Genomic DNA, 288,358 nt, shown 5'->3' with positions numbered 1-288,358 from the left:
TACCCACCCCGAGACGCGTGTTTGATTTAAAATTAAACCACCACCTACTATAAGTAAACCAAGATATGCTTACTTCAAGAATGCTTTCAAAATTGTTTCACAAATAAATAAATAACCTAAAAGATTATTTTCTAAACTGTGCTTCTGAGTTAATAATCATCCTAAAACTGTAGAATAATTATAGGTTTGTCGACACGCAATGCGTGAGAATCTCCCCCCCCCCCCCTCCCCCTCTTTTAAATTGCCTCGTTCCACTTCGTATCAGGACGGGGCTGTGGCTCTTTCTCAGTTTTGTTTTCATTCGTTGTGACAGTCATTTTACACTCCACTTAGGACAGAAGAAAATTTATGTTGACGAAAAAAAAATAGTTTCGTGCGCAAAATTCGCACATCCTAAAGCGGAAGCCGTAAGGCGGTCATTAATCTGCTTGACAGCCCCCGAAAGCGCTCTGCAACTAGTGGCAGACAAGCTTTCCCCAATACGACCGGTTCAGCAGATTATCTAGACGTGCACTTTCATCACGCGATAAGGCCATTTGAAAGTTTGAAAAATAACATGCTCGTTATAACAAACACGCTTCAGGAGTTGATACAGAGGGAGCGAAACATACATCTGGATTTGGTCCCTCTGCGAATACATATATGATGAGGGTATTTGTTCTCTTTATTAAAATCTTTGGTAACGTTAACTACAGGGCATAAGAAAGTGTTCATCTATATATCTGATTTTCATGAAACACTGCGAAGTTACGCATGTTGCCAGTAGTTTTGAACAACATAAATTTGTTTCAACATTAAGATGAGATATATATGCTAGAAAAAAATGAAAACTCGCAGTAAAGTACCTGTTACATAAAATTGTTTTTAAAGGTAGGCATCTCCTACTCATAATGACATTCTTCTTCAACCTCCTCTAGATCGCGAGGCAAGTTTTATAGATAAATTATCGTAATATCGGGCAATGTCGAAATATCTTACGGTATTTTTTATATTCAATTAATACATTTTAATATCATAGACGACTAACCTGATTGAATAACTTCAACGCCGAGGAAACTGAAAGCCATGACCCGAATAAGAAAAAGAATGACGTGTACTGTAAGTATATTGTATGAACAATTGCAACAATATTATATAATAATAATAATTATTATAATAATGTACGTCACTGCCCTATGTCGTATACACCAAGCCGTTTTCTTTAACTCTGGTTTTTAATGCATTTATAAATACTTTTTTATTTCTGAAAGGATTGCATTACTTAGTGATCACGCCTAAAACATTTTTTCTTCTATCAATATGGCTAGCTTGTCAGTTGGTAGTTCATTACTGTTGTACGGCGCCGAAAATCATAAGGAGGACAAACTTAAGAGGCACAAGGCGGCACCGAACACGACGTTGTCTTGACCGCGTCTACCTTCATTACGTCTAAAATTTTTAGACGTGGTACCACAATTGTTTCCTAATTGTGCAAGCGAGTTTGTTTGTTTCTTTTCGCTTTAGATTACGAAGTGATAGCTGGATTCAGTGCAGCCTTGCATGCTTATTTTCGTTGAGTTTTACAGCGTTTAACGAATTACCGGTTTGTATCAAAGATACCAACCTGAAGTAGCTAAACAAGTTTAATCTGGATCTTAAAAATTTGCATAGCACCGATGATAACAAAACAAATATATTCCATTTGGCTTCTGTCTGGCAAATCCGTCTGTTTGCAGCACATTTCCAGACTTTTACTTTTCTCTCTTGCTTTCAAACTCTTATATGACTGATATTTTTAATAAAAAAACGATGAGCTACAAATAACATAAGTATAAAAGCACAAGAATCAATATAGCTTACCCGTTCTGGCGGCGTACTTGTGCTTTTATGTATTGACCCAGACCTTAATCTGTGTTGATTTAAAGGCCTGGAAATCTGCCACGCATCCGACGCAATGTCCAGAATTTCTACTTTGCTCGGGGCTCGGGGTAGGCGCTTTGTTAGAGCTTAGCATATTTATCTTGTGTTTGAATCAAATCAATACATTTTGGTAAGAACACGAAGTACAGCTTTTATGCTGCTCATAAACTATCCCAAAGAAATATATTTTTTTTTAATTTGCTTTGGCAGCACCAAGGCAGGCTTCTAGACAATTGAAAACCTTTGCAATATCACTTTTTTACTGTAAACTGCCAAAAACATAGTTGTAGTGTTTGTTTACCAAACGTCTAAATTGATATTCTCCAAGTCATATAGTGAAGAAATAAAATATTGACATTTCTTGCTTTATTTAAGAAAACAACTTCTGCCTTTGAAATCTTTGAAAGAATAAGACGCAGCCTCTGCCGTTTCTTTTGTTTGATTCGTTTTTTTATACCCAAGAAATAGATCCGCATTGCAATAATTTGGTTGTCATTTCATTTTTTAGAGAGAAACAAATACGCTCGAACTAGCAATATTTATTTTAGTATAATCAATCGTGGTTAACGATAGCTTTGTTTACATTCATTTCATCAAATGAGACTACATGTCAAGTATATATGAGCCTAGCTGCTCGATTCTGCGTATCAGAACAAATGAAATAAACACAAATTAAGCAGGAACGCTGATATAATTCAGTAACTATCCCATAATAAAATACTCTGTCAGTACTTTTCAGGAGCGGATACTTAAGTGTCTCATGATTTTGTTTCGCCTTATTAATAACATTTTGCGACTCAGATTAGGATATGAAAGTGCTAACACACTTTGAATTTGCACAAGTTCAACGTACTGAACTTAGACCTATATTTTTCGGATGGCTATTAAAGTAAAACAAAATATAAATAAGTGATTTCAATTATTTGTATTTTGTTTTAACATATAATACATGACTTAGTAATCCCATCAATATACCAAGTTCCACTTGCAATACTCAGAAGTTGGTGATTATATTATCTTACCTCCACAAAAAAAAAGAGTGAGGTAATTCGCAAAACAACTTGCTGGTTGAGGTACTTCCAACATTTCTTGCGCTATGGACGTGCTTCGAGCTCTAAATGGCTACCGTAAAGCAGACGTATGTACTAGTAATTGCATTACGATTGAAAAACCTAGCAAGCTTCAACTATCTGAATGAAACAATTCTTGATCTATTTGTACTCGTTCCTTTACCAGAAGCATTATAATGATACGGAACCTGCGACCGCTACAGCTTACAAACATTTAATTTAATAAAATGTACGAATGTATTCTTGATATGGAGATATACCCCCTAAATGCTAAATAAAGATCAATATTCCGAGCTTCTCAATAAAAGTATGATATCAATGCAATATCTAAAACTAAATAATAGTAGATCGGTGTTGTATACAACATGGTAATATTCTAACTATTCTAACTGCTGAAGCACTTTAAAACATTACGCACCGTTCACAGGACAAGAAGTAGTGCGCTCTTTTCCCGTATTCTCAGAAGCTGACTGTCAGCCCACTTTCTTTTTGAACTTGTTTTGCATTCACTTTTCACTGCGAAGTGATAATAATTTCTGCAGTAGCCTTTGCGTTTATACTCGAGTTCGCTGCTGTAATCCGCAATCGAAGTCGGCTTTGCTTGGTTATTTGTCGTCGACCTCTATTTAAGTCATTCGAGGTCCGACTCCCACTCCGCCAATGGACAGTTTTTCACTACTTAGAAGTTAGCTTATAGCTATTAGTAATGATTCCTTGCTCACCAAAGAAAGGGCTGACAGACGCACTCCCATCAAATATAGACTTTAGCTTCCTGTCGTGCCCCGGGCGACCTGGGAACTTTCTTTGTAATACATCTCACAGTTACAGATGCGCTAAAAGAAAGGAGGTTCGTAAACGAAGCGGGCAGTGAGCCAAGTGCCGGTTTTGTGGCCACTTCAAGTCGCGGCCTATTTGCGGGAGCAATGAACCTTGCCACCAACACGTAGAATTGGAATCGGAGGTGGATGTCGCATGACGACATCCACCCCCGATTCAAAAAAGACACAACTCGATGAAAAAAAAAACTTAAAAAACTGCAGACACCGCTATGATTTAAAACTGGGATCCGTGTTTTTGGTATATACCAAAGACCCTTAAAAAACATATTAACCTCCGAGCAGGTTTCATTAAAATCGGAAAAACCACGAAAAAAAAAAAGAAAATTGAAGCTGCCCTTGAACAGGAGAACACCCAAGCCTCACAGGTGTTGACCCTAAGATATATCCGCCAGTAGACATTCCCTCAGGCTGCTTTTTTCTTCTTTTTTTTTACTATCTTATTGGTACTTGGTTCATTTTTCAAGTATTCGAAACACGCTCGAGTTCCCTGGAAGGTTGGGGAGTGTCATGCCCGTGGTCTGTTTTCTTGCAACCTACGCCCCAACAAACGCCGACATTTTTTTTTTCTACGGCATTGAAGGTACATGCGAAAAAAAAAAAAAATTCGAGTCTGTGGCAAAAATATAGAAGAAAACTCGAATTTGAATAAAAATAAAAATTGAAAAAGCCAAACCCTACTTAGAACCCTAACCCGTTCCATCCGCCTCTCCGCCGGGACAGTCAAAACACCGAGAGCAAACAAAAGGTCGAAGCTAAACATCTGCGTTTTGTTGGTCCCCCTCAAACATCGGGAAGCCGTGGGCGAAGCAAACCGCGCGTCGACGGGTGACACCTCGGCCAGACGTATTGCTCCCCGATTCCCCGGTGTCCACCGGTTCCCGAAGGTCTTCGGACACCAACTTGCCCAAGGGCGGCTCAGAGCAGCGGAGGGCCCTTCGACCCGTCGACGCATCCACGTCGACCAAAGCTCGCGGGACGAGGTTAGCCGACGGCCCACCGCAAGACCTTCGAGTCGATCCTCGTTTGCTCGCTTCTTCGTCGCCCCTGAGCAAACGAGGCTGTCAGGTCTCGCTGGGCTCCTCGTCAGCGGTGGCGGCGACACAGCGGGAAAACAGCGGTGTTGGAGTCCGTCCTCTCGCCTCCGGGAAAAGTCGACACTGTGAGAAGGGGACGGGGCAAGCCGTCAACATTGCTGCCTGCTTGCTGGTGAGCGTTCTTGCCGCCTGTTGGGTGGCGCTCACTCTGCGCTTTCTGGGCCAAAGCTGACAGCCTGCGATTTTCTCGACTCGACAACTTTCAGAATATCTCTTTTTTGAAGGAGAGTTTTTTGGTGTTTTTTATTTAATATTTATATTTTGGCTTTAAGTGTTGAAGCCAGCACGTTGTTTTTAGAGCTCCCTTCGTTGGGTACCGTCGCACGTAATACCCTCCTCATCCCGAGCCTTTAAAATAGTCGCGAGCAAGCACGCATCCAGATGAGCTAGCACTGCCTCGTTGGCCACATTGTTCTTTCTTTCCTATTCGTTCTTCGTGCTCATATTTTATCTTTCATTATTTGAGTCGTCACCCGGTTTACTCGTTGAATGAGGTTACGCTCGAGCAGGCGTGCTCAGGGCACGCCGATCTTTAGCTGCTTAAATACGCTCGATGTCGGCTTTCTGCTGAGCGAAGGGCGTCACTTGAAATGGAGGTCGCCTTATTTTTGTTGAGGCGGCGTGATAGAATTGGGTTGCTTGTTTCATAGTTCCCTTCTTTAACCAGTTGATCACTGATTGGTTAAACATCACCTGCTAAAATTCCGAGGAGCCGCTTCTATTCTTGGATCGGCGAAAATAGAGAGGGGGCCGTACCACGAATTTGGCGGTAGTTGTTGAACCGTGAATACATATACGCCAGGGGTTCTACACCATGGATGTTTTGCGGACCCCCTCTGGATCGACGGAGATGATAGAGGACCCCGTTCGTAGTGAGGAGAAGGCAAACGTATAGGTTAATTATGATAATGGTTTCATAAATGGATATAAATAAGGGCTCTGTGAAGTAGACTTGTCTTTTTTGACAGATCCACCATAAAACCCACTCGAAAAAGTGGAACCTTTCTTCTCGATCTGAGAAAAGACAACCATTTACCGCCGGGCTGGACTGATGAGGTTTGAGTTCGCAGACCTCTAGAATGCCTTCGGACCCCCATTTGAGAACCACTGATCTACGCGAACATTTGGCTATTTTAGGATAAAAAAAAAACGGGCGTTCTCCATTTTTATTCCACTTTACATCGTTAATCATTGCGCTGTACATGTTGTCACTAAGAAGACATTCTCCTGACTGTAAAAGTTTCGAAACTCCCTTGTGTTGAACTCATGGGTTGCTAACGAACGTACACGACAAGACATGCCTCAGGCGTTGCAAATACTTTCTTCAGTCGCTAAGGTTCCCGAATATCCTAGTCCCTCATAGCTTGTCTCGACCTGTCAGATCTGTCTAAAATTTGGAAACTTTGTAGAATAACTAAATGATCCTGAGTATCTAATGGGCACACTATTCCTCTCAACATCGAACCCACCGAGCCGATAAGGAACAAACAATAAAACTTGAATAAGAAGTGCGGTCTACACATAACTACATTCGTGTAATTCTAGCTTGACATTGTTTAGTTAAACAATTCTGTTCGTTTTTTTTTTTTTTTTTACATAACAAAACCTATTTTACAGCCGAGCTGTTAAGGGCTAGTTTCCCCAGGATCGTGTCCCCCGCAAAAACGACACAAAACTCTGGTTGCCGCCGTCGCCCATAGATGGCGGTAACTCTACAGAGTGTTGTGTTTGCCGGTTGTCCGCTTGCCGTCGTCGCTCATAGATGGCGCAACCTTTCGAGCCTTTCCATTCTGGCTTGCCGACTTGCGGCCGGTCATTAATTCATTCCCACCATAGTTCAGCTTCGCTGGTCTTCCTTCCCAACCAAAGTCGAAAGGCTAAAAGTTTTTTTTCATCAAATTGTCCGTTTATAAAACAGGTATTTATAGTGTAAAGTTAGATCGATAAAATGAGAGGAATACCACCAAGCAGATCAATTTTCTTTTTCACCAGAGCTAGGTCTAAGACCAGTCTGATGTTACCGTTGTCGCTGAAAAAAGAAAAGCGAGGACACCGCCTTTATATTACGCTTCACGAACCGACATAGTGGAGCAAGAAGGATCAGGGCAATGTGATATTTTTAGGCACTAGTTTGTTCAGCGTTAGATTCGTGACAATTCAAAATAAAAGATATGAAGATATAAAAAAAAATGTCTTGCATTGTTTCAAATTACTTCCCGCCTGGCATCCTTACTATGAAGACAAAGTGCTCACAAAGAGAAGCACTTCAGTCAGTTTTGGTGCCCCGAAAGTTAAACGTAACGTATAGCAAAATATTTCATTTCGTGCTTTGTTTCCTTTTTATTTATTGTGCGCACATTTAACGCGAGGACCTGGGGCGAGCTCGGTAACGGTGGACTTAAAATAAGATATATCGGGGACGGGCCCAATAAAGTCGACCAACTATTCTGCCATAAAAAAAGACGGACCCGCTGTCGACCCCGCTATTGGTGCGATTCAGTCTCGCAGCGAGGCAGAGTGTACGCGTGACGCTACAGATAAAGTTGCAATTCCTTTGACACACCGCCTGAAAGACGAGTAAATTCATCTGGTTTTATTCCCAAGCGAGCGGTTCGGCGACCGGCTCTTTCGCACTTCCTTCTGAGCCCAATACTGTGGCTGCCGTTTTGCATCCGAATGCCGCTTGTCGAAAGAGAAGCTCGACGCCGGCGAAATCTGCGAACGTCGCTATTCAAACGTGTCTAGCTGTTTCTTTTTTTTTTTTTTTTCTGCGCGTTTTCGCTCTAGCCCAAAACAAAGCATTTAAGCTCGCGAAAAGTTGACGCGGGATGACCCGATTCCATAATTTTGTTGCAGTGTATATGTTGAAAGATAAATCTGTCTAAAGCGACAAACGTGGCACTACAGTATCCTAAGCCAACTTTCAAGACAGATTTAGGGAGCTTTGAATGCTTGATTTGTGTGTGTTATTTTCAGTCGTGTATTTTTCCATTGGTGCATTTTTTTTTTCTTCAATACATGCGGGGGATAAATGCCAGGTGTTTTGGCTTCGAGAAACACGCATTCGCCGAATGATTTGGTGTATACTCTGATGTTATAGATAGTGTATACGTTTAACCTAAGCCTAATTAGCAAAACAGAATGAATCGTTTCGCTGCTAAATCTACCCGGTAAGCCAGTAAGTCGACGGCGCACCAAAAAAGCCGTGGGGCTTACTTATAAATTCAGTGTAGTCTGCGACTGACTGAATAAATTTAGATTTCTAGTCTCGATATCTCTAGCCGACTAACACCACATAATGAACAGGCGTAACCGGTACTGATTGTCGACATGACAAAAAATTGTTTAGGCACAGCCCGAAGTATTTTCAGCGGTCTCTGTTTTTCACAACCTTGCTAAACTTGTTGATAACGCTCAGTTTAAAGGGAGGTTGTTAGTGAGGCGCATTCGGCATTTTTATTTTTGCGACTTCCATTTTCTGGTTTATGGAGTACATCCAGACAATAAAACATTCAAAACACAAACAGCTATTGTGAGGAGTTTGGAAAAGTAGTTTTCTGGCATTACTGATGCCCGTTCATGTCTTTATAGCGCTGCATAGAACAGTTTCAACCAGACAAATGCGTGCTACTCGCTTAAAAAGAAACTGACTACATTACTCGTTAGTAAAATGTAAAAAAAAAACAATTACGCCATCTAAAATATATTGCGTTACACATCTGTTTGCTTTGTCATCCAAAGTCGAAGTTGTTTTGGTGTTGGTTCATTATTCCATCTTTAGGCACCACTACACCCCACAAACCATCAAAGTCTCGGATAAACGTAATTTTAACTGCCTGAACAGAAGATTTATGTCACAAACTAAAAGTTCCCTGACAAAAAAAAAAAAAAGGAGCTCAACGTTTACTTTACAATACTGATTTCAACGATTTCGGAAAACGCTCCCACATATATTGGGGTCGAGGACCGTTTCTGTTCCGGCATCGTTCCTAACTCAAAATAAGTATCACGGCGGAAACCTTGCTCTATTTTTTTTTTCTTTTATGGGACAGTATATTATTTGATATATGCACGTGACCTATCCAAAATATTTTTTTAATTGTTTCTGGAGAGTTATGTGTCTGCAGGAAAGATTAAAAGGCACGCTTCCATAGAGGACTCGGCGTTCCAAATAAACGAATAATTCGAAAGAGCTTGTAAGTCAAAATATGTCTTGTGGCGTAAATGTATTGTTCTTGACGTTTTTCTTTTTTCTTTTTTTCTGAAATTTTATTTTGCGGCACATACGTCTCCTCTTCAAGCACTCCGAAAATATTTTGTGATCGCAGAGGAAAACGTGTGACTGGTTACAGTGACTTATACGATGTATAAACAAAAGACAGCGGGGTACTGTACCTTGGTGGCGCCAGCAAAAATATAATATCTGTACAATTCAAATAGCATTCACTTTTTCTGTGTACATTTTTCACAGCCTCAGGCTTCGACTGACGTTTGTGTCGGCAATAGATGTGGTTGAGGAGGTTAACTCCAACCCTAAATATGCATTTATATCTTCGTGTTAATACAGATACAGACACTTTTAAAAATGTATTTGTTCCCGAACGGTGCTAGGGGGAAAGGACGTAGTTCGTGGCAAATATGAAAGGTAATTTCTGCTTGTGCTCCTTTTTTGCGCCATCTTATGCTGTTCCCCTTACCCCAAACTCTTTGTTTGCCATTAAAGCCGCTAAATAAAGCATGTCAACCCCGTTGAACCACATAGCTACAGAACGGTAACGACTGCGTGCCATTCTTGAAAAAAGGCGTCTGCCCGATATGAACCCTGTTTTGCCGTGAGGGCGCATCTCAAACTGGCATTTTATAAGCTTCTGAGTCACCCATAGTGTAAGTAGATTGGACAACAGGGCCATATTTTTTCTCCACTCAACTCCTTTACAGCGTTCTCTCTGCTAAAATTGGATAGAGTGGAGGGCTCTGTCAGAGGAGCTGATTTTGTTATTCAAGCCTGTAACATCTTTTAAACCAGAGCTCTTTTTTAATGTCGGTGATCGAGATGGATCATGTTATAAGGCGGGTTTACATTAGAAATTACGAAGCAATTTGCACCAAACAGATGTTTTTTTTATATGTTAAACTTATCTTAAAAAAGACAACGAATGTAACCAAATGCCTAAGTCTGGCATAATATTGCGATAGAAGCGATACATCTTAATTGTATTTCACTACTGAGATGCAGATACATTGTTCAAACGTATCTCGAAACAGAGATACAGATACTCGAAAGAATCTCTAAGATACTATCGCGATACATTTAAATCGCAATACTGTTAAGTTCTGTACAGAATGCATCGTAAAATGCTAAGGCAGTTTTATCTGCTAAACTTCCGAGAATTGTTTGAGAAAATTCTGGGTCACATGGGCCCGTATCCCAATGCGTTGCCAGATTACCCCGCGGGGACTGTTTTACTGACCATGCATGTTATCAGGCTACCATGAATGACCGTGCATGCAGTCTTGCTTGCTTGTTATCTTGTTATCAGTGACCCGTAGAATATTTTGGCGCAGTGACGAAAATGACCCACGTCGATAAGAAGCGCCGTCGACGGCGCGAAAACGCGAAGTGCCCCGCTAACAGCCATCGCTGTCATATCGCTGTAAAAAGGATTGACGGAACGACCTCAGGGTCGTTTGTTCCCAGAAAGGATTGTCACGGCAAAACCATTCAAAGCAGTAGAGATCAATCGACGTGCTAATAATAATAGCAGCATAGTTAACGCCTTCTTGGGCTGCACATCTGGTGCTTCCTCAACGTGATGGTGGCAGCCATGAATTTGAATGAAATAAAAAAGCTGTACCTGAATTGTTCCCGTTTCCCCCATGGAGGAACATATTGTCATTCCTTCTTTCTCGGCGACTAACAAAGATACGTTACTCGTCCTTCCTCCCGAAAAGTAAGTAACTCTTCGTTTCGTCAGCGAAAAAAAACAAAACAAAGATAAAAAAAACACTAGCCTCTAGACTCTAGATTAAAGCAACGCGTAATGTACAAAACTTCTCCAGTTAAATTTGTTAGTCTGGTAACTATATGGCTAACTTATACTCATCACCCAATGCACAGAAAACGGTCATACTGACGCTTTCGTTAAGCAACAGTGTCATTAGGCATTACATGCCTAATGACATGGAATTGTTCATAATTTAACTATGAGAATAGCGAGTTTTAGTATACCGTGTTTTCCCCTCCACTAAGCCCCTGCGCTGCCCGGAACTCTACAGCCAAGGCCATCGGCACGCAGGCGCAGTGGCGGTTTCTTCGTAGCGGAGGGCTTGCGAAGGAGGAAACACGGTCTACTAAAACTCCCTACTAAGGGCACTGCGCGACACCGTTAGCGTGAACAAGATTTCGGCGATCTATTAGATTTTACTTTGCCAGATTACTGGCAAGCTTAAAATCTACCACATAGATTTGTAACCTAACTGAGCATGTTCCAGAATTATAACAATTTTAATTACAGTACTTTAATATTAAGAAAAGAATAGACAAACCGGCGAGGCCTTGTTTGCGCTAAAAGTGTCACGGAGTTTACAACTGTCAATTGGCAAGCACAGCAATGATCGACATAAACCGTAAGCTATGACATACAGTTATCGCTGCATTATAATCGTTGAAATACACGACTCTGCCCAAACAATGCAGACAACAAAAAGACTAATTCAAATAGTAAACACTTTACATGCCAGTATTTTTCAGCCTTTCATGTCATGTGACACCAAATGCCTAGAAAATGAAGCTACGTGAATTCGTACAACTACCAGTTTACACCCACTGCAGTACTGGACGGCAACTTTTTTTTCCTGTTGTTGCGTATGCCCAAGGAGGGGAGGTGGGAAAATCAAATGTAGAAGGTTAAATTTATCCGAAAACAGATCAATACAAAAACACCCATAAACGGTATTCGATTCTATTCCAATAAAATAATATGATCCTCTGCAGAGCCATAAAAAGATAAAAGCTTTGTGTAGTCTGATGAGAAACTCCTACCTAAAAAATGCTTGTCCAGGTTTCGACAGATGAGTGAATGCGAAAAATGTCGGTGACCCTGTACAATGCGATATATCTTATTTATTCGCGCGATAATAAGCTAGAACTTAATGCACTGTCATTTGGTGTTTTCTAAAAAGAAATTCGCGTAACTAAATGCGAAGAAAACGCGATTATTTTTATCTTGAGTGAACGTCGACTGTTGTTGCAACACACCGCACTATATCTTTGGTCGACTCTCAATATAGTATCTTTGTAAAAGATTGCGATTTTTGTTAAGGCCAAGATAAAGGAAACAAATGCGCAGACTAAGTATCGCTTGGCAATTTTAGCGCGGGCGATATATTAATTGAATAAAATAAAGCGTCATATTGATCCCTTAGTACATCTTGAGACAGTATGATTCCAAAGGCGTAATCAGACAGGCATTTGACAGAATTGAAAGCTTACATTGATCAATTCAATTCGACCAGCTCGAATGATCCAATCTAATGCCGATCCATGAACGTGTGTTTAATTTTTGCAAAGAACCTTCAGCACAGCCATTTTACTGTGAGGATTGTGAAATAACTATTCAAATTTGATGTTACTGTCATCTAAAAGTATTATTTACGTCGCTTAGCGAATATTTGAGGACCACTGAAAGAGAACGAGGTCCTTAAACCAAGGAACCGTTATTTTGTATTAACATTATTGAAGTTCGTTTTCTTTACTTTCTCTAGAGTGTATACGCTATTCCGATCTAAGTCGAATAGAATTATATAAACTATTTTTAGTGTATCATATTTACATTTGTTTTCTGTTCACTCTTCTATAACTTATGGTGGGCTGAAAGTATGCAGATACATCAAAGAAAATTGTAAATTATTAGGCGAAAACGACTCTTAAAGGAACACTGACAGGGTATTTATGCCCGCCAAGGTTTTTATTTGTACATGACATATGAGAGCCCAACTACCCAGAACACAATTTCCGCTTCGAAATTCGTTTTCTTTCCGCCCGAACACCGCCGATCGAGAACTGGAGGGTTAGGGTCGCGCTGACTCTCTTTTCCGTGGTCACGTCCCGTTTTGTTTTTTTTACTGTTAAGACACAACCACGAAAGATAATCAAAGTCGTGGGTCATCGAAGGCACACTCTCAATACTAATATAGACAACAATATTATACCAATTATTTTTGTGGCTTCTCAAGAACTGCAAATTTGTTGGTTAAAAAAAAAAAAAAAAAAAAAAAAAAAAAAGGTAATACAACCACGTGACTTCCGGTAACTTCCTCCCTCCCGTATATTTCTCCTTCCTCCCCAGTCCAGTTTCGGTTTCGGTTTCGAGGAGTTGCGTTTTTTGACTTCATTAAACATATACGTGAGGCTGTAGCAAATTGTTGATTGGGCAGTCTTTTGACACCGTAATAGATCGCCTGGCAAAACATAAAGAAAACTTTTGGGGGGTGTCAGCTTGTCTCTTTAATAAGCACTATGTTGTTTGCGGTGCACTTTTGTATGAATACGAGAAGGATTGCTGTTTGGTAGTTGTGAGTTTATAGTTGTTCTATTTTCATATCTGATTATAGCTCAAAAGCAACTTTTACCTATAAATAAGCAGAAATAAATAAACATGTATGCAGATACCCACATGCATATACAGGGTGTTTCAGCAGAAAATTTCAATGGTTCCTACCAAGACGGTTCTTGAGGAAAGTATTAGCTCTTCTCAGGAACAAAGTGACTGTCACGGCGGACGGCGGGGATTACAAAAGACACTTATTTGTTAAATAACTCACTGACTTGTGCTAATAAACGTTTTAATCAGTGGAAAAAAATACATGGATCGAATTAGAAATTTGCTGAGCGTCATCGAAAACCCCTAAGTTTGTCACTTTTAGAAAGACTTAAAGCACGCGTGAACCGCGGGATTGCGCTGGAGTTTTTAGGCACAAGGCTAGAAACGCGGAAACGAGAATGATATTCTCATCATCCGTGTTTTCGCATCGCCAGCGTTGTACCCGCTGCACGAGTGGTAACTTTAGCTCACTCCGGCTGTTGACGCGTGCTTTAAATCTCTCTAAAATCGACAAATTTAGGAGATTTTTCATGACGCTCATCAGGTTTCTAATTGGAACCATATCTCTATTTTGTCTAGGTACAAAGTTATTATGAACATTTTAGTTTGTTTTTGTTATTTAGCTAACTAGTATTTCTTCGTGTGTTTTATCCGACGTCCACCGTGTCTGGCTGCAATTTGTTCACGAAAAATGTTCCTTTTTTTCTTTCTTTCAACCACACTAAAGGTAATAAAAATATATATATATATATATATATATATATACTTTTTTAAAGTCTTCGCGTTGACAACTGGCTTAATATGCAGGTACGAGATACAATAGGCTGCTTAAAGAGTTTAAGAATTCCAGGGGAATCGCTCTAGCATCCCTGGCAGCTTAATGAACGCTTAAAGGGGTGGTGCAACGATTTTATGGTTAAAATAATTTGCATCTCGTCATTTTTAAGTTGTTTATCGTGTCCCGGAGCATAGAGAAAATACCTCCTTCATTAAAAATGTCGCGATTCCGCTGCATAATCGCAAAGCCAAAGTCGAGCTTTTTCCCCCACCTGCAACCCCCAGTGGCAGCCGAAGGAACTACGGCTAGAAGATTACGTGCCCTCGCTCGGCTCTAAGCTGCAGCATAACGCCCGCTAATGTCAGCAGAGAGAGGGAGAGGAAGCGTCCTCCGTGATAGCACACGGGAACCTACACGGCACTCCGAATGACGTCACTAGGAGGGGGACCAGGTGTGACCCTGAAGGCTGGGAGTGAGTTGAGGGGTGCCCCAAAAGCCAATATTTATCTTTTTTTTTTTTTTACGCAACAACTAGGACGCGCAGGCGAAATCGGTTTTCGGTTCTGTAATTCAGAAGTGTCAGAGGGCAACTTCCAGAAATCTTTGACCGAAGTCCGGAAATCGTTGCACCCCCCCTTTAAGGAACGTTCACGCTCCCTGCTTCGGGATTGGCTTGTTGGCGTTCTTACCGGTTAATGCCGTAATCTTATTGGCTGCGAGCGATAATAAGACGTCCGGAACTCGTCACGCCTAGCATTTCTTACGCCTACAGTGAATATCGGAAAACTCCCATAACACTGCTACCAGACATGGCAGTGGCAATCTTCTTAACGCTCGGGAGTCTCCAGATAACAGGAGCAGATATTTGTGCTACTTACTTGCGAAGACTGCTTCAGTGGCATAACGTTTTTTTATATGTGTTTATTTATTTATTTCTCATACAAAGTACGTTGTTTTTTACGTTAATAGAACAACGTGATAAAGTGAGACACCGTGTGTTGACTGCAGTGTGCAAACTTGTGTTTTAAGTCACGGTACCATTTTACTTCCAGGCTTATTTCGCAAATATTTAAATGACGCGAGAATGGTCCACCACACTTCAATCTCTCTTTTGTTTGACGCGCAAAAAACTTATCATTGAGCCTGCACAATGCTTATCAAGTAGCATGTAGCACGTATTCGGACTATTCATTGGGGCACTTAGAACCAGTAAATTGTAAATAATAAAAATCAGCATCAACGCGGACTCAAGAACCTGGTTTCATTTCAAGTATGTCTCTGACACATATGCTTGAAACACAAGGATGCTTTCGAAAAGTTCTCAGATTACGCATGGGCTATACCTGCGCCTTCTTGACAGGATAACCACATGTATCCACGCGAGCTGGTGACATTGTTCAGAGCTTGCATTTCGCAAGTACCGTGTTTTCCGGGCTATTGTCCGCGGGTTATAAATGTTTAGAAGTTGAAAGCATAGGCTGTGTGGACTCTCTATGCGTTAGGACTATGCAGGAATGTTGTTTTTCAAGATCGTTCATTATGACGAGACGTGACAGATTTTGTGAATGAAAGAGCGTGTTATTGATGATTTATGTTTAATGCAAGCTTCTTTCTGAGCTAAGAAAGCAGACATTTGTGTAGGTATGCAGCGTATGAGAAGATTTTCGTGTCAACAAAGCACCAGGTGCGGACTATGCACGGCGTGCGGACTATGCACCCGGTGTGTACTATAGCCCGGAAAATACAGTACTAACGCAAACATCAGGTTATGCGGAGGTCCCTTCTCGCAGCTGGGTCTCGATATCACTGCACACAACGGGCGAAATGGAATGGAGGCGCCGTTGCTCGACAACAACTTGAGACACAAAAGGGCCAGAAATTGCGATTTGTGTCTGGTAGGTCAAGGCACATCAAAAATTACGCCTATACCCAGCTGGAAGAGGTTTTTTAAGGAAGTCGCCTCGCTCGAAAAACTTCAAAAGCACGCTGCAAACTTTGACATTAGGGCATTTTCATGAAGCCGCAGCAGAAATGCGAAAGCATACGCATTTTTCCTTGTTCTTCAGTCACTGAGAGCCTCTGTTCGCACAGCCCGTGAATATTCGCGTCAGCCGCTCGAGATCAAAATGGTCGAAATAACTACACCACTCGAATTTCCTGTCGTAGTCCCGCTCGCTCATTTCCTAAAACAAGCGCGCAAAGAGCGCACCGAGACGAAGCGACGACGACAGCGAGCCTTTCCCGTCCGTCGGGGCATCACGTTGAAAGGCCTGCCCTGTACTTAGTCACACAATCTATCAGTGCGCGTCTCCGACGGGGGCAGACCCCGTTCGGGCGGGCTCGTGTGTCAGCGACGGCTGCTTCGCCTCGCTCCGTGCGCCAGGCTTTCGTTTCGGCACGTCACCCCGAAAAGCCAGTCAGGCGTTGCCCGAGTGCCGGGCTTTTCCTTCGTCGCGCCCGACCTTCGCCTCTGCTGCCGCCGACACGAGCCACCCACACGCATGCAATTCGCACTGCATCCGCCGACCGACCCACCGCGCCGCTGTTATCGGAAATCGATGGACGCTACTTGGCGCGTTGATTGCACAACTGCGCCAGCGTCACCAGATCGGCCCGACAAAAGACGGGCAGGCGACCGAACGGGACAGACAGACCCGAAGAACACCGAGCGAACCAGAACAAAAGAAAACTGGGTCAGCAGCAGCAGCAGCGGCAGAAGCCCCCGGCTCGCCGCCGGTTGACGTTGGACGACAATGCAGTGCCCTTCGGTGTCAGGTTTTGACAGTGTGTCTGTCAATTTTTGCTTCTCGGTCGCGTGCTTCCGAGAAGGGCCTTTTTGTTAGGATGACATTCCCCTCCGACGTGCATGGGTTGGGTCCGCGCACTGGAGGGCGTCCTTTCCTCTGTGCGCAGCAGTTTATGTCGTGGCTCGCGAGTGCGGAAACCCTGGTTCCTTCGGATTCTTCCGGCTCTGCCCAGTCATTTTCTTCTACATCGTTTTATTGTTGCTGTTTTAGGATCGTGCTTCGTCCTAACTCAACGCTAATCTTTATCTCCACCGGTTTTTTGTTGCTGTTTACTTTCACCCTGTCAAGCCCGACGCCTTATCGACTTACTACGAGAGTAATATGTTCCTCTCCGTCCTGCGCATATATGTGTGATATTTATATCACTCGCGTTTTCCCTTGCAAAATCATTGACAAAGTTTAAAAAATAAAAATAAAAAATATACACCTATATATCTAACACGACAAAGAGTATTTGCAAGAGCACAATAATGGAGATTCGTGTTTGTCCTTTCTCTCCCTTGTTCCCCTTCTCCATGGAGTATTATCGTTCGAGCAAAATAATATTCGCCTTCTCCGCGGCGGAGCTCCGCCGCGTTAGGAGGTTAGGGGTGTTGTCACATCACTGCTGGGAACTGCGTGAACGAAAGCATGAAGAATAAAACACGCTTAAGAACCCGTCCTGATTGAAAGTATACTGGAATAGTTTAGAAGACGTCGCTTTTGATTTTTAATTTATGTTCACGTAACTGTTGCTTGCCGTTGTTCAGAAAATAATCTCAGCTGAGTATGTAAACGGTCGGGACAAAACTATGAACGTAGATTCTTTCTTGTGGGCACCTCAGGCTAATAACCGTTATGGCACGGCAGTGTTGAGAATAATGGCAGCGTGTGTGCGTGCGTGTGTGTGTGTGTGTATGTGTGCGTGTGTATGTGTGTGTGTGTATGTGTGTGTGTGTGTGTGTGTTTTGATGGGGCACACTGAGATAAAATTAAATCAGAGAAAGGTAACTTTTATGATTATGCACAACTCACCGAATACTTTCACGTCTTTGGTAGAAAAATATAATTAGGGCTGCTGCCGTTTGCATGTGGGATTATAAACTCACCAGAACGGAATTTTTTCATACCGCAGTCAACCTCGTTTTTATTTTCCTACCTTCACTGTAGAAAAGCTAAGCAAAAAAGACACCTTTCGAGGTGGGCGCGTACAAATGCGTGCATGCATCGCGCCTTCCCCTTGAAGCAGTTGTGTAAGCAGCCTTCGCTACAAGGTTTCCGAAGAAATCGCTTTGAACGCGATGGCTGTTGTAAGTACGTTGAATCTAAAATAGGACGGACGTCCCAAACAAAAGTCGGGAAAGTTTGTTGAAGGTAGCAAAAGCACGCAATAAAGAAGAAAAAAGAGAGACCAAAACTCGCCAGTATACTTGGTCAACCTGAGCTGTGTTGAGACCTTTTACTCTTTTAGCAGGACAACCTCGCGAAGAAGCGTTAAACTTTGAACGGAATTCCTTTTTTGTGTGTGTTTTTCTTGTCACTCAACTTTTTCAAGCAGAAAACATGCCAATGCTGGTCTCCCTGTCTCTTGAAAGGCATTCAGAAGACACCTTAACTTCACCGCCTCATTTACCAACAAGGTCGTTTCGTATTTCAGTTTCGATTTTTTTTTTTTTTTCGTTTGAGGCTCCGGCTGTGTTTCCTCTTATTTGTAACTGGCGGATTACTTGGAGGTTATTTGATTTTCAAGTTTAATTTAAAACCTAAACTCATTAAAAAAACGTTTATGCTCGAAAAACTTTTGAGGAGGCGCGCTCATTGATCGGCATTGACAGTTCGGCACAGGCTCCGATAGATACGGAGAGAAACCGGGGAAAAGGAAAAGATCAGAGCTCGCGGTGACGTCAGAGCGCCGAGCTCTGATTGGAAGGATTAGTGGGTAGACGCAAAGGCTACCCTCTGCGCGCTGGTCGAACGCGTTTGTAAGCCAAACGCCGGCGTCCGACGTTCGTACGCAAGACACTGCGCGAGTGCCAGGGTACGCCATGGTTAGAGACAAAGAGTGCAAGCCTCTACCATTTGCGACTACTAATTCCAATCAGAAATCAGCGCTCTTACGCCCACGCGCGCTCTCGTTTCCTCCTCTCCCTCAGTTCCTCTCAGTATCCCGGAATTGCATTTACATCAGACAAACTTATAATGCTCGTGGCATACGTGGGTTCGCCATTCCTAATGGAGGTTACGACCGCGTAGAATTCAAAGCTCATTACAGTTACCTTCGACAACATTGGCTATTATCTTTATTTTTTATATTTATTTTTCGTTCAACTCAGCAATGCTTTTCGGGGGTGTTTTCGCTGATGTTCTCCTAACTTCGGAATACGTTGATACTCAATTACGGACCAACTAGTTCTTCGCACCTGACCTCTTTGGGTTATATATATCTTCAAAGGGATACTTAATCGAAACTTAACATATACCTCCCACGTTCAGAAATAAATTACACATGATCAAGTCTATCTGCTAATGATAGTCGCACTCTTGTATTTTAAACAGATGGCTCTGTTTTTCATTCCAAAGTACAGATTGCAGCGACTGCTCACAGATCAGCAATCGGAGAACGCGATGCATCATGGGAGACGTGACGTCAGTTGGACCAGCACGATGAAAGCTGCCTGGAGGCTGGCGTGGTTATGAGCTCCGCCACTTGGTGTCGTCAACGCGTTACAACCTGACCGCTTAAGCTGCCCCTACCCGCTCTTCGCAGGAGTTGAATAGGATGAGAGGGAAGGGAAATCCGATTCGACAGGGATTGCGCCAACGCAGTACTTCCGCTGAGCGGCGCTGCTTTTGAAGGTCAGAGTGACGTAACGACATTTGGTGTATTCGCGACTCCAGCACAACGGACGCCACCAAGCGGGAAAACCGGGAACCAGCCGGTCCAGGTCGCTCCACGCCCCTCCGCGTCTCTCCAGTGGTGGCTTTCGCGGAGACCTGTAGTCGGCGCGGTGGCGAGCAATGTAATTTGACGAACGTCCAATTATTTCTTAAGTTTGCCTGAGTGATCACTAGTGTGGTGAAGCCTCAGTAGATTGTTTTCTTTGAAAGCCCGTTTACTCCACAGCACACGGTCACGTGCTTTCGATTTGATGGGGAGGAATCACGGAAAGAACGTTTTGATTTCTTGTCTGTCTCGAATCACATTCAAGGTGACGACTACTTGGTAACTGATAAGAGGTTTCTTTATAAGGATGTAGAACAGTGGACTGAGGACGACAGACGGGGCTTTTCACTGGAGGGAACATCGATGTTGCAGTCAAGTGAATGGGAAGGTTCGTTAGTTGCTTTTCTTGAGTTTGGTTGTGTTCGCTCAGCTTCAAGTTTGAGCCACCCACGCCGGTCGGTGCGTTGGCTATTTATCTTGGCTGCTTTTCGCCGAAAAAGCCTCTGGACCACACTGAAGGACTTGGCCTGATTTCGCAATCACTTGATTCAGGAAAACCTGCTCACTGCAAATGATGGATGAGGGAAATTGTCTCTTTTCAAAAGGTGGGGGACGAGTCTCGCAACGTTAGATGTTGTCACGGCATTTTGACCTATCGCGCCTCCAATATTTATATTACGAGGACGTCGAAGCCAGCAGCAAAATACGTCTACATTGGTCAGGTTGACCGGCCAGAAAAAATACTCATTTTCTCCCTTCAGGTTTCGAAGCAAAGTTCAATGCAGAGAGGTTCTGCGTGAATGTTCGATGAAGACTCTCTTCAGTTTGTCTCCGTGCTGCCGGCTATAGAACCATTAGGCTAAGTTTAAGTAATACCTCTCTGTCTGTCACATATACTTTTATTCAGCAGCTCACCTAACAGCTAGTCAACTAAGCTCATATTATAACCCGAAGGATATACTAATATCGCCTTAGTGGGACATAGTACGTAATATAATACACAACCCGCTCTTCGAAATGGCTTCTCGATTGCTACTAAAACCTGAATTGAAATACTAGTATCAGCTGCTTTGTGGGGCGCCAGCGGGTTAACAGGGTCCTTGGCTCAAGAAGCGCTTGCTTAATTTTTGTAATTTTCCTGCAGCCTGTGTTGTTGACCGAGCAGACGACTGGTGCTGTTTCTTAAACGCGGATACGCACAAAAGCTCGATTTCGCGGACAGATAAGTCGCATGCTCGAGGCATGCGAGTTAGCTGAAAAGTTACTCACTGTGGAACAATTCTGTAGTCATCGCCGCTTTCCTTAGATGATCAAAACTGATTAGTACATTACCGCCTCTCCGGAGCCCAACTGATTAGTAAATTACGGCCTCTCCGGAACCCATAGTTTCGGTTTTGAACGAAATCTCCGAAACGAAAGTTTGACATGAAAGAAACAAAAACCACCGGCAAAACAAAACTATGCTTTGCAAGTTTATCTGCACCGGCTACACTTAACCGTCTCAGTTCAAATACCTATAAAAGTGGGCATTAAACAGAAGAAAATATGTTAAATTGAACGCGCCACCTGTTCAGACGGCCCGGCCGAGCCGACGCGACCTGGACTCAGCCGCCATGTTTGTTTGGTGGTGGCGCCACCTATAGGTCGCTGGAGTCGCGAATTCCTTTTAAAACACATTTTGGCGTCTTTCCGAGTAAACAAATGGTATCTCCGTTGTGTAACCAGAACGTGGTTGACATATAGACAATAAAATGGGGGGTTGAATTTCGTTGCAGTATCCCATGTATTCCCATGTATTCTGAGACATGCTTAAAGCCCATTTTGTCAGCAACTACTAGGTACACAGTCTCAATACCGGTATCATTTTATTAAGAATGGTGTGTGCATATAACTATACTGAAGAAGTTTCCAAACACTATAAACGACTTAACTTTTGCGAGGACCTAACTTTCGCGAATTTCACAAATCAACAAAAACAATATGTCCCGCGAAGAATTCCGGTAAAATGTAAACACATGGGAATCTATACTGAGATCCCGCCGCGTCGTTAAAATTAGATCCCGCGAATTATTCCAAAGCTTCAGCTTTTACCTAAATCGCGAAATATTAATCGCCCGAAAAATAAGTCGTTTACAGTAACTTCCCTTTTTCTTTTTATCAACTATTTCAGGAAGGCTTTTTCTGGGATATTTTTATGTCTTCAACTTTTTGCAAAAGGAACCTGTTTCAATGAACGTTTACAATTTTAGTTCAGTGCATTCTCCAAAGTATGTAGTTAACGCTGTCCAAAGGTACATTACTTTCATGCTTTTGGTGTGTACAAAATAATAGGGCAAATTTACAAAATTTTGTATTTTAACGCTAGATTTCTAAGTAAACCTAGATCGTGATTTCAAACGTTTTCTCGTACCAGAGAAAGCCGGGGCATTCGTTCGATTGCCACGAGGCAGTTCTTTGCCAGCACAATCCATTTATGTAATTTATTCTGCCTGCCGTCTTGTTTTCCGGACCACTATCGTCCTCTGCCACGCAGCTCAGTTCGCCAAAGAGAGTCGACTGAAGTCAATATTACTCAGGGACTTTACTGTTTTGTATATTGGACAAACGCTTAAAACCTTCAAAACATTGACTCAGGCAGCGCTACCACAGTCAAATGTAAAAACGGCTCCTGATGTGATTATTCTGAGCATCTGTAGTCCAACAAACCCATGGTTTGGTGCACGCTCCCAAACAACAATGTTGAAAATCCCGTTTGGGTTTGGGATCCATATCTTTCAATAGCTCAGGCTTCGACAGTAGGTTCTACACAGGTTGTGCAATGCATTTTATCAATAGCCACAACTCGCATTTTTATTTCCTTCTTGAAACGCGTAGATGTTTCTGAAATGTTTTGCCCAGATAAGGATGCTGATCTGGGTATTGGACCCCCTTGCCTAAATGTATATGATGTAGGCTCTGAACTGTGTTCCTTTCCACAAAAGGTGAAGCGTTATAGACAATTTATTTTGCTTCGTAGTCTAACCAAGTCTCAAGTTAAAGTCCTAAAGTGATTAGCGTTATAATAAAAGCTGGGACTGAATCAAAGTAGACAGAATCCGCACACATGGTTTCAAGCTTTTCCTGGCTCAAAAATGAAACACTAGCTAGCGTCTGCCGTTGTCAGATACATCTTGAAAACTCTTTCAAAGTTTTAGAAATATGCTGTTTGTTTTGAAACCGCCCTGTAATGAGCCGTGCATGAGGAAGTAAAAATAAAGGGCACTTGGGATAGCACTGCTGTATATCATCAAATTTAAGCACCAAAACGTCCCACAAAAGGCGATAAAACACTCAAGAGATTATACACCTGATTTCAAAATAGATCATACGTTTAAAATCACAGAAAATAAATGTGTTTTGCATATTTGATTTTTATTCTGTCTCGTTAATCGTTGCCAGAAAACCAAACTTATCTTTTGTTTCCGAATTAGCACAGACGCACTCCAGAGCCGGTTAAAACAGAACATAGTTCTTATTTATGACGTTATTTGAGCTCATGCATTTTAACGGGGCCCGAATGAGTCCCGCTTTGTTAGTATGTGTGGACCGAAATTGCAATAGCCCGTTGTAAGAAAATTGGGCATTCATTCCCGCTGACAATTAAATAGCACGTGGAGAATAATAAACATATCGTTGCTTTTCTTTTAAGTTATTTTGCTTTTGCAATGCTGCAACTGCATTTCTATTAGCTGTCGGGCTCTATTGGCCGGTTCACATCTGGCTTTTTCTCTTTGCTTGCCAGATACGTGGGAGCATGACGCGTGCACGATAAGATGGTGCGCAGCGAAACTTTATTGCCAATTTAAATCCCTTAAAAGAACAACGAGGAATTTATGGCAAATTGCGAGGCCATCGTGCTGCATACGTGAAACGTTTTAGCATCACAAACGTTTAGCGATACTCTCAGTTTGGTGTATTCATGGCTGATAAACCTGGCGATCTTCCGAAGCCTTCCATACTCTCGAACCCCTCTCCCTCATTGCTCACAGGTGGTCGAGCTCCCCTTCGCCTTTCTCTTTGGTCACGTGACCTCCCCTGTTAACCAATCAGCATCGAGCTTCGCGGCCGCACTTGGCAGGATTTTCTTATCAGGCTTCGCGAAATGCTGAGCATTTAGCCAAAAAACGTTTCACGTTAATAAGAATGCCACCTACCTGATGTGTCACTGCCTTTATTTATGCATGCTCTAAATCAATTCACGGCACTTGGAACTGGGTATTAGATGATTTCATCCTTCTGTGATATCGTCATTTGTACGGAAAACGTGTAGTTGAGTATACGTCAACCACAATTCGGAACATCAAAGTCAAATCTGTTTAGTGTTCAAGTGGAAAGTTTAGCTAGTTGGTAAGGTGAGATCATCTTAAAAACAGCCCACAAGCAGTGAGGAAGAGAACGGAAGAGAACACGGAGTGCTGAGTTCCAACTGCTGTATTGTGAAATTAAGATGATGCCTCGTCTTCTTTATTTGACAATACATCAGCTGGGAGTCGCCGCTGCGTTTTCTCTTCTCTTCCCCAGTGTTTGTGCGCTGTTTTTAATATGACGTCTTTGAGTATAGTGAAACTTTTGACAAGTTGCTTATATTTTGTTCCTTGACAGATTTGGTTTCATTGTGTTATATCTATATCTATATATATATATATATATATATATATATATATATATATTTATTTATTTATTTATTTATTTATAGATAAAATATATGCATTCCTTAGAAATGTCACATTCAAAAGTAGAAAACTTTGCAGTGTATACAAATAATTTCGTCAGGCGCTTATGTATGTCCTTCGTTATAAAAAAACATACATAAAGAAATAGGTAATAAAAAAGTTGTACATAATTTACTGGGTAATAACGCATGTCACTGGGAGCGGTACTAGATGCTAAAAAAATCGAGATATGGCTTAATCATTAGGTTCAAACCTTGAGACTTGGAAGGCAACTTGAATATATCTCGGAAGAAACAGAAAATAGTTGAAAGATGTGGGATGGTCACGGGTGATGGAAACTGAAGGGTTCAGCGGCGGTCTCTAATTGGGAGACGCCCAGCCTACTCCCACACCCCGCAGCTTTCCCTCCAAGAACGCCGCTACTGGCGGGTCCGAACGTCAGCCGCACAAGTGATCGCTTCTCTAAAAAGGAGGAGCACGTACTAGAATAGGACTGGGTTGGACGGTGTTTATTAGAACACCAAAAGACACACTGTCCCCAAACCCCCGCGCCGACAAGGTAAGACGAAAGGCTCACCCTGTCGACACCGTCCCGAGGGCGCAGTCCAGAGCGAACAAAGGAAGACCTTCGCGACACGTCCAATCTTCATCGCTTTCGTGGGAAGAGTCCCTGCGTCCCCGAAGTCGGGAGCGCAGGGACTGCTCCTCCCCCCGCGGGCGTCGCCCTCACCCAGAACAGCTAGGTTCCCGGATGACCGGGGGGATGGAAAAAGGTACCCTCGGTAAAGAGTAAAGAAAAGACCCCCCCAAGCCACAGGGCGGCTCTGCTACGCTTCACGAACAGCAATTAGGCCGAGCGTTCCGAACCACGGCCGTTATATATTTCGGCAATAGGGGAAGGGTGACCAACGGTCCCCACAAAGACAAGCGTTTCAAACTCAGCTAACAAAATTTATTTCATACAACTCTTTTATACTCTTTCCCATAATCGTCCACAAAGTAAAAGAAAAAAAACGTACACACACTTTCTTTTTAAAGTAACTACAAAGTGTGCGTTTTTGTTTTGTTTTTACGTTGTGGACGACCTTGGGAGGACTGTATAAAAGCGTTGTATGAAATAAATTTTGTTAACTGAGTCTGAGAACCTTGCCTTTCACCTTTCTTCTGTTTCTTCAAAGATATGTTCGAGTATCGTTCCAAGTCTCAAGTTTTAAATATCATAATTCATAGGTACTACACATTGACCTTTTTTTTTTCACAAGATATGATTTCTTTTAGGTCGTACGTAGTAGAACATTTTCAAACGTTTCTTTCGGAGTAAACTTCCAATTACTGACAGTGTACGCCCTAGAAAAAGCAACCTTTCCTTTGACTCCTGGAGAGCAAAAATAAAATCTGTTCGCTTCTGCTTACATGGCAGCTTTTTGCGAGTCACAAAACATATTGGACTCAAACAGTGTATTCTGTTTCGGAGTTGGGCTTGCTAGGAGCCGTCCTAGTTTCCTCTTTGCTAGTTCAATTTCCACAGCTGAAACGTCGATCATCTCGTTCTCGTCCCTCGAGAACATATTAACTCGATAAATCCCTATTCTCGACCACACACACACACACACACAAAAGCCAGTTAAGCGGGTGCTTTTACAGAAGACTTCATTTTTAACATTTTCAACCGGTGTTTTGCCGTGAAGATCGCAGTTGTGAAGGTAGCATGCGGCGTTCGCCCTCGGTTAAAGCCTTCTTCATGAGCCCCAGCCCCTTAAGGGTAACGCTGTTCATCAACTGCTGCACGTAGCAATCAATATTTCGGAACAACACGCCCGTTCTCCTGTTAAGCTGCAGCCGATAATCCAGTTGCAATTCTAAAGATCTAAAGATGAAGCGACACATTACGAGACTTTAGTAATACATGGGACTAAGCGAGCAATTCAAGACATTGCATCATCGAGGGTCTGTGTATTTTTTCTTCTCTCGACATACTGCTTAACCGAAGCCGAAAACGTCGAGGGTGCTTCGCAGGAGAACGACCGCGGTTTTATAAAGCAGCAAAGCTGCAGCCGCCTGCCAGCACTGCATTAAACTAACAACCATCTTGTATCTTAATTATTGTTCAGGTGGCTACCAGCTGAGAACTACAACCTAGAAATGAGCGCTGGGGAGCAGAAGGAGGCTTTAAACTTTTTGTAAATATTTCCTATTCGTATCCATATGCTGATAGCGTATGACCGTTGCACCTATATAAATATTCGAATATCTACCAGAGTGACTTTCGATCGCAGCTTGCCAGGTTTGTTAGATTGGCAGATTGCCAGGTTCGTTAGATGAATTAAATTATGAATTTAAAATACAGCTTGCATTACCAAACAAGTCACAACGGAGCCGTTATCAACCATCTCTTTTCGGGAAATAAACGTTTTTTTTGGGAAATAAGCAGCGTTTTCGCGTTTACTTGCCCGCAGGCCACATTAATACTCAACCTTACGGGCCAAATATAACGTCCTGAAGTAAAATGTTATATGCGCAGATTGCATTTTCGCAACAAAATGTTGCCAAGACCGGGTTCATAAACGATGCATCTCTTACTCGTGTAAATAAGGTATGTGAGGAGAAAGGCCGTCTAGGTGTATTTATACTACATACCGTATTTTTCGAGATCGTTGGAGTTAACGCAGCATACAAGGAAGTAGAGCATGCTGAAGTATGTCGCGCATGCTTCTGCGAGATGGGCTAGCTATGACCGCTGGAAATGTTCCTGGTTCCAAATAAAAAATTAGATGAATGCCTTCACGTTTTTTTGTTTTTTTAGCGGAACGTACGAAGACGTAAACACTTACACGAACGGCAGAATGTTTGTGATTGTAACAGAAATTCTCACATTTGGTAGAACGCATTACACGACGTTATAGTGCTCAAACTATGATAAAATGTCCAGGTAATAACAAAGCTCCCTACCACTTTTTGTGGCAGAGATCTTCCCTTCCTTGTGCCTCTCGTGTACAGTGGCCAACAATCTCAGCGAGAACGGATGGGCGCGTGGCTTTGCTATCTGTGGCGCCGCTATCGCAGAACTTTTGTGAACCTTCAGGCATGCGCAGAAAGACTACACCGCTGTTCCATAATTGGTTGTCAATCCCCGCCTCTCGTCCGCTACACAAATCGTGCGCGCGTTGCGGATGCTCGCGCTCTCGTCTGCTGCACGAGTCGTAATCGCGTTGCGGAAGCTCGCGCTCTGGTTTGCGTCACAAGTCGTGCAACTGACGACAGCACAAGCGTCCGCAACGCAAGCATAATTCGTGCAACCGACGACACCGCGAGCGGCTGCAACGCGTGCACGATTCGTGCAACGGACGACAGCGCGAGCGTCCGCAACGCGTGCACGATTTGGGCAACGGACGACACCGCGAGTGTCCGCAACGCAAGCATGATTCGTGCAAAGGACAGCAACGCGAGCACGATTTGTGCAATGAATGACAGCACGAGCGTCAGCAACGCCAGCACAATTCGTGCAGTGGACGACAGCGCAATCGTCTGCAACGCGAGCACGATTCGTGCAACGGACGACAGCGCGAGCAACCGCAACGCGAACAGGATTCATGCAGCGGACGACAGCGCGAGCCTCCGCAACGCGAGCACGAATCGTGCAGCGGGAGACATCCCGAGAGCCCGCAACACAAGCACGATTAGTGCAGCAGACAGTGCGACCGTCCGCAACGCAACCAGGATTCGTGTTGCAAACGACAGACAGGAACTGACACCGAAATTCGGAACAGCCGTGAAGTCCTTGTGCGCGTGCGTGAAGGTTCACAAAGGCGCCGCGAGAGCGCGCCAAAGACGGCAGAGCCCCGCGCTTGCCCGTTCACGTTCGTATTGTTTGCCACTGAACGTAGCTCTGCAAGTACCTTTGCTTTACTTTTGTTTTTTCGAACTGTACGCCACCAAAAAATGCAGCGGGCTGAATCCATTAGTAAATATTGTGAATGTGTTAGTCCACTGACTTCAGAAACTACGTGCATGACCAATTTATGTACCACTATTTCCAGTGTGCATTGGAGCCAGAAGAAATATAACAATTACTTCTACCTATTTTGACAAAAGCAGCGGTACTCTCAACTGAGGCCAGTTCAGCCTCAGTTACTTGAGGCATGTGATCGAGCTCGCCGTTTCTTGTTAGTCAGCCGCAATATCTCGATAAGAAACATGTACTCTCCTATGTTTTCGTTCCTTGAGTTTTCAGGTCATAAATAGATGAAAAGAAAGAAACAACACAAAAAGCGTCGAGATTTCTTTCCGGACATCCAATAAGCAATGATTAAAATAAATATGAACTTTGCACAGTCCATAGAATTTGCAGGGCCTTGCCTTCCCCCTGTATATCAACAGGAAATATGATATACATTTAAATGTGTTTTTCACAATACTTCAAACGTGATATCAATGGTAGAGGCCTACCAGAAAAAATTTCCGAACTCAAAAACTCCAGCAGAAACATTCACCATATGTGACTCGCGTTTAGTTCATGACGCTTTGCGCACGAAACTGGGCACTTCGGTTAGGAGAAGATTGATTTTAACTGCTTTCCTCGTTAACTATATTGTCTAATAATGTGAATATTAAGAATACTGCCTCGTTGGCATGCACTTCTACCAAATATACTTGGCGTTTCAAGACCACGCCTCGGTGGTCCACGATTTTTATTTTCAGTGTGTTGTTAGTGCAGAACCGGTCCAACCTATCGGCCTCCGGTAATTACTTTTTTAATTCCGTTTCCGGGTTTCTTTTATTGTCCAGTCCAATGTTTGTATTGTTTCTGTTACAGTCGCAAAAAGAAGTAGATCTTTGTTGATTTTCCGTTCGGCGTTCGGGATTACGGTTTGCGATTCTGCTTGAAACGTTCTTTGTGCCTTATTTGGGTCGGAACGGGGCGTCGTCAAGCTTACCGACTTGGGTACTTAAAAGAATTTTCCCCGCCTTCTTTGGTCCCTAACATAACGCTCGTCTGTTCAGCTTACTGTAGCCACGGGCCTTATTTTCTTTGACCTGTCAAGAAGCAAATTTCAATCCCTTGCATCTTGCCAACCGACAAGACAACAGCTGCACAGGCTGTCAGGCTATGGTAAAGTCTGTCAGGGATGTCGGAGGTGTCCGAAAGAGCGTAGGGGGGAGGAGGGAGTGTCTGTCCCTTGCAATATTTAAGATGTCTGGCGGGTAGGGGGGGGGGGGGGGGAAGAAAGGGGAAAAACATCAGCTTCTCGTTTTCTTTTTTTTTTTTTAATTTGCTTTTGATATTTGTACAACTGATTTAAAGAAGCACAAGAACTATTTTGATGTGATTTTCAACGCACCACGCGGTAGAACACAGCCGAGTGCCATTGTCTTCGACTGCAACGAATAACTTTAAGTTTACTTGATATATCTTCTTTCTCTGTTACTTACGTGCTTACCTGGCTTTATTTATTTTGTTCGAAACTGCTATAATCCCAGAGATGGTTCTTCAGCGGTTTCTGGGGTTGGCCTCTCCATAGCAGGAGCGAAATTCAGCTCCGAGCAAGAGACAAATTGCCGCCGGCTGCGCCAATATAGTTCGATCTCGGTACACTAAAAGCATCGGTTGTCAACGTTATTGATCTGGTTTATTTAACCTGGCTATTTGTGGAGTACAAGTGTCATTTTAAAAACAATTTTTGTTTTATAAATTGAAATGAAAGTTGCATTTTGATTGTGCGCCTATTTCTTTGCATGTTATTTGCGACGTATATCCCAGAATAGGAGGAAGCTCTCCCAGATGCGGTGAGAAGACGGCAAATTAATTAACATCAAAACAGTTTTTTTTAAGCAGATCGAATTGGCAAATACTTGTTTGTGATGGTTTCGTATAGCTGCCCTGGACGACCGGCGATAGCTCCTCGCGATTACGATCGCTGCTGATAACGACCACTTGAAAAAGAAAAAAATGATCGTCATAAGTGTTTTTTTTTTCAGCCGTGTACCCCCAGTCAACAATTCCAGGCTCCCAATAGCAGGAAACGATACTAGCTCTAGACGATTCAAATGTTCGTCATTAAGAGATCAGTCACGGCACCAAACGAGAAAGTCGGCAGCAAAAATAAGGACGCAGCCGCACTTTCGAAAGAAGGGAAACGAGAAAAATTATCCGACGACTATGATACACGACAGATAGACCACGACAGAAAAGTTTGAACAGGAGACGTCACGGCTTGAGCTAACCCCGATTTTCATATGCGTCTAGTATACTATGTTTCAGCTTAGGTCCGAGCGCAGTCCACGCTGTTGGTCTTTGCAGAAACCGCCTTCTGCTCGCTGCCATCTTTGTCTGCTGGGCTGTGGAACACCGTCGTAGTATGCGCTGCTGATCTGTTGTGCGGCATATTGCCGCGAGCGCAGCTGACCAAATAGGCAGCGCGCCCGTGGCCTAACGGTTATCGCGCTTGCATTCCGCGCAGAAGGCCAGGGTTCGATCTCTGGCCGCGGCTACACATTTTTGTTGACACTGGAATGTTATGTTCTGGTAAATTCGAGAACCGTCTTGCTGATTCGAGGTTAGAATGTTCTGCGCGCCGAACCTTCTACCCCGAATGCTCCAGAAGCCCACGCATATATAAAAGGTGCTCCGCATGGCAAGCCGGGGTCAGTTTCGCCCCAGCGTTCGACCTGCTGTCACGCCGACTTCGACGCCCGCGACGCCCTGCTTTCTTCTGTTCCCTTTTTATTTTTAGGCACAAGTTCGCCCCATTAAACGTTTAGTTTCTTCAGTTATTATCGTCTCATCAATTGTCATTCGTGACAATATCACACGCTGGGCATGCGTACGCAGCTCAGTGACTCAGCATTTTTCGCCCGGGTGATAAGCGATGCAAAGGTCTATACGATCCGATGAAGTGATTTAGTAACTCCAGAAGTGCTCTGTCACGGGGCCGTTCGTTGTCTGCTTTTGGGGAAGGGGCTTGCCCAGTCACCAGCTGTACCAACCACGTACACAAACACAACCGCAGGATCACCGCGCATTCACAGTACGTTGTGATCAGGTTAGTCGCTAATAGCAAAGGCACAAAAGCGACCAGCACCGTGACGATGCACTTTTGGCAATGCTTGATCGGCTCCATCAGATCAAAGCGCGTCGGCTGCACTTGGATTGAAATAGAAACGGAGGCAGAACTTTAATCTGTCTGAAATTTAATCAGGCTGAAATTTAATCAAACGTCTAGGTGGAGAGTGAAAGCACCCTCTACCTGTAAGGCATTGCCGCAACAAACCTGGTCTTTCTAAATGCAGTGGCACTCCCTACACCCCTCCTCCCGGCACATTCCGATCGTCACATGGAAACGCATTTGCATGCGTAGGGAGGGTGAGGTCACCTGCCGTCTTCTCCTCGTTATCTCCCGCATACGGGTGTCCCGGAAGGGTAGGGTGCATTATTCGTTATTTATCTCGGGCACGCCTCTGGTCGCGGGACGACGTGCTCACTGGATGCGCCGCTGTCTTCACACTGACTCGCACGAGGAAGGAGCGGACTGCGGAGGAGATGGATAAATGGAAGCGACGTCGTTGACCGCGCTGGACGCGCCGAAGATACGCCGGGGGAAAGAGAACGACGTTTGGCTAGGGATTGAGAGGCTGGCCTTCATAGAAGACAAGACGTGCTATCGCATTTCGACGTGGTCTGCAGCGAAGCGGCCGCAGAAACATCGGCCCGTTTTTACCATGCAAGTGTTTTCATATTACATATTAGAGCTGTTATAGAAGATGTGGCGAGCACGATGCCGATGCATTTATTCTGTCGCGGCAGAGACACAAGGAAACTTCTGACTTGCAGCTTTTTTTTCTTTTCTTTTTTTTTCTTGTATTCGGTTCTGCCAGTTTATCGAATGTGGTACGCTGAAGAAGGATCCAAGTAACACAATTCAGACCTAGAATACGACCGTACTCGTCGGACATTATACAATCTCGAATGCAAAAACACTGAAGACAAAACAAAAGAAGAAGAAAAAAACGTATCCCAGTAAGGTGGACGATACCAGTCGATCGTAGCCTGGTCTGACCGCAATAAAAAGTTTTCTTCATGTGCTTTCAACCACAGCTCAACATTCTGGCCCCCAAAAAAGTAATGAAATGTCTGCCCTAGGGAGAGGAAAAACCTTCCTTTAGAGTTTATTTTTACCAACATTCATTGACGAGGTGAGACCGGTAGAGAGGAGCTTCACTGGTACCGCGTCCAGCGCGATTTTCCTAACTTGACAATGTTTCAGCGTGTCATACCATAGCCTCCTCCTATATACTGACAAAGCATGGCACATCACCACGAGAACCGGCCGGAGAAATGGAAAAGGTGGAGCGGCAGACAACGGATGAGAGGAGAACCACGTGACTGGCGCCCCGCTGCGGCGAGAGGCCGAAGCACTTCTCCCGAGCGAACAAGTGTGTTTCGGGTCCTCGCCGCAGTAAAAGCTGTGCGTTGCCGTCCAGGTTCCACGAGAAGTGGCTCTTTGACGCTCTGTGTTACCAGATCCTCGCGCTCCAAATCTGCGACCGGACACTCTATGGCTGCGTCTTCGAACTGCCAGGCTTTGTGAGTATGGAGGAGGCTACGGTCATGCACGTAGCTAAAGCACTACAGAAGGCTTTAAGCGCGTGTTCGAGGCCGGGTTTTCAAAATGCATGTCCTGCCGCTCTCACTGGCTGTAAACTTTTTTTTCAATAGTGTGCAGTCCTTGTTGGACCGGTGTACCCGTATGTCCGATGAGCGCTTTTAATCAAATCTCTTCAGTGAGGCAGTCGATTCTCCTCCAGTTGTTGGATATAAATTTAATAGTTGAACTGATTTTCTTTGCACAAATACTTAACATTTGTTAAAGAATAATGATTTTGTAAATCAACCATTTCGAAGCAAGCGTAGGCATTTTGGTAAATTACCCAGCATCATAAAGAACGCTGGGAGCTTAAGTGCTCGCGCTGCACGCGCTCGCCTTACAGGTATAAAGATAAAAAAATATTCAAAATAAGGCGCAGACAACCTCAAGGACGTGCCATTTGTTCTGGGTTTTTTCTTTACAATAGTTGTTTGCTTCAGGCGCTCGCACGTACAGCGCGCGTAACTACACTCGAACATGCCCCTTGAATCATTTAGGGAAAGGTCTATTAAACGGCTTGAAAGTTTGCGATATAGAAACAATTATATGACAACAGAACGGTCCCCCCACCCCTCTTAATGACATTAATTAACCAGAGATGATGCTTGAGAACGAGACCGCCACTTTCTCTAGCAGCCTGTATGCGCATTGAACGCACAAAGCGAAGAAGAAAAAAGTAATTTGAATTGCTACAGCGAGATTGCATTGTCCTGCCCCGTGAGCGGTGCGGTTGGTAGTAGTTTCCAAACAATTAATTTCCCTCCTAAAACTTTGAACGCCAAGGCAATAGAATGTTTTGAGGCATTACAGGAACTTACGTCGCATAAATTATACTCGCCAAGACCAAGATGTCTGCGACAAAACAAAAATGTCAGCAATCCAGGGATAAAGGAAACTCCAACAATTTTTTTTTAATTGTCGAAGCGTAAGCGATTACGTGCCAAAAAAAGTTATCTCTAGTGTAATATAACTGAAGAGATCGCAACGCGGTCCCCACCTTACGAACTCACGAGTAGCGACAAATGGCGCAAAGTCATGGCCTCGAACGTCGTAGCTTGGACCGCTAAAGAGCGTTCCATAAAAAAAAGCACGACGAAAGGGCAAACACAACAGAAAATATTCGCTATCGAGTTTCTGAGATCATCGAAAGCTGCCACGCTCGTCACTCAATGCCGAAAAATTGAAGAGGGGTGTCCCATGTATACAGCCGCCTATGTATACATGGTATGGTTCAACAAAATGCACGAGAGCTCGGGAGTGAGCGTAGAGCTCGATTGCGATTCCTGATAGATATGATTGCAGAAACACTACTCCGTGCTCGCTCGCATGAATGGTGGCGTCCCGTACCATTTCGGACACTGAGATTTGAACAGGTCTTCTAGAGATCTCTAATATTGTAACAATCATTGCAATTAAGATTGTCACTACTGTAAACCCGTTTACACGAGAGACCATATAGACTAACAAGCCGCTCTGCCGTCATACAGTTGCGGTGGCGTTACCATCGGCGCGGCGCATACGCAAACAAATTTTCCAACACCCGATGTGGGAAAATTTTAACGTGTTTCTAAAATGCGCGTTGGTCTATATTAGATGCGGACAAACTCGGGCTTGAGGGCCACTTGATGTGAGCTCCAATGAAGCCTCCTGTGGTCTTTTGCATCAATCACACCGTCCCAGTTATACGCGGCACGTGGTACTCCAATTAGCGTGAACGCCGCATTAATATCGCCTACCAAAGGTGTTTTTTTATACTTGAATAGTTTCCTAGACTCTACATGCACCAGATGTCTTTACGAAGTTTAGCTGCTGACTGTTGAATAAAAGGTAAACTCTAAAATACGTTAAACACTAGAAGCAGATAGCTCCATAAACATTCCTTGTGAGCTCGTACACTGTTAGCACGTCCCGTGTATTTGGCGAATATTTGGGGTGAAAAACACGCTATTTACACAAATTACCATAAATTTACACGATGAGTAACGGATAATTCGTTCAGAAATCATGCGAGGTTGTAAAAAACGTGTTTTGGTTCGGTCATACACGCATAACCGTGTAGCCGACCTCGATAACACGCATCGGCCCCGGCGACGACCGCGGCATTGCCGGCTATCGAAGCACCGGAATGCTTGGGGACGCACTTAGAAAGGACCGTCGAGACAAATGCCGCGGAAAGAAACATGTCTCGGAGACAGATATGCACCAAAAGCAATTGCGCCATGTCGCAGGACGTTGGCGAAACCCACGCTTACCGTGCTCGCCGCCATCTTCTGGTCGATGGCAATGCGGCTTCCCTCATGTCGCCCATGTTTGTATTTAGTTTAGGGGTCCTGATAACAGTTTGTTAGACACCACAAATAAAGTCATGGGTCTAATTATTTGTTCCAAACAGTTAAAATGGATATAAAAAGCGTGTCCTCGATGTGAACACGTGACATTGCAGCTGGTTTCGTTTTTGCATCAACCTTCAACTACAAGCGATCTGGCCACGGCGCAAGCGCAACGCCGATGTACAAGCGCCGGTTGGCTTTCGTTGTTTTTGTTTGACCGGAGAAAATCTGGCGAGTACGCATGGCGCCGCTACTGTTTTGGTTTGACGGGACGCGAAAAGCTTCGCATAGAGCTTCGGAGTTTGCGAGCACATAGTGAAGACGTGACCGGAGAAGTGCCCCTGTGATGTTCCTGGAAGACGGAAAGTAGCATCCGTAATCGTCGTGTGTGCTTTGAAAGCGAAGGGAGTCACAGGGTCCACGAGTTCGCAACCACAAGCCAAGGTTCACGACAGCGCGGCGTTGACTTCGGCGATCTCGTTCTGTTTGGTGCAACCCGGCGATGCGAAAAAGAGCTGAAACATTCGTCGTGTGTGGTGCGGTGCTTTGTATTCCGGGTCTGTTTGAACCACGCTTTTAACACGGAGCGCAAATTGTTTGTTCCGTGGTGGAGGTTCAACGGGTACAGTCCCGTCGTCGTCAGCTGATCCGGTCCAGCTGGTCCGGGAGGACGCAGCGAGCGTTTTTAAAAGTAAATCTTCCTTCGTTCCGTTTCAAACTGTGGAAGTATCCCGACACATACCGTGAGTAAGAAGCAGCGGGCGTTTTCAACAAAATTACGTTGTTTTAATTGAATAATGGACTCCGGATCGTTGTCTTAAATCTGCCGTTTTTTATACTTCGTGTTGGACTGCGTTTGCATAGCGACGCACACCGCTCGAGTAGAGGATTCGGTCCTGCAACGAGTTTGTTGCGCCAATCATGCGGCGTGAATAAATTAGGGCAAGGTTTCCTACCTGCCCACAAATGCATGTACTGAGACCATTTTTTATGTTGTGAACGTAGTGCTCTTTCTTTATTTTGGAAGACGCGTTGGTGCATTTATTATGGTACAATCACTTGAGAGTTGAGAAATTGAAGAGCGAGCAAGCTTTCTCAACTTTGTCTGTTTCTCTCTGGCACTGCCCTGTTTCAGTTTCAGTAGGCATATCTACTAGCAGGTAGAAACTGCTCTAAAACAGGTAAAAAACGGGAAGCTTAGGACGGTGCGGACTCCGTGTTTCGCACTTTTCGCAAGGTGACAGGGTAAATGCTTTTGTGAGATATGCGGAATATGCAAGCGATCTTGTTATGCCCGTCGTTTGCGTCTCTCCAGCAAAACGAATAAGATGATCTACTACAAAGGCGCAATCACAAGCCAAGATTTAAGATAGCAGTCGTTTGCTTCGGTGATCCGTGTAGCTGTATTTTACCCTGCTCTCTGCAACACCGTGTCATGACGAAGAGCTGGAACGGTCACGGTTTGTGCTGGCCTCCCGGTTGACAGAAACCCGCGTCGCCCGCATCGGCACCGAGTGCGCTTGGGCTGTTGATGCTCAAGCCTTTCATCCGCGGCTTGTCGCCAGCTCATCCTGCTGCTCAACGGTGAGGAAGCGGCGAGAGTAACCTCGGAAGTGAATGTAAATCCTCGTTCATTCAGTTATCCGGTGTCAAAATGTGGAAGATGTCCAACGTGTACTGAGGGCGGGAACTACGAGCGTTTTGCCTTGCTTTTATTACCGAAACCAGGCCAACGTGATAACTGCCTTGCGTACTCTAAAATGACGGAAGCAATAAGTTTCAACAGGTCGAGTACGTCACCGGGGATGTAGGCGAGACGGTGCACACTGTTTAAACGCTTGCAGTATCCACGAGTGGTACCAGGAAAGCGACGTCAACAGAGAAGGAGCTCGCGATTCAGCATAATGCACTGCTACGGGCCCGTGTATCTTCAAAGTTCGGGGTGGTGGCAGTATACAAAAAAAGACGCATCAGCGCCCCACACCAGTCTTCACGAATAACACCGGTCACAAACTCTCAAGCCCCACCGCTCTTCTCGACACCGACACGACATACGACAACGAACTGCATCAAAACGCCCCAAAAGTGAAGGCGTCTGCTCCCGTACTGCAACTGCTGCAACTAGCGGAAGTGAAGTGTTGGGCGGATGTCCGGATGTCCTTCACAAAATATATAAAAAATGCTTTGCGCAAGGATCATTTTCATTTATTATTGTATACGTAATGACAAAATCCCAATAATTTGTTTTCCTATCGATTCAAGCTAGTCGGTCTGCTCATAATACTGGTCAAGCAAGAAAATAACAAAAATTTAAACTTTTTCATGACCGGTTTAAGATTCATTGTTAATATATCGTTATTTATTGCAACGGACTAACATTATAGATTTTGCCTCCATACTTTTTAAATGCAAACAGTTCTAACACACGTGTTTTGTGTATTCTTCTATAAATCTGTAATGGTCAGCCACCAAAGAGCTCACCCGCACATGTCAAGCTTATATGCGCCGCGGGGAGAAATGGACATCGAGTAGGAAGTGTCGGGCGTAGTGTCGGTTGTTTTGTTTGTGTACATGTCGGTGCTATGTAGCTGTGTGCTGTGTTGCCTTCGTTGTATGTAGGGTTGCTGTGTTGTCGTGGTCGTTCGCAGTGTTAACAGACTCGTCCTTTTTTTAAAAACAGGCTGCTAGAAATCTCGATAGGTGGCGCGAGTTACGGCCCGATTCTAAATAGTTTGCTCAAGTTATTTATCCATGCTAATTCGGCATTCGTTTTTTTTGTTGTTTTTTTTTGTCTAGCGGCTTGTTGAAGCTACCGACGCCGCCGACAACGCACGTACGTACCTTTGCAAGTAGCTACGTCCGCCGCTTGGAGACTTTACTGTGTATAAAAGACATCGAACGAGAACTAACGCGCCCTGTGTGCTTTCAATTCGGCTGAAAGGCGCGGCTCGCTGGGCTCGTCTCTCGCCTGTTCTCGGCCGCTGGCCGCCATGTTTCATAAGGAACACGCTCGAAACGGTTTTGCGGAAGGCAGACACGGTGTAGCGTGTTAAGTTTACACAGCACCTCCTGTGTAGACGAAAAACACAGATGGCCTCGTGTAAAACGAACACGTTTCGACGTGTCCGCTATGGGACAACGGTTTACATGTCTGGGCGTGTTATTTTTGCTAACAGTGTATAATGACCGCTCACCATGTACGGCGCTTTCTGGTCAGCCCAAAACCGCCTTGGAGTAATTACGTATTTTTCGGGCGAACGTCCCTCGCAACAATTTGCCCTTGCATGATATCGAGTGGTATGCCGCGGTGGCTCCGACAGAGAGAGCTCTTTTGCGACCATATGTGTCGGAATGCTCACACTACGCCAGAATTCTAAGAATATGATGAACATTTATTGCAGCGTAGGCTCTGCGTGAGTGAAATCGCGAATGTTCAATAACGATCCGCAATCCGATCCTATATGTAGTTAAAAACAAAGACCAGCATTGTATCACTGATCGCCACTTCAGCACGACAATGCTTGTCGTGGCGGTATTCAGAACCGTCACCACTTTCCAATTGCGATATGGGCACCCGCATAGGTATACGTTTTGTCCAATTGGCCATGCTTCGAGTACCTAGTCCTTTGATACTTGCTGGGTTTGTCGCGAAGCACAGAAAGCAAGCGGAACATTTTGGATATAAGTTTAAGACTTTAAACAACAACCCCCCCCCCCCCCCCCAAAAAAAAAAAAAAAACTATGAGAAAAAAGTTAAGATAGAGTTAAGCATGACCTTTTTTGGTGAGAGTCTGCGATCTTGACCCTAATTCGCCAAACAAGCGCCAGAGTTAGATTTTACTGCTGTAATTCGGCTGTCAGTTGGTATTTTTGGGGGCTAAAATGTCAAAAACAAGCGCCAGTGTAAGGTACACTGTTAGCAAAAATAACACGCGCAGACGTGTGAACCGTTGTCCCATAGCGGACACGTCGAAACGTGTTCGTTTTACACAAGGCCATCTGTGTTTTTCGTCTACACATGAGGTGCTGTGTAAACTTAACACGCTACACCGTGTCTGCCTTCCGCAAAACCGTTTCGAGCGTGTTCCTTATGAAACATGGCGGCCAGCGGCCGAGAACAGGCGAGAGACGAGCCCAGCGAGCCGCGCCTTTCAGCCGAATTGAAAGCACACAGGGCGCGTTAGTTCTCGTTCGATGTCTTTTATACACAGTAAAGTCTCCAAGCGGCGGACGTAGCTACTTGCAAAGGTACGTACGTGCGTTGTCGGCGGCGTCGGTAGCTTCAACAAGCCGCTAGACAAAAAAAAAAAAAAAAAAAAAACGAATGCCGAATTAGCATGGATAAATAACTTGAGCAAACTATTTAGAATCGGGCCGTAACTCGCGCCACCTATCGAGATTTCTAGCAGCCTGTTTTTAAAAAAAGGACGAGTCTGTTAACACTGCGAACGACCACGACAACACAGCAACCCTACATACAACGAAGGCAACACAGCACACAGCTACATAGCACCGACATGTACACAAACAAAACAACCGACACTACGCCCGACACTTCCTACTCGATGTCCATTTCTCCCCGCGGCGCATATAAGCTTGACATGTGCGGGTGAGCTCTTTGGTCGCTGACCATTACAGATTTATAGAAGAATACACAAAACACGGCGCAATGGACAGCCGTGTGTTAGAACTGTTTGCATTTAAAAAGTATGGAGGCAAAATCTATAATGACAGTCCGTTGCAATAAATAACGATATGTTAACAATAAATCTTAAAGGGACCATGAAATGATTTTAAAATCGAATTTCATCCACCGCACGTCGTAAAAGGTATGAAAAGAAACACAAAAACACAAAACTAAGGAGCCAAAAAAAATTATTTGCTATAGAACTTTTAAAAGAAAACTGGACTCTTTTGCGCCTTTCTTCCTTCGCCTGTTCACTACGATGCATCCACGGAAATGGAGCACGTCAGCCAAATCCAGGTCGCCTATTGGGTAAGAGCCTACCTCACCAGCACCGCGATCGTAAACAATAAATAGCCGGCGAATGTTTCCTAAAAGTTTTGTTAAATAATATTCAGATCCACATTTTGTAGCATAATTAGAGATGTGTGGCGAAAATTGCAAAATTTGATAATGCTGAGAGCCAGACGCCATCTATCGTGTGGTAAACGAAGCAACCACTGCGCGTGCGCAGTAGGGCAGGGCCGAGTTCAGAACGGTTTTTTTTTTTTTGGTTTCCTTCCTCTCAGAACTTTGACTGACTGAACGTTTGTTTTTCTACGTCTTCATCTCGCGCGTGCCGACTTCAAGCAGCAAGAAAAAAATGTACTTAAAACAGACCACGACGAACAAGAACGCTGGATCCACAAACACCCGAGAAGAGCGACAACAGCCGCGAATCTCGCTCCTACGAAGCTCTCAGGATATAGGCCTAGCAGGCACTCCGACTCGGCGCAGCGTTGCTTCGTCGCAAGACCGTCTGTCTGCCTACGACCGGCTGGCGTGCTGAATGGAATATGCCCCGCGCTACCCTTGTGGACCCTTCCCGTATTATAGTTTGATCGCTGACCTCAATTTTAGGTTAAGAGGTGAGGTCAATCTCTTCTCTTGTTTTCCGAGGCAGGGTTGACGAACACTCGTCGAAAAGGGACCCTCGTCAATTCTCTCTTCTTGTTTTGTGTGATATAGAGCTGAAATAAACGCTGTATGGATTACCTTCGTAACACGGTATGTACACTTTGTTATTGGTATGCCATTTTTATTCTGACAGACTGCACGTCACTGTCGAGCTGTAACAGTTCGTGGAGGTATACGCGCAATACCGGTCCAACCTTTCTTTGCCGAGTGTCGCGTCAGTATCGAGTTGCAATCGTAAAAGATCGGTTCCGAAGCGCTTACCAACAGCGTGAATACAGCACTTCCATCAAACGCGCGCGTCCGCTCCGAGTGTGAACAGGTATTTACGTGGCTCTTGCTGACACTCGTAGTTCAAACGTATCTTTTTTAACGTCGGCTCGCTCCTGCATCTCCGAGACCGCGAAAAACGCCGCGGCAATTTGTTTCCATCTACGTCGCTTTGCAAACGACTGACACTGGCCGCCTTTTACCAACAATGACAGTTGGGTTAACTTCTGGAGTCTTCACCGGAAGACTCGCTGCACTTCCCAACAGGCATAACGGCGTATGGGACTAGTGCCATGCTGTCGCTGTAGCGCAACGTATCATTGAATTTCGCTCAGCTGCGATGCGGCGATGAGAGGCGCCGATTCAGAAAATACGTCGGTGACATCGGCGCAGTAAAACCTACCGGCACACTCCAACTCGTCGCCGCTAACGCTCCCATCTCCAACTGCCGAGAGAACTTCCGGTTCCGGAAGCAGCGTACGTCACGGCTTGTTTTGCGGTCAAGAAAAAGTCGATATTTCATTAATTTTTTGTGTACAAGTTAATAAACCGAGACGAAAACGGATGCCTGTTCGGCATTCAGTGAACATTGACGGTTTAATGTAAAAGTTATCTGGAAAAAGTAAAAAAGTCATTTCATGGTCCCTTTAAACCGGTCATGAAAAAGTTCAAATTTTTGTTATTTTCTTGCTTGACCAGTGTTATGAGCAGTCCGACTAGCTTGAATCAGATAGGAAAACAAATTATTGCGATTTTGTCATTACGTATACAATAATAAATGAAAATGATCCTTGCGCAAAGCATTTTTTATATATTTTTGTGAAGGACATCCGGACATCCGCCCAACACTTCACTTCCGCTAGTTGCAGCAGTTGCAGTACGGGAGCAGACGCCTTCACTTTTGGGGCGTTTTGATGCAGTTTGTTGTCGTATGTCGCGTCGGTGTCGAGAAGAGCGGTGGGGCTTGGGAGTTTGTGACCGGTGTTATTCGTGAACACTGGTGTGGGGCGCTGATGCGTCTTTTTTTATACTGCCACCACCCCGAACTTTGAAGATACACGGGCCCGTAGCAGTGCATTATGCTGAATCGCGAGCTCCTTCTCTGTGGACGTCGCTTTCCTGGTACCACTCGTGGATACTGCAAGCGTTTAAACAGTATGCACCGTCTCGCCTACATCCCCGGTGACGTACTCGACCTCTTGAAACTTATTGCTTCCGTCATTTTAGAGTACGCAAGGCAGTTATCTCGTGGGTCTGGTTTCGGTTTTAAAAGCAAGGCAAAACGCTCGTAGTTCCCGCCCTCAGTACACGTTGGACATCTTCCGCACTTTGACACCGGATAACTGAAACAACGAGGATTTACATTCACTTCCGAGGTTCCTCTCGCCGCTTCCTCACCGTTGAGCAGCAGGATGAGCTGGCGACAAGCCGCGGATGAAAGGCTTGAGCATCAACAGCCCAAGCGCACTCGGTGCCGATGCGGGCGACGCGGGTTTCTGTCAACCGGGAGGCCAGCACAAACCGTGACCGTTCCATCTCTTCTTCATGAGACGGTGTTGAAGAGAGCAGGGTAAAATACAGCTACACGGATCACCGAAGCAAACGACTGCTATCTTAAATCTTGGCTTGTGATTGCGCCTTTGTAGTAGATCATCATATTCGTTTTGCTGGAGAGACGCAAACGACGGGCATAACAAAATCGCTTCCATATTCCGCATATCTCACAAAATCATTTACCCTGTCACCTTGCGAAAAGCGCGAAACACGGAGTCCGCACCGTCCTAAGCTTCCCGTTTTTTAGCTGCTTTAGAGCAGTTTGTACCTGCTAGTAGATATGCCTACTGAAACTGAAACAGGGCAGTGCCAGAGAGAAAGAGACAAAGTTGAGAAAGCTTGCTCGCTCTCCAATCTCTCAACTCTCAAGTGATTGTACCATAATAAATGCACCAACGCGTCTTCCAAAATAAAGAAAGAGCACTACGTTCACAACATAAAAAATGGTCTCAGCACATGCATCTGTGGGCAGGTAGGAAACCTTGCCCTAATTTATTCACGCCGCATGATTGGCGCAACAAACTCGTTGCAGGACCGAATCCTCTACTCGAGCGGTGTGCGTCGCTATGCAAACGCAGTCCAACACGAAGCATAAAAAACGGCAGATTTAAGACAACAATCCGGAGTCCATTATTCAATTAAAACAACGTAATTTTGTTGAAAACGCCCGCTGCTTCTTAGTCACGGTATGTGTCGGGATACTTCCACAGTTTGAAACGGAACGAAGGAAGATTTACTTTTAAAAACGCTCGCTGCGTCCTCCCGGACCAGCTGGACCGGGTCAGCTGACGACGACGGGACTGACTGTACCCGTTGAACCTCCACCACGCAACAAACAATTTGCGCTCCGTGTTAAACGCGTGGTTCAAACAGGCCCGGAATACAAAGCACCGCACCACACTCGACGAATGTGTCAGCTCTTTTTCGCATTGCCGGGTTGCACCAAACAGAACGAGATCGCCGAAGTCAACGCCGCGCTGTCGTGAACCTTGGCTTGTGGTTGCGAACTCGTGGACCCTGTGACTCCCTTAGCTTTCAAAGCACACACGACGATTACGAATGCTACTTTCCGTCTTCCAGGAACATCACAGGGGAACTTCTCGGGTCACGTCTTCACTATGTGCTCGCAAACTCCGAAGCTCTCTGCGAAGCTTCTCGCGTCCCGTCAAACCAAAACAGTAGCGGCGCCATGCGTGCTTGCCAGATTTTCTCCGCTCAAACAAAAACCAAAAACATCGAAAGCCTACCGGCGCTTGCTTCCAGTGTACATCGGCGTTGCGCTTGCGCCGTGGCCAGATCGCTTGCAGTTGAAGGTTGAAGCAAAAACGAAACCAACTGCAATGTCACGTGTTCACATCGAGGACACGCTTTTTATATCCATTTTAACTGTTTGGAACGAATAATTAGACCCATGACTTTATTTGTGGTGTCTAAGAAACTGTTATCAGGACTCCTAAACTAAATACAAACATGGGCGACATGAGAGAAGCCGCATTTCCATCGACCAGAAGATGGCGGCGAGCACGATAAGCGCGGGTTTCGCCAACGTCCTGCGACATGGCGCAATTGCTTTTGGTGCATATATGTCTCCAAGACATGTTTCTTTCCGCGGCATTTGTTTCGACGGTCCTTTCTAAGTGTGTCCCCAAGCATTCCGGTGCTTCGATAGCCGGCAATGCCGCGGTCGTCGCCGGGGGCGATGCGTGTTATCGAGGTCGGCTACACGGTTATGCGTGTATGACCGAACCAAAACACGTTTTTTACAACCTCGCATGATTTCTGAACGAATTATCCGTTACTCATCGTGTAAATTTATGGTAATTTGTGTAAATAGCGTGTTTTTCACCCCAAATATTCGCCAAATACACGGGACTTGCTAACAGTGTAATGCTTTCACCTCTGGTTGTTCCGTTGTTTTAATGTGGCAACTTGTCGCACAATTTGCCAAACAAGAGCCAGATGTAAGCTCCACTACTGGTTCTCGTGCTCATACGCGGCATTCTTGACTCAAATCTCGCACTTTGGTGGTAGACTTCTCGCACAATCGAAGCTATCTTGGCGGCGTAGTGGTAAAGCATCATGGGAACCCTTTGGCCACCAAGTTTCGGTTCCGCTGGGCTAACCTCACTTCGCGACATTACGCCACGACCAAGTACAGTGCTTGCTTTTCCTAATATGTGACTTTCTGCGAATTCATATTATTTTACCGTAGGTGTTGCCTACGAATAAGTATAAACTGCTGTGGCGCGTTTGTTTGGGCACCCGACGTGCCTGACTTTGTCCGCAGGTGAACGCAAGACTACGATAGCCCATCGAAGTGTACTGGGCCCGTCATCCTGTTCCGTTGTCTCCTCAATGTCATAGGCTTCTTAAAGGATCCGTGAGCCAAGAGGGTAACGCTGCACTCTGTAGCGACTGCCGTGGGACGCGGCCGGACGTAATCCTACTCCTTGCCTAGCCTAGGCAGGTCCTTCCCATACAAAAATGGTCTATGGTCGGCTATAGAAAATCCTTTGTATGGCCGGCTATAGAAAATTGGCCCAATTAGCTATAGCCCCTTCTATGGCTGTCTATAGCTTTTCCTATGGTCTACCCTATGGTTGTCTATAGCTTTTTCAATGGAAATTTGGCTATCGAATTTTGTATGGTTTAATCTATGGGCCTCTTTAGAAAGGATGCTATAGCCGCCTATGGCTTTTCTTTTGGTTCCTTTGGCCGTCTATAGCTTCTTGTAAGGTCTTCTATAGAGATCTCTATGGCTTACTTTATGGATCTCTTTAGACACCGTGCTATAGCTGCCTATGGCTTTTCCTGTGCTTTCTTTAGCTGCCTATTGCTCTTTGTATGGTTCGCTATAGCTCATTCTATAGTTCGTCCTATGGTTCTCTCTACCCATCGTTCTACGGCCGCCTATGGCATTTCCTATGGTTCCTTTAGCCGCCTATAGCTTTTTGTATGGTCTGCTGTAGAGATCTCTATGGCTTACTTTATGGATTTTTTTAGACACCGTGCTATAGCTGCTTATGGCTTTTCCTATGGTTTCTTTAGCCGCCTATGGCTTTTTGCATGGTCCGCTATAGCTCATTCTATAGCTCGTCTTATGAGTCTCTTTACCATCGCGCCATAGCTGCCTGTAGTTTTTCTTTTTACCGCAATCGTATGAAATGTGAAACAAATTATTTGTTGTCACTGGACATCTTAAAAAAAACCTTGTGAGACGTGCCGAACTTCATAGCCCCATTTAAAACAAAGAGCTAACATTTCAACAAAACAACAACAAAAAACGAATGCACTCACTCAGGTGTTTGCAAAAGCACAGGTAAACAGACACAAGGTATTGTTTTCAAATCTCCTAGAAGTTTATTACACACAGCCCATTCTGTATACAAGCACACACTAAGCAATCTCTACTATGTGAAGAGGTACTACTGAGCTGTTATACAACTGAGAATATTGTAAAGCAAACAAGAACCAAAGGCAATTCCTGGGTAGTGTCTAGTCCCCCGGCAGCCGGCCGAATTCCCCCCCCCCTTCCCCCCCGAAATTCTAATGCCAATCGCCACTCATTGGCGCTGCAATCAGTTTATCAAAAGACGTTGCATCGAGATCGTTTCATCAACACGTGACGTTTATAAACAGCTCCAAATATTTGTTTTTTGTTTTTTTTTTGTAATGATTTGCCAAGAAGTGGCGTGAACGGGTGGGCTGAGTCGGTGAGCACGCGCCTCAGGAATACAGACGCGACGAAATGTCCCTGCAGCGTGCAATTCGCGTAACGAGTGCCGACTAAACGTGTGTCCATGAAGCGTCTATCCACGAAAAGGTGTCCATAAAGCGTCTTTTCACAAAACACAGGGAGAATAAGAATGTCAGTATTCTAACTACAATTTTCACATGATTTCAGAGAGCTAATGGCAGGCGACTGCGGTAGAATTACGGGGAAATTATTCTCCCAGCTGTCAGAAGATAGGCACTGCCAGGAGATAGACACTACAGAACGGTCAATTGTCGCCGAGTAGGTTGCAGCGCACTTACGTTCAAAATACCGGACTTCAAAGATGTAATCCGAAATATACGTTGACACGGGCACTGCAGACCAACCACTCAAACACAAAACCGAGAAGGAAGGGATCCGTGAAGATTCACCACGATGCAGCACAAGCTGTCATTTGCCGAACCGAACACTGAACGCATAACAAGAATGTCTTGGGCTTCTTTGAAGAAATCGCTTGTTGCCGACATAGGGGTAGGACTTTTCGATCGGGATACCTTTTAACATAGAAGCGAAATCCACAGCAGCAGCCCCGCGGGCCGCACGACACGCAAAACTAGGTCCGCAAGCAGCCTCATTCCGGGATTGGCAGCGGCTATTACGTCATCCGTCAAACCACGTGATCACGCTCCTTCCGTTACATGCGCACAGAGAGCGGAGTGAAGCGATAGAAATTCTACGGTTGATTGGTCCGCCGAGTCCGCACCTTCTGCAATGCTTTTAGCTTAGGGAGAGAGAGAAAACAGAAAAATTGAAAAGCAGAGCTCCTTCAAGGCCAGAACGGGGGTGCGATCACAAAGGCTAATCTTCATGGGCATACCAACAATGGACACAGCGAGAGAATGTGTCACTTATATCCTGTTGACAGTTCGAGCCAAGGTTGATAGTGCAGTGGATGCTATGTGTGGCCTTGGGCTTAAGGCAGGTGCCGTGTCCAGCGTTATCACCAGCTTCGAGACAGTTGTCACGGGACCCTAACCGGAGACATGATTGGACTCAAACACGCATAGCGTCTACTGTGCTGTCACTACCGAGTGAACAGGACAGCTCCATGAAGGCCCCCCAGCTTTTGGACTTCTTTCTAAAGCTGCACTTCCCAGAAGTGACCCAAAACGAGACAGGTTTGAAGATATCATATTTTACGCCGTGTAGTCCACATTATAATTTAAAATGAATAATTAATGGCGAATACTTTTTCTTTGCGCAGGATGTCCACAAACAAATAAATAAATAAATAAATATATATATATATATATATGTTTACCAAGCACTTTTGAATTATGTGTACACTGTTAGGTTCGCATTTTTAAACGTCAATTTTGGGAATCTTTGCATCGTTGTGGCATCTATGATTGCGTGGTTTAAGGAATTTGTGCCGTAATACGTTTTTCATCCGTGAGTTCAGTCTATATCACTGCCATCAATTACAATCTCTGAGCACCATGATGACTCATGGTGGGAGTGTGTGCTCCAAGAAGCTCCAATGAGTTTAATGTCTCATAATTTAAAGAAAAAGAAGAGAAATTAGCCACAGCGCTTGCTGATTTGTTGAATTCGCAGAACAGAGAGATAACAGGACGCACCTAAAGTAGCGCGTGCCTAATGATATTAATTTTTTTTTCGGCTGTTATTTTTGTATATTTTGCCGTTCTCGACATGGGCGTTGACGGACATTGCACCGCTGCTTACGCCCCTGCCGGGGTAAGCTTTTTTGTTGTCACGGCACTCTATCGCGCTATAGACGCGTTGATTTAACGCTCACGAAGTCCCGAGAGAACTGTCAATTGTTTAGTCAGAGCAATGACGCAGCAATCGCGAAATGAGAGACGACTGCGCCTCACTCTGATAACATGTGAGCGTGAGACTCTCGAGCAGCGTTAACTTGCTGATGATGCAGGGCGCTGCTTTGTCGTTGAGATTCTTTGTCCTGCGAACGCCGGCGAAAACGTTCCAGTGCTCGGCGTACCCTAGGCAGCAGCGCCTGTCAGCGACCGCCCGCGCAGCATCGCAACCTTTCTGGAGCCTACTGGCAGTCTGCGAGCGCCGACGATTTATCGTTGCGACTTGAATGGGAGCATTTTATGAACTCCTGCGGTGAACATGAAACACCACGAACATGAACTCCCGCGAACATAATCCCCGCGACGGCGAACCGCCGGCGCTCGCAGACGGAGGGTTCCGATGCTGTGCGAACGGTTGTTGGAGGACGCTGCGTAGGGTAAACGCCGGGCGCTGGAACGGCTTCGAAGCCATTCGAAGGGCAAAGGATTCGCGACGACCAAGTAGTGTCTTGCATCTTCAGTAAGCTAACGGGGCTCGAGAGTCCCAAGCTTACATTTACACAGAGCGGGCGCGGCCGGCCAGATCGAGGCGCAGTCAGCACTCGCGTCGCGATTGCTACGTCGTTGCTCTACCTACACCGATGACATGTGCACCGGCATTCGAAACCGCCCTCTCGAGACTTTATACGAGTCCAATAGACGGCTTTATAGCGCGATAAACCGTCGTGACAATAGTAAAGCTCACCTCTGTAGTGGCGTAAGCAGCGTTCTTGACGCCGCGTCGAGAACGCCAAAATATACACAAAAAAAAACATTAAATATACTTAGCACAGCAGGCGGAAAGAAATACAAACATGGCAGGGACACGGACAAAGTAGAAGGCGCGCTACGAAATACATATACTCACAAAATACACTGGAAACGACAGATAATTAGAGCTAAAAAACGGAAGATTGAGATGACGTCAACGCCGAAATAAGGCAATGCGCAGGGAAAGCAGCCGGCAAAACTGCAATAGTCCTATAGGCAGCTAAGGACGCTTTTGTGATCGCGGGCGTATAGCCTCGGCGACGTACGCCCCGTTGACCTGGCTGAAGAAAATTCTCGCCCCGATCGAGCGCATGAATGACTCTCTTCCACCTTCGTACATCTCAGTAAAAAAAAAAAAAGAGGGTCGAGGGCCTATAGCCTAAGCAAACCAGTGAGCCGACTAAAAAAATTGGATGGTCGTGAGTCTATAACTCGGGAGACATGCATCCCTCTATAGCCGGCTAAAGCACATTGTAAGGTCGGAGGCTATAGCTTTGGTGACATGGAACACTATTGAGTCGGCTAAAGAAAATTCAGTGGTCGCAATTCTATAAATACACCACTCTATAGTCGGCTAAAGCAAATTGAATGGTCGGAGGCCTATAGCTTTGGTGACATAAAACGCTATAGGGACGGCTAAAGAAACTTCGACGGTCGCGAGTCTATAGATTTAGGGACATACACCTCTCTATAGCCGGCTAAAGAACGTTGAAAGGTCAGAGGCCTATAGCTTTGGTGACATAAAACGCTATAGAGTAAGCTAAAGAAAATTCAATGGTCGCGATTCTATAGATTTAGGGACATACACCGCTCTATAGCCGGCTAAAGCACATTCAATAGTCGCGAATCTATAGCATCAAGAACATTCATATTTCTATAGCTCGCTAAAGAATAATGAATAGTCGCGAGTCTATAGCTGCGTAGTCATAAATTATTCTATAGCCAGGTATAGAAATCGGAATGGTCGAGATTCTAAAGCTTTGAAGACATACATTTTTCTATAGGTGGCTATAGCGTGTTTTATGGTTTCTAATGGCTGACCATAGAGGGCCATAGAAGGTGATAGCTCACCATAGGATTTTCCATAGACGTCCATAGACCATTTTTGTATGGGTTACGGCCGCTAGAGGTCCGCGTGCCAAGAGGGATCTCACGAAGATGAATGGGTGCAATGCGAGCGAGCGCCGACTCTATTTTCACGCAGCGCTGAAATGCACTACTTCGTCAAAGGTGTCATCAGTGATCAAGAACGAACCCGTGGCATTCCACTCCATGACCAAAGAGGTCCCTCGGTGCAACGCTCTCAGTGCTGCGTTCAGAGATTTTTGGGGATGCCGGTTGTGCCAAAATCAAAGACCCCCCCCCCCCCTTCCCACCAAACAAAAATGGCTGATTTTGAATTAGATAAAGCAAGCTTCACAAGTTCTACAAGTTAATTTTGTGAAGATAAAGTATGTGGTTCTCCCGAACCAAATACCTTGTCTGGCCTCCGTCTTGTACCGGTCCGGGGACATTTCCCAAGTGTTCGGGTCATTTATCTGTTCTCTGCACATTGGGGAATTTGACGCCCGTCTCCTTAACCCTTCAACTTGAGCCCCGATAAACGCCGATGTTTTTATTGTCCCACATCACGAACGCGTACCGAAAACCACCGAATCTGTAAAAACAAAACATTAGAACTCCGAAAAAAAAAAAAAGCACCGCCGAAGTTGATGAAATTTAAGCCCCGAAAGCACTGAACTGTTGCTACCATCGCTCAGGATAGCGAAGTAACTTTGTTACGATCATTTTGGTATTCTATAGCCATGGACAGGATGAAAAGTGTAAGGCGTCTCTTTTCCGATGCCCGGCCTTTAGCACGCGCTCGCTGCCCTCCGTCATGCTTTAGGCGCGCGTGCACGCTCGAGGCCAACGAGACGCTGGAGCGTTGTCGAAGGTAGGAAGCCAGCGCCGGAGGCGGGGCAAGGAAAAAAAAAAAACCTCCCTTTTGTTTGATATGGCAGGAATTAACAGCCTCAACTGGCTTTTCCCTCGAGGGTACCACGGGGAGGTCGGTTACTCAAGTTACTCAACACGCCAAAGTGACGATACTACCAACGATATCGGTTTGCAAAGGACACAGGAGGAAAACTGGGTTGTCTGGTTTATATTAGGGTTCTCAAAAAGTCATTATCAATAAAAATATAAAATGGCATATTACTATAGGCTCTGGAACCCGCCAAACGTCTTGTATCAGTTTTTTTTTTTTTTTTTTTACTTCTCCGCAGGGTTGGGCGAGTACAGAACGTCTTATAGCCGGCTAGAAAATGGAAGTGAGAAGGCGAAAGCACGCGCTGACGGCAGAGTTCCGAGTTCTGATTGGAGGGATTCGTCGTCTGCTACTCGCGCAGTGCTTAGCGAGTCTGGCTTTCAAAAAAAGTACGCCGGCGTCCGACGCTCGAACCCAGAATCCACGAGGAGCGGCAAACGACTCTCGTGGTCGCTCCGCTTTGAAAGGGACCGTAGATAGAGACAAAAGCAGCTGGCCTTTTCGTCTGCCTGCTAATCCCTCCCATCAAAGCTCGGCGTTCTGGCGTCACCGAATGTTCTCACCTCCTTCTCGCCTTCAGGTTTTCATCGTATTGCTCGTAAAAGTGTTACGAGTACTAGTGGCACTCTTTAAACAGCGACGTTCGTACGCTTTTTGCCGTATTGAAATTGCATCTACCCTGCACGTAGGCTGGAGAGCAAAAATAATACACATAAACAGTATAACAATCTGGGAGAGCTTGAGAATTGCAGTTAGTGGCGAGCTCCTAGCATACTATTATCGCTCCAATGAGATTACGATATTAGCCAATAAACATACCGAGGGACAAATCACGAAGCAATAAGCGTAATTCTAATAGGCCGCGTGCTGCGTTTCTTAACGTGTTATTTGCCAAAAACGTTTCTGTAATCAATGATAAACTGAAGCAGCCTGAAAGCATAACTATCGGTGGTTCCGTGTATCTCAGTAATGAATGCGTAGTCTAGATGAGGCAGAGCAGATGAATATTATCGACACTTTAGGTTAAATTTCTATTCAAATCTTACTCCAATTCTCATTTTCTTTATTTGTTCTTGAATATTACGTGTTGCTCGTGGCGTGCTTTTTTTATGGAAAGGTGTATGCGCAGCGGTTGAATCCTGTCCCTGGTATTACTTACAATAGAAATCCCCATAGTGTATGCTTAGTGTAGGCTTTTCCATCGCCGTATTTATTTCGTTTCAAATGGGCGCCTCTACCCCTTTGAAAGTTTAGGGCCTTTAAAATTTAAAGCAGAACCTTCGCAAATATGAATCGGCTTACACGTTTGAATGTGTATGTGAAATGATTCTGACATAAATCAAGTAAATCTCACGAGTCTTTTCTTTTCTCACTTTGCTTAAACGTTATTTGCTGTGTCCACGATAGTTAGATATCAAAGGTTCACCGAAGTAGCAATTTTACAGCGAAGCTGTAAAATTGCTACTTCAACGAGGCATATACAGCAAAGCTGTATATGCCTCGTTGGTCAAATTTCTTCGTGTCAATGTCCTCAAAAAAAAAAAAAAAACTTTTTGCGGTTAAAGCGAAAAGTGCATATCACACATACATCATACAGCACAGCATTTGTTTCAATAAAAAAGAAGCGCACAACAAGCTTCCGAACCTCGTAATTGGTGATGAGGCGCCCCTGATAACAATGCGAAGCACGTAGAGCTCACAGCATACGTTTAACGGTAAGATTACTGTTGCTCAAGATTCCGTGGCGACAGCAGCTTGCGACCCGGGGGGGGGGGGGGGACCTAATTGTCACTAGCTTTTCGTGTATAAAAAGTCTTGGTACAGTGCATTTACTTTTCTTTCGTCATCATACATTTGTTATAGTGTAGTGGGCAATCGTTGCAGATGATACCACAGCTTCGCTGGCCAACCACCTTCGCAGTGTGAATTGGAGCCCGACGTTTTTTGCTACTCGATAATCACCCAATCGTCAAACTTGCCGCAAGCTTCTTGGATGGATAACTGTGATTGTGTAGCCGCACGATGCTCTTTAGGATTCCGCCCAAACCGCTTAAAGTGCGCGATCGCATGGTGGCGCTGCGTTTGGGGACATTGCACTTCTCGGCCTGTAGGAAGAAATTGCTTTGATTTTACTCAGCTTGTCTTTATTCATATATTAACTGAAAAAATAGGAAATGAACATTGAATGTCGCTCCATCTGCGCGGGCAATGTCTTTACTCCATAAGGTAAATTTTGTCATTCACTCTGGGATATACCCTATAGGTGCAGACAATCAGCATGGCGCGAAACACCCACCAACATATTTGAAAGCATCAGATTAAACTATACTCTTGTCTCGATATTATGAACGCCACCGTTCCCCAGAAACACAAACGTTCATAATGTGGGTCATCAATAATAGCGAATCAAGGTCAAGATCACAAATAATAAAGCAAGAAATGTGGCAACGAAAACCACAGTTTTGGGGTCGTGATTCGTAGTTACAAGTTTGTCTCTATAATGACAAAACAAGGCAAAAAAAAAATAATCACGAATTTATTCAGTTCGTTCCCAAAGTGGGAACGCGCCAGAATTATTTGGTGAATGTCGGCCACCGAAAATTTTGTCTATATTGGGGAGGATGGGGGGGGGGGGGGGGGTGTTCATAATAACGGGGGTACCAGATCGAGACATTCCTCCATCGAAATAATAATGCAATAAAACTTTGCGATATTTACATAGTGCCACAGACTCTTGAAAGGCGGTTAATAAACAGCGTTATGCACTAAAACACCGCGACATCGGTGGGGGAAAATAATATTACTTCCGCGTACGCACCCCCCCCCCCCCACACACACACACACACATACACACGTATAAGCACACACTCTGCCCAGCCGCCCCCTACAAAAACTTCCCTCTTTGTTGTATACCTAGTAGTGTGAGTCATCTGCAATTTGCTAGTCCGTCCTCAGCAAAAACATTCAACTCAGTGTGAATCCACTGAAAACCTGCGTCGTCGGGACAAATGTGCTCAAAATCTAAACAGACGACCGCGTTTCAAAGCATCTGTAAATGCAAGCAGAGGTTATCACGAGGTTAATTTTGCGTCTAGACGCCGCGAGTTGATGTTTATCTACAAAGATTGAACGGAGAAGGAGAACAAACACAGTCGAGCGTGATCAAGGGGCTTTCGATGCTTGTCTAGTTGGACCAGAACGCATAGCTTGAGCAATCGACTTTGTGTTCAAATCACGTCATCGCGTTTGGTTAACTGCAGGGGATCGGCCTATTAGACTAGAATCTGACATGAGATCTAACGCTCAATCTCTGTGGTCTGCACTCGCTATGTATCTTGAAAGTATAGAGCGCGAGCGCGGGAGTGTGTTCTCGGTTTCTTGTATGTGCGTCTTCTCGGTAATGGGGCTCACCGAAAGGATTCCAGAAACCCATATACGCTTGGCGAACTCTGCCTTGGATCATTATTCATCTGGCGAGAACGTGAGATACCAAAGCTTAGCTGATGTCGTTCTTGCACTGCAAGATGCTTATTTCTTTCTGCTTGTATGAAATTGTCCTGTTAATAGAGAGGCGCTACAGCCGAACATGTTTTCGTATGGCCTACATATCACAGGCAATAAAGCAAAAACTCTGAGGTCTGGAAGGAACGAAAACATTTAGTATCTCGAAAGTATGCAGGAGAGCTGTTTAGGAAACATTGCAATCTAAAACCTAAGAGACGGAGAAAAAAATATCGTACAAGAGGGCACAATGTTTCACTCCGAGAGGAGAATTTCAAGGAGCGAAGGTTTACAGGCGAGCTGGCTTGGAAACGTCATATAGTAATCAGCTCACCTGCATAACTTCATTCCTTCAAATTCTCGCTCCGGATTGAGTTTTTTCTGATGTGTTGGCCGTTAATTCTTTCACGTTGTCTCAGGGTTTCGATTACGATGAATCCCTCGCCCTATTCAAAGTTTAACGTATAAAAATGTTCCGTGAATTGTGGCGGAACAACATGTGCGCGAAATATTGACCAGAAATCAATCACTCGGGCGCTGAGTTCTTCCTAGATCAAAATCTTGATGATGAGCCATTTGTTATCGAACAAATGTCCCGTTCATCGAATACGCAATAATTAACTCTTTTTGTTTACGCTCGGACAGGCACGACAATGACTACGATAGTTTTTACGAGTGTCAGATAATGTTAAGGAGCATTCCTATTTCATTAAATTTTCTTCTAGCTGCACTAAAAAAAGTAGCTATATTATTTTGATGTGTAGTATTAGAAATTTATGTTCTCTAGGCGTGAGCTAGGCACAATCTATATATTTTTTAAAAAAAATATTTTTTTATCAGCTCAGATTGTTTTTTATAAACATGTTAAAAAAAAAAAAATCTGAGTTGATAAAAAAAATATTTTTTTTTTATCAACTCAGATCAACTCTAGTCCGCTCCGGGCGCGGACTAGACTCAAGAAAATACCGTATTTTAAATACATGCGCTGCAAACAAGGGTATGCTCGTCTGGTTCAGTTTTTATTAGTTTAACCGAGATGCCTTTATCACCTCATCACTAAATAACTATCAAGACATGTTCAAGGAAAAGTTTGCGAACTTAAGAGGGTTAAGCGCAATTAAAATGACGAGATAGCACAGTCATTTTTTGTTCATGTGTGTGTTTGTGTGTGTGTGCGGGGGGGGATGTAGAAACAGCGCTGTTTGTCTTTCGTTATAACGGCGAACGATTGTGCGTTGATCAGACAATTATCTTTAGACAACAGTCCCATAGTCAAGCCGCGTCTTCCCGAAGGGTTACTGAATTTCTAATGGACGAAAGACCGGTACACACTGCTTGATGCGGAAGCTTTGTGTTTGTGTATGATGTTCTCCTTACTGCAGACACTATTTCCGTTGCTGCAAGACATAAACATTACGCAGAGCAATAGAGCGACGCGTGCCTAAGAAAAATACCAAACATCCAAGCGTGCGTCAAGAAACTGAAATCAAAGTTAAAGTGCTTGTGGGATTTTTTTTTTTTTTTCATTTTTTTTTTGCCATTATGTTAAAGAAAAAACAATATCGAGCAAAAGTACATAAAATGCTCTATGCGCTCAAATAAAACTTGCCTTGCAAACGTTCGTATTCAGACCCTGACAACGTTTTCAGACAAATATGTTTGTATCCTCACTTTCTCTACACTATTTCGAAACTTAGAACAAACACGGACTTTGATTATATGTATATTTGTTTATGTAAACTGCTGAATTTTGACGAGACACGTGAAAATTCAGCTGTCTACGTAAACAAGCGCGAACCAACTGACTCAACTGAAGACCGTACCGCTTTGATAAAAATAAGTGGATCAGTATATATGACGTGAAACGGAAATTAATAAAGAAGCAAGGCAACTGGCATTTCCTTATGTCCATACGTCGTTTCATAAGGAAGAGTACGCTATTAAATATTTGATTTTGTTTATTTATCTCTTTTAATAATGAAACTCACTTACCTTTTCAATGAAGCTGAGGTCCCGGTTCAGTCAAACACAACTCACAGAGTACTGGTACACTTTATTCTGCTTCTTGGTGTATGTGTCCCCATTAAACTTTCACAAAAAGTCCTACACAAAGAAGCGACTTTTCACATGAAAAAAATTTGTCATTCCCGTAAAACGTAGCCTCCGCGTTTTTGTTTCGGTGATAATATGCTATCGCTTTTTTGGAGAATACTGCCAATTGCAGCGACATTATTATATTACTGCTAAAGTGTTTATTCCGATTGTTTATAGTTAGACGCGAACCTCAAACACAAAGATCGCGGGCTTCGCTTTTCAATTAAACTGTCCCTCTGAGAGCCAGGGAAATGACTTTCCGTATAATAGCCCGTCCGCCACGTCACGAGGGGGGATTTATAAGGACAATTCGTCTTGCGTTGTCTTTGGCTTGTCAGGATGAGAAATGGCGACAGCGGAGCCGCACGAGATATACAGCTACCGATCATTACCAAAGGCCGTCCGGAGGTCGTACCGCATAGACGTGGTCGTAAAAAAAGCCGCGTTCCTCGCGCGTTGCTTCCGCGATCCGCCGGTGTCCGCCCCATCTGGGTACCAGCGCTCCCTAGCCTCTGAACAGAAATTCCCTGCCTCGGTACTTTCGTTCTCCGCCGCTCCCTACAACTCCTCCGTCTGGGGAACGCAGTGAGAAGTAAAACAGGCGCTAGCCAATGTGGCGAGCTCCTAGCTACTCCTCGATTCCCCGTCGATCGTCGCCGGCCGCTTGGAGGCGCTCGAGTTCCGCGGCTCTCACGTGAGGATTTGGGCCGCCTGCGAAGTCAGTCGGGTGCTGTCTAGTCCGCCGCGCGGAAGATGCCAGTCATGGTGCGACAGGAACTGAACGTCACCATTGCCCACGGCGAAGAAGGGACGCAGAGCGTGAACGGCGTCAGGAACGGCAACGTCGGAGGAGGTGTCAGGGCGACCGGTGGCACGACGACCGCCACCACGGGAAAGGCGCCGTCGGGCCGGACGCCAAACTGCGCCCGCTGTAAGAACCACAACAAGACAGTGCTCCTGCGGGGTCACAAGAGGTACTGCCCGTACGTAGAGTGCGTCTGCGACAAGTGCAAACTCATCGCAAGGCGCCAGGTGGTCATGGCCAAGCAGGTCGCGCTCCGGAGGGCTCAAGCACTCGATGAAGCCATGGGCAGGACTGTCATCGAAGAGATCGACCCCGAGGAACTCAAGCAGGCCGCGGAGAACGGCAGCATGCCACCCGGTAATTGACACAATCAGATTGTGGCGGGAGCGAGCAACGCCTACCGAGAGGCATTGCTGGCTGCCGGACACGTGCCGCCGTTGCTGACGGGAGTTCTGTATTGGCGTCCACTAATGGGACGGGAGAGGGGAAGGCCGAGGCCCATTAGTCAGACGCTGTTTCGCGAGGCCTGAACTTTGTTTCAATCTCGAAGCGGGTGTGCCCGATGCCCGTTTGCGTACTTCTCGCACACGTGCGTCGTATGGCGTTGGTAATTTTGTCTCGGTTAGCCTGTTGGCAACCTGCTAATGAACTTTGGTGTAAATGCAGAGGGTGCTAATGTGCTACCTTTAGAATTACCGCGTAGCCGAAAGCAAATTCGGTTTACCTCGTGGCAATCCGCTCATGGTATTGTATTAAATTTCTCCCGCATCGTTCGGCTTACTGTTTTACAATAGCCTCTATTCCCGCAAAACATGACTAGGTTTAATAACTATCACTCTGTGGTACTTCATCGATAATGTAAATTTCGTACAATGTTAGAAGGGCACCTTAATTTGATATCTATGTCGGCTGGATGCGCAGCATCAGTGACTAGGCACTAGACAGCTAATGGAATTGTTTTATGATATTTGTTTTCTAATTAGCGTTCTAACTGAAATTCGGGATGGTTAAAATAGATGCATAAATTGGAATAACAGTGAAGGCAAGGTTCCTAAGCAGATGGTTAAGTATATTTCATGTCTACAACAGTATGAACTTTATATGGTCAAAATTAGATTAACCTTTATTTCCAGTTCTACATTCCGATGTGTGGAGTAGGGATGTCACTTGCAGAAACCGAGTCATGTTGTCGTAGGAAACTCCTCTAACTTGACAGTGCCATGTGAAAATCTGCAGCCAGGCATATGCCTACAATCTCTAAACTGTGCTCAATCCCGAAACTAAGCTAGACGTTAGAAAAGTGCCAATTTACTGTAAAAAGACATGCCGCGCTGTAAAACTTACGCGGCCGTTCCTTGTCTCTTTCACTCTTCGCCATATGGAATTGGCCGCACTGGAAAGGAGGGAAAAATACAGAATACGTAGATCGGTATTTTACAACCATAGACACTTTTGAAGGGGGTAACAAAATACGCGAGTACAGTATATAGCGGTATCATCATAATTACAAACCTAAGTTTGAAGTGAACAATATACCTATTTCTGGTAATACGATGATATACGGGTTCTGGAAGGCCTCAACGCCGACACCGTTGTGTTTGTTCATAGCAGCACGTTACGGGGGGTCACTTGAATAAAATCGACGATTGTTTTAAGACCCAGTGAATACACGGTATCAACAAATTAATAATCGCTCAATGTGCAACGAGCGGGCATCATCCTGTTAAGGCTGAAGCTTGAGCTATAAGTACTGTAACATGCTTTTACTAAGCGATAAGTACAGTGCAGACAAGCAGTGGCGTATCAACTTGTGTTTAAGTGGGGGGCAAATCAGACCCCCCCCCCCCCCCCCCCCGGAGGACCGGGGGGCTGTGCCCTTGGTAACCCTTGGGCGCCGCCGGCCAGCGTTTGCTATGCGCAGTGAGGGGGGCAAACGCATGCTTTGCCCCCCCCCCCCCCCCTGCGAGAACTGGGGAGGGGGGGGGGGGGTGTACGCCCAAGCACACGAGAGATGACCACGAAAGGAAGAAGACACACAGCGCTGACATCACCCTATTGTATAGCCATAAATGTGTACTAAACAACCACACGGAGCCAGAAACGTTTCTAAAGCGAATCTGCAAACCGCGTTTTCAGATGCTCCGTAGCATATCGAGTTTAGTGATATTACATTTTTCATATCGGTTCATTATGATGACATTATCTCAGCTTATGAACACCTCAACTGGGGAATGGTATTTTAATATATTGTCGCTCGCTTATTAAGTAGCCGAGTTGGCAACGCGCTGTAGCTCGGGTTATTAAGTAGCCGAGTTGGCAACGCGCATGTAGCTCGGGTTTGATTCACGGCATATCACGTTCTTTTACCTTTTCTAGGCAAGTCCAAGATTCGAGAATAGTAGAGAGGCCGTCTAGCTTGTTCATGTTCAGAATGTATAGTCCGGGAAAGATCGTGGAAGAATATTTTAGGCTCCCAGGGAAGGCTCAAAAAAGCCGCGCCGTACCTATACGGAGTCAGTATCGCCCCAGCGCTGTTACTGTTACACCGCCATCGACACGTGCGACGCTCCCCTTCGTCTATCTTCTTTTGGGCACAAGTACACGCAATGAAACGTTTAGTTTCCTTCAGTCAAGTATAAACCTTATGTAACCGATTTGGCGAGCGACGAGACAAGCGACGGCGACAAGCTTCGCCGTCGCGCGGTCAGTCGCGCGACAAAGCAAACAGCATGAAAGCGACGGGAGCAAGCGACCAAGGCGATGGGCGACGTTTTCTAGAGATCCAGAAACCGAGGAACGCGACGAGCAATAGTGAGAAATCTCCGTCGCTCGTCTCGCCGCTCGCTAAATCGCTTATATGCTTTTCGGGCTTCATTCGTGGGCTCATCAATTGTCACTCGTGACAAAAAGTCAGACGTGAATTGGGAAACAGTCTTTAGTGGCGCTTTAAAGGCTACTCGTTATAGAAATCTTTGATACTTCACCGGCATAAACTAATGTGGACGTGGCTGGTTGAGCCATTACAAGTTCAGGAGTAGCATTGACGAGGTTTTCGTCAAAGCTACTCCTGATCCACCGGCCCTCAGGTGCGCCGCCGTAGCTCGTCACCCGCCTTCCCGGCAGTACTCGGCGGAACCTCGACGAGAGGCTCCTTCGCCACAGTAAGGCAAAGACGAGGGTCCCCACCAGTAACAACGTAGGCCTTGAAAGACAGACGTGTGGAGGGCTGCAGACCACTCGCTCTGCTGGCTCACAAACCTAAAGGACCTATCGAGACGCCTGGGGTGGTGGAGTTTACGACTTTGAGAATTCGACATAAATTGCGGCCAGACTTCTTTAAGTCTGGCCGCAGGCACAGTGGCGCCGATTGTCTTTCGAGGGCCCCCGTCGAGTTGGCGTCCAATCCCACTAATGACGACGACGATGACGATGTTTCTCTCGGCACAGTGAACGCCGAAAACACGACAGAATTTCAACGGTATACGATCCTGAGCCGCGCGCACTCATCGAGCACATGAAAGTTAGGCATACTACGGTGCCCCGATTCTTTTTGCGAGCTCTGCCGTCCTTCGTCGTTCGACGGGATGTACTTTACACGGAAAACTTCGGCGGCAATAACACGGCATAGCTTTGGTGGTCCCCAACGGTCTTCGAGAAGAGATCTTTCAAGTCTGTCAAGGTGACCCAACGGCAAGGCAACTGGCTACGCCTATAGACACTCGCCAGGATTCGCGAGTCACCTTTGGAAAACCGCTGGATAATCGTCACCACTGATTATGTAACCTTGTACGCCGAGACCAAGGCCCTTCCGTCGGGAACTGCGGTTGAAGTCACCAAGTTTTTCATTGAGTCTATCGTCCATACGTACGGCGCTCCCGAGGTGCTTATTACAGATCACGGGTCGTCGTTTTTAACGCAGCGGACGCCAGAAATTCTTCATCTTAGCCAGACCAGCCATCGTCACAGCACGGCGTTCCACCCGCATACCAACGGATCGACGGAGCGATTTAACGAGACAATCGCCGACATGATCTCCATGTACGTTGACGTAGAGCACAAGACGTGAGACGAGGTGTTGCCCTACGTCACGTTCGCCTACAACTTTACTGTTCAAAAACCTACTTGAGTGACACGTTCGCAGCTGATACATGGTCAGAAGGTAACGACCATGCTCGACGCAATGCTGCTCCACGAGCCGGCAGAGGATGGGAGGTGGTTGCTCAACGGGCCGAAGAAGTCCGCCAACTCGCCCGACTCCGCATTCAAGACCAGCAAAGTTTCGACGCTGGCCGCTAAAACCTACGTCGTCGTGACATTCACTTCCCGCCCGGTGGCCGGGTGTGGGTGTGGACACCCGTTCGTCGCCGCGGCCTCAGCGAGAAACTGTACTTGAAACGGTACTTCGGACCGTACAAGCTACTTCGTCGCCTCGGACAGCTCAGCTACGAAGTGGTGCTTGACTGAATGGAAGCATCATCACGATGCCGACCCCGACCATATGTTGTACATGTTGTTCGCCTTAAGCCATTCTACACTCGAAAGGACTGTGAACTTGTTTGCGTTTCAGATGCCTCTTCAGTTTATCATTCTTTTAATTTGCATTGTTTTCTTTCGTGTTGCATCAGGGCGATCTGCTTTTTAAAGGGGGGAGTAATGCTGCGAGCTATAGTAGCCGAGTCGGCAGCCCGCTGGGCTCACGCGCTGGTGGCTCGGGTTGGACTCCCGGCACTGCACGCACTCTTTCACCTCAGTCGAAATTTCGAGAAGTTTAGAGTTCAAAATGTTCAGAATGTATAGTTCCAGAAGGATCGAGGCAGAATATTCTAGGCTTCCAGGGAAGGCTAAGAAGAAGCCGCACCGCACCGTACGGAGTCAGCCTCGCCCCAGCGCTCGATCCTACTCTTACGCCGTCATTGACGCCTGCGACGCTAGCCTTCTCTTTTGTTCTGGGCACAAGTTCGCTCCATTGAACGTTTAGTTTCCTTCAGTAAAGCATAAACCGCATGTGGACGATTTCGCGAAGACGAGACAAGCGACGGCGACCCGCTTCGCTGTCGCTCGGTCAGTCTCGCGACGAGGCAAACCGCATGAAAGCGACGAGAGAAAACGACCAAGGCGATGAGCGACGTTTTCTAGAAATCCAGAAACCGAGCGACGCGACGGGCGACATTAAAAAATCTCCATCGCTCGTCTCGTCGCTCGCTAAATCGCTTACGTACGGTTTGGGCTTCACTCGTCGCCTCAACAATTGTCACTCGCGACAATATGTCGGACTTGAATTGCAGACACTTTTCAGCGGATCTTTTTGAGGCTACTCGTTACAAAAATCTCTGATACTTCACCGGCATAAACTAATTTTGATCATTTCCGCTAAGGTTTTTGAACTGAGCCTAGCTACGACAAACAGACTACCAATTAAAGTTATATCTACAATAGCCTGTACGAATTTCAGCTGGATAATACATGAAACTTTTAAGTCCTGAGGCGTAATATCCCCTTGAACGAAGCAATAATTGGGTATTCATGGCGTTTTCAAAACTCGTGCGCGATAATTCTTTGACGCTGTACGTGCAACTATCAGCCTCGACTGGTCGCAGCACGCGCACCAACAACTCGAGAGTTTCGTTCATTATTCGAGTAGATTTTTCAGCCGCCGAACTCCTGCCATTCTCTTTTAGCAAAAGGAAGTTGCCTTTTTGGGGGGCTGAATAAACGAATTTTGTCATTGGTCTAATGGCGTATAGCGCACTTCGCCCATTTCACAAAACGTCACGGTCACACACATTAGGTTGACTACTACCACGGGTGAAATTAATAAAGTTGCAGACAAAATACCATCTTGCAATGTTTCCTATAGACCGTGAGAGCTCAGAAACGCAGAGCGCGTCGAGTACCGAACGTATTATCGCTTCTGATCCAATAAGAGTGCGGCGTTAGTAATTAAGAATACCGACGAACCATAATACGCCTCGCCATATATTCCTTACGTGGTCCGTGACTACAGAAGGCGCATTGATTGTATTAGATTTAATGTGCTGTGCAATCGCGAGATACCTCATAGAATCTGATGTTGAAACGTTCGAAACATTAATCATGCTCTATACGAACATGCAGAAAGATGGCTGGGTAGAAATAAAAGCTGGTTCAATCGTGTTTTCAGTATGGTATTTTGTCCTACGAGTCGTATGTGCCTGCGCTGCGCCATGTTTTCGCAACCGTGCGTACGGAAGAAAGACATCCTTGGATGCACCTTTCCAACACAGCTCTGGGAAAGGATGATGAGAACAGCAAGGCATTAGTGAGACTAAAATTAAGATAGTAGACAAATGACAAATGTGTTGGCCAGCGTATATGTGTGCGATGTTTCATAAGTGTGTCACGGAACAGTGGGAATTTACGCGTTGAAGAGTTCTTGGATCTTAGGAGCCCTTAATCAAGGATTCCAGTTTCCTCACGAAGGATGTCACCGCATGTGATGTTTGCAACTCCCTTGACTGAGATACATCACATACCGTGACCTTTCGCCCTCTATGTAGTTTGGAGAACAGGGGAAAACATTCACTGAAACCTGTTATTAACTTGTGTTCGCGTCTAGATTATTGGACATCGTTCCTACCCCCGTGGGTAGGGTTTCGTGTAAATTGAGTGCTTTCTTCGCGCATACTATATTGGAGGTTACTACTGGATGCCCGCTAGCAGAATTATCTTTCGCTCCTTCTAGGTATCTTTAAAGACACATAAAGATTCAAAAAGCTTCTTCACCTTGCTTTAAAAAATATGTAACCTGAAATCTATTCTGCTTTCTTTCTTTTTTAGTTTTAATTACACCGTATATAATCTTTAGGTCGTATAAGCTAAGCTTGTATTTCAGGGAAGCTTGAATCACATTTCTCTCTGACATTCTGAGACATTGTTATTTCTACGATCATGTATGCCTCCCCGATTGGCTCTATTTTTTGAAACTCTATAAAAGTGGGTAATAATTAATAAATGCTGGAACTGAGTTTCCGAACGGCTGGAACTAAGTTTCTGAACGAACACCCCATCGTCACCTATGTTGTCAGCTGTCAATAACCATTACTGACAAATGAAGTTATAGTAGGGCCTACTGAAAAATACCTGCTTTAAAAAATGTCATCGCCATCGGCGTGCCGATGGCGATCACATGTTAATGGTAATATGTGATCGCCATCGGCACGCCCCGTATTATTTTATTCTCTATTGCACTCTAAAGAAGCCGGTGCGTCTACTTTCGCACACAACACTCGGTGAGCCAATCACCGCAACTTACTGAGGCTGCTCAGCGAATGACGATGCTGAAACATATGTGTGGACCAAAAAACGCAGTCTGAGTTGTGACATTCAGCAATGGAAGCGTGACGTTTTGCATTGCTTAATGACACAACTCAGACTGCGTTTTTTTTTTTTTTTTGTCTACACACATGTTTCGGCAGCGTCATTGCCTGAACTGCCTCCGTATGTAGCGGTGATTGGCTCTCTGAGTGTTGTGCGGGAAAGTAGACGCACGGGCTTTTTTATAGTGTGGGCTGATACTACGGTCACTCAGAGCTTAAGCAACGCAGGGCGTGGCTTCTTATGTTAATGCTTCGTGCTTCCCAATTCATTTTTTTTGTACTTTATGATATCGGCGATTGCCGCAATATGATTGGCGGCGGTGCAATAAGTGAGATGTCAGAGGCATCTTACTCATCGTTATGACATGTCGCTGACAGCTTTCTTAAGCTCTCAGCGACTATAATACTTTGTTTAGTATACAATTCGGAAACTAAAAGAATATATCATTTAAGTATACTTTGCGGAGCGTGTCATAAAAGTGGAAAATTAGCATATATGTTTAGAGCATTGTTCGTTTACCGTGGGACAGTGCACTCTACAAAACCGTCGTATACGGCGGGTGCTGCATGGCGTTCTACAACAATCGATTCCGATCGTCGCGAACAATCTCTTTTAACGTCCACTTACAACAGTATCGGCCATCGCGGCCCGATTGATGAATGAATTGATCTGACCGGCCCCTCCGTCAAAGCACCACTGATGACTGAGATTATCGGTACTCGTCATTTCGAGAACGTTGGGTCGACAAGGCACGCTGATACGTTGCGCTACGTGTAAGTTTACTGCTGGGTGAAAAACGTCAGTTTAAGCGGCGTATTCGACCGGTTTCGACATCTGTTTCCACGTTCCTGTGCTCGAAAAAATCTGCAGTGGCCACTCTAGCGCAGAACGTTTTCGACAGCCAATCGGTGCAATCTACCGGGGTAGCTCGGCAAATGACGAAACTAATAATGCGTTGAAACCTGAAAAAAAAAATTATTATGCACAGTTGCACCGAGCTGACGTTTCACGATACTTGGTGCCACAGCGCAAACGAGCTTTTGGGGACTAAAAAAGAAAACAGAAAAAAAACGTTTTATTAGCTTCGTCATAAGCGGAGTGTCCTCCGTAGATAGAAGCGATTGGTTCTTCCAGGTACGCTGCGCGAGAACAGAACCTCCAGATTTTGTAAACCTGCAGGGTATGCTGTAAGCACGTATATACCCCGCTGGTCCATAATTGTTATTGTTAAAATTTGGTTACAATCGGATTACAACCTGACCAAACACTGCGCTTCGGTGCGGATAAGATCGGGTAGCTCAAACCAAGTATCGGTCACAGTATCATGCTATCAGTCCTGCTAGCATGATACGAGAAAACCATTAAGTAGTTTTCTCTAGTTCCTCCGGGCGCACACTTTCCACGCCCTACCATAACCGCGGATGATCAGCGAAACCGCGCACCCCCACGCGTTCTTGGCGTGCGGTCTAACCGCTCATTCACACTGGAAGCGGATCCGCGTTCGCAAAGTGGTCGCGAACGCGGTTGTATAACGATCCAGCACAATTGCACGCGCACTCGATGTCATCGAGCGCGCGTGCAATTGCACTAGATCTTTATACAACCGCGTTCGCAACCGCTTTGCGAACGCGGATCCGCTTCCAGTGTGAATGAGCGGTTAAAGTCCACGCGGGCATACCGCACCATGAAACACCCGAATCGTAGGCCTTTCTTTAATATATTCAACCAATGAGAAGAGCCGCTCCGAGAGTCATGCCGTTTTAGTACTAACAGAAAGGATGGAGACCTTCTTGCCACTGCGACCGCATGAGCGTTGAAGCTCGACACCAGTCTACTCTCTAATTGGAGAAGCCGAATTAAACTAGGACCACTTATCGGTGGCCCGAGTGCGTTGTAGCACGCACCCAGGGACTACTGGGAGTATGCACGATTTTATTAATGTCAGCTGCGTTTTTTTGCTCCTACGAAACATTTTAATTGCTTTTATATTCCTGACCTGTCATGCCAGAAACAAAAAAAACAAGAAATGCAAATATATATAGGCGTGTGACGAAGAAGCTTGAAATTATCTGAAGGATACTCGGACCTACGATTGGAAGTCGAATTCAGCATTTCTCTCCGTAATACTAGGCGGCTATAGCTTTGACTTGTGTCTCCGCCCTTTGAACCGCCAAATTACATATTCGCGGTTATTTCGGTCCTGAAAACTGCTTCATATTCCTCTCCAATTTTCAGAGTGATGCATAGATCTAGCTATTCTGCCGTCTAACGTATCTGCATCAAACGCTGTTACCAATATATATTTTATTCTTATTTTAACTTTGATTCGTCGTGTTCCCAAGGCGCTCATATGTGTAAATTTCCTGTGCAAAATATTCAGAATTTCCTATTTTAGTAGTATCTTTTGTAAGGATACACATCACGCTATACCTTTAACGCGAATTCAGACTATAACCTCATTCTTGTTGTTGTTGTTTTTCGGTAAATAAATATCAAACCGTATAGGATATGCGCTCGCTAACATGGCGCGTACTCTAACGAATTGATGATAAAGCGGATGGCAATTAAGTTTCCTTGGAAACATTAAAACATTCTTCCATGATTATCTTTCTAAGACTATCAAAGGTGTCGCGTGACCTCAGCGGAATGTCATTTTACTGTCTGTTCAGCAGCATATGCACATTCATGAAATCATCATAATCTAAATCATAATGAAGCCCCTGGCTCTTTTTCTTTTCTCTCTTTCTTTCTGCAAAAATATCCGAATATGCTGGGGCGCTCATTGTGTGCAGTGTTTCGCTTCTCGCCGGAGCACAACCCACGTGACACTCAAAAAATTTCATTGGCGACATTGCAAACAAAATTTGCCTTTTGGAGGGCCAGCAGTGAAGTGAATCCGCGGACAGTTAAGCAAAGTACGTATAAATTTAGGCTCGGAGACAATAAAGAAAACAAACTTAAGAGAATAGGACGGGAGAACGTGGAGCATAAAAGTGAGACAGGACCGTAAATCTTCGTTAATTGCCCTGCTTTGCTACAGTGTACGCGACGAAAGATTTGCAGGATTAAATAATATATATATTCTCAACGTCAAACGCAGCCTTTACAAGAAGGGGCCGGTCTATGGAGTTATGTACCTAAATGTATTAGAAGTACAAAGCTACGTGGAAAAGGCGGTGTGCTTCAACGATGCACCACCGCAAGTTTAAGGAAGCTCCGAAATGAGCACCTGCGTGTCGGCAGAACAAACGCTCAACCTCCGGCCCATGGACATCTCGACTCGTTAACACATAGAGGCCGGTGCACACAATTGCGACGGCTCACTACAGTGTGCCTTAAAACCTCCTTAAAACCTCTAGCGGCGAGAGAAAGCACCGTCGCCATTTATCGTGTAGCCGTTAAACACTCAATATCCGTATATTTAATTCTTATATTTTTTGAAGGATCATTGTGATTTATTTTCTTTTTTTTTCGTCCCCCCCCCCCTCCCCCCCCAAACGAAAAAAAAAAGGGTGTTGAAAATCTTTTGACGACGTTTTAAACTACCATTTCTCATAGGCAAGCGCGCACATCTATCTGTGTCTCGCAAATGCCGCTAAACTTTCACTCAAGTGAATTGCAGTTCCATGGTCACCTCATAGATGGCGCCAGCGTGCCAGTGTGTTTTCTCGTCGTAAGGCATCACAAGAGCACGATCCTAAGAAGACGCAATTGTGTGAACAAGCCTCGCAGCTCCTCGCGGAACTAAGATTGACCTCGATTATTGCGACCGATTGCTTTCGTGCGTTCCTCGAATTTGTCGGAATGTCTCCGCGCGTTGTGAAGTCTCTAACTAGCCGTTTCCGCGCCGATGTTAATCTAGTGTACGAAGGAGACACCGTGCGATTTATGATATGTGCCAGTCTTAGGCGGGCAAATTCCATTCTACGAAATTTCAATCTACTTCCCAAAACGTCTAAGTATGTTGAAGTCCGTTGTTACTCAAATTGCACTCAGAGCTATCATCAGGAAACGTATTCGCATCGCGAGCTCGACGATGTCAAGATGTTTCAGCACTCTTCGGCAACTGACAGCCAGACTGAGCCAGTCACGACAGCGACGATATTTCGTGGACGCTTCTTGTTCATTTCGTAGAGGCGTGAGTAGGTAAGGCATGTGCTCCAGACGACTTTGAGTAATAAAACAATACGAAAGATAACCATGCACGACTTTGTAATCTACACGTCGTCAGTCAATATCTTTGAGGTTGTTCTAAAAATATTTTTGCTTCAGCCGATGCCGTCGCTGTCCACGCCGCTTGTTTCTCGACACGTGTAAGTCGTGATCGAGGTCCCACAGCTTCGGACATGTTTCGATATTTCATTTCCGGGAGCAGTAGCTCATGCTAGAATTCGAGTTTGTCGGGGTTCCTTTTATTTTGTTTCTAAGCCAAAACATCCGATATTGCGCTGCCTTCTCGTTCTCTTTCTATGGTTCCTATCTATTCTTCGCGGCAATCTTTTAGTTATCACCGACAAACTCGTAATAGTCATTTTAAATAAATCCTGACAGTTTGTTTTTCTTTTTATGGTGATGTAGGTTATTAAAGCAGAGTACCAACTCTTTTTTTGATACTTCCAAACGTTTAATTGCGTGAGCCTCAGCTTTACGCTGTAGTTTGACTCTCACCGCTCGCAACATACGCGTCTAACTTTGTAGCGAAGACTTTCGTTGGATTCAATTTTAGTGCATATTTGAGAGCATGAGTCAATGCACTCGGAAGGGCCGCATTTTCATGCGCATTATTACACTACTGTGTAATTCTATCAAATATGACATTCCATCTTTGAATTGACTGCCCTTCGAGAATACAGTGATTTACAAGTTCTATACGTTCCCAGTAGAGCGACGAATGGAAGCAACCGACAACGATGAGCTCCGAACACGTACCAGATGCAGTGGAAGGTATTTTTGACAGGCTTGCAATTAGTCGTGCTTATTTCACGAGCACCCAGGGACTACATGCCTTCCATAGGTATGCGATCGCGAACATGCTGCACGTGTTTGAGTCTTGTCCGTGTCAGTTGTTTGCTTGTCGTTCCCGTGGGACTCGGGCATAACAATTTCAATGGCTAATGTCTAACATCGGGGAATCACTACTTATCTGATATTTCTTGTTATTTAGGATAATATTTTTCATCACGGCCAAATATGTCGCAGTCGCCTTTAGTGATAAATTCTGCAAATATATATATATATATATATATATATATATATATATATATATATATATATATATATATATATATATATATATATATATTTAATTTAGTTTGTATTTGACCTTTTACTCTTAGCAAGTGCACGGGTCGAGAAGTATCCGATTTGAACGAGAATATTGCTGCTTCATTCAACACTAAACTACTCTAGCACTCTACAGCCGCAATACTGGCCAACAGGCTGAGTGACCTTATATACGAGGACCCTTTCCCCAGACGTGACGTAGATTTTGACATTAGGGGTAAGTAAGTGTTAAGAATTTGGGAACGTATTAGTGTTGCATATTTATTTAGAAGTTTGCCAGCCTCAATAGGCGTCTCGTGTGTCCTCTGTAGACGAAAAAAGTGGCTAGTGCAGCACAGCTGCGAGCCTTGTGTTTCTGACTTCCATCGCGCAGGAGTGATACACAACCGCACGCCGATACGATGATCATTCAGATTGCATCGGGGAAGAAACCATACCTTTTAGGATAATCAAGACCTGATAACATACTCCTCTTCTCCCACGGAACGTTATCTCCCTCTGATGGCGCCAACTCAGCCAATGGGCCCGAGCCCGATGCTGAATATCATTCGACGCGCTGATTGGACGCTAAGACCTGGCTAACGCTGACGCAGCACTGGCGCTTAATTTCTGTTTTAACTCGATCTCCCTGAAAGAACGTCAAAATTTGAATGCAAGGGCTTTGATTATTCTGTAGGGGTTGTTGGCGGGTATGAGCTATGTGAACCCTAGATACTTGGGTTCTGCCGTGCAAACTTCTGCTCCACGTGCTCCGAGCAGCGGTGCGTTATAATTACGGTTGAGCGTTTTCGGTTTTTATTTTTTCGAAATTTGGCGTAATTTTTGCGATGTTTATTATAAAATTCATTTTTCGTTCTTTTTTTTTTTCGGTGTATATTTATTCTCAAAAAAGTTCACCGTTTTTTTCGGTTAATATGAAAGAAACACCATCGGACACCGGATCAGATGATCCTTGTAGCTGTTATATTTGTGATCACTCAAAGAATAACGACACATATACATACGTGGTCTTCGCTACAACTTCCGTCAGAACACATTTCGGAATTGCGGAATTCGGGGGCATAATCTGCAGTGTGCTTCTTTTTCCTTCCCATTCTGACGACGTGACCGTCTGAGGTGATGACCGTACAAGAACCAGCGGAATGGCAAAAAGAAAAATCCATTGCATTTATGTTTTTAACCACAGAGAAGTTTGAGGGAGGGTGTTAAGAAAGCTATTGTTGGCTTTCTTCGATGTCCTCTGAAGTGCATGAAGCGAAAAACCTTATATTAGCCCACATCCGAACTTTTTTTTTGGGGGGACCGAGAACTTGACACACTCAACCCGATCAGAAAAAGGACACAGATGTCCTGCGAAGGTCAATCCAAGACCTCTTTTGTTGCATGTTGAACCTAGGAAAAGGGATATCACGAAGACGTCACACAATGTCGAACCTTGCAAAGCCCTCCCCCACCCACCTCGACGCGGCTCTAAAAAACAGTCCTTTTTCGGTTAAAACCGAATTTTAGAAAACGGATTAGACGTACTTTTATTGGTTTTTATCGGTTTAAACCGAAAACGACGAACCTACAAACTGACCTTTTTCGGTTAAAACCGAATTCCCGAAAATGCATTCTCGTGCTTTTATCGGTTTTTATCGGTTTAAACCGAAAACGACGAACCTACAAACTGACCTTTTTCGGTTAAAACCGAATTTCTGAAAATGCATTCGGCGTACTTATATCGGTTTTTATCGGTTTAAACCGAGAAGTCCGAACCCTAGTTATAATACTTGGCCACGGATTACCCTGCATTTTGGGACGCTACAACATTTGACCCGATGAAAATTGTGGAGGCTTCGCGAAGATAGCAGGAAAAAACAAACAACGCCCTTCTTGATTGCTTCGTAGGGAAGGTGACACCAAATGTCTTCTCAGGCGGAAGATGACATATTCGAGGCACCGTTGCAGGCAGGGACGCTTGTCACCTGCCAAGCAAAAACGTCCGAAGGCTTGCGTTTGAGGAGCGTTCCAAAAACACTAACGTATTAAACCCCGTCCGTCAAGCTGGCGTCATTCTCGAGAAGTTTATTCGAAGAAGCGTTGAGACTAGCAAACGAGCGCTCTTTTTACGACCAGCTAACTCAAGTTTAAGCTGTTCCCGGCGCAAAAAGTTTCTAAATCCTCATTAGCTCATTAGCCAGAACTTTAACAGCGCTAATGAGAAGTTAAATCATCGGATTCGGCCCGCGATATCCGTATCGATTGAAAAACATTATAAAGTGATGTTGCTTTGATTTAGAGTTGTTTGCTGTCTCATGTTATTAATAATTTAAGAAGAAATAGAAAGACGAGATATAAAATTAAAGCAAGGGCAGTGACGGAGGCCCCACAGAATTTCCTCAGACATTTTTCTTCTCTCTTTCCAGTTTGAGGCACTAGGACGAGCAGTGAGCATTTGTATTACAAGCGTCGCGTCTGTCACCAATATTCCTCCTAAAGCTCACACGCCGGATAAATAAATAGTTTGCACAAACGAGCGTGTACATTCGCTTGGCTGCGATTTGTCGAGGCACGGCTTGCCATTAGGCTTAAACAGCACACAAAGGGGAGTACGTCGTAGTCCTGAGTCTCAACGCGTCGGGTGCCTGTAATGGTTTTTGGCAAATGACCCGGGTGCTTTGAGAAAGCACCACATGACAAGACCACCTGGAAGAAGCGTCATTGTTACCCCACGCCTTCTTTTTCGTCGGCAAACCGGTCATTCGGAACATCAGGCTCCCCGCTGGCAGCCCGTTCCGGTTCACTTGGTTCGGTGAAGCGTTCTGGAAAAAAAAAGAGAGAAACGGGACTGTATCAGCAACGACACCGGCGAAGCGCCTGTGCTTAGCCGGTTTTGATCACTGTTGCCACGAGAAGAAATTGGTTGACTCGGTGTCATTCGATTGTTGGAATAAAAGACAATGGTACAAACAGCTCCAACCTCCTTGGACATCAACCCCTCGGCGCATGCACTAAAATTACAATTCCAAATTAACAAGAACAAGCATCCACAAAAATATGTTAGATGGCAGTCATAGAATATCAAATCAATAAGCAGTAATTAATCTTTTGGGGCGTGTATAGTTTTCATTCCACGGCTCTACAAATTATTTTGCGTTCCCATCTTCCACATTCACAAAATTTCAAATTTCTGCTTTTCTCGACAAAAGACGGTAATATTACCGAGGACTGTAACTGCCTGGGAATCATAAGACATATATAAATTATAAATTTGACATTTCTTCAAAACCCTTCTATTCCAAGGAATGTCTCCGAAAGTTGGCCATGCATAACGCTGGGACTTTAAAATTGAAATCCAGCATATTACTACACCTTTTTAGAAACTCAGGTGGTTTGCTTAGCCAATCGGAAACCTGTCCATTTTATACCGAGTTTAGAGCAGTAAATCAAATTCTTTAGAGATAATGGGCGTGTGTGTCGCTATAGCTCCGCATTTTGTTCGTTTTGAAGTTGGTGTTAACCTGGAGCTTTAGGCAATCGTACCTGGACAACAGAAAGAGCATGATCACACTACTGCCGCAATGTAGAAACGCCAAGATGTCTTTTAGACATTTATCCTACGTTGCGGCGGCATTTTTTCAATACAAATTGTACGCAAGTCTTAGGCAATTTTTAGACAATTTATTCCTAAGATTTCCCCTTCTAAAATGGTGTCCCATTGGCCTGGACAAGAAATTACGTAAAATATTTTTCTCTTATGAACAGGTTCTTGCAAGTACAAGCTGACGGGACATCGTTCCGGGATTATCTTTGCAAAGTCAACCGTGAAGCCGACATTACGCTCCGCAGCAGGAATGGGCAGTGCACGGAATACGAGATATTAATATATGTATGTAAAATACCTGGAATATTTAATAATTTGTATTCAATTTCATTGGAGGGAAAGGGTTTGATGATTGTAGTTTAACATCCAAAGATTGGTATTTAACATTCAAATCTAGTTAAATACAAACTTCCATCCTGTAAGCGATGCAACGGTCTAAGCACAAGGAACATAAAACGAAACGAAGGGAGAAATAGGAACCTTTTGTCTGGACAGACCTATTGGGTTTTTGTTTTGGGTTTCTTCAGTTTTTTCCTAACAACTGATTCGAGACTGTTGTTTATATGTCGGTAATGCGTCTGGTGCCGCATTAACGACATGCTCTTTGAAAAGAGAACATGTTTTCTCCCGAGTTCCATTAGATATAAAATTTGGATTGGGTTCGCTTGCTTATGTAACACAGATGTGAAGAAGTGAAACTGAAAACATGAACTAGGTATATACACAAATATCGCTCTATTTATCCTCCGAACCCCCCTCTTCGCAACTTATCGAGACACACAGCGCTTACAGGGCAATGTGTCCGTGACAAAACCCGAAACATCGACTTGACGGTTGTAGGAAGTCTCGAGGAGGCGTCATATCTTGTTGGGCTTTTTGTGTCAATGTACGTTTCAATACTAATCTTTTAGGAGGCGCGGTTAGGCCTTTACACTGGCTAGCGTGGTGGCGAATAGGCGGGTTGGTGACGTATCGTGCTTAATCGAAATTCTTATTAATTATCTTTTAATTGTACGCCCATCCATGCCTTTCTGTCTTTCCTTTGCTCATTCTTTTGCGCTGTTTAATACCTGTTTATCATGACCGAAGTTTCGTGAAACCTGTGTGTGGATGTTCTCACTGAACTTATACATTGAACGTCGAAGGTCGCCTTACTGTTGTTGTACAGCCTTAAAAAAAACGCTAACGCTAACGCTGTTTTTTTTTTTTTCTTTTTTCTTTCTTGCTCTTATTTTTTGTTATCGAAACTCTATTGCTGTATCGCTCAAATCTTGAGGTTAAAAAGTTATTGATGTCGAGAAATGAGAATCAAATTAGTATTTAAGAAACTTATTTCAAAATAATCAAATACCATTCGTGGTATTTGTATTTTGCGTTTAAATACTTCATAAAAAATTTACCCATACATCTAATTCTACACATTTTTGTTGGAGTACTTTGTATTCGTATTTCAATCATGTTTGTAAATATGTAGCCTATTTACAAAAATGTAAGGCATGTTTAACATGCTTAATATTTTAATATGAAACATGGTAAATCTGTTTATGAAATATATTAAGCATCTTTAACATACTTATTTCTAAACACGTTTATTTTTTCTCAAGCTGCAGAGCAGTTCGCGAAAAATAAACATGTTTAGTGGGGACGCCTGGGCAAAGCGTGAATTTCTCGAAAACCTATCGTACTATAAAGGATCGTTCTAAATGCCGCATAACGACATCGGTGCGACGAATTCTGCTCAGAAAACGTGTTTTTTTTTCTGTTTTTCTATTCTAATGTAAAGCATATAGCGCGGGTACTGCCGAAAATTGGGTATAACTACCCGCATGCTTGAGTACTGTTGGGCTTAACGTCGATTCGCATTTAAAGATATGAGTGAGCAATCATTCAATACAAACAAATTTGGCAGAGCGAAGTTGACTGAGGCCATGTGGATTTTCGTAAACGTCGGCGTGCTTTCTAAGTGGTGTAGCTCCGGCCATCTGTTCTCTTTATATATGCTGTTAGAGAAATTAAAGGGAGGTGTTTTTGAATCGTACGCCGAGCCTTCATTTCCAAACAACGTTAAAGATAACATCGACGTCGCCTTTTTCTTGAACGTGAATAGAGCAAAACGAACAATTACCTGCTTCGCTGGCGTTCATTGCTCGAGGTATGCGTCAACATATACACATGATCGAGTTTCACGAACGCGAGCATACGCGATTATAATTACTGGTTGCCCTTCTTAAAGGCCAGGTTTTGTTCGCCTTCTCCATCTGTTTAGTTTGAACGATGATAGTTGACAAGCCTTCCTAAATGAACCAAGTTTGACCGCGTTCGTGCTTACGCGTTTCATGCTCGCATCAATATACACGCGATGGAGGTACACATAAACTCCTACTTCTTCGTCTGCAGTACCTCCAGCTTCGTTCCCGGTTCTTCGTCCTCTACCGCTGTAGCTAGCACCCCCAACCCGATCGGTCATGCTGTCCGCTCTGCGTTTCTTTCTAACGGAAAGCTTTGGCGAGCAAGTTCCGCGACCGTTCATCAAGGATAGGAGAGCGTTCTCTGACCACGCTACGGTTGACCCTAGCCTCTCTTGATCGATGACCGTCTCTGAAACATCGGAAACGAACTGAAGTCACCGACAAGGTCGCCGTACGCAAGGATCCATCTCTGACTCCTTCGAATGCCAGCGACCAGCTTGTCACCCTCGGTGGCGGGCCACAAGGCTACATACACTCTGTTTTCTGTGGTTAAGTCCGCGATAGTGGAGGGAAAAGAACCGGTAGTGTTTGGGGGAGAATGTAAGATTGTTCGCGAGAGAATGTAAGATAGTCGAAGCCGTATCGTGTTCTGCTGCATCCGGCGTGCCCGAGTTTTCCTCTGGGGATCGGGAGCACTTGGCGGGGGCTTTTTTCCCCGACTGCGATGTCGTCCCGACACAAAGGCCTGCCTCGCAGGAAGTATACCATTCGGGAGCGGAGGGCTGGGGCAGTGTCGCTTCTGATCCTCCTTTCACGTGGCTTCTGAAAGGCGAAAATGGAGGAGCCTCCGCCTGTTGGTGTTTTTTTTTTTTCCTGTCCGGGTTCCCTGTTGGAGCGGAAGATAGGCCATTGGAACCTCTTGCACGGGTCGTGCAAAAAGGATTCCGACTACGTGGCCTAGTTGATAAGAACACAGAGAAGTCTGATGCTTCTATCGTGCCATGTTTTCCTTGTTACTTTGCCGTGAGAGCTCCTCCTTTTGTTTTCCTTTTTTCTTCTTCCTTTTTCCCTTGTTTCTGCGTTCTGACGGTCGACCAGTTTGATAAAGCACCCGTTGGGTTGTCTTTTAATCATATCACAATATAGAGAACATATTGATAGAACGAAGGAGCATTGTTCTTGCTTGCTTGTTAGTCTTGGATCTATTTTATAGCTTGCCTTCTTAGAATAAACAAATAGCACAGGGCTATTTTGGGGAACGGTCTTTTCGGCCTTTATATTTCTCCTTTATAATCAAACTTCACTCGTTGCAGCCAAGCTTCACTTCAAGAGGCAAGCCTGAGGCGGGTTAATTATCATTGAGATAATCAACATTAGCAGTTCGGAGTATGCTTTACTGCAATTTTACCCCTGTGAGATGCACTCTGGATGAAGTAATACTTCCGAAAGGTTATATCTGTTTTATACAACGCAGTGGCTTATTGGCTAATGAACTTTTAACCGATCGATTTCTTCTATTTGCGTGGTGTCATGTCTTCGCTGCCTATTTTAATCCTTGCTTGCGGTCGCAAGCAATTGCATCTATTTCGTACTGGTGTACTCGGCACTGGAGTACGACAGCACTGACGTACAAAAATACAAAACTGTAGATGCCGGTACATCTGTTTATTGTCGCTTAAAAAATTGGCAACCCCTGGCGACGAATTATCTAGCTGTGAATGCAGGTCGAAAAGGTTTCACTCGCGTCGCCGATAAACTTCTGTTTCCAAGATAATGCACGTGTCATTGGGAAAGTACCCCCGACATTCATAGTTTCGGCGTTTCGCACATTAAGAAAGGGTTGGCGCTGCTATCCAGTGTTTCAAAGCAGACATGTACAGGATAGTCCCCAAAAAGTGACTAAGTACCGTTACTGGCTACTCGCTGAAAAGAGAACTAATCATGTTACTCATGACCGATTCTCAAAAGGAACGCGTTACTTGACCTCGGATATAACGAGTTACTTTTCTCGTTACTTTGACGACTAAAAACATGAATGCTTTTGTTTCATAGTTTATTGTTTCTTGTACTTTGCGCGAATATCGCTTAGAACGAATCCTTGTCGTTAATGACCCATGAAACACGCGTCCGTTTTTCTCCCCACGCAATAAACGTCGCAGAAAAAATTAAAGAAAAACGAGCAGCGTTCACCCTCTCAACTCGTAGGCAGAACAAGCTGCCATATGATGTGGAGCTGATTATATGCCGTCAACGATGATCATAGCCACGTGCTGAGGTTGTCAAAGCACGCGCTGGGTTCCAGACATTGTTATGGTTCGGCTATTGCGGTCATTGCCGCGATTGGATACGGGCCACTACCCAAATGCTTGCCGAGCTATTGGTTAGCAAGAGCCCCACTCGAGCGCGCATGCACGCAACGCTCGGGTCAAATCTATGACCGCGTTCAAACACTGTCACTGGGGGACACCGCGACCCCTAGGCTACGTCATTTACTTTTACGAAGGAGAAATTCAAAGAAAACGGTCGCTTTATCCTTGAAATTACACTCCAACAAAGAGGTTTCTTGGTCAATGCAGTTGCGTGCGAGTATACTTGGGTCGCACTAGTGCCAATAAACTCGCGTAAAGTGAAAAAATTTCAATTGAATATCGCTGCACCGCCCCTTTTAGCAGGAACTGCCTCTTGAAGTTTTTATCAGTTATTTTTCCGCGCTTTCATGAGAATACATCTCCGAAAACGCGGAAGAGTCGTTCTGCTGACGCGCTCGAAGGAACGGCAGTGCTGTACTTCAGGAAGGACTGGTGAATGTGGGATTCGCCTCTCTCTCTCTTGTGTTCTCTCTACTACTGAACTTCGAAGTTGACAATGGATTATGCACTTTCCCGCGTCGGCAACCTCCGGGTTGACATTCGGTCTGTACACGATTCTAGAAGGTTCAATCAATTAACGAACCTGAATGTGTTCTTTGGGTGAAGGGCATTCCCAGCTGTTTAGTTCGACCGACGTGTTCAGCAATAAACGGTTAGTAGTGTTTACTTGTTTTTCGGGCTGCCCCTCCGCCTTTGGGATAATACGCATACTAAAGTCAGAACTAAAACGATGTTTAAAGTTGTTGTACAAGTTACCCCTCAAAAGTAACGAAATACTGTAACTCGTTATTTGACCTTAACAGTGACTAGGTACGTTACTCGATACTTTCATAGAAAAGTAAATAAATAGGCTACTTTACTTGTCACCGAAAGAAGTAACTAGGTAGAAATAACTCCTGGTAACGCGTTACGTATATTTCTGTAAGAAAGTAGGGCGCTCGAATGAAATGTTATGCGCATAGCACCCGCCTATATACGTACCAAGAGGCTAAACTGAATGAACTTATGTGATGAAGCAATGATATATGTACTAGAACTTAGGGTAGGTGTGCTCTTGTGTTTTGTACCTTATGGTGAATTCCGCTCGCAGATCTCGAGCGCTCTAAAAGCGCGCCTTTTGGAGCGCGCATTTCGTGCGACAGATCCGGTTCAATTTAATCGTCTTCCGCTCGTAGATTTGAGGCAGTGTTGACCCCATGCAGCGCCTCCGACCTAGCCGAACTTGATTTGTGGGATTTCACGGAGCTTGGTGAAAGTCAACAGAAGCGCGCCGTTATTTCCTTCCCCACGGCGGTGCGCATGCGCGGCAAGGTGTCGCCGGACCGGCCGGACCATCGAGTTGGATATGTTCAAATGCATCCGGTTTTTTTTTTTTTTTTTTTTTTTTTTTTTTGCGCGCGGCGTAGTGACGGCTCGATTACTCCTAACCCGCGTGTGGTGCAGAGCCGGGACTGGAGCGCGGCAAATCGTAAGCGCTGACATCTGTGAACCTAGGGGAAGAGCGAGAAAAAGAACGATAGAAAATCCGAAGGAAGAAGACGCAAGACTAGGCCTGTTCATTTTGCCGCAAATGATTCTCTACTTTTTTACACTGCGTGCTGCCAGCGCTTTCTCGTGCAATAAAGCAAGAACAGACTAGGCAATGACAGTGCAAGTGATGGCTTGTTACCAACGGTTACGGATACTGCGCCCGGCTTGTGTCGCGTGTTGATACCGTAGCTCAACAGTGACAGTAGTGAGTGGCCGTCGGAAAGCTCAGTCGGCTTGTCAGTTTCAAGCAGCGTCCACCTTGAACGGCAGACCGTCTGCCCTTCAACACTCTAAAAAAAGTCTGTGCGTCTACTTTTACGCACATCACTCGGAGAGCCATTCAGCGCAACTTACGTAGGCAGCTCAGCGAATGACGATGCCGAAACATATGTTTAGACAAAAAACGCACTCTGAGTTGTGACATTAAGCAATGCATAACGTCACGCTTGCATTGCTTAATGTCACAACTCAGTCCGCGTTTTTTTATCTAAACAGAAGTTCTGGCATCGTCATTCGCTGAGCTGCCTCCGTAAGTTGCGCTGATTGGTTCTCCGAGTGATGTGCGTGAAAGTGGACGCACAGACGTTTTTTTAGAGTGAGGGTGGTCTGCCGTCAAGTTGGTCAAAAAATGCCAGTCCATCTTCCGCTCGTCGATTTGGAGCGGGACCCACGGAGCGGATTGTTGCCTCCCTCGCGTATCTTGAAAAGCGCTCCGGATCTACCAACAGAATTTACCATTAGTGTGTATGAAGTTGTACATATAATGCTCGTGCGGAAAGCTTCTGAAGTGGTGCGCTATATCTTTGCACGTAAAATAAAGCCCCGCACTTAAATTACTTGTCAACATCTGGCCGACATCAGAAAACCGAGAATCCTCTTAGGTATCGAATTTGTATTTCAATTTTCATTCGCATCCTACTTGCTACATCCCCCTGTGTTTTTGGGTGCACTTCTCAAGCTCTTTATACACCGCCTCATACTAAGTACGACCGCAGCCCAACGCTGCGATCCAATGGCGTCAGTCAAGCCTCGCCATATGTGTATCGTCATAGTGCTGGTCGTAGTTATGTTTGCTATCCGGCGTAATCCAGTCAAGCACTGGGAATACTTGTTGGTCCTGCACTTTTTTTATGTGCGTGATTTGTTGAACCGAGGACGTAAAACGCACGAAGACAACCAGTGCCATGACGATGGGCTTTTTTGGCGCTGCTTTATTAGGAAGTGTTCGTACACCTCGTTTCCCCCTCCGCTTAGCCCTCCGCACCGAAGAAGCCGCTACTGCGCCTGCGCGCCGATGGGCTTGGCTGTAGAGTTGCGGGTAACGTAGCGGTTTGCGGAGGGCGTTACGGGACGCCGAAAACCATCTCTGAAAACTCCCTGATGAATTTTAGTAGATCATTTGAACACTACGATAGCAACCCCCAATGACGGCACGCGCAAATTCAGCGGCGTTACTTGCGCAAATTCGACGGCGTTTTTATTTTTGGCTTAATATAAACTATAAAAACTGTAGTGTATTGATAACGTTATCGCAAATATCGGAACGATGTACTAAAACTCTATATTTACCAGAGTGTGCCAGTTTCGTTTCGGATGCTCGTGGATATCCGCGGATAAACCGGTTCGGAACAAAGAGCGGGGTGGTCTACGTACAATTATCGGGCATGCTCAGATTCATAAATTCCATATTGCGTGATAGGATAAATGAATACTTCCACATAAAATGCTGCGCAACTAACGCCCTCCTGAGAAATCTTGAGCCCCTGAAGTAATTCGCTTTTTAAAGGTTCCGACTCCGGGACCTATCCACATCTAGCGTGGAGCTCTACAAAATGCTGTCCAAACGTTAGGTGTAAGAAGAGCGAACAAATGTCACCACCCGCCGCCAATCTTTACTAAGTCACACCGCAAAACACATTGGTCATGCGATAGCAATGAGGAAAGTAGCAGTAGAGGTCAACACTGTATAGATCTCCTTTCCAAAAAAGGGCTCCTGGTCCGTTTCATTTTCAGTGTTGGCGCGTATGGCGCGTGATTGGCTCGCTTTGCGAAGCGACGAACACGCGCGTGCTGGGTGTAGGAGATCGCACGCTGGGCTGAGGACTTCTAAATACTTGAATGGTGTATAGATCCGATCCGTACCACTGAATTCAAATTTTAGATACTCGGAACAACCGAGTTCCCGTACAGTTTAAAAAAAAAAAAAAATACGCCACATAAAAAGAACACATTTGGTTACGTGCATATTATTCTCCAAATTAAAAAAAAAAAAAAAAATCGTCAACTTATCGGTTAAAGGCGTTTCAGTAAAAATATATTTCCAAAAGCGGGGGTACTATATAACAAGTAATCATCATGCTTATTGTTGCTGCTCTTGTTGTTTTTGCTTCTTGATGTTTTTCTTCTCTTTTTTCCATTTTACTTCAGAATAGGTGAAAAAAAAATATTTTCTGCTATGTTTGGCTGTGTTCACTTCTGCACTCGATTCGTATGTGTTATCTGAGAGTTTACAGGGTGCCATCTGAAGAGGCTTTTGCATGATCTCCAGCTACGGAGCCAATTAAGAGACTGTCCCCCGTGCGAAGAAGCTAAGGTGGGTGCGGGATACTTTTCACTCGCACCCTGCCGCAGAACCCCAGTTCGCGAAGATCTAGACAGAGAAAATCGAGGAAGAAAATGTCACTTTCGCTGGAACATCACAGGAGCTACTTTACGTCACTGACGCCAAGAACGATTTATTGTGCCTTTTACAAACGCGTTACATTGAGATGGTGAGGGTAAACCTAAGGAAGTGACGCCCAATCGCCCATCTTTTTGAACACGTGCATTGCATTAAGAGATGAATACATCATTCTTTAAGTGCGCTTCTTTCTAAGCATATTATGTAACAGACAGCGCACTGTCTGTTACATAAAACGCTACGCTTGTCACGTTATGCATTGAGCGCAACGTATGTTACATAAAGCGAGGCTTGGAACTAATTTCGATCAGCTTCGGCCGCCCATAGTGCCTACTTCGGTGTTTTCTTCGGTCGAAGTCGCGAAAGGTCTTCGAGGGTTGCTCGCATGCACGTAGGGGATTACGAACGGCGCCGGCCTTTTCAAGGCCTCTCGAAAGGAACTGTAGCACACGCAGCCCTGTAGTTCATTCACCAGCGAGGAGGATTACAAAGTCGGCACAAAGACTTCAAACGCGCCACGCGCAAACACAAAGTACCGACGAAAGAGAAAAGAGAGTAAGAAAGACGGTCGCCAACACGCAGAAATAAAATAGTAATAATAAAGAAAGGCAACGTTTGCCGCCGTTCCGCAAGGAATACCCGTCGAAGCGGGCCAAAGAAGAAATATGAAAACATTTTTTTGTCAAATTTTAATTGCAGCCAGCCAGCGTGGCATCTTGGAGGAGAGCACGTATTATCTCGAACCGAGGAGAACGCTTTTCTCAGAGGGGTCGCATTGCCATGACGCTTTCTGCCATGCTGCCACTTTAGGCGGCACGTCTCGCCAACGACAATGGGACGATGATCAAGGATCGAGGTATAGCGCGAGGCGCAGCGGTGCGGCATTATCCGAAAACCCGAAAGAGTACAACATAAAAAGAAAAAATTAAGAGGAGAGTCGCGGTTAGCTTGTTCCACCTGACGGGAGCACAAGTGGAGAAAGAAACTGGCAGGCCCCCCGGACCCGTAATCTCACGATAGACAGAAAACACAACAACAACAATAACGACAACGATAACAAAAAGGCAACAATTTGTGCCTCGGTGCTGTCCTTTTGTACGCAGGGCCTGCTCAATTTGGCTCGCGTATCGGCCGGTCGTCATTTGCTCGTGCGATTCGATCTTCTCGCCCTTCTGGAAACCTGGAAGGAACGAAGCCTGCTCTCTTTTCTGTCCGATTCCGCACCATGCGTGGACGGGCGGGGGGTTATTTGGCCGTCTCCATCGCTCTCTGTTCGGCCCGGCTCGGTCTTGCCCGATCGCCGGTGGGAGTTTCCCTGTCCGGCGAACATGGCAAAGAAGTTCGCGAGTGGTGGCTTGCCGGGAAAGGCGAGATGAGACGTGAAAACCTATTGTTGCTCCGAGGAGGCTGGCGGCGATCGTATCAAGAAGAGCCCGGTGGGTGCCATAAGGGAAGTTCCCGTGAGAGCTGCCTCGTCGTGAGGTGTCTCGATCGGTCTGCTGGGGCCAGTGCCACGCCGCGTAATCTGCGCACCAATTTTTTTTTTTCGGCGAAGCAAGACGCGGCTTGTAACGTGAAAGATAAGGGAGAGTTGCAGCGGCGAGAGTTGTTCTTTGCGTGCGCGCGCTCCGTATGGTTAGGTGTCACGCTACAGACCAGCGTAACTCTTCAAGAGGGCACATCCACAAAGCGGTTTTCTTCGGACTTTCCAATCATACAGGTCGCTAGTGAGCCAACCTGGTCCCTCGGAGTGTCGTTCCCTATATTATGACGAGAAAAACAAACATTTAATAGGGCTTTTTAGTAGGAAATTAGGGGTACGAAGGAATTTCATTCCAATGAGTACATAATTTCAGTCTCCTCCTTTAACTAAAGAAATGTAAAGTAATCGCTCATATATAGTAAATTACGTTGCTGGAGAAATCCATAGATACGTCACTCGGAGCCGGAAAGTACATTGTCTAAATGGGGAGCGCGTCGAGCCACTTTTCACTCCACGAGTGTATGATTTCCCTAGCGTCTAGATAAAAGTGCCCGTAAAGATCTCAGGTTCCTTTTTAATTTGGAAGACTGGAGTTCGCGCAGACATTTGTTGAAGCTATTTATTTAAACCTTGTTGATGTTAGTATGACTAGTTACTGGGGGTGTGAGTATATTCTAGATTCATAGAGCTATAGTGGTATTCAGAGCCCGCGTGGACTCTATAGTGGTATTCAGAGCCCGCGCGGACCTTATGAATTACAATATCTGGGCCTGACAATAATATGCGGTCCTATATGTCTTTACCTTAGAGGATAACAGTACCGTTTCTTAACATGAATGCAGGCAGTCTAATGAGCGAAGAGGGCATTTTTCTTCACACGCATTTTATTAACTCAAAATCCAGAGGATTAACCGGTTAGAAAAATTTATGATGATGAGAGCATTCACCGATGAAAGGGTAGCTGCGGTCAATAGTCGAACCAAATAAATGACTGATATCAATGTATGGCGACTAAATACGAAAACTGCCAAAATATTACACTAATCGGAAACCGCGATCCACTCTAAAGCCGATATTAAAAATTCAACCTCCAGCTTCTCGGAGGGCGTTCAGCGGGTTGACAGTTTGTCAAGCAACCTTGCGCCCCTATGTCATCTTCGATTTCTAGGCGGTTTCTTGTTCATACTGGCACTTCTTTTGCCGTGTTTTTTTGCTGCTTTTTAGCACTCCTAGTGGACGATTTCCGCTTGTTATGTTGTGCTTTAAGTGGTCGTAGTTTCGTAAGGGTTCTTCGCCAATCGCGCACGAAGATTATGCGGAGCGCTAGTCCGCCTGCTTCTTGCACAGGGGTTGCGATGGTGTCAGCACGCAAAGCTCTTATTGGCTGATTGAACAAATAGAGTTGGTAGATTTCAAGGCATGATAGTGGGTGCCTCAAGGCACCCACTATCCTTTCAACTAAAGCCAGAGCTTCGCGTCCTTCCGACGCCACCGCAATTCCTCCACAAGACGCAGACGACTTGCTCTCCCTATTGACTCCTTGCTCGCTCAAGCGCGTCGTGGTGCCGAAGGTGGCACTTACTGGCGGCCATTGTTTAGTCTGTTTCTGCTCAGCGCGAGCTTCCGATTAGCTTCCACGGCGCCTCGGCAACATACATTGTCGACCACCAAGATTGTAGTTCTTTTCAGATGACATGGGGGATCGTTCGCGGCCTGCGTTCATCGTGACGAACTCGCTTTTCCGCCGGCAACGTTATCAATGTGTATTAATGTTTGCCACAAATGCTTTATATCTGCAAAGCAAAGAAGACAAACAGGCGTAGCATCCTACCTTATTGATCGGAATTTCTCTTGCGACTAGGCCAGTCGTACTGTTTGCAGTGGCGCGATACGAACCTCGCGTCACACAATGGCCATGCAGCTGATCACGAGGATGGCACCATGCTCAAGCCGGTAGTTTCGGTTCCGTCGTAGACCCCCAAAACAAAATATTGAGATAAGTGGTCTACAAAACTACACAAGACATCGAAAAATAAATGGCACCTCGTAATTCAGTGACACTTCCTTCACTAAGAAAAAGTCTTGAAGTTAAAGTTGAGACAATGTACAAGAATTACCCCTTAATTACCCCCCCCCCCCTTCCCCTTTGCTCTTTTCAATGGGTCTTCGGGGTGTTGCGAATGAATAAATAAATACATAAATAAATAAAGCACGAGAGCCTATTCTCCGTTCCCTCCTAAGCTAATAGCGAGGTGAGATCTACGTGCTCGCCGGACCAATCAACCGCCTGCCTTTTACCACCTGATTCCGCTCCCTGTGCGTGGATATGGACGAGGGCGTGATCACGTGGCAGAGGACACGCGCGTGACTGGTTCAAAGAGCATGCAGCTTCCACAGCACTATCAGCGTAAGGGTGAACGGAGTATACCAAATGCGGTTTAGAAACGATTTTCTTACTTCTTCCTCCTGAGCTTTAATCCTCAACTGAAAAGAGAAATTCAGACTGAGAAATAACGTGGTCGTGATATATGCTTGGGCACCGGAGGCGATGACTCCAAGCTTCCAACGGGCTTTTTAAGCGCACCATGAAACTTGTCATGCGTGGGGGATGATAAGTTCCGTCAGGGCACGCATTGGCCACGAACTGGAATTCAAATATTCATCGACGGATTTATTGTTGACAAGCGAGTGACGCAGTTCTCGCGTCCAATGCCTGAGCTTGGGTCTGACGTGCCTTGGCTACCGCGGATGTATAATAGTGAAACGGCGGAGGACTTTCGAAGGAAAGAAGGTAGGAAATAGTCCGCCATGTTTTTGGAATGCTCGTGTGGAACAGCTGACGTTTGACTTTCTACTTTCTTTCTTTTAGCGCTCTAAATGATAAGCAATTAGTAAAATCCCAATCTAGAATCACCCTAACTTTTATCACATGGCCCCTTCGATGATACCCTGGCAACCCTGAATTGTGACCGACAGCTGAAGAAACGCAGGGCATGAGTTATCTTTTGCACGCGCGATTCTCGCATCGTGATTCGCTCTTCGTCGATCTTATCGGTTAATGCAGTAATCTGATTGGCTTCGGAGCAATAATGAGATATTTGTAACTCGCCACGCCCTTCTTGGTGACTATGCGCCAGTGTTGTAGGCGTTATGCTTTGTCCACACTACGCACGCAACGCGCTGATCGTTCATAACGTGCGTAAACCTAATCTCAACAAGCGGAACGAGTTCGTTCAGACCACAATTGCTTGTAGTCTGAAAGAAATCGTTCCGCTTCTCGCGCTTATATTTACGCCTTCTGTGAAAGATCGGCGCGTTGAGTTCGTAGTGTGAACATAACGTTACTAAGCAAAAGTTACGAAATACGTTGCTCATGACTTGCATATAAAATGAACACGTTACCGTCCTACTTTACCACAAACTAGAGAGTTTTAGACAACCGTTGTTGCACATCAGATACGGTGCGAGGGGCCCTCCGGTACGAGCTGCGCATGCGTACAAGTCGCGCATATGCGCAGTGCGTACCGGAGGGCTCGTCGTACGTCCTGCCTTATCAAATGTCAAAAAACGGCTTCCTAAAACTCACTACTAAAAGGAACGCGTTGCCGTTATCACTTCAGATAAAAGGTGACGCACGTTACTTCTCCGTTACAGGTCTGCTTAAGCGCCATTTTCCAAGAACCATTATGTCTATCCAGAAATTGAACATAATCACCATATATGATTTACAGTTCCCCTCAAAATACTCACAAGAAGAAACGCGAAGAAAATTTAAGAAAAAAGACATATAGCTTGTCCATTCAAATACACACAAAAAAAAAAAAATAAAGAGTATTTTTGTTTTTATGTGTTGGGAAGAAAAAGCGAGTAACGTAACTACGTTACCCGTTACTCGGAAAAAGCAACGTAAGCACGCGTTACTGTTGTGAAAGAAAAAAAAACATTCCCTAGTACATTAAAACGTTATAACAGGAAGGCGTTACTGGTAACGCCGTTACTAGTGAGTCGTTACCTACAACTCTGCTATGCACCGTTAAACTGAGGGAGAGGGGGAGACAAGTGAAACTCAAGCAACCGCTAATTTCCCCGAGCATGCGTCTCCTCGGCTGATCTGTTTAAAGCTCACTCTGTTCGCCGTCCGGCTTTTGCGCTAGATCCGCTATCAAGTCTGCGGCCAAGCGCAAAGTCCGGTTGCCCCATTAGGAGCGTCATAATTTACCTTTATGGCCACGCGATCTAGCGGCCCCGAAATAATTTAACGTCGCGGCGACGATTAACCGCTCATTTTGTACGGCGTGCGAACTGGTTGAAGCAGTGCGTGCCTTTAATCACATTGTTTCACAACGGGGGGGCTCCTGGACCCGTGCCCCGTGGCGTCTGTAGTTGAGACAACCAAGAAGCGGTCGAGCGAGAGCAGTGTCGTCGTTGCTCGCCCGTCCACGCACTGCAGCGACGGCCTCAAGCCGCTCGGGAATTGGGTCGTAAGGTTGGACCGGCTCTGATTCGGCCTTCGCCGGAGATCTCCTTGGCTATGTTATGACGCCGCTCTGTATCTGGCTTTTGTAAGGCATGGGCTTGCTGTTCCTGGATCAATAGGACCGGGTTGTTTACGCGCTTCGAATGCACCCTCCGGAAGGCTCCGTCCTTGTCAGTGCTGCTCCCCACTGATACTGATTTTTCAGCGCATGACAATCTCTCCGTTTTTCTTGTATCGAAGACAGCACACAAGTCGGTTTCTCGTTGGGACGCTAGATCCACGTTACCGTTGTCTAAGCTCTTTTCGTTCGCCCAATAGCGGCCGGCCTTGGCAGACCACTTCCGCTTTATCGCTCCGGCCTTGTTGTAGCAATGTCTCGCTTGGTAGACTGGTATGAAGTCGCCAGATATATGTGCAGTAAATAGAAAAAGAACGGTCATTAAAGCGGGTATACGTAGCGCGCGATCTTTTTATTTTTTTTTACTGCATCGAGTATATGTAGTATTAGCGCCTTAGGCTATACTGATATGTAAAAGGTGTGTAGCCCGGTTACAAGACATCCATGTGAACGTTTCTACCAAGTTTCTCAAGGCGACATTTCGTGAAACAATGCCGTTTCAAATGAAAATACGAATGCAAGTTGAGTATGGGGGCAATACACATGCACGAGAATCACACGAAACGCAAAAACGTGTTTTGTGCGGCGAAATCCCCCGAGAAGAGTAATAATTATGTTGTGCGCGACATGCTGGTGGATTCTTCTTGAGCCAGATAAAGGGGTGTGTTTCAGCATCAGAGATATGTTTCTTGAAGCCAGGTTATGCTTAATGTTAGTAGACATATTTGTCTAGAAGATTATCATTTTAGACACGCCCTGTGTGTGGCTAGAAAAACAGTAATATTAAAAATCCCTGTTTCGTTGCAACTTTATTTCAGTTATTTGTCCCATCAAATATTGCTCCCTGTGTGCGACGTTTGATTGAAACACCTGGACTTTGTTTCTATCAGTTTATAAAGCTTTGTTACTCTTAATGGTTCGCTGTTAATGCTCACTTCCTCGCAAATTGTTGTCGTTAAATGCTCTTCAGAGCGATGCATCTTCTAGAAACGCAGTTAGAAAGGAACATTTAATTAAATAAATTAAACATCTTACAACAATGTCTCGAGAGAGTTAGCTTAACAATATGCATCAGAAAGTCGAAAATTAATAACACTATTATTTAAGGACCCACACGAATACCTTCCTCCACGGGCAGTTCATAGCCATTGAGAGTAAATTATTTTATTGTTTACAAACATGAGCCGCTGCTTGCGTCCCAAGCAACTTCCGGTCGTTCCGTCTTTGTAAGTCCGTTGACCTTGCGTATGTAACAAGTGCTAGAAAGCATAGATTCTACACGGAAAACAAAGTTTGAGATCTAGCAAAGGTCTTCGGCTATAGGATGTACGTCTTGGAGGAGACAATATTATTTACAAAAATATTATTTTAGATAGATTTCTCGCTTTTTTTTGCGTTCACCTGAAGAATTTGTGGTTAAATCTTTCATTGACGTTTCAAGCTGCGGTGTTAAAGGCAGCTTTGTTCAATCGTTTTATGAACCGGAAGTCCGCTGGGACGTTAAATACTGGAGCACCGCCTGGAGGCGTTTGCAAAGAAAAGGGCCTATATATTCAAATGAGTGTTGGCGGTAACGCGTTACATGTACCGGCGTTACTTTTCTCGTTAACAAAGTAACGTACTCGTTGCACGTTCAGTACTGTAACGAGTAACATACTTACGTTACTCATTTTGAGTAAACTGTAACGTAGTTACGTTACTCGTTCCTTTCCTCGAGACTTAGAAAAGTACACTATAATTTTTTGTGTGTGTTTCTAAGCGCGAAATCTTGAATTCTTGCAATCATGCCATATACCTTCAAAAGCAAAACACTAAACAAAAACAAAAGAAAAATAGAAAACGAAATTACGCCAGGTTTCTACATGTACATAATGTTTCTTGAGATATGGCGCTCACGCATGCATGTAACTTCAAAACAATAAAACGTTTTAGTTCGTAAATAAAGCAGTAAAGGTAAAGTAACGTGCGTTATGCTTTTTAAGTAACGGTACCTGTAACTCGTTCCTTTTATTTTGAAGTAACATAAGTCCGTGATGCTTTCCTTTTATCAATCGTGTAACGGGTAACGTGTTTTATTACTTTTTTTGTCGTAACACCTACATCACTAACTCTACCTGATCTATGAAGGCGTGAGTCTGCGCTGATAACAGAGCCAACAATGGTCATGATTCTGGCTTCGTGCTTCCTTCTTCGACGTTCTTATCGGCGCGCGCTGCCATCTCACTGGCGGCGGGACGTAAAGAAGATACCGCGGATTCGTCAGGCCCCGCATTTCTTGAGTTGTCAGTGACTGAACATGCACTCTTAGTGAATCATTTTATTTACAGGCAACTGCGAGCCCAAAATTTTGGCCCAGGCGGGAGTGGACATAGTGTCCATACGGAGCTAGGTTACTAGAGAACATACCATGTTCTAAGAGATCCTGTGCGTCTACTTTCCCACAAAGCGCATGGGAGAGCCAATCGCTGCACTCTACGGAGTTAGTACGGCCAATGACGAGTCTAAAACAATACTTAGACACTTCGAGAAAGCGACTGTACTGCGACACTGAGCAGGGGCTCTAATCTGGACAGTTGGCGAAAAGGTCGACGAGAAATCCGGCGGCTGTGATTGGCCGGTGCCAAGTTCAAGTGCGGCGTTGTCCAATCATGGTTGCCAGATTTCTCGCCGACTTTCTCTCCAACAGTCCAGATTAGGGCCCGAGGACTCTTGACGTGCTTACGTCATGTACAGTGTAACGGCGAAGATTGTTTTCTTATTTTTTTTTATAGGTTTAAATATATTTTCATCGTCGTCAATTGCAGAGTTGTAGCGATTCGCTCTTTTTTCTAGTGCTTTGCAACAAAATATAGCCTCTAAATTTATTTAGGTGTACACTCTAAAAAAACGTCCGTGCGTCTGCTTTCCCCCACAACACTCGGAGAGCCAATCACCGCAACTTACGGGGGCAGCTCAGCGAATGACGATGGCGAAACATATGTTTAGAGCGAAAAACACAGTCCCCGTTGTGACATTAAGCAATGCAAGCGTGACGTTTTGCATTGCTTAATGTCACAACTCAGACTGCGCTTTTTGGTCTAAACATAAGTTTTGGCATTGCCATTCGCTAAGCTGTTTCCGTATGTTGCGGTGATTGGCTCTCCGAGCGTTGTGCCTGAAAGTAGACGCACAAACTTTTTTTAAAGTGTACTTGCGGTTGGTTTGCCCTCGTTGTGGCCTGCCTGCAGTGCTGTCTGTTTTCAAGCTTTTTCTCGAGTCTGTAATTTAGGACGCGTAAACGCGGCCTCGGCGCGTGTCGCTCGTCCTTTTAGCGAGCCCATTGGCGCGCGGCGGTGGCATCGGTGCCTAGACTCGCCTCTGGGCGGTCGCCAGAAAATACGCCGATGCAGGCAGCGTTCAAGCAGCCGGCTGTTTGCGCAGCCGAACTCGCCGCTTCGGCGATGCGCGAGAAGGGCTCTCTCGCATGCATCGCGGCCGTTCCGCACGCACCCCCTCCAGCCTCGCGCCATTCCCCGAAGTCTGTTTTTAGCGAGCTTTAGAGTGCCGAGTGAACCGCCGTACGTTATGGACGCCTATTTTCAATTTTCTGTTTGTCGTTCAGGAATCTTCGGAAAGGTGTTTCTAAGGAGCCCGTAAAGCCGCGTTCACATTTGCGAAAAACTTTCTTGTCGCGGACCGAATTTACTAGGCGGAAAAAGACGGCGCCGCTCACATGTGTTGCTACCAATCGCGTTCGCCCAGTTCCGGTCTCTCGCGGATATCACAGCAGACCGCCCCTAGCTGGAGTGGTGTTGGAAAATATGCTCTCGCAGACTTTCTCTTGCAGTTAAAGCTAACCTGCAGAGCCGAGAGAACGCTCAACATTTCTCCCAACGATACGAGAAGGCAATCATAAAATGATGACTAAACAGAGACACATTGTGCGTACGTAGCAATCACGCCAATTTTAATCCACGGATCTTCTCTGTGGGCACTGTTTTCGATGCTCAGATACCTCTTGTCGAACAGGGTTGAATAATTGAGTCTGGATCAGCATTCCTGCCAACACCACGATACCAGGGAGACGGCGCCATTTGCACAACTGGGGAATTCCGACAACTCTGGCGGCAACTCGAACAACTAGGGCGGCTCAGCCGGCTCGGCCAGGATGTGACACCGGAGAACGTCATTTCCTCCGTGCGTTCCGATTGGCTGCGGCAGCGCGTAAACTTTTTCTGCGTGGGAAGCATAGGTCCCGGACCGATTGCTCCGGCCTTCGAATATTCTGTCGTCGGTGAGGGGATTCGCTCTCCCGGCGTCGATTTCCCCGCGAATTCGCCTGCGAATCCGCAAGTGTGAGCGAGCCATCAGAGCAGGTCTTGATTTTTCCGTACTCGGTTGATCGTCCCACAACAACGACAAAGAAGATACGCTGTTTAATTAATTATCAGCGTAAGATTGGTGTCCAGTCCCCTTATCAAGTATCAAACTTCGCGAGAGACCGCGGCCTGCAGGTGAGAAACCATTGACGCCCACTGGCGAAGAGATTCAACTACGAGAGAGGGTGGGGGGGGTACTTCGTTCAGATTGTTTTCTACGGAGTTTGGTGTCTACCCAACACAAGGCCCGTGGACCGGAGCATTGACGCCACCTTCCTCGATCAATTGCAGTGGGCAGACTGGACACGAATACTGCATCAGCATGCGGCTCTGACCCGCGTTCAATGGTGCTTCACTGATTCAGCACCAGCCTTAGCCGAACACCAACGTAGTGTTCGGCTGCGTCAGCCGAGTGCTGCGTCAGAAACAGAAACAAATAAATCACTTCGTAGTTGTTGTTGTCCCCACCATGACCTCCGAGATTTTCCCCCGTGCTCTGCTCCGGCATCTCCAGACGTGCGGATGCCCAGCAGAGAAAGCGCGCTGAGCCAGTTCTCTAGACCTCGGCATGTGGCGCATAGAACCAAACCAGAAACGGAAGCAGAATTGCCTCAAATTACGCTATCAAGTGTGAGTTCGCGGCATGAAGCTTGCCTCTTCATTGTTCTTGTCATCAGAATAGATTAACGTAAGTCGATCTCTCTTTATTTGTATTTTTCATTCGCTGCTCCGGTCTTTGCGCTGTTCCGCTGAATGATACCTCGGAATGCAAGTCGGAAGAAGAGGAAGCCAGCTGGGCGTAGGACGCAGGCACGTAGACAGGGGGGGGGGGGGGGGGGGGGGGGCATGTTTTCGCCCCCCCCCCCCGAAATCTTCCGTTTTGCTGTGACCTCCTCTCTTCCCTCTCCCTCATATAGCATTTTGTCATGGGCGGCCCCCCCCCCCCCCCCCCCCCCCCCGAAACAAAATCCTGGCTACGTGTTTTCCCATCGTCAGAGGGCTAGCCGGACGAGTGGCACACACCATGTCTTCGATCGACAGGGTGGCCACGCTACTCGGAAGCTCGACCGCAAGCTTGGAGACTACAGAGCCCGCTTTCGCGAACACCGCTACCCGACCAACACCGGAGCCGACCCCTGGAGATTTACCACATGTGTGCCGAACTCCCGCTGTCGCTGGAAATTTGGGCGGCTCGTCTGCAAGCCGCGGATGCAGGGAGCCCTCGCCAGGCTCGCAAGACAGGCCTGCTAGAAGTCAGCAGCCCATGGCGGCCCCACAAAGAAGACCACCGTCGTGAAGACTGCTGCAAGTCTAACGCTCTTCACCCTCTTCAACCGCAATATTTATCCCTCACCCTCGCCCACAAGCTGTGCAATACCATCATCTCATCATCGTTGGACGCGGCGCCGTGGGCCTTCACGGTACGGGCAACTTGCCTGTCTGCGGCATTGCGGCTCTCCTGGGCAGAAATAAATCATTACCACTATCCCTATTTAGTGCGAACCAATATTTTGACTCGGCTTCTTAATTTTGATTGGTTCAACTTCCTTTTTTTTTTTTTTTTTTCCTGAAATGATTAGACACGCAGCTTGTTTGCAAACAAAATTATGGGCCTTTCTTCTGCGCTTTTCCCACTTCGACAAGGTGAACCTTCAAATTTCGATCAGATTCTTCCTTGCGAAAGGTACGTGTGTTGCGGCGAGAGGCGGGGAGCATATTTCGAGCTGCTCCTAGGTTTCGTAGACCGACGATAATGGTGATGATGATAATTCGCGGCTATGTCTTTGTGTTGCTTGGTTTGGCTGCGAGCGCCACCAAGCGCCCCGCAGTCATAGTCTCTACCGCGCGAATGCAATGGACCGAGTAGCGAAGCCACCGAGCGAAAAATCTCGGAGGCCATGTCCCCATGGGTTCAGTTCTCAACTTATCCGCTAGAGGTGCGACGTTCGGATATCGCTCCCTCCAATAGGGTGTGCGAAGTGTAAACAGAAGATTGTCATGTTAAAGGCCGGCGAGTATATGCGCATAAAGTAGCCGCAGTCTTTTCGTAAAGTATACACTATTTCGGGCATTGTACGCGCCACGTATTGTATATTTTCCGCATAAAAGTGCGCGCATTTGGAAAATTACATTTGGCGAAAACGACGCACGCTGTGTGTGATAAGGATCACTTCACGTTGGTCGGAGATGCTCCTTGTTCTCGCTGTTTAGGGAGTTTCCATCACTCTCTCTGTTTTCTTTTTCCTAGGGTTGAAAAACAGAGGGAGAAAGGGAGGCCCGTTCCTGTTCAAAAAACTACGAACATTTCGACTTTCCCGAGCGCTGGAAATACAAACCCGGGCTGCCACAAACCATGCCTTGAATCTTCCAAAGTGTTGCCTTATTTACATGTGCACAAAAGCCCCTCCACCGCTGCCAAAAATGTTTATTCGTGTCTAATATATCTTCATTATTCCTTCCGTAAGACTGCCCTGATATCTTGAGACAGCGCTATCACCGTTCGTGTTGCTGAGGGACTGAGTCGCATCGAAGCTCGCAGGAACTCGACATCTGATTCATGAAACTTAATCAACGTCTCGCATTTTAGCGGTTGTTCTTGCACAACTCCGCATTACCTGACTGTACATTCACTGTACGTGGCTTGCACGTCACGTGGTCGCCGTACTGGTGGTCATTTCAACTCGCTCTTCTCTAGAAACCCAACTTCGGTGGCGCGAATCGTGTTCTGCAGAAGTTCGCACTCAGCAGCAAGGCCACCCCTTTGGCCCCTGTTATGACGTTAGCGCGAGCCATGTATTAGAGTTGCGAGCCAATATCATTACGAGGGTTAGACTTTGCTGAGAAAAACAGAGCGGCCTAGGTCGATACGTGACCCGTGCTGACATGAAGATAAATGAAGGCGACTGGATGATCGTGGTCGTAACGTAATCAGGAGAGCGGATATCACGTCGTCCGAATCACCAGTCCGTTGCTACGACAGACGTATAAAGATTATATTAAAAAAAAAAAAAAACATGTCATTGAGTGAAGTACAAAAATAGAAATACTACCCCAACAAAAAAGCAAAAAGCAGAGAGCGTAGAGAAACACAACCTTCAGTTCGGGTATAGGTTGCTAGAATCGCCCGCCGTAACTCATCACATCAAAACATGTAGGAGGAAGTAACGACGCGGCTGCAGGAACAGCCTAAAACCGGTCTGAACTCACAAGTAAAATGAAAGGAGAGCAGCGAACGACCACGTTTCAGCCTCGTCAGACTGTGATAGCGGGTCACGTTATCGGCGTGACGTGACTGGTCAATATAGTTTTTGAAGGAAGCTAATGTAAACTAAAAAAAGGGAAGCTCACTGCTGAGTTTGCCAGTGGCGACCGAGAAGCACTCAGTTCCACAGTAAACGCCCAAGTCCGACCGCCCTCACGGGAGTTTACCTTAGACGTTCGTGTATGTCTATGTAATAAACACCTGCTCGTAAAGAAACCCTGCCGTCCATCACCTCCCTTTCGAGCTTGCCGAGTCTCCTTCACTAGCTTCGCCGAAGTACCCGCGGCGAGCTCGCGGTGCCATAAATAGGAGACAAGAACTGCTATCTCAGCAATTCGGATCGACAAAATATATAGGTGCTACATCACCCACGTCACGTACAGACCCCACTTTGTTTCGAAAGCTCGCAAAATACGCTTCCCGGCCTCGGTTCAGGCTCAAATTTGCGGGAAAAGACATACGCGTATGTGCATGCGTCAGCATGGGAGTAGAACGATTTTTCTTTTAAAGATAATGTTCCGTATGGGTCCCCACTTCGACTTCTCGGGCTCAACGCTTTCAACATGCGTGAGAGCTTCAAGTGATCGAGATACAGCTCCGATGGCAGAGTATAAAGTATCCTTCCCACTGCGGTATGCGGAGAGCGGTCGTCATTGAGGTTGCTCCTATCGAAACCTAAGTCGAAACCAAAGAGCAGCCGATGCAGAAGAACCTGTCTGCGAATTGAGTTCCTGCTTTTATAATATTTAATACTACGTGGAGCAGTCAGAGCCTTCCCTGGCATGCTTTGCCACGATGTGTTGGACTGAAAGCCAAAGCGTTTTCTCGTTTCGCGGTCTCGCACCGTCTATTGGGAGGGGGAGTGGGGAGGGGGAGGTAAGAGGGAGGGAGGGGGACGGAGGGAGGGGGAGAGATAAGGGTCTTTCGAAAAGCTGCCCGCGCTTGAAGTAGGCAATAATCATATCGTAGCATTAGGGAAACATAAGATGCTGCCCAAATTCGTTCGCAGCCAATATCCAGGGCACTTGGACTGATCGAGAAGGGAGAGGGGCTGATTCTCTTTGGGTGCACGAGGAAGGCTACCACGTTTTGCATATGAAAGTGAAAGCGGTGCTCGCTTGAAGAGGCGGACGTGAGTATTGGTTTGCCCTCCCGCCGCATATCTAGCGTGGTCCACAGCAGGCTGGATTGAGAGGAATGTATTAGTGAGCATGATTAGAAAAGCGTTAACCGGGCTTTTAATAAGAAAATGCAACGTGTATATATAAATTCCCGTACGCAGCAAACTCTCCGATAAAGTTGCGTGGGAGTGTCAGCCCACAAGAGAGTTCTTCGCTACAAGACAAACAAGAAACGTTGAAGCAGCTGAGATCATTGACAATATATCGGATCACTTCCGCACACATGTTGCATAAACATATGATCTTTCGACCCGCAGACGTCGAGTATTTAACAGATCGAAGCACGTAACTTCGAAGAAGATTGCTGCCATCTGCTTATTGGTGGACTTCAGCCCGATTCACATGGTGCGATTTGACTTGCGATTTCGCAGTTGCGACGCCGCTCCTGCGGAGGAAAAGCCGCGGTGCTCACCGCAGCGCTTGCGAAATCGCGAGTAAAATGGCACCTTGTGAATCAGGCTTTAGAATAAAGGCACAATTTTTTCCGCTATTTTTAGTACCCAAAAAGGAGTCGGTCATGTGCACAATCGTGTTTGAGGCGTGTTTTTAAGGTTGTTTCGGCAGCTTGACCACTCGGTTATTAGCCCCATCCGCTTACTTTGTGAAGACCGCTTTACATGAAGCGATTTTTCTCAAAAACTTGTGTGTGACGTTAATTATCATTCAACACAAACCTTTTCACCACAGCAGTTGAGAAAGAAGATTCGCGTAATGCAAATCACCTTTCTCGAAACCTCGTGTAATGCGAAACGGCCTTTAGAGTCAAGCAATCCCTCATGGAAAGGTTAGAATAGTTAGAAGGATACAGTGCCATTCGAGACCCGAGCAAAAATAGCCGCGGGTAACCTTAACATAGTTTCACCGCGACGCCCGACAGAAATAGTTTTCGGCGGCTGGTCCTCTCGCGTTAGGTATAGCTGTCCGTGGTTAGCTTCCGAAGAGCATTGGAGACGCGCCAGCGGGACGCCGTCCGTCTTCCTCACGTCCCGTGACACGGCGTGAATTACTCGAGGCGCTTCCGGTTTTCACCGTAACCGTCAGGACATGCGGGACTGTGCGCCTACCTCGTGTAAGGCGCCGCTCGTAACAATATGCAAAAAAGGACTGGGCTGGTCACGCTCGCACGTCGCTCTGACAACCTGCTCTTGAGCGAACGCGACTGGTTGCCGTTCGAGGTTCAACGGCCCCCAAGAAACGGGGTAGGCTCCGCTCGCTTTGCTTCGACATCTCGCTTGACGTCCCACAGTCGCTTCCTTCATCTGTAGCGCCGACGCATACCTGCGCCGGGAGACAGAGTACTCGAACTTGGGCGCTCGTTGCTGGAGTCTGTTACGTTCTGTTGGGTTGTGGAAGCACAGAGAGGTATTTGGTTGTTGTGTTGCGCTTCTGCAGACTAATATTTGTGTGTGTGTGTTTGGGGGTCTCGCTTCGACGGCGCAGAAAGGAATGTGGCAGAGCAGTGGACTTCTATTCTCGTCTTTATTTACATGGTCTGAGAAAGGGGAGGGGGGAGTTTTGACGCGCGGTCGTGACCAGGGAATGGATACCGCACATCTGAATCGAGACTTGCAGGGTTCGGAATAAATAGTGAGGCATATCGAGCTGCTGTGCGTCAACACATGCGCGTACGTCCCACAGAATAAGCACGGATAACGCTCTTCTAGGATGGTTTCGAAAAGAAGACAAAAAATGGGAGATCGAAAAGAAACGACATTACCAAACTTACAAAGTATACGTTAGGCAGCCTATATTTGCCCTCGGTGTATCGAGAAAGGTGGCTGACTTAAAAGGGGACCTGCCATTAATCCCTTGTATAACTCTAGGCGTTCTACAATGACAGGCATTCTCGGAAATGTTACGTTGCACTTACGATTTCTGAACGGTCAGGGCGCAGTTGTATGTAAGATTCTTCTCCTCTAAGACTCATACGTTCTGCGCTCATTTATACACATTTGTTGCACGGGTATACTCGCGATAGAAGTGCACTCTTCAAACCCCGCGTTCAGTAGCAGGAAACACTCCTCTCGGGTGAGTAAGGGCTCTTCGAATTCCTTTGAATTTATCGTTGATCCTAGTCACATTTTTTTAAACATTTTTATGGTTTTTTGGTGGTTACTGAAGATCCCGCTTTGCCCTCCTGATCTCCAGAAAGAACAGACTTCTGGGGCAGTACGAGCGCACTGGACATGCCACCGATTCTATGTAGGTTTTGGCGCAACGCATCCTCGGACTCCATAGTCTCCCTCGGGCGTTACAGGCAAGAGCGGAGAAGAGCGTGCCGGTGATCACTTCCACCAATCACCAAGTGGCTGCGTGGCTGCCCAGTGGCTAAACGCGTCTTGTTTGATTATTGTTGGTGTGTGTCGCTCGTAACACAGGAGAGGAAGATGGTACAAATCGCGACACTGTCATATGGAGAATTCGGGTGGTCGCCTCTCTCCTCTGACCTTGATTCAGCAGAGCGCCCCGTCCTCGCCACCAGAGCTACTCGGGATCCCTTTCAGCCGATTACAACTGCTGGGTTCAGAGCGCTCTGACATTCTAAAACCAGTCACGGAAGTAAAACTTCTTAACACCGGTAATGCATTAAAAAAAAAAGATATTACAGCGTACGTGGACGATTGAGCAAGATGTACGCTCACAACGTGATGAAATAACGGTTGGGACGTAATTTGTGTCACGCTACAGCATGTTCAAAAAAAAAAAAAAAAAAAAAACAGCAGTGTGCGAATTGATTTTTGCACAACGAAACGAAAGCCACTGCTTGAAAAAAGTTGTCAACTCATCGTGTTTTCGACAGTAAACGAGCTGCGATAGCGGTCAAACGTACGGCAGAGCACGCAAATATAACATGGTTAACAAACCGCACTTTTATCACGGCGAAATATTGTGCAAGCAGGATATAGCACATATCGCCGTGTGGCACAAATCACAGTGCATTATATTCGACTTTCCCTTCAATTTACAACACAAATCTTTGAACGCACTTTTACCACACCTGAAAATTTCTTGAAGCGACCACAAAACCCGGTAAAACAGCGGCGAGCTCTGCAATCTTTCTTCGTCGGTTAGGCTTAGCGGATTCACCGCCGTGAGATGAAAGATCTCGTGAAAGCACTGGGAATACTCCACACGTTAACTTTTCCAGTTATGGTCATAAACGATTGTCGTCCCCTCCGTTGTAATCCTCGCACCGTCGAATACACAAGCACTTCTTAGAACCACAAATCAATCGCCGTTACGCCGGACCCCGCACATTACAACAGACCACTGCCGACCATCGTCAACAAAACCACGTGATCCCCGTCCAGCGTAATGACGGGAGCCACGGTCTTAACCCTACGATCGCATTGTGCCATATATTACTTGCGCTCCCTTGAAAGGTCTAAATACAGGCGCCCTAGACTGGTCAAATTCTCTCACCACTGAGCAGGAATGCCAGCCAATAGAGTCGCCAACCGCCTAGGGTTCCTCAATTTCCGCTTTGCTGAGGATGATGACATTCCTCGTAATACCCGATGCCGACAGCACGCGCTCTCCAGAAAAATACAAAGAAATAGCCGGTCACAGTATGCCGCCGTAGCAAAGTCAATGCCGAGAGCTCGGGCCGAAATACGCGCTTGCTCGCGCTCATGAACCAAAAAAAAAGAAAGTAACAAGAGTCGCAATAATAGGGCCAGATGTCATAACTCCGAGCAAAGCGCACATGAAGGCACCCTACTAAAGCCCCTCTATCCTGGGAAAAGTGGCGCCATTCATTGTTGTGGAAATGCTCGAGACGCGTGCCGCGCGCCATTTCTGGGAAGAACATGGCGTCTGAAATCTAGTTCAGTGCTGCGCTGTGCCGCCATGATCTCCCCAAGGGATGCACGTTGCACGTGCCTCGTGCATCGGCGCACCTTGCGCTGCTTTTAACACGTGAAGGGGCCTTACACCACCCTACTACCACACAGCGCGCCCTGACATTCCTTTAAGGCGTTTTAAAATTAAGGCCTATTCACACATGAGCTGCAACGCTGCCTCAGCTCTATTGGTGAGCGCTGGAAATAGACTTTGCTGATGCAGCGTCGACTTAACACTATATTAGTGAAACAACAGTGATGCATGCGCTCATACTGCACTGATACAGAGTTGATACAGCGCTGATTACGGCGGTGTATCAGTATTAAGGCCGCTTCACACCTACAGCAAAATGCTACCTGAGCGCTAATAGTCAGCGCTGAAGATTGCGCTTACCTTTCTCATGCAGCGCTGACTTCGCGCTATCTTAAGTTAGTGACGCAGCGCTGCATCAGTACTAAGTTACGTTCAAGTCAGTGCAGCATCATCGCTGTTCATGGCCTTGATTTAGCGCTGTGGTTTACGTGTGAACCGGCCTTTACGTTAACTTCACTCCCGCGTCAGCGTCGTTCTTAGTATTGATCTTGCGTGATGACGTACGTGTGAATCGGCCTTTAAGTGCCGTGACGCCGCCCCCCCCCCCCTCCTCTTACACCTTGAGCTGTGGGGGGGGGGGGGGGGAGGGGTGGAGAGGAGGGGGGAGGGGGGGAGGGGGAAGAGTGAAGTTTTGGGTCGCTAAACTTTAAAAAGAAATAAATCAACTTCGTCCTTGTTCTCCTCGGGCTGAACTAACCAAATTATAATCGCTTGGTTCGCGTCTGTGCCCATCGAATAGAGCACACATACAGAAGGGAACAGGACAAAATAATATCGTTCTGAGGCAGCGCGGTGACCGTCTTTATGCGGATTTTCATCCCACGCTTTTTACCTAATGGTCCGGAAGACCTGACGTGACGGGAAATCAGTTACAACTACGGCGCGCTCGATCACGTTAGGAATAATCAATAATGTGCCGCTGAAGCAAGATCGTTGAACCAAGGGCGCCTTTCGAAATCCGAACTTCGTCCGAGACCGCCTTAGGACAAGCTCTGAGCGTTAGAAAGACTCTTTGCGGCTTTTCGCAAAAATAAACCGTCAGTGTGCCAAGTTGATTCGCTCAATCACCGGAGTCCGCAGTGAATCGCCATGCTTCGTTGGAAACGTTCTTCGAGCGTAGACGGAGCAACGGTCGGCACGCAACCCCAGCGATCAATTGCGTGCACTGGCGGAAAGTCGACACCCAAGCAATGTGATTTCATTTTCGCAACACAAAGCCCTACTCTCGATGACGACAAGCGTTGTTAGTGTGCTTCCGATATGCCTGTTATATAATAGGACGCTGGATATAGTCGCTGTGTGGATTAGAACATTTGTCCCGGCTCCAGTGCAAGCCTGCTACCTTCGATAACGTTTAGGTGTCCGGCGGGCCTCGAGCGTGCACATGCAGCCGTAGCATGACGAAAGGCAACAACTTCGTTCTGAAAGCCGGACATACGGACCAGAGGACCTGCCGTTCTCAGACTGTCAGTGACTGTAGTGTAATTTTTACTGATTGAGAGCGTAACGCGTGTAAATCGTTCTGTGGAAGTCGCTACAGCAAGACGTTGGTCTTGCTGTAGCGACTCTTGCTACTCCTTGGTCCCTCCAACGTAGATGAGAATTCTAGGCTGTGTAGTACGGCGGATATAGGCTGTAGGTTCTCTGACGTGCATCACTCGATAGTGATATACTACCACATGAGGGCTGACGTGAGCCGGGGTAGGCTCGCGTGAGCTGGGGTAGGCTGGCGTGCTTTGGGTGTTGCGGATGTATCACAGTGAAAAGACGGAAAGCTTTCGAAAGAAATGATGTATGAAATAGCCCGCTATATTTTCCAATTTTCGTAGCGAAAAGCAGGTTTCTGATTTTCTGCCCTCTTTCTTTTGGACCACTAAACGATATGCGATGAAATTTCCAATCTTAAATTAATTAACCCAGCACAAAATTAATTGCATTAGTCTTAAATGAACGCTGACACCTTCTCCCCCTCCTCTCCCCTTTCCTCCCCCCCCCCCCCCCCCCAAAAAAAGTGATTCATTACGGTGTCAGAAGACTACTTAATCAATATTTTGCTACAGCGTCGTGTATATTTTTAATAAAGTAAAAAAAAAAGCAACTGCTCGATACAGAAATTGTAAATGGACTGGGGAAAAAGAAGAAATATAGAGTAAGTTACCGAAAATCACATAACTGTGCAACTATTTTGTTTTCACTCAGCGTATTTGCAGTTTTTTTACGAGTCACAAAATTGGGCATTATAATTTTTGCCTATTTTTAGCATTGTGTGTGTGCCTTCGATGACCCACGACTTTGATTGTCTTTGGTGGTTGTGTCTAAACCATAAAAAACGGCACGTGACCACGGAGAAGAGAGTGAGCGCGACTCAAACCGGCCAGTTCTTGATCGGCGGTTCTCGGGCGGAAAGAAAACGAATTTCGAGCCTTAAATTGTGCTCTGGGTAGCTCTCGTATGTCATGTACAAATAAACAACCTTGGCGAGCATAGTGTCCTTTTAAGGGTGAACGGTGTGTAAAGCCGAGGTTGCACTGCTTATGCATCTTACAAAAGGCAGTCTGCAAGGAGGAGTCACCTCAACATCCGTGATTTTAATGCCGCGTGCCAAGTTTCTCCTTGAGCTCATTGCCATGCCCTATTCGTAGCACAGATCACGCGGTTCGAATCTCTAAGCAGACTAGCCTTTTGTATGATGTGTATGCCGTGTGACCCCGACTTAAGAAATCTAGAAAAGCAGTCTGCCCTGTGTCGCTGAGCATAATGAAGCGTCATGCTAAATGATACGATGCCACGTTCTTTTTTTTAAGTTTAGATATATTTTTAGCTTAGTAAATCGCCCAGCTTTCTCCTCAGATTGCAGAGATGGGTTCTCCTGAATGCTTTGTGGAGAAGTCGATTCTCCAGATTATTTAGTGTTTTTCACACGACTGCGTAGGAATTACGTGTATCAGGTCTCCCGATCTAGTTCAATCTACACGTTTAATTAAACTTACAAAGCTTCGTGTTTTTTTTTTTTTTTGTGCGCTTTTTTTTGTTGCCAGGTTTTATTATTGCATTATCTGCTCAACGAATATCTAATAAGTTGCGGTATGTATATGCGGCCCGCAGATACATTACATGGGCTGCCATTTTGAAACCGGTAATTGTATGATTTTCGCTTTTGGTAGACCGGTCTCCTAACGCCGCAAAATTGTTCAAACCTTTTGCGAAGTCCTTCCGCCGCACGCAGTGCCTAATCCTGCCCCCTGCTTGCCTTCCCCTCTGTTCCAGCAGCAGACTGCGTGACCGCGGCGGACGTGGCCCTGCCATCCCTGCCGTCGTCCCCGTACTCCCCATCGCCGCCGTCGTCGTCTTCGTCCTCGTCGTCGTTCGCGGCGCCCCCGCATCCGCTGTACGGCCCCGCGAGCCCGTCCCCGCTGTTCGCGGCCGCCGCAGCCGCCGCCGACGGCTCGCCGCCGCTCTTCATGTCGCTGCCATTCCCGATGCCGCCCAGCCCGCGCCGGCCCTGCGACGCCTGGTCCCGATCCGAGGTGTCTCCGTACCTGAGCGGCGTGCCCGGAGTGCCACCTCCCCTTCACCTGGCCGCGCTGCCCAGACCCATTCCGACGGGCGGCATACACCACGGCCCGACCGGCCCGCGATACGACGCAGGAGCCGTCGGACCCCTCGGCGGGGACGTGTCCGTGACGGCGGCGGCGGCCGCCGCCGCAACCACCTACGCGTCTTCGGTGTACGCTTACGACCGGAGCATCGCGGCGGTGGCTGGCGTGACGCCGCACTTCGAGCACCACCCGGGTATCCCCCTGTCGTCGTACGGGCCGTCCTTGCTCTGGTGGGACTGAGCGAGAACAGCGGCGCCGGTGAGCCGAGCTGGCTCCCAAATCCGAGGGCCATCAACGCGCCACCCCTCTTCTTTGGAAGGAAAACGGCGAACCTCTGTTTGTGTTTCGCTTGTAGTGATAATCATTACGTGATTTGGTTATTGCTTCTTCGTGCGCTGTGTGTGTGTGCGCGTGTGCGTGGGTGTGGGTGTGTGCGTGCGTGCGTGAGGGTATGTCGTCGCTGTTGTTTCGGTGCGATCGAATAACGGGGCCTACCGTGTATGCGTGATGCCTGTAGATAGTCGCGCACCGAGCCGAAGGTGGCGGCAGTACAGCACTGCTGAGCTGACCGCCCCGTCATTAACGTCTCTGCAGCTCGGAAACGAGTAACGAAGGAAGCTGGGTACAAGTTCAGATGTGGTTCAGGCCTGTCGTAATTAAACTTTCACCAATTTCGGAAGATTAGATAAACCCTCATGTGGAAGCTGCGAATATCCAGTTTACGATTCCACCTACAATACGGTACGCTACCTAAGAAAAAACCAAAATCAGCGCTTGCATTGCGGCTATACTTCTCGTGGGAACGCTGAATCCTTCTGAAAATTACCAGGTGTGAACCTTCAAATCCATTGGGATAGCCCGAAAACTGAATGTCATCATTCGACCACTTTTACAGAATTGGTCGCCACACGGAGCCTGCGATACATTTTCCCGTCTGCTCTCACTTGTAACGCGATCAGCGGTTATGTTATCTACCTGTCCTCTTTTATACATCGCTTTTACATCGAGTCTAGGACGTTCCTCGCTATTTGAGGGAATTAACTAAATCAATTGACCGACGAGGTTCGCTGATTCTCCCGACAACACCTTTTCGAAGAGGCACGGAGGAATTTTTTTGATCTCGACAGTGACACGTGACAAATATCAAAACCGCCGTCCCTTGAGAAGCGTACCTAGGAACATAGAATCCTCGCCGATGGAAGAGTTCTATTTTAGTCGATGTTTTGCTGCTGCGGTGAGCAGCAACGAACCTGAGCTTATTTTTTACGTTGAGAGTAGTCCCGACGATTATACTATACCCTTCAGTCACTCTTTTTCTTTTCTTTGTTTTTTTTTTTTTCTTTTTGTGTTTACTTTTTTTACCGTTTTTTTTGTTTGTTTTTTTTTTTGTTTTTCTGTCTTCCTTTATTTTTTTCGCATCATATTGCACCCACGATATGTCCGTGTATATGAGTCGTATTGCATTGACAGTGTGTGTTTTTTTTATGTGTACAGTTATTTATTTTGCCCCTCCCCCCCCCTTTCCGCACTGTGCCGACAGCGTCGTACAGATGGATGAAGTGAGGACCGCAACCATATAACGTGCGAATCCCCTTGTATCATTTTTGTTGATTCTAATATTTTCCCCCTCCATTTCCGTGTTTGTCTGCCTGTCCGTCAAGTGAGTGTTTGGTAAACGTTTGATGTCGCTTGAGAAATTCAGTAATCGGGACACGCCCTGCTCCTTCGGCCTGCAAACATCGTCACATTATGCTGTCCAAATGTTCCTACTATAGCATACCCTGTGTTTGCAAAACCGTCAAAATAATTGTTGTCGAGGTGGCGTTTGTATTGTGTGCGTAGGCTTGACCTGGCGCTGTTCGCAGTATAGCTCGAATGACGAAGAGACCGAAAAGTTCGTAAAGGACCTACCGCGGATAGCCTGCCACTCTGCCCAAGCAGCAGCAGCAATTATTCATCGCTGTTCACACCAAAGGCGCACTCGGTGAAATGGTTTGTCCGTGTAGTATCATTCATCTCTCTGTTCCCGATTGACAAGGTTTGCTTTCGCTTCACGGCGTGAGACTCGCCTGGCTATTAATGCCTTTTGCTGTGGCGCCGACAGAAAGCGCATAGGTTATCCGTCACGGTTGTGGATATAATCGCGTCCGGTTAACAAAAATATACCTGATGTTCTTTGGTGTCACGGGGGTAGCTTGTTTTAAAGTGCCGTTGACACTTGCTCGAACGTTAATCTCATTTCTCGATGTTAAATGATATAACGGCGGTGGACTTTTTGTTTCCGTAATAACACCTCTGCACACTTTCTTCTTCGAATAGTGCGGGAACATTCTTGAACATTTTGATATGGCATTCTGATTTTGGGGGGATTGCAGTCGTGGCTCGATGACCATTTGCGTACGTAGAAAAGGAAAAACGCCGACTTATGCACCAAGATTCAACGCCCCGCCCTAGGCACGTAATGTTGCCCGTCTATCCCTTTTCACCGTCACAGAGTGCTTCCTTTTTGTTGCCCTAGAGCTCCAGCTGGAGGTCACTGCCTGAATAGTGCTTCTACGTCCTGGTCATTTATCGCTCCCGGCCGTAATATGCAACCTAACTGGCGCCCCTTGAGGCCAGCTTATCGAAATACAGAATAACGTGGACGGCCATCGGGATCGCTCCTCGCGTTTCACTGTACACTGCGCGACATTTCTAGCACGAACACGACTTCGGGGCCTTCTTGCATTTCGCCGAGACAGTGTACTGACGGGCACCCAACTTTGCCACTTAGGTCGGTCCCGAACGTCGGCTTTCCGCCACACTATACTCCGTTTCAGCTTACGATGAACCGGAGATGGCGCAACGAGAGCCATCGAAGCCAATTGCGTGCCGCCTGAGCGTCACATGACCTTCGCGAAAGCGCAGTGACGTCCGACCTGGTCAGTTTACAGGACTGGATTGGCTGGAATGGGTTGCAGCGGCCACTGCGGTCCACCATGATCGAAAACCGAGGGCCGTAGGTCTTATGGCAGTCGTTCGGTCCTCTGAAAGAAACGGGCGATAGCTTGTTTCCGCTAGCAGTGTCGCGCTATGTACATTTGTCACTGATACGCAACACGTACTTTTTCACGAGGAAACCGGCTTTGCTTTCTGCCCTTGTTGTTCTACAATGGAGTTCGTTCAAAATAATACTTTTTTAAATGTGAGCTCGTTACTGCATTAAAAATCGTGTTCCCGATTACTAACCCGTTGGCAGACCTGAATGTCAACGCATTCAGATTTCTCATCGTGAAGGTATAATTAACATCCAATCCGGTTGAATACCGGATACACCATCTTTGTATACACCATCATACACTTTAGCTCAGTAGTTCCGTGCTCTCTTGCGGGAGGCAGGGATACGAGCGCGGTACTTTCCATGTACGAAAACTCGTGCAAACCAAGCTTCGCCCAAAACCACGCCATCGCGCCTTTGCTTTGCTTTGTACCCGAGGCACTTTTGTTTCGTTAACCAAAGGCCCACAGCCACATTTGTACGATGCTAAACGCCACGGTGTGTCGCCGGTGCGCCGCTCGCCGTATTCACACTAAAATACCGAATTCAATGGAACTTTTATGACTAAGGTTGAAGCTTGGGCTAGTCGGTGTGACATCTTTAAAAGGTTAAAACAGCGCAAACTACGAGGGACGCGAATCAGGAGGACACATGCACAGCGCTGAGTTTCCCGGTTACACAACACAAGATGCAGACCCGTGATGTGGTGTTGCGCCTCGGTAGCTGTTTGTCGCCATGCAGCTCTTTCCCGGTGTCGCTCTCTCTGGAGGTTGGTAGGTTGAGGTGAAGGCCGAGCGAGGACAAAAACTCCACCCAAGCTTGGCATTACCTACGAGCTTATGGTGCTTATATGTGCTAACGAAGCACATAAAGTGCGCCGGAAAGCATGCAGTAGCTAGCCTTAGTAGCGCGGGCAACGCACTGATGCGGTCTCAGAAGTGCATGTAATCGAAGAGCCCAGGCGCGAGTGTGACCTGAGTTGTGTGCTAAGCCTGTCCTCGCGTGAGACCGCCTGCATAACAGTGAAGGCTTATGGAAGCAGTTACTGGTCCCTTAACCCTGACCATGTTATTAATAGTGTCTGTAATACCCGCTGGAAACTGTGACGTTCGTCCCGATTCGTGCTTGCTGTGGAGTGTGAGGCTAACAGTGTATAGTACCTAATATTTCTGAATAATTTGGCAAGGTGATCAGCGTCGAAGAGCTTGGTTTATTCTTTATGTGTTTGTTTGTTGAGTTTTGTCGGGACTAACGTTCCGCCTGGTATACCTTTTCAGATTTGATCAACGCTTTTTGTGCTCAACTCTAAGCCGCTATAGCTCGGGAATACAGTTTATGTTGGGAGGTTATTTGGTTGCAAGGTTGTGGCTAAATTTCAAACGAACCCCTACGTTGTTGAAGGGATGCTGAGGCCGGAGACAGCTGCTGGTGAACATTGAGCGGAGTGATGATCCCAGGGCTCTATCTCTGGTATATCACAATGCTCAACTACGGCTGTCTGCTTAACTCCTACTTCACTGAAAAGTTGACCGTTGTTTAGGTTTAGTGGCAACACTTAATCTCTGATTGTCGTGTCAGTTTTTCCGATTATTGACGTGCTCTTTGTGTGGCTTCCCCAGCTCAACTGTGATGTTCACATAAGCCTCCCAAACCCATTTGTTCGTCCTTTAAAAAAAAATACAGTTGTTTCCTCCAGTATAATACCACTTTTTGAGTGTCAAGGTGTAGGTGTTCTATATATTGGCATTGGAATCATTGTACGTAATTGAAGGAGTCGAGGAAGCTTGACGGAAACGGAATCGAGGATAAATTTTGGGGAGACAACAAAGCGTGAATGAGAGAGAACTTGCCGTCGTTTGACCATGTGCTGCGTTTAAGGTGTTTATGTGCGTCAGATGTCTACCTGCCTTGAGAATCGGAGATGAAGAGATGTGTCAAAATGAAGTATAGGCGGTGAAACTATGTCGCGTGTTTCTGGTACAGGAGCATCGAAAATGGTGCTACATGACCGCTCCTTCATCGAAAGAGAAGGAGCGATGATGATGATGATGTCTCGTCCATACCCTGTGTGTAATGACCACTAAAAATGCTCTGCGGTTTCATTATTGTGGAAGAAGGGCACAAGTTGCCTGTTTAGCCTAAGTGGTTCTCCATACGATACAGGTCCCCAACGGGACCTTGCGACAAGAAAGGCTCCAATAGTCCCTCGAGGCTTCTTTATCACTTTTGTTAATGGAACAGACTGTATGAAGTGAAGATGAGATGTGTCAGACGAGACAATTGTTTTATGTGGAGCTGCAAGTCTCCGCGGATATGTGCCTTCATGTTAAGAGGTGTGGTGGGAGGAACCACCGCGTCTTCGTGGTTTGAGTATAGACGTCTTACGTTTGTTCCAGCTGAAGATGCCCGGTTATGCAACTGCATACATGCTCTATGGCAAATAGTAGGCACCGTTTGTGGTCTTTTTGTGACACGTTTGAAATTTTAAGCCTAGTATACAAAATTTGTTGGGTCTTACACGAGTGCATACGCTGCCGTTATCAAAATAGAGCACTTGTTTGTTTCAGATTTTTTTACCGGTATTCATATAAATCTTTTGAGCACAAAAACATATCCTTTTTGAAGCTTATAAAGTATTGTCTTTTTTTTTTTTATTTGTCAATGTATTGGCAGTCAGATATTTTTTCACAGGCCTTAACTTGCCTTAGCTTACGCGAAAATGCTTGTGATTTTGTCTTCTTTTTTTTTTTACAGTTGCAGAATATACCTTACTTATTAATTGATGTAATTCTGGGAATACAGAAATGCATATATGTTTTATTCTTATATTAGTTACAGCCACTTCGATTATTTCAAATGGCATTGGAAATATTTAAAATGTTGAAAGAGAGCATTTTTTTAATGGAACAACCTTTGACTATGTAACTTCTAGTTTTATTTTCACATTTCCTTAGCCATCTCTAAGCCTTATTTGTAAAGAGACAAACACAGGATGTTAAGTTAAGATTCAGTTTGAGAGCTATATTACCTGCCACTCTTTAGTATATAAGGTTTCGTCGTCTTGCCTTGGAGTTACGCTGATCCAGTCAGAGCGCGCATAGTGTGCTCCTTCCAAAAAATGTTTTCCCTAGGAATGTCTGACAGTTCTTTATTGGTTATAAAAATCTTTTTTTTTCCTTTTCGATAAAGAGGGGGGAGGGGGGCATGATAAGGTTAATAGCTTTTTGTTCCTAGGTCAGAAATATTGACGCATTGAGAACTACAACTGCAACAGTCAGATTTAGGGCTGACAGATGGTGAAAATTGAGTTGAATGGTTACCTGCGCCGGCGCGCAAAGCTAAAAGGAAAGCCCCACGAGCAATATCGGACAAAGGTTGAAGTCCATCCAGCGTAATTGCAAGGCAATGACGGCAGCTGTGCAATCGGTTAATGCTCTGCATCCCGTCAGTGTACCCAACTAGCCATTTTTGCAGCCTCGAGTTCATTTCAAGCCTGTTTGGGAGGTGGTGTGGAGAACCCAATGACACATGAGTGAGAACGAAAGTCTGGTCGTAGTGGTCTTACATGGTGCTTTGGCGAACTGCCACGTGAAATATGCACGAGTCGAATGCTGTGATGTTAAAGCGCGTGTTATGGAGATGCCCGGCTTTTTTGCTGCGGCGTACGAGGGAGTCATCTGTGTGCGACCGCGGTGCCAAGGCGCCGGTCCACATGCTTTTCGAAGAATGTGATACTTGCTTGGACATTTCCTACTGCCGCATGGGGTGGGGTCCCGTCACACTTCCGCGCCTAGTATTATTCGTTCGCGAAGCACGCACTGTGTAAACCTGCACTGTGACCGGAGAATCGAGGGTAGTTAGAGGAAAACAGAGAAGCAGTGCGAACATTCGTTTTTTCTCCTGCGAATGCTTAGGGAGAAATAAACGAATCTGTAGAAAATCCTCTCAGCGGTGGTCGGTATTTCGCTATGACAAGGTTTCCTTGGCAGAATAAATGTCATTTCGGGCCGGCTCGGAGTAAACTTCGATCATATTTTCTTTTTTTACTATTCGTTGACTAATTTTTGTTTTGTAAATGTGTGTCCATCTAGACTGCGTAGAAGTGGACGCGTAAAGGTTTGTTTTCGTCTCAACGAGGAGGGTAGTCGTTCGAAATGCTAAAGCACACGCGAGGAAAACAATACCGCGAAGATTGATGGATCAGGGATGGGATTGAAGCGACCGCATGAGCCGATATTGCATCTACATTTCGGGGAGATAAAAGTAGAACAAAGAAGAACGGGAGCTTTTGGCAGGGGGAAGGGGGAGTTAACTGCGTTGCTTTAGAAACGAATAGAACATAGCGCGAAAAGGTGACGGGTCCCCGAGCCCTGCGGACAGCGGTGTACTGTCGGGCGTCTGACGTGTGATACTGTTTGTGATAAAGCTATAGCGTGGACGACGAGAGAGGTGGGAAGAGAGTCCCTGCCCTCGGAGCAAGCGTCTACGCCGTATTCGCGCTCAGTTTTGTGAAGTGTCTAGTTTGTACGAAAGCGTCGACGAAGAATAATATTACAGCGTCAGTTGATAACGAGTGCGCCGTGCCATTTACGCACGGCGGAACACCGTGAAGAAAAATGTCTAGCAGAGTTTGTAAGAGGTTATTTTGTATAAGGTTGTCGTTGCCAAATAAAAAAAGCTGTGAGTCAAGAAAGCAATGTAGACCTGTGATTCTGCCTTTTTTTTTCTTCTTCTTCTTTTTTCTTTCTCCAACACTCGGGGCTTTAAAAACGCCCGCTCGTCTCCCTTCCTGCACAGCATGCGGCGAGTCAACCACTGGGACAAGGTGAGAACTCGGGTTCTTTGGTGTACTCAACTTAAAGGGACACCGAAGACTTAAATACATTTGTTTAAAGTGACTGTATATAGTCATAGAGAGCTCAAGAACCGCAGGGTATTCCCAATCATACTATCATCGCTTCGCAGGCAACGTGATAGCGGCATTAACCAATGAGTACGCGGACCAACGAATCACAAAGCTGGAAGCGTAAACATTATAGGCCCGCCCCGCGTTTCTTGTGCAATCAGTGACTATGGCAAACGTACGTCACCAAAAAATCTTTCCGCGAAAAACAAATGCATCTAATTAAAAACTCTATGTACTTAATCATTTTTTTGCGTATTTTGATGCAATGCATTTTTGACCTTTCATACACTTGAGCAACCCATGGACCGAGTGAGCGTATACAAAAGAGAAAAATATATTTTTCAAAAGTGACATCGATCTAAAGGCAACCATGAAAGCTCCGATACTTCTGCTCGAACATTTGTGATAGAAGAACAAACTTGGGCCTAAACCACGCACCGTAGACTGCGTTAATAAACGATTAGGCACATCGTAGCGCGAGACTGTTACCGTGACCACTACATCGTCGCTGTTTTGCACTTCACTTAAAGAAGGGTATCGGTGCGCGTCAAATTTTACTGCTTAGGTTAGTGCACCAAACGAGCACTTTCCGCCAATCAGTACTTTTGGCGAAAGTCCTTAAGTACTAAGAGTAAAACAGGAAAAGCTAGCGATGACTCCTTCGCTCTACGAGCGTCATGCAGTGTGCACATGCGAATCTGTGGACATCAATTCGACACTACATCCTGCGTATGGTAAGCTCTAGAAAACGCTTCCTCCTATTTGTGTGTAGCCCTGTTACACCGCCATTAAATTGACAAGCTCGGCACTGGACACGGACTAACTTCAGGAGAGTGTGTGTATTGTCCATGTAACGCTTGGAGTTGGCAGTACGAGAAGTATTTGCGCGCAGATGGTATTCGCGAGAGAAAGTCTTCTCTCGAGATCCTAATTACAAATGGAAATCGATTTGTAGTAACCGGAGCGTTTAGCTCGACACGCAGTCCGTAGAGCGACTATAAGATAGCAATATATATTGACTGGTAGGCGTACCTGAAACGGGGGTAATAAGACTCACGCTATATTACCTTGGTGTCGAATACTTCACGCTGAGTAAATAGGTATATTAAAAACAGACTGACGTGAAATAATAATAATCAAAATTGCCAGCGTAAATGCTGATTTATTAATCACCTTTGGTTTGAAGCCTTTAGAAGTGCCCGGGCGACAGGTGCGTGGAATTTATCCGTGCACTCTTAGACTCGTTTCACCTTTACAATGAATACTTTAACACTTAAAAGTCTGGCGGACCTGCACTCAGCTAACACGTTCTAAGGATAACAGTTCCTCTCAGCGGCATATAATCTTAGCACGCGGGGATTTGTGGCTAAAGACCTTTCCAATGTTTACAGAATCACAGTCGAGTGTGCGATCTTCACAGCCCAGAGCGTGCGTGTTCGTCGCTTCGGAAAGCGAGCAAAGCACGCGCCATACGCACGAACACTCAAAATGGCACCGGCCACACGCTGTTTTTTTGTAAAGGTTTATAGAAAGCGAGAAAAACGCATTTCACATGCATGAACGCATGTGCTCGTGCCAACCAAAACATTCGATATAGCTACGTTCTTGCGCCTGCTCCTCCTCAAGTGCACGCTAAAAAGGTTGTCGTCTTACACCCTTTTGTACCATATAATTCACCCCAAATCTTTGGTTCGACGTACAGCGCTCTGACTTCGAACAGACGGCCCAACTTTTTGTGAAGGATGGGAGAACGGTGAGATATACCTCATTAAAGAGCTAAGGTACGTATCAAATACAAGAGAAGAAAAAACAAAAAAACACTGAAGTTTTGCAATAGGGCCAGGAAAATCCCGATTACTTATTTTGTAGTCAGTAACACGTACGTTAGCTATTTTAATAAGTTGTACCACTCGGCTATCAAGCTGCTCGTGAAAGTTGGTAACGTCGGTTCGACGTCAGCGCGCTGAACATCGAACTGAAGTTTTGGGGTGTCGTATATGGGAAAAGGCGTGTAGGAATATACCGCTTTTTTTCTTAAAGTGGGTTCAAAACATGTGAGATAGAAAGCAGTATTCCATTCCTCAGAGCAGTGGTTCTCGAATGGGGGTCGCGAAGGCATTCTAGGGGTCCGCGAAGCCCTGCCTCATCAGTCAAGCCCGACAATAAAAGCTGTCTTTTTCAGGTCGAGAAGAAATGTTTCAGTTTTCGATCGAGTTTTCTCGTGTGTATGTCAATAAGAGAGGTCTACTTCACACTAGCCCTTAGTTATATTATTTTATTAAATCATTATTATATTTAACCTGTACCTTTTACCTCCCCTCGCCACGAGCTGGGTCCTTCATCATCTCCGCCGATCCACAAGGGGTCAGCGGAACATCAATGGCTGAGAGCCGCTGCTTCAGAGGATGTGGCACGCTTTGAAGAAAGCATGAACTTCTTTAGTCACTGACAGAATGAGAACATCAAGAGGTGCATTTCGAACGCTCGGCCTCCAGCACGCACTCCTTCCCTACCGCCGTGCTCTGGCATCGAGCGCACGCTCGACGCACACCCAAAGCAGGAGCGTTGTCGAAGGTTCGCGCTGGAAGTGCGACAACTGAAACTCCTTTCTGTGGTTTTCATCTTGTCAGTGACTACAGCGCCCGAATGTACTCATCTCGCAGCGACACGTTTGGGGATCTTTAGGAGGCAGAGGTGACCCTAGATACTACCGTGTGAGACTTGAGAGACTTCTCCGTCTGCTCAAAATCTGGTGGACTAAAAACCGCCGGTGGTATTGTCCCCGAGTACAGCCCACGTGTCGCTCGATCCAGTCTATCAGGCTTGGAGTTACAAAACAAAATATCGCAAAAACTAAACCTCAATACACGAAATTCCTCTAAAGTAAAGTTGATGGTGGGTGTCATTTCGTTAAAACATTCGGTTATCGGAGGCTGTTGAAATGCCGCTCTTGATTCGGTGGTGACGACAATGCTCTGAGATACAGTCAGAGTAACGCAGTCGAATGATGTACGAAAGCGCAAAATTGTTTCGTATAGTGAAGACTACTACTCACTAGTCAACTGCTAGACACCTGCACCGATTCTGGACATAAAATTCAGAAGCTCCCCAGTGATGTGGCGAGGCAAAATAGCTAGCGGTCATTTTCATTTTCCGCTTGTTTCGGATAGTTAGCATCATAGCCACATTTTAGTGCGCGCAGAGGTTGAGTTCCCCGTAGTGAAGACTGAAGGATATAAAATTTTCTCTAAAACTCGGTGAAACCCTTACGCCATTCTGACCACTTAAAAAGGCGGCGTAAATATGGTGACTGACAGACTGGGAAACGCAGGACGTGGCGCGTCCGGTGCATCCTCCTCAACCAATGAGATTGCAATATTAGACGACAAAAACGAAAAGGACAAATCGCGAAGCAAGATGCTTCAATATGATAGGACGCGCCGTATATGTTTTAATCGGTCAGTCCCTATACTTTGTTTCAGTTTAAGTCCAGACGCAACCGACACTCTGAGGTAATAAAACCCTGCAGGCAGTGTCAAAAACGCAAATCACTAGTCCGTTTTCTGTTTACGATTGGTTCAACGATGACGGAACACGTAGAGAAACATGGCGAACACCATGATGGTGCGCTTTTGACGATTCCTGATCGCTCCTATCGGCTCGCATACGTGCCGATTGGAGCGGCAGCTGCTATTCGCGACTTCAGCGACCTATAGGGGACGCCACTACCGAGCGGATACGGCTGTCTAATACCGGTCGTGCTGGGCCATTGTGGTGCCAGGAGCGAGTCTTCGACTGGTGTGCTCAGAATCCTGCGCTGCCCATACATCAAAACGTGGTCCAGAAGTGGCAACAAATGACGTCATAGAAGCCGGAGTGTCATGCTTTTGCATTTCGCGATCTTGGCGGTTGGTCGTACAAATGCTAACTAGAAGGCTGCGAGTAGTACAGCCGAACGCGAGTGTCGCTGTCGTCACAGCGTCCCGATTTCTGGCTGCCGAAGCTTCCGTGGACTGCCACACTGGAGATCAACCTGCAGCAGAACAGGCGTCTGCCACATACACCATAGATATTTGCACGCCGCCAGGATCGCGGCCGGCGACAGCATGGCACTTCTATGACGTCATCAGCCGGAAATTGAGGAACCACATTTTTTCGTCGCGGTAAACACACCAGTCGGAGACGCGTTCTAGGCACCATATGTGCCATGTGCCAGCTCAAAGTACTACGCCGGAGCATCAGCAAGCAAGCATTTGACTCAAATTGGTTTGCCCCGTGTTTTATCTCCCACGTTTCGAACTTGCGTTGGCGTTAAGCGAGCTTCCAGAGGCTTGACTTTCTTCGAGGAAGCGTTCCAAGGACTGTTTACTTTTCTTTCACGGTGCGTTGCAAGAACTGTTTACTGTACTTTCCGGTTCACGCGGTTGCGTAGGTTGCGTGCAGAGCAACATGGGAAACAGCTGGTGCCAAAGTTACGATAGAGCCACCGGGACAACATTTTGATCGTGCAAACCATCGACAACGTGTAATAACGCGGTAGCCACAAGAGACGAGCAGAAATCGCGCAAGGACCTGTTCCGGCTAGTTCACTTTTTTCCCGCTAGGTGCCGTCCGTTTTGCTGGAGGCGTGAATACATCGTCGCTTGCGTCTGCACTCAAGGCGAAAGGAAGTATATCCACTGTAACAGATCCGGAGCGTCTGCTCTAGCGGAAAAGTGACTGGAACAGCCAATCACTGCAATCCATGGGAGAGCAGATGCTTCAGGTTTATTGTGCCGCGTTTACACTTGCGAATTCGCGGGCGGATTCGCGTCGGAGGCGAGCGTATCTTGGAGCTGGGTGGCGAAATGGACTTGTCTCTGGCAGAAAATCTGGAGATGGTTCCCGGACCGATCCAGATTTTTCGCCAGCGACGTTCGAATTTCCCCACCCGGCTCTAGAATTCGCTCTCCGGCGTCACCCATGCGCCCGCGGAGTGTAGTTCCTCGCTGCTGCAGACGGAGGACTTGCATAATGACGGCTGCTTGATTCCCTTGTTTCACTTTAAGCATTAGACAAAAACTTTCAACGAACACGAACACATTTCGTACACCAACAACTTTGGCCGCACACCAACACATGATCATTGCAACTGGTTAATGCAGTAAAGACCATTTCCTCAAGGGCGCCGCCATTTTGAAAGTCGTCACTTTCAGTATGGGCGGAAACATAGTTTTGTTGTAGCCATGCTAATAGAATACATTTAGGATATAAGCGTAACCGTCACCCATTCTCGTTATGCCTCCCCCTTATTTTCATTCTAAAAAAAAGCCCGTGCGCTTGCTTTCCCGCACAACACTCGGAGAGCCAATCACCGCAACTTACAGAGGGGGCTCAGCGATTGATAATGCCGAAACAAATGTTTAGACCAAAGAAAACGCTGTCTGAGTTGTGACGTTAAGCAATGCAAGCGTGACGTTTTGCATTGCTTAATGGCACAACTCAGACTGCGTTTTTTGGTATAAACATATGTTTCGGCATCGTCATTCGCTGAGCTGAATCCGTAAGTTGCGGTGATTGGCTCTCCGAGCGTTGCGCGTAAAAGTAGACGCACAAACTTTTTTTTTTATAATGTATTTGCCGTATGAAATGTTTTATTAATGTTTCGTCGCCCATACCGGATATGCCTAGCAGGTGTCTGGGGACGAGAGTGAATAAAAAAAGGTCTGTAGATAAATGTGTGGATACAGCGTGGGTGCGCTTTGTTCCTGAGTATTAAGTGACACATTAAATATGTTTTAGGATACGCTAGAAACAATGTGAAGCGAATTATTGCTTCCAGAGTTCAGTATCCTTATACCATAAAAAATCTCAGTAAAACTTTTCACTAACTGGATTATGGAACTGGAAATCTGTTTCTTGAAACCTTAGATCCAGATCGCAGACGAATGAATAATTTTTGAAAACCTGAAATTCAGATACAATCCAGACAGACTTCCAGTTCCGTAATTGACATCGAGAATTTTTTTTCTGGGTTATTTCGGTAGATATATCTCATGCTGTGATATCACTTCTATTTCATTAGTCTTTATTTAGCGCCGACTTTTGACCAGGACCCTAAAACAGAGAAGAAACACGACTCAGACAATAGTGAGTTTTAGGGAACCGCTTTGCAGGTACGATACGGTACGATGAGCCCTCCGCTATAGGCCTGTTGCTCTCGGCCAGGGGGCGCTGTAGCGTTCCCGAGGCGCGACCACAAACGAGGCGCCTCCGCTAGCGTCCGCGAAACGCGACCATTTAATGCTGACGTGGAGTCCCAGCGTCAAATCATGCACTTTCTACGGGCATAAACTAGCGTCTGTGAGCGTCATTCCTCAGCGTCTGCTCATGGTTCATGCGCACTGACACGGCGTTTGAAAGGGGCAACGATACGCACACCGGAAACGCGACCTAAAAATATCTGATCATACTCGCCAGGAGCGCTGTTCAAAACTTGAGAGCTACGGGTCTATACACACTGTGCATATGCGACTCTTCTGTGATAGCGCATGCGCAGTTCGTACCAGAGGGTCTATCTTACCGTATCGTGAGTGCAAAAACGGTTCCCTAAAACTCTCTAATGTCTGCGGACTCTTTCGTCTACGATGCATTATCACCGTGACTGTGGCTTTGTGAAAACATTTTTTCTGTTTGTTTCCTAGCTGATTTATCTTTGAGAGTATTAATCTAATGACATTGACTGTAATAGGTTATTCAGCCAGTGCCGCCTGATCAGATTTTCCATCGAGTGCTGCTCAGTTCAGCTCCTGAATAATTGGGCGACCAGGATCCACCATTTGGTACCCTACTTTTAAGGTGCTGAACAAAAAGCCACCATTTTGGCATAATCCATGCCCGTCATCTTTCTCGTGTCTTCTTTCGCATTGTTGAGACATCTCATAAGCTAACTGAGCTGGCAGCTAACTTATGAAGGTACTCTCGGTTATGTTTAGTTTATGCGAAAATTGCAGCTTTCGATTCGTATGGCTGTAGCAAAATGAAAGAAAGGCGATAAGAAGCCTGAATATGTTTGAGACTAGACCTGAGTGATTTCTTTATTAACCTACTGATTAATCAATGAATTATTTAATACCCAGCAAAGATCTTAACCAACTAATGTGTCAAGAAAAAACCCTTCTACGGGGCTGCGGCAGGCATCAACTTCGTTGCTATTAAGGTCACTATCAAGAGTTCTGCCCCTCCAAAACGTCATAATAAAAACAACAACAAAAAAGCGACAGCGAAGGATTTGTCTTTTTCGTACTTAAATATGCATTGAAATATAGAAAACCTTGAACCACATAGCGTCCAGAAAAATAAGGTAAATAGATCGTGGGTGGCACATATCTCACACAGGTCGAATAAATGCATAACACAAACATTTGCCAAGAAATTCATAAACGCAGAAAAACGTTGGAACAGCCGATCTTTAGTAGAAAGTTAAAGTACACGAAAGAGTTGCAATTTTGAACAGGAAGAGGCTACTCTACAAACGTTTGCCTAATGAAGCCGTTGCTGGTGCAACTTTTCTTTACTTTTTGAAGATTTAAATGGTACATTGTAGTTCGCAACTGGGCGTTAATAAAAATGACTAAATGGAAATTTATTTTCTACTCTGCTACTGCTTTCAGTCTGCCATATTTGAACGTTTGCATAAAAGAAAAAATGAATGAAAGGAGATGGCTTTATTTCAAGTACCATTCTTGCATCGCTAAGAGGGTAGGCTACACATATCCCAGCATTTGCTTTTGCCGAGTGTATGTAAAACTTTTAAATATACGGCACATCTACAGCTATATCAGCCTTCATATTAGACCAAAGAGCCGGTCAGTAAATTGACTAAATATCTCCGATTAATAGGTTAAAAATACTTATTTTTTGAGCAGCCCTTCTGAGACAAAATGGGGACTCTTGCTGCTTTTCCTCACGTTAGGTTTCTCATATAGTATACCGTAAAACATTTGTCCTTAGAAATGACATTTCTGCCAATAGCTACAGATTGCTCGAGGCTTCAGCCTTCTACAGTAGGGCGGCGTCTACAGCGGTGGGCAAAGAAAACTTCATGGCAGGGACTGTATGGGTTGTCTTCAAAGTTTGCTCAGGCTTTTTGGAGCGTTGTTTGAACAGGCTCTGGCTAAAACTTGGGTTAACAGAGGCGTGCTCAACGTTTTTTGCAGGTTAGTAAGCCCGTATAGCAGAATCTTTCCTTCTTCCCTTCTTTCTTCCACTTCTTTTTTCCTTTTTTTTTTTACGCTGACAGCCGTTTTTTGCCGAGGTTTCGCAGCGGATTTCGTGTGCGCTTCGTGTATGTTCGTCATTGCCCGCTATATTTTGGCGGGAAAATGTGTCCACGCTAAATTTGGCGGGGAATCAGAGTTGTGGCGTTCTGACGCATGCCATGACGTCACAACTGTCCCGCTAAATTTAGCGGACAATTTTTCTTACGCTAAAAATGAAAGAAACCTTTCTACGCTAAATTTAGTGAAATTTTTTGTCGCATGACGTCATGCTACCACGTGGCGTAACAATGTCATGTTAACACCAGTCGCTAGCGGCATGCAAGTTCGCTAAATGTAAGCACTGTCAGTGTAACTACGTGTGTTAGTCTGTGTGGCGTCTCGACGGTTGTCGCAATTATTTGCAAAAATAACTACAACAATCCGGCTTTTTTTTTTTTTTCAGCAGCCGAATCCCACGAGAAAAGTCACGAAGAAAGTGTCACAAATAACCATGGCGTCAATTCCCCCGCGCTAGATTTGGGGGGAAATCACGGTCACATGACGTCCATTTCCTCGCTCATTTTAGCGGGGAAACTGAAGCGCCGTGACCAGGTCATGTGACCTCAAGTCATGTGGCGTCAATTTCTGCGAGGTGGTAGCTTGCGCTCGACACGTTCTCTACTCTCCGGTCTATGACAACACGATTAAGCTTGGGTAATATTTTTTTCTGATTGTCATCGACACCGCCGGGCAGACTGCAGGGACAAAAGGCCGATTGCTTCCTGATGGGACCGCTATCTCCCATTCAGCTAAAAGTTGGACAGCATGTGTGGGCAGTGCTATTCAAAAAGGCCCGTTACAACATTACGTGAAAATCAAGCATACAGAGGGGCACTAAATCAAGAAAGACAACATAAAAGGAGAAACAAATAACGCGAATCGAAGCTAAAGTAGGCTGAGTAACCTTAATTTTGAAAAGAATGGCGTGAAATAATACAGTTTATTTTTAGCAACTTTATGATTGTTTCACGCATATAATGGGAAAACCACACAAACAGACGGCCAAGCAACGCCTCACCTTTTGTCCCAATCTTCCTGTTGTCCACGTTTCTTTTTTTTTTTTCGCGCTTGTCGAATTTAAGATGTACAAAATCAAGTGAACGGTGATATAAGACGACAGCACAAAAATGCTTTAGAGCAGGGGCATAAAATAATACTTATAACGATACAATGGAGGACGGCGTATACTTCAGATGATGTTGTGTGTGGTTACACACTAATGAAAAAAAGAAAAAAAGGATTTCGGCGCATGGTTATTAGAATTGAGCATATTCAGACTTTTGATAACAATGCATATATGTAACATATTTTGAGATAAGAAGGCTTTCGGTAGATTGCTTATGTTTTAGATACGACAAAGAAAAATTTAAATAGTTTTCGATCAGATTAAGAAAATTCGAGTGATGATCCATCTTTTGCTTAGCGTAGTACGGCTGTATACTCGGATTGTTCTTCTATCGTACCGAAATGTAAAGCGTTACGTTGGAGTCTCTTCATGTACCTCTGATTATTATTTTAATTTTTATAATGTTAGCGGTCACTCAAAAGCATATTTATATTTTCCAGAACAATTTGGTGAAGTACTGATGGCTACCCAATTATATAATGTTTCCTCGTAAGAGTCCAGTTTGACCAGTTAATCCTCTTTCAGTGTGCCCCTTGTGCGCCTGTGCATTGTGTGTGTGCTTTTCTGCACTCCAAGACAACGAAGGTATTTCCTTTTAGCTTTCTAGCAGTCGTAACTAGTTCTTGAAGCTTCGTTTTACAAGTAACGACAACTAATACGATGGACGAAGCACGTTCCGCAGGAACAACATGGCGTCATTCATTTCCCTCTTCTGCTGTGCGCCGTCATTCGCTTCCTAAAATGTGCACCGTCACGCAGTCGGCGCTTCAAAATATGTCGCTACTTGTAGGTAAAGTTCATAAATAAGAGGTTCCTACAAGTAGCGACATTCTTTGGAGCGCCGACTGCGTGACGGTGCAGATTTAAGGAAGCGAATGGCGGCACACAGCGGAAGAGTGAACGGAACGACGCCATTTTGTTCCTACGGGATGTGCTTCGTCATTCGTATTGGTTGTCGTTCCTTGTAAAAAGAGGCATCAAGAGACTTTACTTGGTAGGAACCTCTTATCTAGGAACTGTAATCGTAACACCCTTCTTTGTTTAACGATGAATTTATATTTATTAGCTTCCTTCGATTTGCCTGCACATCCTGCACGGGTGTGGAAAAGTGTAGGGCAGTGTACTTCCGGTATCTGTATTGAGGTACGGCCGGATGTACACCGCCCTGCACTCTTCTGAACCGCTGCAGAAGGTGCAGGTAATTGGACTGAAGCTATTGTTAGCCCTCGTTGTGGCCCTAGCCATGATATCGTAACGTATCTTAGATTAAACCATTAGATTAAACCAAAGAATGATGCTCCGTTTATCTCCGGCCAGTTTCAGAAACTTGGGGTATCTACTTCACGGCAAAGCACTTGAGACAGCCAATTGCTGAAATCTTCGGATGAGGCTTGAATGACGAGGCAGAAAATATGTTTAGACCCAAAGAATCAGTCTGTGTGGTGCACTGAGCGCGGCGAAACATCATGCCCACGTACCCCAGCCCTTTCCGGTCAAAACATTTGGGATTTGCCTTCCACGCCGTCCACTCGTCTGAGCGCACTGGAACGTGAGTACCAGTGCGCTCAGACGATAGCACTGGTGCGCACGTCGGAGCAACACGCCTCGTGGTTTCTAACCGGCTCATGATTGAAGCTGCCGGCCTGTTGCTTTTAGTGAAGCCCGGCGCGGAATGAGGCGAAGTATAACCCGCGCTGGTTCCAAGTCAAAAGGGAAATTGACTTAAGTTACGGACATTTTAAGAAACAAAGGGCGTGGCTTATCACCTTCACGATAATGAGGTGCTCTGGGCGCGTCACGCCCCGCGCTTTTGAAGCTGTACGGCGAAGATAATAATACACACAACTAACATACACCAGAGTAAATAAATCAACAATCCACCTGTACGACTCCGTAAATATCTATTACGCCTGGATTATCTTTCCCTTCGTCAGATTTTTCCTATTGTCTTCTGTCTTTGTATTGTTTCGCTACACGCCACCTTTTCACTCGCGCAGGGATGTAAAATCACGTTTTTTCTCCATAACACCGTGTTTTAACCTAATACTCTCCTCGCTTGCTTCTTCTTAAGACAAGCAAGACAACAAAATAAGCCCATCTTATACCGCAGGTGGATAAGGTAAAAGCTGGAGAATTAAATAAATTGGGGTGTGTCTATAGTTATATAGCCTAGAACTTAGCCTGTCTGAACGGGTGACCTGTCTGCCAGCTGTAGATGAGAAAGAAATTTAACCAGTGCAGCGAAACCGCTAGCATAGGGTCTGTAACGTGCACCACGCAGTAGTGGTACACGACCGCACGCGGGTACAACGCTCATCCACTGCAGATCGAAACGGGCAGGGGTGGGGATTTTGACCCAAGATCCCTGGGTTCGGCAGCTCGAGCTTTTGCTCCACGTGCTCCGAGCAGGTGCGCGCTAGCCCACTCGAAAACCGATCCCCCAACTGGAGAGTTTATCGCAATCATATACGGTACTTATATATTAAGAGGGGAAAAAGAAAATCACAATCCAAATTGTTTAGTAGAAAAGGTATGTCAAGAAAACAAAAGAATTCGCCGATTTCTCCAATATTCTTTCTGAAATAAGTTTTAACCCCGTCCCAAGGAAGAGACAGGTTATATCGCGAAATTATCTTGAAAGAAACAGTTACTATTTATTGCAGAAACGACTTTGTCTGGTCAGTGGTTTTCCCCCAACACTTTTTTTGTTTTCACACTGTGCAGTATCATATTCGCATCAGCTTCGATCTCGGATCATTGCCATTAACACATCAATATTTTTCTTGCAAAATCAGTGGTGGGCGCACGTATAGCCGCATACTTATCTATTGTTGCGTACAGTGTCAGGCCTTAGATTGCGAAGTAGGATGGTTCTGAAAGATGTTTGCTTTCGCGTATGACCGGCATTCCTCCCAATTGGCTGAGTATGTGACCTTTTCATTTGAAGCTTTTTAGGTAGGTAAGCGATACGACCACCTTCTACTGATGGATAGTACAAACAAAAGAATAGCAGGCCTATATTTGCAAACTCTAACGGAACGTTGTGAATGTGTATACAGCGAGTTGTCCCTCTGCCTTGGAAATACGCTGTAAAGCCATTTAGATACTTTAGTACTACTTCTACGCCGAGATATTCCATGTGCATCACGCAGTATTGAATACGCGGCCCATTAAAATAAACACTAGCACGGGCAAGAACTGAGTTCAGGATTTCTGAGTTCTGCATCACTCATGTACTTCTTTAATGTGCGCTCACACATTCGTCTATCGATCTTACGACATAGTTACAAATGATAATTATTAAAGGAGACTGAAACTGCATACGTCATTTTAACTACTGTACAAGCACAAAAAATATTGATATTCGCCAAGTTTTTCATCGAATGCATCGTCCTCCGGCACGGCGCTCCCGAAGTTCTGATTACAGATCGCGGGTCGCCGTTCATGGCTCAGCTTATGCAAGAGATCCTCCGTCTCAGCCACACCGACCACCGGCGAACCACAGCGTGCCATCCTCAGACTAGTGGGCTGACGGAACGCCCACACAAGACCATCGCCGTCATGGTGTCAATGTACGCCGACGTCAGACGTGTACGTAACGCGTTACAAGTAACGAGTTACCTCTACCGTCAAGCTCTTGCGCTCCTCCAACCCGCCAGAGTTAACAGCGATGCGCACAGTGAGCACCGCGTCGTTTCCAACCGAGTTTCGACATGTTCGTCTGCTCTGCTGGAAGGGGCAATAAGCCGTAGGTGACGCTGACGGACGAGAACTGCTCGAAACAAGCATTCGTCCGAAAGTAAACAAGCGAGGCAGCTCGAACTCACAAGCTAACTACTGCGCTCAGCGAGGGCCCGTATTGAGGCAACAAGTTTGTTGATCTCAGAGCTAGTTCGGGCGGCGTATGCTACATGGTTAATTACTTCCGCTGAAGACGATAGGCAGCTCAAACAAAATTACGACGTGAAGCAGCTTTCGAAGACGTCAAATCTTTACTTGCGAAAGGAGGCTAACCTTATGACGCAGTACGTAACAATCATCGTTAAACTTCTCAGAACAGCCTTTTCGATAAAGGGTTTCGCTAGGAAGCTCTTGGCCTGAATCCAGGCTGTGGAGTATGGCCGCATAAACAGCGGATTCCTTCAGCTTTCTAGGATTGTCACTTGCGGGCACAAGTCATTTCAACCAACGCTGAGTTAACTTTCGTATTTAAACCTCCTAACTTTAGTTTAACCGAAATATTCAGAAAGATGCTTGCAAGTATATATTTAAGAACTGCGATATAATAAATTTTTCTAATGATATTTTTTTTGTGAGACTCATCAACATTAGATATAATCAACAAGATCTTCTTTAGTATCGTCCAGGGATTGGCGAGGCCAAGAACAGATTCCTCAAACGTTTCGCCACATTTACAGTGGCGGCGGAGGCTCAGAATGGAGCATGTAAACTGTGAAGAAACCGAATAATAAAAACGTAGAATTGTGAGAAATTGCACGTATAAGAAGCGAAAGACTTGATGGACAAATAAAATGTTCATTTATCGGATATGATCAGTATACATCGAATGCCTAATCTAGGCATTTATTGCTAAATCAAGGAAAATAAAATCTACTCGGAAAATATACACTTTGATTGCCGCAATACCAATTCCTTTGGGCTCTAAATAAGAACTACAATTATTTCTAAAACTTTTGCAGCTAACGTACCATGTTTCTTGAACGCCTAAGCTTCTAAAGAATACGTAAGGTTTAACTTTTTTTTGTGGAATGAACTTAAGGTTACTATTTAATAGGTACACAAAAAAGCGATCAAGAGGTCAGGTAACCAACAGAAAAATAACTTGAAGAACACAAATGTGTCGCACGGATACACAGGGCAGCATTGCTAGCACAAACACGATTGCGTGCTCTTTTTTCAATTTTTCTCAGACAGCACATTGAAAAAAAAAATGTTTCCGCCTAAGGTAATTACGTCGCTGATTGCTCTCCATACAAGCAGTTTTGGCGCGACCTTTTCAGTTCCGAGAGAAAAACAATACTAACCTGCAATCGCTCCTTTGGCCTAATTGTGTCGCTGGTTACCGTTACACATTTAATGAAGTTATATGCACCTTTAGATGCATAAATAATTAAACCTCCTCCCCCTCCTCTCTCATTCCACTACAATAGACATAGGCAAGCGAGATATGTAAGAGCCAAAACCTCCGGCTCTAATTCAATTGGTCAGTTAACGCAGATGATACTGCTATGTAAATTCGAGCTATACTTTCAAATGTGATGAAAAATCTTGTTTTGTTCGTATGCTTTTTACATTTTCCTATATCGTATTATACGGGCATGACTGTAAGAAAAATATAGCTACCCACAGAGTACGTAGTGTTGCACCAATAGCATCACGTATTGAAAAAAACCTTCTTTGTCCAACATCACTCATGAGGAGCGCGGAAGGTGTCCTAGGCTGTGATCGTTATGTGACTTGCGACCAATCTTCACGCAACCAGCTTCAAGTCAAACAATATATCCAATGTGGCAGGCTGACACCAGCCTCAGATTTCTGGCACCACGCTGGTTCCTTCTTTCTCGAGATATACACGATGCTTGTAAGCGATGAAGCCATCGTCCGCTTCCAGCGCAACCTATGTGGTACGCCATCCCAACCATTTTTTTTGCACCGCAGCCCAAGTTCTGCTCAGTCTTCCGAACACTCCAGAGTTGTGGGCGCGGATGATGTGAGCGAGGGGCGTTCGGTTCCGGCGGACAGGGCAGCGTCGTAAATCGGTCCACGTGACCGCGCGGCGCCGTCAGATTTATGGGTTGACACTTGCCCCCTAGAAAATAACTTCGTAGCCGAAATGAAAACCATTAGCGCCGGCGGCGTGAACCGCGCCTTCGCCGTGGCGCGAACTAATTAAGCGATTTCCTCCCGCTCTCCTCACGGTGCATCCATGAGCCGGACTTCCTCGCATATGAACGTGTAACTGCTCCCAAACTCAACATCTTCGTTGGCGCGCGTGATAATGAACGAGGTCTGTCGAGCTAAAGCGCGCAACCAAGTTCATTTTTCTCTCCACTACGGGGTTTCAAGATTCAGACCGTAATTGTTATAAGAGTATACAGTACTCATGACGGCTTTCGAGCCCTTGCCTCTCTTTTTACTGACTTTCCATCTCGTCCTTGTTGTGCTAGTCTTCACTTTTTGAACAAGAGGGTTTGAGAGAAGAGTACTCGAGCACCAGTAAGGGGCTGAAGTGGAACTAGGAGTGGGATTTGATTGAGAAACGTTTTCAGTCTGCCGATGTCCGCTACTTGCCAGTGCGGAAAAGAACGAAAAACCGAGAGCGCAAGGGAGGGGAGAAAAGTTTGAAACGATTGCACAAAGTTTTCAGCGATTGACGGCAGCAGCTGTTGCGATCTTAAAGGATGTGCTTTGAGAGATTTGCTGTAAGTTGACCTGCTTTAGGATATTTACTCGAAGAGCTTTGCCAGCAGTAAAATAGCTGTCGGAGATGTGCTTTATGAGATGTCTGAAAGGCGTTTACGCGCTTCCTTTCGTGCGTGATAGACAGGGTCCTACGCCCTCTGCCGTTCTTATGCCGCTATGACCCCCGTTTACTCTGCTCAGCGGCGAGGCACTCGCCATTCCCACTCCTCAGATGGTGAGCGAATCTTGCGTGGTCTGGCAATGTCGGGGGGAGAGTGGGAGAGAACTGAGCGGGTGCCACTGGGTAGGTAACTTACAGGTTATGCGTCGGTGTCGTGTTTGTCTCATGGGTATCAGGCAAAAACTAGTTTTCATTTGTCTCCTCAAAGGCTAGCAAGTCATAACACCTATGTTATTGTAATAGCTTGTTTCTTTGTGAACAAGTGAATAGTCGAGAAGAGGCATTGTAGCAGATTGGGGGAGAAACCATGGTGTAGACTGTCAGAATGGTATTAAACTAGCGCTACAAGTTTGTGCTGGCATGCACAGTTGCCCAAATTTGTTTTTGACAGTTCCAGTGTACCTTCTGGATGAAAGCGCCATTTTTTAAAAGCCAACAGGAGAGCTGCTTGGATAAGGTGCAGCCTCTTCAGGAGGTCAGCGTGGCAGCACATAAATAGAAAAGTCAATACCGTATTACCTGTGAGGGTCGTTAAAAATAAGTGGAGAGCAGGTGTTTCTAACTTCGTCTTTGGCGCATCGCAACGCAAGGAGAGGCACGCCAAGCAACGGATAACATAAAGAGCACAAAGAACTCGCGATGATGAAGCAAGCAAGCTCTGTCATTGAGAAAAATTAAGGCGGAGCAACTATGGTGGACGCATTTGGCAGGAGGGTAAACAAATGCGCGAAGAGCGCAGAGAACACACGAATTTGTAAGCCTTGCAGGCACTCATAGTCATACTAAAGTCGATTCTTTCGATAATAGCGCACACGTTCATTCTTTCTTTAGAGCATCTGTTCGCGAATCGCAGCAATGTTAATTGAGTCACTTCCGAAGATAATAGCGCAGACCTTCCAGGCATTCTGGTACTCACCAAAGGTATCCCGTAGGTTAACACTTAGAATGACTGATCCACCTTTTGCACATATTGCCACCCGCAGAGCCGAGAAGGCAACGCTCGGTCACGGTCTTCTAGAAGATTCCCGGTCATTCTCGCAGCAGACGTAACTTTCCTTCTGCTTTGTTATTCTCGAAAGTGCCAGTTCATCTTCGCCCCGAGCGCGCGACGCTCGAACCTTCTTTGCCGAACTTTCGAGATAGTGACACAGGGTAGATAAGCGGCTCCCGCGACCTTGTCGAGTCAGTCCCAGTTTCGCTAGCGCTCTGTAGTGCCGCCGAACCGCCGTCCGCTTTTCTGCTACCTCGACGCTCTTTCGTTATTTATCTTTGGTTGGCACAAGTTCGCCCATTAAATCTTTATTTTCAGTTCACTGTTCGGCTTTTCGTCACCTTCATTCGTGACATTTCTGGTGGAGGTGCGGGGTACAAAACCCGTGCAGCGTACCGCTACAAGAACTCGATCAGCAAGCCCCATTTCCCGACGACCTTCCGTTGAAGACTCGGAGCATCGAGCCAGCCGCCGTATTCAAGGGTTGCCCCGGAATTCGGTCTACTGCCGAAGAAGACCAACCAGTCGACGAAGCCGACAATGGACCCCCAGTCGTCACAGACTCTGACCGCCGCCCCCGTCGTCTACCTGCCCGTCGCCCCTCGTACACCGACGCCCTTCCACGGCGAGATCTACGAAGACGTCGAAGATTGGTTGCAGCAATACGAACGGGTGGCGCTGCACAACCAATGGACTCCGGAACAGCGTCTGCAAAACGTCTATTTTTCCCTCGAGGGAACGGCACGACACTGGTTCGAGAATCGTGAAACCTCGATTACGTCATGGGACCAGCTGAAAGGAGAGCTCCGAGGGACGTTCGCCAGTCAGCACCGAAGGGAGAGAGCCGAAGACCTCCTTCGGACGAGGACGCAAGGCCCCAACGAAAGCGTCACCAGCTTCGTTCAAGACGTCCTGCGACTGAGCGCGCGTGCCGACCCACAATCTACCGAAGACAAGAAGCTGCGTGTCCTTATGCGCGGGGTGAGGGACGACATCTTTGGGGGCCTCGTCCGCTACCCGCCGACCACCGTCGAAGCGTTTGTCACGGAGGCTACGAACATGGAGCGCGCCCTCCAAGCACGCGCCTCCTACTACCAACGACATCCCGGCGTCGTTGCCTCCACACTGCTTAATGACAACATCGGCGCCCGTACCCGCGACATCCGTGACGTTATCCGAGACGTCGTCCGAGAAGAGCTCCGGAAGCTGCTCCCCGCTGCTGAGCGTCCGGCGTCGCTGTCAGTCACCGAGATCGTGCGCGACGAGGTACAGCGGGCCTTGCAGCCTGAAACTCCCGTCAACGAGCAAGCCCCTGAGGAACCGCGGCTGACCTACGCCGCCATGGCCAGACGACCGCCGCAAGCTCCCCGCCAAGCTACGGTGCCACTACGACGTCAACCTCCAGCGCCACAGTACTCCCAACGTCGCGAAGAACGGCAGTACGTGCGCCCGGAAAAACCAGCACCCAGGAAAACCGACGTGTGGCGAACGGCCGACCGACGCCCGCTTTGTTACCATTGCGGGGAAGCCGATCATGTCTATCGCCGTTGCCCGTACCGGCAGCTGGGGTTACGAGGCTTCCACCCCGACGACCCGCGACCACGTTACGGAGAGCGACCTAGGGACATCGACGAATACCTCCGCCGTTCGCCATCCCCAGGACCGTCTCCCCGCCGCGGTTACCGATCGCCATCACCGCAACGCCCTGCATCGCCTCATCGTAGGTCCCGCCGAGAGAGCCTGTCTCCCGTGTCCCGCCGGGAAAACTGAGTGCGGCAATACCGGGAGGTGGTATTGCCGATGACGAACGACGCCAATATCCTCCACAAACGTCGGAGGGCTCCCACACTAGCCACGAGACGGATAGGAACGACGGTTCTTCGACGGTGTCGAATAACCTCGACGTTACCATCGACGGCCACGACGCGAAGGCGCTCATCGACACCGGAGCAGACTATTCGGTTTTAAGTGGGAAGCTCTCTCGCCGCCTTCGGAAGGTGATGATGCCGTGGGAAGGTCCGAAAATACGAACCGCCGGTGGACATCTCATCACACCAGTGGGAAGGTGTACTGCGCGCGTGGACATCCACGGAGAGACCTGCCCCGTGAAGTTCGTCGTCCTCAAAGACTGTTCGAGAGACGTCATCCTTGGCATGGACTTCCTCTGTGAGTACGGTGCTGTGATCGACCTTGGAGCAAACAGGTTGACGCTGCGAAAGCCCGTGCTACCTCCGGAGGAATCCAAAACTTCGCCAGCCGCCGTCCGAGTCATTGCGGACCACGTGAACCTGCCGCCACGGTCGAGTGTTCTTGTGCCCGTCGTGACCGACGCAGTTGCCAGCGGGAAAGTCCTTCTGGAAGGCAACGTCCAACTGCTTCTCGGAAGAGGAATAGGCGTCGCAAGGGGCGTAGCAGAGCTGCAGGATAGACGTTGTGTGGTCCTCGTGACGAACTTTCGACCGGAGGCGCAGCATCTAACGAAAGGTGCCACTATAGGACACGTCGAGGAACTCCGGGCCGACGCCGAAATCGCCGCGATCTCCGAAGAGCCCTCGCCATGTCAGCCGTCCAGTACAGTGCCGCAACAGCTTGACGTTAACCCCAAGCTCAGCGCCACGGAACGACGACAGCTCGGAGACCTCCTCGCCGAGTTCGGCGACTGCTTTGCGACGACGTCGAGGGTGCGCCAGACAACAGTTGCGAAACACCGCATCATTACCAACGAGGACGCGCTCCCTGTGCATCGGCCGCCGTACCGTGTCTCCCCAAAGGAACGAGAGGCCATTCATGAACAAGTACAGGAGATGCTCAACGACGACATCATTCAGCCTTCGAGCAGCCCGTGGGCCTCTCCAGTTGTGCTGGTAAAGAAGAAAGACGGAACGCTTCGATTCTGCGTTGACTATCGGCGGCTCAACGCGGTCACGAAGAAAGATGTGTATCCGCTCCCCCGCATCGACGACACGCTGGACCGGCTGCGCCACTCCCGATACTTTTCGTCGATGGACCTTAAGAGTGGCTACTGGCAGATCGAAGTCGACGAACGGGACCGAGAAAAGACTGCCTTCGTCACGCCCGACGGACTGTTTGAGTTCAAGGTGATGCCCTTCGGACTGTGCACGGCGCCGGCAACGTTCCAACGTGTCATGGACACCGTCCTGGCAGGCCTCAAGTGGCAGAGCTGTCTCGTTTACCTCGATGACGTCGTGGTATTCTCGGCCAACTTCGACGAGCATTTGCGACGCCTTCGGGCCGTTTTAGAGGCAATCAGGACCGCTGGACTCACACTCAAGCCGACGAAGTGCCGGTTTGCCTACGGCGAACTGAAGTTCTTGGGCCACGTTGTGAGGAACGAAGGTGTAAGTCCTGACCCTGAGAAAACTCGCGCCGTAGCGGCCTTTCCACCGCCCACCGACAAAAAGGCCGTCCGAAGATTCCTTGGACTTTGCGCATACTACCGGCGATTCGTTCAGGATTTCGCCAAGCTTTCTGCGCCGCTAACGCGCCTTACGAAAGACGCCGTGAACTTCGAATGGGGTGGAGAACAACAACAGGCATTCGACGAACTAAAGCGACGGCTCCAGTCACCACCGATCCTCGGCCACTTCGACCAATCAGCCGAAACGGAGGTCCACACGGACGCCAGTAATACAGGACTCGGAGCGGTACTGGTCCAACGACAAGACGGTGCGGAGCGCGTGATCGCATACGCTAGCCGGACGCTGTCGAACGCGGAACGCAATTACTCAACGACCGAGAAGGAATGTCTGGCCGTCGTCTGGGCCATCACGAAATTCCGCCCATACCTGTACGGAACTCCTTTTCGGGTGGTCACCGACCACCATTCGCTGTGTTGGTTAGCGAGCCTGAAGGACCCATCGGGACGCCTCGCTCGATGGAGCCTACGACTGCAGGAGTACGACGTAACCGTGGTCTACAAGTCAGGCCGAAAACACAGCGACGCCGACTCCCTGTCCAGAGCCCCTGTCGAGTCAGCTACCGGATGTGCCAAAGACGACGACGACGACGACCACTTTCTTGGCGCGGTGAGCATTCACGGCATGGCAGCGCTCCAGCGGGACGATCCTGAGTTGCGTGCATTGATCGACCACTTGGAGGGACGAGGGGGTACGATTCCCCGAGCCTTCTCACGTGACCTGCCAAGATTCACCGTCCGGAGAGGTATCCTCTATAAAGAAAACTTCAGGGACAACAACTCGACGTGGCTGCTGGTGATTCCTGCCAGTCTTCGAGAAGAGATCTTCCAAGCCTGCCACGACGACCCAACATCTGGTCACCTTGGCTACAGTAGGACCCTTGCACGGATCCGAGAAAAATACTACTGGCCCAAGCTTCCGAAGACTGTCCACCTCTACGTCCGTTCGTGCCACGAATGCCAACGACGCAAGAAACCACCGACGAAGCCGGCAGGTCTCCTGCAACCGATCGCGCCCCCGATTGCACCATTCCAGCAGGTTGGAATGGATCTTCTCGGACCTTTCCCACCGTCGGCGCAGGGAAACCGGTGGATAATCGTGGCAACTGATTATCTCACCAGGTACGCCGAGACAAAAGCACTCCCGTCGGGGACCGCCGTGGAAGTAGCCAAATTCTTCGTGGAGTCTATCGTCCTCCGACACGGCGCTCCCCAAGTCCTGATTACGGACCGAGGATCCTCGTTCATGGCGCAACTGACACAAGAGATACTCCGCCTGAGCCACACCGACCACCGCCGGACCACGGCATACCACCCGCAGACCAACGGGCTGACGGAGCGACTAAACAAGACCATCGCCGACATGATTTCTATGTACGTGGACGTGGAACACAAGACGTGGGATGAAGTGCTGCCCTACGTCACATTTGCGTACAACACGGCGATTCAAGAAACTACCGGCGTTACACCCTTTCAGCTGGTGCACGGCAGAAAGGTGACAACGATGCTCGACGCCATGCTGCCCCACGATCCAACGGACGACGGCACCGACGACGCCCAGCTGGTCACCCAACGAGCAGAAGAAGTACGACAGCTAGCCCGTCTTCGAATAAAGAACCAGCAACGTGTCGACGCAGGCCGCTACAACCTCCGCCGCCGCGACGTGGAGTTCCAGCCCGGAGACAGGGTATGGGTGTGGACGCCCATTCGCCGCCGCGGCCTCAGCGAGAAACTGTTAAAACGCTACTTCGGACCCTACAAGGTCATCCGCCGCCTTGGGGACTTGAACTACGAGGTGCTCCCCGACGGAACTCGCCCATCAGGACGCCGCCAGCCACGACCCGAAGTCGTCCACGTAGTTCGACTCAAGCCGTTCTACGCGCGTTAGGATTGTGAAACTGCATGTTTGTTTGGTTTCGCCGTAATTGTTTTAGCCATTTCCGTTTTCCTTTCGTTTTGCATCGGGGCGATGCACTTTTAAAGGGGGGATATTGCCACCCGCAGAGCCGAGAAGGCAACGCTCGGTCACGGTCTTCTAGAAGATTCCCGGTCATTCTCGCAGCAGACGTAACTTTCCTTCTGCTTTGTTATTCTCGAAAGTGCCAGTTCATCTTCGCCCCGAGCGCGCGACGCTCGAACCTTCTTTGCCGAACTTTCGAGATAGTGACACAGGGTAGATAAGCGGCTCCCGCGACCTTGTCGAGTCAGTCCCAGTTTCGCTAGCGCTCTGTAGTGCCGCCGAACCGCCGTCCGCTTTTCTGCTACCTCGACGCTCTTTCGTTATTTATCTTTGGTTGGCACAAGTTCGCCCATTAAATCTTTATTTTCAGTTCACTGTTCGGCTTTTCGTCACCTTCATTCGTGACAATATTGTTTGACTTTGTATTCCTCTAACTACTAAATGTTCAAGGACAGAACAGGGGTAGAGAAATTAGTTTCCCAAACTCCTAGACAATCGATTTTTTTTTTGCCATGTCTATATGCTTCTGTCTCGTGACGGTACATATTATAAGAATATAGCCAAATATTTGTCTAGTCTCGTTATTTTGAGTTTGTCTTAAACCGCTTGCCCTTACTACGTCCATGCGAAGTTGCCGGACACTCAAGCGCAGCAAAAAAACAAAAAAATGAAGGAAACTTTTACGCCTAGGAAGTACACTCGCAATCTCGACAATATATTTAGTCGAGTATACATTTACTTTTTTTTTTTTTCTGAAACTGCACCGCTATTGCTCGTTATTTATCGATTTCGACGGGGCAATTTCGCCAGCCTAAATGGCATCCTTTGCGCAGCTGCTTTCCCTATCTCCCCAATTAGAGCGCCACAGTTGAGCTCAACAACGACCCAACAAATATATGACAAGTGTTTTCTTCGGGCGCCAATTCCCCAAACACGCGCGCGTTCCTCTGCGCTTTCAGTGCAGAATCTCCCCCCCCCCCCCTCACACACACACACACACCCTTCCCCCTATGCACGCTGTTGCGCGCCAAATGGAGGCCGCGCGGAAACAACGTCACGCGGGGGAGCTACTAGCTAGATCAGCGAGCAATTGGATCCGCCGCCGCGGCGTATGCAAATCGCGCGTTAAAATCTACCAAAGTTTGGGGTGGTCTGGAACGCGAGGAGACCCCGGCCACGCGCGCCGTTCGGTCGGCCAACTGTATGCGCTGCCGCTTCGGCGACGCGATAAAGCCGTCGCGCGGCCACTTCGAGCATGCGGGGAGCTCGATCCCACTCTGGCTGCTCGTGTGTTTGTCGACGCAACGCTGGGAGGAATAGCCCCACCGCGAGCGCGCGACTTTTTGTTTTGCTTTTTCCCCAAACGGTTCCCTGTTTCCCCGACGCGCTCTTCATGCCGCGCTCACTTTTCTTCCCTAGTTCCCAAGACCCGAAAATCGAATCGTCTGGGATGAATCTCGCCCTCCAAACTCCGGCTGGGATCTTTCTTCCTTCGGGTCCGGCATAATATTTCGCTTCTCTTTCTTCGTACTTCACTGTCCCCCCCCCCCCCCCCCCCCCCCCCCCCCCCCCCCCCCCCCCCCCCGTTTTCCCCCTGCTTCACCCCGCCGATGTGCTGTATTTATTTTTGCGCCCCATCCTTCCGTTTTTTTTTTTATTTTATTTTATTTATTTGCACGCTAAGACGCATGAAAGTAGAGAAGGCCTATGGTGAGACTTTCTTTCTGTCGCTCTCGCATGAAGGAGCCACTTCGCTTTCCCATTCCTGTTTTATTCGTATTTTTTTTTCTCTTTGTTTTGCGCATCAGCTTTCTTCGAAGCGATTGCAAAGTTTCTGATCGAAATGTTATAAGTGTTTTTTTTTTTTTTTTTTTTTTTTTTTTTTTTTTTTTCCCTCGGGGACGTGGGGAAGCCCATTTTGCACGTTTCTTTACTAAGCTCGCAGTTTTATAGGCTAAAAGTGCCAAAACTCTTCTCGCTTTTTTTTGTTTGAGTTGTTTTGGTACGTGTTACTCTGTCTCGTTGTTATTCAAGTCATATAATGTTGTTGCTCAATAACGTTTTTAAAGTCACGTAAAACTTCAGCAACATTATCCTTTAAACAGTGATAGAGGGAAAGAGAGCGAGATATAAATGTAAACGAAAGAAGGCGAATGAAAATATGTCTGTATTCTTAGTATGCGCGTAATTCTTTAGCAGCCCAAAACGAACATTACATTAACACAAGCACGTCAAACGTAAAAGTTTTTTTTTCTCCTTTTTAAAACAAAAAAAATGTCGTCGTATTAGTATAGTTATTGCTGACACGCCAAGCGGGAAGCTGGCTGCGACCTTTGCGTGTCTGCTCCTTGTCACGATAAAAACGGGCGCCAAACTGAAAAGGACAAAGAATTCCGACTGTCACATACTTTAAAAAAACAAAAATGCTGAATTTTCATGGTTTTGTCAGTAAGGTATATTTCTTGTAGACTATGTCCCCTGTGGACGTGGCAGATTGAGGCCACACTGAAATATTCACCGCCTTAATTTTCATCAATGACAGCTGCCGCTTGACATGGACCGTTTTTCAGGGGAAGAAAAAAAAAACAATTTCACCGAGGAAGTAAACTTGCCCCATTAATAAGGTATAGTACATATTTACCGAATTTACTAATTCTATATTTAAAAAAAACAGCGAAAGTTTTGGTAGAGGTAATTCGACTAATCTGTCAAGCTAGTCGTTCACTTTTTCTTGTAAAAAGATTAAAAGTTGGATTAACAAGTTAAACTTCAATTAAACAAAATTATTTTAACTTTTTAGTGTCAAATGATTAGAAATAAGTGACATTTACTACAGCACCGAACAATTTATTTTTTAAGTTTCCAAGATTCAGCAAAGGTAGAGAGTTGGCAGAGCATAATAATTTGAAGTGTTCGATGCAAAAACGCCTTGAAACGAAGAATCGAGAAACGAGTAAATGGCTACCCCCTTTTACTTTATACTGTTTCAGGCACCCCTTTTTTTAATGCAAAAAATGCGAACAGCGATAAAATAAGAATATTGATATATGGCAAGAAATCATACGGTCGTCAAGGTTGATAGCGAATGGAAACTGGACTTTCGCACTTTTCACGCGGGAGTCAGCTCCTATTTTACAAAATAAAACGTTCCGCGACGTTTAAGAAAGGCACTAATGAGCTATAAAAAAAAAAAAAAGGTACGCAATGGGCACGTTTAAAGAAAGAACAAAACAATGGCCGAAAATAATCCCTCGAGAAGGGGAACAAGAGGGACAAAGAACAAACACAAATTTCCAAACACAGCTAGGTGACTGGTGCGCGACCCATGAAAAAATGCTGTATGAGGGGGAGGGGGGAGATGAGGTCCCAGCAAAAAGGAAGATTTAGGTAGGAGGGGGGCCCGAACCCCCCCCCCCCCCCCCCCCCCCCCCCCTGGATACGATAAATGTTGTTTGGAAGAGCTAGTGCCTCCGCGCATGGTCAACTTTCTGGGGACATTCCATGGATTAAAACGTTCTCTAGAAAATACCAAAATTTTAATTGATTTGGGTTCTACGATACCCAGACAATTACGGTCCTTGCGAACATTACAATCTGTTGCAAAGAAAAGGAGAAATTTACAATTGTGCCAATGTAACCAATAGCATTCAATGAAAAAAAAATGTAGAGCCGTGGAATAAAAATTATACGCGTCCAAAAGTTTAATTACTGCTTGTCGATATTTTGCGAATGTCATCTGAAATATTCCCGTGAATATTGCGATGTTTGCTGTTGTTGAGTTCAAATCCTCACGTCAGTGCGTGTGCCGAGGCGTTGGTGTCCAAGAAAGTTGGGGATTTACAATCCTAGATATAATTTTCCCGTGGGGTCACGAATGTAGCGGCAATTATTCAACGTGATGATTTGCACGTTAGCAAACTTGGTCGTTCATGTTGCGGGCAGCGTCCCCTGATCGCTGTACTACTGCGATTATGATAAACGCCACCTTTGACAATAGTGTAAGCTACGCAGCGCGAGTGATCGAGTACTTTTGATACGCTACCAACCACTGCGCGCCAAGTTCCGACCACGCACGCGATGTTTCAATTGAATGTCGATTCCCGAGCTGGTGTGGCATTTCGACCTACAGCACTGTTGTTTAGGTAAGCTGTGATACGAAAAAAAAAAAAGATCAAATGTAAATAGCGCATTTCAGTTCTTCCGGGAATGCTGGTAATACCATCTGGCCACCTGTCAAAATTGTAAATGAATAGTTCGCACGTGTGAATTAGGTCTCGCCCGCCGACCCACCGTGCAAGCTCGTCACGTCCTACAGAACACAACAACGATGGTTTAACTCTAAATACTATTTGCGAAGAGAATTATCTTTGCCGTCGCTATTGCGTAGCGCATTCGTGGCTCCCCTCACCCTCTCGCTCATCTTCTCTTTGCAACGTGCCCAAATGTCGCGGTCCGTCATCTGAACCCCATTGTAAAGTGGCGCCGACTGAAATGTCCCTAACGTAGGGATATCTCTGGAGCAGACGACGTTTTCCCCGTTGGGCGTTGCGAAGAGTTCCCCAGCTTCCGCCCATTCGATCCCTCTCCCTCCACCGGCTCCAATGGCCTTGCTCGGGGATGAAAAAATCCAAAACAAAGCAGTGTGGAGCGAGGGCGAGAGAAAGAGGAAGATCCACGTCTGCTTCCCCCTTTCCCACACGCATGCGCACACGCGCTGATTGCGCAGACGGAGAGCCTGGATGGGGGGAAAGAAGTTTGCAGACGGCTCTTTTGTAATGTTTAGTTCATTTTTGCGTTGTTTTTCCGGCTACAATGTACACAGAAGTTTTCTGCTTTGCTTTCTGCTTGGGACGGACGAAGAGAAGCAGGAAAAGGGGGCGTGGTGCCTCTCAGGGCCCGCACGCAAGAGTAAGAACATTCGAGACATGGGTGATGGGCACAAAAATAGAGAAACGGGATTTCGGCCGGAGATAGATCGCTCAGACAGCGGGCGTACGTGGAAAGGGAGGTTCGATTAATCCTTTGCTTCCCCACCCTATTTTTTCCTGCCACGTACGAAGGATGATGCGAGGCTTTCTCTCGTCGGGCCCCCCCTCGTGCTGCGAAAAAAACAAATACCTGTCAACCATTTTCTTTTCACTGCTTACGATGCTCTTCCGCACTTTCTCGCTTCCCCATTATCATCCACCCTCCTTCCAGACAAAATATATGTTTTCTACACGGTTTTCAATTTCGGCAGGATTACCGCGCTGAGAAGGGTCTGCTCAACTCTCCTCGAAAGTTTTACCGAAAACAGAAAGCAGTGATGAATCCCGAGTTCGGACGTGTCACACCTTCTGCGTCCCGGTCATGGCTAATGTGTCTCGTGCTCGAACGCTGTTTATTACATAAGGTAGCAGGGTCGCGATATGCCAGTGTAGGAAGACCAGGGGACACACAGAGGAAAAATATATTCCGAAAAAAGTTTTAAACCAAGTTAGCTTTTTTTTTTTATGAAATCTTCGTTTTACGGCATTTCGCGCATTTATTGTAGTGCGTTCGGATTGGGCGGTGCATCTGCGTCTGCTTTTTTCTATCTTGGACGCCGCCACTGAGTATAGTGCCCATCATTACATTCACTGAGGGAAGAACTGATTGCGAAATGACGAGGACGGGGCGGTCGAGAAGAAGGGTCAGTATTTTCTTGGGATAACAAAAAGGTAGTAAAATGGGACTAAATCTCTGTCTTAATTGTTTCAGAGATGGTCAATGGAACACAGTTTATAACAGAAGGCGTCCAGTTAAATCAGCTGGCCAACCTTCTAAAACATGCGCCCAAACACGATCTCAAAGGCCTGCACTAGAAAACATGCCTCAGCAGTGCGCGCGTTGTATGCTTAAATGAACCCGATCGACGGGCGGGCGGGCGCGCACGAGCACGCACGCACGCACGCACGCACGCACGCACGCACGCACGCACGCACGCATGCACGCATGCACGCACGCATGCACGCACGCACGCACGCACGCATGCACGCACGCATGCACGCACGCACGCACGCACGCATGCACGCACGCACGCACGCACGCATGCACGCACGCATGCACGCACGCACGCACGCACGCATGCACGCACGCATGCACGCACGCACGCACGCACGCATGCACGCACGCACGCATGCACGCACGCACGCACGCACGCACGCACGCACGCACGCATGCACGCATGCACGCATGCACGCACGCATGCACGCACGCACGCACGCACGCATGCACGCACGCATGCACGCACGCACGCACGCACGCACGCATGCACGCATGCACGCACGCACGCACGCATGCACGCACGCATGCACGCACGCACGCACGCACGCACGCATGCACGCACGCATGCACGCATGCACGCACGCATGCACGCACGCACGCATGCACGCACGCACGCACGCACGCACGCACGCACGCACGCACGCACGCACGCACGCACGCATGCACGCATGCACGCACGCATGCACGCACGCACGCACGCACGCATGCACGCACGCATGCACGCACGCACGCACGCACGCATGCACGCACGCACGCATGCACGCATGCACGCACGCATGCACGCACGCACGCACGCACGCATGCACGCACGCATGCACGCACGCACGCACGCACGCATGCACGCACGCACGCATGCACGCACGCACGCATGCACGCATGCACGCATGCACGCACGCACGCACGCACGCACGCATGCACGCATGCACGCATGCACGCACGCACGCACGCACGCACGCACGCACGCATGCACGCATGCACGCACGCACGCACGCACGCACGCACGCACGCATGCACGCACGCATGCACGCACGCACGCACGCACGCATGCACGCACGCACGCATGCACGCACGCACGCACGCACGCATGCACGCACGCACGCACGAACGAACGAACGCACAGACACACAGAAACACACACACGAATATAGCGATTCCCCAGAAAGAGAAATAAATTGAGCATGCATCTCAGCAAGCTCCACCTCCGTCAGAATGTGACCTCTAGCGGTTGGGATAGAACGCGTATCTTTGAGAACATGGCGCTACCTGGATCATATTATAATTGAGAAAAACAAGATTTCTCAATCAGTCGACGTCCACCTGAGCCTAATGCTGTTAAACACATAATGATAATGTGAACGCTTGTTGGATTTATCATTTATATCTGTGATAAACACTTGGCAGTACGAAAGTGAATATTGAAGAAACGCATTGTTGCTGACAAGTTTCTTTCACTAAAATAGATTCTACATGCGTCCACAATGTTCTTTCTTGTTTTGTCGCCATTAGGCTTAGGTGGAAGTCGCCTGACAGAGAAATATCGTTTTTCTCAATTATCTTCGGATGAAGCTAGCGTCATGTTCTCAAACTTTCGGGTTCTATCCCAACCGCTAGCACGACGTTCTCACAGATTTTGAGGTCTCTGCGATGCTTAGCTTATTTACCCACACCGAAAAAGACGGTTCCCTATTCTCGGGAACTCCCTGCATACTTTAACACAAATATTTGTCCGCACGACCATGAAACCAAACAAAATTCAATTTGGGCTTAATCTCATATATTAAAAATTGCGATGTCATGAGTAGCAGTAATACAGTTTGGTGACGTGGGCTGAGGCACCTCATTTCACTGCGTTGCTCTGCCAGAAAAGGGGCCACAGGGGAATAGCAGAAAACAGCATTTGGGAGGACGAGTTACCCTTATATCGCTCCTCGTAATATCAGCATAATTTGCAAATGGGAGCTCGCATAATGCAAACAAATAACGCGATATTCAAGTTTGGCACCCCGCGTAGGTTCGCATCGTGCGCTCCGTAATTCCATGTCGTAATCGCGGCCTCCACATATTTTAAGTATGCAGCATTTGGAGCAGATAAGGATGCCGCTGATGAAGCCACACAAAGCTGTCGAGTTTGCTCGGGGGCAATAATTCGTTTTCCACTCGCCCGATGCTCAGCAAAGAACGAAATATCGTTTGTGTAAAGTGACGCGACCGAAAGTGGGTAGAACACTTTTTTTCAGGCAAGCGAGCGGGCCGCGCATCGCGCACTGTCGAGATAAGCAATTTGTTTTGGGAGGAGTTTCGAAACGCCCGAGGCGACTGCATAAACCATGAGCGCGTCTTATTCAAACATGTAAGCAAGTGGCACGCTCATTCGCGCCCCGACGCGCCACCTTCCCTGACAAACGACCGCAGAGCGTTCCGATGACAGCCCGACACTCGCGTGTCGTGTCTACTCAATGCGAGCATCCGCTTCATCTTAAAAAGCGCCAAGCGTCCACAAGCGAGCGGACGAACTATCCTAAGCGAACATAACACGCTAAAAATCAACGTTAAAGGTGCGCATCAACCGCCGAGGACAGCCATCATTATGCGCTTCGTAACCAAATTTATTCGGGGTATGTGGGCGAGTCAGGTGTTGGGAAGAAACAAGATATGCGTATCAAAAGGTAGATACATAGAACATGGCAGCATAGGTCACGGCGGGCCAGGAACCTCGCAGGAAAGCGCCTCCATATTTGCATCTTCTTCATAGTCTGCAATTTGTTTTATAAACTGCCGTGCGCACGGGGACTTTTTTGGAGTGGCAGAAATGTAAAACAAATATTTGTTTTACATTTATGGATTCCTCTAACCATTTCCGGCTGACATCTACATTATCCCGCAAAGTTAAAAAAAAAAGAAGGTTTTTGGCATTTTTGTACAAACTTCAGTGGCAACGCAACGTGTATTGTTTAGATCTGGATGAGCATCGTACCGGCGTGCTGTCGTGCATGACAACTGCGTGGTGCATGCTAAGAGCGCCAGGCTATCGATTGTACTGAACTGGCTAAATTGCTCATCTAAAGCTGAGACACCAGACGCACGTTGGGGCTGACTGACTTCCAGCTGTAAACATACACACAATACAATTACAGCTTGTATTGTGCGTTGCCTTGCGATGACGTTGCACTGCTGAACTTAGTACATATTCTGTGTCTCCACGGCGTGAGCATGGCCATGCGTTACGTTTCTCAAAGAAAGCCTTACCAAAGCTAGCGCAGCCAAAGCTAGCGTTCGAGCGCGTACTGGAACGCGTCGAAGTTCGCGTCTCTTGTGCTGGCTGTATTTCGAGTCTCCCCGTTTCTCGTAGGTTTTTCATAGTTCTATTCCCCATCCCCTCCTGTGGACCTTCCTACCAATGCGCGAGCACGCTTGTTTCCCCCTTGTGGCGATACTTCGTACCTGATCCTCGAGCGTGTTCTGTTGGCAGAGCTGTTTCAGCATCGAATTCTAAGCACTGGCTAGAAATCGAGTGCTTCCAGGCTTTCTCCACTGATGCGTTTGGGAATGCGTTACAGGTGTGCGTTATAGGATCCCGCTGAAAGTCAGCCATATAAATGATTGATTGGCTTGCTGGGCGACTATAGCGGCAACGCAAATGAAACGTTGCATGTCATTAGTAGCTGAGATATCACCATCTATGGCCTAGGGAATTCTTTGAATAATTGTTTCTTTTTTTTAACTTCCTATTAGTTACGCTAAACAAGCCACGCATGTTGTAAGCGCTGCGTGCCAAACCAGTCAAACGGTAAAAGGAACAATCGTAAACGAAAGCAGCTCTAACACGAAAACACGCTTTGTGTCTCGCGCTAGGGAAACCGGGCGGTGATTTGTCAAATAGAGGATTCTTTTGTAATAGTTAGTCACTGTCAGGTCGTGTGTCAGGATGTCATATATCGTCGCAGTACGGCAGCCCTGCCATTGTTGGTTGCTTCCGCACATATTTTCAAACGAGAGTAATTTCGTCAGTTAGGTGTCCTCACGGCTGGAGGTCGTAAGATCCGAATAAAAGAACTGCCCCTGTGTAAGTAAGCCCGTGCGAAGACATAGAAGAGCGGTAGAGTGAATAAATGGCTCAGTTTATTTATAGCACGAAAAATAAAAGCGCCAGAGAACGAAACAAGAAAGTAGACGAACAAAACGCTATTATCAAAAGAGTTTTAATACGAAAACAAAAGCAGAAGAGTGTGCACCTCATGATCAGAGTGACGATGCGATGTAATTAATTTTTTTTTATAAGTGTAATAAAAATAATGCAGGAGATTCCTCCGACAGACTGGGAAACGCGTCAACGGGGCTAAGCGTTTCTGTGTTCGACGATTCCGAACTCATCACGGGACGACATTCATCAACGCAAGTGATTGATAAAATCTACATGATAAGTACTTTTCGTTCATTTTATAACCAAAATTTCTCTTCACTCGCTGGCGGATCAAGTAAACGTATACTAGGATTGAGATGATCACGGCGCTTTCTGCCGGCTCATGGAAGGGATTTGTATTCTCACTTCCAAAGATGTATGGCGCTGTTCTCAGGTAAGCTCACACTGATTAGAAACTAAGGTTGGCTGCTACCCTGCATGCCTATGCGAGTCCGGCCGTGGTCTATGCTAAATGCTTCCTCTATAAGAGCTGCACCTTGGCGCTACTGTCCTGTCGCACGCTTCCAATGCCGAGCGCAAGTTCGTCAGCTTCTTTTGCAGAGGTTCTGGTGACGTCAGAGAGACGCCAAGCCCTGATTGGCTGTATGGGTAGACCTCGAAGCAAGCTGCCTCGAGGTCTACCCACTATCCTTCCAAACAGCCAATTAGAGCTCGGCGTCTTTCTGACGTCACCAGAACCTCTGCAAAAGAAGCTGACGAACTTGTGCTCCGCATTGTCAGTGACAACTTGAGATACGCAGGGCGCGTCGAGTCCCGGGCACCTTAATATCGCTCCTCACTCAATGAAATGTTAGTCCTAGCCTATAGAAATGCCGAAGGACGAATTAAGAGCCAAGAAGCGTGGACGTATAATAAACCGCACCCGGCGTGTCTTCGCTGTCAGTGACTAAAAATATATTGTTCGAAACCAGATGTGGCTTTGTAAGAAATCTGGAGCAGCTGTATTCTCCCGCTAAGCGCTTGGGAGACACAGACACTGCGATGGACGGAGGGCGGTTGGCGAATTATGAAATTTGTTTAGACTTATATTGCCGCGGACGCAGCTGGCCAAGGGCGGCGCGCCCCGTGGCCTAGTGGTTGTCGAGCTTGGCACACCCACGCAAAAAGCCGAGGTTGAATTGCTGGCAGCGGATGTACCCTTGTGTTGCTTCTGTAAATGTCACGTACTGGCAAATTCGAGACCTTTGTAGCTTATTCGAGGTTTGAATGTTCTACGCGCCGAACCTTCTACGCCGAGTGTTCCAGAAGCCCACGTGCTTCCATAAGGGGCTCCGCGTGATAAAACGTCACGCTGAATGTCACAGCGCGGATTGTTTTGTGTTATCAAAGCATATACCTTCAGTCTTGTATATCGGCTCACCACAGTGCTTTGCGGGAAAGTAGGCACTCCACAGTGCTTAAAGTAGAAAAGCGCTTCGGATGTATACAGTATTAACTTATCACGATAATGAAAAAACCCGAAAATGCTATCGTTTTAACCGATTATGTTGTATCTGTACTGGATATCCAACGGAAAAACACGTGATTTCAATAAGCTGATCGGTATAAGCGTTACATCGTAATATGTGGCGTCATAATACAAGTGGATTTCCCTCTTAAATGCGAAACGGTACGAGCAGCCCATTGTACAAGGGGATAGTAGCCACGGCAGCTCTCTACTAACGGCAGGAACAACGCCAAGACGGCTAACTAGTTTCCTGTTCGTCCTTGGCAAGTCGAGGCCATGTCAGGAGGATTTGCGGACACGTCGAGCGTCCGCGGAAGCCTTCAATGTTTTGAGAGACGCGGTCTCACCGACCGATATCCCGTTGGGGGGACTGCTCTTTTTCTTTGTCTCTCCCCGGCATTCTCGAGTCATTCACTTCCTTTATAGCCATGGTCGAAATGGCGCACCGCCGCCGTTGCACCAATGGACCTCGAAGAAGTTTCCCGAGACTGCCAAACAATCGCCGTCGGTGTGACAGTTCGCGTCGAGACCACAATGCATCCGACCCGGACAGGCAATTTGTAGCGGTCAGGCCGGAGAAATCCGAAGAAAGAGAGGGAAAGCCTCCGATCGGTTTTGGGCGAGTGGATGTGCCATTGAAGCCCTGGGGGTAGGAACTCTTTAAACGCACAAAAAACATTGAGGGCAGGGGGAAGGGGGGTGGAAGGCGCAGATCGTTTAAGGGTACGTGCCTATCGATCTTTTTTGTTTCTCTAGCTATTGGTGTATCACGCATTGTTCTCGGTTTCTACACACGCGTTAACATTTACTTCGATCTACTATAAAACGTAATGGAGTTTTACAACGTAGATATATTGCCCCTATTTGATGTCTCCGTGTGAATATCGACTTCATTCGTGACTCCCTCCCCGACAACTGTCGTGGTACCGATGACCAAATTCTGAATTTTTGTTTATGCCAACACTGTTGGCATTGTTTATGCCATTTTACGCCATTTTAAAGACAAATATGTCTTTAAAATGCTCGCTGCTTAATTTTGTCAGTTTCTGCGGATAAGAATATGAACAAGAGAAGAGTTTTGTGACGGATATATGTTATCTAGGTGCTAATCAAGAGTCTTCATGATCCGCGTAAATATTTTATATTCGTTCTACCCCGCACTGTCAATCAACGCACAGCCTGAAGGGCTCGGAATTATATTGCCAATTGTTGAACCTCCTTTTTTCTGTGCCCGCCTGTACGCAAATCTAGTTGAGCATGTTTAAGGAGAGGGAAACTCCTTTCATCCGAGAATTTCTTCTCATTTTATTGGCGCTGACAAATCACGGCTAGGTGCCGGGAACACTGCAGCTCCTGTTTGCACGGCAGCGAGACATCATCAAAGGAAGCTGTGTACCTTCCCGAATACTCCTTGGTTTCTTGTTTTCTGTTTCTTCTTTCCAAAAGTTTAGAGCGCACCTCGCCTCGGGTAAGATAGCTATCCAGTAACAGTTCCTCTTCTTCTAGGTTTTGTAGAAGTTTGTTCCGAGAACTCGTTGCAAAGTTCATGGCACATCTGAGAATAAACGTCTGTGCGCTCCTCGTTTCGTTCTTTACTATGATGAGAGAAAAAGAAAAACACAGAAACAATTTCAAAACCGTGCCCATTCTTGGGTGTTTGTCAAAGGCTCCGTCAGGACATTCCACAATTTCGCGTTTCGACCACCAGGTGTGAAGGTATAGTACGGGCACAAATAAACGCTTGCTGGTTACTTCACAGCTTTGTGTCCTGTTCACCTTGCAGTGTCACACCCTCGACATTGATCTAGAGTATCTAGAGTACCAAAATTTTACTTTTTTCATATTGGCTATACATGAAACAGAAAAAAACATCAGCTATATTATGATGTCAGTCTCTCCTGCACTTTGTACAGGTATGAAATTTAGAGTTAGGATAAAATTCATCAGTCCGATACCAGTGAGACACGCTTACATTAAATTTGTTGCATGAGGTCTATGTTGAAAGCACTCTAGTACAAGCCTCTGAATCCCCCATCACACGTAAAACCGGAATGAAATTTTCGCGGTAACGTAGCGCAGAGGAGCGAATGTGCCCATTTCTGGGTTGATTGAATAGAAAACTGGACTTTATCCGCCTCTCCTACGTCCGTATTTTTGTTTTCCTTTTTTTTTTCTCCCCTTTTTAGCTTGATTATTGCGGTCTACCAATAATCCCTCGGCAGCAGGAGCGGTGCTTCGTCTTCGGTTAGTCACCGCAGTCCGATGCAGCTTGCCCCATTTGCTTATATCCCACAAATTTCCAGAGCAAAATGGCATAACTACGAACATATATATTTTTTCGAAGCCCCCGAAAACGAAAAACATCTGTCTGCGTTGTGTTTTTCTTTCTTTTCTTTTTTTCTCCAGAATTGATGGTTGCAACATTTAAGTTCCGCCAAATACCCAAGGCAATTTGGCGCATTGGACATTAATGTGAGCGTTGTTTTCGTGGGCAGAGATTGTAACGAACCACAATACCCTCGTCGCACTTGTTGTTTCTTTAGTTCCACTGGGCTTAAGAAACAGTGGTCGAATACTTGCCAAAAACGCACACATTGTCAGCAAAGTTTTCGAGACTTTAGCGTGAACAAGTGCCAACAAAACGACATATATGTGAACAAAAGATTGCGCGAGTCGCCAGAAGCAGCTTTTCTTGTGTCGACGCAGAGCATTGGCTGTTTATACAAGGGTGGGCGGATGCCAACTCGAGCTAAGCTCGGTGTGTTGGGACCTATGTGAGCGAGGTAGCCATTCCCCTGGCGTTCGTCAAGGCTACGTTCAAGCGGCATCATTGAATTATTAGAGACGTATACGATGCGCAGTGCAAATATCTTATACTCGCTCTCCCTTAATGGGTCGGAAGTGGTAACTAAAAATTTGGTTGTCCTAGTTTTTTATTGGCTCTCCTGAGCCAAACAAAAATTATTATTATTATTGTTATTATTATTAGTATTAGTATTATTATTGTTATTATTATTATTATTATCATTATTATATTACACTCCTATACACGTTTTGCAGCAGCTGTGCATGAGCGCGCCGTAACTGACCTGCAGTTTTTGTTTCCTCTGATTCCGTTTACTTCACTTCATGATTACCACAGCACGACAGGTTATTGCCATCTTAGTTTCCACTGTATCCTTCTTCCAAGCATTGGCATTTGAAAAGGCTTGTCCACGCCTTCTTCAGTGGCTCGGCATATCGCTAAAACAAAAGAAGGTCAGCAATGGCGGCTCTAATCTCGCGCGTAGACAAAGCTTCTATAACCAATGCGTTGCGTCGGGAGAACGGACAACATAGAATACGATCAAAAGGTGTTAGTACAACGTCTTTCCAAAAGTCGCCTAGAGTGCTTACATTTCTATTTCATGTGCACATGAGGTGCTACATTACGTCATACATCCGTCCTGCCGCAATTTCCCGACGGACATAGGAAATTCGAGAAGAAACAAAATGCGCGGTGCTGTTGCCGCGTCTTTCGAAATTACTCGGCGAAGACGAGTGAGGATACTTGTAAGAAGTTGACTTGCTCCCAGTACGAGACGCAGCCCTCCTCCGAAATTGAAGTTAAACACTAATGCGTATGAGATTTTCATTTGTTTTTGCCCGCAGAAAGGGGGTCCAGTCACTAACGACCGGTCTACAGTTCCCTCATAATCACGATAGGAGTGATTCAGAGTTATTTTCACCTCTCATAACGTTAAAACGAGCCTTGTTCGTAGCTTGACAAATAGCCGTGGTCTGTTGCTTTTATGTAGTTTTTTTTTATACACTTTACATTCCAAAATTACGTCGTGCTTGTTTGTTTGTCTGTTAGCATCTGTTATTCCATTGATTGCAATATGTGCACACTATCAAAGCCTCGAGCTGTTTGTGGGCACATTAAGCAGAATAAATTCCAACTAAAACTCGATGTTTTTTCTTCTTTTTTTTTCATTTTTTTTTTCACAACACGCGGTATTTTTGTTGTTGAACCGAGGTGGGAAGATACTCCGGATGTCTTCCTGCAGATTCCCAACTTATTGGCTTCCTGTAGCATGGGCAAACAAATATTTACAAGACACGCCAGCTGTTCTTTTTTTTATTAATTTTTTTATTTAGTACTTTTTTTTTGGTCGTTTAATCGAGAAAACCTATTTGGGCATCACAGTCAGCTCGTTTCTCCCGCTGTAAAAGATTGCTCTCGTTTGAGAACAGCCGTGTGTGTCTTGCATCTTAAGCGCGTACGCGCTATAGACGGGCAAAGCAATATATGGTCCTTGCTCCTGACTATATATATAATATATATATTCAGGTTTGGTGCGTGTACCTTTAAAAGCCACGGAGGGAAGTTGTATCACCGGCTTTAAGTCGAACCCCGCAAGCGAAGCAACGATCAACCTACCTCTATGCCGCGTTTGTTCCTACGATGGACCGCAGCGGGTCCTACGAGACATCCCAGCCGATCCAAAGGCCGCGAACACGTCACGTGACTACGATCCCCTTCCATAACTACGCCCCTTCCAAAGGTCACGTGGCACTCACGAGCGCATCGGATTGGCTTCGATGCCTCGCAGCGTCCTCCCCGGTCCATCGCAAGGTGAAACGGAGTAGGGTCGAGTTCCAGTCGAGCCTAGCCCTAACCTAGCCCGGTATAAGAAATGAGCGAGTCTCTTTATTCGTTAGCATGTAGCGAGTTAAACGTTAGTCACCGGCCGTCACTAACCCGGCTGCCCTTGGAACACGCCCTGGAGCACACGCTGTGCCGCCAATCACGCGGACGAGAACGGGGCTCGGTCGCCCAGTCTGTTCCCGTTGCGGAATTCTCTTCGAGCCGATTCGTTTTTCACTCCCTGCTTTTTTTTCTTCTTTTTTGTTTTTTTCTGCTCCGTTATTCCGGCATGCCCTTTCTTTCCGTCAAGTTGACAGGAGAAAGGTTCCTGCCTCTCTGCGACCCTTGGCGTCGGGAATGTCGGTCGTTCTGAGCCGACTTCATCTCACGTGGCAACGCGGTGAGGAGACAGCTGAACTAGGAATGTCGCTTTGGAATTGGACACAGTTTTTCCTACGCGAGCGTGATTGCTTGAAGTTTGATAGCGTCACTTTCAGTCTTGGTCTCTTTTGTCGAGTCTTGTATAAACCCAAGGAAAATGCATCCATCGGGATGTAGGGATGATAGTATTGCAACCTCTAGGTCTTTTCGGTGAGCCTGTCGATAAAAGCACAAGGGCTTAAAATTAGACAAAAACTCTCGGCACACACAGGAGTATAGAATCGAGCTAGAGATGTGACTGTGTGGAATGCATTCTTTTCGAACATCTGGACTTCATGTTTATTGGATATGCAACGCTGTAATTTTTCAAAGGACAGCCAGCTAGTACTTTCTGCGATGTATCAAAATAAGCATAAAATAAAATAGTGCGCTGTTGATGGTAACAGTCGCCGCGTTCACCAATATATAGCGATAATCATCAGGCAGTGTAACCTCAACGGCATCAAATCTAGTTCAAGTTACTAGCTTTTACGGAGTTTCCTTTGCAGCGACATTCGGTAAGTGCTGTTGTTCTGAGAGTGGAATTTTGTGGCGTGTCCGTCGTCCATGGACTTTGAATACTGAATCATCAGCAGTATCCTCAGAAACAATAACAATGACTTGATTGTCTATGTATAACCGATATTTTTTAAGGCATTTCGGATCCCCTCAACAAATGACCCTGATGCACGTATATTCCATAAAATATTTTATTTTGTAGCATTTTCGTCTCCACAGATGGATACCAAACCTATCTTGTGATCCATCAAAGGAAAATGAACTTTTAATCACGTACACACAGAAACAAAAATGCGTTGCATTTATATAGCAAAAAGCAGGAATTTAATGCATAATTTAAAGTGCGCCGCACAATAAGAAGTCAATGTCCATTGCAAAATTCAAGCAATTCTCCAGTAATAATTTTATCCGTTCATAAGAAGGATTCGACTGTTTATTTCGATTCATTCAATTTAATTCTCTAATTCGATTAATTAGCGAGCTTTTCTATATATTGATTTGTGCACAAACCCTTCATAGAGATTTTGCAGAGCGTGTTGAGAAAGATCCAATCGTGCCGTCTCCATCGAAATCGGCTTTGTGTTTCAAACGCTTTTGGAACGAAAAGAAAAAAAAAGGAAATTAAACAAAATTAAAAACATGTTACTAAAGGCACTAAAATCACAGGTCGCAAGCGGGTAATCATGTCCATTTATTTATTCTTTCAATCTCGCGCCTTTTTTAAGAACCCATTGACACAAAGGTTACCTTGATCCAAACGACACGATGGGACGTTATAGTAATACCTCTATCACGCGGGCACGTTGAAGAACTTCAAAACACAATAAAAAAAACACTGAAAATATTATATACATATATATATATATATATATATATATATATATATGTGTGTGTGTGTGTGTGTGTGTGTGTGTGTGTGTGTGTGTGTGTGCGTGTGTGTTTTAACAGTTTGATTGGGGTACGCGTGTGAAAAAATTAATTTTACGAAAAAAACAATTAGAGAAATATTGACGGTGCAAGATTTATTTCAGATTTTGCGCGGAAACTCCATGACGTCACGGAATGGTCAGGCACTTATTTCACCTTAACGAGATGGTCATACAGTCTCTCCATCTCAACATAAGGACCAAGTCGATCCAGATCTCCTCCACACGCCCGAAATGCCGAGAGAGAAAACCAGTGGAAGGGAGGTCACTATCGAGTAAATCGCGTCTCGCGCCGTCAATATTGCTCTAAACATTTTTTTTTTTTGCCTAAAATTTATTTGTTGAAACGCTTTTCTCAACCAAACTGTTAAAAAAAAACAAAAAAAACACGTGTATTCTTTTTGCTTTTTAGTGCCCTTTAAAGGGAATGCGAACCAGTGCACGCCGGCAAGCACAAGACCACACGCTGATTCGCCGATTCTTTAAAGTAGGTGGTTCTGAGGGCCTTCATTGTGCCCGTCTGACGGCGGTATCAGTGTATTCTTCATCGCCGTGTACCTTCTATTTATTCTCACCAAAACAGAGGCCCTGTCAGCTTGAGAAACGGAGGGCGTGGCTTTCACGCCCTCCGTTACAGCCGATTGGTCAACTTTTGTTACCACCCCCTATCCACGAAGCGATACCCAACCCGTGAGCTAGCTGCTGCTTACAGTTTAGTTACCTTCGAACCTCAGGTGACGATCGATTAGGGTGCCGGGCTATGGCCTTGGCACGACAAACTATGCAGAAGCAGTCCGACGAACGTTCAGACTGACAAAAAGGAACAGAACACACGCTGGCGCCATTATTTGTGTAACTAATGTCGTTATTATTTTTTTTTTATATATATGTATACACATGCGGTCGACGGGATCGGAGTTTTGTTTTCACTTCACCGACGTCGAGCTCTGGAGCGGTGGAGGTAAACGTTCAATATGGAGAATTAGCTGGTAGCTAAAAGGTCTTTAACGTTGTTTTTGTGCCCGAGTTCCGCTTATCTTTTGTTCCCTTAATGAGTATTTGAACGCATATCTTTCCCGATCATTGTTTTGTTGGGTATAATCGCTCTCGGAGGGAAAAAAGGACAATTTTATGTTTGCGATTGATTATAGACTATAACCAATCGTCCGGATCAAACGAGTAGCCGTTGTTTTTGCCAATTTATAATATATAGTAAGCGATCGAAATGCAGAATATGATTTACAATATGCGTTTGGATTACATCGTACATATTACAAGTAGAAACAAATGAGGTACCGCTCAATAAAGCTTGGGTTTGGGTTTGTTGGTTTTTTTATTATTTAGTTTCCAAACCTGAGCCACGCGGTATAGAAATATTGAAATACCGCTCAAAGCTCCGACAGATGGCGTACAGATTGCTCCAAATCGCAGAAAGAAACGGAAGCAAAATGAGGCCAGTGATGCACACGTTCCTCAAAAAGAGGATCGAATGCTCGTTCCTTCTGATTTTTGGAACGCGCCCCCGTTACAAGTTCCATCTGTGAGAAAGGAACTGGTTCCCGTTACCGCAAAAAAAAAAAAAGAAACTTATCGTTACATACACTTTTCTTTTGTATTATGCTGATTACCATATTTACTTCGATGAAACGAATTTTTTTAGCTATTTATTTTATGAAATGGCAACAAACGAATTTGAATGCCGTGATAGAAGGAAACTAGCAAGCGGAAGCGAGGCTTCATTTCTTGATATATTCACCTTTAAAAGTCTCAGGGTTTAACCATATTCATGCTTCTGGTGGGCGATTCAGACCAGCCAAATGTATTGTTACCCCACATTGCACGAGCGTTTTACAACAACCTCACACATTTCAACCTAACAAAGTCCCTTGTTCGAACTTGGCAGCAGTTACTTCTCGATGTTGCTGTCCGCAAGACGAGGAAGTGGAGAAGCGTGTAGGGCTTTTGGAGGGTCAATCTTCAAAAAGTAACAGTCCTTCTTCGTGAAGGTCATATTCGTTGTTCAGTTTGAAGGTGGGGGAGGAGGGGAGGGGAGATAGATTTTAATTTCTGCGTATCTTATAAGTGTTCGGGATAAAAGGGTGCATTCAAATGTCTGATAACCTGTTCGTTTGTTGTAACTGAAAGCTTTTTTTTTTTTTTTTTTTTTGTGGAAGTTTAGTGATGGCTGTAATCGGCCTTAGATTTCTGCATTCGTGGAGGCAAATAAAGTAGCTGAGTTTGAGACGTCCCTATTTTTCTGTCTGGTCCTTTGATTAAACTATTTGCTTAATGAAACGCAGTCTCGGGCACTGGAAGAAGAATCAATGTCCACTAGCCCTCCTGCTCCCCACTGTTAGCAAGCGTCTACCCCACAAAATAAATCCTAAGATAAGTAACAAAAACGTTGACAAAATACCGCTCTTCGTAGAAATATTGTTTTTATACTTCTTAGAGTTTCCCTCTATAAATAATTTTTGAAAAAATGAGAGACGTTTACAACTCTCTAGAATGCCGAATTAGAGCGCAGCTCTTGAGGAGGAGGAGCGGAGGGTATGGAGGGGTGGGTATGTCCGTCCTCCTTTCCTGCTCCCCTCCCATTTAGCGGAAACTTTTCGCTACATTTCCCACTAAATTCAGCGGAACAAATTACCCGCTATATTTAGCAGGTAATTTTTCCGCTAAATTTAACGGAAAAATTTTTCTCTTTCTCCTCCTCCTCCCTTGTGACAGACATCACACGTGACGTCACGAGTGATGTCATAATGGGAAACGTTCCATAATGCACCGCGCGGTTACACCGATGGCGACGGCGACGCCGCTCAAGCCGAAAACGGGCGCCTGAAAAATACGCTCAAAAAGTTCTATAAAAAAAGAAAAAAAAAGTTGTTTTTTTTTGTTTTCGTAAAAATGCAACGAGTTCCCGTTCCAGTTCCAGCGATGCAAAATGAAACGGCGGCGTTTATGCTTTCATCCTAAAAGGAACGCCGTTCCGTGCAACATTGAATGATGCAAACCCACGAAGATAGATATAATTATGCCCGCAGCTCTTCCTAGCGTTTCTTCGTTTTATCTTTCACCATTTATTCGCGATTTCCTCCAGAATGAGGTAATGCCATGAGTAGGAGCAACGTGTCGTCCACTAAATTCCATGACGCTCTCAACAAACAAAAAATAAAATAAACTTGTGGTAAAGAAAAAAAAAAAGAAAATGCATTACCAGGGCACGAAGTAGAGAGGCGAAGAGCCCCTCCGGACTAGATTAAACGGTCGAGCTTCCAAATAAGATCATAATATTTCAGCTCGGCCGACTCGCCGACAAAAAACAAATTGCCGCCCCTCCCTTTCCGCGTCGCCCGGTTTGGGCCATTCGTTTCCCAGCCTCTCTCCCCCGTCCGGGCATGGAATCACGCGGAGAACACCATGTAGAGGATCACGTGGCGCGGAAAAGATTCACTTGGCGCACAAACTTTCTTCGCAAGGTCGCCGGTTGCAACACCCAAGGCCGCTCAGTCGCTACAAACGGGGGTGCGATCCTCTTGTGCAGCCCGGAGCTTCACCGCTGGCCGCTTTGAATGCGGAAGGACAGACAACTGCGCCGCCTGTGTACAGAGGTACAGACGACTCTTCCGGGAATGAGCGAGAGATAGAGAAAGAGAGAGAGAGAGAAGGGGAGGGGGGGGGGGGGGGAGGGGGGAGATGGCTGAGGAGAGCTCGAAGCCGTAAAGCGAGCTCCACGCCCACCAGCCCTACGGAAGGCCGTAGGTTTCAGACCGTGGGTTTGATCTGGCAACAGCGGCCGTAGCAACAGACAAGCTGACCTTGAAAACGGCAGCGGCAGACGGGAGGCGGGCAATCGCCAGACCCTGTGTTGCGTTTTACTTCTTTCGCTCTTTTCGCAAGCTGCGTGTGGAGCCTGTGTGGGTGGCGACACAGGTGACAACGCTACGAGACAAAACCAAACCCATGTTTTCTTAATTTCTTCTCTTTTTTTTTTTCCTATTACGAGTTACTCGTCTCATTCTTTCGGCGTTACGTTATCGTAAAAAAAGAAAAAAAAAATGCGATGAAAAAAATCGTTTTGTATTCTCTTTCCCGCTTGCCCGATTCAAGTCAATCCCTCGAACGTTTTTTATTCTGTTTTCCCCCCTTCAATTTCGTTTGATGTACCTTATGCTCTCTTTCCTTTTTATGTTTCTTTTTTCCTTTCTCCGTCCCCCGCCCCTTTAACTTTTGTATTGAGTTCCTTCTCTGCATATGTTCGGCTCAGAATTTGTGTACATTTTCATATATCACGTGCTTTTAGATCGGTTTCCCTCTTTGTTATCCCGCGGCATTCTTTGTTTTACTGTATTGTTTAGCGAAACGCCGACGCTTGACGAAGGGGAGGAGAAAGCTCCGTAGAAGGATGAATTATGCGAGTTCGTTTATTTCTTTTCTTAGTTTTTCCTATTTGGAACAAAATAAGACATCCGAACTGGGACGATCTATCCAATGTTGTTCTTCCATGTAGCACTTAGGGAAAACGATTTTTCCCCTCCCAGAGCAGATTAATAAGTGGCGGTCCTTCATCGTTCTTGCGCTTGTTCTAAAGACAGGTTTTAAATTGAATTTAGATTTATCGCGTAAATGAAATGTGCGGGGCTTATTACGTTGACTGTGTAGGCGTTCCCGTGTGCCGAACAAAGAAATGCGACTAATCTAATGGATTGCCCTGAATTTATTCGCACTCCCTGCTGATGATTAAGAACAGTTTAACAACGACAATATCTAGTCTAATTTCATGCTATGCATAATATGTGGGAAAGAATGATGAATATGAAGAGTATGAGGGGGAGGGGGGGATAAATCACACCATTCAATTTGCGCTCATCATCAGTTTTACACGATGTACGAAAAACAAAACTTTTGAAAATTCACTCGGGCTTCTAAAAATGTGGTCTTGATTTAGGAATGCACTCCTGAACGTGTAGACGACTTCGACTTCACCCCGTCAAGTGGATCGTGCTCTCCATAGAGCTATGCGGATTTTGATTTCTAAACAGCGGTACGACAGTTTCACTAGGTGGGTCATATAAGAACTTCATGTTGACACACATTTCTTCATTTTTGGTTGACGTGGAATAACTATGGTCATGTGAAAGGCTAAGCGTTCGTGGGAAGCTCCTCCCACCTCTTTCCACTTTAGCAGAGCGAACACTGGAGAGGAGGCGTCCTCCTCTCCAGCGTTTGCTCTGCTAGAGTGGAAAGAGATGGGAGGAGCTTCCACTTCCCTCTTAGCCTGTCACCGCCTGTGAACATTTATCGCTTACGAAACGCGTTTCTTCCATAGCCAGGGAAACGAGACCTGAGCTCGGGAATTTTGTATCTGCGCACTTCGCTTCAAACAATGAGCCTGCACGTGTTGTCACATTTTGGTAAAACCTTTAGTTATCACACGTTGGTGTTGAGATGCTGGTCAGCCCTCATCTGGGGTAGACGTTAGTAGCCTGGAAATTCCGATCACTTGTCCAGGCCACTAAATTTACTTCAGCTTGGATTATTAGCTATATTAAATTGTAAGATTGGTCACATTTATTTAGATTACCGATATAAATTAAGGAATACCGAGGGTTCATACTAAAATATATATATATGTGAAGAAAAATATTTTAAGAGCTGATTATCTTTGAATATATTGGAGCACAGGGTGGGAAGAGTAAGGCTAGGCTGGGTTAGTCTGTCAGATGCTAGGATGATAACGAATATGATAGGGAAGTAAAAATGTTGCTGAGATTAGTTAGCGAACTGGGGAAGGGTACGTATCCCCGCCATGACGAGATAAAACCTTGTCACGTGCGCTACGATAGATCAGGCGCTGTTAGTCTTTGCTTCTATTTCTGGCATGTTACTCCTGTTAAGGTTTAAAACAACTGGCCGTGCATTTCATTTTACATCATGTAAAGACGAAGCATTGAAAGTAAGTTCCAAAACGCGTGTCAAAATCATCACCACTCTACCAGAAAAGACGATGTTCTTCGCGGTGAAGTTCTGTCGACAGGCTGTTTGCGAGAGCTTTCCTTGCGTACAAACATTCGTATACTAAATAAATTAATGAACGCAGTGCATTGAAACTTTTCATATTGTCGCGCGCGCAGCTGGCCAAGTAGGCAGCGCGCGCGTGGCCTAACGATTATCGCGCTTGCCTCCCACGCGAAAAGGTAGGGTTCAAATCCTGGGAGTGACGTGTCTTTTGTTTATTCCTGCAATTTAGTGTTCTGGAGAATTCGAGAATCATGTTGCTTGTTCCAGGCCCGAATGTTCTACGCGTCGAAGTTTCTACGCCGATTATTCCAGAAGACCAGTCATGTACATAAGGGGCTCCGCGTGGCGAGCCACAGTCAGTTTCGCCCCAGCGTTCGACTCTGCTGTTACGCCGACTTCGACGCCCGCGACACTCTCTTATCTTTTGTACCCTTTTATTTTTGGCACAAGTTCGCCACATTAAACGTTTATTTATTCCTGTTTATTTATTGTTTATTGGTCACCACCCGTGACATTTTGGTGGAGGTGCGGGGTACCCGCATGCCCGTGCAGCGCTCCCCTCCGAGTTCCCGCAGTGCAAGTCCGGACCCAGCCTCCCGAGGACCGAGCGAAGACCAGATCGAGACCCGATCCAGTCGCCGCACCCAAGGTCTACCCCCGGAACACGGACTTCTGCCACCCCGGACCAGGCAGCCAACGAGGCCGACGATGGCCAACCAGTCGCAAGCCCCCGCCGCTTCTACCGTCATCTACATGCCCGTCGCACCGCGGACGGCTGCCCCCTTCCACGGTGAACTCTACGAAGACGTAGAAGACTGGCTCCTGCAGTACGACCGAGTGGCCCGCCACAACGGATGTACTGATGAGCAGCGCCTCCAGAACATCTACTTCTCACTGGAAGGAACGGCAAGGCAGTGGTATGAAAATCACGAAGTCGCCTTGACCACGTGGGATGTTTGTAAGAACGAATTGAAGAAAGCATTTTTCAGTCAACACCGACGTGAGCGCGCCGAAGACCTGCTTCGAGGGAGAAACCAGGGACCCAAGGAAAGCGTGACATCTTTCACTGAAGACGTCCTCCGCCTGTTCGCCCGCGCCGACCCGCAGGCCACAGATGAAAAGAAGCTGCGGGTACTCATGCGAGGTGTCTGGGATGACATTTTCGGCGGCCTTGTCCGCAACCCTCCGTCGACGGTGGAAAACTTCATCTCGGAGGCAACCAACCTTGAAAGGGCGCTCCTCGCAAGGGCGAGCCATTACCAGCGGTATAATGGCGTCACCGTGATTTCACCATCTACCTGCAGCATCAGTTCCGGCAAATCTGACCCCACTGCGATCCGTGAGATGGTCAGAGACATTGTCCGCGAAGAGCTTAGGAAGTTGGTGCCGACAGCAGAACGACCAGCTGCGCTCTCACTCACCGAGCTCGTTAAAAAAGAAGTGCAGCGTGCCATTCAACCGGAGTCTCATGTAGACATCGCTGAACCAGAAGAACCGGTGGTAACCTACGCTTCAGTAGCGCGACGACCACCACCGGCTGCTCACCAATACACGCCGCCACCTCGACGAGACGCTCCAACGCCACACTACCTCCGACGACAAGAAGAGCGGGTCCCGTACGTCCATCCGGAACAGCCGGCACCCAGAAAAACAGACGTGTGGAGGACGCCCGATCGACGCCCCCTGTGCTTCCACTGCGGGGAAGCAGACCACACTTACCGCCGATGCCCGTACCGACGACTCGGGTTGCGCGGGTTCCACCCGAACGACCCGCGGCCACGTTATGGTGAACGCCCTCGGGAAATCGACGAGTACCTGCGACGACCTCAGTCCCCTGAGCCAGCGTCCCGCCGAGAGTTCCGGTCACCGTCGCCACGACGTCCAGCCTCGCCGATGCACCGACCCCGACGTGAAAGCCTGTCGCCCCTCGCTCCACGCCGGCGAAACTAGGCGCGGCAACCCCTAGAGGTGGAGTTGCCGAAGACGACCGACGCAAAGAGCCTCCAAGAACGCCGGAGCGCTCCCACTCTCTCGACGCTACGCATCACAACGACGTCCCTGCATCGGTGTCCAACAACCTACACATCATTATCGACGGCCACGACGCATCGGCACTCGTGGACACCGGAGCAGACTACTCAGTCTTGAGTGAGAGGCTCTCTCGCCGCCTGCGAAAAGTGACAACGCCGTGGGGAGGCCCTCAAATACGAACCGCCGGTGGGCACCTCATCACACCAGTCGGGCGATGCACTGCTCGCGTCGAGATCCACGGTGAGACGTGCCCTGTGAAGTTCGTCGTTCTGCAAGACTGTTCCAGGGACGTTATCCTCGGAATGGACTTCCTCTGCGAGTATGGCGCCGTCATCGACCTCGGAGCAAACCGGTTAACGCTACGAAAACCTGTTTCACCACCGGAGGAACCCATAGCGACGTCGTCTGCGGTCCGAGTCCTCGCAAGCCACGTGAACTTACCGCCGCGGTCGAGTGTTTTCGTACCCGTCGGGATCACCGAAGCTTTCTGCGGCGAAGTTCTGCTCGAAGGAAGCCTCCAGTTGCTTCTTGGAAGAGGAATATGCGTCGCAAGAGGAGTTACTGAACTTGAGGATGGCCGCACTGTGGTCCTCGTGACGAACTTCCGAAATGAAGCGCAACACCTCACAAAAGGTACAGCTGCGGGCCAGGTCGAGGAACTCCGAAACTCCGCCGCTATCGCCACCATTACTGAAGAATCCTCGCCACCTCACCAAGACAGTACGTCGCCAGCGCAGCTCGACATTGACCTTAAGCTTCTGGGCCTGAAACGACGACAGCTCAGTGACCTCCTCACCGAATACCGCGACTGCTTTGCCACGTCGTCAAAGGTGCGCCAAACCACCGTTGCGAAGCACCGCATCGTTACCGAGGACGACGCGCGGCCTGTGCATCGGTCACCGTATAGAGTCTCCGCTAAAGAAAGGGAAGTGATCCAGGAGCAAGTTCAAGAGATGCTGAACGACGACATAATCCAACCTTCAAGCAGTCCCTGGGCCTCTCCAGTCGTACTGGTTAAGAAGAAGGACGGAACACTTAGGTTCTGCGTGGACTACCGGCAACTGAACGCGGTGACGAAGAAAGACGTCTATCCACTCCCCCGCATCGACGACACGTTAGACCGGCCGCGCCACTCCCGATACTTTTCATCGATGGACCTGAAGAGCGGCTACTGGTAGATCGAAGTCGACGAACGGGACCGAGAGAAGACAGCTTTCGTCACGCCGGATGGGCTGTACGAGTTCAAGGTGATGCCCTTCGGACTGTGCACGGCGCCAGCAACTTTCCAGCGTGTCATGGACATCGTACTGGCAGGACTGAAGTGGCAGAGCTGTCTCGTCTACCTCAACGACGTCGTAGTGTTTTCCAGCGACTTTGACGAGCACCTGCGACGACTACAAGCTGTTCTCCAAGCCATACGAACCGCCGGACTCACCCTGAAGCCGTCAAAGTGTCGGTTCACCTACGACGAGCTGAAGTTCCTAGGTCACGTGGTCAGTAACGAAGGCGTTCGCCCCGACCCAGAGAAGACTCGCGCCGTCGCAGCATTTCCAGCGCCGACGGACAAGAAGGCCGTGCGAAGGTTCCTTGTGCTATGTGCCTACTATCGGCGCTTCGTTCGAGACTTCGCAAGGATTTCCGCACCACTCACAAGCCTCACGAAGGACGCCGAGAAGTTCGAATGGGCCGAGGAGCAGCAGCAGGCATTTGACGAGCTGAAGCGACGATTGTAGGCGCCTCCTGTTCTTGGACATTTCGACCAGGATGCGGAAACCGAGATTCACACGGACGCAAGTAACGCAGGACTTGGCGCGGTACTGGTTCAAGTACAAGAGGGCACCGAGCGAGTCATCGCCTACGCAAGTCGGACATTGTCCAAGACGGAGCGAAATTACTCCACGACTGAAAAAGAATGCCTTGCGGTCGTCTGGGCGATCACGAAGTTTCGTCCGTACTTATACGGAAGCCCGTTCCGCGTAGTCACGGACCACCATTCGCTCTGCTGGCTTGCGAACATCAAGGACCCGTCAGGACGCCTTGCGCGATGGAGTCTCCGACTACAAGAGTTCAACATGACCGTAGTCTACAAGTCGGGCCGCAAGCACAGCGACGCCGACTGCCTGTCCAGAGCTCCCGTCGAAACACCCTCCGACAGCAGCGACGACGATGACGACGAGTGTTTCCTGGGCGCAGTGAACAGCGACGACATGGCCCGACGTCAACGAGACGATCCTGAGCTGCGTGCACTAATAGAGCACCTGGAAGGGCGTGGGAGTGCCATACCACGCGTTTTTAACGAGCCCTGCCGACCTTCGCCATTAGACAAGGAGTTCTCTACAAAGAGAACTTCGGCAACAACAACTCCACGTGGCTGCTGGTAATCCCGACCGACCTTCGAGAGGAGATCTTCCAAGCCTGCCACGACGACCCGACGTCCGGACACCTTGGTTACAGCCGGACACTGGCCCGTATTCGTGAAAAGTATTACTGGCCCAAGCTCCCCAAAACCGTCCACCTATACACACGATCATGTCATGAATGCCAGCGACGAAAGAACCCTCCAACGAGGCCGGCCGGACTCTTGCAGTCAATTCCTCCGCCAACGGCACCTTTCCAGCAGATCGGAATGGATCTACTTGGCCCTTTTCCGCCGTCGACGTCAGGAAATCGCTGATCATCGTCGCCACAGATTATCTCACGCGGTACGCCGAAACGAAAGCCCTTCCTTTCGGAACGGCTGTGGAAGTTGCCAAGTTTTTCATTGAATCCATTGTCCTTCGGCACGGCGCTCCCGAAGTCCTGATCTCAGACCGTGGATCCTCGTTCATGGCCCAGCTGACACAAGAAGTCCTTCGTCTCAGCCACACCAGCCATCGTCGCACCACGGCGTACCACCCTCAGACCAACGGGCTGACGGAAAGACTCAACAAGACCATCACCGACATGATTTCCATGTACGTCGACGTGGAGCACAAGACATGGGACGAGGTGTTGCCGTATGTCACCTTTGCCTACAACACGGCCATACAAGAAACCATCGGAGTGACACCCTTTTGGTGCATGGGCGCAAGGTAACGACAATGTTGGACGCTATGTTACCCCACGAATCGGCTGTCGACGCAAGCGACGACGCCCAGGTGGTTGCCCAAAGGGCAGAAGAAGTCCGTCAGCTCGCCAGACTCCGGATTCAAGCCCAACAACGTATCGACACTGGCCGCTACAACCTTCGTCGTCGGGACGTCCACTTCCAACTAGGAGACAGGGTGTGGGTGTGGACACCGATTCGCCGCCGCGGTCTCAGCGAGAAACTCTTGAAACGTTACTTTGGACCTTACAATGTGCTTCGTCGACTCGGGGACCTGAACTACGAGGTGATGCCCGACGGAACAAGAACATCATCACGCCGCCCACCACGACCGGAAGTCGTCCACGTCGTGCGACTGAAGCCGTACTACGCTAGATAGGACTGTGGACCTTATATGTTCCAAAGGACTCTTTAGTTTACCCTTATTTTTATTTGTTTTGTTCTTGGGTTGCATCGGGTCGTTGCACTTTTTAAAGGGGGGAGTAATGTCGCGCGCGCAGCCGGCCAAGTAGGCAGCGCGCGCGTGGCCTAACGATTATCGCGCTTGCCTCCCACGCGAAAAGGTAGGGTTCGAATCCTGGGAGTGACGTGTCTTTTGTTTATTCCTGCAATTTAGTGTTCTGGAGAATTCAAGAATCATGTTGCTTGTTCCAGGCCCGAATGTTCTACGCGTCGAAGTTTCTACGCCGATTATTCCAGAAGACCACTCATGTACATAAGGGGCTCCGCGTGGCGAGCCACAGTCAGTTTCGCCCCAGCGTTCGACTCTGCTGTTACGCCGACTTCGACGCCCGCGACGCTCTCTTATCTTTTGTACCCTTTTATTTTTGGCACAAGTTCGCCACATAAAACGTTTATTTATTACTGTTTATTTCTTGTTTATTGGTCACCACCCATGACAATATAGATGCCCTTAGGTGGTGCATTTATCGTACTAAAATTTCATGAGTGAATGTGAAATTTATTTTGTTTATTTTTTGCACAAGAAGGAAAACGTTAAAAACCGTGTGGATGACGCTTTTACTCACGGATGGGACAGCATCTGCTTTCGGGTGTTCATCTCAAAGAATATTTCACATTTTTTTGCGTTACACTCTGTCATCTGAAAGGACCAGCTTCAACAAGGCGGTTTTACCGTTCTCCTCCCTAGGCATGAAAACATACAAATAAACAAGTTTTAAAGATAAATATTTTTTACTCGTTAAATCTACAGTCATAAAATTTTAGTATGATAAATTCACCACCTGCAGACACCTTGGTGAAAAGCTTAACTGTACTTTTTGTTTCCGAATAGCGCTTGGAAACAGCCTGTACAGTACAGCACTTCAACGGGAGATCACGTGCACGTGTTGTGCCGCGGATTATACGGCACGCAAATCAACTCAAACGCGTGATTTCTGTATGAGAGAAGGTGCTCGCCTGCTGTGAGAGTCAGTGCCCATGTATACGACGAAGCTCCGCCCCCGAAAGCTGCTTGCGTCACCGGTTGTTAGTCTATTAAGACAATTCACCCTTCAAAGTATTTCCTCTACTTTTTTTCTCTCAAAGGCTGATTTTTCCTTTGTAAAGAACCGGTGGATTTTTGAAGTCCATAGAAAATATGAGACACCATTGATAGGACTAGCACACGACTCCGGCTTTTGGCGCTCCAAAGCCTGACCCTGACGCCACAAGTTTCCACTGCACGACGAGCAGACGCTGACCGTGCTCGCTGTAACGGGGGAGGAGGGGGGGGGGGGAGGGAGAGGGGGACGCAGTCGATAGGGCCAAGGGCAGCTAGCCATTTTGTCGGCCCACTATCCTTTCAATCAGAGTACCTCACTCTGACGTCATCGTACTGTACCCGCTGCGCAAAAAGCAGACAGAAACTTGCTCGTTGTTAATAGACAGTTTTAGAATATTGGTCGGGCTCTAACGCTTTGTACTAAACGGTTTTGGCGATCCAGGGCGTAGGAGACCCCTGTTCTAATTTAAAACTCTCTAAAACTTATTGCATCGCATGTTCCTTTTTTTTTTTTCCACTTACACCTGTTTAGCTAGTGGCGAACCGAGGTGACGAGGGGAGATATTAAAATGGAAAGTGCCATTCCAGCAGGGGACAATGCATTAAATTGACTATCGATAACTTCTGGTTCTACCAATCAAACGCGACATCACCGACGTCACCGATGGCGAGGGGAAAAGTGTTGGTTGTGTAGCGTTTGATAACACTTACCCGGGTTCTAGTTAGGCCAGAGCGTCGCCAGTCACCACCTCCCACGTCGCCACGTGTCTTCCACGTCAAGCTGAAATGAATAAAAAATGTTCGGCTCGATTTACCCGGAAGCAGCTTCTGATCCACGCAGCGCCGCCTGCTGATGTTTCTACAGCGCCGGTGATTGACAGGTACCCAAACAAGGAATATTCGCAGTCAGCTTCAATTTTTTTTTAATCAAACCTCAACAATGGAGAGAGGGACGGAATAAAATTATTAATATATTTTTTTCTACATATTTATCTTGGCAGTTGATAACTCGCGGCGACCTCAACTGTCGTTTGAGTTTCGGCCGTCAAGTCACGTCTTATCGCTTGGCGGTGTCGTTGCCTGAAGTGCGGGTGTTTACTTTAGTTATATATTAAGTTTTGACGGAGCATTCCTACTTTACGATGACGGCAAAGCAAAAAAGAAAAAAAAATCTCTGTTCGATTTTGTTTTTCTCTGGTCTCGATATCCACGCTCCCTTGTCAAGTTGCACGCGATCAAAGTTATGTTTTTTTTTATTGTTTTTTTTTTTTTTATGGGCGTTTTTCTATACTTTATGCCGTACACTTTTCTTCCCCGTTCTCTCTTTGCGTTTTTTTTTTCTTGTTTTTTTTGGTCACTACCAATCTTTCGAAGAAATATATCGACCCTATCGCCTTTCAATAACAACCCGCAGTGAAACGGAAATAATAATAATAAAACTGTCTACGTCTATCATGAAAAGTTAAGGAAAACGCCCGAGGACTTTCTCTTTTTTCTTCTTTTTTTTTTTTTTGCGCTCACTTCGCTTAGTCGCAGCCCGCGCAATCGGTGGCAAAATTGATTTGCGGCGGCGTCGAGCGCGCGCTCGTCCGTGCTGTCCTCGTCATGAAACCTAGTCTCTTTTAGGCGTGTAGCCAATTGTGGAGACCCAATTAAAGATTCTGTGACCTTAGCTTTCGCTCGCAAGAGCGCTCGTAGCTGCGGACGGGTGTCCTGCAAGCACAAGTTCCACGCCGGCCTAATCGAATTAACATTGACAATAGTGCGCCTCCCGGACCGAGTTAGAAACTGCATAAATTAGGCAGCTCGGGGGCGTCATGCGGACTCAGTTGCGTATTGATTCTGGCTGGAAGTACGTCGAGGGAAACTTATAACACAGGAGCAAAAACTGCTTTAATGACCAAGGATATGCGTGCTGGAGGGGGTCTGGATATTTTGGGAGTATTGTCTCTGACGGTGGAGCGGATATATAGCATCTTGTATTTGGGCTAAAGGTGTGAGGGGGGGGGGGGGGGGGGAGGGATAGGGGGCGGAGGCGTCTTGTGAACGGGAGGAAAAGGGGGGGATAATGGTTCAATAAGCACATGTATTTTTTTTTCTCCAAAATTTTCGATTTTTTTTATAGGTGGATAAGCTAGGTTTAGGAGACCTATCTAAAGCCAAGTAGGCTTTAGCACCTGCAACGGGAAATAAGACACAAAATCACCTATGGCGGACCATTCAAAAATCCACGAAAGTTTTTTTTTTATTATTTTTTTTATTCTGGCTTTGAGTTTACTTTATCTCCTGGCTAAGCGAATGGCCTTGTTCGTTTTCCTAGTTAATTTTATTGGCGAAAGAAAAGGAAGGAATGTGCTGGCATGCTACTACTTTTATGTACTGAAAGCTGCCGTTTTTTGCTCCTTTGATCGTGTCTCCAGAATTTACAAGATTCAGTAGTAAAAATAAAAGAAAACAGGTAAGCAAATACAGATCTGTAACAAGGCCTAAACAGAGACTAATAAAACCGAGGGAAAGAATGTCGTATAAAAGTGTTAAATTGGAAGAACCAACTTGACGAGAGTTCAGCGAAGAATAGAGCCAGAGGAGGCCTTGCACGAACGTAACGGTATCAAAGGGAAAATAATAATTTGCTGTGGCACGACCCGCCTAACCGATACCATGCCTGTTACGGCCGCTTCCTATCATCGCTACCTACCGTTATGGTGCCTGTAGGGCGTCTCCGACTGGTGCGTTTAGCCCGTACTAAAAAGTGGTACCCCGAGTTCCGCCTAATGATGCCATAAAAGCGTCGTGTCGTCGACGACCGGAATCCTGGCGGTGTCCCGCCACGCTGGACTGGGCGGGAGTCTGTTCCGCTGCAAGTCGCTTTCCAGCTTGACAATGTACAGAAGCTTCAGCAGTCAGGGGACTCCACGACGACAATGACATTCGCGTTCGCTCGTCCGCTCGGCACTTCTATTGGTCCAACCACTGGGATCGCGACATCCGACACCATGACAGGTGACGTCACTGTGACGTCATTCGCTGCCCTTTTTGGACAACTTTCGGTGCATGGGCGCGATAGGACGCGCTAGGCATACCAATTGGAACTTGGAAGACGCGTTCCAGGCACCGGACAACAGTGTTCTCGGCCAAGAGTTAAAACTTAGTCAGCCTTAGACGCTTTTACGCAAGACAAAATATGTGCTTACCGAAATGGGGATGGGAACTGCATTCGGATGAAAGTAGATTCAGACTAATCGCCATCGGGAAGAAAGGTTCCTGAACTGCTTCACATGCGAGAACGTCCAATCAAATGGGCCGCCGTTTTTTTTTTAACGTGAGACGTTCTTTGTCTAGGTGCTCATACAGCATTTCGGGAAGCCTGATAAGCGTGGCCACGAAGCTCGGTATTGATTCGTTAACGGGACAGGTCACGTGACCAGAGGAGTAGGGGAGGTAAGGGAGGAGGAGCTCAACTACCTATGCGCACTGAGAAAGAGGAGCTCGAGAATAAAGAAGGCTTTGGAAGATGGCCGGGTTTATCAGCCCTGCATACGTAAAGCTCGGAGTATCGCCAAACGTTTCTGATGCTAGAACGTGTCACGTGTGCAACACAAATGCCTAACAATATTTTTTTTTTCTTTTTTTTTTTTTTTTGCAATTGCGCAATTTTATGTTGGCTTCCACCTGAAATGAAGCGCAACTCGAGCCCTCTAGACGTCTGGTGGCCGCTGAAAAAATCCGCCCGGCCCGGGTATCCATCCCGAGACCACTCCATGACTAGAGGGAGTGCTCTTGCAAATGAGCTCGGTGTACAATATTTCTTGAGGAAAGGAACCGTTTGACACTGTTTCTCCACCTGACTCCTGAGTCTTAAAGCTCTATTACGTGGCTTGCATATGATGTCATCCAAACACGCTGCTGGTCATTCCTTCTGTGTTTTGACGACAACAAGTGCCGTGGTGAGAAATGAATACTTCGGAAGGTACGTTCTTTCCGGCAAGATCACTAGAATCGCGGCTGCCGAATCGCAATGAAAACCATGTTTGCAACAATACCCGTCTCTGGCATCACGTCACTGTGGTGGCGCTGCTCTCGATCAAGCAAATCTGGGAAGGCTTGCTAGAACAGCGTCTGAGCCGTGACTGAGTGAAAGAAAGCACTGCAAAGGCTGAGGCGCGTGAGCGTCTTGAGTCGCGGTTTGAGTCCCTCTCAGCTCGTGCGCTGGCTTTGGCCAGGGCTTTCTTTCACCCGGTCTCAGCTGAGATACTGTTTCTAGCAAGCCGGCCCTGGTTTCTGTGCAAGCGCATCGCGCAGACCACGGCCAGACCTGGAACGGGCAAGCGATGATTAGTGAACAAGGTGTGTGTCTGAAAGACTAGGCTCGGGGTAGGACGGGAAAGCTGGCAATTGCTACGGAAGTTCTATTGCGTCTTCTCAATGAATCCCCACGGGCCTACAGGAATAATGTTACAAGACGTCTTCATTAAGCTTAAAAATGTGCTAAACAGGCGGAATCTTAAGTGTTTTTTTTTTTTTGCTTTTGTTTCTCACTCTTTTTTTTGTCTCCTTACTTTTGCCCCCTCCCCCCCCCCCCCCCACACACACACACACGCACACACTTCCCCCGTATAGTGGCAAGAAAAAGAGCATGGGCCCTCTTTCTTTCGGAACAATATCTGCTTCTACTTTAATTACGACGCTTTTTGCAGTAACATGTCGCGCAAAGTATATTTCGCTCGTTGATAACAAAATCACCAAAATTACCTGCTGGAATGCGAAGGACTGCACCGTTTTTTGGGCATCAGACGTTGCACGAAAATACAGTACGGAATTGAATCTTTCATGCAAGCATGCAAGGTGTATACGCATGTTGTAAGAGCGCTCATGTGGAGCAACGCCGTCTCCGGGGGCGTCTAACTTTTGTATCTGTTTTTCATGCGCGCAACCAGATGACACACGGTCGTCGAGGCCTACGAGGGGCGTCTGCTACACGGGGGGTGAACAGTTTAGCGACGGCGGCGAAGGTCTGCACGTGGTAAACTCAACATGACATTTAAGCATGGCACTTTGAGGCGGCGGTGAAAAGCTTCTGGCCGCTGTAATTTTCAGCGTTCTTGCGTACTTTCTTTGTAAAGCGAGAAACTCGTACGTGCTGGGCTGTTGAGATCGCGCGCTGGGCTGTGGAATGGTAAACGTCGGAATGTGTACAAAGCAGGCTCTCGGATTCAAGCTCACTATCGCCACGCGAAGTGCTCAGGGACGATCGCGAGGGATGGGGTGCTGAAGTCCTGTTGTGGCGACGGAATGCTATTTGTTGCTAATAGTGAGTTGAAGAGAGGAAAACTGTTTCTTTCTTAACTTTTTTCTGCGACTGCCAATAAGCGGAGAGAAAAACTAATAGGTTTTTTCAAGTTATCAACGTCGTGAATTAGCTCTTAGCGGTATTTATTGAAGGTATAAAAATGTTTGCACCATCTATTTTGAGGGTACACATCATTGAGGCACTCAAACATGTTTTCGTTGTTACTGAACGGACTCAGAGAGTTGTCCCCGAGAATAGGAGCATTAAAAAAACTAAATGTGACTTATTAATAGAACGATAGATAGAACTATAAGTGTTTACGGGAGGAATACGTGAAAAAAAAGACCCTGGTGGCATCAGAGGGACAGCGGAACTTGGCAGCCGCTCAAAGTCTCACAGGAGTGTGGTTTTCAAGTTCCTTGCCTAAGATTTGAACACAACCGTATGTGTTTAAACTTGACAACTTTTGGGTGAAAAATAAAAAACAAGAAAGAAAGAAAAGAAATTAAGGATTACTGTTTAGAAATGACGCAAATATAATTGTCGAATCGCCACCGCCAAACGCTGGAGAGATTCCCTCAGGAATGAAACTTATTCTCTAAAAGAACACACACACAAAAAAAAAGGGGGGGGGGGGGGGGTGGGTGAGTTTTAACTATAGACCTTTACACGGTTTACGGTTGGACTATTACACGTCCAACCGTACAGTGCTTAAAACAGTCTTAGATGATAAAAAGATAGACCGTCTCATTAGCGCGTATGATTGGAATTCATTGGGAATGTATGATCATATCACCACTTACAATTTGCTCGTAAATAGATTTAAAGAGATTTATAAATCCTCTTCCACGATTAGAAAGATAAAAAAAAAGAAAACCAGAAAATATAGATTAATGATGATATTTTAGAACTATGTCATCAAAAAGAGAAATTATGGCAAAGATGCAAGCAAAATCCCGGTGATAAAAATCTTAAAAATGAATTTCGTGCACTCAGAAATAAAGTAACAGCTAGAATTCGATTGTCGAAGAAGAAGCATTACTTAAACGAATTTGCTTCAGCAGGAAATTCAAGGAAAACATGGGATCTCGTAAATGAGTTAATTGGTAGAAAAAGAAAAAATAATATTGACGATACAATAAAAAATAATTTTTCCAGTATAGAAAACTACACGGAACTGGCGCAGTCTTTCAATATCAGTTTTGTTAGTACTGTGAAAGCCTTAAAGCAGAATATATTGCCGTATGTGGGAAAAAATCCAGCTAAACAGATCGGCTGCTTAAATTCGGCACACTTAGCAGAGCTACACGAACAAGAATTGTTCGATATTATCAACTCAATGTCAATTACAAAGGTACCGGGGATAGATGAAATTCGTGTACGGGATTTAAAGTATAACTATCCAAAGTTAAAACTAATGCTACTTAAAATCATCAACGGCTGTTTGACAACGGGTGAAATTCCAAAAGGGCTAAAAGTATCAATAGTAAGGCCGCTTTATAAAAATGGTAATAAGAAAGAAGTTGGAAATTATAGACCCATATCTATATTACCTGTGATCGCTCACATCCTAGAGAAATGGGTTCAAAAATGCATGAATGGATTTTGCGACAAATTTTCGTTGTTAAATGACGCGCAGTATGGCTTCCGAAAACAAAGAAGTACGATTTCACTACTAGAAGATTTCTCCGACTGTGTACATGAGACACTTGAAAATAATAAGATAGCGCTTGCCTTGTTTGTGGATTTATCTAAAGCATTCGACACACTCGACCACAAAATTCTATTACGCAAACTCGAAAAGCACGGAATCAGAGGTCCTTTTAACCGATTTTTTACAAACTACTTTACAGACCGATTTCAAATGGTCAAAATTAGTCACAATACAAGTGAAAAAGTAAGAATCGAATGTGGGGTGCCGCAGGGCAGCACCTTAGGCCCCTTGCTTTTTAATATTTATGTAAACGGCCTAGGATCAATACCATTGCAGTCTAGAATGTTTCAGTATGCCGACGATACCGTTTTATTATTACCACATTATGACTACGAGCAAGCGGTTCCTCTTTTTCAGAGTGAGATAAACTTATTAATAGATTGGTTCTCAAGTAACGAAATTTCTCTAAATACCAAAAAAACTAAGCTAGTATGTTTCCGTAACCCTCATAAGCGCATTGAACTTAAGACACACATATATCTCCACCTTCATGAGCAAGATCAATCATTCTGCAGATGTAAGCCATTAACATATGAGTCTTCAGTCAAATATTTAGGTATATTTTTTGATGAGCACGTACTTTGGAAACGGCAGTTAGAACATATTACTAGAAGGCTCCGTTTAGTATCCGCGTATATATACAAACTAAAAAGTGCATGCTGTGTAAAATTACGACAGTCTATTTTCAGAGCTCTAGGGGAGTCAATCTTACGGTATGGAATAACGATATACGGGAATTGTTCAGGGTACAAAAGAAAGGGAATTGATAGGGTCATAAAGCATATTGCGAATAACGTTTCATATGGTTCAGTCCATGATGGCTTAGAACTGGAAGAAAAAATGAAGGCACTTGGCATACTCTCATTCGATCAGTTTCATAAATATGTAGCAATAGTAAGTAATTATTATAAAAATGATTTCAAATACGAGGTTAAGAAAAGAAGTCTAAGGCGTACAGAGAGATTTATGTTGCCGAAAGTTCTAACAAATTATGGTAAAAAAGAAAGGAAATATTACATCCCTGCATTATTTAACGCGTTGCCTGAAACTTTAAGTATTTTAACATCCATTCGCGCGGTGAAACTAAAAGTCAAAAAATGGTGTCAAATGCTCGCTGGTAATACCTGTGGATAAAGGGTTGATATCGTTTGCATAGTGCACAGTTCTTCCTTATGTGTAATGATGTATGCAGTGTTTTGTTGACTGCCTGGACCCACACACAAGCATTTCTGCTTTCGTGGGCCAGTACGCTATCTTGTGTAAAATCTCTTTTCAGTAAATAAATAAAGTTTCTAAATAAAGTTTTTCTAGAAAAGGGCTGCTGGCCGGTTTCATTTTCAGTGTTCGTGCGTATCGCGCGTGATTTGCTCGCTTTCCGAAGCGACGCACACGCGCGTGCTGAGCTGTGGAGATCGCACGCTGAGCTGTGGATTTGTAAACATTGGAAAGGTCTATATTTTGTGTTGTAAAGGTTCCAATAATCCGCGTCTTCGTCACAGACCAGATAGCGTGATCCGGGAAAATACTTTGTTTGCAGTCACTCCTGTCAGAAAACGCATTTTCGTGGTGCCAGACGCTCGCGCCGTTCCTCACAATGCTGCACCAAGCAAGAATAATTTTGCCTCTCGAGTACATGACATGCACTGAGGGCCAACGTTCTGCATCGTGCATCTTTCGCTTCAAGATTTAATTTTCTCAGTACGCGCAAATCGCAATGAACACCAGCATTTAGTACGATGATGTCACGTGCAAACCATGTTAAACAGTTCAGTTTTCGAGTGAAATCCCATGTTCTCAACACTGCCAAAAGTTGATGTCCAGATTGTAAGGTTGTGCAATATGTATAGGTGGCATTCACTGGATGCCAAATATGAGGGCGATATTTAGGGCGCACGCTCAGAACGAGCTCACGGTACTAGGCTGCTAAAAGACTGTAGAAGCTCGCCGTCAGCACACGCTCAGCAATCGGGCACACCGTTATGGTTGCCAGTGAATTATACTCCCTCTAGTAGTCTCGCGATGATATGCTAGAGCCTAATAAAATATTAGCGCACGCACGACTGATAAAGAACAAAACTGTAAAGTGAGGCCCCAAAACAAGCGCACATGCAGACGCTTTCAGCACGCGCCAGATTGAGCCACCATTGCCGACCTTCTCTTGTCTTACCGAGATGCCGGGCCACTGAAGCGGGCGTTGGCGAAACTCCACAAAGGCCTATGCTGGGCACAAGGACGCAGTAGCACTTAAATTGGTAATAATCTGTCCTGATGTGGCAATGATGAAGTGTAGTGAACGGGATAAGAGGAAACAAAAACTAAGGGTCGGCTATGGTGGCGTCCATGCACAGCTGCCTGAAAGCGTCTATATAAGACCGAATATAACATTAGCCTCCCGAGACAGTATTTTGTGACGTTTCGAGCTCTTGCAAGCCTATGTCCAGATGTGACTTACATGGGCCGATAACGTGAAGGAGGAAAGGAACTGTGAGCGGGCGGGGACGTCACAACACTGAGCTCTGATTAGAATGATTAATGGGTAGAGCTAAAGCGAGCTGCCCTTGTCTCGAGTGCACTAGTCAAACCTGTTCGAATGTGAAAGCAAACCGCTAGACAACGGCGTTCCACGTCCTATTGCGTTTGACGAGAGCAGTAAAGAGAAAGGCTGCAAGCTTTAATTATACTCAATAATCATTCCAACCAGAGTTCGGCATTCTGACGCCCCCCGCGCTTTCTTTTCTCCTCCCCTTTCCCTCTCCCTGACTTTCTTGGTGCATTAGAAACATATTGTCTGTCCTTGGTGCTATTTATGTGTTATTAGGATTATCGTTGCAGGCATGTCTGTGTATTTATTTTTGCTATAAGTCGTTGTGAATGGAGACTATTTAGAAGAATACCTTTGACTATCTCCAATTGTGCACATTTCGGGTATTTGACTTTATATCTATTAGGTGAACAAAGGGTTCTTTTTGGCATTCGCCGCGACCTGGTGTTTCTTACTACCAAACAGCAAACAGAAAAGCACGTTTTTCAGACTCAACAGCCGGCGTATTTTCCGAGTATATCGTCCTTCATGTGTAGGTCTCAAGTGGTTATGCGAACTTCATACTGTCAAATTTATTCTCAATAAGAATATATCTTTTTACTGCCTGAAGATTTGACTACACGAATGAAGTAGCGGTCACCTTAAAAATATACATTATAAGTAAACCCGCCCCAAAATTATCTTAAATATGCTGTGCAAATCTTTTCCGACGTTTTTATCCTAGATAGGAACGTCTATAAGTTAATTAGGGAGATCCTTAAATAAATTTCTGATTTTAAAGATGATTTAAATAGCCCCGTTTCTGACACATATTAAACTTCTCAAGGATATAGAAGTCTGTTACTGCACTTCTTATGCGATGAACAACAATTTTGTGCCTATAGGCTGGACCAAAAGAATGTACACAGGGGCGCGAGGCGGAAGTATGACGATTGCGCACGCAGACCACCAGAAAGTGACCACTTAAGTAGCTGCAATGTCGAGTAGAGTAGGAAATACTACTTCGTTCGATTGAACAAGAAATCACAAATTAGAAAGGGTGATGAATATTTGCAACTTGAATTGACCGGCATCTTTTCAAGAACAAACCTCAAGCGCCAAGCTATGTCGAAAATGCTCACTTGGGTAGGCGCTATTTCAGGCTAGATTCGATCTGAGTACGAAGGTGCGTATAGATTAGTGTTGAAAAAAATATTTATCACTCTTTCATGCGCGATTATTCGCCAGCATCCTGGCGCTGAGTGCGAACAATGTCGGTCAGAAAAACAAGTGTTGTGATTGACGCGCAGTGCTTCTATAAAAGGTGGACTGAAAGGGCTTGCCCTAAAACTTTCCTGGCATTTTGAAAATGTCATTGCGTTTTGCTCAGTTGCGTGGTTATCATATATATTGTGAAACGTATTTCGTCAACTAGATTTCGCGGTAATATGTGGCGAGGACGTGCCCATGCACTGTAATCACTTTCCAAGTTAAAGAGCACAACTAGGATTTGACTTTTAATACTGCGCCGGAAAGTTGTACCAATCAAGGGTATTTTAGGCAGAGTTAGTGGTAACGGGTTACCTTTTCCGGTAACGTAGTAACGAACTCGTTACTTGTTCAAAACAGTAACGGGTAAAGTACTTACGTTATTCATTGCAACTATAACGGGTAACATAGTTACCCGTCTCGTTACTTTTTCTTTCTCAAACTTAATAAAAAAATACACTTGGATTTGATTGTGGTTTTTAGGCGCCAAGTTTTGTGAGTTTTTGAGTATTTTGCGTTTTTCTTTGCACATTTTTCGCGACTATTTCGGTGGAACCGCAAAAAAATATAAAGTAATCATGTTCAGTTTCTTCATGAACATAATGTTTCTTGAAGTATGGCTCTTTTGCTCACCTGTATTGTCAAACAGTAAAACATGTTAATTCATAATTTAAAAAAAGGAACGCAAAAGTACCTTGCATTAGTTTTTATCGGTAACGGTAACGGCTCCGGGTTCCTTTTGTTTTGAGGTAACATAGCTCGGTAACGCGTTCCTTTTATTTGTAAGTAACCAGTAACATATTTCATAACGCTTTTTGGTAACGCTTACAACAATGATTTTAGGCGACCTACCAGACTGATAACCTTTCGACTCAGGTAAAATATATGCGATGAGGTAAACCAATAGATGTTGAGTTACATAAACACGACGTTTTGTATGTTAATTGTTAATCTAGGTTCTCTTTTACTGTTTCGTCGAAATTAAATAACGCAATTTCTTATTTTGGGCACGTGAAAATAAATGTGAATTTGTGCCTACAAATAAATGTGGATTGTACGAATGATAAAAGCTATGCAGTTACTCGCTTCAAGGTTAAAATAGTGCCTATTGCCAAAACAACGCGGGAAATACATTATCAATTTTGAAGTTCAAACCGGTTACGACCGTTACTTTTCTAATTGGAACTGAACCGGAACTGAACCCAAAGCCGTGAACCGGAACCCAAAACGGAACCGATACAATTCGACACACTGCCTAGAGCAGCTACGACTGAACAAGAGATCGCATCATCCGCAGAACTACTAGATGCACGCCACGGAATGGACGCGAAAGCCTAATCAGATAATCGAAGTAATCCAGTTGAATAAACGTTATTTCATGGTCTTCACAAATTAATGTCGCATTACGAATTAATGAAACGTCAGCACCCGGCCACCGCTGACAGTTAACATCATTCAGAAAGTAAACACCCTTTACCTTCGGGAAAAACGACATTTGATGGACAAATAATCGGAGGCATGCGGTTTAGAGAAGCTCGTCTTAGCGAAAGCCGTTTTACCAATCCCAGTTTGTCGAATCCCTGTAGAGAAACCCAGTTTAGAGAAAATAGCGATGAGCCTCATTTTAGCTAAATCGGCCGCCGCGAAGCGGCGTGTACGGGTAAGTCAGGTGAGTTAACATTTTTGTAATGAGCCGCCGCAGACTGCCGCCGCAAAGCGGCGGGAGCGCAGCGGGGGGCATGGCTTCACACGCGCACCAGTGATACACGCGCGAAGTAAAAAAGCCTTTATTTAAATAGCGTCCCCTTTTCGATAAACCGCGTTTCTCTAAACTGAGGATCTGCTTTCTCTAAACTGTGCTTCGATAAAACGTGCCCGATCTCTAAAACGTGCTTCAATGAAATGGCATTCGATAAACTGTAGTAAACCCCCAAATAATAGTAAGGATTCACTACACTTTGACCTCCAGGGAAAGTAAAGCTTAATGTGTTAAAAAGAGTGCCGTTCTCTATATGAAGGCCACTGGCGGTCCGCGATTCATTTTCTTTTTCTTTTCTTTCTCGTTCTTTGTTAGGCAGCAGGTTCCACGAAAAATTTGTTGGCACTGCGTCTTTCGTCAGAGCACCTTTCCTTGGGGCACTTACGAGGACGTGGCCCCTGTAGACGTCTTTCCAAGATTTACTCACAAACCTCGACTCAAAATGTCTCTTCGTCGGCTGCAGCCTGCAGCAGGCGGTGTTTGCGCGGGACCTCGTCACGCCATAGCAGCAGGCGGCCCTCTTCTTTGGGTGTAGTAAAAAGGGACAGCTTGTCCGTTTACGTTTAGTATCCCGCGTTGCGCGGTGGCACGAAGCACTTCTTCCCCATTACCGGAAACGTTTGGGAGCCGAAACTGGTCAGAAACAAAGCGATAACCGCGGAAAACTGCGCAGCGTTGTAACCAAGGGTGCGCTACCGCCTGCCACCACTCACGAAAGGACGGCCTCGGCGTTGGTGGCGCGCTCTGGCGGTAGGAGAGAGGGACGCCTGCCGATCTTCGCCACTATGGCTCTTTGGCGGAGGCGCAGCGTTACGAAAACCTGAAGCATTTCTATCACCGAGGTCTAGCCTCGGTGATAGAAATTTGGTCCGTAAGTCAGCAAACGAGACTAATTTTTAGAGAAAGCCAGTAATTTGGACTGTGTTGAGTAACCATGACGCTGCATCGAATGGACTGCAGGTTCTTCCGTATTATCGAAACGTTAAAGAAGCCTAAAGAGACCTTGGTTTTGAAGCGCATATATTCATCAGCCCGATGATGCAAAAACATATCAGCTCTTCAAAGCGTTCTTTCTGAAAAGTGCGTAACCAATGGGTAAGACCAGTTCACTCCACATTTATTAAAAAAATAATCTGTACGTCCAAAACTTGGCTATTAATTTCGCTCTTGACATGCCACTCTAGCGCGATGTCAGAAACCGAAATACGGAAACATCATAATAAAATGCTATGCTCGCCGGTCCTTTCATTTGCCCCATTGATTTCTACTAACAAAACCGTATGCATCCACAATCTATAGCACAAATGCTGATTTATAGGTGATCGTGCCTGCCTTTCGCCGCTAGCTGTTTTTACGTAACCCTGTGATTAATTGACAGGGTTGTGGAGGAAGACTATGTGGCGACAAACTGAGGCAGAGGAAGGGACCCACTAAGCATTCCTACCAATCATTCGAATCAGAGCTCGGCCTTCTGACGTCCCCTCCCGCGCCCTCCTCTACTCCTCTCCTTCAGTTTCTCAAGGTGTCGCTAGCTGTCCATCAGGTAGTACAAGATTTCCCGCTTGTAGTCAGCACCACGATCGAAGCAAACTCGGTATGGATTACATTTCGGCCTCGTATAGAATGTTATATGCAGCCCCATTCCCATGTAGCTTCGGGGGACAGGCAGAGCGGATACAAACTTTAAAACCCCATTTCAGGCGAGCAATGACCGGCCGCGGACCTCCCTGCATGCTCGCACGCACGGCCACAGTCCGCGCCAGTCGATTTCTACGAGAAACAAAAGAATCTGCTTCCGTCCTCCCCCGTCCCCATTTAACGCGCACATAGTCGTTCGTTTGCGAGTCGAGCCTCTAACGCGGGCGAGATAACGTCGGCGGGCGTGCCCTGGAAACGGGTCGTACGCGTACACCGACGCGTCCGGACGATCCGGCGAGCGAAGCCGAAGGATGGCCCAGAAAAGTGCACGGCCGACCCAGAAGGGCCCCTACGTGGGCGCCGGGGTCCGGTGATGCAACCGCGGTTCGGCCTCATAGCAACCGACGCTGCCGACGTCACGCGGGAGCGAGCTCCATCCAACGCCGCAAAAGCTGCTGCCCGTTCGATCGTGCGCCACGGGGGCCACGCTTCGCTGCGGCTCGACACGAGGCCAGGGAAGCCCCTTCGGCCGGTTTCAAGGTCTCGGCGACGCGAAGAAATCCCTCTTCCGCCTTCTCGGAAATAGCGCCGATATTTAGAAGCGGCTTCCGGAAATCGGAGCCTGTGGCTCGGTCGCCCCCGCACGGGTTGGGCGAGCGGCAGCCTGTAGCCAGGGTCTGTCGGTGGCCCATTCGCCCCGGCTGTTTCCTCGTTTTCTGTCCGTGAGATCGGCGCAACGGATACGCGGACACGCTTTGGTGGGGCCTTTTTGCTAAGGCGCAGTGAGCGACGCGAGCGACAGTGGTCCGGTTGAAGAGTAGAAAGAAGTTGGAGAGTACGGGACGAAGGAGGCATCTTACCGAGTGCGTGGGTTACTGATTTTTTTTTTTTGTCCTTATTGACGATTTGCAACAGCTGTGCATTGGCGCCGCCATGACCGAGCTTCAGTTTTTGTGTCCTTTTATTTCGCTTACTTCACTTCATCGTTACCTTAAAGGCTCGTGCACACAGTGGCATTGCACTGCGTTTGACCTTGTTAAGACCGCTTGCGTCGAGCCGTGGCTATGGCGACCCTTACGACGAGCCAATGGAGAGGCATTGTGCTGCGCGACGCAACGCAGCGCGACGCGGTCGACGCAACTGTCTTTAGACTCCACTGCATCCCTTGGAGTCTTGTCGACGTCCGTTTAGTGACTCGGTATCTAGGAAAAACAAGAAAATGTCAGCAATGGCGGATGCAATCTGACGCGCGTGTACAGCGTTTATCTTGACGGCGGTGCTCGCAGACTGTTCCACTCTGCTCCAGCACCCGAGCACCACCCCAAAGGTTGTAGCATAAGCTGCTCGAAAAGGAATAACCCCAGGTAGTGTAATATAAATAGGCCACTTCGTTTTTGGGTAAAATCCGATCTTTCCCGACATTTACGTCCTGAACTTGTTTCAAGAAAATCGGGTTATAGTCGAGGTTTCCCCGAATTCGGACACTAAATCCCAGCATTCTTGAAATTATTCCGCCCCGAAAATATTTTTTTTGGGAAACGAAGAGCTGGTAGGGCTACATGCGCTTGCTCCAGACGTGGGAAACTATCTCTGATTATTTGCAGTCGGTGAACAGATCGAGTGGCATTGATTGTGCCCTCAACCGTTGCCTTTATGTCCATTGTGAAGTATCATTTGCCCTTCTCCTTTTCGCGTTTCAACCAGCGCAAAAAAAAAAAAAATGAAGGAGTAGAGATTACGCATTCTAAATGTACGTAAGCTGTAATACTGGGAGAACGTTTTCTCAATTGAGGTACTATGTTCGAAAACCGGACAGGTCTAGGAAGGAGACAGAGATATGCTGCGCATGAAGAATTCTATGTAAGCAACAAGGATTTACGAAACTGTTAAAAGCCCATGATATCCTGAGTACACAGCACTCCATTAAAAATAATCTCTGTATCCAAACCGATCAATTGTTAACTAGGCTTGTATATTTCTAAATACTACACGAAAAACCCAAATTTCATAATATTTAATTTAAAAAACTTTTTTTCCCCCGATTACCATCTTTAATTAAAGCGCCCAACTCTCTCCCCCCCCCCCCCCCCCCCCCCCCCCCCCGGGCCCCCAATTCCTAAAAAAAAAAAAAAAGGCCTTGAGCGAAATATTTAAAATATAAACGGCTTGAAAATAAATCGCCTTAGTTTTATTTATGTCTGTATTCATTCTTTGAAAGCGTGAATGTGCACGGAGAGCGACACAGGCGTGCATAAATAAATCCACGACATCTACATCAGAAACGCGAAACGTAGCCAAGGCATTCAAATTCAGACGGATTAATATCAACGTATATTCTACGCGACCATCGCCTATGCAACTCGACATGAAGAAATCACAGTATACGCAACACGCAACGCTGCTCAGAGTCGCATATTTCATCGAGCCACTCGTCATGGTTCGACATCATTGAAACATGGCTAACAGATATTCCATAAGTGGTCGCGTCATCGCAGCTTAGACAGTTTCTCTACGTCACGTAATTTATCTCTTAACGTGCCAGCCGAACAATCCCCGCTGTTCGTTCAGAGCACCTCCGTCACCGCTATCCCCGCGTCAGGAGCACGCCGAGCAAGTGTGACGTAAGGACCGGACAATCGCGCCGTGTAAGCAGCTTTGGATGCCCGCGGTTCACCAAATTAGACCTTAGCACGCGCGTTGATTTACGTCAGCGCGGTCCGGGCTTGTTTCACAAGTCTCCCGAGAAAGTATCCGACGAGGGAATTCTGTTCGGAACAACCCCTCTCCGCGACACAGAAAAGGTCCCGGGACAGGATGCCAGCCAGCGACTCGGTAGCGGTAGTGCTGGCGGCTGCTTCTGCGGTTGGCACGAGCACTTTGTTAGTCAAATGAGCTTCTCTCCCACTGCGTCTTGCTCGCCGTCGTTTGGTTTCACCTGGCGACGGACCGCAACGGACGCTACGAATCATTCCAGCCAATCTGGCATTGTGAAAGTTGCATGGGCCCGCGTGCTGCGCCAGCCGCTATACGCACCTTCCAAAGGCCCCGTGGCGCGAGGTCGGCACGGGATTGGCCTCGAGGATTTGTAGCGTCTGCTGTGCTCCGCCGTGAAATGAAGTATGGACCCGAGGAGAGACACCGCCGCCAGGGCAACGCCGACAGTCGAGGCTTTCTCTTTTGGACCTCGCGCCCGTTGCGGGTGCGAAGACGAAGGGGTATGGAGAGTTGCGTAATCCGAAACACTGTGGCGAAAATTTGACTCGCTCCACTCTTGTTTTCTTTCGTTTTCACCGGAAACATCTTTCGACTTGAGCTATTCTTAAACGCGCAAATTCCTCTGACGGGGCGGCCTACCTTGATCATTTAGTGAACTCGAGCTTATAGAAAGCTCAGTAAAATAAAACTGTTTTTCTTTTTTTTTTTTTACTGAAGGCGTTTGCTTTGGTATTGATAATACAAAGGTGAAGGCTGGCGAAATTTTTTTTCCGCTTAACGTCATTATCTTAGAAGCCGGATCATCGTAGGGGACCGAGGCTTCGATTCAATTCGATAGCTGGGTAATTTAAGCTTAGAAGCCGGGTCATCGTAGAGGACCGAGGCTTCAATTCAATTCAATAGCTGGTTAACTGCAGTTTGAAGCTCGATACGTATATGCTTTTAATTCACACTGGCCCCGGAGCATGGCCGTCGTGCTTTAGGAAGCCATCGTGCCAAAATCCTAAAATGATGAAACCACTGTGGCCGTAGGGCTGCTTTTTAATCGAAAAGGGAGACTAGGCAAAGGAAAGACAGCTGAGATGAGAAGGAGGAAGTCTACGAACCTTGCGCGTCTTTTTGCTCACTCACAGCTCATTATAGTCTAATACGGGTAGAGACCGAGGGAGATGAGAAGACGGCAGCTCGCGGGGATGCCAGAGAGCCGACCTCTGACTGCGATGATTAGTGGGTCGACACCGATCTAGCCGCGTATGTCTTTACTCATCCTTCGAACTCGCTATAGGACGCAGAACTCCCGCGTCCCGCGATCTGACTTCGCGTTCAAACGCGTTCGAAGAGTGAGTAGAGATAAAGTCAGCAAACTTCAGGTCTCCCCACTAATCCTTGCAGTCAGAGCTCGGTGCTCCGGCATCTCCGTGCGCTCTCCTCTCCTCCTCTTCCTCGATTTCTCGCGGTGCGGCCACTGACAAGAGGAGAATAGGAAGGCGTCTCTTTTAAACGCCCGGCTTCCGGCACGCGCGCATTCGAGGGTGACGAGACGCAGAAAGCGACATCGATACTTCAGTTCTGACGACAGCCGCCCTTTCCCTAACCGCCGCGATGCAACTCCTTTTCAGACGCCAGGGAACCGCCGTAGTCGATCGGCTTCCCCGTATCCTGCCCGTCGTCGCCCAATTTCTCCCTTCAACAACGCTACCGCTCCCACCCACACTAAGTGCAGGCAGCCTGCAGGGACACCGCGGAGGTCAGGCTGCAAACTCGCATATTTTAGTAAATCCTCCACCCGTCAGACGCACGACCATTAACGTTGAAATTGCCGGACACAGATTTTTTGCTCTGGTCGACTTTGGCGCCGCCATATCTTAGATGTCTGATGACATTCGCACACTTATTCGCAGCTCTGAGCCCATGCGCGTGGAAATATTTTGCGTCTCGGAAATGGTGCTATCTGACAACCACTGCGATGTTCAAGCCTATTAGTCTTGTCGCTGGAACTCGCTATGCTAATTTATTTACCGTTCTACCCAGCTGTGCTGCGGATGTTATTTTAGGATTTGATTCCCAGTCCTCAACAGACGCCCTGATTGACTGCGCCAGCCATGAGCTGATGAATTACCTGACCAACCAGCTGTCGTTGCTTTGCGCACAATAGATGACATCCTTCTGCCACCCTTATTGGTCATCGCTGCAGCACGTAAGCCGGATCAGCATTTTGCCGGAACCAGCGGCCTAATAGAACCATTCTCACTCATTCTTACTAAGGGCGTCACTGTCCTATACTCTCGACCGTTAAAGTACGAGAAGCCAAACTTTACATCTACGTCACAAACGCTTCTCATCTGCAGCAAATGCTTCCACACGGAAGTCATGATGCTACTTTGCGGACGTTCGGAAGGCACGTGCATGGCTCGCTGGCTAACGACAGGTCCCGTGTTACTACCCGCCCTCGTCCCACTAAAGACGACACAATTACGATGAAACGCTCCAGTTCTGGAAAGTGAGCAATTCATTCCCTACGTTACGTTGTTTTTTTTTTTTTTTTTCTAGTTGTATTTTAGTACAAAATGAACCGCGAAAGCAACGATTGCATATGTTTGCTGTTAAATTTGCTAGGCAGTTCGCAAAGAATACGAACATAAGCTATTTGATACTCTCGAGATACCAGAGAATCGTTGTATTTAACGTGACATTCACAAGAATATAGCCGGCAACGGAAAGGAAAGGCAGCAATTTTTACCACAAAATATCAGCTTATGCACACTCTAGGCAATCATCATATTGTTAATAACATCGGAGGAGTCCCACAGTGCTTCTTTTATACAGGTCTAATATTTTTTTAAATATGTACTTGCATTCTGGCATGCAAGCCGTAGAAATGCCATTTCACAACTGATGCAGATTACTGCACGCTGTATGGAGCAACAGCTGTGTGCCACGTGAAGAATATTGGTTCTGCTAAACGCGATAGTTATAAAGAAATTAAAAGTTTTGTTTTGCTGTTACGGTGTATTGGCGACGAGACCTAACCCTCTCTTTCCCTCTCTCTCTCTCTCTCTCTCTCTCTCTCTCTATATATATATATATATATATATATATATATATATATATATATATATTTATATGTATATATATATATATATATTTATATGTATATATATATATATATATACAGGGTGTCCCAAGTCACCAGGTTCGATCTACAACGGACCGTAAAAATCGGCGCCTGCACGAAGCAATCTAACATTTTCGTCAAAGATGTATTTCACAGGTCGTTTTTTTCTTGTAAAAATACAAGGCGTATACCTCTCTTTCTGTAAAATGTGGGGTAAAAAAACTTGCCCTGGTCAACGGCGGGCGGCGACGCAGACGACCGAGTCGAGTGGCGGGGCACGTTTGGCGCGCGTAATGATAGATGCCGTAGGAAGCAGCGTCCAAAGGTATGTAGCCAACGTTATTAGATTAGCTCAGTTACGGAACTGTTCATAAACGCTGCATGCACGAGCAGTACCGCCCACCCTCAACACGACTCCCCACCCGTCGTTCGACCCGCCATACGGCTGCTTTGGTAGCTGCAGTGTATTCTATGGGATGCGTACGTTTCGAAGCGCAGCGTCTAAATGGCGCTCCACCGTGTACTCTATATGGAACTCAGAGTTCAAAAATCCAGATGGCGCGTCGAACGACGGGAGGCAGACTGAAGTGAGTGAGTGGGGTACCCCCTTCCGCGGGAGTTCTACAACTGAGGTAATCTAGTAACATTTGGTGTAGAAGACCAGCGAATAAAAGCAGACGACACGCAGACGAAATCCGTTGACAGCAAAAGCTCCGTCGCTATGCAAACGCTTTTTTTTTAAACTTTTTTTAAGTTTTGCTTTTATTGTCGCATTAATTTTTAAACCAAACGTATTTTACAAGCAATGTTTATTTCTATAAACCACGTTGGTTGCGAGCAGTCTTGATAAGGAGGTAGCGCCATCTATCATTATGAGCGACAAACGTGTCCCGCCAGTCGACTTGGTCGGCTGCGTCGCCGGCCGCACTTGACCCAAGCAAGTTTCTTGGTCCTATATTTTTACATAAATGGAGCTACGCTTCAAAATTTTACATGAGAAAACCGACCTGTGAAATACACCTTTGATGAAAAGTTTAGATTGGAACGTGCAAGCGTCGATTTTTACGGTTCATTTTGGATCGAGCCTGGTGACTTGGGACACCCTACATACAGGATAAAGGAGTAGAATCTTGAACGCAGGAAAGACACTTAGGTAAATGAAAACGTCGCCAAAAAACAATGTCAAAAGTTTAAACTTTAAACTTTAAAGGTTTATTTCCCAATAGTTTCGTCGGGAGTACACGGCTTCGTCAGGGGTCTGATTTGCAGAAAAATTCACTCGTAAAGACATCAGTGACGGCACAAGCGTGCCTCCACGGATGTCTTCGCGGGTGAAATTTTCGTGCTAAATCCCAAATCAGTAATTTTCACAAATACTTTGAGCGCGTGAGAAGCATAGTACAGTGGTGTGATTGGCCTAAGCCATTTTGGAGCACCTTTCGGAGCAGCCAAAACAGTGTTCTGGAGCAGGAAAACTGGCTTTTGGAGCAGATATTTTTATAAAAATAAAAATATTTGTTTTAAGTGCTGTAGAAACGAAGGGCACTCTGTGTTCTGTAGCGTTTTGATGTGACGTGTTGTGATGGAACTCGCTGCCCGTGTTTTTACTGCTGAGACATCCCACAAGCGTACAGTGCTGTCCGCGTTGCCGATCAATTCCGAAAAACCGCTTGCCACCGTTTTACTAAAGTACCAGATTTTTGTCAAAAGTAAGCAAACGTAAAGCAATGGATTGCAAGCGTCCCGGCTGATGCCTTTGTCGTGCAGTCATGTTCGCATGGACGTGACGGCCACTCTAGCAGGCTTGCAGTTACGCGTGCTTCGTCGCGCGAGCGGAGATGTCCTGTTTGATCAAAACCCCGCTCCGTCGCCAACTGATTCCGAAAATTGTATGCAAAATGTAACTGTCAAGCAACAACAAAAACAGTCCAGCGGCGCGTGCTTGTCAGGCCGGCAAATAAAGACAAACTGAACACACACACACACACACGCACACACACACACACACACACACACACACACGCACACACGCACACACACAAACACACACACACACACACACACGCACGCACGAACGCACGCACGCACGGACGGACGGACGGACGGACGGAAGGACGGACGCATGCACCCACGCACTCGCGAGCGCACACACACACACACAAAAAAAAAAAATAACCTGAGCGCATCGATGCAAGACATCACAAGGCAGGGTGAAAAAGCCCTTCGAGCGCTTTGCGCAACGACTAAACTCGAGACAAGCAAGCGCATTGTGCGGGCTCGGCGTGCAGACATTGCAGTTTGCTCTTTAGTTCACTTCTCTTCACCAACTTTACCGGAGTCCCTCTCGAAAGAAAGCCCACCGAGAGAAATATAGGTAATCAATACTTCGACACAGTAGTCTGAGTTGAAGAGGGATTTTCGCAGTAATGTATGATTTGAACAAGAACAGGAATGTTGATGAACATGCGGCGGTGCCACGGTGTAGGCGGTGCTTAGTTTCATTTTAGAAAGCGCCATATCTGCAGGGACATGGGGACGGCAACAACCGACGTCGCCCGACCACGGTGATTGGAAGTCAGGGACCAAATATAGTCTTCCCACGGCTGTTGCTTCCAGGAGCGAGTGCTTCAGCTCACAAAGTAACTCCCGCCACGCAAAAACGTGGCTTTGTTTCCTAGCATGGCGGCATGTCTGGTACCAGGTACGATAGCGTCGGAGCGTCCGCACACACCCGCGTCTATCGTTCAAAATATTTAAAATAAAAAAAGACGCGAGACAAGACCCACGAGACGACGAGAGCGCGAAACGCGAGACGGCGGTAAAACCATGCAGGACCGGATGGAGAATTGATGCAGGCAGCTTTGTGTCGAGCGGCCGCTTGCGCCACATAACACACTCGTGCTCAATTCCGTAACTCAGTTTAGTTTCGGTTTTGAAAGGCGATTGAAATTAGTTTTTTGGCGCAGGCTTGGCGCAGATTACCGATATTTTGGCAGAATGTAGCAAGACGTAGCAGGGTTAGCCCCTTGGCGGCAGTTTGGCGCAATTGGCGCAGCAATCACATCGCTGGTAGTCGCTGGGGTCTGTCAGATTTCCTTCAGTGTTTGGGCAGATAAACCACCATAATAATATTAAATACAAAAGCGCTTATTTATTTGATCCATTTGAATAAGAAACACTCTGTGCTTGATGAATATACCTGATAATCTTTTTTGTAAAAGCAATTTCAAACATTTTTAATGTCAAAGCTTTTCACGTAAAAACTTATCCATTCGATCGCGTAAAGTATTCACAACTCGATCACGTAATATGTTAGCGTGTCATTTCGATCTCCGTTTCAAGAAAAACTGGCAGCGCCAAGCGCGCAGAAAGCGATAACACAACAGTTCGATAAAGTGAGTGCTGGCCGGTTTCACGTGTGTGTTCCGGGATTGCCAAACACATCTCATTGTGTACTCAGTCAATCGAACAAAAGCTGATGTGCATTGTCACACGTCGGCAGGTAAAGGCTGGTCAATATACGTAAACAATAAATTTAAATAAAAAAGTTAATTTTCATTTTTCTTTTATAACGGTATGCGTGGAGTGTGTCACGACGCAAAAACTTGCGCGCTTGTATGTTTGCGTGCGGAAACAGAATAAATACTTTTTCCGACGCATATCCGAGACCGCACGGTCGCGTGTACTTCCAAAAGCCGTGCATCGTCTGGCGTAAACGCAACACACGTCTCCCGGATCGCGGCGGTTTAGGAATAAAACGCGAAGATAAAGTATGTCTCTCGCACGTACATCTATTTTTTTTTTTTTTTTAAACTACATTTTTGTTATTGCTGCGTCTACGGCGCAGACAATAGATTTGTTCTTAGACAGTGACGGACACCTTGGTCTCGCTGCCACGCTTTCTGCGTAGCTACTTAGTGGGGGGATTCCTAAAAAACGAGCTCAAATAATAATAAAAAAAAAAAAACCCTGAAAACTGGAACACGCGGAAGTGTCTCCATTCTCGGTGCTATTGCGTTGCTCTTTCCCAGTGACAGGACAAACGGCGGACGAAACAATATGGGTGCGTAAAAGTTCGCGTGTTTGCTTCAAAGAAATGTTCGCGCAGGTAAACCAGGAAAAGAAAACGCCTCTGCAGCGACGCTCGTTTTGAAGTGCCTGGTCTGTCGTATGTATTTTTTTTATTTCTTCTCTCGTTTCTCTCGGGTTTATTTCGCAAGGATACAGCGCGAAATACATGTACGACGAAACCGTCCGATCCGACGTCCGATCAGGAGAGAGTTTTCAACGCTCGCCGGTGCTACGAAAACCCTCGCCCCCGAAAGTCATTCCGGCAGTTCGCACGTCAAATCGGGCGGTTTCGTACAAGTGTATCGCGCTTACGTTGCGAAGCAACGTTTCGATGACTAAGAAAGAGGCCTATATGCCTGAAGAACCCCGACTTTTAGCGCGTTAATAATTTGTCCAGACGGAATATTTGTTATGCGGAGAGAAAAGGGACATTCCATACGCCTGCTGTTCCTCCTTTCTTAATACATTGTCACATAAAGAAAATATAAATTACTTCAAAATGAAAGCAACCATTATAAACAGGGAGTTTATCATCCCACACAACTGAACGATCTCACCAAGCGTTCCGTGCATGCGCCGTGGCTTGCGGAAAGAAAAGTAAACACGTGCCCAAATCGAACTCAAATGGTTCGAAAGAAAGTTTGGACCGAAAACACTAGACTAATAAAGAAAGCTTCGTTGTATCTCAGCCAAATTATGGCGCGCGAACCTTCACCGATTTTTCGGGCAGTATATAGTGAACGGCACGACAGAAAGAACCCTGTCAGAAACAAGGCTATAGGGGGTATTTACTGAACGCCATATTTGAGGGCGATGTTTAGAGCGCATGCCCAGAATGAGCTCACATTAATAGGGAGTATTCACTGGCGGCCATATCTGTGTGCGTGGTTGCTAAGCGTGTGCCGACGGCGAGCTTCCACAGTTCTTTTGCAACGTGCATTCCACACCATCAAAATTGCCGGTTTTAGCAGGCTATTAATGTAAGCTCGTTCTGAGCATGCGCCCTAAACATCGCCCTCAAATATGGCGTCCAGTGTATGCCCCCTATAGGCTGTTAAAACCGGCAGTCTTGATGATGAGGAATGCACGCGACAAAAGAACTGTGGAAGGGCGCCGTCAGCACGCGCTCAGCAGTCGCGCACACAGCTATGACCGCCAGTGAATACTTCCTATGGTACACATTAAAACTCCCTGGGGTCAGTAAATAATCCTTCGAGTGAAGTGCCAATACGTGGGTTCTTTTCTGACATTAGGACTATGATAGTATAACGAGAACAGAGTCCCTCATTTGACAGCTCGCGCCACGGCCACTGAATCACTGTCCTCAAGCTCCGCTGAAAAAGAGCTGGCTCGCGAAAGCAGCTGCATTTGTAGAAAGAATGAGCGCCAGAAAGTTGACTTTAGGGGTGAGTGCTTCCACCTTTGAGAGGGGGGTAAAATGAGAATCTGTGTTGCGTTGAGCCACACAGCACGAAATATACACTGTCGGGGCGCTGTAATTCTGCCCACCCATATTCGCATGTCTGAAGTGTCCTATTTTCGGGGGTTCAAATATCGTTTTTGCTATAAAATATCTGTCGGGGCGTTTAATGCAACGGTGCAAATTACATGCGGTTTTACCCATAAGAATATGCACATATTGAGAGATGTTTTACATCTCATGATATGCACATCTCTATTTGCTGTTGTGCATGTTCCTGTCGCATTCTAAAGAGACACCTTTTGGGTTTTTGGATCCAACTACAGATTGCATGTTATTGCGAAATATTATTTTTTTTTATTCACAATACCTCAAGAGCCCATTCAATGGCATTACACGAGAGGATGATCACAAAACATATCAAGTAAAACGTAACAGTAGTCTAAAAACGCACTTTAAATAGGCTTCTACAAAAAAATAGCAAAGCAATATCGTGACAAGCTGATCTAAACTTCATCAACACCATAAAAAAAAACACGTCTTAGCAATGCACAAAAAAAAAGAAGAAGCGATATCAGCATGATCAATTACAAAGCTGCAGATACGTTGAAGACTTGCCTGAACAGCAGAGCGCATGATACTCAACCACTGAGTCACGACAAGACGTTGCAAAAATGACAGCAGCTTGAAAGATAAAATAGTGAGTTTACAAAAATCTATCATGGCAAAAAAGAAATTATAACAGAGAGCACTTTAAAATGTTTTTGGGATCTGATATGATGACGGTTTCAGGAAGACCATTCCAGTGTTTGATAGCGAGAGGAAGGGCTGAGTTATTAAAAGCAGTTGTTGTGCCAAAAAATGCGTTTGAAACTTTTGCTGCTGCTGTTATTTTGGCGATGAGATATTCTATTATGTTCTACTAAAAGTGATGTGCCGGGGGGAAATGGGTCGTAATGTAACCGATGAAGTATACAAAAAATTGAAATTAGTCGACGGGTCTCTAGAGAACGAATAGTTTAATTTTGCTTACGAGGAAGACACTGATATATATATGGGTGATTTCATCTCAAATCGGGCAGGCTAAAAGTGTGTAATTTTTAATTTTCACGAAAAAAAAAATATATGTTTTGGGGTATTTCTCAAATGAAGGAGGGCGCAAACCGCATGTTCTCCCGATTTTTTGTTCTCGAGTTATGAGCCGTAGAAGCCGCAGTGGCAGAAACTAGTGTTTTTGCCTGCCGCCGCAGGTCGCGTGTTTGACACCCTCTGCTGACGCTATTGTTTTCTCTACACCCTTTTAAATTTTCCCCCTAATTTAATAGGTATTATAAAGACACCTTGATGTATTCAAATATTTTTAGGAATTTGATTGTTTTCTAAAACACATGTCAAACTCGTCACTCCGGTCGCTTTTCGGTCAAATTTGACAGGTCATTACTTTGTCTGTACTTAAGGTAAATTTTCTTTCTTTGGCTCTACAGAAAGCCTAAAGTAAGCCCATTATAGGTATAATAATATCATTATGATCTGTCGACTAGCCGCTCCGCTACCTTCACGTAAACGTTGTAAGAAATAACAAATGTTGAAAGTTTGAGGTCGATTTTCTCAAAAACCCCTATTCTGTAAATTTTCATTTTTTAAATTCTTTTAGACATATTAGTCGACTACAAGAAAAAACAGTCTATAAATGTAATATTTTGGTTGTATGTCCTCTGTTTGAGCCGCAATCGCGTGAAATGTGTGGACATTTGTTATTTTTCACAACGTTTACGTGAAGGTAGCGGAGCGGCTACTCGGCAGATAATAATGATATTATTATATCTATAATGGGCTTGCTTTGGGCTTTCTGTAGAGCCAAATAAAGAAAATTTACCTTAAGTACAGACAAAGTAATGACCTGTCAAATTTGACCGAAAAGCGACCGGAGTGACGAGTTTGACATGTTTTTTAGAAAACAATCGAATTCCTGAAACTATTTGAATACATCAAGGTATCTTTATAATACATATTAAATGAGGGGGAAAGTGAAAAGGGTGTAGAGAAAACAACAGCGCCAGCAGAGGGTGTCAAACACGCGACCTGCGACGGCAGGCAAAAACACTAGTTTCTGCCACTGCGGCTTCTACGCTTCGTAACTCGAGAACAAAAAAATTGGGGAACTTGCGGTTTGCGCTCTCATTCATTTGAGAAATGCCCCTAGAACATATATTTTTTTCGTGAAAATTAAAAGCTGGACCCTTTCAGCCTGCCCGATATGGGAAATTTCATCTCAAATCGGGCAGAATAAAAGAGTATGAATTTTAATTTTCACGAAAAAAATATATCTTTTGGAAGCATTTATCAAATAAATTAGGGCGCAAACCGCATGTTCTTCAGGTTTCTTGTTCTTCAGTTACGAAGCGTAGAAGCCGCAGTGGCAGAAACTAGAGTTTTTGCCTGCCGTCGGAGGTCGCTTGTTTGACACCCTCTGCTGGCGCCATTGTTCTCTCTACACCTTTTTAACTTTGCCCCCTCATTCAATATGTACTATAAAGATACCTTGATGTATTCAAATAGTTTTAGGAATTTGATTGTTTTCTAAAAAACATGTCAAACTCGTCACTCCGGTCGCTTTTCGGTCAAATATGACAGGTCATTACTTCGTCTGTACTTAAGGTAAATTTTCTTTATTTGGCTCTACAGAAAGCCCAAAGCAAGCCCATTATAGATATAATAATATCATTATTATCTGCCAAGTAGCCGCTCCGCTACTTTCACGTAAACGTTGCGAAAAATAACAAATGTTCACACATTTCACGCGATTCCGGTTCAAACAGAGGACATACAACCAAAATATTACATTTCTAGACTGTTTTTTCTTGTAGTCGACTAATACGTCTAAAAGAATTTAAAAAATAAAAATTTACAAAAAATGGGGTTTTTGAGAAAAACGACCTCAAACTTTCAACATTTGTTATTTCTTACAACGTTTACGTGAAGGTAGCGGAGCGGCTAGTCGACAGATCATAATGATATTATTATACCTATAATGGGCTTGCTTTGGGCTTTCTGTATGCCCAAAGAAAGAAAATTAACCTTAAGTAAAGACAAAGTAATGACCTGTTAAATTTAATCGAAAAGAGACCGGAGTGACGATTTTGACGTGTGTTTTAGAAAACAATCAAATTCCTAAAATATTTGAATACATCAAGGTATTTTTATTATACGTATTAAATGATGGGGAAAAGTTAGAAGGGTGTAGAGAATACAATAACGCCAGCAGAGGGTGTCAAACACGCGACCTGCGACGGCAGGCAAAAACACTAGTTTCTGCCACTGCGGCTTCTACGGCTCGTAACTCGAGAACAAAAAATCGGGAGAACATGCGGTTTGCGCCCTCCTTCATTTGAGAAATACCCCAAAAACATATACTTTTTTCGTGAAAATTAAGAATTAGACCCTTTTAGCCTGCCCCATTTGAGATGAAATATATATATATATATTTAATTACGAATTGGGTAATGTATTTGACGTGTGTATTTAAATACTAAAACGTAGGTATTTCAAATACAATTGTAATTAAATACAATTTTGTGGGCGAAAATACATCCCTCAAATTTATTGTCACTGTCCAGAGCAGGAAAAAAACTACGTTCTGCACCGAATGTAGTGTCTCTTAATCAAGCACAAGCGTTTAGTGACTTTGTGATTACTATGCTAGTCCAGGGCAAGAATAGTGATGGAATCGACGTTCACAGGCAGACTGGCTAACAAATAAGTGCCTGTGACAACTTGTGATGCTTTCTAGCCTGATTTCTATCCATACTATTGCCTGGAACATTCTAAATGTCCAGATTTCGTAACAAGTGCGAGTTGCAACATTAAAAAAGTATCTAGCTAGTGCTGCGCGTCTTGGTCGTCTCCGTTCTTTGTTGGTCTATACCAAAATGTAATCGACAAAAAAACCTGCTTGAAGCTCCGTACTTTTTTCATCTATTACGTCCAAGCTGATTACATTTTTTTGTGATTATATTTCTATTACGTTACTCGAGCCTCGCACACTAACTCCCGAGCGTGCTTTGCAAAATTAAAATGAGATACCCAGAAATCCGTTGCAGGTGCCCTGAAGTCGCTGACGCAAATTTTGAGGAATGTATTTGGAAAAGTATTTGGAGGAGACCAAATACATTTGGTTGTATTTGTATCTTGTATTTAAATGCTTTTTTGGAAATGTAATTAGATTTGTAATTAAATACATTTTTGACGAAGTATTTTGTATTTGTATTTCGATACATATGTATTTTGCCCATCCCTGATATATATATATATATGTAAGTACGAAGACGATATGAAGCGAGTGGCACTGTTTTGAACGAATTCTAAGTGATTAATTACGTACTCTGATCGGGTTTCCAAAGAGAATAAGCACATTGAAGTTTCGGGCGGACGTAACTATACTCGTGTTCACCTCAAGAACCGTAGTGAAACAAGTCCGGCTCCTCACGGAGCGTTACTAATTTCCTCCTTTATGAGCATAATTAAAATATATGCAGGTGAATTTTAGATTAGCCATATTTATACATATGTTATCTTATCAAGGCGTACAGGTTCCAAACGTTAAAAGTATCGTTTTTTTCCATCGATAACCCAATCTCGTAAGAACTACTTCGAGTCGCGTATGAACAATGCGGAAAACATTTTTTCTTGAGGTGAAAACGGGTTTAGTGTACGCTAGTTGGGTGTAGATGCGCGGGTGCGGCTTTTAAGTTTCGTTTTAGTTAACCCGGTGCACGTGATCATTCATAGGTGATAGTGTTCAAATGAGTAACTCAGAACAGGTTGGATGTATGGTGCATGCCGAGGTATTTGTATGAGGAAACGGAGGCGAGAGGGGCATTATTTAACACATATAAAAATGATGAGATAGAGTGTTTTCTGGCGAACGAAAGCAAGTTACACTTGGAGAAGTTTAGCTGCATTTGCCATTGTGTACACCAGTCAAACACCTTATTAATATCCCTCTGAAGAATTTCATAGTCGTTGGTTCATTCATTTTCCTGTATAACACTCAATCGTCAGAAAAAAAGCCACATGGTAGATGATATAGTGCTTGGGAGATCGTTAAAATAAATAAGGAAAAGAAGGCGGTCATTAACTGTACGTGGGACTCCGCAGGTTTCATCAGTGGGGCTAGATTGAAAGTCATTAATCGCGGTAAATTGCTGTCTGTGAGGGTTAGAAATTTACGGATTCATAAAAGTGTTAAAGAATCTAAAATAAGATAGTAAAGTGTGGGTATTAGGCGACAGTGGGGAACGCGATCAAATGCTCTGGGGAAGTCTAAGAAAAAAGAAAGTTTGCGAAGAGCTGTCCATTTTAGTATGAAATTCTTCGGTAAATTCTATCAACTGTGCTTTGCATGAGCACCCCTTGAGGAAACCGTATTGATGTTTGTAAAAGAAGTTGCTCTTTTGAAGATGAATAATGGAATGAAAAAATACTATGTGTTGTAACAATTTTGACACGCCACTGATTAGGGATACGGGGCGATAGTTTGGTGAAAATATTAAGTGCCACATTTAAAAACAGGGAAAGGTTTGCAAAGTGTCCAGTCTGTGGGAATGAAACAAGATGACAGGGACTGTTGGACTATTAGGCATAGTATATCCAAAAAAATTCACAAGTGTTTTTCTTTTTTTTTTCTTTTAGAACAGTTGCTAGCGGCACCGGAGGACGCCGAAATATCAAGAATAATTTTGAGTTTATTCATACCTAAACTTGTGATTAAACGGGGGCCATGAATGCATTGTGATCGGTCTGCTATACTGAGGAAATATTAGAATGATATCCCTTTGTCAATGATGATTTCAAGATTTTAGTAAAATTTGTGGGACAAAGGGCGTCGGGCACCGGTTTACCTGCCTCGTATTATAAGGAAATGGATGAATGCGATTCCTGAGGTGACATTATCTTCCAGAATTTGTTTATTATCTAGAAGAGAGGCAGAACTCTGTTGAAATACTTTCCCTTAGCTAAGACAATGGAGGAATTAAAATATTTCTCAGAAATTTTAATCTTTGTCCAGGCCTCCGGAGGATTAGACAGGAAGACAAATTAGTCTCTTCTTTTTGTTACTCAGGGTTTTAAGTGTTTTAGTAAACCATGGTTGGTTACTAGCAAATCGGATATGAACGAGTCGAACGAAGATGTCAAGGAGCTCTAAAACTTTAGTCTTGAATTAGTGCCAGTTTCCCTCTACAGTTATGGCTTTAAATATTTCAGCATACGCCGGAAAAAAGAAAGAACGTGTGTTGTTAATTGAAGAAAAGCCGACTTTGTTATAATTGTGGATTATTTTTTCTGTTGGTTCCTTCTTTGTGTGAGGGTGTATACCATGTTGATTAATGTGTGGTCGCTGAAGCCATCCAGGAATGATATAAAAATATAATTTATAAAATACTATATCAATAAAGAAAGGCAGGAAGGTCACACACCTGCTTCTCCATCCACGAAAGGTGCTGTGTAATTCGACGTTGACCGGAAACGTCGTATTACTCGATGATAGTGAAATAAATAGGACAACCGATAGATCGCTAATCCACGACGTTGAGGCTGGTATTATTGCAGTGTTAGTTATTCATTTATTTCCAGTACCGCACAGCACCCGTGAAAGCACTACTGGAGGGAGGGGTAAACAAGTCTGTACACGACACTTCATACATCGGAAAGGCAGGCGCTGCCTACAGTAACCGGTGCACAAAAAGAACGCAGAGAGGGACACTAAAACTTGCGATTGTACACTAAAGCCCTTATGTACAAGGAAAAGAACATACAACATGTGTTATAAACGAAGCAAATCATTAAAACAGATTGAGCTTTCGTTTACCTAAATAAATTCTTCTGGTAATTGGTTCCATCGCTGATCTGTGCACGGAAAAAATAATATTTAAAATGGCAGTTTTAGATGACAGAGGTCTAATCTTTCTTGAGCGATATTGCATGTGCGAGAGATGAACTGTTCATTTCACTACGCGCGAAGATGTTTGAACTATCGATGCATTAAGGGCGTGGACAAAGTTCCTCTCCCAAACATTACCGTGAAGCGACACTCAATACACTTTCTCGTTTTTTTTTTTGTTTTTTTTTTTTCAAGCCGGAGTCTCGCTGCTCATACAATGTACAAAAGGCAGTCTGCAAATGGGAGTCACTGAAATATCCGTGGTTCAAATGCCGAGTGTCAAGATTTCTTCTTGAGCTCATTGCCGTGCGGCATTCGAAGCACGGATCTCGCGGTGGCTCACTTTCGATTCTGCATGCAGACTGTCTTTTGTGTGAAGTATCAGCCATGTGACCCCGGCACCAGGTTCCGGTTATTACCGGAACATTTTTGCGAAGTAATTCTGCTTAAACGAGAGCAAAGCGAAAAGCGAAATAAAGCGAAAAGAATCGGCATATTCTATATAATCCCTAATCCACATGAAAATATTGCTTGTTCAGAATGATTATGAGGAACGTTAATTCAACTTGAACCTATGTGAAATCAGATTACAAGTGCGGAAAAGGAGTGAATATTTTTTCCCCCGAAGTTCCTGACCGGTCAGTAACTAGACGAGTGCATGTCCGGTCCAGCGGCTGGACACGCACTAGTAAGCCACCAACTACACGAATGCGTTTGTCATCATGAAGCTACGCGAAGGCCTCTGTTACCTATCCCAGAGGACCGGGGAACGTGACCGGGACAATACTACGCACAAAAAAGCGAGTGTGTCTTTGTTTTGCACGAGAGGACATCGCGACAAAGAGCAAGAGTGTACTGTGCACTAGCAACAGTGTGCCTTCCGCACCCCCGAGGTCGTGTGGTAGCCAAGGCGACGAGCCTGCTCGGTTTCAACTTGGCGCGCGTTCAGAACCCGTCGTGATGAACGACTCCCTCTGCTTGACGATCCCTCAGTCAGCTTTCTTTTTTTCTTACCCAGCGCTTTGTTTCGAGCACGTATCGCCTGACGCTGGAAAATAGCGCGAGCACAACGAACGCACCGAAACTTGTCGGAGGGCTTTCACTTTCGAAGGGGCCCAGCTAAAGCGTCGCTGTTTATTTTAGCTCCCACGGGATGCTATGTGAGGCTTTATTTAATAATTGCACGCATGCAGATGAGATACCCAGCTTTCTGTTCATAAACGCCGCAGGTGTTTTTATTTATTTTTTATCGCTTCAGATTGTTTATTTTTTGGGCGGTTGGTTAAACGATACATATAACAGTGTTTGATAAGTGGATACGAACGTTCTGTTTTTAATTGTATGGAGTGAATACGAAATTCATGTTTTAAATTGTTTACGAAAAACCACGGGCTTCTAACGGGGTACGTTTAATTTTAAATATATTTGCATAGATGCTATCATGATTATCAATCAAGCTCTCCCCCATGATGTTTTCACGATCCTTTCGGCTTCATATACTTATGCACATAATATATGTTTCATAGTTTATGGATAATACCTGGTAGAAGGATTGGGAAACATTAACGTGCGTTCTAAAGCGAGATTGTTATCCCGAAATCTGAAACTCCAGAACAGATATTACTGACGAATAGGAGGGTATTAAATATAATTAAACAATCCAGTGACTCCGTATAATCATTTAAACATTATGGATAAACTGAAGTTTTATGTTTCGCCAAGGAACACAAGGGAGCAAGAAAACCTCGAGGTTTTGTGTTTTATTGTTTTTTTCTTCTTCGAATAGGTGAACATTTGAACAGCTTGATTTTCGGGAACGTATCTTCTATTAAAAATTCATGTCTTGCTACCATCTTGGCCCAGTCTCTTTGCGTCGATATTTTGCCGAAAAGAGTTCCTTAGAATGTTTTGAACGGGTTCCACACTCTAGCGGACAAATATGGCGGCATGCAAAAGGCGATTACGGTAATGGTCTATAGCATTTATATAATATATATGCATTAAAGTTCATGGTATACGGCGATAAATTACTCTTTACCTTTAATGACTCGGAGCCACGGCACCGCGGAAAGACGACAGACCGTACCTGGAGGCCCGCGGTGCCGCGTCTCGTTGGGGCGATTATGGGCTCATATAATACACAAGATGCATGACAATGTTCAAATGGAGCTTGTGCTCGAAAGAAAGCGCGGGTTGATGTTTCTCTCCACGTAATAGAAGTGTCTTGGCAAAGGGTGGTTGGTGTCCGGAGGTTTCACCGTGCGTTGAGGCTGTGAAAGCCCAGGTGGTTTAGGGGTCGTGAGGACGACGTGCTCTTCTGAACCGTCGCGCGAGTCTTGGAGGTTCCGCGGCAGTTCAGGCGAGTAGGCCAGCGAGCCAAGGTGACCTCGCCAGGCTGTTCTATGCACGTTCTGGATGGTAAAGCCCTGGTGGCTGATCGTGAGGTCGCTCGCTTCGTTGAAGGCAGCGGCTCCAGGCGGTGACTCAGTCGAAGTATATGGCTGCCACCCCCGATGCATCGACGTCCAAGGCTCGAACGTAGCGCCGCGCTTACTTTCATCGACGGCCACGAGAAATGGCATGAGAGGATTCTTTTAAGGCACCTGTCAGTAGTCATAATCCTCTTGGCGGTCGGAAAAGTGACGGTGAAGTGCAGAAATTCGAGAAAAAGAAAATATTCGGTTTCTTTTTTGTTATAATATTTATTTTTACTGCAAAGCTAAATTATGAATCTCCGAGCACTTCGGACCAAAATCCAAAGTTTCAGAACTTGCCGTTATCTCCTTAAAATGTTGTGAGCGATTTCCGGGAATTTCGAACGACTAGATTGAGCAGGTTCCTGTTAGCAGACACCATTCATCCCCATGCCTTCATATACGCTTCGTAGGTCGCCATTTTGTGAACAAAACGTTCCTTACAGTAGCGTTTTCTTTTTTTTTAATCTTTGAATCGGATAACGACAGGCTTTAAAATGTTGGCATGTGTACCCGCTCCCTTCTGTAATACCAATTGCGGGTCCTCAAATATAAATAAATGTTAAGAATGAAGTCCTGGTCAGAACCGCTAGCGCTACACTTTGGCGGAGACTCGGCTTCCGGCGATGCGTAGATTCTTTTTGGGGTTAAAAAAAAATACTGCGATAACGCGGAGACGTCCCAGACGTCGCGGCATCTAGAACCGTGGTCCGAACGCCTCCGTCGCCTTTCTCAGACGATCTCGGGAGATACAACTGCGGCGTCTGTGGACAAAAATTAGGTGGTAAAATAGAAACGTGAAACACAGACCTGTAGGACACTCGCTTCAGGCACTGTTGCTTAAAGAGTATTAACACCAACAGCAATACAGCATGAAAGAAAGAACAAAACATTACTAACATAATGATTGTGGGGAAATGGTTTCCGCATGTGGCCCCTAAACAAATATTCTGTCTGATTACTCAAGTACCGAGGAGAATGGCGGGAACGTAGGTACACGCGCTGCACGCGCCTTCCATAACTGTATAAAATATTCGAAGTAACTAACCAGCATAAAACATTTTCGAAAGCACAAAAAAAAAAGTTATTTGTTTTAGGTGTTTCGTTTAGAACACTTACTGCTGCAGACGCCTGCACGCGCAGAGCGTGTAACTACACTCGCCGCATGCTCCAGTTGTCGCAAGAATAATTAAAAAAAAGGTCTATGAGCGCCTTTGTTACTTCAACACGTACGACTTGGGTTTTATTTTGACATTAAAAAGACACTGACACCCCCCCCCCCCCCCCAATATTTTTTTGTATATTTTGCCAGGCGTTTTATTAGGGTGTCAGAAGGCTACCCAATCAATATTTTGCTCCAGCGTCACGTGTACTTATAATAAAGTAGAAAAGAAAAGAAAGAGAGGAACGCAACTGCTCGAAAGCGGAACCGAAACTGGACTGAGGAGGAAGAAGAAATATAGAGGAGGAGGGAGGTGGCGGAAGTCACGTGGCCGTGATACTTTTTTCCTTCAAACGACGCATTTGCAGCTTTCTAGAAGCCACAGAAAATGAGTATCGTATTTCTTTTCTATTTTTACTATTGTGTGCGTGCTTTCAATGACCTACGACTTTGATAAAATTTGGTGGTTGTGTCTAAACCTTGGAAAACGGCCCGTGACCACGGAAAAGACAGTGAGTGCGACTCAAACCGGCCAGTCCTCGATCGGTGGTTTTCGGGCGGAAAGAAACCGAAATTCGAGCCGCAAATTCTGTTCTGGGTAGCATGGCTCTCATATGTAATGTACAAATAAAAATATTAGCGAGCATAAATACCCTGTCAGTATCCATTTAAAGCAAAGTTTTCTGCTTCTGACCTTGACAGACGAATAAACTTAAGATTGTGGTTGGTTTGCCCCGCTGTACGTCCGACCCAAGGAAATGACACTGAGCCAAACGGTTTCGAGCAGAAAGCCCATTTAATTAGACATTGAAATAATCAGATACATTAACAGCGTGAGCACGTGGCCCCCTAGGGTCCCCGCAGCGCCTCTGCACTTCCTCTAATCAAGACGATGCATGCGAAATTCGTGGCATGGTTCTCCTGGCCACCACGCTGTCAAATTATGTGCTGCTGGATCGCACGTCGAGCCACCTGGCCGAACGGGAACGCGGGAGGCGTCAGGGAGCACGCAAGAGGCGAACATTGTTATCGCAAAACAGACAAAATACAATAAAATGTATACAACTATCCCAGGATCCGGTATGCGGTTTGTTATGCAGTTTGTCTCTCTCTCTGAAAACGCTATGTTATTCGTTTTATTTCTACTTCGCTTCCCGTAATATGTGTGTATCAGAAAGAGAGAGAGAGCTTCCTGTTTCCATGAAACTTGTTGGATTTTTTTTTACTTTTTACGCAAGCACATCCATTGAGAGTTTCTAAAAGTATTGTTCGTAGATATTCCCAAGATGAGAGGTGAATAAAATACACAGAAATTATTTTAGGGGAAAACGTCTGGCTAAGTGCCAATTTCGGAAGGCTAAGGAAAACAAAAGCCCGAGACGGGGACTTTTTTCTTTTTGTGCTTTCCTAATGATTCTTGGTTTACGAAGAAAAAAAAAAGATTTTGCACTGGACAGTTACATGTCCTTGGCTCTGTAACAGAACTGGTTTGGCTCGCGATAGATCGATTTCTCCTGTATCTCTGTGTGTGCGGCTTAGAGCGCTTTGTTGTGAATGACAAAAAGCGCAACAAGGAAAGAGTGTAACAAGGAAGTAACAGATAATGCGAAGAATTAATTATAGCAGTATTAACAAATCGCGCGTTATCGAATGATGTTCATACCGAAAGCTTGCACTGCATGCTTTGAAGGACACGCCAGGAGCGTTATCGGTTCGGCCCAAAACGATTTGCTCGAACTCCACTAATTAACCTTGGCTCCGTTCGAGATTGGTTCTTCCAGTGCCTTATCAATATACGCTCGTACAGTGTAGCCTCTTGTGCGATTATGGAGCCCTTGAGGGCATTCTGTCGTCCTCAATGCACCGAAGACCCTGTACTAACGATTGCAATTCACTCTTATATGCGTGGTCCGCTACCGGTCACGACACTTTCACTGTTAAAGAGTTTTAAGGGATTGTTCCGGTAACTCCGATAACAATACCCAATACTCCACCGACGCCTTTGCGCATGCACAGTGTCGCTATCTGGTCTTGTTATCGGAAGTACCTGAACGATCTACTAAAACTCCTAGTTGACGTTTTTCGTTGCTACTCCTAACTACGGTAGCTTTATGTCTAAAAGAACAGATCGAGACATCAGTAAAAATCCTATTACGAGCTTTCACCAAAATCCAGGCTCTGAAATTAAACTTCTTAGTTTAAACAAACAGCGCTCTTTTTTTTTAAAAAGTCTCGAATGCCATTATCGACCTGGTGCACTCTCATCAAGATTGTTACGTCAGGACACGTCACTCTGGATCCAGAAAATCACTGGTGACTAGAAGTACGAGTGAGGAGAAAATAAAGGAAAGGGGCAAGGGTTGGGGTAGGCAGGTTACATAACATAAGGGGTGTCATTAACGCTCACCGTTCCACAAATGCAGGAACTGTAGACAACTAATGCTCGACCCCCCCCCTTCTTTGCGTGCAGCTCTAATGGCTACTCGTCGACGCGACATTTCTGGATTCGGTTAATGACGAAAGTTCTAGGAATGGCTTTTGCAAAAGTGAGGTACATTAGCGGAGGCACGTCTACTCGGTCCCATTAGGACAGAAGGAAATGTCTACCCCTATCTCGTTGTTTCTTTTCTACGGGCGCAGCTATTAATGCAGAGAAATGCTGGGCCATCTCATCATACATGCTGCTGACTCGTCTCCCGTTTCGTATACAGTTGCAATGGGAAAGTTGAATACGCGACTGTTATGGACACAATCGACCTCGCGAAACAACCGCTTCTCACAAATTGCAATCTAATCGACCATTACCGCTGTATACATTCACGCTTTTATAGTTTCTACACTCCTTCGTTGATAACTTTACGTACTATATGTGGCAACCGAAACTGGAAGCCGAGAGTGCTCGGATTCTGTCGAATACGCCACGAGGATTTTTTTAACATGCGAGGGATTACGCTTTCGCATATTGAAGCGGTACTCAGTCAGAACTTCACGGCAAACATTTCGGGTCTCCGGAGAACAAAGCATGCCTATGAAATCACTTTTTGGTCACGCATGATATCGATTGACAGAATGGTCACATCAAAGGGGCGAGGTAACGATGTTCCGTAGGAAAGTTTTTCACTTTGCACGTGATTACTGGTACTACACTCTGTATCATACTTTTGGAGAATTCAGGTGGTCATTTCCCGGCAAAATATTATGCCATATCTTCGGCAAGGACTTTCGCGGCGTCAGTGGTGATCCGGTAATCTTAGGTTTTGGAGCAATTTTCGGAGCACAAAAAATCAAATTTTGGAGCAGTTTGTATCACATAAACTCCCCTTTTGGAGCAGGGAAAATCTCGTTTTGGAGCGGCTTGGTATTAGGAAAACTCAACATTTTGGAGCAGCACGAACAAATAGCACTTCTCTACTGCTTCTAACTGGTGGTAGCAGTGCCCATTCATTAAATCAGATCGTGCAGCACATTAAAAACCGCAGGTTAGCAGGAGTACTGCCCTGGCAAAGTGCCCCTCCACAAGCTGTAGACGGTATCGCGCTATTCAAGCGGCAAGGTGACACGTTATCTCTTCACCGCTGTTTGTCCTCTGCTTCGTCATGACCGCTCCGGGCCCGAGTAGCTTTCGCCGCTGATTCATGGCAACGTTCGAGAGGACAAATTCTTTTCGCCGAGGCCACCGACACGTGCCTGGCAGGCTGCAAGTTTGACATCTCGGAACGGGTGGTGCGCCAGTGGCGGCGATCCGAGACCTACAACTGTGGCGGCAAACAACGAGGTTTCCACGAACCGAAGTCGGCACGATTTCGAGAGTTAGAGGCAAAACTTACGGCGTACGTCGCGGAAGTTCGCAAACCTGTTTCAAATGCGCCCCTATATAATTTCTTTATATATTTTTTTTTATTTTCCTGGCACGCGGTGTGGGGGAGTCGGCCTACATTCGCGTCGACTTACAATCGTGTAAATACGTTTCCTCGCTCGCAGCGGTAATCCGCGATCGCGATTCTGACCCAGGAATGCTGGGCTCTATACCTATCCCCGCCTTTTTCAAACTGGTGAGCATAGTACGGGCGCGCGGTCATGCAATCACTAGCAGTAAAGCTAAAGGCTAACTATATCTACAGCGTGAACCACGGGTGGGCGTAACCTAAGTCAGACGAACCTGTAAACCTTCAACGCAACTTGGTTTGTTTCAGTTCGATCGTTATAAATATACTCAAGTCGTCCGAGAATCCGAAACTATAGCGATTTCTCAAACATGTTTGTAAGCTCCATTCTGAGTTCACACGCAGTGCGACAGTATGACAACCAAGTGGGTAACCAATCGTTTACGGCATTTGACCCCGAAAAAGAACACACAACAATTCGCAACAAGGAAATTAAGCAACGAGCACGCGAACAAAAATATAAGCACGTTCGGTATTGACGCCGATGGTCTGCCGGTGAACGAGCGTCCGAGCGGATTTCTACTATAAGGTCTTTAACTTAGATGCAGAAAAAAAAATACTCACGTTTGCTCTTAGCAGTGGGATGCAGAAATGAGGAGCCACAACGCCGTATATTAAAAGGGTCGCAACGAAACAATAATGCCCAATAATGTCACTGAGGCCGTGTTCCAAAATTTACTCGATCTTACTCAAGGGTAAGAGTTTTGTACCTTGGCGTTCCAAAACGTACCCGCGTCAAGCGTTCTTCAACCGGTGTTGTCACGTGACACGACCCGCAGGAGTAACTCGGGTTCATTTGGGTAAGATTTGGAACGCAGCCTGAGTCGGAAGCTTGGATTGGATTGTGATGGCTATTTTCCACCGAGTCCCCAGTCAAAAGCGCCATTCTTCAAAAAAAAAAAAAAAGATTCCTTTGCGGACTGACCAGCTCTTTTTGGCGCAGTTTGGCGTAGTTTGGCGCTATTTATGTCTTTAATCGCAGCAAGGCGCAGGCAAAGTGGAATTCATCAAAATGTCGCAATTGGCACAGCTGGACCACCCCTGCGTGGTCAAAGGCTGTAGAGTGCAAGCCGTTCGGGGGGCGCTTTTCAGGCGCGAGCTGGCGATTCGTCGGCACAATTTCTGCCCGAGTTCCAAGAGGTCGGGCAGCTTGCCTGCCAGACTGGATCCAGTGTAGTCATATCCGAATCGGGAAAAGGAACCAAACAACATGATACTCGCCGTTAGCGGGTTCGGGTTCATTGGGACACACACACACTTCGTTGTGCTCCAAGGTAAGATAGCAAAAACAACCAAGATAAAGAAAAAATGTTTCAAAGGAAGTCAGCATTTTCTTGAAGAATTCGACAAGCTTGCGCGAGACCAGTTTTTTCTTAGACACAGCGTATTATTGCAGCGTTGCAAAAAAAGTTTGGATAGTGTTGCTAAATAATTTACTAGGCGGAATACAGGACCAATCTCCTCATTTTCATTAGACACAACGACGGCCACACCGAATAGTCCCCTGGTGTAGTGGTTTATTTGGCGACGCCTGTCCCATTACCCCCTCCCCTCGCTGCCAGAACACGTGACTAGGCGATGATTCGAATTGCAGTGCGGTTGACGTTATCACGGATGCGAAGACGACATAGCTACTGCCGTAACGCGTGTTTCCGCGGTTCTTCGCTGTTATCGTTTAGAGCGCAGCTTTTAGGCGCCCGTTTCCGGTTTGAGCGTCCTTGCCGTCGCCGTCGGTGTAACCACATGACGCCACACATGACGTCACGTGTGACGTCACGAGGGTCAAGAATGACGTCACGAGGTTCACGAGGCTCATGAGTGACGTCCTGAGGGTCCCGAGGGTCACGAATGACGTCCCACGTGACGTCACACGGGCATAACTCTCCCCTCCTCCTCAAAAGGTGCGCTCTAATTCGGCATTACAGAAAATTGTAAACGACTTTCATGTTTTCGTTGTATTCTCAAGGAGTGTCCTGTATTCCCCTGTGTAAAGTATTTGGTGCTGCAGCTCGACACTTGAACGCACATCAGAATTTGAAAAGGGTGGGGGCAATCGAAAAACTGAGAATTACAGAACAATGTAATAACAAGAATATATAATATGAACAGCGACGTTGGTAGGCGTTCTTGGAAGCCTCGTAAAATGGCTACAGTTCTTCGGAAATCCACACAAATTATATTAAAATCTTACGAGTATGACGGCAGCACCACGCATATTTATTAATCTGCCTCCCGTTTAGTTTATAATTTAAGGTCCTCACAGCAGTGCGGACTGGGGTAATGCCAATATTTCGGAAACGTATTGTGGAGCCACTTGTGTTTACACAGATCTCAGAGTCTTAATAAGACCTATTGCTAAATTACTCAAGCATGAAGAAGCATGCAGGGAAGGTAGTTGCACACGCTGCGCGTGTTGGCGCTGAGAAAAGCAATTGTTTAAAACAAAGGCAGTTTGCACTGGCGTTTGCAAACATCTTTTTGTTATTTCTTTAAAATCTTTAACACATGTAACGCGAGCGAGCGCAGCGCGTGTAAACACGTTCCCTGCATGCTTCTTGATGCTAAAGTAATTTAGCAATAGGTCTATTGATGATGTTAATGCCCACAGCATGCTTATTGTACCATACAAAAAAATCGAAGTTAACAAAAGCTTACGCGCGACACGGGCAGACAAAAACGCCAGAGTGTACTAGAAAGGACGAGTGGGGCCACCGGAGGGCTATTTCTGCCCTTCCGCGTGTGGAAAAAAACGGCATATCCAAACCACTTCGCTCGTAGCGCCTTCTCGGGCGCTACGAGCGAAGTGGTTCGCATTTGCCGTTTATTATGAAAAACGCGTTGCGTTCCAACGCTAAGCTCGACCAGCAAAGGTCATAGGAACAATAGAGCGCCGTGCTGCATTTTTTATACAACCTTGACGTCATGCGCCACGTCAATACATAACGTCACCGCGACCTGACTTTAAAGGGCCCCGCAAACATATCCAAGCGACTACCTTTTTGCCGTTTCCACGTCTCTTGGGGTTTGGGCAAGCCAGCGGACACGGAGAGAGTAACTAAATATCAGTGCGTCATATTTAACCGGACGACGCGAAAACCTCCTCCACCGACGGGGGCGACCCACGGTGCCGAAAGCGCGCAATATCTGGCAACACCGTGACGTTTTAGGCCCTGGCCTTTCTACTGATCAGAGCCGCTAAAAGCTTCCTTTTAGTCAAAATACAAAATATAAGTGGCGCGAGCCGTTTCGACTATTTATAAAAGTAGTTTTTGTTCAGTGTTTTAGATCAGAAAAGAAACAAATGCAGATTATGAAGTACGGGAACAAGAAATGACCCGTCGACATACCCGCCACCAAGTGGCGGAAAAGGCGGCGCATACTAGAAAGGTGTAGGGGGATCTGGCACCGACGACCGGCGAGCGTAGAAAGGTCCCATATGTACGCGGCGGCGCTGCAGTCGAGGATCCGACCGGTTCCGAGCGTTCCGAAGGCCTTCGGCGGGCAGCTGTAGCTTGCGGTTTGGCCCTTCGGGGGTATAGCAGCGCGAAGTGGCTCCCGTTCCGAACTGATCTTTACGCCGTGTTTGCTGTCGTTTGCGGCCAATGAAGTGTCATGCCGGATTAGTGTTTAATCGCGCAGCAAATGCAATGCGAGCCGCCCTGGCTGCCCGCTTCATACAGCCTATCCAGAACATGCTTTAGTGGCGTCCTCTCGAGCCGTCGACACGGAGTGCGGCAGCCGTGAGCGCTCGCCGAGCTCACAACCCCTCCTGTAATTCACGGCCGCCACTCAAGCAACCAAGGACGTCATGAAGGAGGTTATTTTTTGCTTGTTTTTGTAATTTTGGTTTGCCTATAACTTTTAAAATAAAGCGAAATTCGAGAAAAGAAAGGTTTCATGAAGTTACTACGTTCAGCGCGCTCAGGTTCGGTGCAAATTAAAAGCCAGTAAAAAGGTCCATAGAGGGCCCCTTTAAAGGTGTAGGAAAACGAAATTCCAGCGCTCATTTTTTAGCTTTAATGTGTTGCATGTTGCAGCATAACCTAAAAAAACCAGTCTTTCATTGAAAGGCACAAGCAAACTAATTTTAAAGCTAATTGAACGATCTTTCAATGCGCACCTGGTGGATGCATGTGGAGACTATTCGGGAGGTAATCTAGCAACATTGGGGAACTTGCTACGTAGTCATGACGTGAAAGTTCCATCGGAGCAGCGCCGCTCTTTGGAACTTCAACATTTTTCTTCTGAGCTTTCCTCCCGCGCATTGTACCAAACAGTCCAAGAAGACGGAAAGGAGGGACCCCCTCTTTCTCGGACCCTCGTTTGTGCACCCGGATGCAGCTATTCTCCCCCTAGATGATTGGACCGTCGTTCAAAACTCGGAAAAAAGTTGCTTTCCACACCACGCTCAGCCCTAAGCTGACTGTGTGGAAGCTACGTGCTCCTTGGGCCAGCCACACGCTCGTCACCCCATGGGTAGTTCGAGCGGCTCGGTTCTAACGTGTTGACGGTATAGACCCTTCCTCCAAGGGAGCCGCCATCTTGAATTGTCGTCACTTCCAGTATGGGCGAAAACATTGTTTTGCCTTCGCCACAACAATAGACCATTCCATTTAGCGCTCTCTGGGCGGCACCATTTTGTTCGACCGCAGCGCCCTCTCCACACATCCGGGAAGTTCAGCGGGTTCGGCGGGGTAAAACGAGAGAGGGGGCACGCGCCCGACTCCGCTAGCAGAAGACAAACCGGGAGGTTGCCGTTCTCCATCTTTGGGCTGTATCGGCGGGCAGTACGGAACATCGAACTCTCGCTCGTGGCTGCCGCTGGGAAGTTTTTCGCGTTCTTAGAATAGTTATGGCTGCTTCAAAATCAGCCTATAGCTCTCTGTTGTTCTATTTCGCTAAATGATCAACTAGCATATTTTTTTTCCGTTACTTAAATAGCAGTTGAGTCAGCCGGCAGTACTACCCTCAACTACTGCGTGTATTGCGGCAGGAGAGCACTTTTATTTATTATTTCAGACTTCCACTCATGGTCGCTAAAGGCCTACACCAGTATGAACTTTGTATAGTAAAAAAGGTACAGCAACCGGATTTACTTTTCGCCAAAGAGACCGGCCAATCTGGCACAGTTTTCCCTATTTGTGTTATTTATTTGTACGCAGGTAACAGCGCAATTGGACCCTGTTAGTCTTTTTATCTAGCATTGTATTACACGACAAGTGGCATACTAAAATCTGCGCATCTGCGCTTGAAAGTTCCAAAATGACGCGATTTTAAACAGAGTTTGCGCGCCAGCCGGACGCTAGCTACAGCCCAGTCGGCGGAGCAGACGAAATGCGGGGTGAGGAGGAGAGGGCATTTTTTTCTCTTTTACCCTCTCTGCTATGACCCTAATGGAACGGTCTATAGAAGGCATTCAGGAGATAAGCGTAACCGTCACCCACTCTCGTTTTGTCTCCCCTATATTTTTTTAACTGTTTGCAGGTTGAAACGTTCGGATTAAGAAGAAGAAAAAATGTTATTCACATCATAAGCATAATACATATGCAGGCCCGCAAAAGCACTGGTATGCATGTATGCGGGACCTGGCGTCCAGCGGGCTGCTACACTGAAATCCTCTTATTGTGTGCATTACTGGCATACATAAAATAAATACATAAATAAATGAATAAACATCAGACAAGAAGAAAAAAGACAAAACTCAGTCGACTGCTAAAGCAATAAAGCCAAATTACATTTCAAAAGTCAAACACCACTCTTTTAATTCATATTTGACTTGTTTCAGTGACTCCATGTTATAATAAGTGTCTGGAAGCCTATTAAAATAAAATGGGACATAATATGCCCGTGTTTTTTTTCCACAGTTTGTATAAATCTTAGGAATAACAAAACTTTCTTTCGCCTAAGTGTTCGTTCTTTTTCTAGTACGATTTTAAAGTTGCTCTTATAATAGTGCTTTACTAAAATAACATAACAGTGTAGTTTCTCTATGGATAACAAATTTAAGACATTCATTTTCCTATTAATTTCCAACTCAGAGTAGGTTGTTCCATAAGTAATTTTAATTGCAATTTTATGCAGTATTTTGTCAAGTTATTTCTTTTTTTATAATTAGAACACACTCCATATAAAGAGATCCCATATCGGAGAGTAGACTCACCCAGTGCACCATACACCCTCCTTCGTAATGACAATGTCGCTACTACTACGCATCCTATACAAATAAACCGCGACAACAGGCATTCTTTTGATGAGATATTCTACATGCTCATTCCATAGGAGATGTTGTTCTAGATGTAATTCTAAATATTTAGTTGTTGCAACATAATCTAATGCTACACAACTGCAACGTGTGCAGTTCTTTGAATGGAGAAATAACGGAGTGCTAAGATGTAAATGTTTATACGGACTACGAAAACATATTAGTTTTGTCTTACTGAGATTAACAAAAATATGATTAACAGAACACCAGCTCATTATTATTTCAATATCTTTCCGAAAAATGGACAATGCACTTTGTTCATCACTGTGCCCTAATATCAAGGCAGTATCGTCTGCATACTGATACAGACGGGATGTACACGGTAGAGGTCCGATTTGGTTTACATAAATATTAAATAAAAGGGGTCCCAGTACCGACCCTTGAGGTACTCCCGAGTTAAGTGATGTTAATCTATTTTTATACTTGCCAATTTTGACCAACTGATATCTGTCTTTAATATAGTCTCTCAAGAACGCGTTAAAAGGACCTCTGCGAAACCAAGCACCGAAAACCACACGTGCTCCGTATAGTGTCTCTAGTTCACCAAACTCTGCCTACTTATCGCCCATGACTTAGCAAGACCTCAGCGATATAATAAAAAAAATGCCACTCACTAAGCCAGAGGGATGTGATCGGATTAGAGTAAGACATATATTCTATAACTTTGAAAAACTAAAAAGTATTCTGCTTGCCATAATAAACGGTATTTTAGAAACAGGGAGAATTCCAGACATGCTCAAGGTGGCACTAGTCCGTCCAGTATACAAAAAGGGTAATCAAAAGGTGATGTCCAACTACAGACCCATAGCTATTTTACCAGTTCTATCACAGATTATAGAAAAGTATATAGTCAAAATTATGCAATCATTCTGTGAAAACTTTTCCCTACTGAATACATGTCAGTATGGATTCCGACAGCAAAAAAGTACAACTCTTCTACTAGAAGATTTTACTGACTATATTAATGAAAAAATAGAAAATAATTATATCATCTTAGTGCTTTTTTTAGGTTTAAAAAAAGTGTTTGATACAATTGTTCACGAGTTGTTATTAAGTAAATTAGAAAACATGGGCTTTAAAGATCCCTTTCTTCAGTTTTTTTAAGAATTACTTGCACAACAGGGCACAACGAGTACGGATAGGACGCAGTTTTAGTAAACCTTTGCTCGTTACCTCTGGTGTGCTTCAGGAGTCGGTTTTAGGTCCCATACTATTCAATATTTACATAAATGATTTAGACAAAATCCTCCTCAAGTCTAAGTTTTTTCAATACGCGGACGACACTGCCATTGTATTAGCACACAAAAACTACGATGACGGTGTTCCCATATTTCAAAGTGATATAAATAGTTTCGCAGACTGGTTTTCATGGAACACAATTTTTGTGAATAAAACCAAAACCAACTTAATGTGCTTCCGGGCACATCAAAAAAGAATAAACCTTATACGTCGTATCTTTTTACATTCAAGCGACTGTGGTTCTTGTAATTGCTCTCCATTAACATATGTTCAAGAAACAAAATATTTAGGACTAACTTTTGATGAAAACTTAACATGGAATAGCCACATTGAAAATTTAGTAAAACGCCTACGATTGGTTTTGGCGTATTTGTATAAACTAAGAAATTTGTGTGATATTACAATCAGGAAAAAAGTTTACGAAGCGCTCGGTTGCTCTCTCTTGCGGTATGGAATCACTGTGTATGGCTCCTGTTCTTCCCACTGAAACCAAAAATTAAATAAACTAATTCATAAAATTGCAACTAGCATTGCCAATGGTTCGAAATATGAAACCTTGATAAAGCAGAAAAAAGGGCCTCCCTCCAAATATTGCAAATAGAGAAATTAATGGATTTGTTGTTCTAATAAAATATTATTATAATAATAATTACAAGCACAGAGTCAGCAGACAAAAGACCCTAAGACATTCGGAAACCTTTTCTATCCCTATGGTATACCCAAATTACGGACGACGTCTAAGAAAATACTATGTTCCCTCCTACTTTAATAAACTTCCTCAAGATTTATGCGACTTGCCATCTTTAAAAGTAGCCAAACAGAAACTCAAGGAATGGTGTTGTCGGTTTGAATTATAAACGTTATCAATTCTCTTGTATCATCTATTTTCCCAGCGGGCTCGTCACCACGATTTTAACATTGTGTACACTTGTTTTGGGCAAGATGTGACTGCCATCATTTACTTTTGTTTTGAGCGAGATGTATGCACTGTTTGAGTGCGTTGCTGGGTTGCCATGGTCCCGCACACAAGCGCTTGCGCGCTTAAGTGGGCCATCGATTTCACTGTACAAAAGACTGTGCAATAAAGGATTCATTTTTATTATTATTATTATCTTGCGAACTTCCCATGACGTTGAGGAGGATTCATGGTTCTAAATGTCAAACCAGTGCCTGACAGTTTCTTCCACGAGAAGTATAGGTTCTCCCGGAGCTGGTTGTCTGTCCACCCACTGTGGCGGGCAACACAGTCATATTGTTCAATCCAGCCCTCGAGGCTCGACGTCTTGCATATACCATGTGTGAAAGGCCGTCGGAGTGTGAGGTGCGACGGGCATACAAACAATGGTAAGAGCGGACACGGTTCGCTGCTAAAGGTTTATCATTGTTGGCCTAGTCAGCTTCGGTATTACTAGCAAAAAACGAATTTTGGTGGTTCCTGCTGGTAGCAGCGACCGACTTGGATTTCAGGTTTTTTGTGGTGTATTTTCGACGTTCGTCCTTGTGGTACTTGCTCGTCTTGCGGTCTTTCTGCTGGGCTCGAGATAGGACTTGGTTAACGGCTCGCCGGGGGTTTAAGACGCAAGACAGTCCGCCACCCAAGTCCCGTTATCGGGCAACTTGGCTGAGGAGCCGTCAAGGTGCACCCAGAGTGAAGGGCTATGGGTAAAGTACCCAGCACCTCCACCAGAACATACGATTACAGCTGAGCATGGCCTAGAACTTTTCAGAATAGTAAATATTGATAGAAGATAGGACTGGAGCAAGCATCCGTGACAATATATCAAAACTGACAGAAGAGATACTACAATGGACCACTAAAGAAGCTGCATTGCTTTAGTGGCATTTTGTCCCAATAAATTCTCTCCCTAGGGGTTTGGCGACTGCCGTGGGCGGACTGAACTGAAATGGATGTGGGACCACGGCGTGAAAGGGTGGACTGGGTAGGTAACGCGCGCAATGAAATGTCCATACGGCTTGCACTTCGCGTAACGAGTGTTGATGAAACTTTTGTGCCGACGAAGCGTGCGACAGACCAGCGGGATCAATACCAACTGCAACACCTGTGCTGCGTGAAAGTGCACGTCTACGCCGGAACAATTTGGGAAGCAGCACAGCATCACCTAAAGCATGGCACAGGAACTACCAGCTTGAAGGCAGCTCTTCGGTGCGCCCCACACTTGTGCTTCGTGAAAGTGCACGTCCACGCCGGAAGAATTTGGGAAGTAGCACAGTATCATTTAGCACGGCACGGGAACTACCAGCTTCAAGGCAGCTCTCCAGTGCGCCGCGCAACCAAAGTGAGCCGTCGGTCATTTGAACGAAGCTGCACCACGATTGCACACTGCCAAGCACGACTCGCGCAATTTCCGTCGCTAAACTGCGTATCTAAATATATTGCACACGCTTCACTGCAGACCTCGAAGATTCCGATGGTCAACCAGAGCACAGAAACGTCGCCTTAAATTTTATCCTAGCGGTATCCGAATCAATCCGAGGTCCGAGCAACGTAGGGCAGATTGTCTCTTCCGTGGCAATATCCCCGCCGGTCACCAGCGAAATGCACACCGTTCCTCCGTATTTTCACGTTATACCTACGTCAGACACCACGCTGAACTCTGAAGTCGCTTTCGACCGGCCTCATATGACGGCTTCCGCGTCTGAAATCAACTCGCCGAGACAAACGACAACCAACAAAGCACCCGACAAGCTCCGGCCCAGCTGGGGCCAGCCGTTGCCTGGGCGCTGCCATCTTTCCTGGGACGTCACGTATTTGGTTCGGTCATGTGACGAGTGGTCAAATTTGCGTACAATGGCAGCCGCCTTATGGGGGTCACTTTCGAGTGCAGACTGGAACCCCGGTTTATCGCTCTAAGCCCCTCTACCTCGTTGAAGCCACCACAACGCTGGCAACGTCACCAACGGCAAAGCTCATAACCACGCCAGCCTTGCTACGTCACGAATGCGGGGAATCGTTTCTTTCTGTTTTTGTTTGCGCCGGATATCCCATGACGCATCGCGCTCTCCGTTCGCTTCTCTTCGAGCGCTTGCTCGAGTGCACCGTTTGGAACCAAAAAATATAGCCCGTCGTCCAAAATGCAAACGTGCGATTTTCATTTACGGTTATTATCCGTCCTGCTTGACTCATTTCCGAACGTAATCTGAATATTTCAATTTTTGTTTCCATGCCCCTTTAAGTCACAATGCAATGCGACATCCCGACAACGCCTTGACGGAAACATCGTCATCGACGTTGACAAGGCACGTTACACGGCATCAAGACTGCGTTCTGAATTCATATTGTGTTGACAACGACGTCGATGTAAACGCTGGCGTTGACGACGACGACGTCAAGCAACGTCGAGAAGACGGCGTCCTTGTCAATGAGACGTCATAAAGACGCTTAACGTCAGGTTGTTGACGTCGTGGTCGACATGGCGCAACTCGACACCATGACGACGTCCCGAAAACTTCAAGACGTCGACGTCATCGTAGACGACGACAATGTTACATGACGTCAAGACTTCGTCGTGACGGCGCATCGACGTTGATTTTGGCGAAGGCGATGACGTTACACGCCGTCGAGGCTTCGTCGTGACGTCGTTGTGACGTTGACGTTGACGACGACGTCAGGGCGTCGTTAACGTGGCATCATAGCGATGTTTGACGTTCCATGGGGCGTCGATGTCAACGTCGGCATTGACGACCACGTCCACGTCGCCCTCGACGCGACGTGACCGCGTTACAACGGTGACTTGATGTCGCGAAACGGCGTCATTCTCGACGCGGCGCGATGTCACGTCAGCCTTACGATAGCGTCTTGACGTTGCGTAACGTCGTAGTCGACGGTGACGTTGCGGCGTCGTCGTCACATCACGTCGTCATGACGTGTTGTGTCGACGTAACTTCTGACTTCAAAATCATAAAAAAATACAACATAGCCACTTGTCTCATCGCTCGCTTCGACCGCGCCGAAGGTGGCACTGCGATCGAGGTGGCTTGGTTCCACCTGATCGCTTTCCACATTTTGAGCTGCAACTGAAAGCATGAGTGGAACCAGTAGCTCGCCCCGCTATGTCGCTTCTAGTTCACTCTAGTTCGGGTGTGGACAGGGTCACGTCGTGCATTGCTGGCGCGTTTTTAGAGACCGGTGCCGCCGGCAAGGGCTCGCCGGTGATTGACCACTTGAATAGACCTTTCCGGAAGGAAACCTTCCAGGCCTGGCATTCTGGGGCAGTTCGGAAGTTCGCTCGTGCCGGCTCGAACGCTTTGAATATTCTGGCAGCGGCCATATTCATTCTTTCTAATTGTTAGAAGCTCAGAGCACAAAAAAAAAAAAAAAAATAACGCGAACGGAAAAGGAGGTCATGACATACTCGGTGTTACTTTCTTTTTGCCTTTTTTTGCGTTCTGAAATCACGAACCGTTAAACCAACGTCAACTTCGTCTTTGCTTCTTGGATAATTTCACGTGGCGTGCATCTGAACGTTATAATGCGTAAAGTGGACGCTGGGGGAAGCACGTATTTCCGGAAAGGTATCTTCGCCATTAGTGTACAACGCTGTCAAAGCTGCTGGCGCGAGCACGCGGTTTGATCTCGCAGATCATTTGCACGCGCTCTTGCACAAACCAACCCATAGCACACCCTAACCATATATGAAGCGACGATTTAGCGCCAGTAGCTTCGACAACGTTTTGTACTAAGTATAGACGCTTTGCACACAAGTCAGATTACAGCTGCCGTTGCTGACCTTCTTTTGTCTTTACCCAAATTCCGAGCCAGCCCAGCGGGCGTCGACGAGCTTCCACAAAGGCCCATGCTGGGGAGAAGAAGAACACATAGTGAAATCTCAAATGGCAATAGCCTGCCCTGCTGTGGTTATGAGGAAGTGGAGTAAATGTAATAAGTGGAAACAAAAATCGAAGGCTGGTTTCGGCGGCGCCCATGGACAGCTGCTGCAAAGCGTCTTATAGTAGGACCCAAGTATAGAGGGTATTCAATGGACGCCATATTTGAGGGCGATGTTTAGAACCATAACGTCCTCTTTATCTAGAAAGCCTGGCAGTTCGACAACTGAGCCATAGAGTGCCCGGTCGCAGATTTGGAGCGCGAGGACCTGGTAGCAGAGAGCATTTCTCGGGGGATCTGGTATTTAGCGCACAGCTTTCGCAGCGGCGAAGATCTGAAACATGGTTTTCTAACCCGACGAGAAAAGAAGCGGTGGCGCGAGGAACGCGAGGACCACGAGCGGACATTCCATCGCTCGGGAGAAGTGTGTTTTGGCGTCTCGCCGCAGCAGGTCGACCGTTAGACGACTCTCCTCTCATCCGTTGTCTGCCGCTCTAACTTTTTACTTTCGTCGGCCGCTTCTCGTGGCGATCTGCCAGGCTTTGTCAGTATACGGGAGGCTATGTTTGAACGTATGCTGAGAACCAGTTCACATTGATAGGCAGCAACACTGATCTCTATGACAATTGCTGGATCGCGTTTGCCCGCTCCGCGAATGCGGTCACTGGCGGCCATCTTTAGGTAGAGTTATATCACCTCTAGCCAATGTAAGCTGCTGCAGCCGCTATCATCCATCCATGGCAGATAGCGTTTTGGCAGGTGGGTTGGCAGGCTGCGATCAAAATAGCGTGGGTGATATTGCGTGCTTGATTAAAATTATTTGACGAAACATGTTTTTGAAACCCGGCGTGAACAGCAGTCCGGGTTTTGAGGACCTGGTAAAAGTTTCACGAAATCGCAGCACCGGAAGAAAAGCAGCACAGCACGTATCGAAAGTCGCATCCAAAGAAGCATCGAAAGCAGACGACGGTACGGAGTCTGCTTTTGATGCGAGCTGCGCTGCTTTCCCCCGGTGCTGCGCTTTCGTAGAACTTTTGTCGGGTCCTCAAAGATGAGGCTACCGTTCACGCCGGGTTTCAAGAATCTGCTTCGTCGAACAACTTCAATCAAGCACGAAATGTCACCCACGGTACAGTGTACTAGATCTATGGCTATTTTTATGGCAGCCTGCCGCCATTGCGCTGTCCGCCATATTACTATGATGGCTAGAGATGATATAACTCTACCTAAAGATGGCCGCCAGTGACCGCATTCCACTCCATAGGAGGAGCTGGTCAAACGCGATCCAGCAAATAGACATAGAGATCAGTGGGCAGCAACGATCGGCAATCTCGATGGCGCAGATTGCATGTTGCAAAAGAACTGTGGAAGCTCGCCGTCAGCACGCGCTCAGCAGTCGCGCATACAGCTATAGCCGCTAGTGAATATTCTCTACAGACCTCTCTTTTTTAACGGCGCCGTCATCTTAAGAATTGCGGCACCAGCGACGCCGTCTAGCGGCTTGAAACTTGAAATACCGGCTTGCTTTGCAGAGCTCTCTGGGTAGGCAACGGCATGGGCATGGGGGGAGCTTGGCTAGATTTGGCTATATATTGTGGACTACATAAACTTGGCTGTAACGTGTCCGGTTGAATCCAACTGGCTTGGGCCATCACCGTGCCTCCTCAAATTAAAGTCCCTCTATCCTGGGAGAAGGGGTGCAATTTATTGTCGAGGAAATGATCGAGACACATGCCGCGCGCCACTTCTGGGAAGGGGTCTGAAATCTATATTTCGTTTCAGCTTCAGTCCAGACGCAGCCGATGTGACAAGCATGAGCTCCGGGCTTTCAGCGTCTCTTCCAAGCACGTGCGCTCGTGCTCGGCGGACACTGCTGAGGGTACATGCTCGCGCTTCTAGCATCGGCTGTGTCTGGACCTAAGCTGAATTACCTCAGTTGTGGAACTCTCGCGGAAAAGGGTGCCCTTCCTCACGCACCTCAGTCCGCCTCCCGAGGTTCGAAGCGCCATCTAGATTTTCGTTTACAAGCCGTGTCTGCCGTAGAGTTCGTCCGTAGTCTAAAGAATACACTGCAGTTACCATAGCAGCCGTCCGTCGTGTCGGACGGCAATAGGCGAATCGTGGTGAGTGAGGGCGGGTACTGCTCGTGCATGTAGCGTCTATGAGCAGTTCTATAACTGCGCTAATCTAATAACGTTGCTCTGTGCTGCGCTGTGCCGCCATGATCTTACCAAGGGCTGCACGTTGCACGTGCAGCCCTTGCTGCACGTGCATCGCCGCACCTTTCGCTGCTTTTAATACATGAAGGGGCTTTACCTCAAATGACCGAGCACGAAGGTGGTGCGGGTGTTTCGATTCGCTTCCATGACGAAAGTATGTATGGAGCGTTTAATATAGTCTATGCAGGTAAGCTCTCGGCACTTGATTGCTGCATCTTGAGTGGCGGCACGGAGACGTTTTTTATACCCCTCACATGCCATAAAGCAATAGCATCCTTTGCGGTGACACCTATTTGGAGCACCTGCACCGGGTTGGAATCGGTCCTCTTGCCTTAGGCGAAGTAGTGGCGAGCATAAACGTGACGATGCGTCTCATACAAGGACCTCGCGAATCAAGCTCGCAATCGACCGACCTCATAGATGAGAATTCTTGGGGAAAATATGAAGCTCAAAACATTGCTGTCACACTCCGCGCTGCAGCTTCCTGTACTCATCGCTTACTTCAAGCGGTTGTTCTTATGCTTATTAAAATTATGTGCGCACCCGACGACGACGCAGTGTTAGCCAGACAACCGTAGATTAACGGAAATCGTAACACAGTAAAAAGAAGCAAAAGGAACTAACTCATACACGACATCCGTTTCTAACATTTTCCATCCATACTTTGGCGGTTGCATATACCGTCCGTCAGCGGGCAATAAAAAAATATGCACTAGGTCAAGGGTGCGTCAGCTGCGCGCTAGTATGAGGTTATGCTAAAATGGTCTACTGGAAGTATTCACTGGCGGTCATAGCTGTGTGCGCGGCTGTTGGGCTCGTGCTGACGGCAAACTTTCACAGCTCTTTTGCAACATCCGTTCCGCGTGATCAAGAGTTGTTTTTAGCAGCCTATTAATGCGAGCTCGTTCAGAGGATGCGCTCTAAACGTCACCCTCAAATATGGCGTCCAGTGCCAACGCTCGCATGCAACGCCATTGACCAAAAAACGTATTTGTTGTGCTGTTAATTCGAAGAATAAACGCCAGCTTTTCCTTTATATCTCTCCTTTGTCATGTGATGACGAAGTTTGGACGTCGCAGTGTCCACCAGTGACGATATATAGTTCCCCAGTGACGATATTTGCATGCAGCTCATTTATTGTATTGGAGCATTGCATAGATTTAACCCCGAACATTCGGGTAGTGGCTCGTGCATAATTGCTTCAATGACGACAAAAGCCAAACATCAATGTCCGGAGCTCAGCGCGTGTCCGGTGCTTCACCGACCCAAGCGCGCGGCTCTGATAAAAATTGGCGGCATGGCGGCATATAATCGGCTCCAGACTACGAGGGCGATTGTTTTGACTGAGAATTTCGTGAAAAAACACTGCTTGTTTTTCTTTCATTTGTTTTGTCGACTAGTATTGCAAAGAGGAGAAAATATAATGCGTGTTTCATATATGCTATCAGTGATTCGTTCCAAGCGGTATTTACGCAAAGTGCAAAAAGCGTTGCAACGCCGATTTCCGGAAAGCTCTATAGGTGTTCGCCATTTCGTGAAACCCAAAAGTGAAGCCTGGATAAAGGCGTGGCCGCAAGGCTCGGCACTGGTTGGTTGACGGGTGAGAGAGAGAGAGAGTGAGGTGTTCAACGCTGACTGGTTAACGGGAAGGGCAGGGGTGCAGTGATGAGGAGGTAGGCGCGGACACGTGGTGAGAGAGGAGGAAAGGGTCCGAAGGTTCGGGAATATCACCGGGTTTATCATTTCAAGTGTACACATGCCACACGTTAAATTATCTGATGGAGAGCGCCATGAACGTCGGCGTCTGGCTGAAAAGGCTCGATATGCTGCTAAACGAACTTTGCGAAACGTTTGTGATGCGGGAATGCTTCACGTATCCAACACAATTGCCTGGCAATTTTTCATATTTTCTATGAGGTTAGAAAAAAACGCTGCTTCCTTCACACCCGCTGTTATCTCCGAAAAACACTAACAACCAATCACCTCCCTCTCTTCAAAACAAACAAACGAGAAAAAAAAAACATATCGACACGCATTGTGCGTTTCTTTTTTTCGTTACATGCGAGGATCGTTAGGGACTTTAGCGAAGGCGGGCCCCGCACAACGGCTTCCGTCGCTTTCCTAACAAATAGCCCCGCTGTTCTGTGTCTATCACGTGTAATGGAGGCTGTTACAAAATAGCGAGGCAGTGATTAATATCTGCGAGGCGGGAGTTTATTGTCGACAGAGATTAAGGCAAGCATACCCCGATGGCCGCCTGCGCTCCTCGGCGCTGGCCTTTTCATCGGCGCCGGATATTGACGAAATCCGATAGGGGCGAGGCTTCGAGGTTGCGTCGGCTCCAAGATTTACTTTAGGGGGAAGCGCGAGATTTTTCCTGAAACCTGGAATTCGGGTTTTTTTTTTTTTTTGTGTGTGTGTTTGTGTGTGTGTGTGTGTGTGTGTGTGTGTGTTTGCAAAGTGGGAAGTTTGTGAGATTCGTGTTATGTAGGAGTCGGTGCCTATTTATCGTGGCGATCCAAATATTGTCAACTTGCACCAGAACTTTCATAAAGGTTTGTTCATCGATGCTTAATTTGGACAACATGCTTACACTTAAAGTTTTCATTTACGCGGTTGAAAAATGAGGTGTTAGAGCCAGGCAACTCGACCGAATTTTATGGTCTGCAGCGTCTTTGATTTGACATGCGTTGCTCAGGAATTACCTCAAAGGAAACTAAAATATTACAGGGCAAGCAGAAAAAGATGAATATAATTTAGAAGAAGATGCAAGATATTTGCTTGGTGATCAAGGAAAATATAAAATAAAGGATGATAGATTGGTGGATCCTTATAAGGATTGGGGTAGCATCATCACCCCTAGGAAACACAACACACATCCCCCTTTGGGAAACGCTGATGCTGACACCTTTACTTTTCTGTTTTGGCTTTCTCATTCGCTTCCTCTATTTTTTGCTGCCTCTTTTAGGATTTGTTACGGGGACAGTGTAAGCGTTTCTCAAGCAGGGACGTGTGTGGCGCTTTTCGACGGTTATGCTAACTCATTCCCTAAAGATCAGAGATGGCAGTTATGCCATTACTGTAATTAAATTATTTTTGCTGTAATGACATTACTGTAATTAAATTATTTTTCCTATAATGATTAATGTAATGAATTACTTTTTTATGCTGGTAATTAAGTAATGTAATGATTACTTCAAGGCAGTCCTTTTGAGGAAATTACTCATTACTTTAGTAGTTACTTGTTTCCGAGGCCAATCTGAGAACAAAAGCTTTGACGTGGGAGTTGAAAGCGAGACAACCACACAAGGGCGGGGTTGAAAAGCGAAGCAGATGAAGAAAACCTTTCGAGTGAAGACATAGCTGGAAGGCCACGGTTCACGAAACTCTAGTCAAGACGGATTCACGGCTTCAACTCATGGGGACCGTTCCAGGCTGAAAAAATCGAGGGCACTTCACTATGAAGATCAACGCAATTTAAAATCTCTGACGAGGAGCCAGGTGTTAATATTAAATCTCTTGCTTAGGATCTAGAACTTCTCGTGAGTTGCCTTATCCTTCGTATGTAAAGATGCTTTTCGTATTCTCCGGTCATTCCTAAGCCGACAGTGCAGTGGATTCTGCATGCTCGTTGAAGCAGTCCCTGGAAGCGTTTCTCCACCAAAAAAAAAAAAAAAAAAATATCCGGCTCTTTTGCGTGCCAACGAGCGATAATTCGCACACTTGTTGTATTATAGAGCAATACTTCTCGGGAACTATATCCGGGCGTGCGGCGACCAGTGTTCTTCAGAGGATACGTCTCGATTGCGTCCGAGTCAGAAGAAAGAAGTCATAAGCATTACCTAACCTTTTGCAAAATGGATTGGGTAACGACGGATCTCGTTCATCGAAAGTCACATAAGGGGCAGTTTGGCACATTTTACCAGTTTCGTTATGACTTCATGTAAAAACGAGCTGCCATGGCCCGACCGATCGAAGTGGACTTGTCCAAATTTAGGAGAACGGAATCACATCAGCCATTGACAGGGCAACTTTACCATTGAATTAACAGCGAAGCCGGTAAGCTGTCTTAGTCATATTCTAAGAATCTCTACATCATGATTAACACTTTCGTCGTCACGGGCACGAATTACAGCCTAAACGAATTGAAAAGTAATTGAGAAGTAATTTCATTACTTCTCAAAAGTAATTGCAATGTGATGTAATTACTTTTAGTCTATGGTAATTCGTTGCGTAATTTAATTACAGCTAAGTATTCATGAGAAAAGTAACGAGTAATGTAATTTAATTACTTTTGAAAAGTAAATTTGCCATCTCTTCACCATTGGTACTTCTATTATTTTTTTTCTTTGCCGCCTACTTGGAACAGCGCTAGTATATGGTTCAGATTCCATTTTGTAGCACAAACCAAGGCATACGCGCTGGGCATACCTGCAAGGTCAAACTCGCCCCAGCATCCGCGCGCGCATTGGCTTCCGCCCGGTGACGTCGCCTCCCTCTCGCCTTTGTTCTTCACTACTCTCCTCCTCTCTACGCGGCGCGCTGTCCACAGGCGGACGCCATCAGCTATTCCCGGTTATCTGCGTATTAATACTAACGCATTAATAGAGCACATAATATACAAAATTTTCATGTTCGATGATGGATGCAAAGAATATACAGCAGACGTAAATTAGCCACCTGGTCCGTCCCTCACTATTCAGGTGGTACTGGGAGCATGAGACAACGAAGCCTGCGCTACAATAGCCACCAATACGCTCATGCAATTCCTATCGGCAACAGGCTTTGAAAAGCAAATCTATTGTCTTGTAGGCTTGGCTCTATTTTGTTTATGTTATGCGTGTGGTGTCCGAGTGTGAATACTTTTACCTTTTTTTTTTCTATAATCTGCCATACCCTTGCTCCCTTCCCACTAAAGCGGCCATTGAGGAGATTACCTCCGAGCTAACCTTGCTGCTTGCACTTTTTCACATAAAAAAGTAAAACCAAAAAGTTCACACGAAAATGGCCCTCTACAGTGATGTCAACATCTGAACCGATAATAAGACAAGTTACAGCTATGATTTTGACCCCGGATACTATGAAGACGATGCCTATAGCAAAGGCGAAAAAGGAACTGTTAGCAGGTCTGGATCTCCAAGTTTAGACCAAGCGGCTTTATGCTGAACTCCGTCTTCATCTGACGTCAAGGAAATTAGCAGTCCCAGCATGAGGGCGTGCGATTAGTCCGGAACTGCTGGCTTGCTGTTGACACAAGAATTGCGTCAGATCTGACATTTAGGCCGCGCTCAGACGCCCGGATCAATGCATGCTCGCCCCACTACCTCCTCTGATGCTGTCTACGAGTTTGCTAAAGCAGACATGTAGCTATGGCAAACTTATTTACATTCCGTTTCAACTATCCCTTCGCAGATGTAAAGCTTTAAACATACCTAGCCATACGGGTTTCCATATATTCAGTGTTTTTTTCTTTTCTTTTTGCGATAAATGTATTTTTAGGGTCGGCTTTGTACAATAGAACGTTGAAGGCGATCGTAAAGCTATTTTTTTAGTGTCTGTGAGGTTCTGCTCTTCGATCACAGTTGAGGTGTCATGTTCTTATGGCTTTCCAGGTGATCCAATAACTAGCGATGATTACTTGAATGATTGCAGGCTTCACATAACGCAAAGATTCGATCCCCCGAGATCGTAATTGAGAAGATAAACCATTGTTCAAATCTCGTTCAGAAATAAAAAAAGAGAAAGAAATAACGCTAGAAAGGCGCATTGCAATACTTGCTATATATAATATAAAAAAAGAACATTTTAGTTTATTTTTTTTTAGTTGAGCTTATTGGCTATTCAGGCCATATGCTTTCAAAAGTTTGTTTTCCGGTATCGGTAATATCCCGCCGCGGGTTGTAATGGAAACAGAAGTGAGACAAAGACAAATGGCTGCGGTGTATTTCTGGATTCAATTCACTCTCCTGTGTGCGTTTGTTTCATTGCTGTTTTACTGCTCACGAGAAGTGGCTCCCTAGACGGCTTTTCTTGCGGGATCGATCTTTTTGCTTCATTTTCTGCGCTCTCACAGTTCAGGTGTTCTTGTTCTTTCACTGCACTCTCTGAAGCAAAACTGAAACACACAAATCAAAATACATCAACAAATATATGTTTCAAATAGAATGAATACAGACTATGTTGAATAAACCTGAGACAGGGGCAGAAATGAACATTTAAGTCGAAGGAAAAGGAAAAAAAAAAAAAAAACGAGACGGTCGTCTTGTCGTTTTCTTTTCCTTGGCATTTTATGTTAATTTCTGCCCCAGTTTCAGGCTTATTCAACATGGTTAACATTCACCAGCTCGTCTACACCCTTACTGTATTATCGACTACAGACTCTCGCTTTATTCCTAGTTGGAACACCCGCAAAAAAAAAAAAGAAAAAAAGAAATCGAGTACTAAGATTAGTGTCATGAAGTATATGTATAGAATTTATGGATGACGAACACCTCTGCACCGACTAGCACTGTCTAAAAATAACCCATATCCTCACCGACGCAGCGAAAGCACAGGTTGCAAACCGACCAAACGGCGAGATGGTAAAAGAAAGGGAGGATACTATCTTGGCCTCAGCGCGCATTAAATGTATCAGTGTTGCCAGGGCGCCACTTAAGAGAGAGCCAAGAAAAAAGAAGGGTCCTACATTCGGGCGGCGGCTCCCGCCTCGCCGTTCTGAAAGGGGCTCGGTTACTGCGTCCATTTTTCCTGCGGCGCCGCCAACGACTCGCAAACGCACATGACGCCGCATGGGCAACAATGTACCACAACCGCGCCGCGCACGTTCCTAAGCACTTTAAAACGACCCAGACGTCCCTCCTGGTTTTTTTTCTTTTTTTTTTTTCTCGTTTTTTTTTTTCGGTTATATCGTCGCCGATATTTTTTTTAACGGAGAAAAGGCTGACCGACATTGTTTCCTTCCAGAAAGCGTTTCTTCATTCAATTAAACACCGAAAATGACGCATTATATATATTTTGGCACGTTTGTTTCACTATTTCATGGTAACCGCATTCGTTCTCACGCGGCCTAGAGCAGCCTCCAGCAGATAAGGTAAACAACCCAGCGTCCGGTCGGCCATGTGGGCAAAAACAAACAAAGAAACTTAAGGTCCTCGCCCCTTCGGATTCCCCTCTCTGCCGCCATTTGTTTTGGGCGGACCCGGGGAACGGGTTGTCTGGCTCGGCTCTGACGGCAGATGCAGCGAGCCTGCCGGGGAGGACCGCTTGCAACACCAGACGGAGTCGATGACGTAATCGTCTGGCGTGCTTCCTTCTCTCCATATTTTCAAGCTGGGAAACGGCACGGACGGAGGGTGAGGGCGTTCGGGAAAGAAGGAGAGACGGTTAGGGACATGCGGAGAAAAGAATGCCCTCCAGCGTCTACATTTTAATAGAACGTGTTCGGCGGGGGGATCTCGTCGTCGGCGTCGGGAAAGAGATTGCCTGTCAGTCCGGGTCGTCCGATGCGATTGTGGGCATGTGTGTGTGTGCGCGCCCACAACTCCCTCTCCGACGATTGCGAGTCAGCTTAGCGAACCCCGGCTGTACGTACAAAGCCAAGCCGCCGCGACGATGAGCGAATCTACGATCGCAGACGCCTAAGTTTTAAATGGTAGAAAACACCGGGTTTTCTTTCTTTTCGAATTTAAATAAACCACTCGCATTTTGTTGCTGTTGCTGTGATTCTTGTTGTAGGTATCAGAAACTAGAAACCGACTAGCACAGAAAATGAGTGTGTCTAATTTTCTTTTATTGTTTCCCAATCACTGTTTTTTTTTCTTCCGTATTTTAATGTTATTGGGGAAAAAACAACCAACATGCATAAAAAACGTCTACGCACAGCCCGAGTACGAAGAGGTGCTGAACCTTTTAGCGTTTCTTATTTGTTTTTCTGTTTTGCATCGCCCTCAGCTGAATCAAGCTTACGGCGTTCCCCCGGCGCCTCCCAAAAGAGAGGAATCGTAGCGAAAGGTTAAAGGAACTCGCGACCCACCGTTAATAAAGTAGAGATGAAGCAAAGTTGTCGGATGACGACACATTGTCTCCCATACAAGCGAAAAAGGCCGCTTTGAACATCCATCATGGGTTGGAGAGCGACTGATCGTGTCTGCAAACTTTTCCAAGCGCCCGACTCGCGGCTTGCGTATGCTTCTACTTGCGGAGATTCGCTTTTTTTTTTTTTTTTTTCGCTAACCCTTCCTTCCAGGCGCCCTTTCGCGCGTTTTTGCTCCGGGAGGGCCTTTCAAATTTTGCTTTTTATCGCCCGGTCTGCCGGCTGGAGTGCTTCCACCCGCAGACTGTTCGCTCATTTTCTTTCATTAGAAAAAAAGAACAAAAACACTTTATCAGTTTTTATTTTCATCCTTCTTGCTGGAGGAAGCCCCGCCTGCTCCCATTGTTAGAGTTTTTTTATTCACCCCGTAAAAGCTTCACATACATATATATATATATAAAAGAGAAAACAATTGGCTTGCGCAGGAGGATCGGTTCCGCGGGTGCTTGCTGAGCGCCTTTTGAACGTGACACTGTAGCGTGCTGCATTGAAAACAGGTTTTTGGGATAGCTACAACCCCCTTCTTACAGCGGATAGGATATCTCGCGGGGCTGTTGGAGACTGTGCCGCCCTCCTTCTCCGCCGTCGCTGTAGCGCGCATTCCAGTTTCTATTTAGTTTTGTTCGTTTTTGTCGTCATCGGCTATCTACCTTTCTTCGCAAATATGCATCAGTCTAGCCCAGTCGTCTTTTTCGTTTTTTTTTTTCTTTTCGTTTGCGTTTATTTGCTGGATTTTGGTGACTTTGCTGGCGTCTCGCAATGAACCGGATCGGTAGGCTGAGCATTGTCCAGTCCATTTGCGGAGTCATGCAATGGCAGCCTCTGTATAAACTCCGATTTCTCAGATCTCATGCCGCATGACTACAATAACACATCCATATTTGAAAGGGAACAGCCTCTTCCTTAATCTATGTAAACTGCGCGACATTGCTAGAGCGAATAAGCCATCGCCGGTTTTCCCTGTTTATCTCTCCGAATCGGGGACCCTCATCAAAACAACTATAGTGGTGAAAACTCCTCCTAACCTCAGTGGTAAATCTTCATGCTCCTCAGTATCCTTTTGAAGAAGAATCTTTAAAAAGTGCCGAAGTCATGTTCCCGCTAACACTGCCGCGGATTGTACGTAATCACGGGGAGCCACTTCTTGATTGAATGACGTTTCAACGAACGGCCACGTTTGACCAAATGACACTTTAGTGAATCGTCGTCGGCCGCCGCGAAGCGGCGTTTACGGTTGGGCCAAGTGGGTTCACATTTTTGTAATGAGCCACCGCAGACTCTCGCGCGAAGTGGCGTAAGCGCAGCGTGAGGGGAGTGGCTAAATCGTCGATTTGCTCAAATGTCGCTGCTCGCTAAAACGTCATTCGCTCACGCGATATGGAGACGTACTCCAGTCAATCGCGCTATCTACCAACTATACTTCGAACCGAAGTAATTCCTGCCGTCCTTACACATGTCACTGTATACTTGGTGATATAGTATAATACACAACCCTGTTAAGACAGTTCGAACTTAAACAAAACAAAATGATGCGAAATGTGAAGCGCAAATGGGAGCAACCCGAAGGAAAAATCCATCAATGTAACCCTGCTTGGCAGTCAATGTTTTCTAGTGGACCGCTGACTGTGCCTGACTGTACGTCAAGCATGTCTGATTGGCCAACAAGTTACTCTGACCGACAGTCAAACTCCAGTCAGACCCCGCTTGTCGGCTTTCTGATGGTTTCCTGGTGGCAGTCGGCCGCCGCGAAATGCCATCAGGATGTCTTGGTGGTGATTCTGACTGTACATCGATTGTCTCTGACTGTACGTCAGAAAGCTTTGACGTGCAGACAGACGTACGGTCAAAGGACGTAAAGTTCGTTCGGATACCACTATTTCGTCAAATCTATGAATACGAAAAGTAATCTAAGCACGAGAAAACGATTTTGGGACGTGAGCCCATAAAACCGCTGACGTTAGAGATATGACACGCAACCGACCGACAACCTTGATCAGAAGGCCGCGGAAGCGCCGAGCACGACACTTCGCACTTCGCCGACTTCGCTTCGCCCATAGAGGCTTCGCCGAGCTTTCATGAACGATCGCTTTCGACTCGGTTTGTTTGCCCACTTGCTTTAACCTGTCGATCCTGCCCGGGCTCTACAATGTCTTATGTTTTAGTAGAATTTCTACTCGACAAGACCCAGCCTGTTGTGAGTTCCGACGATGTAAGGGACTTAAGCGGTGTAGTTGAAGACGACAGGGTGTACCAGGTCTACTGGGCCGGTGATGCGCGAACAAAAGGATCGTTCTACGACGCGAAAGTACTCTACATGGCAGGTGAGTAGAACTGAAGTACGGCGAGTGATGTACGAGTGCTTTGCATAACATGCTGACGGCTTAACTGCATTTGCAGCCAAAGCATTTTGTATAAAACGAATAGTCAAATCGAGTTTCTCTAACGGCTTTCGCCAATTCTCTTCGCGCTGCAGCTTGAGCCACTATGTCGCGCGATCAATGAAGACCAAACTATCACGGGACTACAACTAGGAAACGAGAATGTCCGCGTTTTAGCCTTTGCGGATGACGTATCCTTCGTTTGCTCTTCCAAGAGACAGGTGGAGACCATCTTGCGGCATGTGGAGAATTTCACCGTCGCAGCAGGCGCGGAGATAAACAGGGAAAAGTCGGTGGGAGCGTGGCTTGGGGGATGGGCAACAACGCCAAAGCTCTTCGCAGGGATTGGCTGGACCACGTCAGTCGGAAACTATATCGGTGTTCCTATTGACCCACAGGGACCTTCCTCCACAGTATGGAAAAAGGCTGCCAACTCGGTAGCATCCAAGCTCTCACCCTGGCAGTGCAGACATCTCTCCTTTTTCAACCGTGCCTACGTATGCAACGCTGTCATATACCCAGCCGTTCTCTACAAGGCGCAGGCCGTATGCTGCCCTGGAGTGACGGCCAGGAGGATACACAGAAGCTGGGCCGTCTTTGTCTGGAAGTCATCCATGGAACGGACACGGCGGGAGAACCTCTTCCTACACCAGGAGGGCGGAGGTCTTGGCCTGGTAAACATCGTGCTCAAGCTACATGTACAGCGTTTTCTCCTCTTCCGGGACGCAAAGGACCCCGTTCTCCTGAGTGCGCTACACCAAATCGGCTTCCCTCACCTGGGAAGATGGATGGTGACCACCAGTGGCCGCACAGCGAAGGCAGCCGCATTGCGCTTTTACAGCGAAATAGCGGCCTCCATCGAGTTCTTCCTGGCTCGGTTCTCCTGGGACTATTTGGCGACCGTCGGCAAAAGAAAACTCTACTGGGACACAATTTCTGTGACCTTTCCATCGCCTTTGTATAGGCCGCCGCCAGTACCCGACGGCACAGCAGGACTTTTCAAGCTCGTGCGCCGTCTCCCTGTCTCTGCGGCCAGCAAGGACTTTTTTGTGCTCATGCATCTGGAGGTGCTTCCAGTCAAAACATGGCTGCACCGGAGGGGGATTTTTGTGCCCTGGTCGCTCAACTGCGACCTCTGCGGTGCCACCGAGACCATCCAACACGTCCTCGTCGAGTGCTCGAACGCCTACCTGTTCTGGGACGAGATGAGGACGATTTTCAACCTAAGAACGGCTTTCGACGTAGAGTGGGTTAACCTCAAGTATCTGGCTCTAGGCGGCAGGGAGACGGCAGAGGTGACCTATGTGTTGGTGCTACTAGGACCGCACGCCATCTGGCAATCGCGCACTGCGATGGTGCAATGCCACATAGACGCACGCCCAACCTGGGACTACTTCGTGGCCAAGCTGGACTGGGTGATATCACTGATTGACAGGGGGACAAGCACAGCGACCGACGAGTGGCGGTGCGTGGAAAGACAGCTGGAGGCCGGGGGTATCCGCCGTAGGCACCGGCCTCAGCGTGGTGGGGTTTGGCGGCTACCTCGCGAGAGCCAGTGCGGGGAAGCTGAGTGAGGGGCGCGCTGCGCAGGGGCGCCCTGTTGTGTTGTAAATACGTCATGCCCATGCCCATATAACGTATCTTTCCTCTGTTTTGCTCGGGCCAGTGACGGTCAAGTTCGTTCTGCTTTGTAAGTCTATCTGTTCAACTGTTGTGCAAACCACCTGCGAGTGGAAATCATCTGTAAATAATATGTAAATAAATGTGTTTTTAAGGAAAAGAAAAAAAAAAGTGGGGCGTAGCATAGCGGTTAGGGTGTCCGATTTGTACGCATGTGGTCGCGGGCTCGATGCGCGGTGGTGCTGCTTTTTTTTTTTTCTCGAACTTTTTGTTTTATTGAGGCATTTGGCGATATTTGTTAATGAAATTCTTGTTAATGAAATTCCCTTGGCAGTGGCAGTCAGACGTCATCTGATGGACCATCAGATGACGTCTGATGGTCCATCACGTTCCACCAAGGCTGCTGACTGGCAGTCAGTGTCCCAAATTACGTAGCTTGATGGAATTTTCAATAGGGAAGCACGATATCGTTAAAAGTTACGGAAGGCACTCCCATCTATAGTGGTCCAAAGTTACGAGCCTTGAAGATGCGTGGTCAGTTTTCTCGTCTGCATGATTTACCACAATTCACGGGAGTAATACGACAATTTTTGGTGGACGAATGGCAATAAACTGGCTACTTCGTATCGAGGAAGATTACAGTCAGGTCTTTCGCTTACACCAGCAACGCAGTTTCGTAGGCGCAAAAGATGATCACTCAAATGACACAGAATGCAAGCAGTAACGCTTGCACTTTATGCGTAAACTGCCAATTTCTAAAGTAGCATGCAACATAGACGTTATCATCGCCTTATATGTATAGGATAATTGTGGCAATGACGACTTAAATGACTGTCAGCAACATTGCTATGTCGCATCTGCGTGACCTGACCCCCCTTCGCGCCTATAGTTGACGTCTGTAGAAACGTGCGTGAAATTGCTTATGACTTCCCCTCTGCCTCTGGATTTTACAATGCAGGCATGATGCGTACATTTGTGGAGAAAAAAAGAAAACACCGATAATTTAAACAAAATGGCTTCTTTAAAACGTACTCTGGCTACGTCGTAAAGGAGATTCCATCAATTGCGTTCGCCCAATGTATTCTAATAAAATATAGCTTTGCAATACTTTCACAATTCCATCAGCCTCCATGCGCCAAGTACCCTGGTAACTGATCGATAGGTGTTCCCCGATAATTGGTTAGAATATTTAATTGGAGCACTGCCCAAATATTGCAGTCGAGAAACAAAGAGGTTAAATGCAGATATCTCCCTCTAAAATCAAACTTCCTGGCTTATCTTTTCACGCAGGAAACCAATGCAGCTAAGCGCAGCGAACAATAAAAATATCCCAGCAAAGGAGGAAACTTAAAATATGGTTAGATCTGAAAAACAAAATGCGATGGGCAAGTACATTGAGCAAGTGAAAAGTTATGTTTTTCGTCCCTGCAGGAACTAATTATACACTGAGCTTCGTCAATCCCTAGGATCATTTATTACTCGTAGTAATTGGCTCTTTTGGTGGATGGCAGGGAAGTGAACATACAGAACTTTTCTAGTCTGCTGTCCAATTACTTATTATATTTGAAGTACCGTACCAGATGAATTAACAATTCCAAAAGCAACGCTGCATTCTATAGAGGTGAATTTCACATAGAAATAATAGGTATACGATGACCTTTGTCCAGGATATTGCCGCTCGATTGGTCCATGCCACTCATCAGAGTCCTTGAAAGAACGCATGCCAGGATGAGTTCATCAACTCATTATTCACGTGACACAAACGAATATTTAAGTAATACGAGGAATTATGTCTCACAACGCGAGGTGCCACAAAAAACAGTTGATACCGCAAAAATGCACTATCAGAATAAATTACAAAAAATAATTACTGCTTTTCTGGCAATTAGAATACTCCACAAACACTCGATAAAAGCGCCAATATATTACTGGTTTCCATTGACGCATTTTTTATGGGAATGCCTCCGTAAGTTGCATGTGAGAAATCAGTTTAAGATATCATTCAATTCCTCCTGCATTCGTCCATCGACCCATCCACGATGATGTTCAAAGACCCCACTGTACACTATATTGCAACTGCCGCTTGTCGTGTCCTGTGTCTACTGAACGACCGAAAAACGTAGTGCAATAGAACGGAACTGCGTTTTATATAGTTTTAACTCGGAGTACATTGAATGCCTTTGAAGCAACCGAACCTGCGTATACTCCTGGCCCGTCTAGAGCAAGCGGCTTCCATGCCTAAGGAGGAGGGCGTTGGAGGCATCTTAAGAGCTTTGTATAAATGGTGCGAATACTCCGCTTCCAACTGGTGAAAAACCACGGAATCAGCACACCGATCACGAGAAACAATAAGTGAACAAAAGTAGATGGCCATACACTGTTCATCGTGGTACAGCGATGTCTCGTTAACATAGACGCGTTCGTTCCCGCCTTCCCCCCCCCCCCCGCCCCCCCCCCCCCCAAAAAAAAAAAGAAGAAAATTGTCTATAATGCGAGTTGTCCATAATGACCGGACAAAAATTCATGTATTTTAACAGTTTGTACCCCAAGAATGGTGTCCATATAGCGGAGTATCCATATTAATGGGGTCCATATATTAACGCGACATAACTGGAATTGGAAATTGTCTACAATGTAAAAATCCGTACGCGTCTACTTACCCGCACAACACTCGAAGAGCCAATTTCTCAGATCTACGAAATCAGCTCAGCAAATGATGAGGCGGAACATCTGTTTAGACCTCAAAATAAAGTCTGTGCTGCGACATTACGCAATGCAAGCATGACGCTTTGCATTGCACAATGCCATAACGCAAACGTCATTTTTAGGTCTAAACGAAAGTTCCGCCTCATCATTCGCTGAGCTGATTTCGTAGATCGCAGAGATTGGCTCTTCCAGTGTTCTGCGGGTAAGTAGGCGCGCAGACATTTTTTTCGAGTGTAGCATCGGCGCGTTTGCCTCTCGGGGCGGGTCGAGAATCCACTAACGGTGACGCCAGGAGCCGGCCCTGTCGTTATAGGTGGTAAAGACCCTCTGTCACGCCGCCATGCTTCCTTCCCAGAAGTCCCCCATGAGACGGCCTCGCGGCTAGTCGACACACGGCCATTCGGGAACAGTGATTAAGGAAAGCGCTTGGCCACATTACTCGATAAAGCGTTTCGAGCAAATAATACACACACCCTTACGTATCAACTTATAGAAGTAGTAATCGAAAAGTATATATACGGGTATGTAACTAAAATGACGGGGGCAGTAATGTTTTTTGTTTCGTTTTTCACACGTTTCATGCATAATTGAATTAACTGAAAGGTGGATTTTTTTTTGGTTCCTTTACTCACTATAAATATCGCAACGCGCTCTATTCCTTGCAGGAAGTCCTGCTGCGATTGTAAACAATTTTGAGAAACTGTCAAGTTAAAATGTCAGACATAGCATCGGTCTTGCCCAATCTTTCGCAGTTTGTGGGGTAAGTGCCGCTTCATGTGGGCTATATTGTGGGTTCTGCATGCAACATTATTTTTTTAGGCTGCTCCGTTAACGCTTCGCGTAATCCATCACCCGTGCAGCTGCGGGAATTTCTTGACACTTCCTTTTAATGCGAGGAAGTAAAAGAAAAAAAGTGTTCTCCAGACAGCGAGAAAAATAAGGCGGTAAAGAAACGGAAAGTAAGCCCCTGCACAGCACAACACATCGATCAATAACCAACTCATGAAAGCTGTAGTTGGTTCCGTTATGATTGTCTCAATATTATTCGCGTCTCTGTTTATTTTCTAGCCACGGAATTTTTTCGTCCTCGTAACATGCGCTACGAAAGAACACCTGCTTCGGTAAATATACCTCTGGAAACGAATTAGACGTATTTTGCTCTCTTTGTCGTGAAAAAGTTCTGAACACCTTTTACTGGACATAATAATTTATATGTAGTAGGCGTCAGCATAACAAAACAATTGTATACCAAAAGCAATACAATCAATTATATCGAGATTAAAAAAAAATCCCCTCAGATCGGAGTACTGAGAAGATATGCCCGGAAGGCTGCATGCGACAAGGGATCGGTTTCTTGTTGGCGCAAGGTGCTAAAACCATTCAAAATATTGCCAATTCAAGACCGCTTAAACCTTTTTTAAAGCTTCAGTCAGGTTGGCGGTGATATGAGCCTCGGCCTACTATGTGCCTGTGAAGGGTTCATCAGTATTTGTCACACACATGCGCTCGGTATATTATGGTGAACGCGCCTCGGTCGAGTGTGTTTACTGCATCCTAAAAAGTAGTCCCTCGATTTCCGCTTGATGACGTCATGAAAGCGTAATGCTGTTGTCGGCCGCCGCCCTGGTGTTATCACATCAGCGGTCGTGGATACGGCAGGAGCCTATTCTCCTGCAGGTCACCCTCCACCTTGGCAGTCCACGAAAGTTTCGGCAACCAGGAGTTGGGACGCCGCTACGGCAGCGACACTCGCGTTCTCTCGTGCTTCCCCCCCCCCCCCCCCCCCCCCCCCCCCTGAAGTTCTACGCCCGACTGCCTGGATCACGACAACCGACAGTATGACCACTTCGGCTTTAGTGACGTTATTTGTTTCCACCTCTGGATCCTTTTCCCTCCATGAGTGCGAGAGGAACTAAACACATCAGTCGGACACGCGCTTAATGCACCATCTGGAGACTTCTCCGGCGGAAGAAATCGGTGCTGCTGTGTGCTTTGTGTTCCGCGTATTCAACACACCTATTTTTTCTCTACCACTTTGTGGAGAGGGAGCTGGAATAAGGGATGACGTCATATGGACCATGCAGTAGTTACCCTACTCTAGAGTCTACGCGCAAGTGGGCATTTAAAATAATGAATGACACAATGTACTGACATCTAGGGATATATATGTATATATAGACAGACAGGGAGAGAGAGAGAGAAACGTAGCGCAGGATGACGAAAAGTATATACAGGAGAAAACGCACTTGAGACGGTTGTTGGAGTTTTAGAGCGCAGCTCTTAGGGGCCCGTTTCCGGCTTGAGCGGCGTCGCCGTCGGCGTCGGCGTCGGCGTAATTGCGAGGTAACGTGACCCCCCGAGGTCACATGACCCACCCAGGTCACGTGACCCCCTGAGGTCACGTGATCTCAAGGAGTCACCTATCCCTCAGTACGCTTCCATCTTCCTCCTCAAGAGCTGCGCTCTAACCGGCGTTACAGGGAATTGTAAACGGCTTTCATTTTTCTAAAACATATTATTCGTAAAGTTCATCGACGTTTCGCCTCAGTCAGACTGAGCCAGGCCGAAACGTCGACGAACTTTACGAATAATATGCTTCAAAAACTCTAACAACCGTCTCAAGTGCGTTTTCTTCCGTATGTATATATTATGTGTGTGTGTGTGTGTGTATGTGTGTGTGTGTCAGGGCAGAGCAGTTTGAGAACAATTGACCGGGTAAATCTAATAAGTCAAATATTCTTGCTATCGGAGTTGTTATGCTAGGAGTTTATTGTATATCTTACGACAGTTTCGCCGAGAGGACAAGCTTCGTCAGGATATGGCATACATGGCACATGTATACCATCTCCTGACGAAGCCGAGCCTCTAGGCGAAACTGTCGTAACACATGCAATAAACGCCTAGCATAGCAACTCCAAAAGTACGGATCTTCGACTCATTATATATATATATATATATATATATATATATATATATATATATATATATATATATATATATATATACGGTGTTTTTTTTACTCTTTTCAAATTTGTTTAAAAAAGACAGTGAAAGCTACTTTTATGCGGTTTGGTCAGGAGAGTTATACGGCCAGGGGGACATAATATATGGGGCTAATTATAAATATCAGTCGGCTAATTATCTAAAATTTGTTAATTCACTCTTCAATTAGTGAAAATAGTGTTATGCTTCCAATTAGAAATTTGCTGAGTGTCATCTAAAACCCCTAAGTCAGTAACTTTTATAAATACTTTTAGCGCGTGAGAAGCGCAGTAGTGCGCTTAAGTTACCACTCGTGGAGCAGGTACAAGGCTGGGGCTAGAAACTCACGAAAAAATCGCGCCGGCGCCTTAATTACAGCAACCGCTAGCCTCGTACCTGCTCCACGAGTGGTAACTTTAGTGTACTACTACGCTTGTCAAGCGCTGAAAGTATTTCTGAAAATGACTGACTTAGTGGTTTCCGATAACGCTCAGCAAGTTTTTAATTGGAACCATATGTCTATTTTCACTAGTTATAAAGTTAATTAACGAATTAAATTAATTATCCGGCTTATCGCAAAGATTGGCCTCCCACATAATGTCCCCTGGGCCGTATAACTCACCTCCACAAGCGGCATAAGTGTAACTCTCACGGCTTTTTTTAAACAAATCTGTTAAGCTGAAAAAATGACAAAGTTTACAGAATCCGTCATTGTTTGGGCTCGCAATCTGGGCAACTATTGGCTACGAGGGCTGCGTCCGCGTTCGGCGTGGATTCAGATTCAGTCGCACGCTTCGTGCCCATGGATGGATAGATGAATGTTAATGGCTGTACCCTTTGTCACGGGCGGTAGCTTGCGCCACCTATCCTATAGTCTGAATAGATAAATGTACGATTCCTCCCGCAGTTCTAAGCCCATTTTCTCCCCCTAACTATCACCAGGCAGTGTGGGATATCCACCAGGATGACCTTTGGGAGATCGAGCAAAGAAACGCAAAACAATCAACTACGGCCTCGGCTCCCGCCTCTCTTTTGTAGTTTCTGGTCTTTGACATCTGGCGCCGTGCAGTCAGCGGTGTAGTTGAAACCAAAGCACGTCTAACGAATTCCGCGTAAAAAACTATATTATAAGAATGAAATGCTTGGTATCCGTTTTCTCTAGATACATCGCGCTCTGAAACAGACAGAAGAACACACTGAAAATAATTTACGATTGCTTCGCCCGTGTTGTTCTTTTTGTTAACCCCACTTAGTGAAATGATTTGAGAGCTTCAGACGCCGAATCTGGTTGCCTTTTTATGCACTTAGGAGTCTCAAGGATTGTCTGCGAGACGTTTACAGAGACACTTAGTGGAAACCGAAGAGGAGTTTGATGCCCTTAACTAGCCCCAGAAAAAAAAAAAAGAAAAGAAAATAGTTGGTTCCGCAATCATTTAACTGCATTAGGGGAGCCAGACTTTACTTAGGCCTCGAGATCGCGAGTTCCGATTGGCAATGTGCCTGTACCAACCAACAGTCTTCGATAGCTTACATAAAATAGTTAGAACATCTCTTGCAGTAATCTTGTTGCTAGCGGAAAAAAAAAAAAAAAAATTACGGGAAGCGAATTAATTTTAGTATGACAGTGTAAGCTTAATTTGAAATCTTAGAATGTATTTAAAATAGGCTCACGCTAACACACTAAATAGGCCAAACAACTGCATCTTGTGTGTTTTCAGCACCTCCCTAATGTGCGCGCGTATGTTTTTTTTTTCTTTTTTTTTGTATAAATAGTGTATTTTGCGTGGTTAACTCATTTGCCTAATAAAAAAACCTGTTATGAAAGGTATAATATAGATAGCAGCATATTTAATTGAGCATTATTTGGTTCATACCCTTTTGCTTCTTCCTTTTTCGAATTTGCGGGTTCGTTGGAAGGAACTCAAACCTATTGTCCGATCGAGTAAGGCAAGCACAGGTAATTAAGATTACTTTTTCTTCGAAAAGTTGTATCCTCGTCTGTGCTGGTCAGAGGTAGGCGACAAGGTTCAGCTGATTTCCAGATACCAGTGAAAAAACTATCGCGACCACTCAACGGCTCACGCGGACCGTTCGGACGCCAAGGAATTATTAGAACAGCGAGAGCTATAAATAGATGGTACGGATCGTAAAATGCCTACCTCCGTAGGTACACACGTGCACACTTTTCGGAATCCCAGAGAATTGCGAAGTCTCTATTCCGCAAGTTGACTATATATTCGCTCCTCCTCCGTGTGAAACCAAAAAGCGAATACCCGGTACGTTCCTTTCCAGTTGTATGGCGCCCTGGTGTCAGATAACAGCTTACCAATCGTGGTTAAATGCGTCGTTTGAAATGACGAGAATTGTGACTCAGAGCTCAAGAAAGGCAGAACGTGGCTATTTCCGAGCATCCTATTATTGATTCGAAGCCGATGAGATTACGGCCTCAGCCAAAAAAACGACAAAAAAAAATCGTGAATTCGATAAGCCACGCCCTCCGGTTCTTAGGCTGCCAGTGCCAAACATGAAGAGTACGTGTGCATGGTGAGTGCAGGCTTGACCCGTTGAAAATTGGCCTTCACTTCGGAGGAAAAGACGAAATTGTAGCCCTTGCGTGGACGAAAACGACCATGGCGTTATACGGCACTGGTACACGGTGTGGTACGAGCCATTGCTATTATACTCCATAAATGCGAGTAATGCCTTCTCAACGTGGAAGGTAGGGGTGGCTTTGAGATCATTCATACCGCGCTTACTCTGCACGGGAAAGCCTCGTGCGGACGGACGCTCGCCAAAATACGAAATATTCCACGAGTTCCAAGATGGCTTTCCTCTCCAACTTTCATTTCTGCTTAGCAGATATGGCTCACTACCTCCCTTAGGTTATCGTCCTACTATTTTTTTTTATTATCAATAAACGGCAAGGCCATCAAATTAGAAGAGTAAGTTTTTGCCGTTGTTCGGGACCTTCGACATGCCTTACTGGAAAGCAACTCGTTCAGAAGTCATGCCAAATCAATCATACTTATCGAAAAAAAAAAAAAAACATAAAAACACAATGGTTAGAAAAAAAATGAAAGACGTTTACAGCTCCCTGTAACGCCGATTTAGAGCGCACCTCTTGAGGAGGAGGAGGGGAGAGTACTGAAGGGAGGGTATGCCCCTCCTCCTCATCCGTGCTCTCTCCTCTTCCTCTCCTCCTTCTTTCATGCGCGAAACACGAGTGGTCATGCGACATTTCGGCGCGGTGCATTATGGAACGTTTCCCGGAATGCACCGCGCGGTTGCGCCGACGGCGACAGCGACGCCGACGCCGCTCAAGCCGGAAACGGGCGCCTAAGAGCTGAGCTCTGACCAGACCAGACAACCGGCTTGTCGGTTGTCTGGTTGCCCCCATCGCTCATAGGCGGTCGCACATAGTGCAGCCCCGCTGCTCTTCCGTCTTCACCAGAGTGGAAAGGTTGAAAGCTTTTAACGGTTTAGAAATCATTTCCTTTCCGATCTATGCTTTTCATGGTTATTCAAGTAGAAATTGGAACAGCGGTAATAAGAATCGGCGAACCAAAACGTGACCGAGGGGACGTCTCTCGTTTCGAGCAACTGCTGACGCGTCTACTGTAACGTCGCGCTTCTAGGCCCTGCAACGCCACGCGAACTCCGCTTCTCCTGGCTTCTCCCGCAACTCTCGGGGCGTCGCCGCAATCGATCTCGGTACGATTATTACCGCGACTGTTTAATTGATTTGCGAAGCACAAAAGCGCCGGTTTCGGCTGAAATTTGAGCAACGTTGCCTTGGACGCGCCTGGAACCCAGTTCGATCGCCAAAGAAATATCCAAAATTGACTTCATCGCCCCTTTTTACGTGCACCGAGATCGAAACGGGGTGGGGTGGGAATTGAGCCCAGGATCTCTGGGTTCAGCAGTGCGAGCTTTTGCTTTACGTGCTTAGAGCTGATGTGCGCTAGCCCACTCGGCCACCGATCCCCCTTATTCGCTCTTTTTCGCGTGAGTTGAAACGTGGTGGCACCGGTGTGCAAAAAGCCTCCAATAACTTCCTGCTCCGAACTAGACAGAGGGTTTCGCAGTATTTCCGAAATCAAATATACATGCTATATCTTGGAAATGGCTATTTATAGCACTGTACTGTCATATTTAATTCACACTTTTGATAAAAAGAATGCGAGTCTAAAAAAAAAGTAAAAGGAAATATACGTGAACCGGAAATGTGTCGGGGCTGGCCAACAGATGGCGCCACTGAGTATGTGGCCAAACAAAAAAAGGGGTGGAAAGAGGAAAGCCAGGTGTTCTAGTAAACACATATAGTTCCACCGTCTGCCTGCGGATCGAAGCATTTGTTTTGACACTTATAGTTTCAAAAAACAGGTGTTTGGAAAAAGGTCAGCCAGGCTTACAGGTAGACTAGTTTGAGCATGTTATTAGCGAGATGTAGACATTCACAACTTGAGAAATGCCGGCCGTGGCTTATTCTGTTCACACTTCTTGCTTCGTGAGTTTTATTTTTTTGACGTTCTCATCGGCTAATACCGCAATCTTATTGGCTGACGAGCGATAATATTATGCTCGGCACTAGCCACGACCTGCGTTATTTTTTTTATGTCGGTGACTACAGTGGATAAAAAAGAAATGGGACGTGGGAAGTTGGAATTCAAGGTAGCATACGAGTAAAGGGATCGGGCATTGAAATGTCCACACCCCTCTTATCCCCCCAGCGTGGATGAGGCATTTGCCTCGTGTCGCAGATGCCCGAGTGGAAGATAATGCATTATCAGGTAAGTCTCGCCATGCACCTGCCCAAACAAAAAATGTATACAAAAAAAAAACACACACACACACACACACAAAGAAAACGGCGAGTCGATTAAATCTTTTTAAAAGGAGGGGAGCAATAAATATAACGGGAATAAAATCCGGCATTTTACTGCAAAACGAGGCATATACACATGTGCATCTTTCACCGCTGTTATGCGGAGAGTCCTCCACTGCACGTTTATAGCACTACTCAATCCGCATAACGATATGCTACGGCTGCTTGCGATAGGATGCGTCGAAAGCGCCATGGGACGTAGGTATACCTCAAAATCTGGTAATTGTGGAAAGATGGCAAATCGTCCTACCGTAATCTTACAGCAGTAGAAATACACGTGAGTGCTATTTTCTCTCGGGGAGGCCATCATCGGGTCCCCCATCACTTCACAAAATTTGACTAATGAAAATGGTTCATTGCGTGGAGATTCCGAACGCTACTATCACTGATCTTTTTAATGCTTATTGTGCATTACATTTCGACATAATAAAATCAAATCTTTGGGGTGTAGGAGATGTAACATGGCAATTATTGTTCGAGAGCTCCCTCTGGCGGCATCCCATGGCGTCTGCTCCAAGGCGGAGAAAGAGGGGCGCGTCACAATCGTTTGATTAGATTTGTAATAGAGAAAGCGTTCGCCCATGAGTGTAATTTCGCTTTTTTTTTTTTTTAGGATGCTTAGAGACGTAGATTGAGTTAACGTCATAAATAGGCAATCTGGGACCACTCGAGTGCCCCTTTAAGAAACGCAGGGCATGACTTCTTATCCTAGCATTTCCCGCTTTGTGATCCAAACTCCATCGGTTTTATAGGCTAACGCCGAAATCTGGTTATCTGATTTGCCGTGAACCAACTATAGGACGTTGGATCTTCGAACTCGTCGCGCCCGGCGTTTATGAAGCTCTCAGTTACTCTAGGGAACCGTGTTCGTTACCATCCTATTCTCTGGTGTCTGTCAACTCTACAAACCTTATGAATACCTGCCGTTGGGTTCTAGCCTTGTCTGGACTAGGTTCTCCGCTGCATGATTTAATTCTAGTAGTCGCACCGAAGATTACATGCTCACCATTCCGCTCTTTTTTCTTCTTCTTTCTATCTGTAGAGAAAGAAAAACATTTAAACACTAGGGACTAAAGCTATACGCCGTGCCCTTTGCTTTTATTTTTATATTCTACTATTTCCAAAATTACAAAAAAAAAAAAAAATCTGGGACAAAATAATTTATACCCAAGTTTATCGTTCAGATTAAAACTGCATAATAGCCACTTCTAGCGAATGTATTTTGTCATTCATGATCGAGGGAATAAAAATACTAGCCGCTAGCCCCGTTATTCTTTGGCATCGCTCCTGCAAGCCGCGCCTAAACTTTCAAGACGCGGGCCGTCGACCCTGTACAACCATCAGCCTTATTTCCAAGAACTACCTCCGTCGGGAGCTCATGCAAAACTGCCCCCCCTCTTAATCACCGCCAGCTCTCGTCTAGCCAGCGGGACGTCTGCTTTTCGCGTCGCGCATTTATTTCGCGCAGGAGCAACGGCACCACGAGCGACGCATGCTGTAATCGCTGGAAATATATTTTGTTGCAAGCACGGCTGTGCGCTCACGCGCAGCGGGGAAGGACAGAGAGCAGTAACGAGCAGCGTCACCGATGCTTGATGTTGCGAGCTTGGAACAAAGTATCACAGCCGCTCCAAGCGAAGGGTCCGGTCCTATGTACGAGAGGAGCCGCGCACTCCTCGGCCGAGGTAATGATAGCGACGCCCGAGCGTCTGGGCTCTCGATCGCATGGGAGCACTGACTGTCTGTTCCAAGGTCGTCCTGGGAGGCCGCCCTTCTCCCGCCTGTCGTTTCTCGTCTCCCACGCCGCCGCGGCATTCACTCGACCCTTTCGGCTGTCCGTTCTTCGCCCCTGCCACTCTACTCCGTTTTGCCTTTCGGCATGGACCACAGGCGACGCTATGGAAACCAGCGAAGCCAGTCCAGTGCCGAGTAAGTGTCACGCGACTTCCGGGACGAGGAGCAGCAACGCGCCTGGCAAATAGTCACGTGATTCGTGAACAGCGCTGGATTGGCTGAAATGGCTCGCAGGGTCTGCTGCGGTCCGTCGTAACTTGACACGGAGCATGGAAGGCCAGCGGCCGCGGCGGGGATTTTCGAGTCTGTCTGGGGCTCCCGAGCGTAGACGGGTGCGCGTGCGAGAGACGCGAGACGACGAAATGCGACGGACAGGAGAAGGAGCGGGTAAGAGAGCGGGGAAGAGAGAAATGGCAGTCGCAGGATTTGGCTTTTGGTTGCGCTCGGCCGATCCATCCGTGGGACCCAACGCCAATGCCGCTTCGCTCGCTGGTGTGTCGCTGGCGTGGCATTTTCACGAACCGTCTGCTCCTCGAACACGTTTTGTGGTTAGGCTCAATCATTCTTTTTTTTTTTGTTGTAGGAATTACTTTTGCGGTATTTTACTTTTCTAGTGGCCGAATGTGAACGTTGGAGGAAGCAACTGCTGCTTGCCTGCCCTGTTGTCTTTTTTTTATCTATTCGTGAATGAATAGGTAGTCTAATAAGGATTAGGGCGGTTTATATAGTAGGGGCTTGCATTGCCGCGGTCAAAAGGGTAACCGAACATCAGGGTATTTGAAGCTTGTTGATTAAAACAAATACACGAAAAAAAGGTGTACATACGGGGACGACGCCATGTAATGTCTTTCTCGCACGCGAAGAAGTCCTCAGTCCTCTATCTTTTCTAAGGTATCGCGGTGTGTCAATTTTTCTACTTCGAATACTTTGTGAACTTCGTGGCTGTACAGTTCGATGGCAACAAGCACACACACAAACACACACACGCACGCACACACACACGCACAGGCACACGCACACACACACACATCTATATATATATAAGAGTGATTTCATCTAACTCAGGCACGGATTTAGGCTCGAATTTTTAATTTGACGAAAAAGATATATGTTTTGGGGCAATTCCTATAATAAAAGAAGACGCAAACGGCAATTTCGTCGGATTCTTTGCTCTCAAGTTAAGGACCGTTGAAGCGGCCAAGCTTCTCGGGGGTGCGATATTTCACTCTATCCCTTTTCCTTACTTTTTACGCTACATCAATATAACTTTTTGGCAACACTCCCGACATATGCTTTTTTTATGCGAATCAAGCGTCTAGGTCATAACACTCTTAATGTATTTTTTTTTATTTGTCAAACCGTCTCTCTGCGACGATATTTCACGAAGTTCAGCAAGTTGTGGTGTCCGACCTAATCAACATATTTTGTGATCTTTACATCACCGTAAAGCTCCAATTAAGCTCTCTCTTTTGAGTATAATTTCAATAGTGTGCAATAAATCTATAATGCGCTACAGCTGCCTGAAAAAAGGATATTTCGAAGAACTAGCAAGTTTGGAGTCGATTTTCTAAAAAAAAAAAAAAAAAGAAACTTTTTATTTCTTTTATTTTTTATTCACCGTTACTTAATATAGTAGTCTATCAGGAACTACCAACAGAAATTGTAATATATTGTTTGTATGGCCGCTATCAAGACTCGAATCTCGAGCTATGAGCGTTTTGAACGGGACTTCGCAAAGGCGCTCTGCTGAGCAGAATTTTGGCCTATGTAAGGTTCTCTGTTTATCGTCAGCAGTTACCTCAATATTCAACCATAAACGATAATAAAATATGGAGTAGTGTACTTAAAAAGTTTTACTCCGAGGTCCGTATCCACAAGTGCGGGCAGAGCGTTTACTTCCTCCCGATACAGGGGAATGCAGATCGTTAGAGAATTCCTCTGGTGCCTTTTGCTTTCGGATTTGAGTTTGAAATGCCGAACTTGATATGTAATTGGCATATTTTCTTATTTCAAACAGATACGCAGTGGATATACATATGCACGATATAGTATCTGACGCTTAGGAAGTATGGTTTATTTTGTGCACGTACGGACTCCTTTGTAAAATAACGTGCATTTCGTGGCGCGTAAGTCTTCAAATGTTTTCGTCATATGTTTAGGGTACACTTCTATTTTCAGTGATTCACGCCGGGTTACTTGGACGTTTTCCTCTTGACTTGAGTTTGTCCGGGAGTCTAGATGTTACGTATCTTCTTCGTCAATACATAGGGCGGAGCTCACACACTTTGCAAATCACGCCAGTGAAAAGTAAATAAATATTGTTAGGATAAATATTGTTACCTTACTGGCTTTTACGCTCAGATATTGAGGTACCGTATTTACTCGAGTAACAGCCGAACTGTTTATGAAGAAAACCTGAGGGTTCGCTTTTCTGCGGAGCACGCAGTTTGCCAATCACCGCGATGGACAGCATGCTTCCAGCTGTTTACAGGAGAGAGATAACGTCTTCGGGCGAAGATACCATCTGTGAAGATTGCATTTGTATGGAGAATCAAGTTCTGGATCTCGTTATTCGCTATGTTATTTATGCACAACGCAATAATTGGCTGTATATCTGTTCTGTGGAAACGTAGACCCATGGGACTTGTTCATAAATAGCGCGGCTATTACTCGAGTAATTACGGTAAGTCCTAACATTAAATAAAAAACCTTACATAGATCAAAATTCTGCTCAGATGAGCGTCTATGCGAAGTCCCGTTCAAAACTCTCACAGCACGAGATTCAAGTCTTAATAGCGGCCATACAAACAATATATTACAATTTCTGTTGGTAGGTCCTGACAGACTACTATTTTACTTAACTGTAAATAAAAAATGAAAGGAATAAAAGGTGTTTTTTTTTTAGAAAATCGAATCGAAAGTTTTTAGCAAATCGAAAGACTTACAAGTTTTTCCTTAGAAAGACTTGCAAGTTTGAAGTTGATTTCCTAAAAAAGCCACCTTTTATTTCTTTCATTTTTTATTTAGAATTAGGTAATATACCGCATTTACTCGAGTAATACCCGCACTATTTATGAACAAGTCCCATCGGTCTACTTTTCCACAGAACACATATACAGCCAATTATTGCGTTGTGCATAAATAGCATAGTGAATAACGAGATCGAGAACTTGATTCTCCAAACAAATGCAATCTTCACAGATGGTCTCAACGCACAAAGACGTTATCTCTGTCCTGTAAACAGCTGGAATCATGCTGTCGATCGCGGTTATTGGCAAACTGCGTGCTCCGCAGAAAAGCGAACCCTCAGGTTTTCTTCATAAACAGTGCGGCTATTACTCGAGTAAATACGGTAGTAGTCTGTCACGACCTACCAAACAGAAATCGTAATAGATTGTTTGTATGGCCGCTATTAGGACCCGAATCTCGTGCTGTGAGAGTTTTGAACGGGACTTCCCATAGACACTCAGCTGAGCAGAATTTTGACCTATGTAAGGTTTTCTATCTAATGTTAGTACTTACCTCAATATCTGAGCGTAAAAGCAAGTGAAGGAACAATATTGATCCTAACAGTATTTATTTATGTGGCACTGGCGTGATTTGCACGGTGTGTGAGCTTCGCCCTATAAATTGACGGAGAAGATATGTAACGTCTAGACTCCCGGACAAACCTAAGTCAAGAGGAAAAATTCTAAGTAACCTGACAGGAAATATTGAAAATAGAAATGAAACCTAAACACATGACCAAGACGTTTGAAGCCTTACACGCTACGAAATGCTCGTTATTTTACGAAAGAGTCCGTACGTGCACAAAATAAACCGTACTTCCTAAGCGTCAGATACTAAATCGTACATATGTATATGCACTGCACATCTGTTTGACATAAGAAAAAATGACAATTACATATCAAGTACGGTTTTTGAGACTCATAGCCGAAAGCAAAAGGCACCAGAGGAATTCTCTAACGATCTGCATTCCCCCGTATTAGGAGGAAGTAAGCGCTCCGCCCGCACTTGTGGGTACGGACTTTGGTAATTTTTTTTAAGTAGACTACTTCAAATTTTATTAATGTTTATGGTTGGATATTGAGGAGACTGCTAACGATAAACAGAAAACCTTACATAGGCCGAAATTCTGCTCAGCAGAGCGCCTGAGCGAAGTCCCGTTCAAAACGCTGATAGCACGAGATTCGAGTCTTAATAGCGGCCATACAAATAATATATTACAATTTATGTTGGTAGTTCCTGATAGACTAGTATATTAACTAACTGTAAATAAAAAATGAACGAAATAATTTTTTTTTTTTTTTTTAGAAAATTGATTCTAAACTTGCTAGTTTTTTTCTTAAATAACCGTTTTTCAGGCACGTGTAGCGCATTGTGTATTTATTGCGCACTACTGAATTTATACGCAAAAGAAAGAACTTAATTGAGCTTTACAGTGATATAAAGATCATAAAAATATGTTGATTAGATCAGACAGCACAGCTTGCTGAACTTCGTCAAATATCGTCGCAGAGAGGCGGTTTGACAAATAAAACACAATACCTTAAGAATGTTATGACCTAGACGCTTAATTAGCATAAAAAAAGCATATGTCGAGAGTGTTCCCAAAAAGTTATATTGATGTAGCGTAAAAAGTAAGGAAAAGGCATGGAGTGACATATAGCACCCCCAATAAGCTGGAAAAACGAGTTTCCACCTTGGCCGCTTCAACGGTCCATAACTTGAGAACAAAAAAATCCGACAAAATTTCCGTTTCCGTCTTCTTCTATTATAGCAATTGCCCCAAAACATAAATTTTTTTCGTTAAAATTAAAAATTCGACCCTAAATCTGTGCCTGAGTTGAGATGAAATCGTTCATATACAGATGTATTATATATATGTATATACTTTTTTTTATTATGGTGAAGCCGAGTAAGGTGGAACAATGGGCCAGACAAGAAGAAAAAGGCGTGTAGAGTCAGAGGTTCTATGTGATGTGCCGGCCGATGTGAGTCCCCAAGATGGACCAGGCCCGGCTGGGGTCCAGATCCGGACGGAGCTCCGGGCAGGAATCTCAGCAGGCGACGATGATTACGACTCTCCTTTATTTACATGTCAGGGGAGTGATGAGCTCTGGCTATACAGCAGCTATCCGCGGCTATGAGCCTTGATCTTGGTGAGCTCTCCGAGTTAGGTGAGCTCAGTGCTTTTAAAGGGACACTGACACCCCCCAAAATTTTTTTTTAATTTTTTGCCAGGCGCTTTATTATGGTGTTGGAGGACTACCCAATCAATATTTTGCAACAGAGTAGCGTATTTTTTTAATAAAGCCAAAAGACGCAACTGCTCGAAATCGAAACCGAAACCCGACGGAGGTCGGAGAAGTGGAGAGAAGAGAGTGTGTGGCGGAAGTCACGTGGCTACACCCGACCGTGTGTTTTTTTTTTTCTCCTTCCCGGTAGCAGACGACATGCGGCGTATGGGAACTGGTCGCCGTGGGATTCTTTTGCAGTTATGTATGTTCCGCTCGTTGTTCTGTACTCCAAGATGAGTTATTTTGTACATTGAGAAGTTGGAGATGAGTAGTGAGTGCCCGTGGTGGATTTTGATCGGCTCCGAAAAGAATACACCCAAGATGTTGCTTGAAGAGCTGGCTCACATGTCCCGCGCCCGAAACAGAAGTGGCATTGTGCGACAGAGTTTCCGAAAGATCAACGGGATCGGTACCAATGGCTGGCTGCAATTCCTGTAGACCATTTACGGGCACCTCGGAAAGCGGACGCTACCTGATTTATATGCTCCTTGCATTTTGTGGAAAGTGATTACGTTGAGTTCGCAGGTATCAAAAAGGAAATCTCATACCATTTAATTCAGCGACGTGTCGTCCACAACATTTGTTTCTTATATTGTTTTTTTGTTTCTTCAGTAATAATTGTAAAAAAAAAAAAAAGAAATGTAGACATCAAAGAATTTTTGAAAAAAAAAAAAAAAAGTTTGACGGGGGATCGAACCCGGTCCTACCGCGTGTCTTGGAGACGTCTTCCCCACTGCGCTACTGGGGCACATCGAAAGTGGGGTATCTCTTTCCTTAGTAATAATTCAGCCGATAAACTGTAAGTGGGAAAGTTTGCTGCCGATTTTCCTCTAGCAAAAGCACTCCCGGGTCGAAGTCGGGATGCACCACGCATTGGCGACATTCTCACCTAGTAAAGAAATCGTACGCGTGCATATTCAAGTCGAAGTAGACACGTCGCGCTTGACGTTTGCGCGAGCGATGTCTTCAGCCACAAGAAGGGAGCGACGGCTCGGCGACGTCTTCGTGCAAATCGGCTTGGTGGTCGGGCGTGTCGTACGGGATGAATACTAATTCTTTTGACCAGTCCCAAATTTCTCTTTTAAAGGCAGACAAAATTCGCCGGTACCGCGAACGACAGTTCTGAAATAGAGGTCCCACGCCCGTCGTCCGCTGCCATCGCCGTCCCTGCGAGTCCCACGATACGCGAAACGACGCACGCACAGAATGCTTCCGGTTGTCTGTGGAACTTTTTTTTCAATCAACGAATTTGCAGCTTTTTCGAAGCCACAAAAAATGGGTTTCATATTTTTTTTCTATTTTTAATATTGAGTGTGTGTTTTCAGTGACCCACGACTTTGATTAAATTTGGTGGTCGCATCGATACCTTAGAAAACGGCCCGTGACCGCGAGAAAGAGAGTGAGCGAGTCTCGAACCGGCCAGTTCTTGATCGGCGGTTTTCGGGCGGAAAGAAACCGAATTTCGAGCCGCAAATTCTGTTCTGGGTAGTTGAGCTCTCATATGTCACGTACAACTAAAAACCTCGGCGAGCATAAATACCCTGTCAGTGTCCCTTTAAAGTATTTCGGTTGCCATGCAGTCGTGCGGCGACCAATCGCGGCGGTGCACCAGTTTCGTCACCCACGCCTTCTTGGGAAGACCCTCTGTCCAAGTACGTCACACGTCCGCGCACACCTCACCGAAGAGGTCGTCTTACTCGATGTTGCCATGCATCAACGCACCAGTCTTCTTGAAGGCGTCGTCTTTGCAGCTGTCGCGAGGGCAGGCAGGGCGAGAGCTTGACGTGATGTTCGGGTCCGAGGTCCGCTGGGTTCAGGGGCGGATGCAGGAATTTCCTGAGGGCTGGGGGGGGTCAGGTGTTGGTCAGCGTACCATATGTTTAGGAACCCCCTCCCCCTCTCCCTTGTTTTCACGCCCTAAATTTTACACATGCAGAAATCAAGAGGGGGGTCAGGACATCCGGACCCCCCTTTAGATCCGCCCCTGGCTGGGTTGACCTTGCCCGGGTATCTCATTTGGGTTTCAGGAAGGGCAGACATTCGGCCGGCTCGACGCCTCGAAGACACGTTATTTCGGCGGTGAATTACGTGACGAAGGGCACCGCCCGTGAGCGAAACATGAGACGACGAACCAAGGCCGCCGACGTCCATCGCGGCCACCGGTGCCGATTTCAACAGCCATCCGCGCTGACGTTGCCGATTGCAACGGGGGGTAGTTTAATACAACGTTTTGCGAGCGCATGGCTCTTCATGGGGTAAATTATGTACATCTTATAAAAGTTTATATGCCGCTTGAGCCAAACAATTATGAATGAACCAAACCGCGTGAAGAAAAAAAATTATAAATGATCAAGTGTGCTGGCAAGATTAGACATTCTAGAGAATGCATTTCTCGTCTCCCTTGATATTGCTGCACCTTAGAGCAATATCTCCCGCAGGGGTGGAATATATGGAACTAAGCGAAGCGTATCAAACAGGCTAGTCAAAAGCCTGACATCGTCAGAAACATCTCGAGACCACTGATGGAATTCGCAGTGCAAGGGTCGTTCAAGGTTCAACGGAACTTTTGGCCATAAGAATCGCTAAATAAATATAGCAGGACGAATCTTATGAAGGACGTTAACGTTATTCTGATGAGAATCACTCCCCCGGTACGACGCATTTGACGCATGTGTTGTAGTTCCAGTGGCAGTTATTATGGTGGCGATCAATTTGTCTGTCCGCAGTTCGATATTTTATAAAACAAATAATGTTAAACAGGCGGAAATTTTGAGAAGTTCGAATGATCGAAGATAGGTACCCAGTCAGACTTTTTGTAACAGAGAATGCTAAACCAGCAGAAATTTTGAGAAGATCGCAAGCACAGTATGGGGGACATATGGAATTACAGAAAAGAGCGCAGAAATGGCAGTTTGACGAAGGACGACAGCCGGTGACAAATGAAGCGCACGGACACGTTCGTCCCACTTCAGTCCACAGCGCATTTTACTCAAAAGGAATATGCGAGCTGTGTTAACGATGGCAGCGGTGCCTGGACATGCATCCGGAGCACTTCAAGAGGAAAAAGAAAACGAGTTTATTTCCGTGCTTGTCGGATTTCTTAAGATTTCCTCTGTAGAAATAGAAGTCTCGGTCAACCTTGAGCGTCCCTTGTACAGCATTTTTGAATGCGAAAATATGCACATTTTGCATATCAGTGCGAACGCAAAGGAAACTAATGTGCTCCTAAATACGCGAATATATTTTCTTATTTCTTAAGAAGTCTAATTTCTTTCCGAACGCTTTATTCAACTGCTGTGTTTGAGGAGATATGTCGACGACGTATTTACTATCTGGAGCAGCACCGAAGACGAACTGATGAGTTTCATCTCCGCCTTCAATTCAGTTTACCCATTCATAATCGTCACTCACTCCGTACCACAGCACGCCATAAATGTTTTGGATGTAACTGTCGAAAATCGCCAGCGACGAGCTCACTACGAAACTTCGCAGAAAACCAACTTTTAGACATCAGTAACACCACTTTAATAGCTGGCATCCTCCGCACTGCAAGACGAGCTGGCTTTACTTCGAGTCGCACTGGTTTAAGTTAATAGGCTCATAAAGGGCGGTTTTACGCGACGTATTTTTGGACCAAAATTTCGACGGACAGCATGTTGATGAACTTTCTCCCCCATTTTATTTTTTTCTATGCGCAAGGACAGCGTTCTTCAAAACGCTCGAGTAATTTTGCGTCATGATCGACTGCGCCGGCCAGAGCAGGGAGAACATACGAGTCTACATGCTGCTCTCAATTTTTATGCATATCAGTAATTATTTTACCTTAAAACGAGCCTGCCATCGAGAAGTCGTCCCCTCTGCGGCTGAGATAACCGAAATTGATGGAGCCGCGGATATTCCGACGGCACCAAATGAAGTAAGTGTTGGTTTTCACCGTCCAGAATGCTTTCCAGGTCGTATATAGTTACAGGGCCGCGTTACCTAGTTCACAGAGTCACTCACAATGCTTGTGCGTTCTACCAACACCATACACGACGGCAAACACTAATTGTCCGCATAAAGACTAAATGAGGAAAGTGGCGGGCACTGTTCATTATCATGGCGGAACGCGGTTTACCGGAAGTGAAACAGCTTCTTGTGTAACACCACCCCCCCCCCCCCCCCCCCCCCCGTATTGACGAATTTCAACAAAATGCTCCAGGGTTAAAACGCGCTTTAGCTCGGAGGATGTAGTACCTGACAAACCAGAAGGAATAAAACAGAAACGAAAAAGAACACAGGGACGAGAAGAAGACAAACACTAACACAGCGCTTGTTTTTGCGTTCTTTTTTGCGCTACTTATCCTTTGTCGTTTTTTTTTATTTTTTTTTTGCGGGGGGGGGGGACTGCTTTAATTTTTTTTTTTTTATTATGTACCCACTTGCCTTTTTACAAAGACGCACCTTGATATATCCGACAAACGCCACTGATAATGCCGTAAGCAAAGTGAATGGTTTAGCCTGGAGGATATCATTAATAAGCAAAAACAGAACGTCAGCCATCAAAGAAGTCGTTCCATCTAATTTTAACGGCACTAGGTTAGCCTTCCGCATGTTGAAAACATATAATGCGCAAATATAATTTGTGTCAGAAAGTAAACGTCGGACATGAATTTGATTAGCGACTCGTCTCTCACGGTCTGTCGACGTGAAGGGAATCTCGAGGACGCGAATTATATTCCCTTTCATATCAAGACTGCCCGCAGCCGATGCTACAATCCGATGGGGCCAGTCGAGCAGTGTCAAAGGTGCATCGCGACAGAGCGCTCGTCGTCTGCCGTGCCTTTCAAATCACTGGCTAAACCAATCACTCACGTTGATATAGTTCCTGCTCTATTTTTTGCATGATTGATTGATTTAGCCGGTGATACCAAACCCAGAAAGACGACAAGTGCCGTGATGATGCACGTTTTTTTTTTCTTCTTCTCCTTGATTGGTTTCATTAGATCGTAGCATTTCCCGCGGTCGGATATAAAGAAAAACAAAATATAGATAAATAAATAATAATTAAAAAAAAACTGCCATCCTCGAATGCTTAGCTTCCCGAGAGTATACTATAATATTAGGTGCGAAATATACGAGTATTGCTATAAGCAACAAGCCCCACGAGCAGACAGTCAAACGTTACGCTTTACGTGAAGGGTAGCTGCCAGTACATCACGTCAAAAGTGTGTTATTACTTATTTATTTTTCGATGCCTTATTTCCGGTGGACAGTGCATGGGGGGAAACGATCTTGCGTCTTTTGGAACACCAAACATTTTGCAAAAACGCTGAACGTTTTACAACACTAAACTTTAATGTTTATAAACCAGCGGTGGCGCGTGTGAGCCAACTGTGTTGGACCAGTTTACGCCCGTGGAAAATGTTTACAGCTCCGCTACGAAAGTGCTCTCTAAATTTGGGACAATATACTTTTTTTAGAGAGACTTGGTAAGTTAAATACGTCTTATATCCTGCAGGAAATAGCATAGCTGATAATAGATAGAGAAAAAAGGACAAAACACTTTGCGACTGAATAATGCAGTGAACGTTTTGCGTGACTGCTCTTCTACTGTCACCAGATAAACCAAACAGCATATAAAATATTTATTGTAGACATCATCTATATGGTTTTACCGTAGATTGCTTCAGGTCAGGCGTTCATTACAGAAAAATAGTCGGGAGTAAAGTATCGCCGAATCATTCTCCAGCAAGTCGGCACCGCGTCATGAATTCTATTCTGGTTCTGTAACAGCTCAGCCAAACCTCACCAGTGTCCAGGTGGGGTTTGAATTCGGTTCAATCTCGTGTACATAAACGCCGGAAAAAGTCCTCAATATCGGAGGTTTAATCACTTGAATAGCGACAAGCCTCTACAAAACAAAGTTTATAACGAGATGGCGGAAATCTCGAGTGGAGGTGGAGCGACTGAACTCCATTCCATGCCGTTTTTAGTTGCTCCAGGAAATGTAGCTTCAGCGCATCACCTTGACTTAATTATTACCTCAGGAGGAATACTGCCATCCCCACCTGGTCCTTCAGAGCCCACAAGCGCCCTGGGTATCTTTATGAACCCAGAGACGCGGATTTACTTTGAAATTCTCTGACATGAATAAACTACCCCTCTTTCTGCTGACGTCCACTTCGAATGTTCGATATGTGTACACTTCACGCATTCTGGCCGCAGGGCAAAGCTGATAGCGCAATCATTCTGTCGGGCGCTGAAGAACACTGTGTACCGTTGCTCGCATTTTTTAATCAAGGCTGTCAACTTCAGTTTGCACTCTCATTTTTTTTTCCATCAATTTAAAGTCTAGATATTAGCTGAAACCCTTCTCGAGGAAACAAATACAAACGACGTACAGATTCATGAATATTGGAAGACGGACAGAGCTCAGGCTTATATTTTGCGTTACGATAATTTTTGCTATAAGTTGACAGACTATCAATAAGCTATGGTAAAGTAGTAATTTGAGCGACTTTCTTCTTCAGCATGATAAAGCAGCGCACAGTACATGGAGTGTCTTTGCACTGTTTTATCATGTTGCACTATGGATAGGCACGTTAAAAGGGCACTGACAGGTCAAAGGCATTTTTTTAGTATCCTAATAGACGATTGAAAACGATGCCTGGACTTTATACTCTCAAAGTTCGAAGCTTGCAAACTCAGTATTTGTGAAGTAAAAAAAAGAAGTTCCACAAGCCGAATTTGAAGTTCCCGCGCGATCCGGGCCAGTGCAGTGACGTCAAAGATTAAGTCGTCCCGTAACTCGAGTTTTTCTCCCTCCTCCGAACCGTCCCAACCGGAAGTGTCGTGTTCGTCCGCATAACGCGACCAACCGAGCTTCTTTGTGCGTATACCGCCTATCGATGTGAACAGACGACGCTTCACTTTCGAGTTTGAAGTTCTTTTAGCGCCTTTTGAGCGATCTTAAATTCTTTGGAACGGTGTGAGGTCGAAGAGTACGCGCACAGGTTCCCGAAGTGAGTGGCGTAAGGGGACATGCCGCGCCGGTGCTGCGTAAAAGGCTGCCCCGCGGCGGATTCACAACCGAGAGTACGCTGCACAGGTTCCTGAAGAATGCGTCAGAGAAGGCGGCTTGGCTAGCTGCAATTCCTGAAGGACTACTGGAGAGTTTCGGATCGAAGTCCTTTATGTGTTCCCGACACGTTTTCAACGAGGATTATGAGGTCAATCCAAGCGTTTCAGAGCGTTGGGGCTTCAAATGGCACATCGGTTGAGGCCGGGCACCGTTCCGACGAACTGCCCGCAGCAGGTCACATCACACGAAGCAAAACGTCCAAGGCCAGAGGTAAGTCTACCAAACATAGGGAATCTGGACAGATACCCCCACTCCCCGATCATCCTCACTGGCACAGGTGCCGAGCGCCGCCGTGCTTTCCGAGGAAAGATAAAAAGCCAGGAGGCGAGATCACTTCCGGACTTGGATTTTCGATATTTCGAAAGAAGGGGGGGGGCGCGTAGTGCGTTAGTAATTGCGTTAAAATATGTTTTACGAATGCCGCTATTAAATATGAAGAAAACGTCCCTTACAAAGCTTATACATTTCATAATTGATTACGTCACAAATAAAAAGAGGCGAGGAGGTGAAAAGAGGAAGAAAAAAAAAGCCAAAAGTACGAAAACGCGCGCGCGGGAATTTTTTTTTTTTTTTTTTGCGTTGTGGTATTTTTTGTGTTAATGGCTACAACTTGCATCGTTTTAGACAACAAAAACATACTACCTTTGGAGTGTCAGTGCCCATTTAAAACATTTTAGAGCAATTTCTATAAATCTAATTATTTGTTTTATTTTTCACTTGATTAAAATTAAGGTACGATCTTTGAGCAGTTCTGCTTTCGAAAGAAATATTTGTACTTAATAAGCAGAAATGGCACAAACTGCTCGTTACGTCTTGAAGAAGAAACGACTCTAGTCTCGTCTTATATGCCCTAGCAGCTAATAACATTCTACTACCGATTTGCCTACTTTAATAATTTGACGGCCTATATCTACATAAATGAATAACACACCCACAAAAAAAAAAGGTCCTATAGATAGCACACTGTTTAACCTGGTACCAAATATGAAGAAGCCGAGTTGACGAGCATTAATTTAAAAACGAGTCTTTAATCGTGACGAGACTTTAATTAAAACGAGGCTTTAATCGTCTGTCTGCTATCCCTTCCCAAGCTACGCTCCACATAAATAAAAGAAATAAAAAGGAGATGGCTATAACGAATCTCGAGAGATAATTAGACCTTGCTAGTAATATCTGTCATGATATTGCTAGCAAGGAATACAAGTTGCGGGAACCAAGAAGGCTATTGGACCTAAGCGCTAACTACGCTACAGGGCACAGCAACCTTGCAAAACTAGCAAAGAAAAAAAAAATCTCGTCACGCGATCATCATAAAAACGCACAAACGCAATCAACCTTCTTAGTCCCAAAGCGCTGCATGGGCAAGAGCGTCCCAAGAATTGATTAATTTCCCCGAGGAGGACTCCAGAACAACAAAGTAATAAAGCAAAAGTTATAAAGTAGTTTGACACCCAAAGGTCAACGATCTGAAATATGATTTGCCACTCCCTGAGCCCTGGACAATCAAGGCTCTTTGGGCTTTTTCTTGACTGTGTGAGCGCGACGATGCATCAACAAGAGTCTCATGTTGGGGAGCAGAAAAAAAAAAAAAAGTAGGCGTGGCTGGCAATCGGACCTTCACTGGTTATACGGAACTAGAGCGCACACTTGGTATATAGGAAGGTTGCATGGAACCTTACTTGGAATTTGAAACGTGCTTAGCAATTCCTTTGGAAAATCGTTTGACTAAGTGATATATTTATTATGTTCGCAAGAGAATATAAAAAAAAAGCGGTTATGCTCCCGGGCTGATATTAATATGCAAAAACTGGCTCTGGAGCACCTAATATTAGCGAAAGCGAATGCCCCGTATTAAAGGCAGCACTTCACAAGTTGAAAACACTGTCGGTCAGTGAAAGATTTCCATGCCGAAAAACTATAATAGACAACAAAACAATAGAACTAAAAAAGAAATAAAAAAATCTGAAGTTCCTTTCGGTCAAAAAAAAGGTCATTAAGTCGCGTAGCGTCACTGTGCAGCGTGACTTCACATGACAATTTCACGTCATGGTGCGTCAGCTGACGCCAGGTGATGTGAAGTGCGGCATGACGCCAAAGTCGCGTCGAGCGGCGTGACGTCAATGTGGAATCATTTGGCGGTGTGCCAAAAATGGCCCGCGTCGGTATGGAGCGCGGTCGACGGCGCGAACCACGCCAACTGTTCCACTAACTGCTGTCGCAGTAATTATGTTTCGTAATAATAACGTTCTTAACATAACAGCTAGGTGTGCCAGATACCTAACCTGAAGGGACAATTAGTTTGGACACAAATTCTGTTTGCAGCAAAACTTTCGAATTTTATGTTAGTCAAATATCTTAGTTTGAACGTTGGCCCAGAAGGGCTCTCATTTCTGTCAACAATGTTGTTCGTTTCTAACATTGGTTCATGTGCCACGTGTGTTGCCTGATACAGTTCCAAGGCGGAACTAAAACATTTGATGACGGTTATTGTCACTGAATTAAATTACCGTCGTCTGGGCTCTGAAAGGCAAGAAAAAGGCATGCCACAGCATTATGGCGAGTTAGACCTATAATAACGTTCTCAGGCTTTTCACAAAAGGTGATTCGATTTGCAGTTGTCACAATGACTGACGAGGTCAGAAATTCAAAGCCGCTGATAAAAAGGTTTTAGCTTATAAACGTACATGTTGAGTTTAATTGAATGGACGGTATGACTGGGCCATCGTTTCGCTGTTTCACGGTGAAACAATGAATAATACCTCCATTCCGATCAAGACAGTTTTCCATATTCGGGAGTTATATTTATCTGACTATCAAGGTAAGTTGTGTTTTCCGCTACATGACAGGTTTACCAAGTATTATAAGGTGTTAGCGGCTTTCACGCAAACGAACTATACTTTGTATCAGCTTAAGTCCAAACCCATCAGACGCTATGAGGTGGTAGGATTAACCAGGCAACGTCAAAAGGGCAAGTCACTAGTCCCTTTTTTGTACATGATCGGCTTAGCGGTGATAGAACTCGCACAGAAACATAACGAACACCCTGATTGGGCTCTTTTGACGTTCCCTGACTGATCTCATCACCTCGTAGCGTCGGCTGCGTCAAGACTTAGGGTGAAACGAAGTATAGGTGCTTAAGATGAAGAGCCCCTACTGGAAGCCAGCCAATAAAGAGTTTTAGCAGATCGTTTAGATACATATCCGATAACGAAACCCGAAACTTCGCCAACGTCTTTGTGTACGTTTCGTATTGCTATCGGGTGTTGTTATCGGAAATACGGAACTATCTCCTAAGACTCTTTAATGCTGACATTGTTTCGGAAAATGTATTCTGCTTTTCGAATGCTGTAATGCAGTGAGGTAAACTACGAGCATGCCCAGGAAGATATAAAATGAGCTTAATTTGTGGCGAGTAATCATTGAAGCTCAGCCTTCTATAATTTCCTAAGCATTCCCCGAGCCTCTTATGAGCCGCACCGCACCTCTCTCCTCACCTGTAGTGGAGATTTATCCCAAACACAATATATAAGCAATTCTTTGTGTTCTAACGATGCAGGTCAGTGCCGATCGAGCTAACATTTGATCTCTCGAGAGCGGGAAGTCTGTTTTCATGGCAACCTAGCGGCCCCTGAGTGAAAATCGTGAAAAACTGGAGTTCTCATATTAGTGCCAACTAAAGGTTTACCATCTACTGCTCGTTTCTTCCTCTGTCCATGTAGCTTCAGAAATGCAGGATGTGGCTTATTGGATTCCCGGTTCTTGCTAAGGGATCCGTTTTAGGACGCTGTTATCGACTAAAGCATCATTCTTATTTATTGCAGAGCAATCATAAGAACACGCTCTGCGTTTTTCAAACTCCCAGTGAGTGCGTCTAAGTTTGGTGAAACAAGTGGCGAGCTCTTCTTAACAACAAATGCGTCCTCGAATGTGTGAGTCTCTACAATATACCTACGAAGCAAGGTCAAGAGTATTTTTTTTTTTTTTTGATTGTGGCCATTATATTTGTCTAAGCACTAAACGTTAGGGGTCCGGTGTCAGAGTGCGTGGCGCACCGCAGCTCTGAGGACCAGGAACGAAAGCACGCGCTACATAACCGAAGGGGATTGAGCTCAATCCCTGCCCCTAGTCACGTCGATATAGGCGCGTATCGTAATCTTACCTGCGTGCGTTCGTGTATCACGTCAGAGTGATGCAGGCTAAATGCCTTAAGCCAAGGGACGTACTGCAATGGCGAAATGTTTAATATACAGCGGAAACATTATACACCTCATGGGACAGACTTACTTCCTTTTGTCTAGATTTAGACACAAAAATACAATCCGGGAAAAAAAAAAAAAAAGCTGGCGCACCTCATTTTTAGAAAGATGAATACATGCACGCCGTGAAACACGAACTTATCGCTTGATATTTATTCCTCTTGAATGACCGTTCTTTAATTGAATTGTGATAAACGAATTTAAGACATTTCTTAATGTGAAAATGTCAACCAATAATCCGAATACGAATCACATCTGCTAGCAAGAACGGACTCTCTTATTATCATTTTTTTTAAATTCAAGGTTCTGAAGATTTGCCTATAAAGGTTAATAAATGAGTTTTAAACGTTGTCACTGTGCAAGTTTGATATATAGACCTTTGCAAAGAAAAAAACAAATCACCGTCTGCGCGCTGCCATTTTTGTCTGCTGGGCTGCGGAACGCCTTCTGAGCATACGCTGTTGCTCTGGGGCCATAAGCTGGACGCTTGTCGAAAACGGCGGCGAGAAATTTGGCGGCCACGATTGGCCAACGCCAACCTTGGCGTTGGTGCCGGCCAATCATAGGCGCCGAATTTCTCGCCGACTTTTCCGCCAAGTGTCCAGATTAGGGTCCCTGGTGTGTTATATATCACACTCCGTGCATGCGTCCACAGCTCTGTAACGTAGCATTTTCGTCCGTCCGCATGCTACGATCTGATGGAGACAATTAAGCAGTGCTAAAAGTGCATGGTCACGGCGCTCATCGTTTCTGTGCATTCTGCTATCAAGCTAAGCCAATCGTCGCGCGCGGTGAAAGTGCCGTGATGTTGCGTTTTTCTTCTGTGTCTGATGGTTCAGTCGGGGATAACAAACACAGATAAAACGACGAGCACCATGACGATGCACTTTTCGCGCTTCTTTGTCGACCCGATCGTATCGCGTACGCTGGCTGCGAACCGACTTAATTGGGAACAGAGCATAGCGACACATTTGGGAGAAGATTATGCGTCCGGCTACTCGTAGTTAATTTGTCTGGTGAGAAAATTACGGCATTTGTCTCTCCCATAGAACCCAAACTAATCGTATAACACCCGAAGTGCCTCCTGAAGGTTGTGGGAAGCATTTCTGACATTCCCCATTGTCTCCAGTTTTCCCCCTCCCCCAAAGCTGCACCTGTCCGTAGCGCCTCACGTCACCTGGCCTAGTTCCCGAGACGGGGCTGACTTACCAGCAAGTGTCGCCCAAAGTATGGTGCCTGGAACGCGTCTCCGACTGGTGTGTTTACCGCGTCCCAAAAAAAGTGGTCCCTCGATTGCCGCCTGATGACGTCATAGAAGTGTCACGCTGTCGCCAGTCGCGATCCTGGCGGTGTCCTAACAGCTGGGGTGTATCTGGCAGACACCTGTTTCGCTGCATGTCGATCTCCAGTGTGGCAGTCCACGGAAGCTTCGGCAACTACAGAAGTTGGGACGCAGCGACCACAGCGAAGTTCGCGTGCGCTTGGTCTACTCGCAACTTATCGTTAGCCTTTCTACGACCAACTGCCAGGATCGCGAAATGCAACAGCATGACACTTCGGCTTTTGTGACGTCATTTGTGGCGACTTCGGGACCACTTGTGATGTATGGGAAGCATGGGACGCAAAACACATCAATCGAAGACGCGCTCCAGGCACCATACTCAAAGGGGAGGGTGGCGTTGCCAAGGAGGGCGCAGCGAGCAAGGGGGACGTATGGGACAAGAAGGACGAGTGGCCGATGCATGCAGCTCTCTCGTGACCGAACTCACGAGAGTGAAGGACCTGGCTGTTTGCGCGGACCCGCGAAGACGTCAGCACTGGGCCGCCTCCGTGGACGCCAGTGGTCCCCGCCGTTGCCCGTGCCCGCCACAAGCGGGCACGCGCAACGGCGCAAGGGGAAGGGACCTCCTGCCAAACCCGCTGAGCTTGCGTGATTGGAGCCCCCAGGGGACTAGGTCGGGAGGAAATAAACTGTTGCAGAAGCTTGCAAACGACGGGATTCCATTCGGAGGTGATTGGTCGGGAACGTGAAAACCTCGAGAAGGTGAAATAAGTCGAAAACAAGACTTGCTTAGTGTGACTAATGTGTTGCATACTACGCGTATCCTTAAGATTTGCTTTTAACCTAATACTACTGCTCGGGGGTTCTTTAAAAAAAAAATCACGGGGATTGGTTTGGTAAGCCTTTCACGTACGATTACAGGCGTAATTACAACATGTAGAAGAAACAATAAAACCAGAGGCTGAACGTCTAGAATCCTAGAGATCGGTATGCCCAAGGGCTGTGACAGATGACCACACTGGATCAAGATGTGCGTGAGCAATTGAAGAAGTGGAGCACTATATTGCAACTTCGAGTCTTAAACGTGCCTCATGTGGTAGTAATTGCAAGAGAGCAAGCCGGTACGATGCTATTCCAGACTGCAATAGGAAAAGGGGGGCATCCAGCACCAACTTCTCGGGATGACCAGCGTGATATTTTCTCTGTATGCTATGGGCATGCACTAACAGGCGAAACCAATGTTTTCCTTCACAAAAAAAAAAGAAAAAAAAGAAAAAAAAAGGACATAATAGAAATCTTGGATGTGCGCTCTGTTTCACATTGAAGTATAAACTACTGCATCCACCGATTAAACCAGTTCATTAACAAATCGGTGCCCACTTCTAGGTAGATTTTGTCTTTCCCAATTAGGCAAAACCGGTCTTCGCATCTGCTCTGATTAACACAGGAATCATACTTATCTCAGTCGTTCAGTACCTTGATTAAGACCCTAATGTATCCTTCAAGACACTTTTTTCATTGGCCGTCCCCCCACCGCGCTTTGCTCTCCTCTTTTTTTATTTTATAACTAGGCATAGGTCGAGGCGACAGCAAACAAATAAGACAGCTCAGCTGTAGTTGTTGCCATGAAATGGGTAAAGTCATTGTGGTCCCAAGAGCGAGTTTGTAGGAGCGGAATGACCTTGCAGCTAGTGGGACAGGGTTCCCGCAAAATGTCGCTGCCCAACAATTTGTATACTCTTTAGCTGTAAGGCAACCGCTGCGGTCTGAAGACAGGCACGCTTGAAAACCGGTCTGACTGCACTCTCGGGGCGCTTCGTATTTCTCGCAAATCAAGGCACTGCATCTGCTTTGTCTCGGACGCTCGTGACCTGCTGGAAATTGCGAGGCGGAAGTGTCCCAGCCGGCGACAAAGTTGCGAAAGAGCGCTTTTGGCGTAAACGTCCGAGACTATCTACCACGTTGTTTTTTTCTTTTGTGTGTTTTTCCCCGACGAAGCTTCCAGTACCAGGGCCTAGCTGATATTGCTTCTCGTTCTCCAAAGAAACGTCTATAAACAGAGCCAGCTCCTGGCATCTTCCGTTTGCGAGAAGGCAGGACCGTCATGGCTATAAATAGCGCGATTTCCTGGACGGCTCGCAAGCCCAGCACTAAACTAGCAGAGATAACCGAAGTCAGGTGGCTATACGTTTCCGGATGCACGCTATGGCCCCGGTCGGACGATCGTTTTAAGGACTCGTTTGATAAAAGTCTTATTCAGTGAAGGGTCAGCCTTCGACACGAATACAAAACTAGCAGAAAAACGCGCGTATATAAACTTTTTTATGTTATTATTTTGTGTAAGGTTTCTTTTGGGGGCGAAAATAGAGTGCGGAACAAGTAACGCAAGCATGCGATCTCCACTTTTCCTTTTTTTTTATCAGATCCTTATTGCTGCCTTTGAACATTATAAGGCCGTAGATTCAGGCCATGAGGGCACGAAGTAATGTGATAAAATATATTGTCTCAAATTACATTGTCGACTAAAATGGGAACAATTATAAATTTCTTGTTCACGCTAACTTTGTTGCACTGTGTGCTAAGGTTTCGCCAGATACACTCTAAGAAATAGGGGGTGTATGGGGCTACACCCCTTGCCCCATATGGAACTCACCAAAACAACAATTATACGTTCAGTCCACAGACGTCGAACCGAAGATACAAACATTTAAGAGCGGCTTGATAGTCGACCAATACAACTTATTAAAATAGCTAACGTAGTACGTATTAAAGGCTACAGTAAGACAATCAAGGTTTTTTTTTTGGCCTGGCTGAAAAACCTCAGTGTTTTTTTCTAGACTTTGATGCGCACATTAGGTATTAATACGTTATATCCAACAGCTATCATGCCGCTCGTAAAAGTTGGCATCGCTAGCTCGATGTCAGTGGACTTAACGTTCAAATGTAGTTTTGGGGAGTTACATATAAGACAGGGGGTGTACCCCTGTCTTATGTGTCTACTTGTACTACGAGCTCAAAGTAATATTATATTACTTACTGGAATTATTGCTATAGGCTACCTAGCCCTAAACAGGGGGATATATCATATAACGTTCAGCTTCTTTGTCTTGTAGAAGTTTAAGAATTCGAGAATTTTACGAAGTATATTTAGTACTCTTAGACAAACGGCAAAACGCTTTTCTCAACCCGAATACTGTTTCTTATGCTGAATGTAGCCGAAATAGCTTCCATTAGCCTCTCTGATTATCACTATTGCTCAAGCGGCCCAATGGCTGCGAGTCATGTTGGCGTAGTGAGAGCTACTAGATGTAACATAGTAGACACATGAAAAAAGAGTTTTAGTTTTAAAAACGACATCGCTGAAATAAGAAGTCAGCGTTGAGCAAGAGCACTGGAATGTGGGGCTGTGGTACAAAATGGCAGTCCGGTGATGTACTCGGCAGAATGTGGTGATCACATGAAGCTATACATGCCGCCACTGCTTGACCCCGTCATGCTTGCCAAGGGAGCATATTACAGCGAGGACAAGGCTGTACCATATATTCCGGGAATCACGCACTGCAAGTCCCAACTACGGCTGCTGGCCAAAGTCCAACAAAAACAAGTAACAAAAAATACTTCCAATATACTATATTACAGGGTCTTTCCACCTGCAATACGATTCCCATTGTTGTACAGAACAATTCATGTAGAGGTAATACAAGGGAAAAAATCGGAAGACTTTATTACGAAAGGAGATACGTTGAAAACCCGTCTGTGTCATATCTGAATATATCAACAAAGCACAATCTTGAGAATTTAAAGCGCAACAATCTGTTAACATAGACCCTCAAACTTGTCTTATATCACGGGTTCTGCATCCCTCGTACAGATTGTCCGATACTCCTGCAAGTAAGCGTCGCATGTTGGAATTTTCATGTTGCCTCCTAATCTGATTGTATGTTGATTAAGATCCACCAACGTTCAAAATTTCTTACTTAAATTCCGAAAAAAAAGAAGTGGTGAGACTGTTACACGCTTAACAGAAGAAGAATTAAAATTCAACAAAAGCGCATTGTCTTTCTTTTTCGAAGTTCCCTCTTCAACTGGCCTCCGCCTCGACTTCCCTTCATCCTTGGTGGGGTAGGACGTCTCTGAGTGGTAGAGAAACAAGTCAACCACAACCACAGGAACGCTATAAAGAGCGAAGGATGGAGATCGCACGACAGGTTAACGTAGTTATCCCAGCTTCCCCGAAGAGCCTCGCAGCCAAATAGGAAGAAAACAGAATAAGATTACCGGAATGAATATCTCCGGGGAGCTAACCTTGTTCGCCCCCGTAACTGGTGTAGCCGACGAGCAATTCGGTTAATACTATACTCGCTGGAACGCAGGTCGTCTCCCGCATTTACTCGCTAGAGCAAGCCAGCAAGAAAGAGTGAGAGAGAACATAGAGAAAAAACAAAGTCTGGATATTGAATTACTGCCTGCCTCCACATGAGCGTGAAGCCGCAGTGTTCGTACATCATACACAAAAGACGGGGTTCGCTCGCTGTGAACAGTATGACAGAATTATTTGCGGATACGCGACATGCATATTTGAAGCATGTTTGAAACAGACCATAGGTATACGCTTTGAGCTACTCTGCAGACAGTTCTTGTACGACCAAGGTGACATAACAGCCCCACAAGAAAGAAGCACGCCTCAGACAGTCTGTCTTCTACAGACTGTCTTTTGCATGGTTAGTCTGACGGCGGCTTAAGATGAGTTGTTGCCCCAGCGCAAGAGGTCAAACTTATTCGGTTGCGACCGAGACAGAACCACGACAAAGAACCGCCCTTTCGAGTATTTTCCTAGGCAGCTCCCCTCTCCCTGTGTGCGAATCTGTATAGAGAATGTTTTAATTTTTGCAGCCTGGAGAGGTCGAGAGGAGCACGAGTGCGACGAAGCCCACGCTTGTAGAATGGAATGTAACCTACGCGGTTGTTTCCTTGGATGTACACCGTGTACTTCAGCACAGCTTGCCCACACCCGACATTGGAGCTTTTTCTCGTTACTGTCCCTGCGGTAGTTTGCAGACTTGCGCCCGTTACTTAAAACAAATAATTAATAACAGTTACAATTAGTTGGCCTAAAAAGTGATGAATTACCGTTACAAACTACTCCCCGTAAAAGGTAATTGATTAATTACTTCGTTACTTTACTCGATTACTTTGCGTTACTCTAAAGAAACACGAAAAGGAAACAAAACACTATATACTGCGTGTTTGAGGGGGGAAATGTTGGGCCCCATGAAAATTAAAATAAAAATACAACACATTCAGTACCATGTACGCATCGTTTTAGGTTCATAATTCTAGAAGAATGAATCTATAAAGTTTTAAAGGACTTAAGCAGGTGTTCACGAAGCGAGTCTTGTGCTTTCCCACCGGGACAGAACGAAATCCCACGAGCATGCGGCGAATGCACTTGGGCGGTGAAGGCACGCACACCACCCGAATTAATCCGAGTTTGACGTCGGCGAGCTTCAAAACACGATTCTTCTGAATATATGGTCTTCCTATGTCTGTTGCATGCTGCCTAAACAGGGGCTTGTTTACAAACTAAAACCGACTGGCTGTGAGACCAAGATGCGGTACTTGCGTCTGGGAACATTTCAAAGACTCCTGCTTGATGAAGGTTGTTATATTACCGAATGATCCACTTGATCTTCTCTCTTAATCACCAAACTTATCAGAACCAAGACGTCACACGAAATATTACTGCACAATCGCTCAGCTGAACTAATGGCCGTTTAGAAATTATAAAAAAGAAACACTTTCAATGAACAGCGCCATACGCTTCCATATCTTTCACGCGTTTACAGTCGGCTTCTCAACTTCAATGTCCAAGTGAGTCACTGTTTATTCTCAGGAAACTCTGGCTGTGTTTCCTTTCACTAATATTTCAGTCAAAGTTCCAGCAGGCGCCATCCGCTGACGAGAACCCTATAATTCTCGTTTCTAAGAATACGGGTTCAGCTTGGATGTCCCAAGCCGTTTTGTTGCGCTCCCCAGAAACTTATAGCCTGCTGTCGAAAGTTACTGTTTAAACTGACTGCGGGGTTAAAGGGAAGATGGGGCACTTCTACATTTGAGAAAAAACGCTTGAATTGCGTTCATTTGGCCTTTAGAATGACAGATATCAAAATTATATTTCAATGCGACACGCCGGAGAGCCACAAGAGCAATTTCAAAATAGGGCTGAAGCCCGCCCCCCTAGCCTTGGGCAGCCAAAAGAGCCGTCGATGACGTCACGGACAGCGACTGTCTTTCGCGTTTTTCTCGCGTTTAACAATACTTACGCAGCAAATGGTTTGGGTATTCGGGTTCAAGGGGTAAAAATACACTAGAATTCACTTCTAACTCATTTTTTCCAAGAAGCTCCGTAGCTTCCCTTTAATGCTAGATTTTGTTCTGTTACAATGAACTGCTGTCATCGCACCTCTCATGTTTTTGCCTTACGGTTCCGCTAGTGCAAAGTCAAGTGGCAGAAGCCACATAGCTGGTTGGTCCAGCCAGTATTTAGCTTTCTCAGCGCTGTCAAGGATGAAGAGGGTCGAGGTCGCATTAGAGCTTCCTCTCTGTATGCGGGCTGAGCGTGTGTAGGCAAAAACATCAACAAACAAAATACGGTTTCGTTGAAAAAAAAATTGTTTTGAGGGGACAAGGCGCGGAGGGGTGGGAAGAGAAGGAGGAGGGTAGAGGAGGGGGGGGAGGAAGGGACCTGACATATGTACCAGGGTCACTTTGTCCACGATCCTACTCGACACGAACCCCACGCGACGGTTTTATGGTCCGTTTTCTGTTTTTTGTATGCTCGAAGCAGTCCGTTCGTTTTCCAAGAAGTCAAAGCCTGTTGCCTTTATGTAAACAGTCGAATCCTCCCAGTCTGGTTGACCGTACGAACGAGTCCAGGAACGGGCTCTGGCTGGGCTGTCGTGCTCTCCGTGAATTCCTTGCCTTTCCCTCACCAGCGTCTTGTGCTATCATGCTAAAAGCGCGAAGGCCGTTGCATCGCCCTTCTTCCACCCTATCTCTCCCTTTGACGGGACGGAAGAATTGCAACTAGGCATTTCAGTAATTTGTTATTACATAAGATTACATTACAAATTACATTTTCACAACAGGGAACGGATTAATTACTATATTACAAGAAATGTAATTAATTACGAGTAATCCCGTTACTTATAACGGATTACTTCCAAGTATGTTTTGTAGCTACCCACACCACTCTCCATTTTCTGTTTCGTGTTAGCCTTCCTGCTCTTAGAACGAAAACAACGAGCGCTCGCATACTCGTGCTAACTAGTGCTGTAGAGACTTGTGTCATGATCGTCAAACGTAGAAAAGCGGTAGGCGCGAGACACGGCAATGTGACTATTCTGCAACGTAAAAACAAACGGATTTATTATTTATTAAAGGTGTAGTGCTTCGGTGGCATACATAGGGTGCCACCTTATGACGTCACTGCCGTGACGCTCTCTTATTGCTATAGAAGCCCGGAAACCACAGCTTCTGCTTTTTTGATACAGCCTCGCTTGCTAAATGCACACGTTACGTCAGTCCATCTGTCTTCGTTTCGCAGCCCGCAGATACAAAAACGCAACAACATGAACATGTGAAACAACCAATTTCCAGAGTTCAAGCTGTCGCCTATTTGGTGAGCAATTTTTTCAGTCTTTATGAAACTGAAACGAGACGTGATATATTCAAGCATCTACTAAGGTGACATATTCGAAGTACAGCTCTTGATATTGCAGCCATAAAGTATTTAAAGAAAAACTAAATCATATAAAAAGATGTATTGCTTAATAGGGAAGCCTGCACTCTCACGTGATAAAAGTTATGTAGAAGCCACGCTCTCTTACGACATTATTGGTGACCAGGAGATGAGAAATGGCCTAGGGGTAGCATTATGGGGATGACCACAAATACAACAAACTGGTACAGAAATGCAATTGGTCTGAAAATGCATTACGTCATCTAGAATAAATCAATTTAACCAGCCAAGCAAATGTCTTACCGAATGGACCAGGCAAATATAATGAGCGCTGTGCTGATACGTGCGGAATCTTACGTTATGGGTACAAACAACGTGCCATTATTCCTACATAGAAAGGAGGGGTTGCAGCGTTGGCGGTCACGCGTTACAAGTAACGGCTTCACCGTAACACGTTCTTTTTCCCGGTAACTTAGTAAAGTAGTCGTTACCTTTTCGAAACAGTAATGATTAACGTACTCACGCTACTTATTTCTAGTAACGGGTAACGTAGTTACGTTGCACTTCTTCCCATGACTTGAATAAATTACAATTAAATTATATTAGCGTTTTTGGTGCTACGTTATTTGAATTCTTGCTCTAATCCAACATACCTTCAAAATTTGACCTCTCTTGTTGTAACCAAGGGAGGCCAAATCTAGGTGGATCGGTAAAAGAAGATTAGGAAGCTTTTTCAAGTTTCTTTATAAGCATACTGTTTTCTGAAATATGGCAATTATGCATACCTGTAACGCAAAACAGTGAAACGTGTTAATAACTGATATATACGATTACCGCAGAAGTGACGTGCGTTATGTAACAGTAACCCGTTCCATTTATTTTGAAGTAACATAGTTCGGTAACGCGTTTCTTTTATTTGAACGTAAGGAGTAACGTATTTCGTTACTTTTTTTCGGTTGCGGCTTCAACACTGAGTTGGCGGTTCTTAACATCGAGCGCTATAATATATCGAATACCGAAATTTTTACAATGTGTGCCTTTCCAAATCTCGGTTACGATGTAAATATACAGCAACCTACCGAACACATTTGCTAGTACGCTTCATTACTGGACGTTCATTACGTTGGTCCGAGAGTGAGATATTAAAGTGCAGATAAAACGGTCTATATTATAAGAGCTCAGAGAATAACAAATTTCCATGGTTTATTTATGTTCCCCTGAAACTCGTTGTCCCGCAACATTTATTTTATTTAGCCTTCTGGTCGTTTGAGTTTCAGCCGCAAGTGTTGGAAAGTGGAGAAAATTCGCGCCACTAGATGGCAGAACAAAACTTCCTTCAAGGTTTCTCAAGCTGCGTGGTCAAAAAAGCATGGTTCAGCTTTCCTTTTGTTTTGCCTTGTAAGGAGCTGAAGTGAAACCAGTGAAACAGCTGCCAGCATTAACATAAGCTTGGCGAAAATGGTCCGAAGGCTGTCAGTATTTTATTTTAATTTCTCATTATAAATACGTATTCCCTTGTGTTTATCAAGCCCCTACTTGTGTACATGTGACTCTTATGCCTCTTACCTGCAAGAAACAAGACATTCTGACAACATTATAAGAATAAATGACCTCTGGTACAAATTCTAGATCACAGCAAGACGACTAGTAAACGACATTCCTGCATGCACGTTATTAAGTGGAGCTGGCAGATGTTCCATCCTCAAGCAATTTCATGGGAAAATTTATTATATTGTAGGAATAGGATATACGTGAGTGGAGTTAGAGAACTCAAAAGCACGTGCTACCCTTTTTCATCTCCACCATCGGCTGAATATGAGCACAATTCCTTGGATGCTATCCCACTACGTAACGCGAATAGGTGATAAAAGGCAGTAGTATATTCTGAGGCACAATATCACGAGGCTCGTTCGCTCAGGCACATTGGATCTGTAGGGAAATCCAAGTACAGTCACTGTGATTGTCAAGTGAAAACGTGTAGCTATAAGCAGAGTTATCGCCACACAAAATGATATCTCGAACTTTATTAATTTGCCGAATAGAAAATCCAAACAAAAATAAAGATCTAATCCACTCAGCCTGCGATTATGCGATCTCTGAAAATGTATAAATGGATATTTTGTCGGGGGATTAGCATTTTGATAGTTATCAAGTATGCCAACTAAACAAGTTTAATCGGCAGGTAAAACAAAACACATATAAACATCCTGCTCAGGCATGATAGCAACATATTTGACTTGGGTTCACACCTTTAGATTATGAGGCAACAGAAGGAAAAAAAAAAAACAAAAAAAAAACACACACACACAATTTAATGTAATTTGATAAAAAATAAAAATATTCCGATCGTGCTTTTTTAATTTATTTTGTATCTAGCTTCTTGAATAAGCAAGCATTCTTGATATATTTAGAAGCTCAGGATAACCTGTATACTAACAATCCTTGGCACATTCTGTTCCTAATTACCTAATTATGGTCCTTAAGTATGCATGACCCGAGAACAGGTGTGCATAATACTTGAGGTCTTTCCCAAAACGGGAAATGCAGATGTTTAAAGCCTAAATCTGGGAAAGAAAGTTGAATATAAATTAGAAGGGACAGAAGAAAGGTAAGAGGCAAGGGACTCAAAAGTTGAGACGCTTGTCGGCCATTATTCTTGTCCCTTCTAATTTATGTTCAAGTTTCCTTTCCAAACTCAGGGTTTAAACATCATGATTAATACGGACCAGCTCACCTGCAATGTGACCATTTTCTTCGAAAAAATCTTCCGTCTGCTTTTTAAGTGGCTCGGCCCTGAAACGTCTATTCGATGTTGTTGAAGGCACATCCACTAAACCTGCGCATGCGTGGGCTCATGCCAATAAGATAGACGGAAGAGCTCTTCTTGATTGATGAGTTCATTTTGGGCTTTTCTTACGCGGCTTAGTTAAACGGCCGAATATGTTAAAATAAAACCATCTCAGATGCTCACTGGATGCAGATAAAAATCACATCACTAACGGAAATACACTAAATTCTAACTTGATAGCAAAGTTTCGTGCAGTGCTCGGAGGCGCTCCTTTCTTATTTAGATTTAAAAAAAAAGGAAGTGACGTCAGGTTTCTCGCTAAGTCACGCGAGAACTCTACCGAACTCTAGGATGATAGATGAGCGTGTCTCAGAGCTTGATAGATAAACGATCCTGGGATGGAGACCCGCACTCTAGAAAAGGGGCGCCTCTGCCTAAAGACCAGATCGATACATGCAAATGAGAACGTCTAGACAATGTCTCAAGGGAAGTAGAATGAAAAAAAAGAATACCGCGAATGCATCTGACCCAGGGGAATCCAAAATAAAACCAAGAAATCAGCGATCGCCCCAAGTTAGGGCGACGGAGGTAATTCGTGTAATTAAAGAACAACAGAACTCAGAGGATGGTGCTACGCGCATCTGAGGGTTGGGAATGGGGAAAGAGGTACGCGGTGCATATGATCGAGTGGCGAAAATTAGACAATCAGGACGAGCGTCGGGAGTTAAACATAGGTTCTAAATTTCTCCGCAATTAGTCACTGCGCCTTAACATCGCTCCGCTGGGCTAGAAGTGGAATCATGACAAAGCACGCGAGGTATGGGGGGAGGCAACCGACGTCATTTTCGAAAAGCGTCGCTAACCGTAATGCATAAGGACGCTTCTTGTAGCGTCCGTGCACACCGCTTACACGTTGTAAATGAGCTGCTCAGTACTCAAGCGGATTGCCAGAACTGATACGACGTTCCAGCGATCCTTGATTGGAACGTGGCGGTACGTTTTTACGAACGTAATTTCCGTCTCCGGAGATGTCAATGAACGGTCGCATTTGTCATTCTCTAAGTCAGCCGTCCGTAATACTAGCTGAACTCGTTTTGCCTATGATAGTGTCCGGGAGACTGAAAACAAGAACAACACACACACACGCACACACACAAACACACACACGGCGGAATAGGTAGGCCTATCTCATGAATGCTTTGACTGGAATGGGATAAAGTTTCTAACAGATTAAACAAGCAGCAGACGGGAATGCCACGAATAATGCCAGTAGCTCCAGTAATTGCTACCACTTATCAGTTGATTAATGGATTTCGACTCTTGCTTCGTGATACTGATTTCTTAGATTTTTTTGTTTCGATGAATATAAAATAAGTTTATGCAGGAGGCTAAAAATTAACTTACAAGCGGAAAGCTTATAAACAATTAGTCTGCACATATTTTGATGTAAAAAAAATGAACACTTAGGCCGCCACTGTTTAAAGGTTTATGGTCTATATTAAAAATACGAGAGTTTAATACAGGTACAAGCTGATAATTCATGACTGGTTAAAGCCAGCCTGTGGTACTTATGAATGCTTAAAATATAAAGAATAAAAACACGGAGGGCGTTCCGACAACCACGCACTTTAAATTATCCACGACGAGTGTTTATTTTAGGGCGAAGAATATTTGCGCGTCGACCAGTATCCAGATAAAAAAATGGAGGAGGGCACAAGCGAATGGATATAATCGGGGGGGGGGGGGGGGGGGGGGAGGGCTGAGCCACCGTATTGTTACTATACATGTTTAAGATTTTTCTAGTTCTGTCCTGATAAGTTCCATGTTGTAAAACGGAATTTGTCAGGTCTGAACTCGAAAAATGACGAACATGGAGAGTCAGGGTCCAGTGGCGCAGTTCGTATCTGCCCTCCCAATTATACCCCTTCCCCCATTTTTTATCTGGATCTAGATGTGGATGGAACTGAGACTTTTAAGCTACATTAATATGAAATCCACTAACCAAAAAGAGGAGTTTGTGTTCAAGTAACTGTTTAAATACCCGGATAAAAACCAAAGTCGTATGAGCTTTTTTACTATTGGTGCATTCAGTTTTTGCTACGTGGTTCTTTAAGGAAAATATAAAGTAGTTTAAATCATCGCACTTATTGCTCCACTATGCAGAAATATATAGTTTTACATATATTAACATAGAACACTGAAACACACAAACAAATGCCCAACCCTATAAAAAGATACCAAAAGTACAGACACAATTGCGCCGGTTGTAAAACTTTAACAACCGTCGAAGGTTTTAGCGAAAATTGTAAATTGACAATGAGCTACGCAGGTATAAAGCAACTTACTTATTGATGCTAAATGATCACTTAGCAATATAATTGTCGAGCTACGGATCAAATGTAGACGTTCGAAACGACAGAATGCACAAGCACACATTCTTAAGATGTAACTGATGACTGTTGTAAAGTAAACAATTAGCACTATATTTTATACGTGCTTTGATCACAATGCTCGACAGCGGACGTGTGACGACAAGCTAAAACGTTTTCAGCAAGGAAACCAAGAGAGCCAGGAAAGAAAACTGAATACCAAGAATTCCCGAATGGAGATATTACACTTAAGGTAAGTCTGAAATAAACGAGGTAACTGCTTATCACTAACGTTCGGAAATGCGAGGCGCCTCTGAGTTGTGAAGGGCGCTGAACAGCTGTATATACGCGGAATTGTACCAAAATAGGAGTATCAGGCAGAGCGAACATTCGAGGTAATAACTGTCATTGTAAGTCGGTGTATTAAGCAAATTGGTGATGAACTTTTTATTTAATAGTTTCATGGCTCATGCTGCAATTGCAGTATTCACGCCAACCACTATCGGATGCTTGACCGATTTACAAAATGTGCGAAAAGGTAGTAGTTTCTTAAATATTCATCGATCAATTTTCGCGTTTTTACTCCCGATTTTAGTATTGCGCGCAAAACGATTGCCACTCGCCTTGCCCACAATGACGCCTAGAATAGTGACGTCGTTTCCATGACGTCGTCACTATCTCGGCAGCGCCTCCTTGGTGGACGCGGTAACAAGCTGCTGTACATCTTAGCTTTATCAGAATATATTTAAGTTCAATAGGGAAGCGACGTCCCCGTTATCAATTTGCATCGGTAGCTATCTGTCCTGAATTGTTTTTAGATATGAACATACGACAGGAGGAGGCGCATAGGCAATGCGAAACTGGGGAAGCAGACGACGCAGACCTGCGTTCGTCAGCGGTTACCTGGGCAGAAGTCTATAAAATAAAAATTCAGACGGCAGTATCATTACGTATTGTAAAGAGGATACGGTCGTGGAAGTCAGAATAGCGTCCACTTCAAGTGTATAAAATCTGTTTTCAGAAGAGAGTTGAAGACCTAGCGGCGGCGTCTCACACCGTTGACGCCCCGTCGGCGAACGCCGGCGCGCGTCGCCTACGAGGCGAGTGCCTGGAAACATATGGTCGAGGATCTTTAAAAATAATTTTTTTTTTACCAACAACAAAAAAAAAAGTATTTTTCTAATTTTTTTATATGTTGAAGAGATGAGGTGAATAGAACTTTTTGCTCTTTCGAAAGTGGTGGTCACCGATGCCCACATTACTTTTTCTGGCTCCCAACAAGGCCGTGTATACAGAAACTGAAATATTTGTGTTTTAGTTTAAATACAAAAAACAAGGCTTTGAAAATTTAACACATGCAAGTAAATTATTAGGTCTATGTGAACAAAGGGGAAAAGTATCGTAGCTAACACCCAATTTCAAGCTGACTAAAAAAAAAAAGACAGTAATAGCATAAACACTGCTTTTTGGAGCTCCCATTTGGACTCAAAATGGTGTATTTTAGTGTTCGCATTTTAGTGTGAGATAGGGCATATTATTAAGTAATTGAGCGCCCACTTAAATTTGTGCAGTACGCGAGCACTTTTTCGCAGTGTTTTTCTTAACTACATGGGTTTTATGCAAAATTCTAAAAATTAAAGCATAATATCTCAACAAAAAAAATTACAAAAAGTTACTTATTCTGGGGTTGGAGGCCTTTGTACCAAATTAGTATTCTCGTACACATACTAGATATATAAAAAAAATCTGCCTCCTCTTTTGGCATGGCATGACCCTTACGTGACCTCTCCACTACTAAGTATTATGGATACAAAAAAAATAGTAATTGCTTATTTTGTAAACAGCGTTCAGTTTTAACTGCGCCCTCCACACTACAACATAATACATTAAGAATTATCTATTTTTCTGCCAGCATGAAGTTCTTCCTAAATCACGAGCGCGGCAATGTGCTAAAAAAGGTAAACCAGTATCGATGAAAAAAAAAAAAAAAAAAAAGGTTCTACATATTCAGCGCGCCCGGCATCGTCGGTCTGCCATTTCTCATTGACCAAAACATAGTACTGGCGATGCAGAAAACAGACAAATTGCAGTGCTTTTTTGGCTGAGGTAGCATTTATTTTGACAACGGAATTGATCTTGGGGAAACAGTCAGATTAACCAGTTTTTGCTTATGTTTTGGGGGGTTGTGAAACAAAAACATTAAACGAATAACTGCGAAGACGGTTCATCTATTTCTGACAAGATTAAATGCATATATTAAGATTCGAAGCTTTATTTTGAATGATGCTTTCGCTAATAAATACCCCCAAAGGAAAATTGAGTGAATACGATTGAGAGCTTGGTAAATCATTAGTGTTCAACATTCATTCTCAGCAACGTGGGACGCACGAGGACGAAAGATTTACACCCCTCAAGTGTAAAAGAAATTCCGTTTCCTAAATAGTCGGCTAAAGCATGACCCAGCCGCAGAACTCCATTAGTTTCGTACTGCGACGAATAAATAGCGATACGCTTGAATTGGGATTTTACGCCGCAGGAGCCACGATAATCCTAATGCTCTCACTGTAAGAGTAAAGGTGAATTACGAGTATTCAGCAGAGGAATGATTATCATATCCTAGGTAATGCCGTGGCTGTTATTAGTGACAATTTCAGTAACTAATATCCTTGACAGTTTTGAAACTGTAATGTTGGCTACATTAGACTTTGCAAGTTAATATAAGACACTTTTTGATACTAACGCACCTTCGCTGAGGAGTCATTATAAATTATTTGCGCTTTATGATCGTCCCCACGATCCATATGAGTCAACTTTCCAAGGGAGAGGGGGGGGCCGGTCAGGATGGTGACGACCGATGATGATGTTTGCCCGATGCAAGTCCCCCGCGAAGTCGAATAAGAGAAAAAAAAAAAAAAAAACAAGAAAACTAAAAGTTGTTCGATCCTGCTGGACACATTACGACGTTGGTTAGTCTACGATGGCCAGTGTGGCCACGTTTATTTTTAATACAAAACGACAACAAGTCAGCAGTAATTTACATGACAAAACTCCCAAAATTAAAACCCATACTTTAGTCGCCCAGTTGCAAGAGCCGAATCTGCCTGATCTCAAAAGCCGAATACCCGAGAATCCTCTAGGCAGCCCTTTTCTAGAATCGTAGGGGCCTCCTTTCCCTCCAGAGACGAACAAATCACTTCAATTTTGCCCATTGTCGCGCGGCACACTCTTACCCAATGATCAGCGAGCTGTCAGCGTGACCCCCCCCCCCCCCCCCCCCCCCCCCCGACACCTCAACGGTCAAACCCAAATTCCTTGTAGAGTCACTACATGCTTTCTGCGCCGTTTGACTGGCGCCACCAAGTTGAGTTATTGCGGTGATTCAAAGCGAAGTTTCTACACTAAGCGGCGCAATACGCCGGACACAAGCACAGTCGCTTAAAAGCCACAAGTGCGGACAGAAGCCCAAGACAGGGGTGTTCCGGCGCCCCAAACTGAAACCCAATCCGTTTGTGAACGACCGGGGTCCGACTCTTATCTACCGAGCCCCGCGGCTGCTCGAAGCCCCCCCCCGCGCGTGTGGGCGGAAGACGCCCAAAAGTGCACAGACAAACATAGGCAAATAAAAAAACAATGCCGACGCAACTGTAGAAAGAGACTTTTCTAAAACAAATCTTACTTATTTCTAACAAAATCCTGCGTTACTTAACAACATGTATCACAGGCAGCGTGTTGAACAAAAACGAAACTGAACTGATACTGCTCAAGTTGCTGGAAACTGATAAACAAGTCGGGAATTTCAGCACACATAGCGCGAAGGTCAGGCGGTATCTTATAAGAAGCTACATCCCAACCCAGGTAATTCATGCGATCTACTCCAACTAGACAGATTTCACGCGCATAATTTTGGCTAGGTTGCACCTCACCAGAAGTAGGCGTAGCTCTCAATCACATTAAAGCGCACTTCCTACACCTCCGGCCCCTTCGGCAAAGACCGCTTGTCAAAATATGCAAGACTCGCCATTCCGAGCCAAAAAATTAAAGCTCCAGAAACATACCTCATCGTGTTATCCAGTTGACATCCATGGCTCAGCATAAAAAGAGGTGCCGCAATGCTCCAAATATTCCGTTGTGTTCACAAAGGTTTATCACGTCGCACGGAAAAAGTCACGACCGATCACCGACGCAGGTCTTGGCAGACTAGGGCGTGCTGGTCGACGAAGTCTAGGGGCCCAGGACAATTCATCCCCAGAGTCTCCAAGGGCGGAGCAGACCGAACGAAAAGGGACGAAATCTCCCCATGAAACCGGCCCCCAGGATCGCAAGAAAGTTCCCTAACGATCTGTGAACTACCCGTGACTGCCCCTGACTAACACTGAGTTGTCTTCAGATTCGCCGTCAAAGAAGTTTGGTCTGGTATCTAGGGACGCTTCGGGAATCGCTTTATTTTTTGTGTCTGTTTTTTTTCACTTGCTTCTGGTCATTGTTTTTACTAGAGAGTCAGTCTTCTACGATTAAATACTTCGTGCACTTTTCAAATAAATCGCCTTGTTACACAATGCAAGCCGTTTTAGAAGCTCACTTTTTTGCTGATTTCTTATTTGACACAGGGTAAATGTTATGCTGCCACACAAGGTTATATTTTTGTGATAGTTTTTGCTTTTGCAAGGATTAAAAACTCTTTATTCTATACTCAGGAGATTGTATACATTTTACTCATAAAAGATTACATACAGGACAGATTGCATGTTTACGTTTACAGAATACTTTCATTACGAAATGTATATTTAAAATTTAGTGTTGACATTAGGTGTTGAGCTGTAAGGATAACCAGCTTTTATTAGGATTTTAAATTTGCGCTCTATTATATACAAACATTTATTAAAATTGACTACAAACGATTCGCAACACATTTAGCAACAAGCAAATAAAAAAAAAGCTCTGTACAAATTGTGTGTTCAGCAAAACTTTGGTTTGTCTTAGTGTTCCCAACACGCTTACTACAACTTACCACATTTTCACATATCGCTACACCAGTGATCTTAATCCGAAGTAATAAATGTAATAGGAAGCTTCTCCACCTTATTTTACTCAGTGCTGCTATCCAAAGACAGGCCAGCGGCGTGTAAGAACATTTTAACAGCAATACATGAGAAATTATGCTTTAAAACACGCCATATAATCTTTACAAGTAAGGGACAATTCACGCGAAGTATTGTCTGTCACTTATTTATTAATTATTGTGTTTAGCAATCATTGTGTTTATTCATTATACCTGTTTATGAATCGCAAACATATCCGATGTTTGTGTGTTACTGCAAACGTGAAAAAATATTATTTATTCAATTTATCTAAAGAAGCATGCGCGTTTATTTTAATTTTATTATAAACAGGTAGAAAACATTCGTACCATCCCACGTTCGCATCTCTATTTGATAACTTTGAATTCCGAGAAAAGGCGATGACTGGTATCTTAAAGAACGAGAATGTAATATTGCGAAACAAGATTCGCTGGCCCATGAAGCAGGTTTTCGTATGCTCTCAGCCCAGAGAGAAAAGGGAGAGAGAGAGAGAGAGACAGAGACAGAGAGCGTTACAGGACGTCGTCGCTACTACATTTGCAACACTTTTTGTGGCTGACGCTCGCACATGCTACAGGAAGGAGTCGCACCAGGTGGCCAAACGCTGCTTTAGAATCGGGGCCAACGACCTTTTCCAATCGCCAACGTGTTGATGTCTTTTCCTTACGCGTTCGCTGTCTCAAGCTGTGCAGCGATCAGAGCGTGCACGGCAGACGTTAGAGAGCGCGGGACACGAGACTCCTCATTTTTGCAGCCATATTTGCGTTGTTTTGGTCTCGTACGCGTATTATTTTAACGTCTGGAATAAATGGACCTTTATCCAGTAACGAGCGCCGTCTGCGGAGTTGTCTTCGAACTACAGATGAAGTGCAGCCCAAGTTGCCTCCGCCCATCATAATACATGGGCATCGTACTTTTGCGTTGATCTTGGTTGCATTTTATGATTCATACTAGGGTACACTCAAACAAGATGGACCAAAAAAAAAAACACGAAATAGGCGCAAAGGTAGGTGCTTAATATGTTGGTCAATCGGAGTGTTGCCCCGCAAAAATGGCAAGAGGCAGAAGCAAAACTTGGAGAGGGGCTGTATGCATGCGCAGAAGCTCACTGGAAAAAGGTCCATTGTGATGTCGGTTTAGGTTGAGAGGCAGGACGAAGCCTGTTATGTAGAAGGTAGAGGCGTAAAGCTTTTGTGTAGTCGCGGACGGCTGAAGAAACGGAGGGCGTGGCCTATTCATGTTTCCGTTCCTTGCTTTATGATTCGTTCGTCGGTGTTCTTATTGTCTAATGCCACAAATTCATTGGCTGCGGAGCAGTTATAAGACACTGCTCGAGGCTGGCCACGCCCTGCATTGCCTAGGCTGTAATTGACTGAGCGGCTTGGAAGTTCGCCTGCTTCTTGCGCACTTCGCGCTTTTGTTTGCCCCCAATATCCGTCCACGTGCCTCTGTTGGCCACCGAAATCAACCAATGACCGCGCGCGCTTGGTTGCTCGTTATCGCGCGTTCCCTACGTGTTATCAATGTTGTCCTTTGATTGGCGTGGCCCTCTTTGCGTTCTGATGCGCCAAATATCTATTTCGGTACACTTGCTGGCGGTCTAGCCTTAATCATTTGAAACAGAACACGCATCTGCAACGTGTCTTTCGCGTGCGAGGTTATGGTTTTCTCGTCAATCATACTGAGCTGTTACAATTCCCCTCTAACTAGGCCTATATTTTTAGATTAACAACGCTGATTGGATTTACTGCTCGGTCGACCAATAGTCGCCTGATGTGTTGACATATCTAAGTTCTGCCTTTGACGTGTGTATGTAAAAGAGAAATCGAGGGGGGTGGTTTGAGAAATTAACCCTCTGTCGACTTTCCTGCCGTGACAAGCCCGTAGCTCGGTACTTAAACTTTACTATAATATACGCTTTGTTGTTTCAGGAGTTTTTGACTTGACCTTTGCACGTCGGTTCGGAACGGCTTGCATGTCAGGGAGGAACGGGGGGAAGGGGGGGGGGGGGGGGTGAGCAGACTAACGTCGATTTTATAAAAACAATGTCAGAAGCCTGTACTAGATACTCCCAAATGATTCTTTAATTTCTATATACGAAGCCCTCACGTTGACGACGCCAAGAAATGTAATGTTTGATGACCGAGGTTTCTTGCGTATCCCGAAAACCGTTCACCCCTGACGCTGTCAGGGGTTAGGAAAATAATAATTTAGTCAGGGCCGGCAAAAGACGCAACGAATGCGCAAAGGTTGGATGAACTAATACAATGATTGTCTTCATCGGATCGTAAAGTTGGCGGTGATCGGACAGTAGAGAGCTTTAGAACTGCCCGTAGGAACAAACGGGAGCGCTGTTGTTCGTTTGCGTTAGCGTTGCCTGCTCCACGCTGCGTGTCGTCGCCATGCGCCAATCCAAAAGACCGCAGTTTGGGCTCCGCTCACACGCCGTGTAAAACACGCGACCCAATCGCACAGTGCTTATCTCCGCTCGTATACGCAATACTAAGTCTCACTAATGTAAAACAGAGGGACGCTTTTTTATTTTTATTTCTTATTTTACGCAGAACATTGTTTGACCTGACGTGGAACTCCGCTTCATAATAAAACAAACCATATATATATATATTTTTTTTTTCTTTTTTTTTCTGCACGTGATTTTTGTTATTATTTGAATTACGACCCCAATTCGCTGGAAATGTTTCCACGGTACGCGCACTCCTCTCCAGCGCTAATCGCCTAGGCGAAAACTGCCGAGTCACTCGGCAGTGGACGCATGCGCGGCGGCGTCTGGCACTCTCTAAAAGAGAATGGGTGCGCATGCTCAGAACAGCGCTGCACAACCCAGTAAACAAAGATGGCGGCACCCAGAAAGCGATTATCAGAATTGTCTATAATGCCCTTTCTTCTTTCTTTGATGTCTATACGGCGTGCAAGTTCGCCCGTTCCTTGCTCACTTGGTGCCTTTGTTTCCCGCCCGACCACAACCAATGACGGCTCGCGCCTGTTGGCCTCCTCATCGTGCGTTTCCTGCGCGCTATCAATAGCTTCGTTCGATTTACTTACACCTCCTCCACCGGTGCATAAAAGCGTAGGGCGGTTTACTTCCGGTCGTATCTCATACGCACACCGGAAGAACACTGTCCTACTCTTTTCCGCACCCTTGCAAAAGGTGATAGTGGATCAAACGAAGTTAATGTTGCCATTTGATTGATGCGCCCCTTCTTGCGTCCCGATGCGCCAAACAAGTCCTTTAGCTGAACTCTAGTGCTCCTTATAGCCGCTGAAAAATGCGAGTCCGCTGTGTAGTGTAGGACTTTGCGCACGCGCGGAAAGCCGAATCACTCTTTTCGTTTAAAATTTCGCGCACAATTACGGTGAAGTAACGTAAAAAGATTTACATATTAAAAACGCTTTTGGAGCATCTGCTTGAATATTGCTCTTTGTGTATGAAAAAAGAGACATTGTCCGCAAGTTTAGTAATTTATGCGCAACGTTTCAACTAGATGGACTCAAATGTGCTAAATATTAATTTTAGCCCTTCAATGTAGTAAGCAAGTGAAGTTAATTGGCAGAAATGGAAAACTAATATCTGCCATTACATTCGAAATATTCCATATTTTAAACGGTTCTTGCTGTAAAGGTATAACTTGACATAACTAATAAATATAATGTATAATAAAAGCAACTCTTGAATAAAATACACAATATATTTTAAGCTTCCACGATTTGTTTTAGAATAAAATATTATTTTTAGGACACCATAACCCAAACCATAAACATTACGCCATAACATTAGGTGATTTGTTTATATCGTATATCTTTGCAGTGAATATCAAATAGGATAGGATTCGCATTAAATTACATTTCTAATGTGCCTCAGATAAACCAAATTCAAACATTTAAAACGTTATTTCTACATTTGAACACCCTTCCCCCCTCCCCCCGCACACACACACACAAAAAAAAGGCAAATGAAAGATTTTTCGTACATTTTAATTAAGTGGTCACGGGCTGCATTCATACATATTCCAGAGTATCATCTCAAGAACGATTGGTCTGTCTTTGAAGCGGTGAACGGCTGCTTTGTATAACCACGAATTGTCTGAAGTTTCCCTACACGAATACGTCCGGGCAGCGCAACTAGAATTTTACTTACTGGTCTTACATTTCCTTTAGCTAGCGAGAAGTTCCATTGATACCAGGCTTTGCTGGTTATGCACTCTTACGTTGACTTTCCGTGGTTGCCCGGTATTTGCGCCCTTCAATTGAAACGAGTGAGCCATCGTCATCAAGAAATCTGTCTCGTCTCTCTAATCTCATCTGAAATAAACTGTCATTCACTGCGCGCGCTGGTCTTCTCCGACCAGCGGGAAAAAAAGCGATAGAAGCACAACAACTTTTTGCACAAAGTGTTGGATATTAGAGATATTAGGAAGTTTTAGTATTGTGTATAAAAGCAAACTCAAGCGCCGTGCGCTTGCGTTAGTCATGCGCGGTCCACGTTGCTCATGCACGTCGTCGCCATGCGCCAATCCAAGACGCAGCTTTGCGTCCGCGCACGCGGATTGCGGAACACACGGCGCTAACGCAAACGCACACTGTTTGCATTTGCTCTTAATACTAAAACTTAACTGCTGCCGAATGAGTGGCAGTGTTGATAATGCACGCGGCTGCCAGCGGACTAACCAGGTTCAAACCCCGCTCGGCTCGGTTCCTTCCTTTATTGATATTTGCCTTTCTGGAAACTTAAAGCCAATTCTTCAATGTTATCGTGTCTTCTGGTTCAGGACAATCCTGTACATACAGTGTGTATAAAAACAGAGGTAATACGCTGCTTCTGATCAACCTCTCTTCCATTACAGACGCTGGATGTGCGAATCTTTACTCTATAAGTGTGTAGGAACCAGTTTGCCTTATTACATGTAAATTTTTTTTTATGTTTTTAATGAGTCAATCGGTTTTTTTTCTAGGGTGGGATTTATTTAGAGGGGAGGCAGAGCTAAAGGGCTGCAAAGCCTCAGGTGGCATCTGCCCCCCTTTTTTGTCCATTCCTGACTGACTGTTGAAAAGTCTTCCTTTTATTTCTAAGGAAAAGAAAGCTAATATTCCAAGAATTAGGTGCATTAAGGCCAGACGCAGCAGTGTACACTGCGGTACCCACTGTATCTGCTAATAGCTCGTTGTCGCTCAATGCATTTTTTTTTAATTTTTAATGGCGAGCTTTCAACATGCCAACTAAAGATGGCGCGTATTCTCTTTTCAAATTGACTAAAGTTATATAAGCGTTTGTAGCAGTGTTTTACATTTTTTAATAGTACCTGAAACATCTCGCAACATCTGGCACGTTTGTTGTGACTTTTTAGAACTTCAGGTGTTTGGAATGTAGATTGTTGTTAATATTCCCGCACTCTGCACGAAATACATGTGTGTCAAATTTTAAGCATTTATAAAATATAACAATAGAGGGTTTATATTTTCTTGCAATAGGATGAATTGTACACAGATGGACAATTTTTGCCCGAGGAAAAAACTATAGCCTAGCAAAACTGAGCGGACGGCGAGACCCCAAGCATCAGGCTTGTTACGCGCGTTATCGGTACTGATTAAGAGGGGAAGCAAAGACAGCTGTCGCATGGAACGCCAGCTTTTGCTACATTTCGTACATGCTAAGCCAAATCTAACCTGAACCAACACAGAGGCTGTTTGTTTGAGGATTTTTATAGTTAGCCAGGGCAGCTGCCGTGTGCGGAGCCTGCCTCGGTACATGATAACTGTGGGGGACACACAAAAAAAAAAACAAAAAAAAAAAAAGAGTCGCTTACTGTTGTGCTTTTTTTAAAGTTGTACCTAGTGTCATATATTTCAGAGAGGCGCAAGCTTATTCCAGGTGTTTTTTACTAACAAATAAATTTTACACAACCCCGATTTGTTCGCTAAAAAGCGACGTTTTGCTATACAAAACTTTGCGAAGATACAGTGGCCAACGAAAGTTGCAGGAGTTTGAATTCGCGGTCGACTTTTTTTTAATCCGATGCCCGGCGTAAGTGCTGATCATAATCTAGCATGCTGTGCAACTGACCCGAATAATAATGCACCGTATTTTATGTTTCAGTGATCTACAGGTTGTACCATGAACATTGCAGGATGAGTCATGTTAACTATCTCATTTGCCAAAAGAAGGCGCGGCTCTAATGAGACGCCAATCGGTACGCACCCAACTGTGTCTCTCGTACAATTACAAGCCCACATGTACCGTTGCGCTTTTGTTACACTTTTCTGAAGTAATGTGCAACGAATTATGATATACTTTCTGCAAAGATAATACTTGTAAAAATGACAACAAGGTTTCATCCCCTTCCGAAGACCAAGGTTCTCGGCGAAATTTATGTTTCGTAATGAATGACAAGCACCGTTCTAAAGTAAGGTTATGGCTCTTCCAAGTAAAAAAGGAGCGGTGCAACTTTTTCTAACTTCAGGATATTTTAAGTTATACATCTAAAATATCGAGAGAACAATTGTCAAAATGTGGAAAGGCTGCATTCTGATTCTTTACGTCATCTCAATCGCATTGGACGGCAAGGACGTATTGTTTAAAATCGAGGTTTATGAGGTCACTGCCGACAAGATCGTTTTCAAGATTCGATCGCTATTCCAGAGGACTTACTAACGGAAAGTTCTGCTAGAACGTCCGTCCTAAATAGCAGTGAAACACATTGTTTGCAACTTCAAAAAAGAATGCGTGAATCAAAATTTCGTGAATAAAAGTTTGTTGTTTTGACTCAAACTCTAATATAAAATTAAAAGCTTAGGCAAAAAAAATGTTTCAAAGAAATGCCGGTAAAATTTGTTCTTCTTGTTATGAATAGTTTCTACTAGAAACAAATTTGAGCTTAAGGTACAGTTAACTTAATACTGGTGGTGAGGGAAAAGGTACAAATCCGTTAACGGTAATAACTATAGATAAATCTACGTGTTTTAAATATATACCTGGTGTTATCAAACATTACTACTTATGTGTGTCATTGACCGAAAGAGTTTACTCTAAGCCCTACCTAGTCA

General features: G+C 45.6%; 2 protein-coding genes and 1 long non-coding RNA gene across 4 annotated transcripts; 1 reads left to right on the top strand and 2 right to left on the bottom strand.

Annotated features, from left to right (window-relative positions):
* Positions 1 to 57,088: 57,088 nt before the first annotated feature.
* LOC121835423 lies at positions 57,089 to 59,348 on the bottom strand. Its single transcript, XR_006077602.1, has 2 exons — positions 59,296 to 59,348; positions 57,089 to 58,075 (listed from the first exon to the last, which is right to left on the bottom strand). It is a non-coding gene; the product is annotated as an uncharacterized LOC121835423 (long non-coding RNA).
* On the top strand, positions 57,868 to 113,088 carry LOC8041953 (doublesex and mab-3 related transcription factor 1). Of its 2 annotated transcripts, none has more exons than XM_029989591.4 (2): positions 57,868 to 58,308; positions 105,030 to 113,088. In XM_029989591.4, exons 1-2 carry the CDS (start codon positions 57,900 to 57,902, stop codon positions 105,596 to 105,598), a joined length of 978 nt encoding a protein of 325 aa, XP_029845451.1. In that variant the 5' UTR covers positions 57,868 to 57,899; the 3' UTR covers positions 105,599 to 113,088. The 2 variants fall into 2 exon arrangements, with proteins under 2 accessions (XP_029845451.1, XP_029845450.1); XM_029989590.4 differs by having other exon boundaries at positions 57,885 to 58,308; positions 105,027 to 113,088.
* Positions 64,112 to 280,437, bottom strand: LOC121047880. Its single transcript, XM_042289605.1, has 4 exons — positions 280,277 to 280,437; positions 167,019 to 167,088; positions 73,279 to 73,394; positions 64,112 to 64,216 (listed from the first exon to the last, which is right to left on the bottom strand). Exons 1-4 carry the CDS (start codon positions 280,312 to 280,314, stop codon positions 64,126 to 64,128), a joined length of 315 nt encoding a protein of 104 aa, XP_042145539.1. The 5' UTR covers positions 280,315 to 280,437; the 3' UTR covers positions 64,112 to 64,125.
* Between the last annotated feature and the right edge of the window lie 7,921 nt (positions 280,438 to 288,358).

Source organism: Ixodes scapularis, unplaced genomic scaffold (genome assembly GCF_016920785.2).
Source record: "Ixodes scapularis isolate PalLabHiFi unplaced genomic scaffold, ASM1692078v2 PGA_scaffold0__279_contigs__length_252992795, whole genome shotgun sequence".
Lineage (NCBI taxonomy): Eukaryota > Metazoa > Arthropoda > Arachnida > Ixodida > Ixodidae > Ixodes > Ixodes scapularis.
Note: the sequence above shows the minus strand (reverse complement) of the source record. Positions and strands in the feature narration are given on the sequence as shown.

Coding starts and splice junctions, on each gene's coding strand:
- LOC8041953 (XM_029989590.4), top strand. CDS start 57,900: ATGCCAGTCATGGTGCGACAGGAACTGAACGTCACCATTGCCCACGGC. Junction 58,309..105,026: donor GAACGGCAGCATGCCACCCG/GTAATTGACACA, acceptor CCTCTGTTCCAG/CAGCAGACTGCGTGACCGCG.
- LOC121047880 (XM_042289605.1), bottom strand. CDS start 280,314: ATGCTGAGCCATGGATGTCAACTGGATAACACGATGAG. Junction 167,089..280,276: donor CAACTGGATAACACGATGAG/GTATGTTTCTGG, acceptor TATTCATTTCAG/CTTGACGTGGAAGACACGTG. Junction 64,217..73,278: donor AACAATGACGCTTCTTCCAG/GTGGTCTTGTCA, acceptor ATCCTTTCCCAG/AGCTGTGTTGGAAAGGTGCA.